The sequence below is a fragment of the Bactrocera oleae genome, chromosome X (assembly GCF_042242935.1).
Source record: "Bactrocera oleae isolate idBacOlea1 chromosome X, idBacOlea1, whole genome shotgun sequence".
Lineage (NCBI taxonomy): Eukaryota > Metazoa > Arthropoda > Insecta > Diptera > Tephritidae > Bactrocera > Bactrocera oleae.
The window spans coordinates 30,895,239-31,183,596 of record NC_091541.1 but is presented as its reverse complement, the minus strand read 5'-3'; the positions used below and the strand labels follow the sequence as shown (position 1 = coordinate 31,183,596).

At 35.1% G+C, this 288,358-nt stretch overlaps 1 protein-coding gene and 1 long non-coding RNA gene across 14 annotated transcripts; one reads left to right on the top strand and one right to left on the bottom strand.

Moving 5' to 3' along the window:
- Window positions 1-72,895: 72,895 nt before the first annotated feature.
- On the bottom strand, window positions 72,896-184,666 carry CaMKII (Calcium/calmodulin-dependent protein kinase II). Of its 13 annotated transcripts, none has more exons than XM_036367081.2 (16): window positions 165,096-165,270; window positions 149,697-150,044; window positions 141,681-141,775; window positions 135,593-135,652; window positions 135,350-135,404; window positions 134,884-135,209; window positions 134,182-134,276; window positions 133,995-134,117; window positions 133,797-133,923; window positions 133,572-133,664; window positions 125,619-125,675; window positions 115,728-115,790; window positions 95,955-96,033; window positions 92,506-92,600; window positions 84,951-85,065; window positions 72,896-84,440 (listed from the first exon to the last, which is right to left on the bottom strand). In XM_036367081.2, the coding sequence occupies exons 2-16, from the start codon at window positions 149,759-149,761 to the stop codon at window positions 84,296-84,298; spliced, it is 1,593 nt and encodes a 530-aa protein (XP_036222974.1). In that variant the 5' UTR covers window positions 149,762-150,044; window positions 165,096-165,270; the 3' UTR covers window positions 72,896-84,295. The 13 variants fall into 13 exon arrangements, with proteins under 13 accessions (XP_036222974.1, XP_036222977.1, XP_036222988.1 ...); XM_036367084.2 differs by having other exon boundaries at window positions 95,955-96,030; XM_036367095.2 differs by lacking the exon at window positions 115,728-115,790.
- On the top strand, window positions 107,580-206,056 carry LOC138858020 (uncharacterized). The gene is made up of 3 exons (XR_011397297.1): window positions 107,580-107,771; window positions 107,829-108,027; window positions 201,998-206,056. It is a non-coding gene; the product is annotated as an uncharacterized lncRNA (long non-coding RNA).
- The last annotated feature ends 82,302 nt before the right edge of the window (window positions 206,057-288,358 follow it).

The following is a 288,358-nucleotide window of genomic DNA, read 5'->3' as shown; positions in this document are numbered from 1 at the left end:
TAAATACTGTTCAACATAAAACAAGGCGGCAAGATCCCCAAATTCGCTCTGAAGAGCAAATAAGAGATACTCGAGGTCATAGGTTTCGGCGTGAAGACCGCGAGGTTCGATATGTTGAGCAAGTTGCAAATACTGTTCAACATAGAACAAGGCGGCAAGATCCCCAAATTTGCTCTGAAGAGCAAATAAGAAATACTCGAGGTCATAGATCTCGGCGTGAAGACCCCGAGGTTTGATCTGTTGAGTAAATTGCAAATACTGTTTAACATAGAACAAGGCGGCAAGAACCCCAAATTCGCTCTGAAGAGCAAATAAGAGATACTCGAGGTCATAGGTCTCGGCGTGAAGACCCCGAGGTTCGACCTGTTGAGCAAGTTGCAAATACTGTTCAACATAGAACAAGGCGACAAGATCCCCAAATTCGATCTGAAGAGCAAATAAGAAATACTCGAGGTCATAGGTCTCGGCGTGAAGACCCAGAGGTTCGATCTGTTGAGCAACCGCGCCCTCCCCTAAGTCATATCGTATAATCTAGGCCCAGCATGTTGATAAATTCCAAAATTCTGCTGGGTGCTAGTGAGGCGATACAATCCCTGTGTGGAAACATGGACCCCAGGGCCTTGATTCTGCGTCTGCAGACTGCTGTGCAGTTCATCAGCAGATATTCAGGGGTTTCCGGCTCTATGTCGCAGAACCGGCAGTTTGCAGAAGAAGCTATGCCCATGTTGAAGAGGTGCTTCTTAAGCCTGCAGTGGGCGGTGTAGAACGCGACAAGTAGCCGGAATTTGTTCCTCGGGAGATTAATTATGGTTTTGAACCGTTTGAGGTTTTAACCCCCCATTAGCAGTCTGGCATGGTGCATGCCCTGAAGTTGTTGCCAATGTGTCTCCCTACCTACTCTTTCCTACCTACGGAGGAGCTCTTTAATTGTATGTGGACCAACCGCTATGAATGGTTCCGGTCCTATCATTTTTGTAGAGGCCGCAGAGCGGGCCAGCTCGTCAGCCAGTTCGTTCCCGGCTATACCCCTGTGGCCAGGTACCCAAATAAGGTGCACTCGGTTGTGTTCTGATAGGCTGTTCAGCCGTTCTATACACTCCAGCAGTAGAAGAGATCTTACCTCATAGGCAGAGATCGCTATCGCTAAGTATAGCAATACTTTTATTGCGATAGTTGCGTTGGAGGTTTATTCCTACACACCGACTTATAGCATAGACCTCGGCTTGGGAAACTTCCCATGGGAATGGAGAGTTTGGTGCTTGGCCCAGCGACCCCTTCACCAATCCCCTCCTCCGTTTTCGACCCGTCGGTGTACCACTTGATAGTGCTTTCCCTTAGCAGCAGGTCCAGTGATGAATTATTCCATTCAGACTTGCTGCCAAGGGTAACTTTGAACTTCCTGTTGAAGTTTACTACTTTGGTAATGCTATCCCTTGGAAGAAGGGCTAGTGGTATTTCCTCACTTAGCGCCTTCATCTGCTGGGATGAGATTACCTTCCCTGTGCCAACTCCCTCTGATGTCATTTGGAGCAGAGTTCGTTTGGCTGTCTGTGTGTTTACCAGATGTAGCGGTTAAAGTTCTAGCATGACTTCCAGTGCTGCGGTCGGACACGTTCGCATTGCTCCCGACGCGCAGATGCAGGCAAGTCTTTGCAGCTTCGACAGTCTGAGTCCTACCGAAGTCTGCATTGCTTTAGCAAACCATGATACTGCTCCATACGTGATAATCGGTCTCACAATCATGGTGTACATCCACCTGATTGTCCCTGGGGAGCACCCCCAGGATTTGGTTAGGGTCACGTGCTGCTTCCATCGTAGAGTGGAATCCAGCGTGAGGCCCAGATATTTGACCTTGTTGGCCATCTCCACCACTCTGCCGTCAAGGGATATACTTCTGAGGCCTGGCCTGTAGTTTTGGAGGGGTTGATATTCAAGCCAACCCCACTGCACCATCCCTTTGCCAGTCCCAGTCCCCTTTGTACGACATCGCAGAGTGTGTCTTCGAATTTTTCTCTAGCTAAGATGACAATGTCATCCGCATATCCCTGCTCCAAAGTAGGGGGGATAGCAATCAACCCTGTGGGCAACCTCTTGTTGTGCCCAGACGAATTTTAGTGTCACCTACTGCGGTTTCCGCTACCCTAGTGCGCAGTACGGCTTCAATCCATCTGCACACTGGTGCTGTCACACTCCTTTTCTCCAGTGCTCTTGACACGCTTTCATGCGACGTATTGTCAAAGGCACCTTCGATGTCAAGGACGGCGCATAACATCCCTCGCCCCCATCTAACGAATTCTGGATCTCTGAGGTTAGCTGATACAGAGCAGTGTTTGTCGATCTGCCTGCGCTGTAGGCATGTTGCTTCGCATGAAGCGGTGAAGCCTTCAGCACCTTCGATCGTATTTCGTGGTCTATGATCTTTTCCATACTCTTAGGTAGGAAGGAAGTAAGACTGATTGGCCTAAAAGATTTAGCCAATGAGTAGTCCTTCCTTCCTACTTTGGGAATGAAGATCACCCTTGCAGAGCGCCATGGTTCTGGGATATATGCCAGCGCAAGGCTATCCCTCATCAGCCGAACAAGGTGGGGCAGTAGCACCTGCTCCCCCTGTTGCAGAAAAGCTGGAAGGATACCATCCGCACCCTTTGAGGGCATCCGCATACCTGCGCTGTCCCTCCACTGGCCGGGGGGTTTGGGGTTGAGCGGTGGCCACCAGTCGCCTGTGCGATGTTGCCCCTCTGCCGCTTGGTGTTGGGCGGCTCCTGCGGCGTCAGCTGTCCGCTTGGGTGGTCGAGGGAGCTGCCCTTTCGCAACCTCGGCCCGCGGGCTGAGTTGCGCTTACTGGGCAGTGGCTACGATTGCTGCCATTACGCTTCCTAATGGCCGCGGTGTTACCACCCTTTTGCTTTCCTGAAGCCGGGGAGGTGCTGTCACCTCTCACCCTGTTTCGCTTCTTCCGGAGTTCTTTCCTCCTGGAGGTGCCTCAGGTACCACTTCAGACTGGCATTCCCTTTCTTATTGGATCGTCCTGTCCTCCCGGACATCCCGTTAGTGGCAGGGGGGGTAGTCTGCCTCCCCTCTTACTTCTTCGTTTATGAGCCCCACCGGTGATCGCCCGTTGCGACTCCTCTGTGTCCGAGCAGTTGCTCCTGCTCGAGAGAGTCTCCGTCGCCTGCTTAGCGCTGCTGCACGAGGGCATGTCATCATCGTCATCCCTGGCATGCCCCTCGAACAGCGCTCGCTCCTCTGGTGAAAAAGCGTCCAGGAAGCTGAACTTACGTTTAGCCCCTGTTTCGCCCTTACCTGCACCGCTGTTCTTGTTGTTTCCGTTGTCCAAAGTCGTTTGCTGTTGTTGTTGCCGGGTTCCAATAGTTGTAGTTGTTGTGGTTTTTGTTTTAGTTATTTTGCTCATCTTTTTCTTACGACCCTTGGCTCGACAGGGCGAGCCGTCGGGTCAACTTTTGTATAGGTGAATAGAGAGTCCGCCGCGCCAGAGCCCCTTGAAGCGGTAAGGCCACCGTTACTTCCCAATGCGGCCCGGTGTTGGGAAGGCTCCGTTATACTACAGCCGAATTAACCTCCTGGCTGCAAATCATCCACTGGGCACGGGAGTCGCATAACACCCTGGATTAGGAGGTGGCAGCTCTTGGTCGTCGCACGCATATGGCTTCTGACAACCACCGCTCACACCAGTTGGGAGATGCCGAGATGCCTTGCGACAACCAAGAGCCCGACAATAAGGGCCCTACTGAAATATGTATTTGCTGCGGCGGCTTATGGTTTTCACACCAAGTTCGCAAATTGAATTTCGAAACTATTGCGCAAGGTCATCCGAATGCTGCATCCGCCTTCTTTTTAATTCAAAAATTTCCTTCAGAAGATGGAAATTACAATCTTTGTGCTACTTGCAAAAATGCGATTGTTAAAAAGAACGTTCCAAAAATATGTTTAGCTAACGGTCTAGACTTTCCTGAAATACCGGATTGTTTGAAAGGTTTAACCCCAATTGAAGAACGTCTCATAATACCTAGATTGCCTTTTATGACAATCCGTCCGTTAGGATATCAAGGTCAGAGTTTGCTCAAAGGTGCTGTTGTTAATATACCAATTTCTGTTAACAATCTCTTGTGACATCTCTACCAAGGTCCTTTGATGAGGCTCATGTTATACAAATTCACTTAAGAAGGCGTTTGGAATACAATCATGATTACATGATCGATACCATACGCCCCGCAAAGATTATGGAATCTTTGCAGTTCTTAGTGAATACCCCTCTGTATCGTGAGCACAATATACATATTAATGAAAACTGAATTTCAGAATTTAATAACCAAGAAGAAGTTCCGTTTGTTGCATCTGCAGAGGATTCCCGATTGGTTCAATCTTTTCATTCGGCACAAACTTCTCATGATAATCCCTCAGGTAATAATATTCCCACGGGTCTTTTACCTTCAGAGGTAAATTTAGGCGGTCAAGAAACTCTTTTGGACAATATTCCTTTAGAAAACTTAGACAATATACGTTGGGCAGAAGCGTACATGCTCTGAAACGTATAGCAAGATAATACGTTCTGAAATTCGCCGTTTTGACAGAAGAGCGTGTACCATTCCAAAGTTGTTCTATGATTATTGCCTTAAAAAGTTTTCAGGTCGCAACCGAGTTACGGCCCAAAATCTATTAAATGAAAACTTTGTTCAAAACTTGATTCAACACGATGATGGTTACAAGGTTTTGAAAGGCGTTAGATCCTCACCTGCGCACTGGGAAGCTGAGAAGAAAAAGCCAATCGCTATGATTCATCAATTTGGGCTTCCGACCTTCTTTATCACTTTATCGGCTGCAGAATCTCAGTGGGTTGAGCTTTTGGTCATCCTCTCTAAAACTGTTGATTCTAAAGATATTTCGGAAGAGGAAGCCAACAGTTTAACAACCCAAGATAGATATCGCTTAATTCGGTCAGCCGCGGTTACTTGTGCTAGATATTTTGACTACCGCTATCGACAAATTCTTAAGCTTTTTAAAGATAACACCGGCATTTTTGGAGAGCATTTTGTTCCAAATTTCTACTGGAGAGTGGAGTTTCAACAGAGAGGTTCCCCGCATGTACATGGCATGTATTGGCTTAATAATGCTCCCAGGATCATCCTTCAAGATCCTCAGACATTCCCTGATGTCATTAGTTTTATTGACAATTATATTTCTACCGATGGTTCGATCAGCCACTTAGAAAATTATTTGGGTTATCAAAAGCATAACCACAGTCAGTCTTGTACTAGGGAAATAAGAGGACAACAGTTTTGTCGTTTTGGTATACCATATCCACCAATGCCTTCAACGCAAATACTGAATAAGTCAAGACAGAAACAAGTCAAAATTCAGAAAGACACAAGGAAAACTTTTTTAAAATTCAAAACGTTTTAAATTCAAATATGACTATAGAAGACATTTCTAATTTAAACGATTTTGAACACTTCCAGTCTGATAGTAGAATAAATATGTTTTTTGATGACTATTTGTTAGCCCTTAGGTCAAGTTTAACAAAACCCAAAATTTTGCTAAAAAGAAAATTACAGGATCGTTTTATAAACGCTTATAATCCTCTGATTTGGGAACTCCATAGAGCAAATATGGATATCCAATATATACTGGATGCATATGCTTGCTGTTCATATATAATTAATTATATTAACAAGTCTAACAGGGGAATTTCTAGGCTCTTAAATGAAGCTATATCAGAGGTAAATGCTGGAAATTATACTATTAAGCAAAAACTTAAACATATAAGTCACAAATTTATACCCGGCACAGAAATATCTGCACAAGAAGCAGTATATTGCTGCATTGGGCTCCATCTTTCGAAAGAAAGTAATGCAGTAATATTTATAAATACCTCTCGACCTGAGGAACGTGTTCGAATGGTAAAACCTAGACCAGAACTTCAGAACCTTCCTTCAGGTTCGACTGAAATATTCGTAGCCGGTATTTTAGACCGTTATATTCAAAGATCCGATCAGTTAGAAACTCTTTGTTTAGCTGATTTTGCATCTAGGTATAAATATTTTAAATCTAGTAGAAGAGCACAAGATAGAGATCATGATGAAGAAGAGAGGGAAGACGATAATTTGCTAGAAATCGGGGTTGTCATGCCTCTTAAAGACGGTAGCGGTTTTGTGAAAAAACGTACCGAACCTTGTATTATTCGGTATAGAAGTTGAGTATTTCCGCGAAATGTTAATGCTTTACTTTCTTTGGCGGAATGAACAGCAAGATCTCATTGAAAACGATAATGAGCAGACTTGCATAACACATCGTATTATAATAGAGGAAAATCAAAGAAAATATGATGTTTTTGAGCAAAGAGAACTTGAAAATGTTCTAGAAAGTCTTTATAATGAAATAGACTTGGACGAAGGTGCTCAAAATGAACTACCTATCGTGGAAAATGAGTTCAGAGTTTTGGCACTTCCAGAAATAAACCCAAATATAAATTTGCTGGACTTGCATGGCGAAGATTCAACAGATAATGGCACTGAATCTGATTGCAATATTAGACTTATTAAACTACCCCCTTTAATTCCAGTTGACGAATTATTTTCTTTAGTTCAAAGTCTAAATACTAAGCAAAGAACATATTTGACACATTTGATGCACCACCTAAAAACAAATCTCCCATTTTATGAGTTCATTGGCGGCGGTGCAGGTGTAGGAAAGAGTCGTTTGATATCTGCAATATATCAAGCTCTTAACCATCGTTACAATTCCACACCTGGATCCAATCCAAGTTCCTTAAAAGTTCTTCTTTGCGCACCTACGGGTAAAGCAGCATTCGGAATAGGTGGAATGACCCATCATTCAATATTCTCTTTACCTGTTAATCAGTTTAATAGAGAGTTGAGGTCACTTAGCAATGACACAGTTAATTCATTGTATTCCAGACTTATCGATTTAAAATTAATCATAAATGATGAAATATCGATGGTAGGTGCTCGTATGTTTAGCTCTGTTGATGCGAGATTAAAACAAATTTTCAAAACAGACAGCCCCTTCGGTGGTATACCGATCATAGTGTTTGGTGATTTGAAGCAACTCTCACCTGTTGGAGAAAGGTGGATATTCTCTCCTAATCACAATGATGCATACAGCACTTTAGTTGGTTCCCCTTTGTGGGAGTTATTTAAATACTTTGAATTAACAGAGATAATGAGACAACGGGAGGATCAGGCCTTTGCAATTGCATTAAATCATATGGCATCTGGTACTATGACAAATGAGGACATATCACTCATTGAAATCCGAGTAGTTAATTTCGAAGAAGTTCCCGATGATGCCATACATTTATTTTGGTCAAATGAAGAGACAAATAATTTCAATGTCCTTAAGCTCAGTCGAGTCCCAACAGAAGCTTTCCTTTCAACTGCAAAAGACTCAGTTAAAGGAATTGGTATAAATGAAAATGATAATATTTTGGAAAGAGTTAAACTTTTCAAAACTATTGAATAGCAGGGACTGCCCTATGAATTGACACTAACAACCTCCGCCAAATATATGATTACAGTAAACATAAACACGTGTGATGGCTTGGTTAATGGGGCAGCTGGACAACTTATGCAAATTGATTTCCATTGTTCTTTTCCAATAATTCTGTGGATTAAATTTTTGGAACCTGCTGTTGGTTTGATAGCACGATCAAAAAAGCCTCATCCTCTAGAAAATTCTTGGACACCAATTGAAAAAGTTCTAAAATCTTTTCAATATAAAAGAAATGAACAAATTTCAATTGAAAGAAATCAGTTTCCAGTTGTTCCGGCTGAGGGAATAACTATTTATAAAAGCCAGGGTGCCACATATAATAAAGTTGTAGTTCATACTCGACCCAGAATGCCTAGAGCTTCAATATATGTCGCTTGTAGTCGAGCTACTTCTGTAGAAGGTCTATTCATCATAGGAAATTTTATTCCTCCTAACAAATTTTCTGAATCGGATCCCGTATTTAGGGAACTGAGGAAATTGTACACAAATAAAGCTGTGGCAACAATTTCAATTTTATGATTTCCCGAACATCAGGACATCAAATTTTATTCCATAATGTTCAGAGTCTTCACGCTCACATTAATGATATAAAAAGCGACTGTTTGATACTATCTTCAGAAATTTTATGTTTTGTAGAAACTTGGAGTTATCCTTGCGAAAGTTTTGATATACCAGGATTTACTCCAATTAACGAGCTGAGGATAGATAGCACGGAAACAACCAACAGAAATAAACGGGGCATTATAATATATGCAAAGCATAGTATTGCTTGCTCTATAGAATCAAAGGCTGTAAAGAAAATTTATTCAGGCCGCAAAGTTTTAGAAGCGGTTTTATTTAAATGTTTCAATATTAATATTCTGGTTCTATATAGAAATTCAGCTTTCTCTGTCAGACAATTAATTGCAGAACTTCAGGAAGTCCTTACTTCTGAGTTAGGCAATCAAAATGTGCTAATTGTTGGAGATTTTAATATTTGTTTAATATCTACAGGGACTGCAATAAGAAATCTGCTCCAAGAAAAAAACTTTAGTTCCCTGCTTGGTGCAGAAATTTCAAACATGGATCCTTACCGTGTAAGTGCAATTACTTTTGAGACAGTACACAGCTATCATGACAGTATTTGTGTCTCTATTTCGAACTAAGGTTTTCAGACTTAGTGCAATAGCTCTTCATTTTTTTTTCCAAATATAATCGAATTGGAATGGTATAGGAATTTTGACAGTAGTTTTTAAGACAATTTTAAGAAAAATATGTAAATAATCTATTATTATATATTATATACATTATTGTATAAATATATGATAGAAATTAAATAGTATAAGGAAAAAAGAAATATAATTTGGATATATGTATAAGAATCTCTACAAAAATTTATGTTTAATATTGTAAATAGTATATACAAATTAATATAATAATATTATATAATTTTTAAAGTTGTTAATATTTATTATTTTTAAGCTAAACATGTATAATAATATCGATATAATAAATAAAAAATGTTATTCATTGTCCAAAAACGATTTCTTTTCATACTTCTCAATACAGTTGTAATGCATTCTATATAAAATCAATTATAAGCGTATACAAAAAGCACAAGAACGATTTCTCATAATTTGAGTAAATTTAGTTTAAAAATTGCTCTAATTATTTTCACTGTGAGTGAAAAGTAAATAACTAAGGCAACAGTTCCTACTTCTAATTATTAAAATATATAAAGAAGTCTCAAACGAATATACCATTTAACTTTTCGAGAGTATTAAATGTTCGGTTACATCCGAACTTAGCCCTTCCTTACTTGTTTTGTATTTGTTTTTTGCTTTTATTTTCTGTTCCAAAATGTATTCGTCGAAATTTGGTTTTGGTTGGATCCGCACATATATCACATCTACCACCATGAAAAACCAAAATAATTACAACGATCTATTCCATTATTATCTAAGGCAAATTAAGACTACCAACATACTCTCACAATTCTGTAACAATAGTGGCATGAACTTAGCCTTGAAGAGCAAAGTAAATATTACGAAAAGGCGCGACAAGAGCGCCATTTACATAAGGAATTATATCCAGGGTGGATCGCACTGGACAACTACGGCTATAGACCGTTCAGCCACAGGTGGCCAATAATGGAAAAGAAATGCGCGGTAAGGCGTATGGGAAAATTACCAAAAGCAGCTAGTATATGCATCATTGAAGCTCTTAGAACAACTCCAAGCCAAGCACTAAACGTCATTTTACATTTATTGCCAAGAGACTTGTTCAATAAGCAACTGGCAACGATGTCAGGTCTTAGACTGAGGAAATCCTCAGATTAACTGCCTGTAATAATGGGGTTTCTATGATACTCAGTAAGTTCCCGCTTCTACCTATTACCACGGATTTTCGAAATCCTATATAATTGAAACTCAATTCGGACTCCAATATTGCCTTCCCTTCCAAAGAAGAGTGAGAAACTGTCGAGGTGGACAGGGACGCAGAGATAAGCATCTAGACGGATGGGAATCTAAACTAGATAGTCGGCTTAGATACCAAAATCACCTTCCGTTTACCAGACCACTGCAGTGTCTTCCAAGCGGAGATTACAGCAAGTAAGGAAAGTCTTGTTGTTCTGACAAAGAGTGTGCTCAAAAAAGGAAACCAAGCGGCTTGAAAAGCACTCTTAGGGTTTCGTCTAAGATAGTGACGAAATTACGTGGATATGACATCCTATTTTACGATAAACTTGCAATGGGCTTCAGGCGATAGTGAAATTCCTGGTAACTGTACAGCATATGAACTAGCCAGAACAGACACTCCCTATAGTTACGTGCTACAAAAAACAAAGCGTAATAACTTTTTTTTGTGTGCGTAATCGACTAACTTTTTTTTTATTTGGCAGGTTATTATTTAAGTTTTTTAAATATGAATACCTGGGATACCGAAATGAGGGTTTGGATAGTGCAGCGGTACCATGCTTTGTAGTCTGTCATTTCCGCCCAAATGGAAATCAGACGGGATTTTTGCGGCACACCCCGAGTAGATGAACCATTAGAACATGTTTGCCGAATCTGGAAGTATCGCAAGAAGACCGTACCATCAAAATCCCCATGTTCGTGTTCAAGAAACAATCGCGGCTGTTGCATCGTCAATTCAGGCAAATCCAAGAGTTTCGACTCGCAACTTATCGGCCCAACTTGGAGTTAACAGACGGTCATTACAACGGATAATTTATGACCTAAACCAGTTTCTGTACAAAGTTCAAATAACAAGCCGGTTAAACACTCTAAATTTGACTACTCGCCAGGAATTTTGCCAAAGATTGAATGAAATGGCCGAAGAAAATAACTTGATAAATTGCCTGCTTATGTCTGATGAGCAGCTATTTCGATCTAAACGGTAATAAAGACAAGCAAAATTCCCGGATATGGATTGTATTAAACCCAAAAAAATTCACGAGACGGAACTTCACCCAGAACGAGTCACTATGTGGTGCGCAGTTTCATCAAGGTGTATTGTCGGGCCACACTTCTTTGAAGAAAACGGTGTGACAGTAACTTTCAATAGACACCGTTATTTAAAGATTCAATCGTCTCGAGCATTTCTTCAAATAACTCCACAAAAAATAGTCCAGTGGTGTGGGCTTGGAGGGCACGTATTAAAAATGTTTAATTCGGTTTATGGAATTAAAATTTAGTTTTTATATTTTAATCCGGTATGCGAAATTAAATTTTTTTTTAATCCGATATTAATTCCACATATTAAACATTTAAAAAAAAATTTTATTTCGGTATTTGGGATTACAAAATAAATATTTTTTTCATATTTTCAAATGTTAATTCCATTCTTTTTTATTGCATTATTTGCAACCCTGGTTATCGCTCACCCCTTTTTTCACGAACTCAACGAATTTTAACCCAATTTAGGTTACGACATTATCTACACATAACTATTTACCGCTACAAGACGGGAAAAAGTTAACTAACTGGTTACCGATAGGTTATCAGTAATTAATGCATTTGTTATCCGCTTTTGTTCTAGCTTCGGGAAAAAGTAACTATTTCTACTCGTTCAATACACTTCGGTGCGATTATCTTACTCGCTTTCTTTCATTCCTTAGAGGAAATGCTATATATATTTTACTGCTCTAATTTGCCAACTATTTTGGAAAACTATCTGTTACTCTTTGGTTAACAGCGTCCTTTTCTTGGGTGTTTGTTTGGTTAGCCATCTGTTACTGAAATTAGTTTGTTTGGCTAATGTTATGGTTACCTATAAGTTACAAAAAACTGAAGCATAGGTTATTATTTTGATTAGCCATTAGTTACAGAAAACTGATGCATCGGTTACCTCGTCACTTGCTATGGGTTATTTGTTTGGTTATATATTGGTTACCACTGCCTAATGTATCGGTCACTTTCATCCTTATAAATAAAGCAATTGAAACCCTTATTTTATTGATATTTATTGTTTTTTTTTTGTTTTTTTTTTTCATGTTTATACATTATAGTTCTATTTTCTTTTATATATTTACGAATTTTTAGTAATTGTTTTAGATTAGTTTTTAACTATTTACATACATACGAGGTGTGTTCAAAGGAAAAGGTGAATTTTGAATTCTATAGAACACTTGTGCTTTTTTCAATCCGCGAAGCCTTTCTGAAAGGCGCTTTTCGGTATCGCCAACAGCCTTTTCTATTTTGACCTAACCTCCTCAATTGTGGCAAAACGCTTTTCTTTCATTAGTTCCTTCAGTTTTGGTAATAGGAAAAATCCTCAGAGAGCCAAATCTGGTGAATCGGTGGTTGCCGCATGATACGGATGTCATTCAACAACTCCTGAGCGATACTAAGGCGACATTGCTTTTGCTTAAAATTTAGTAATTTCGGTCAAACTTCGCTGCCACACGTTTCATGTTCAAAACATTCGAGAAAATTTAATGGCATGAGCCGCAACGATTTTCAAGAACAATTTTTTTCACTGTTTCGATGTTTTCTTCGCTTGTTGACGTGGTCGCACCTCCAGGCTGCTCATTGTCATCAACACCTTCTCGCCTTCTGTAAAATTTTGTACCACTTATAAACACTTTTTTGAACAAAGTGGACTAACCGAATGCCACAGTCAACATTTCAAGTACCTTGGAGCACTATATTCCATTTTTAACGCAAAATTTAATACACATTAAGTGATCCATTTCTTTCAAAAGTCAAAAATCGAAGAGCACACAAAAACGTGACTAACCTTTTCTATCAAGCATTAATGAATATATTTGAATACAGTTTTGAACAAATAGTGTTATTAAGGTATGTCATCTCAGGTATTAAAATCGTCAAAATCGCACCATAACTGTTCAATCCCCCACATACCGAATGTGTGGGCCCCAGTGCGTTTGACTGAATTTTTGCCGAAATTATCGATCAATATATGAGATATATTATTGAAGTTTGGGGAAAATGCTTCCTTGATAATATTATACCCTCGTGTAAGAACTGAATTGAATCGGGTCAATACTTCCCTTAGCCTCCATATACCTAATATAAAGATTTTTGAACTTCCAGAAGACTTTGTACCACGTATATTGGCCAATGTGGGAGTTATTTTAATAAAATTGAGAGAGCTTATTTTTCTAATAACAGTGTATCTTTGTGCCTAACCGGGATAAAAATCGGGCGAAAACTTTTTTCAGCCCCCTTATAACTCATATTCAGGATTTTGAAACATCCAGACTTTACTGCATATACATGTTTATATTTTTATACTTGTATTCATACCTGATCAATGTCAGAAATTAATGTCATTAGCCTTGCATTTTTCTGCCCTTTATATATATCCTATATAATGACGTCCGACTTACCACATGGCCTTAAACCGTTTAGGTTGGTCAAAATGTGTGATATTTTATTAAAATTAAATGGACACGTGTTTTTAAAAAATTATATTAATGTTATAAATAGAAATTGGTTTTGTTCTAAACTTCAAATCCTTAATATAATGAATTCCGATTATTTGGTTGGCGTTTTCCACATTAACTCAATACATTAAATTTAGCTTCTTAGGTTGAGTTTATATAATATAATATATATCTCCTTTGAGAATGATTTTGGAATAATTTTAGCTGATTAGTAATAAAACTAATTGAGTCTATGATCTTCAAAATAAGTTAATATATTTTAATATCAAATTCGATTGTTATCCATTGACGATTACGTCGAACAATGAAGTTGAACCCTTTCGCTACATTGTTTAACATAAAGTTTTGCCAGTTTAGCGGGCGTCGATCCTTGCAAGTTGCAAGAGTATCAAATGTTCGGCTACACCCGAACGTGGCCCTCCCTTACTTGTTAGACTAATTTTCTTTTAGTTGATTTTAATTTGTTTGCATTAGCTGATGAGTGTCAAACTCATAGAATACCATATGTGTGGCACTATGTCGGTACATGGTTTACTGAGCTTTTATTGTAGTACATATTATAGTACGGAAACCAAATGTGTTTAATATATTTCTGCTTTCGGTCAGTATGAGCGAAGTATTTTGTTGGAAAGTCAGTAAAATAGACTTTTTGTTTTGCAACTTTGTTTTTTCATAAATAATTATTGGACTCTCTTTAAGAACCTTTAAACTGTGATACCTTTTGAATTTTCAACTAAATAAATTGAATTAACATATACTTGAACATGTTGTAATAAAAAATATTCGACGACTCGGCTTAGCAGGCAAATGCAATAATAATAAAAATAATAAAGATTCAAAATCCAAATGTGTAAATAAGCAGACGGCCTAGGTGCATGTACAAATATTCACATATCCAAATATACTTGGAAATGATGTCTGTGTGTGTCGACGAAAACATATAGCTTTTTTCGTTTTAATCAATAATAATTTTGATTTTCAAAATTCCACTAGCAAATAAATTACTATATTAAAATTAAAACGATTATTTTGTTTTGTATTTGTTTTTTGCTTTTATTTTCTGTTCCAAAATGTATTCGTCGAAATTTGGTTTTGGTTGGATCCGCACATAGGTATATCACATCGACCTCCATGAAAAACCAAAATAATTACAACGATCTATTGCATTATTATTAAATAAGTGTTTCGTTTGCGCACTCACCGTTTAACACTTTAAATCACTATTATGTAGCTAGTATGAAGAATAAAAAATATATACGGTGGAAACTTGCGGACGTCTAGCTGGTTCGATTCGCTAATGAAAAAGAAGACCTCTGGTCCTCTGTGAGTCCCTTTTGAGTGTTGGGTTGTGTTTTGTTATGGCGGATAATGCTGATATTGACTCTGTAGTGTATGAAAACTGGTCAGATATCGCATTCCATTGGATCCCCAGAGTTTTTGTTGTACTTTCCTTTTCGAATTTAAGGAAATTAGTATCTAACAAATTTTCATGTGGTATATTTTTTAAAATATTAGGGTGGTTCCCCGTTATCTTTTTCAACGGAAACCCTGCGGTTTTGAGGGCTTTTACCCCTTGTGATAGTGACTTGTATGCTTGTGGAAGACTGTAACTCCAGACAAGATATCGTCTACATACGTTTGCATTTTTAACACCTGGGTTGCCAGAGGAAATTCTGACTTGGTGTTTTCTGCCAATTCGTGGAGTGTTCGAATGGCTAAATATGGAGCACAGTTGACGCCAAAGGTAACCGGAAAATAATTCGCTGAAAATCTTGATTGTCTTTATATACGACTATTTGTCTATACATTTTTTCGACGTCTCTGTTAAATACGTATTTAAATATACGCCAATTTAAAATTAGTACCATTAGATTGGAGCGTGGGTCCCGTAAATAGGATATCATTTAGGGAATTCCCCGAGCTGGTGGATCTTGATGCATTAAAGACAACTCTTACTTTAGTTGTTTTTTGTCTGGCTTTACCACTGCATAATTCGGCAAATAAAATGATTTTTGCCGTTGATGATTTATTCGCATGGGCTTACTTCCTCCATGTAGTCTAAATGGAGGTATTCTTCTAAAACACCGTCATATACTGGTTTGAGTTCGCCTTTTTTAAGTAGGTTTTTTTCCATACTTTGAAACTGCTGCATTGCAGAAATGCGAGTGTGACCAACGGCGAGTGTGTTGGGAAATTGTTGTTTTAGTGGTAGTCGTACGACATACCGACCATTATCTGATCTAGTAGTTGTGGCTTTGTAATAATCTTCACAATACTGATCTTCAGGGGTTGTGATTGATATGGGGGGGGAGCTCTTCTAACTCCCAAAATTTCTTTAATTATGAATTGAGGTATTCGTTTGAGATTTCCTCAACTTGAGTGGCCAGGGTGGTAACTGGTTCCATAACTAGTCCACTTAGGATCCAACCAAAAATAGTATTTTGTGCCAATAGTGTATTTTTTATAATTTTCTCAATACCCTCGAGTATTATCTGTGGTATGAGATCGCTGCCTAATAGGAGATCTATTTGAGGAGCAGTTGGGATCTGCTAGCTATTTATGTGATAGCTTGGAAGCATATTTGTAAGTTGCGGTAAGACTATAGCTTCTACTTGTATGTGCTTATCCGCATGGGGGAAATTAGGGTAATGGGACAGATTTTATTTGAGTTTTGGACTACTCTTCCGCCCATTGCCGTGATTTCCAAATTGGCTAGTTCTGTTGGCAGTTGTAGCCTATTTTGAGCCCTAGACGCTATGAAAGATCGTTGTGATCCTTGGTCTATTAAGGCCCTAAGTTTAAACAGTTCTCCTCGGTGTTCGATAGAGACGACTGCTGTGGGTAGTAGTACTCTATTTTGATTTTCGCTGTGTAGCGTTTGGGTTTTTATTGCCTTTGAGCAGCATGATGCTTCTTGGCAATTTTCGAGATTTCGCACTTCGGGATTGGCTGTTGCAACTAAACCCGTGGCTCTTTTCATATTTGCGCTGTTTGGGGGTGAGCTGGAAAATGTGTTGTAATGCAGCATAGGATGATGTCGTTTATGACAATAAACGCAATCAAATTTGCTTCCGTACTCTTTAAGTATATGTGCATGTGATAGACAATTTGTACAAAGTCTTTTTGGTTTTATAAAATTGTTTCGGTCGATAATGTTCAATTTTTTTAATCTCTCGCAAGATTTGAGCTTATGCCCCCCTGTACATAGTTCGCATGACTTTTGTTTGTACTGTTCGGATGTGAATGTTTGATTTCTGAAGAAGCTTCTATTTAAATTGTTGTTGCTACTGGCTTGGGGTTTGTGGAAGCTTCTATTTAGGTCGTGTTGAACGGTTTTCGTTCTGACCATTTTTTTATCCACCCTTTCTACGATTTCGTATTGGGTTATTAAAAAGTCTTTCATCTGTTGCCACGTTGGGCATTTTTTTCGAGATGAGAGCAATTGCTCCCACAAAAGTAACGATTTTTCTGGTAAAGCGGCGGTGCATATATTTACCAGTATTGGGTCCCAGCGGGAATATTTTGTGTCGATAGAACCGACAAGCAATTAGAAACAGTGGATTGCAGTTTTTTAAACTCTTCACTTGTTTCCTTTTGAATCTTAGGCAAGTTCATTAGTATCGTTACTTGCTTATCAACCAATATTCTCTCATTTTCATATCTAGATTTAAGAGCTTCCCAATCCAAATTAAAATTATCGTCATTTAGTGCGAACTGTTTTACTATTCCGCCTGCTTGACCTTTTGTTTTGTATCGGAGGTGATACAATTTTTGTGCATTTGATAATTTGGGGTGGTTAATGTAAACGGCTGTAAACATGTCCCGGAAGGACGGCCATTGTTCATAACCACCATGAAATATTTCTGTGTCACATGTGGGCACCTTGAGATGGATGCCTGAACTTGCCTCTTGACTTTGTACTTGTAGCAGCTCTACTCGCTAATGTGGAGTAGGTGCAATTGCTTTTATTAGCTTCAGCTGATCGGAAATCATTGCTTTAGTTTCTTCGAACTGGTCTAAGCAGTTTTCATATTTGGCGTAAGCCGAAGATTTAAAACTTTCTGGTAGATCTGATTCGTCAGATTCTACTATGGCGTCATATGAAGATTGGAGACGTATCCAAAAATTGTCGAGATTTTCCTTTTTGATGTCTAATGCCGATTCAGAATGATCTTGAATCGGAGAAGAAGAAAATCGAGTGCAGTATCTTATTAAATTGTCACTCTCAGCAATGAATTTACTGTATGTAATGTCTTTCCCCCTTTTTTGCTTTGTAGCACCTTGCTTTGAGCGTGTAGCTTCTGCAGGTGTACATAGACTTCTTTCGTCAGAAATCATTTTTGGAACTTTTATCAACTGAGTCGTTTTAGAATCTTTCGAGTCTGAGCTCATTTAAAATATGTGCCGAAATAAAATAAAATATTTTCAATGTAAGAAATATATGTATATGTTTGAAACCTCTTTTAAGAAAATAACAGTTTTTTTTTTGAAAAATTTAACAAATTAGTTACGTTTTTACGTACTCGTATGAGTACCTAACTCTTTTAAGATAATACGAGGTTTTTATTTAATGAAATTAATATATTACGCGTATTTCGTGTTTAATCGCTTTTTTTTTAATTTAATATTATTTAATTGATTAATATTAAACGCAAATGTTTTTTATTTTTAATTTTATTTGTATGTATTATGTGTCCATGTGTCCTTAGTTCCTATAAGGTACATATACCTATAAGCGGATCAGCTGATACATATGTACTTGATGTTATGCGCAATTGAGAGCTCGTCTTAGAGATCAATGCACTTTGTACATATGTATGTATAGTAATTATTAGTATTATATGTATGTTTGTATGTTTTCATACATATGTTTATGCTTTAAACGGAGGTTTTCTCCTAATATAGTATGTATATATTTATATATGTTAAATATAATATGTATATGTATGTATCATAAATTGCATTGGCCTTTATGTAAGTATGTTTAAATTTATTTTGTAAGTTTTCGCTTTTTTTTTTTTTGCTTTTGTTTTGCCTTTGCTTATTTTACGCAATCTTGCTTATACTTGATGAAGTATTATATAAGGGGTATTGCTGACAATAGGTGCAAGTAAATACTTGAATTATTTAGTTGTAGAGATATTTTTGTGTATTTGAACACAACGGTATGCAGTTAGGCAATCAAGAGTTCGTTGGATATATATTTTTTATCAAACTGTTTTATCTGTTAGCGGTATTTCGGGTTTTACTGGAAAATAAACCGAAATATAGAAACAGTTTGGTAACCGCTCTTTTTATACTCTCGCAACCTGAGAGTATAATAGTTTTGTTCACCTAACGGTTGTTTGTATCACCTAAAACTAATCGCGTTAGATATAGGGTTATATATTATATATAAAGGATCAGGATGAAGAGACGAGTTGAAATCCGGGTGACTGTCTGTCCGTCCGTCCGTGTCAGCTCTAACTTGAGTAAAAATTGAGATATCTTTATAAAACTTGGTAGACTTGTTTCTTGGTATCGTGAGACGGTTGGTATGCGCGCAATCAGACCACTGTCACGCCCACAAAACGCCATTAATCAAAAACAAATAAATTGCCAAAACTAAGCTCCGCAATAAAAAACAAGACTGTTATTTGGTACACATTTGGCGTCGTCCCGCCCCTAATAGGTTTAATGTGCATATCTCCTAAACCGCTAAAGCTATAATAACCAAATTCACTGGGAGCAATTGTTTTTAGCACCTCTATTGACGGGTGACAAGTCCCCTCACTCCCCATATAACGGTACTGTTAAAAAATACTAAAAGCACGATAAACCAAGCACTAAACACGCCAGAGACATTAAATTTTATCTCTGCGATGGTATAAGATGACTTTATAGGAACCGCGTTCAAAATTAGTCAGTGGGCGTGGCACCGCCCACTTTTAGGTGAAAACCCATATCTTGGGTTCTGCTTAATCGATTTCAACCAAATTTGGTACATAACATTCTTTTTAAATTTCTATGTTATGGTGCGAAAATGGGCGAAATCGGATTACAACCACGCCAATTTTCTAAATGACACTATTTTAAATTCCACTTGATTCTTTCACTTTCTACTATGCAAATCAAGCAACAATTATTATATCGGCCTAAATAATGCGTTTAAAGTATGCCACCTTGTGACCAAAAATTGTCTAAATCGAACCAAAACTGTTCAAGCCCCTAAGTACTAAATATTTGGACCCCAGTGCCTGTAGTTGACCTTCTACCGAAAATATCAGCCAATTCACAAAGAAATCTCAAACGAGTATACCATTTGACTTTGCGAGAGTATAAAATGTTCGGTTACATCCGAACTTAGCCCTTCCTTACTTGTTTGTTATTGCCTTTATTAAGACGGATTTATGTAATAAATAAACCGCAAAGGCATAAATTTTAACATACATATAATAATAGGATATATACAGATACTAAATATAATCGATACGACTCCCTTTGGGGTTTCCGCCAAGGGGTTTTGAGGGCAATGTTAAATACATATACATATATGCTAGTGCGTGTGCTGTTATTTCTGTGGCCCAGTCCTTTGCTGTTTGGCTGCGCTGACTTTGGTGAGCTGGTGTGGTTGTTGTTGTCAGCTGGTAAGGTTTTTGTTTATTTAATTCTCGCCCGTTCTGTATTTTTATTGTTTTTTGTTGAAAATCGCGCCCGTTCGTAATTTCTTATTATTTCGCGCACGTTGTTGGTTTTTCCTGCTATTTTTTTTTTTGTTATGTATATCTTTGTAGATAGGTTAGGTTAGGTTAGGTTAGAGGGTCGATCCCAAGAAGGATCACACTTGGACAGCTTAAACGCCGGTCCGTTGTGGTACCCAAAACTCCTATGAGCTGGATCAATAGACCCTTACATGCCGACAAAGCGCTTTGTGCCTATGACAAACTTGTTGAGACGGCCTATATCCATTTCGGCCAAATCTTCTGGTCCGCCAAAAGTGTGATTGCCGAGATGTTTCATTCTCAGCCTAGCCAAAGCCGGACAGTGGAGGAGAAAGTGCCGGGATGTTTCCACTTCACCCTCCTCCATACAGCTCGGGTAGTATTTTAACCCGCACCACATGAGTTCCCATTGGACAGTGCCCACTGAGAACTCCTACCATGGCGGCGAGGTGAACTTTGTTCAGGGCGAGAAGATCCCCCGACCTCCTGCGATCCACTCTCGGCCAGAAGGATCGCGCAGGAGTTGGTCGTCGACCAGCGTCTGCTGAGCGCATGCGAGGTCCATTGGTCCAGAGTCAGAATGCAAGACGTTAGCGGAGAACCAACTCGATCCCAATCCGATGTGAGCGGGGCAAGGGTGCCCCCCCTGGCCAGCCCATCGGCCTTGCAATTCCGAGCGATTCCGCTGTGACCAGGCACCCAAACGAGCCTGATATTGAAGTAGCCTGATGCTAATTCTAGTGAGGACCGACACTCCTTGACTAGCTTTGAATGCACGGTTCGCGCATTCAGGGCTTGTATTGCCGTTCTGCTGTCGGAGTGAATGCTCACCTCTCTAAACGAAGCTGCACTTCGTAACAGTACTTCTACCGCCACCTTGATCGCGGCCACTTCCGCCTGAAAAACGCTACAGTAGTCCGGTAGCCTGAAGCAAAGATTGACGGAAAGCTCTTTACAGAAAACCCCTCTCCAACATTCCCTCCTAGCTTCGACCCATCCGTGAAAAAGCTCACCGCGCCTCTTCTCCAGCGGCTTCTTCCCCTCCACATCTCCCTCGTCGGGATATGAGCAGAGAAAAAGCCGCCTCGAGTGTCCGCTGTGACGCAGTGATCCAAATTTTCAGAAATGCAGCTGATGGAGGAGAGAATTGTGGCGTGTCATTGTTCGGACCTCTTCAAGAGCCCAGCTTCCCTGAGCCTAATAGCACACCTCGCAGCAATGCACCTACCGGCAATGTCCACAGGTGCTATATTTAATATAGCGTTGAGAGCTATCGTTGGTGTGGTTCGCAGTGCACCGGAGATTGCGATGAGCGCCGCTCTTTGGACTCGCTCAAGCTTTTTAGCCAAGGTAGCCTTTTCGAGCGCCCTCCACCAGACGAACACACCATAGAACAATGTTGGCTTGACTACGGTTTCGTATAGCCAGAACACCACCTTTGGTGAGAGTCCCCACCTTTTCCCTATAGCTCCCCTGCAGCAATATAAGGCGACCGATGCCTTTTTGACTCTCTCCTCGATGTTCGGCCTCCAAGAAAGCTTTCTATCAAGGATGAGCCCTAGATATTTCACCTTATCAACAGGTTGGAAACGTGAACCCCCGAAAGAAGGGAGAGGCACATTTGGGATCTTATACCTCCTAGTAAATAAAGCCATTTCGGTTTTATTTGGGTTGACGGCTAGGCCCCTTCTATTTGCCCAGTTGGATACCACGTTTAGATACCCTTCGGTGAGCTCATAGACGGTATTCAGGAATTTACCTTTAACCATAAGAACCACATCAGCATAGGCTATCACCCGACATCCTTGCTCCTCGAGTTCTTTAAGTAGGTCGTTTACCACCAAGACCCAGAGCAGTGGGGAGAGTACTCCTCCCTGCGGAGTTCCCCTATTAACCTCTCTGGTTGACTTGGCACTACCCCACTCCGCTATGACAGTTCTGTCGCAAAGAAGACTGAAAATGAGGTGTTTGAGGTTCGATTCCACCTCAAACTTTTCGAGGGCTTTATCCACTGCCTCTGACCGCACGTTATTGAAGGCCCCCTCCATGTCAAGAGAGGTGCCCACTGCAAATTCCTTGTGCAACAGCGCTATCTCCAGCCATGACACTACATCATGCAAAGCAGGGTCGACCGACCTGCCCTTGATATAGGCATGCTGCACCCGAAACAGTTTACCCCTCGGTATTCTGCACTTAATGTACAGATCCATAAGTCTCCAGCGTTTTCAACAGAAACGAGGATAGGCTGATGGGTCTGAAATATTTTGCACCGACATAAGAGCTTTTACCGGCCTTCGGAATAAACGTAATCTTAACCTGTCTCCATGCCTTCGGGACGTGGCCCAATCTAACACAGTTCGCGTAGATGGGGGCCAGCCAGCTACATGACACCTTAACCGTACGCTGTAGTAGCGCCAGTATGATGCCATCGGAACCCGGGGACTTGAAGGGCTTGAATGATTTCAGCGCCCAGGTAAGGTTACGCTCATCCAGAAGGTCCAAGAAGGCTGTACAGCCTTCCCGAAGCTCCCCCAGTGGCACTTCTTCAGTAGAGCGATTCAGCGGCAAATGAGCATCTAGGAGTGGCTTCAGCGACTCCTCACTACTCGTAGTCCACCCGTTATCTACATTTCTTAGATACCCCACTGGAGTAGGATTTTTTGCAAAAATGCGTCTAAACCTTGAGGACTCGTGACAACCCTCTACACTGCCGCAGGAGGCTCTCCACGAAGCCCTCTTGGCTTTCTTCAACTCGGATTTGTAAATGGCCAGTCCGGTCGTGTACAACGCCCAGTCGTCATTAGAGCCACTGTTACGGGCTTTATTGAAGAGTCTTCTACTCGAAGATCTAATCTCCGTTAGCTCCGAAGTCCACCAAGGGGGTTTCCCTTTAGTATTCTGAGTTTTCAGAGGACATTAGCTTTCGAGAGTAGCTCTACTAACAGAGCGGAAAACCTCGATGAGCTCCTCAATCGCGTCCGCAGATAGGATCGAATCCCTGTCAGGCGCGGTTGGAAGAGCTGATCGAAGCTTCCTGCAATACAAGACCCAATTGGTATTCCTGAAGTTTCTGTAGGTTCTATGCTTCGGGCGCGAGGCGTCCAAACTGAACCCAATATATTTATGATCAGAAAAGGAGTGGTCGTTTAGAACTCTAAATTTCGAGATCAAGGAAGCAATTTCCCTAGAGGCTAACGTGACGTCAATGACTTCCGCCCTGCTAGCTGTCACAAAAGTAGGGCAGTTTCCCTTATTGCAGATAAAAAATGTACATCACAAATAAAATCAAAACGCGACTCACCTCTTGCGTTTGTGTCCGCGCTCCACCAGACGGTGTGCCATGAAGATCTTTGTAGATATATATATATCTTTTTTTTGTATGTGTATATGTGTTATTCCACTGCACTGCACAGCACTTATATGTGTTTGTTCCTTTTTTTCGTTTTTATATCAATGTTTAGCCAATTCACAGCACTTTTTTTTCACTTAAGTTATATTTTATATATTCTTATTTTCTTTTTTCGTTTTTTTTTTTGCTAGGTTTTTTGTTCATTCCATAGTGCCGCTCACTATGGCTCGAAGGACCAATAAATAAGTGTTTCGTTTGCGCACTCACCGTTTTACACTTTAAATTACTAATATATACAGGCGGAAACTTGCGGACGTCTAGCTGGTTCGATTCGCTTATGAAAAAGAAGACCTCTGGTCCTCTGTTAGTCCCTTTTGAGGGTTGGGTTGTGGTGTGATGGGATGTGTATGTGTGGGTGGTCTGAGTGGTGTGATGTCTGCATGGTGTGATGTCTGCAGGGGTGGTGTGTTCTTGTGGATCGTGTTGATATGGTGTGTTGGCGCTCAGTGACGTGTATAGAGGGGGGAGGCGTAACTCCTCTAGCCAATTATCTAAGGCGCATCAACACTACCAACATACTCTCACAATTCTGTAACAATAGTGGCATGAGCATAGCCGTGAAGAGCAAAGTAAATATTACGAAAAGGCGCGACAAGAGCGCCAATTACATATGGAATTATATCTAGGGTGGAGCGCACTGGACACTACGGCTATGTTTCGAAATACAAAAAAACGTTAAAAAGACCGTTCACCCACCGGTGGCCAGTAATGGAAAAGAAATATGCGGTAAGGCGTATGGAAAAAATACCAAAAGCAGCTAGTATATGCATCATTGAAGCTCTTAGAACAAGCCAGGCACTAAACGCCATTTTACATTTACTTCCAACAGGCTTGTTCTATAAGCAACTGGCAACGATGTCAGCTCTTAGACTGAGGAAATCCTTAGATTAATTGCCTGTAATAAGGGGCTTTCTTTGATACTCAGTAAGTTCCCGCTTCTACCTATTACCACGGATTTTCGAAATCCTATACAATTGAAACTCAATTCGGACTCCAATATTGCCTTCTCTTCTAAAGAAGAGTGAGAAACTGTCGAGGTGGACAGGGACGCAGGGATAGGCATCTAAACGGATGGGAATCTAAACTAGATAGTCAGCTTAGATACCAAAATCACCTTCCGCTTACCAGACCACTGCAGTGTCTCCCAAGCGGAGATTACAGCAATTAAGGAAAACCTTGTTGTTCTGACAAAGAGTCTGCTTACAAAACAAGAGCCAAGCGGCTTTAAATGGGTTTCGTCAAAAATAATGAAGAAATTACGTGGATCTGATATCCTATTTTACGATAAACTTGCAATGGGCTCCAGGCGATAGTGATATTCCTGGTAACTGTATAGCAGATGAACTAGCCAGAACATACACTCCCTATAATTAGAATCGTGCAACAAAAAACAAAGCGAAAAACCTTTTTTTGTGTGAGTAATTGACTTACTTTTTTTTTTATTTGGCAGGTTATTATTTAAGTATTTTAAATATGAATACCTGGAATACCGAAATGAGGGTTTGGATAGTGCAGCGGTACCATGCTTTGTAGTCTGTCATTTCCATCCAAATGGAATACAGACGGGATTTTGGCGGCACACCTCGAGTAGATAGACCATTATAACATGTTTGCCGAATCTGGAAGTATCGCAAGAAGACCGTACCATCGAGATCCGCAAGTTCGTGTTCAAGAAACAATCGCGGCTGTTGTATCGTCAATTCAGGCAAATCCAAGAGTTTCGACTCGCAACTTGGAGTTAGCAGACAGTCATTACGACGAATAATTTATGATGACCTTAACCTGTTTCCGTACAAAGTTCAAATAACAAGCCGGTTAAACACTCTAAATTTGACTACTCCCAGCAATTTTTCTTGATAAATTGCCTGTTTATGTCTGATGAGGTCCATTTCGATCTAAACGGAAATGGAAACAAGCAAAATTCCCGTATATGGATTGGATTAAACCCAGAAAACCAATAAAAAAATAAATGTACCGCATTGATAATTGAGGCATTCCCGACTTCAACCCTTCAGGCCGCAATGAATAATTTTCTAATTAAGTGTTGCATATGCGTGGCTGAAAATGGAAGTCATTTACGGTCCATAATTTTTAAAAGTAATTAGTTACATAAAATAAAATAAAATTTGCCATACAATAAAAAAAAATAAATGTACCGCATTGATTAAAAATCAGTTATTACGGTTTGTTTTTGTAGCACGATTCGTGGGTTACCCTGTATTTAATCGATAACATGGTATAAATGTAGGAGAGTCTCCGCACATGGCAACTATTAAAATTCAAAAGGAATAACATAAGAACTTTAGTAGTAGTTTGTGTAGAAGCTATCAGGAGGTAGAAGAAAAGGAGACTATAAACTATCTTTTATGCGAACGTTAAGCTCTGTGTAGAAAAAGAATCGCAAGCATCGGTCGAGGGTTTATTGACGATATTTCGGAGGTTGCACAGATAAACTTTTTGTACAGATGACCTTCATCAGAAGCACGCTATGATTCAGAGAGGAGACAATAGAGTGAGGGATTTTAATCCCTGTGGTTTCATAACGAGTCTTAACTAACTCACTATTAAACCTCTCTCCATTCACATCTACAGGGCATTCTCATCTACTGAGATATAACCTTGGGGGGATGGTTATGGTTGAAATACATTTAAATTAACTTAATGTGATCTATTGAGTTTCGATATGACAATCTAGCTTTTTATAGTTTATATATTATCACATAGATATTTAAATACAAATATCGTGCGATCAAAAGTCGTGACTGGGAATACTGCAAGTGCATACTTCGAATACTGTTGAATTGGTCCAGTGAAGGTCTTTCTTTTCGTTATTTCGCATTTTTCATTTCAAAACAGTTTTTAAATTTAGTAGTTACTAAAATAGTGAAATATTATTTACTGAAATTTTAATTTTCAAGCATATTCATTTACACAAGCGTGTTATGAGTTTTACTCGTTTTATACAATGTTTAATATAAAATTTTAAATAAAAACTTTTATAAGATTTGCATGCCACCAAAATATCACTAGTAAAAATATTCTCTTAAAACAACTATTCTACAAATTTTATTTTTATAAAGCAGTCTAGAAATTTAAAAGAGAAGAATCGAACAAAACAAAACTAAATATCTAACAAGTAAGGAAGGGCTCAGCTCGGATGTGCAATTGGGGCCATATGTCGGCAATAACGCGCCGAAGATTCTCAACTAAGGCGTCAATCATCTCGAGCATTTTTGCGTAGACGAGCGACTTCACATAACCCCACAAAAAATAGTCCAGTGGTGTGGACTTGGAGGGCACGTATCAAAATTTTTTAATCCGGTTTATGCAATTAAAATTTAGTTTTTATATCTATTAATCCGGTATGTGGACTAAAATTTTTTTTTTCAATCCGATATGTGGAATTAAAACATATATAAAAAAATTTTAATTCGGTATTTGGGATTACAAAATAAATTTTTTTTTTATATTTTCAAATGTTAATTCCATTATTTTTATTGCATTATTTGCAGCCCTGGTTATCGTTCACTTTTAGGTGAAACCCTTTATCTTACGAACTCAAGGAATATTAATCCAATTTGGGTTACCACATTATCTACACATAACTATTTACCGCTACAAGACGGGTAAAAGTTAACTAACTGGTTACCGATAGGTTATCGCTTTTGTTCTAGCTTCGGGAAAAAAGTAACTATTTTCCCTCTTTCAATACACTTCGTTGCGAATATCTTACTCGCTCTCTTTCATTCCTTAGCGTAAATGCTACATATATTTTACTGCTCTAATTTGCCAACTATTTTGGAGAACTATCTGTTACTCTTTGGTTAACAGCGTCCTTTTCTAGGGTGTTTGTTTGGTTAGCCATCTGTTACTGAAAATAGTTTGTTTGGTTATTGTTATGGTTACCTATAAGTTACAAAAACTGAAGCATAGGTTATTTATTTGGTTAGCCATTAGTTACAACTGATGCATCGGCTACCTCGTCACTTGCTATGGGTTATTTGTTTGGTTATATATTGGTTACCGCTGCCTAATGAATCGGTTACTTTTATCCTTATAAATAAAGCAATTGAAACTCTTATTTTGATGATATTTATTGTTTTTTTTTTTTAATTTTCATGTTTATACATTATAGTTCTATTTTTGCTTTATATATTTACAAATTTTTAGTAATTATTTTAGATTAGTTTTCACCTATTTGCATACATACGAGGTGTGTTCAAAAGAAAAGGTTAATTTTGAATTTTTTTGAAATGTACTTATTTATTTATCAATATCTATTTTATCTTTTCCTTCAAAGTAATCCCCCTCAAATATAGAACACTTGTGCTTTTTTCAATCCGCCAAGCACTTCTGAAACGCGCTTTTCGGTATGGCCAACAGCTTTGTCTATTTTGACCTAACCTCATCAATTGTGGCAAAACGCTTTTCTTTCATTAGTTCCTTCAGTTTTGGTAATAGGAAAAAGCCACAGGGAGCCAAATCTGGTGAATCGGTGGTTGCCGCATGATACGGATGTCATTCAACAACCCCTGAGCGATACTAAGGCGACATTGCTTTTGCTCAAAATTTAGTCATTTCGGTCCAAACTTCGCTGCCACACGTTTCATGCCCAAAACATTCGAGAAAATTTAATGGTATGAGCCGATTGATATGCCAACATCCTCTGCAACTTCCCTAGTAGTGATTAGACGATTTTCAAGAACAATTTTTTTTTTACTGTTTCGATGGTTTCTTAGCTTGTTGACGTGGTCGTACCTTCAGGATGCTCGTTGTCATCAACACCTTCTCGCCTTCTGTAAAATTTTGTACCACTTATAAACACTTTTTTGAGTCAAAGTGGACTAACCGAATGCCACAGTCAAGATTTCAAGTACCTTGGAGCACTTTACTCCATTTTTAACGCATAATTTAATACATATTAAATGATCCATTTCTTTCAAAAGTCAAAAATCCAAGAGTCACAAAAACGTGACTAACCTTTTCTATCAAGTATTAAAGGATTTATACTAGTAAAGCTTTGCACAAATAGTGTTATTATGTTCAATCCCCCACATACTGAATATGTGGGCCCCAGTGCGTTTGACTGACTTTTTGCCGAAATTATCGGTCAATATGTGAGATATATTATTGAAGTTTGGGGAAAATGCTTCCTTGATAATATTGAACACTCGTGTAAGAACTGGATTGAATCGGGTCAATACTTCCCTTAGCCTCCATATACCTAATATAAAGATTTTTGAACTTCCAGTTGACTTTGTACCACGTATATTGACCAATGTGGGAGTTATTTTAATAAAATTGAGAGAGCTTGCATTTCTCTGCCCTTTATATATATCTTATATAATGACGTCCGACTTTCCACATGGCCTTAAACCGTTTAGGTTGGTAAAAATGTGTGATATTTTATTAAAATAAAACGGACACGTTTTCTTAAAAAATTATTTTAAATTTATAAATAGAAATTGGTTTTGTTCTAAGCCTCAAATCCTTAATATAATGAATTCCGATTATTTGGTTGACGTTTTCCACATTAACTTATATGTGTTTGTTCCTTTTTTTCGTTTTTATATCAATGTTTAGCCACTTCACAGCACTTTTTTTCACTTAAGTTATATTTTATATATTCTTATTTTCTTTTTTCGTTTTTTTTTTTTTTGCTAGGTTTTTTGTTCATTCCATAGTGCCGCTCACTATGGCTCGAAGGACCAATAAATAAGTGTTTCGTTTGCGCACTCACCGTTTTACACTTTAAATTACTAATATATACAGGCGGAAACTTGCGGACGTCTAGCTGGTTCGATTCGCTAATGAAAAAGAAGACCTCTGGTCCTCTGTTAGTCCCTTTTGAGGGTTGGGTTGTGGTGTGATGGGATGTGTATGTGTGGGTGGTCTGAGTGGTGTGATGTCTGCGTGGTGTGATGTCTGCAGGGGTGGTGTGTTCTTGTGGATCGTGTTGATATGGTGTGTTGGCGCTCAGTGGCGTGTATAGAGGGGGGAGGCGTAACTCCTCTAGCCAATTATCTAAGGCGCATCAACACTACCAACATACTCTCACAATTCTGTAACAATAGTGGCATGAGCATAGCCGTGAAGAGCAAAGTAAATATTACGAAAAGGCGCGACAAGAGCGCCAATTACATATGGAATTATATCTAGGGTGGAGCGCACTGGACACTACGGCTATGTTTCGAAGTACAAAAAAACGTTAAAAAGACCGTTCACCCACCGGTGGCCAGTAATGGAAAAGAAATACGCGGTAAGGCGTATGGAAAAAATACCAAAAGCAGCTAGTATATGCATCATTGAAGCTCTTAGAACAAGCCAGGCACTAAACGCCATTTTACATTTACTTCCAACAGGCTTGTTCTATAAGCAACTGGCAACGATGTCAGCTCTTAGACTGAGGAAATCCTTAGATTAATTGCCTGTAATAAGGGGCTTTCTTTGATACTCAGTAAGTTCCCGCTTCTACCTATTACCACGGATTTTCGAAATCCTATACAATTGAAACTCAATTCGGACTCCAATATTGCCTTCTCTTCTAAAGAAGAATGAGAAACTGTCGAGGTGGACAGGGACGCAGGGATAGGCATCTAAACGGATGGGAATCTAAACTAGATAGTCAGCTTAGATACCAAAATCACCTTCCGCTTACCAGACCACTGCAGTGTCTCCCAAGCGGAGATTACAGCAATTAAGGAAAACCTTGTTGTTCTGACAAAGAGTCTGCTTACAAAACAAGAGCCAAGCGGCTTTAAATGGGTTTCGTCAAAGATAATGAAGAAATTACGTGGATCTGATATCCTATTTTACGATAAACTTGCAATGGGCTCCAGGCGATAGTGATATTCCTGGTAACTGTATAGCAGATGAACTAGCCAGAACATACATTCCCTATAATTAGAATCGTGCAACAAAAAACAAAGCGAAAAACCTTTTTTTGTGTGAGTAATTGACTTACTTTTTTTTTTATTTGGCAGGTTATTATTTAAGTATTTTAAATATGAATACCTGGAATACCGAAATGAGGGTTTGGATAGTGCAGCGGTACCATGCTTTGTAGTCTGTCATTTCCATCCAAATGGAATACAGACGGGATTTTGGCGGCACACCTCGAGTAGATAGACCATTATAACATGTTTGCCGAATCTGGAAGTATCGCAAGAAGACCGTACCATCGAGATCCGCATGTTCGTGTTCAAGAAACAATCGCGGCTGTTGTATCGTCAATTCAGGCAAATCCAAGAGTTTCGACTCGCAACTTGGAGTTAGCAGACAGTCATTACGACGAATAATTTATGATGACCTTAACCTGTTTCCGTACAAAGTTCAAATAACAAGCCGGTTAAACACTCTAAATTTGACTACTCCCAGCAATTTTTCTTGATAAATTGCCTGTTTATGTCTGATGAGGTCCATTTCGATCTAAACGGAAATGGAAACAAGCAAAATTCCCGTATATGGATTGGATTAAACCCAGAAAACCAATAAAAAAATAAATGTACCGCATTGATAATTGAGGCATTCCCGACTTCAACCCTTCAGGCCGCAATGAATAATTTTCTAATTAAGTGTTGCATATGCGTGGCTGAAAATGGAAGTCATTTACGGTCCATAATTTTTAAAAGTAATTAGTTACATAAAATAAAATAAAATTTGCCATACAATAAAAAAAAATAAATGTACCGCATTGATTAAAAATCAGTTATTACGGTTTGTTTTTGTAGCACGATTCGTGGGTTACCCTGTATTTAATCGATAACATGGTATAAATGTAGGAGAGTCTCCGCACATGGCAACTATTAAAATTCAAAAGGAATAACATAAGAACTTTAGTAGTAGTTTGTGTAGAAGCTATCAGGAGGTAGAAGAAAAGGAGACTATAAACTATCTTTTATGCGAACGTTAAGCTCTGTGTAGAAAAAGAATCGCAAGCATCGGTCGAGGGTTTATTGACGATATTTCGGAGGTTGCACAGATAAACTTTTTGTACAGATGACCTTCATCAGAAGCACGCTATGATTCAGAGAGGAGACAATAGAGTGAGGGATTTTAATCCCTGTGGTTTCATAACGAGTCTTAACTAACTCACTATTAAACCTCTCTCCATTCACATCTACAGGGCATTCTCATCTACTGAGATATAACCTTGGGGGGATGGTTATGGTTGAAATACATTTAAATTAACTTAATGTGATCTATTGAGTTTCGATATGACAATCTAGCTTTTTATAGTTTATATATTATCACATAGATATTTAAATACAAATATCGTGCGATCAAAAGTCGTGACTGGGAATACTGCAAGTGCATACTTCGAATACTGTTGAATTGGTCCAGTGAAGGTCTTTCTTTTCGTTATTTCGCATTTTTCATTTCAAAACAGTTTTTAAATTTAGTAGTTACTAAAATAGTGAAATATTATTTTACTGAAGTTTTAAATTTCAAGCATGTTCATTTACAAGAGCGTGTTATGAGTTTAACTCGTTTTATACAATGTTTAATATAAAATTTTAAATTGGATTATAAATAAAAACTTTTATAAGATTTGCTTGCCACCAAAATATCACTAGTAAAAATATTTTTTCTTTGGACTTCTGTTCACACACGCCAAATATTCTAAATATAAATCTTCTCTCGAAAAAAGTTAGAGCTCCGCCTTTGTTGTATTGGTTCTCTTAAAACAACTATTCTACAAATTTTATTTTTATAAAGCAGTCTAGAAATTTAAAAGAGAAGAATCGAACAAAACAAAACTTAATATCTAACAAGTAAGGAAGGGCTCAGCTCGGATGTAGTAACTCATATATGTATTTAATTCAATGTCATAAATAAATTCCAGCCGAGAGTCCCAATTTTCGAACACCCTTTGCAGCAATTGGGGCCATATGTCGGCAATAACGCGCCGAAGATTCTCAACTAAGGCGTCAATCATCTCGAGCATTTTTGCGTAGACGAGCGACTTCACATAACCCCACAAAAAATAGTCCAGTGGTGTGGACTTGGAGGGCACGTATCAAAATTTTTTAATCCGGTTTATGCAATTAAAATTTAGTTTTTATATCTATTAATCCGGTATGTGGACTAAAATTTTTTTTTTCAATCCGATATGTGGAATTAAAACATATATAAAAAAATTTTAATTCGGTATTTGGGATTACAAAATAAATTTTTTTTTTATATTTTCAAATGTTAATTCCATTATTTTTATTGCATTATTTGCAGCCCTGGTTATCGTTCACTTTTAGGTGAAACCCTTTATCTTACGAACTCAAGGAATATTAACCCAATTTGGGTTACCACATTATCTACACATAACTATTTACCGCTACAAGACGGGTAAAAGTTAACTAACTGGTTACCGATAGGTTATCGCTTTTGTTCTAGCTTCGGGAAAAAAGTAACTATTTTCCCTCTTTCAATACACTTCGTTGCGAATATCTTACTCGCTCTCTTTCATTCCTTAGCGTAAATGCTACATATATTTTACTGCTCTAATTTGCCAACTATTTTGGAGAACTATCTGTTACTCTTTGGTTAACAGCGTCCTTTTCTAGGGTGTTTGTTTGGTTAGCCATCTGTTACTGAAAATAGTTTGTTTGGTTATTGTTATGGTTACCTATAAGTTACAAAAACTGAAGCATAGGTTATTTATTTGGTTAGCCATTAGTTACAACTGATGCATCGGCTACCTCGTCACTTGCTATGGGTTATTTGTTTGGTTATATATTGGTTACCGCTGCCTAATGAATCGGTTACTTTTATCCTTATAAATAAAGCAATTGAAACTCTTATTTTGATGATATTTATTGTTTTTTTTTTTTAATTTTCATGTTTATACATTATAGTTATATTTTTGCTTTATATATTTACAAATTTTTAGTAATTATTTTAGATTAGTTTTCACATATTTGCATACATACGAGGTGTGTTCAAAAGAAAAGGTTAATTTTGAATTTTTTTGAAATGTACTTATTTATTTATCAATATCTATTTTATCTTTTCCTTCAAAGTAATCCCCCTCAAATATAGAACACTTGTGCTTTTTTCAATCCGCCAAGCACTTCTGAAATGCGCTTTTCGGTATGGCCAACAGCTTTGTCTATTTTGACCTAACCTCATCAATTGTGGCAAAACGCTTTTCTTTCATTAGTTCCTTCAGTTTTGGTAATAGGAAAAAGCCACAGGGAGCCAAATCTGGTGAATCGGTGGTTGCCGCATGATACGGATGTCATTCAACAACCCCTGAGCGATACTAAGGCGACATTGCTTTTGCTCAAAATTTAGTCATTTCGGTCCAAACTTCGCTGCCACACGTTTCATGCCCAAAACATTCGAGAAAATTTAATGGTATGAGCCGATTGATATGCCAACATCCTCTGCAACTTCCCTAGTAGTGATTAGACGATTTTCAAGAACAATTTTTTTTTTACTGTTTCGATGGTTTCTTAGCTTGTTGACGTGGTCGCACCTTCAGGATGCTCGTTGTCATCAACACCTTCTCGCCTTCTGTAAAATTTTGTACCACTTATAAACACTTTTTTGAGTCAAAGTGGACTAACCGAATGCCACAGTCAAGATTTCAAGTACCTTGGAGCACTTTACTCCATTTTTAACGCATAATTTAATACATATTAAATGATCCATTTCTTTCAAAAGTCAAAAATCCAAGAGTCACAAAAACGTGACTAACCTTTTCTATCAAGTATTAAAGGATTTATACTAGTAAAGCTTTGCACAAATAGTGTTATTATGTTCAATCCCCCACATACTGAATATGTGGGCCCCAGTGCGTTTGACTGACTTTTTGCCGAAATTATCGGTCAATATGTGAGATATATTATTGAAGTTTGGGGAAAATGCTTCCTTGATAATATTGAACACTCGTGTAAGAACTGGATTGAATCGGGTCAATACTTCCCTTAGCCTCCATATACCTAATATAAAGATTTTTGAACTTCCAGTTGACTTTGTACCACGTATATTGACCAATGTGGGAGTTATTTTAATAAAATTGAGAGAGCTTGCATTTCTCTGCCCTTTATATATATCCTATATAATGACGTCCGACTTTCCACATGGCCTTAAACCGTTTAGGTTGGTAAAAATGTGTGATATTTTATTAAAATAAAACGGACACGTTTTCTTAAAAAATTATTTTAAATTTATAAATAGAAATTGGTTTTGTTCTAAGCCTCAAATCCTTAATATAATGAATTCCGATTATTTGGTTGACGTTTTCCACATTAACTTATATGTGTTTGTTCCTTTTTTTCGTTTTTATATCAATGTTTAGCCACTTCACAGCACTTTTTTTCACTTAAGTTATATTTTATATATTCTTATTTTCTTTTTTCGTTTTTTTTTTTTTGCTAGGTTTTTTGTTCATTCCATAGTGCCGCTCACTATGGCTCGAAGGACCAATAAATAAGTGTTTCGTTTGCGCACTCACCGTTTTACACTTTAAATTACTAATATATACAGGCGGAAACTTGCGGACGTCTAGCTGGTTCGATTCGCTAATGAAAAAGAAGACCTCTGGTCCTCTGTTAGTCCCTTTTGAGGGTTGGGTTGTGGTGTGATGGGATGTGTATGTGTGGGTGGTCTGAGTGGTGTGATGTCTGCGTGGTGTGATGTCTGCAGGGGTGGTGTGTTCTTGTGGATCGTGTTGATATGGTGTGTTGGCGCTCAGTGGCGTGTATAGAGGGGGGAGGCGTAACTCCTCTAGCCAATTATCTAAGGCGCATCAACACTACCAACATACTCTCACAATTCTGTAACAATAGTGGCATGAGCATAGCCGTGAAGAGCAAAGTAAATATTACGAAAAGGCGCGACAAGAGCGCCAATTACATATGGAATTATATCTAGGGTGGAGCGCACTGGACACTACGGCTATGTTTCGAAATACAAAAAAACGTTAAAAAGACCGTTCACCCACCGGTGGCCAGTAATGGAAAAGAAATACGCGGTAAGGCGTATGGAAAAAATACCAAAAGCAGCTAGTATATGCATCATTGAAGCTCTTAGAACAAGCCAGGCACTAAACGCCATTTTACATTTACTTCCAACAGGCTTGTTCTATAAGCAACTGGCAACGATGTCAGCTCTTAGACTGAGGAAATCCTTAGATTAATTGCCTGTAATAAGGGGCTTTCTTTGATACTCAGTAAGTTCCCGCTTCTACCTATTACCACGGATTTTCGAAATCCTATACAATTGAAACTCAATTCGGACTCCAATATTGCCTTCTCTTCTAAAGAAGAATGAGAAACTGTCGAGGTGGACAGGGACGCAGGGATAGGCATCTAAACGGATGGGAATCTAAACTAGATAGTCAGCTTAGATACCAAAATCACCTTCCGCTTACCAGACCACTGCAGTGTCTCCCAAGCGGAGATTACAGCAATTAAGGAAAACCTTGTTGTTCTGACAAAGAGTCTGCTTACAAAACAAGAGCCAAGCGGCTTTAAATGGGTTTCGTCAAAGATAATGAAGAAATTACGTGGATCTGATATCCTATTTTACGATAAACTTGCAATGGGCTCCAGGCGATAGTGATATTCCTGGTAACTGTATAGCAGATGAACTAGCCAGAACATACATTCCCTATAATTAGAATCGTGCAACAAAAAACAAAGCGAAAAACCTTTTTTTGTGTGAGTAATTGACTTACTTTTTTTTTTATTTGGCAGGTTATTATTTAAGTATTTTAAATATGAATACCTGGAATACCGAAATGAGGGTTTGGATAGTGCAGCGGTACCATGCTTTGTAGTCTGTCATTTCCATCCAAATGGAATACAGACGGGATTTTGGCGGCACACCTCGAGTAGATAGACCATTATAACATGTTTGCCGAATCTGGAAGTATCGCAAGAAGACCGTACCATCGAGATCCGCATGTTCGTGTTCAAGAAACAATCGCGGCTGTTGTATCGTCAATTCAGGCAAATCCAAGAGTTTCGACTCGCAACTTGGAGTTAGCAGACAGTCATTACGACGAATAATTTATGATGACCTTAACCTGTTTCCGTACAAAGTTCAAATAACAAGCCGGTTAAACACTCTAAATTTGACTACTCCCAGCAATTTTTCTTGATAAATTGCCTGTTTATGTCTGATGAGGTCCATTTCGATCTAAACGGAAATGGAAACAAGCAAAATTCCCGTATATGGATTGGATTAAACCCAGAAAACCAATAAAAAAATAAATGTACCGCATTGATAATTGAGGCATTCCCGACTTCAACCCTTCAGGCCGCAATGAATAATTTTCTAATTAAGTGTTGCATATGCGTGGCTGAAAATGGAAGTCATTTACGGTCCATAATTTTTAAAAGTAATTAGTTACATAAAATAAAATAAAATTTGCCATACAATAAAAAAAAATAAATGTACCGCATTGATTAAAAATCAGTTATTACGGTTTGTTTTTGTAGCACGATTCGTGGGATACCCTGTATTTAATCGATAACATGGTATAAATGTAGGAGAGTCTCCGCACATGGCAACTATTAAAATTCAAAAGGAATAACATAAGAACTTTAGTAGTAGTTTGTGTAGAAGCTATCAGGAGGTAGAAGAAAAGGTGTAACGAAGCTTTTCTTCTGCCCCTGCTTCTTCTGATTTGCTGAGGTATACTCGCCGTGTCCAGGGTTCGTTACAATAAATTTGTAAACTATGGGGCTCTTTACAAATCGCTCTTTATTTAGAATTGCACACTACCACACGTACTTTATTGTATATTATTACTACACTCTCTGGAACTGCGTTTTAGGAGCGCCGCCCGTTGCTGGCGTTCCGACAGTTTTACCTTCACGATCTCTGGAACTGCGTTGTAGGAGCGCCGCCCGTTGCTGGCGTTCCGACAGTTTCCCTTCACGATCTCTGGAACTGCGTTATAGGAGCGTCACCCGTTGCTGGCGTCCCGACAGGGTAGTGGTTCTCGTAACTTGTTAGCGCGTCACTATCACGCGGAATTACGGAGGGCAGTGACAGCGACCGCGATGCCAAGCGTGGAGCAGGTCAGAGGATCGACTCACTACCCACTTCACGCGTGACTTCCGGCCTTCCCACGTTAAGGAGTGAAATGCCTGCCAGAGGATCGACTCACTGCGAGACATTCACTCCTTACCGCACGAAACGTCACTTACCTTTCCGCGCTCCCGTTGGATAATTGGTATACTATCGCGTATACTACCCTGCCAGTGTGCTACGCGTCTCGGGGTGACTTACCTTCCGTGTCCAGATCCGTTGTGCTCGCCTTCGCAGTCCTGTCCTCAAAGCCCGCCAATCGTTGTGCTCGCCTTCACGGTCCTGTCCTCAATCATCCGTCCAGCGTTGTGCTCGCCTTCGCAGTCCGATCCTGAATGACTGCTGATCGGCCTGCTTGCTTTCCACCAAGCCGTGTGTTGCTTGCTCGCCCGTTCGCAACATGATGCTTAGGATGGCGTGTGTTGCTAGAAGTGGCGTGATTTTCCCGTTGCAGACCAATACTCGCTGTGTCGCTTGCGTGGCGTGATTTAACTGTTGTGTGGCAACATGTTGCCTTAGGATGGCGTGTGTTGCTAGAAGTGGCGTGATGTAACTGTTGTGTCGCAACATGTTGCTTTAGGATGGCGTGTGTTGCTAAAAGTGGCGTGATTTTCCCGTTGCAGCCCAATACTCGTTGCGTTGATTTTATTTAACAGGGTGCGTCTTCATGTGTTGTGTGGGCTAAATTCCCTCTGGACATTTAGTTCTCACAAAGGAGACTATAAACTATCTTTTATGCGAACGTTAAGCTCTGTGTAGAAAAAGAATCGCAAGCATCGGTCGAGGGTTTGTTGACGATATTTCGGAGGTTGCACAGATAAACTTTTTGTACAGATGACCTTCATCAGAAGCACGCTATGATTCAGAGAGGAGACAATAGAGTGAGGGATTTTAATCCCTGTGGTTTCATAACGAGTCTTAACTAACTCACTATTAAACCTCTCTCCATTCACATCTACAGCGCATTCTCATCTACTGAGATATAACCTTGGGGGGATGGTTATGGTTGAAATACATTTAAATTAACTTAATGTGATCTATTGAGTTTCGATATGACAATCTAGCTTTTTATAGTTTATATATTATCACATAGATATTTAAATACAAATATCGTGCGATCAAAAGTCGTGACTGTGAATACTGCAAGTGCATACTTCGAATACTGTTGAATTGGTCCAGTGCAGGTCTTTCTTTTCGTTATTATTTTTTCGCATTTTTCATTTCAAAACAGTTTTTAATTTTAGTAGTTACTAAAATAGTGAAATATTATTTTACTGAAGTTTTAAATTTCAAGCATGTTCATTTACAAGAGCGTTTAACTCGTTTTATACAATGTTTAATATAAAATTTTAAATTGGATTATAAATAAAAACTTTTATAAGATTTGCTTGCCACCAAAATATCACTAGTAAAAATATTTTTTCTTTGGACTTCTGTTCACACACGCCAAATATTCTAAATATAAATCTTCTCTCGAAAAAAGTTAGAGCTCCGCCTTTGTTGTATTGGTTCTCTTAAAACAACTATTCTACAAATTTTATTTTTATAAAGCAGTCTAGAAATTTAAAAGAGAAGAATCGAACAAAACAAAACTTAATATCTAACAAGTAAGGAAGGGCTCAGCTCGGATGTAGTAACTCATATATGTATTTAATTCAATGTCATAAATAAATTCCAGCCGAGAGTCCCAATTTTCGAACACCCTTTGCAGCAATTGGGGCCATATGTCGGCAATAACGCGCCGAAGATTCTCAACTAAGGCGTCAATCATCTCGAGCATTTTTGCGTAGACGAGCGACTTCACATAACCCCACAAAAAATAGTCCAGTGGTGTGGACTTGGAGGGCACGTATCAAAATTTTTTAATCCGGTTTATGCAATTAAAATTTAGTTTTTATATCTATTAATCCGGTATGTGGACTAAAATTTTTTTTTTCAATCCGATATGTGGAATTAAAACATATATAAAAAAATTTTAATTCGGTATTTGGGATTACAAAATAAATTTTTTTTTTATATTTTCAAATGTTAATTCCATTATTTTTATTGCATTATTTGCAGCCCTGGTTATCGTTCACTTTTAGGTGAAACCCTTTATCTTACGAACTCAAGGAATATTAACCCAATTTGGGTTACCACATTATCTACACATAACTATTTACCGCTACAAGACGGGTAAAAGTTAACTAACTGGTTACCGATAGGTTATCGCTTTTGTTCTAGCTTCGGGAAAAAAGTAACTATTTTCCCTCTTTCAATACACTTCGTTGCGAATATCTTACTCGCTCTCTTTCATTCCTTAGCGTAAATGCTACATATATTTTACTGCTCTAATTTGCCAACTATTTTGGAGAACTATCTGTTACTCTTTGGTTAACAGCGTCCTTTTCTAGGGTGTTTGTTTGGTTAGCCATCTGTTACTGAAAATAGTTTGTTTGGTTATTGTTATGGTTACCTATAAGTTACAAAAACTGAAGCATAGGTTATTTATTTGGTTAGCCATTAGTTACAACTGATGCATCGGCTACCTCGTCACTTGCTATGGGTTATTTGTTTGGTTATATATTGGTTACCGCTGCCTAATGAATCGGTTACTTTTATCCTTATAAATAAAGCAATTGAAACTCTTATTTTGATGATATTTATTGTTTTTTTTTTTAATTTTCATGTTTATACATTATAGTTATATTTTTGCTTTATATATTTACAAATTTTTAGTAATTATTTTAGATTAGTTTTCACCTATTTGCATACATACGAGGTGTGTTCAAAAGAAAAGGTTAATTTTGAATTTTTTTGAAATGTACTTATTTATTTATCAATATCTATTTTATCTTTTCCTTCAAAGTAATCCCCCTCAAATATAGAACACTTGTGCTTTTTTCAATCCGCCAAGCACTTCTGAAATGCGCTTTTCGGTATGGCCAACAGCTTTCTCTATTTACCTAACCTCATCAATTGTGGCAAAACGCTTTTCTTTCATTAGTTCCTTCAGTTTTGGTAATAGGAAAAAGCCACAGGGAGCCAAATCTGGTGAATCGGTGGTTGCCGCATGATACGGATGTCATTCAACAACCCCTGAGCGATACTAAGGCGACATTGCTTTTGCTCAAAATTTAGTCATTTCGGTCCAAACTTCGCTGCCACACGTTTCATGCCCAAAACATTCGAGAAAATTTAATGGTATGAGCCGATTGATATGCCAACATCCTCTGCAAATTCCCTAGTAGTGATTAGACGATTTTCAAGAACAATTTTTTTTTACTGTTTCGATGGTTTCTTAGCTTGTTGACGTGGTCGCACCTTCAGGATGCTCGTTGTCATCAACACCTTCTCGCCTTCTGTAAAATTTTGTACCACTTATAAACACTTTTTTGAGTCAAAGTGGACTAACCGAATGCCACAGTCAAGATTTCAAGTACCTTGGAGCACTTTACTCCATTTTTAACGCATAATTACATTACATACATATTAAATGATCCATTTCTTTCAAAAGTCAAAAATCCAAGAGTCACAAAAACGTGACTAACCTTTTCTATCAAGTATTAAAGGATTTATACTAGTAAAGCTTTGCACAAATAGTGTTATTATGTTCAATCCCCCACATACTGAATATGTGGGCCCCAGTGCGTTTGACTGACTTTTTGCCGAAATTATCGGTCAATATGTGAGATATATTATTGAAGTTTGGGGAAAATGCTTCCTTGATAATATTGAACACTCGTGTAAGAACTGGATTGAATCGGGTCAATACTTCCCTTAGCCTCCATATACCTAATATAAAGATTTTTGAACTTCCAGTTGACTTTGTACCACGTATATTGACCAATGTGGGAGTTATTTTAATAAAATTGAGAGAGCTTATTGTTCTACTAACAGTGTATCTTTGTGCCTAAGCGGGATAAAAATCCGGCGAAAGCTTTTTATAACCCCTAATATAACTCATATTCAGGATTTTGAAACATCCAGACTTTACTGCATATACATGTTTATATTTATATAATTGTATTCATAAAATTGCTTGAGAATGAATTCTCATATATACCTGATCAATGTCAGTAGCCTTGCATTTCTCTGCCCTTTATATATATCCTATATAATGACGTCCGACTTTCCACATGGCCTTAAACCGTTTAGGTTGGTAAAAATGTGTGATATTTTATTAAAATAAAACGGACACGTTTTCTTAAAAAATTATTTTAAATTTATAAATAGAAATTGGTTTTGTTCTAAACCTCAAATCCTCAATATAATGAATTCCGATTATTTGGTTGACGTTTTCCACATTAACTCAATAAATTAATTTTCGCTGATTAGTAATAAAACTAAGTGAGTCTATGATTTTCAAAAGAAGTTAATATAATATCAAATTCGATTGTTATCCATTCACGATTGCGTCGAACAATGAAGTTGAACCCTTTCGCTACATTGTTTAACATTTTGCCTACACCTAAAGGCATTTAGCAGGCGTTGATCCTTGCAAGTTGCAAGAGTATAAAATGTTCGGCTACACCCGAACTTGGCCCTCCCTTACTTGTTAGACTAATTTTCTTTTAGTTGATTTTAATTTTTTGGCATCAGCTGATGAGTCTCAAACTCATAAAATACCATATGTGTGTCACTATGCCGGTACATGGTTTACTGAGCTTTTATGGTAGTACACATTATAGTACGGAAACCAAATGTGTTTAATATACTTATTTCTGCTTTCGGTCAGTATGAGCGAAATATTTTGTTGGAAAGTCAGTAAAATAGACACTCAGTAAGTTCCCGCTTCTACCTATTACCACGCATTTTCGAAATCCTATATAATTAAAACTCAATTCGGACCCAAATATTGCCTTCTCTTCCAAAGAAGAGTGAGAAAGGGGCGAGGCAAACAGGGACGCAGGGATAAGCATCTAAATGGATGGGTCCAAAATAGATAGTCGGATTGGATACCAAAATCAAATTCCGTTTACCAGACCACTGCAGTGTCTTCTTAGCGGAGATTACAGCAATTAAGGAAAGTCTTGTTGTTCTGACAAGGAGTATGCTCACAGCAAGGAAGCCAAGCGGCTTTAAAAACACTCTTAGGGTTTCGTCAAAGATAGTGAAGAAATTCCTTGATCTCTTAGTGGATCTGACATCCTATTTTACGATAAACTTGCAATGGGTTTCAGGCGGTAGTGATATTCGTGGTAACTGTATAGCAGATGAACTAGCCAGAACAGACACTCCCTATAATTAGAATCGTGCTACAAAAAACAAAGCGAAATACCTTTTTTTGTGTGAGTAATTGACTTACTTTTTTTTTTTATTTGGCAGGTTATTATTTAAGTATTTTAAATATGAATACCTGGAATACTGAAATGAGGGTTTGGATAGTGCAGCGGTACCATGCTTTGTAGTCTGTCATTTCCGTCCAAATGGAATACAGACGGGATTTTGGCGGCACACCTCGAGTAGATAGACCATTATAACATGTTTGCCGAATCTGGAAGTATCGCAAGAAGACCGTACCATCGAGATCCGCATGTTCGTGTTCAAGAAACAATCGCGGCTGTTGTATCGTCAATTCAGGCAAATCCAAGAGTTTCGACTCGCAACTTGGAGTTAGCTGACGGTCATTACAACGGATAATTTTGTTGACCTAAACCTGTTTCCGTACAAAGTTCAAATAACAAGCCGGTTAAACACTCTAAATTTGACTATTCCCAGGAATTTTGCCAACAATTGATTGAAATAATTTGATAAATTGCCTTTTTATGTCTGATCAGTCAGAAAAAATTCACGAGACGGAACTTCACCCAGAACGAGTCACTATGTGGTGCCCAGTTTTATCAAGGTGTATTGTCGGACCATACTTCTTTGAAGAAAACGGTGTGACAGTAACTGTCAATAGACACCGTTATTTAGAGATGTTAAAGGGTTTTTATCACTTTCAATAGCGTGTGTTTCCAGCAAGATGGAGAAGTTGCGCACATAGCCAGACCGATTATTGCCGATTTAAAAAAAAATTTATTTCAATAAACTAAACTTTCCGCTGGCCGCCAAGGTCAACTGACCTGACTACTCCAGATTTTTTTTATGGGGTTATGCCAAGCAAGAGGTGTACAAAACAAAACTCAGAAATCTAACTGAATTGAATCAGTCCATTAAATCGATAATTGAGGCAATCCCGACTTTAACCCTTCAGGCCGCAATGAATAACTTTCTAATTAAGTGTTGCATATGCGTGGCTGAACATGGAGGTAATTTACGGTCCATAATTTTTAAAAATAATTAGTTACATAAAATAAAATAAAATTTGCCATACAACAAAAAAAATAAATGTACTGCATTGATTAAAAATCAGTTATTTCGGTTTGTTTTTGTAGCACGATTCGTGGGTCACCCTGTATTTAATCAATAACATGATATAAATGTAGTAGAGTCTCCGCACATGGCAACTATTAAAATTCAAAAGGAATAACATAAGAACTTTAGTAGGAGTTTGTATAGAAGCTATCAGGCGGTAGAAGAAAAGGAGACTATAAACTATCTTTTATGCAAACGTAAAGCTCTGTGTAGGAAAAGAATCGCAAGCATCGGTCGAGGGTTTCTTGACGATATTTCGGAGGTTGCACAGATAAACTTTTTGTACAGATGACCTTCATCAGAAGCACGCTATGATTCAGAGAGGAGACAATAGAGTGAGGGATTTTAATCCCTGTGGTTTCATAACGACTCTTAACTAACTCACTATTAAACCCCTTCTCCATTCACGTCTACAGGGTATTTTCATCTACTGAGATGTAACCTTGGGGGGATGGTTATGGTTGAAATACATTTAAATTAACTTAATGTGATATATTGAGTTTCGATATGACAATCTAGCTTTTTATAGTTTACATATTATCACATAGATATTTAAATACAAATATCGTGCGATCAAAAGTCGTGACTGTGAATACTGCAAGTGCATACTTCGAATACTGTTGAATTGGTCCAGTGCAGGTCTTTCTTTTCGTTATTATTTTTTCGCATTTTTCATTTCAAAACAGTTTTTAATTTTAGTAGTTACTAAAATAGTGAAATATTATTTTACTGAAGTTTTAAATTTCAAGCATGTTCATTTACAAGAGCGTGTTATGAGTTTAACTCGTTTTATACAATGTTTAATATAAAATTTTAAATTGGATTATAAATAAAAACTTTATTAAGATTTGCTTGCCACCAAAATATCACTAGTGAAATTTTTTTTCTTTAGAGTTCTGTTCACACACGCCAAATATTCTAAATATACATCTTCTCTCGAAAACAGTTAGAGCTCCGCCTTAGTTGTATTGCTGCTCTTAAAACAACTATTCTACAAATTTTATTTTTATAAAGCAGTCGAGAAATATATCAATAAATATCTGACAAGTAAGGAAGGGCTCAGCTCGGATGTAGAAACTCATATATGTATTTAATTCAATGTCATAAATAAATTCCAGCCGAGAGTCCCAATTTTCGAACACTTTCTGCAGAAATTGGGACCATATGTCAGCAATAACGCGCCGAAGATTCTCAACTAAGGCGTCAATCATCTCGAGCATTTTTGCGTAGACGAGCGACTTCAAATAACCCCACAAAAAATAGTCCAGTGGTGTGGACTTGGAGGGCACGTATCAAAAATTCGGTTTATGGAATTAAAATTTAGTTTTTATATTTTAATCGGGTATGCGGAATTAAATTTTTTTTTCAATCCGATATGTGGAATTAAAACATTTAAAAAAATTTTTAATTCGTATTTGGAATTACAAAATAAAATTTTTTTTCATATTTTCAAATGTTTATTTCATTCTTTTCTTATTGCATTATTTGCAGCCCTGGTTATCGTTCACTTTTAGGTGAAACCCTTTATCTCACGAACTCAACGAATACTAACTCAATTTGGGTTACGATATTATCTACACATAACTATTTACCGCTCCAAGACGGGTAAAAGTTAACTAACTGGTTACCGATAGGTTATCAGTAATTAATGCATTTGTTATCCGCTTTTGTTCTAGCTTCGGGAAAAAAGTAACTATTTCCACTCTTTCAATACACTTCGGTGCGAATATCTTACTCGCTCTCTTTCATTCCTTAGCGTAAATGCTATATATATTTTACTGCTCTAATTTGCCAACTATTTTGGAGAACTATCTGTTACTCTTTGGTTAACAGCGTCCTTTTCTAGGGTGTTTGTTTGGTTAGCCATCTGTTACTGAAAATAGTTTGTTTGGTTATTGTTATGGTTACCTATAAGTCACAAAAAACTGAAGCATAGGTTATTTATTTGGTTAGCCATTAGTTACAGAAAACTGATGCATCGGTTACCTCGTCACTTTCTATGGGTTATTTGTTTGGTTATATATTGGTTACCACTGCCTAATGTATCGGTTACTTTTATCCTTATAAATAAAGCAATTGAAACTCTTATTTTATTGATATTTATTGTTTTTTATATTTTTAATATTCATGTTTATACATTATAGTTCTATTTTTGCTTTATATATTTACACATTTTTAGTAATTATTTTAGATTTGTTTTCACCTATTTACATACATACGAGGTACAAAAGAAAAGGTGAATTTTGAATTTTTTTGAAATGTACTTATTTATTCATCAATATCTATTTTGTGTTTTCCCCCCTCGGATATAGAACACTTGTGCTTTTTTCAATCCGCGAAATACTTCTGAAATGCGCTTTTCGGTATGGCAAACAGCTTTTTCTATTTTGACTTAACCTCATCAATTGTGGCAAAACGCTTTTCTTTTATTAGTTCCTTCAGTTTTGGTAATAAGAAAAAGCCACAGGGAGTCAAATCTGGTGAATCGGTGGTCGCTGCATGATACGGATGTCATTCAACAACTCCTGAGCGATACTAAGGCGACATTGATTTTGCTCAAAATTTAGTAATTTCGGTTCAAACTTCGCTGCCACACGTTTCATGCTCAAAACATTCGAGAAAATTAAATGGCATGAGCCATTTGATATGCCAACATCCTCTGCAACTTCCCTAGTAGTGATTAGACGATTTTCAAGCACAATTTTTTTCACTATTTCAACACCTTCTCGCCTTCTGTAAAATGTTTGTCCCACTTATAAACCCTTTTTTGAGACAAAGTGGACTAACCGAATGCCACAGTCAACATTTCAAGTACCTTGGAGCATTTTATTCCATTTTTAACGCAAAATTTTATACATAATAAGTGATGCATTTCTTTCTAAAGTCAAAATCGAAGAGCACACAAAAACGTGACTAACTTTTTTTGTTGTCAAAAACAAACTACTAATCGAAATTGGCCCACTTCCCATATAACATAATTTTAAGTCCCATCTGATTCCTTTGTTTTTTAGCACACAAATCAAACATTAATGGATATATTCGGATAAAGCTTTGCACAAATAGTGTTATTAAGGTATGTCATCTCAGGTATTAAACTCGTCAAAATCGCACGATAACTGTTCAAGCCCCCACATACCGAATATGTGGGCCCCAGTGTGTATGACTGACTTTTTGCCGAAACTATCGGTCAATCTGTGAGATATATTATTGAAGTTTGGGGAAAATACTCCTTTGATAATATTATACCCTTTGGTAAGAACTGGATTGAATCGGGTCAATACTTCCCTTAGCCTCCATATACTTAATATAAAGATTTTTGAACTTCCAGTTTACTTTGTACCACGTATATTGACCAATGTGGGAGTTATTTTAATAAAATTGAGAGAGCTTTTTTTTGTATCTTTGTGCCTAACATGGATAAAAATCGAGCGAAAACTTTTTTCAGCCCCTTATAACTCATATTCAGGATTTTGAAGAACCCAGACTTTACTACATATAAATACATGTTTATATTTATATATTCATAAAATTGCTTGAGAATGAATTCTCATGTATACCTGATCAATGTCAAAAATTAATGCCATCAGCCTTGCATTTCTCTGCGCTTTATAAATATATATCCTATATAATGTCGTCCGGCTTTCCACATGGCCTTAAACCGTTTAGGTTGGTCAAAATGTGTGATATTTTAATAAAAATTAAATGGACAAATTTTTATTATGTGGAAAGTCGCTTTCTTAGATAAAAAATTAATGTTATAAATATAAATTGGTTTTGTTCTAAACCTCAAATCCTTAATATAATGAATTCCGATTATTTGGTTGACGTTTTCCACATAAACTCATTACATTAAATTTAGCTTCTTTAGTTGAGTTTATATAATATTATATATATCTCCTTTGAGAATGATTAGTAATAAAACTAAGTGAGTCTATGATTTTCAAAAGAAGTTAATATAATATCAAATTCGATTGTTATCCATTGACAATTTCGTCGAACAATGAAGTTGAACCCTTTCGCTACATTGTTTAACATAAAGTTTTGCCAGTTTAGCGGGCGTCGATGCTTGCAAGTTGCAAGAGTATCAAATGTTCGGCTACACCCGAACTTGGCCCTCCCTAACTTGTTAGACTAATTTTCTTTTAGTTGTGTTAATTTTTTTGCATCAGCTGATAAGTGTCAAACTCATAAAATACCATATGTGTGTCACTATGCCGGTACATGGTTTACTGAGCTTTTATATGTTTAATATATTTCTGCTTTCGGTCAGTATGAGCGAAGTATTTTGTTGGAAAGTCAGTAAAATAAACTTTTTTTTTTGCAACTTTGTTTTTTCTTTAATAATTATTGGACTCTCTTTAAGAACCTTTAAACTGTAAAATTTTTTGAATTTTCAACTAAATAAATTGAATTAACATATATTTGTACATGCTGTAATAGAAAATATTCGACTACTACAGCCAAATACAATAATAATAAAAATAATAAAGATTCAAAATCCAAATGCGTGAATAGGCAGACGGCCTAGGTACATGTACCTATTTAGAGAGAGTAGCATGAAAAAAACGGGAACATAAATGCGTATACTCACTCTAGCACATTCCCTCAGACAAATATTTACATATACAACTATACTTGGAAATGATGTTTGTGTGTGTGGACGAAAACATATAGCTTTTTTCGTTTCAATCAATAATAATTTTGATTTTCAAAATTCCACTAGCAAATAAATTACTATTTGAAAATTGAAATAAAATTTAAACGATTCTTTTGTTTTGTATTTGTTTTTTGCTTCTATTTTCTGTGTATTGTATATAAATGTATTCGTCGAAATTTGGTTTTGGTTGGATCCGCACATATATCACATCTACCACCATGAAAAACCAAAATAATTACAACGATCTATTGCATTATTATCTAAGGCGCATCAACACTACTAACATACTCTCACAGTTCTGTAACAATAGTGCCAAACTTAGCCGTGAAGAGCAAAGTAAATATTACGAAAAGGCGCGACAAGAGCGCAAATTACATATGGAATTATATCCAGGGTGGAGCGCACTGGAGAACTACGGCTATGTATCGAAAAAGAAAAAACGTAAAAAAGTACGTTCACCCTCATATTCGGGAGGTATTAATTTAAAAATTTAATTTTGTTTTTCAAAAACAACAAAGTATATCGTAAAAGTAATGTTTAAGAACATACATGCTACTACATTTTTCGTTTGCAATTATTGCACTCATTTTTCTTGTTTACTTGCACTGAAAATACTTACATATTTGATAATTTACGATGTATTAACAATTTTTGCTCAGAACTTTTATTTTATTTAATTAGTCTATAATGCCAAAGACAGACACGTAGTATATATTCTTGTATGCTACGGAAACCATAAGTGTGTCAACCGCTTGCTTGTTCCAAAGAAAATGGAGTTCTGTACTACAATGTGTTCAAGAAACCATTGAAATTATGCGGTGTTCTGTAATGTACTACTATGGATTGCACTGAACACTACAAACGCTTTAAGCTCTTCTGTCATAATTTTATGTTTCCATCATTTTGACATTTTTAGAAAATTTCTAATTCAAAATAAGTAAGGACGGGCTAAGTTTGGGTGTACCCGAACATTTTATACTCTTGCAATTAACAAATCACTTAGTCTTATTACTATATTTTAAACTCCATTTAATATATTGAATTGAAGTGAAAAACATCAACCAAAGCTTGGAATTCATTATACTAGCGATATGAGGTTTAGACCAAGACCAAAGGCAAAGTCTGCTGTACATTATAAACTAAATTTTCCTTCTTACAACTATTCTTACAAATTTTTGTTAATTAGTATTTAAGGCTAATAAGAAACTTAAATTGTATAATTTAAGAACTAAAATGGTGATATTGAAATGCAGCTTGAAAACTTTCCATCGAAATTTGCAAATATCTAAACTGAATAAAAATTAATTATAAATTATTTTTCTTTTGTATTTGGTAATTATCTATATTTTTTAAAAATAAATGCAAGTTTGTACACAATTTTTATAAAAAGTTGAGGACTACAATATTTAACATGCTACTTAACATATGGTAGATATGTTATCTACGGTCGTTACCTTGCCTACATGTTAAGAAACGTCTAAACTTGTACTGAAGTTTTGACATAGAATCTTTTGTTTGGTTTCCTCAACATTTGTTTGGTAACCAAACAAATGATTAACATGAGTTACCTATGTTAAGGTAACCAAGCAAAATGTAAAACTTCAGCTGATGATATTTTCTAACCAAACAAAAGATTTTAGGGTAAGATGAAAAAGTCTTAAACTTTCAATTTCAACATAGAAATATACAATATTGGCCCGTTATGATTAAATTATTCATAATTATATATTATTACTAGAGGGCCCCGTCCACGCGTTGCCATTGCTATGGTAGACATTAATTATAAATTATTCAATACAGCAAAATTGTATGTATCTATGAATAAAAACAAAAACGTTATTTCCGGTGTAAGAATAGCACCGCGGATCACTTTCAAATTTGAAAATGATTGATACTACAATAATTCACTTCGATGTGTTATTAAGCACAAAGAAACAAAACATCAAATTTGTTGATTTTTTATTTTATTTATTGTATATTCAAGTTTGAAACCAATGAGTAATTTTCGAAGTTGTCAGTTGCTAACAATATTTGCAGTATAATATTCAATAATTTTGTGCTGTTGAGTCAATTTGCAATTGTGCGCGCATATTTATGGTCTATCGAAGTATTTTAACACTTCACCATAAGAGCGATTGCTTAAACATAAGATAATCTCATTGGCTTAAGAAAAGCGAAAGTGACCGCGCTGTCGGCAATCTCCAGACAGTGGTAAGACAGCGCCACCAAAAACTTCATTGTTGCCTTTTAAAAATAGCATTATTCGAGAATATTTGTGAGCCATTATGCACTCATCTCAAATTATAATTGAATTTTTTATCAAGACTCCAGCTGTTCCGCTATTGTTTTATGCTAGAACTTACTGTACTCCTGCAGTAGTTATTGATAGTGTTTCTCTTTTCCTTTTTATACTCACGCAACATGTTGCTACAGATTATAATAGTTTTGTTCACCTAACGGTTGTTTGTATCACCTAAAACTAATCGAGTTAGATATAGGGTTATGTATAAGTATATAAATGATCAGCATGAAGAGACGAGTTAAAATCCGGGTGACTGTCTGTCCGTCCGTCCGTGCAAGCTGTAACTTGAGTAAAAATTGAGATATCTTTATTTATTTATTTAAACGCCAATCGGCAATATACATAGATATAATAAAGAATTCAAGTATTATACAAAAGTAGCTAGGGTATATTAGTGTAATATCTGGAAAATATTCAAATAATTGTAAGTTAATATGTAATTCAGACTTGATTTAGATGTAATTCAGACGAGCAGATGTCTCTTGGTGTTTTCGGTAAAAGCAGCGTATGTTCCTCCATAGAAATCAATTTCACCTTGAAGTGAATTTACTAATTTAGCCAGTCTATTCTAAGGACCATGGATAACATAATTTTTCTTGGATTTCGATGTTTTTAGTAATCTATTTCGTTAGGATCTCATGAGCATCAGTGATGTTATTGACTAATTTGTAGAAAAAGCAGAGGTCAGCGACAGAATTTACGCTGCACCTTTTCAACTTTATCGATTGTCGTGTTAGTGTAGGGAGTGAAGCCAGGATTCTTTATGAAACTTGGTACACATGTTTCTTGGTACAGTAAGACGGTTGATATTGCAGATGGGCGTAATCGGACCACTGCCACGCCCACAAAATGCCATTAATCAAAAGCAAATAATTTGCCATAACTAAGCTCCGCAATAAGATACAAGACTGTTATTTGGTACACAGAATCACATTAGGGAGGGGCATCTGCAGTTAAAATGGGCGTGGTCCCGCCCCTAATAAGTTTAATGTGCATATCTCCTATACCACTGAAGCTATAATAACAAAATTCACTGGGAACAAATGTTTTTAGCACCTCTACCTACGGTGTGAACTGTGAAATCGGGTGACAACCCCGCCCACTCCCCATGTACGGTACTAAAAACGCGATAAATCAAGCACTAAACACGCCAGAGACATTAAATTTTATCTCAGGGATGGTATGAGATGACTTTATAGGAACCGCGTTCAAAATTAGGCAGTGGGCGTGACACCGCCCACTTTTAGGTGAAAACCCATATCTTTGGATCTTTTTAACCGATTTCAACCAAATTTTGTACATAACATTCTTTTTATATTTCTATGTTTTGGTGCGAAAATGGGCGAAATCGGATTACAACCACGCCTATTTTCCATATGCCACCATTTTAAATTCCCCTTGATTCTTTCACTTTCCACTATGCAAATCAAGCAACAATGATTATATCGGCGTAAAACTTTGCGTGAATAATACGTTTAAAGTATGCCACCTTGTGACCAAAAATTCTCTAAATCGAACCAAAACTGTTTAAGCCCCTAGGTACTGAATATGTGGACCCCTGTACCTATAGTTGACTTTTTACCGTAAATATCGGCCGTTGTCTAAGATATATAATTGAAATTCATATAATAGAATAAATAAATGAAACTATCGATAATAGTATGTCTTTGTTTCAAAAATGGGTTGAATCGGATTAATAGTTCTTGTAGCCCTCATATATCTAGTATAAATATTTTTGAACTTCCGCGTGACTTTATACCGCATATGTGAGTTATCTCAATGAAAATGAGAGAGCGTGTTTTACTCATAACAAGATCAAATCGGGTGAAAATTTTCCTTAGCCGCCATGTAACTAATTTCAGGATTTTCGAACATTCGTCTGACTTTACTCCATTTGATTGGTGATGGTATGTGAGGTACCTTAATGAAACAGTGGGAGCATTTTATTAGTCTGTGGCATGTTAGTAGTATGTGGTATTGGAAAAAGTTAATAAAATCGGGTTAATACTACCCTCAAATTCCATATACTACTTATAATGCTTTTCGTTATTCTAACCAGTTTTATGCCGAATATGTCGGTCAGTGAGTATTAATATTTTTTTATATATAAAATTGCTTCAAAATATGTTCTCGAGTATAGCTGAGTAATGTCAAAATTAATATATTTCTCTATCCCCAATATATATACGATTTCCGTCTTTCCACCTGACTTTACACCGTTCCGGTTGATCAACGTGATATTTTAACGAAATTAAGTGGAAAAGATTTCTTAAAAATTATGTGGTTTGACGTTGAATTAGAATGAAATAAGTATATACGAAGTCTAAACGTCACACCTTCATATAATGAATTCCGATTCTCTGGTTGACGTTTGCCACCTAAGCTTATAATATAAAATTATGCCACTTTGGTGGAGTTAATATCACATTCATACTTATGTATATCTCACTTCAAGCAATAAAACTGAGACTAAGTTTATGGCCTTTAATATAAGTCAAGAATATACCAAATTTGATTGTAATTTAATCACGATATCATTTAATAATGGATGTTTAATTCAACATTTTTTAATATACGGTTTGGAGGAATTTTCTGGTCTTTGATTTTCCCAGCTCACATGTACCACTTATGGTATAATTTTCTTCGTCAATTTGATAATTTAATGAAATTAAATGGACAGTTTTTCTTAAAAATAATGTATATCGCTGCATATGAATGAAATTGGTCTAGACTTTGTTAAACCTTATAACCCTAATATACTGATTTCCGCTCCTCTGGTACAACAGCAACCTCATATGCCCCACATATTAAATCTAACCCCTTTCGTTCAGTTCATATCACATATACCATGTTTGAGTTAAATAGCTTCTTTTTATAAAAGTTAACATTTCGGAGAAAAAAATAGTATTGACACAAAATAAATCTATGATCAATAACACAAGTTAATAAGATACCAAATAATAGTCGAGTAATGAATGTTGAATTCTTTCGCAACATTTTTATACTTTCGCAACATGTTGCAACAGAGTATAGTTTTGTTCACCAAAGAGTTGTTTGCATCACCTAAAGTGATAGATATAGATTTCTATATACATATATTTCTTCTAATATTTGGTGATAATCAGTGGTTAGATATATTTTCTCAGCCATCATGTTGAACTTATTATAAAATATACCAGACAACAATGCTAAAAAAGTTTCTTAGAGTGCTGGACTTTGTATAGAGCAAAAAAATCTTTCTAGAAAAAATTGCATGAAATAAATATTAGTAATGTGGTATCAAATGGGCTAAAGACCCTTTTTATGTGGTTATAGATAAACTGCGACCCCATCGGTTTACATGCTACTGTCTATTATTTCAGTTTTGCGACACATTTTAATATAAAGGTCATTGGGTGAACTGTAAACTCAAGAAAATTACATTTTTACCTAGCGCCGTTGGCAGCTTATGAAATTTTTAGATATTAAGACAGAAAGAAGAAAATCTACATACCTGCTCTACATATGTGTATACCATACTTAATTATATGTAAGTTATTGTTAATTTAGCCTTCATGGGTAGACCCTTCAAAATAGGTACCATAGATCCCCCTGTTTTAAAAAGCGTTTAACAAAAGTAATTTACGGAGGGGTTTTCTGAGAACTTAATTTCAATACAATGAAATAAACTACTAATTTCTAAACTATAAATATAACTAAATATTATGCATTATTATGTTAGTGAATAGCTAAGCAATATATAGGTATACAAAAGTACGTAAGCTGTACCAACATGTTGCAAGAGTATAATAAATATCAGTACACTGTGTTTATAGTTTCAGTTTCACTAGATGTCTTTACCAGCAAAGTGCTTTATTCAAACTAATTTTAGTGTATTAGTTATATAGTGTTTAAAGTATTATTATATACAGTGACGAGAAAAACCGTATTATATACAGTAGCGAGCAAACTCATATATATATGTGCACCAGTATACCATAGTACCTATACACGGAACAGGAAAAGAATCATAGCAAGGACTTACAAGGATTTACAGTGAAAGAGAGCAGCACCTAGGATCCAACTTTTAACACCCAGACGGACTGAATTATATAAGTATTGTCTATAAGTGTTTTATATATTAATCCATTTTAATATTAATTAATTATGCCTAGATTAAGTAGAAAATCTATATTACTAAGTTGTCTTCCGAATAGAAGACGTATGAGAGTTCTTCGTGCAAACTCTTTATATAGAGATAGTGAGCAGTCACAAAATACTGTAAGTCACGCTAATCGTAGATTAGATTCCGATGTACGTCTGTCCGAAAAAATTATCAATACAAATCAACATAGAACCAGGCGGAAAAATCTCGAGGTACGGTCTTTTGAACAAAATTTAAATACTGTTCAACATAGAACAAGGCGGCAAGATCCGCAAATTCGCTCTGAAGAGCAAATAGGAGATACTCGACGTCATAGGTCTCGGCGTGAGGACCCCGAGGTTCGATCTGTTGAGCAAGTTGCAAATACTGTTCAACATAGAACAAGGCGGCAAGATCCCCAAATTCGCTCTGAAGAGCAAATAAGAAATACTCGAGGTCATGGATCACGGCGTGAAGACCGCGAGGTTCGATCTGTTGAGCAAATTCCAAATACTGTTCAACATAGAACAAGGCGGCAAGATCCGCAAATTCGCTCTGAAGAGCAAATAAGTGATACTCGAGGTCATAGGTCTCGGCGTGAAGACTCCGAGGTTCGATCTGTTGAGCAAGTTGCAAATACTGTTCAACATAGAACAAGGCGGCAAGATCCCCAAATTCGCTCTGAAGAGCTAATAAGAAATACTCGAGGTCATTGGTCTCGGCGTGAAGACCCCGAGGTTCGATCTGTTGAGCAAATCGCAAATACTGTTCAACATAGAACAAGGCGGCAAGATCCGCAAATTCGCTCTGAAGAGCAAATAAGAGATACTCGAGGTCATAGGTCTCAGCGTGAAGACCCCGAGGTTCGATCTATTGAACAAGTTGCAAATACTGTTCAACATAGAACAAGGCGACAAGATCCGCAAATTCGCTCTGAAGAGCAAATAAGAGATACTCGACGTAATAGGTCTCGGCATGAAGACCCCGAGGTTCGATCTGGTGAGCAAGTTGCAAATACTGTTCAACATAGAACAAGGCGGCAAGATCCCCAAATTCGCTCTGAAGAGCTAATAAGAAATACTCGAGGTCATAGGTCTCGGCGTGAAGACCCCGAGGTTCGATCTGTTGAGCAAGTTGCAAATACTGTTCAACATAGAACAAGGCGGCAAGATCCCCAAATTCGGTTTGAAGAGCAAATAAGAAATACTCGAGGTCATAGATCTCGTCGAGAAAATCCTGAGGTACGTTATGATGAACAAAGTAGGAACACTAGGCATCATAGAGAACTTCGCGCAAGAAATCCTGAGTATAGGAATTTAGAGCGCATTCGTGATCAAATGCAAAGGGAACATGCAAGAAGAAATCCTGAAATAAGGAGAGAGGAGCGTGATAGAGAAACACAACGTCGACAGCTTAGTAGGAGGGGTATGAGGGAAGAAATTTTGAATCAGAGAAGTTTTAGACAATGTCAAGTTCGCCCTCGTAGAGATAACCCACTCAATAGACAAATTGGAAATCAAAGGCAGTCCCATCGAATCCGATTAACGAGAGAAAATAATGTTATAGAAACTGATAATAGTGGCAATTTAACAGATTTCAAAAACATTTATTTCCAAGTTCGCAAATTAAATTTCGAAACTATTGCACAAGGTCACTTTTTAATGCAAAAATTTCCTTCAGAAGATGGTGGATTGTGCTACTTGCAAAAATGCGATTGTTAAAAAGAACGTTCCAAAAATATGTTTAGCTAACGGTCTAGACTTTCCTGAAATACCGGATTGTTTGAAAGGTTTAACCCCAATTGAAGAACGTCTCATAATGCCTAGATTGTCTTTTATGACAATCCGTCCGTTAGGATATCAAGGTCAGAGTTTGCTCAAAGGTGCTGTTGTTAATATACCAATTTCTGTTAACAATCTCTTGTGACATCTCTACCAAGGTCCTTTGATGAGGCTCATGTTATACAAATTCACTTAAGAAGGTGTTTGGAATACAATCATGATTACATGATCGATACCATACTCCCCGCAAAAATTATGGAAGCTTTGCAGTTCTTAGTGAATACCCCTCTGTATCGTGAGCACAATATACATATTAATGAAAACTGGATTTCAGAATTTAATGACCAAGAAGAAGTTCCGTTTGTTGCATCTGCAGAGGATTCCCGATTGGTTCAATCTTTTCATGCGGCACAAACTTCTCATGATAATCCTCAGGTAATAATATTCCCACTGGTCTTTTACCTTCAGAGCTAAATCCAGGCGGTCAAGAAACTCTTTTGGACAATATTCCTGTAGAAAACTTAGACTATAACCGTTTAGTTATAGCGCCAGGTGAAGGACAAAGACCAATTGACATAATTCAAGATAATACACCTGCGCACTGGGAAGCTGAGAAGAAAAAGGCAATCGCTATGATTCGCCAATTTGGACTTCTAACCTTCTTTATCACTTTATCGGCTGCAGAATCTCAGTGGGTTGAGCTTTTGGTCATCCTCTCTAAAACTGTTGATTCCAAAGATATTTCGGAAGAGGAAGCCAACAGTTTAACAACCCAAGATAGATATCGCTTAATTTGGTCAGCCGCGGTTACTTGTGCTAGATATTTTGACTACCGCTATCGACAAATTCTTAAGCTTTTTAAAGATAACGCCGGCATTTTTGGAGAGCATTTTGTTCCAAATTTCTACTGGAGAGTGGAGTTTCAACAGAGAGGTTCCCCGCATGTACATGGCATGTATTGGCTTAATAATGTTTTATTGACAATTATATTTCTACCGATGGTTCGATCAGCCACTTAGAAAATTATTTGGGTTATGAAAAGCATAACCACAGTCGGTCTTGTACTAGGGAAATAAGAGGACAACAGTTTTGTCGTTTTGGTATACCATATACACCAATGCCTTCAACGCAAATACTGTTACCTCTTACAGAAACAAGTCAAAATTCAGAAAGACATAAGGAAAACTTTTTCAAAATTCAAAACTTTTTAAATTCAAATACGACTATAGAAGACATTTCTAATTTAAACGATTTTGAACACTTCCTGTCTGATAGTAGAATAAATATGTCTTTTGATGACTATCTGTTAGCCCTTAGGTCAAGTTTAGCAAAACCCAAAATTTTTCTAAAAAGAAAATTACAGGATCGTTTTATAAACGCTTATAATCCTCTGATTTGGGAACTCCATAGAGCAAATATGGATATCCAATATATACTGGATGCATATGCTTGCTGTTCATATATAATTAATTATATTAACAAGTCTAACAGGGGAATTTCTAGGCTCTTAAATGAAGCTATATCAGAGGTAAATGCTGGAAATTATACTATTAAGCAAAAACTTAAACATATAGGTCACAAATTTATACCCGGCACAGAAATATGTGCACAAGAAGCAGTATATTGCTGCATTGGGCTCTATCTTTCGAAAGAAAGTAATGCAGTAATATTTATAAATACCTCTCGACCTGAGGAACGTGTTCGAATGGTAAAACCTAGACCAGAACTTCGGAACCTTCCTTCAGGTTCGACTGAAATATTCGTAGCCGGTATTTTAGACCGTTATGTTCAAAGATCCGATCAGTTAGAAACTCTTTGTTTAGCTGATTTTGATTTTTGCAAGATCTCATTGAAAACGATAATGAGCAGACTTGCATAACACATCGTATTATAATAGAGGAAAATCAAAGAAAATATGATGTTTTTGAGCAAAGAGAACTTGAAAATGTTCTAGAAAGTTTTTATAATGAAATAGACTTAGACGAAGGTGCTCAAAATGAACTACCTATAGTGGAAAATGAGTTCAGAGTGTTGGCACTTCCAGAAATAAACCCAAATATAAATTTGCTGGACTTGCATGGCGAAGGTTCAACAGATAATGGCACTGAATCTGATTGCAATATTAGACTTATTAAACTACCCCCTTTAATTCCAGTTGAGGAATTATTTTCTTTAGTTCAAAGTCTAAATACCAAGCAAAGAACCTATTTGACACATTTGATGCACCATCTAAAAACAAATCTCCCATTTTATGAGTTCATTGGCGGCGGTGCAGGTGTAGGAAAGAGTTGTTTGATATCTGCAATATATCAAGCTCTTAACCATCGTTACAATTCTACACCTGGATCCAATCCAAGTTCCTTAAAAGTTCTTCTTTGCGCACCTACGGGTAAAGCAGCATTCGGAATAGGTGGAATGACCCATCATTCAATATTCTCTTTACCTGTTAATCAGTTTAATAGAGAGTTGAGGCCACATAGCAATGACAGAGTTAATTCATTGTATTCCAGACTTATCGATTTAAAATTAATCATAAATGATGAAATATTGATGGTAGGTGGTCGTATGTTAAGCTCTGTTGAAGCGAGATTAAAACAAATTTTCAAAACAGACAGCCCCTTCGGTGGTATACCGATCATAGTGTTTAGTGATTTGAAGCAACTCTCACCTGTTGGAGATAGGTGGATATTCTCTCCTAATCCCAATGATGCATACAGCACTTTAGTTGGTTCCCCTTTGTGGGAGTTATTTAAATACTTTGAATTAACAGAGATAATGAGACAACGGGAGGATCAGGCCTTTGCAATTGCATTAAATCATATGGCATCTGGTACTATGACAAATGAGGACATATCACTCATTGAAATCCGAGTAGTTAATTTCGAAGAAGTTCCCGATGATGCCATACATTTATTTTGGTCCAATGAAGAGACAAATAATTTCAATGCCCTTAAGCTCAGTCGAATCCCAACAGAAGCTTTCCTTTCAACTGCAAAAGACTCAGTTAAAGGAATTGGTATAAATAAAAATGATAATATTTTGGAAAGAGTTAAACTTTTCAAAACTTCTGAAACGCAGGGACTGCCCTATGAATTGACACTAAAAACCTCCGCCAAATATATGATTACAGTAAACATAAACACGTGTGATGGCTTGGTTAATGGGGCAGCTGGACAACTTATGCAAATTGATTTCCATTGTTCTTTTCCAACAATTCTGTGGATTAAATTGTTGGAACCTGCTGTTGGTTTGATAACACGATCAAAAAAGCCTCATCCTCTAGAAAGTTCTTGGACACCAATTAAAAAAGTTCTAAAATCTTTTCAATATAAAAGAAATAAACAAATTTCAATTGAAAGAAATCAGTTTCCAGTTGTTCCGGCTGAGGGAATAACTATTCATAAAAGTCAGGGTGCCACTTATAATAAAGTTGTAGTTCATACTCGACCCAGAATGCCTAGAGCTTCAATATATGTCGCTTGTAGTCGAGCTACTTCTGCAGAAGGTCTATTCATCATAGGAAATTTTATTTCTCCTAACAAATTTTCTGAATCGGATCCCGTATTTATTGACATCAAATTTTTTTCCATAATGTTCAGAGCCTTCACGCTCACATTAATGATATAAAAAGCGACTGTTTGATGCTATCTTCAGAAATTTTATGTTTTGTAGAAACTTGGAGTTATCCTTGCGAAAGTTTTGATATACCAGGATTTACTCCAATTAACGAGCTGAGGATAGATAGCACGGAAACAACCAACAGAAATAAACTGGGCTTGCTCTATAAAATCAAAGGCTGTAAAGAAAATGTATTCAGGCCGCAAAGTTTTAGAAGCTGTTTTGTTTAAATGTTTCAATATAAATATTCTGGTTCTATATAGAAATTCAGCTTTCTCTGTCAAACAATTAATTGTAGAACTTCAGGAAGTCCTTACTTCTGAGTTAGGCAATCAAAATGTGCTAATTGTTGGAGAATTTAACATTTGTTTAATGTCTACAGGGACTGCAATAAGAAATCTACTCCAAGAAAAAAACGTTAGTTCCCTACTTGGTGCAGAAATTTCAAACATGGATCCTTACCGTGTAAATGCAATTACTTTTGAGACAGTACACAGCTATCATGACAGTATTTGTGTCTCTATTTCGAACTAAAGTTTTCAGACTTAGTGCAATAGTTCTTCATTTTTTTTTCCAAATATAATCGAATTGGAATAGTATAGGAATTTTGACAGTAGTTTTTAAGACAATTTTAAGAAAAATATGTAAATAATCTAATTAAGAAAATTTAAATTATATATATAATTATATATGACATTATTGTATAAATATATGATAGAAATTAAATAGTATAAGGAAAAAAGAAATATAATTTGGATATATGTATAAGAATCTCTACAAAAATTTATGTTTAATATTGTAAATATTATACCTATACAAATTAATATAATAATATTACATCATTTTTAAAGTTGTTAATATTTATTATTTTTAAGCTAAACATGTATAATAATATCGATATAATAAATATAAAATGTTATTCATTGTCCAAAAACGATTTCTTTTCATACTTCTCAATACAGTTGTAATGCATTCATAAAATCAATTATAAGTGTATACAAAAAGCACAAGAACGATTTCTCATAATTTGAGTAAATTTAGTTTACAAATTGCTCTAATTATTTTCACCTTGAGTGAAAAGTAAATAACTAAGGCAACAGTTCCTACTTCTAATTATTAAAATATATAAAGAAGTCTCAAACGAATATACCATTTAACTTTGCGAGAGTATAAAATGTTCGGTTACATCCGAACTTAGCCCTTCCTTACTTGTTTTTTTTGTTTTCTTTTTTTTTTAAGTAATAAAATATTCAAATGAATCTTACATGAAGTTTGAGCACATGCTTATGATTTGAAATATAATTTTTGTATTTATGAATTGTGTTGACTTTTAACATGGAGAAATAGAAGGTATCCTATGTCTGTACCCTGCGGTTCTAAGCTACCTCCTCACCAATTTTCAGCCAAATTGGTTCAGGCGTTCTTGCGTAGTGTAAATAACACGATACTTTTTTATATACATATGTATATATGTAGATATAAGATTTCGAAGCGTTTGTATCGGAGTATAGAAAAGTGTAGGTTTTAAGCTTTTTTATACAATTTTTTAAATTTGCGTATGAATCATCCTCGTACTTCAAACAATATCCTAAAACAATAATTAGAGAAATCGGTTCAGCTATAATTTAATATTTTCTTTTAATTTAGAAAACATGCTTATGTTAAGAAATGGGTATAAATATATTTTAATGAATTGTTTTAAATTTTTAAAATTACCATTTATGGTATGCCAACTTGGACACAGTGTGCTAAATTGTACTAAAATCAGTTCAGTAGCTTAGGAGATAACCCCGGACAAAACATGAACGTAATTTTTCTATATACTCGTATATATAACACCTAGAAAAGTATATAATTTACTTACTTGTATTCAGTAAGCTGTCAATACATCACACAATAGGGCCAAATTACGATAGTTCACGTAAAAGCCGTAAAACTGCAGCACAGCAATCATTTCCATCTCAACCGATTTACGCACAGCCTCTATGCCCAATACTTGGAATATTTCAATTCGATACGCAGCAACGATGGCGAGATGCGTGTTGTATTAAAATCGTTCATCTCATAGTAGACATTTACGAATTGTTGATCCTCCGAGATGACAGTCCTCTGCATATAAATAGCAGTGTTGGTGGCTACCTTTCGCAAGGTGGTGTGCTCCAAACGACACAGCACATTCTTAGCCTTCTCGGCGTCGCGCACCGTAGGAAGATAGATATATTATGTGCATCTCATCATTATATATATGTGCGTCTCATCCTTTCGCATTCAAAAATTATGTATGATGAGTGTTGCTACTCTTAAAACAGAATTTTCCTTTTAAAAACAAAAAGTTATTTTTGATTATGTAGTGGTGTTAGAGGTGAAATTTTACAAGTGTAATAGTGAATTGGATACCTCCGTCTTGTAGGGGCCTTGTGAAAATCGGCGAAATCGCACTACAACCACTCCTACTTCTATTTTATTACAGTTGTAAATTCCATCTGATTCCTTCACTTTTCAAGTGCCAAAGAAGATATCGGAGTAGAACTTTCTACAAAAAGTGTTTTTGGAGCATCGCATCTAAAAACTGTCGACATAAGTTTTCAAGCCCCCAGGTAGCGAATATGGTAGTGGCTATGGTAGACTTTTTATTAAAAATTTTAGTCAATCTGTGAAGTCTAGTAAAATTCGGAGAGAATGTTTTTATGATTGCAGCATACCCTATGTCATAAATGAGTGAAATCGGGACACTACTTCCCCAAGCTCCCATTTACCTATTCAAAGAAGTTTCGGCCTTCCAAACGACTGCGTAAGTCGGTCAATTTGTAAGATATTTTAATGAAGTTCTTTTTCCTAAATGTAAATAAAATTGATACTAGAGATTGGACCAAACCTCATATCCTTAGCATATGATTTTCCATCCTCTAGTTAATAAAATGTATCCTCTTTCGTTGAGTTGATATCTCATATCATTTGATTTAATCATGTTGATTGAAATGAAAATATCAAGGTCAGGATGCCAAATAGGGTTGTAACCCATTCGGTTTCGTGAAAAAATTAACGTTGAATATTGACATTTTTTTAACATAAATGTTTGGCAGCATCTGAAAATATGCACGTGGCTTTAATATTTGAAAATTGAACGAATTCGGTTACATCCTAACTTAGCCCGTCTTTACTGTTTTTTTTTTGGAGCGCACATTTACCTGAAGAAAATGCTCATGGGCATACTTTTACGAGGTGAACGGGAATTTTCGTTTCTTGAAAAAAATATTTATTTATTTGTTTAAATTAATGTTTTCGCCTTGAAAATAGTATCCATTCGATATGACAGCGCTTCTTCCAATCGTCGAAACATTACTCAAACTCGATTTTTGGGCATTTAGCTCTTTCAGTGATTTTCTATTTTGTAAAACGGCCCTTTAAGGTCCTCTTTATATTGGCAAAATAGGAAAAAGTCACACGGAGCCATATCTAGCGAATATGAAGAGCATTGTTACAGTATTGTTTTTGGCTCGGAATTCACGAACAAGCAACGAAGTGTGAGTTTTTAACAAATGAAAATCAACAAGCTCATAATAATGTTCTCTTAATATTCAACGATTTCCTTCTAGTACTTCTGTCATCAAAAACGGAGCCAAAATTTTTGGATCTAATTTAGTCTGATGTCTTCCCTCTATCACACACGAAGGTATCCTACAAGTAGTGCATCAGTGTGCCGAGATCCGATTTCGATATATCCGTCTATCTATCCGTCTGTATACACTAACTAGTCCAACAGTTTTTGAAATATCGATCTGAAATTTTGCATACGATCTTTTCTCCCAAGAAACTATCTTCATATTTACACGAAATTTGTCATAAAATTCGGTGCAACCGAAGTTAATATTTTTTCCTGTTAATTTTTCACTTAATTCACCAGTTTTGTCAACTGGAATTGTATGCCAAGGAATCTTTATTCTGTAATGAGGTCAGAGTGAAGCTTGTTTGTGACTTATTATTAACCACTTGTTACCATAAACATTGCCAAGTTATTGAAATCAAAGGACTGCAAATATGCCCACCAGCGTTGAACTCAGACAAGAAGGTTTTAGGGAATTATAATCGGGAATACTGCAGTTTCATGACCCTGTAGGCATGACGTAAATATTTCACTGAATTAACGACAGCTAATATCTCTAATTCGTATAAGTCATATTTGGATTCTGGTGGAGAAGTTCTTTTACTGCAATACTAAACCAGATGCGGTTTGTTATCAATTTGCTGTAACAAAATGGCACCATAATCATCGGAGCTAGCAACGGTATGCATCTCTATCGTATATTAGGAACTAAAAGTAATCAATGCGGGTTTATTTTTTAAGGTAGAAATTATTATTACTTTTCCACGTATTTTCAGTAAGTTTCCATAAATAGTTCGTCTTATTTCGTGTCCATGATATTCTATTCAAGACTTTAGGAAAGAACATTAAGTCATGTTGAAGGAGAACTGCAAATACTACTACCGCCACATTGGCGTAAGCACTGCTTACGCGATTAGAGACGAATAAACAATACCGCGACATTCTTTTTTTCTCCTCACAATTTCCGGACCAGTTGGAAATACCAAACAAAAATACGTCCCTCTCCACCTGATCTTTCCAACGGAGTGGAGGGTTTCCCTTTCCACCAACGGGTACTGCATCAAACACCTTCAAAGCTTAAGCGCTTTCGTTCACTCGAAGAAATTGACCTAGCCAGCACAGCCGCTGTCTTTCGATAAAAAATGATGTGTACCAATTCTTTTCTCTCGGGTCTTTTCCAACATGCATGGTATACAAGTATATCTGGTCAATGATGAATTTACCAGGCCTAAAACCGCGCTGAAAACTTCCAGTCAATTCATTGACAGTGGTCTTTAATATTTTCCATATTACGCTTTATGGGACCTTATAAGTAATATTGAGAATAATTGGCACAGACTGTGTGGTGCCCCTTTAATGGATTGAGCAGAGCACACTTAGGTTTCAACCACCAGACATGCTATCATCCGGCCATATTCTATAGAGAAGCTGATACATACACCTTTTCAGTTCTTCGGCGCAGTATTTGAATAGCTCGGCTGATAGGTCATCGGTTCCCGCTGCTTTCTTAATTTTTAAGGTCTTTAAACCTTCTGGAAGTCGCCGCATCTTTTCATAAATATTTCAAGCATTACACATGTCGTCCAGCGTCTCAATCTGTTCACACTCACGCATTTCTTTCTTCGACGCTGCTCTCAGAGAGCAAGAGTACAAGTCGAGTAGAAAACTGCTCGGCGATCTGTTGTAATATTGACAATTGGACTCTCCAAACTCGCGAAATTTTAATTTTAAAATTTCCGTTATTTTCTGAATACTACGAGGTGCTTTGATATTGATTTAGGATCAATATTTGCTTTTTACCGTTTACTTTCGACTTATAGTGTACGTGTTGGCCAAAATTCATGCTCTTTTTTAATATTTTCATGTTTTTCAGAGGAAAAATCTAAAATAAAAACCGCGAATCGATAAAGCAAACGCAAACTCGAAAGTGAGTATTATACTTGTAAATAGTTACATATATTATATTGTAGATGATATCCGATATTACTGAATTCGGACTCCTTTTTCGTTAGTGAATTTTTCTTCCCATATTTTTCTCAAGCAGAATTGCTTTTATGCAATTTCATATCCAACGACGTTTTATATAAAAAATTTATGATGTCGGATTTTCCGGATTTTTGTTTGTTTGAGATTCTTATAACTGCATATTAATAAAAAAAAATAGGATCAAGTAAATATAAACTATATCGTAGAACTCATCATCAGTTCTCTCTGATCTCATCATCTGACTCTAATCACCAAGCTAAACTCAATTATTGTTTCATTTTAGAAGTATTTTATTATTGACTTTATTTTTTTATATTGAATTTATATATTTTACATCAAACAGAACACTTTGATAAGTTTGATAATGTTGTTGCAGTGCTTGTTTTTGCATTGTTTTGCTTAAACTTCTTATAGTAGACATTAATTATTAGTAAATAATTAAATTTAAGTTTTTGGTAAGAATAGTGTACGGAAAATATGCACTTGAATTTTGTAGCATTTGTTTTGAAGATTAAGTGTTTTTAATTTTAATTATTCTAGCTGAAATTATCATTTGCATTTGTATAGATGTTTTTATAAACATTCCAATATGTTTTCTATTTTTATGCACTTTACTATTTATTATTGTTATAACATTACCGTACTATAGAGTTTTTGTTTTGAAAACATTAATGGATATTTACGCTTATCAATAACTTTATTATATTTTCTAGAAAATTGTCCAATAACTAAAAGGAAAGCAGCTTACACAAATTATACATCTGTTTCATATTAATGATATATGTGTGGTAGTCCAAACTGCAACACCCCAATCATGCATGGATGTTGGCCCTTACTATTAGCAGCTACTCAACCGTATACTAAAATTCGATTTACGCATACAAATCCTGTACTGAGTTTATTTTACTGTAAACCTACATGTCAAATTGAAGACTATATACTATATACTATAGAATTGATTTTATTTTAATTCAATGACAGATAATTTACAGCGTTTACCTGAAAAGCGTTCACGTATATTTTGTATTTACCTTCCCACTGAACGTACTTTATTTGTTTTTATAGTTTGCCAATACTGCAGCGTTTTTTTTTTCAGGAAACTTCGGGAACAAAGCTAATTCTTAAATTATATCCATAGGCTATTCAGTACTTATGTATGTTCCTCAATTAGCCAAACGTTGAATATTTTTACCACAAAACTTCCTTTTAAGTAGTTCCATAGATAGAAATAAATAAATTGAGGATTGCACCGCAACCTAAGGTATATTGTTCTCTCCCCTTTGTCACACCGACTCACATGGACCCAGCACTCTGAAAAATTTCAGTATCCTGCTGGGTGCTATTGAGACGATGTGACCCCTTTTTGGATATATAGATCCAAGGGCGCCTTGCGTCTACAGACTGTGCAGTCTCCAATTAGGTGCTCGGGAGTTTTCGGCTCCATGTCGGAGAACCGGCAGTTTGCACAAGAGGTTATACTTAGCTGACCATTCGTCCCGGTTTAGTCGGGACAATCCCGGATTCCGAGTTAAGCGTCCCGGGCTTAGAAATTTAAAAAACAAATTCTCAATAAACGGAAAATAATACAAAATGTAGATGGTCCACCCAGTATGTTTTATTTTTATATTCTACATTCCGTTTGAATGCATTGAATTCTGTATAGATTTTCGCGCGAACGTCAACGTTGTTCACTGACAGCTGATTGCTTTCATTCAAAGTGAAACATATGCGATTTTGTGAATTTGAAGCATAAATATCTACGAATAAATATTACTTTGCGAAATGTCGAAACGAAAGTGTGTTTCAACGATAATTTGAAGAAAAAATATCTTTTTGTGAAAGTCACTTATAACGATTCCAACGTTCGTTGCAACAATGTAATGTAAAGCAGTTTTCGTCCGATTCAAACTTTTTTGAAACTTTTTATTCTAGATCAAACGACCGCGCAACCAAAATATTATGAACCTGTTTCCAAATGAAAAAAATTTCGTGTTCAAAAACAAAAAGTGAAGCGATAATAACCAATGTTTTTGCACCATACGCATTGGAATGCCTCAAGTCTGATTTACAGAAAGCCCGATCGCAAAGCAATCAAGATGTTTCCTTTTCGTCGTTGTTATTTTTTTCCATTATTTGGAGAGAATGTTAAAATAATTTCAAAAGAAAAAGGTGAAAAGTCGGATATGATTTTTCCATTGATAAAATCTTGGATTTGACTGATAAATTGATCGCTTACTGTTTTTGACAATGCACCGATTAATTTCGGTCGCGTTGATCGGAAAAGGGAAGAAAATGTTTTTACAAAATTAAAGAAATTAAAATCGAACATAGTTGGTGTAGGTTGTGCAGCGAATATCATACATAATGCGATTCGTAACGCATGTAATGCAGTTGATGTTGAAATAGAGACCATTGTTGCTCAGATCTACACACATTTTTACATCCAAACCATTCGTACAGAAGCATTAAAGTCAATCTGCGAGATTTCTGAAGAATAATACGATCAACTGGTTGGTTATTACAAAACTCGATTCATTGGCTTGAGAAAAGCTTTGGGGAAAATCATCGAATGTTCCAACCTTTGAAAACGTATTTCGACGATCTTCCTTCACCACTCAAAAAAGCCAAATGTATCCGCCATTTTTTCAGTAATCCACCTTCAAAGCTCTGGTTCATTTTTGTTCATAAACAGATGAAAATATATTTTTATTAACAGAAATTTATTAAATTATTATCTCATTAATTTAGGACCATGATTTTCGAAGTAACAATTAAGAAAATTGAAGGCGCTGACATTCCAGCAGTTGCAATTTACAAACACTTGCAACATTTTATGAACAATTTGCAAACATCCAGCCAACACAATTACTTTCCGTTGCAAGTAAAAGTGGAAATGGAGAACCTGCAAAAAGAAACTACTAAATTCAACTGATATACAAACGTTCGAATTAGACAGTGATTGAATCATTTTTAATATTACTTAGCTTTTTCTTTTATCATTTCCATTCTTTTTGAATAAAATTGTGTTGCTCTCTCACCTTAATATGTCGCGATTTTCAGTGAATTATAATATGGAAAAAATCGATGACTAAAAAAACCCATCCCGGATTTTGTCGGAAAAAATATGGTCACCTAACGTTATATCCATATGAAACAGATTCTTCTCGAGGTCCCAGTGCTCAGTGTAAAACGCCACGAGTAGCCGGAATTTCTTAAGATAATTTAGCAGCTCTAGAATTTTCTGAAATAGGAATCGCAACTAACGAAAAAATTATAGTTTAAATTGTAAGCCTTCAAATCGTGGATAAACCAATTTGTAAAAAATTAGACATAAGAGCTGTAAAAAAGAATGAACCAATTAATATGTAAAATCAATTTCAAGACAAAAAATAATGCGAACAAATATATTACTAAATTAAAAATTATTATAAGAATTATTTGTGTATCAACAATATTTTAAAAAGCCTTTTGCTAAACTGCATATCAGTAATCAGCATACCCCAACCTTAACAGAAATACTTTTTTTTAAATAAATTCAACGGTGAAGTTTTTAATAACAGTGCGTCTATATTTATCACTTCCTACGCTAATGTGCAGAGTACATAATAAAAAAATGCAGAAAATCGGTCCATCAAATTATCTCAACCAAATTTTTGATAAACCTAAAAGTTCAAACGAGTACATTTAAATTCTATTCACATTAGTTTTGGGGTTAGGGGTAGTCATAATTTTCAAAAAACATACTTTTTCTATTCCCTGAAAATTTTAAGTACATCCAAAAGTACTTTTCCAGTTATTCGATAATTAGCAAACGTTTTACTGGCGATCTGAAATGTTCTTATAAAACTTGAAATGCATTATGCGTTTTACTCGAAACTATGTTTTTCTGTTCTGGTGACCACTGTTGCTCGAAAACATGAAAAGCTTTAATTTCAATTTTTTATAAATTTCCTGAGGTCGCCATTTCATTGATTCAAAAAAATTTTCGATCAGGCTCTAGATTATCTTTAAGAAAACAAATATTTTTTACCGATTGATTTTAGATGAATCTCCAAACATTAGTGATGGTCAATACAAGGAGATTTGGCTGGAACTGGATTAACATAAACAGCCATTACTTTATTTATTTTTTTATTGTTATTTTTTTTTAAATTTTTTAAGTCAAGTTGAAACTTTATTAATGATGCTATGTTCTTATTTTTACAAAAAAAAACATAATATTCTGTCAACAAAAATTATTTAAAGTAGTTTATTCATGTCTGAGACTACACCTTACCCCTTACAGTCATACATACATTCACCAAAATGCAGAATAGGCGACAGACAAAGTCACGAAATAAACAACTTCACTTCAGGGGAAATAACCGACACTAATGTATATGTAATGTTTTTGTATTTTTTTAGTACAACTGTATTCTAAAGATTGTTGAAAATTGTATTTAGTATTGAATTTTACATAATTTTGAATTTAATCTACAATTCTTTTTATATTTTTTTAGTACATGTATGTACTAATATATTTATGCATGCATATTTTTTATTTTATTTTTTATTTATAGTGCGAGTTCTCAATTGAAATTTTATGATACGTAATAGTTTGATTTCAAAAGTACAAATAAATTTGTTATTTTTATTAAGAATACAGAAAAAATTTCCCTTCAAGGTTTCTTATTTTTCTTCTCTACAAATTTTTAATTTTTAAATTTATTCGATTATTCAAAATCTATCCCATTATATGCATATGCGTTTCTATGATTGTTTAACCATTTATTACAGTGTTACTTGTTTGTTAACTTACATGACAAGTGTGTAAGTTAAGTATGTATGTATATTAATTTCCATATATCCGTTAGAAGATTTATATATGTATAAAATATCAATATCAATGAAATTTGAAAATGAAATTTATTGTACCTTAAATCAGCTGTAGGAATTTTAGCTATTTTTAATATAGTGAATTTAACAATTTTGAAAGCTTAATGGCAAACATATATGTACTTACATAAATTTTACAAGCCATTTTCTTACTACCGGTTCAATGCGTATTTCGTTGCTCAAAGAAAAGAAAAACGGAATGTACATAGAATCAAACATTAGAGAAGGCAATTAAATGGAGACTTATAAAGCGCATTGCATCATTATAACCTTATACTTTTTCCATTTAATTGGAATTCATCCTCTTTCATCATTTCTAGCACAATACTACAGTTGCGTTCCACAAGAGCCTGAGAGTACACAAAATAGCGTTTCTTATAGAAGAAGTTAAGTATTAGAGAGTGAAAATTTAATATTTAGATTTTGAATATTTTTCCTTTTATAAACTACCAAGTCTGTTCTGTATACGAAATATGATTCTTGCGTTATCCTCATAATTCCGACAGATTAGTGGCTTAGATAAACCAACCTAAAAAGACCTTCTGCCTTTATCACCTTTTTTCTCAATAATTATACGGAATCGGTTAGATTTTTTTAAAGAATTAAGGAACATGATGTGCATTCCTGATGGCAATCGCGGCAGCAGTGTTGCAAATTTGTCAAAATATCACGTCCTGCGTAAATTTCTGGGAACACCTGCAACATGACATTCTACTGACATTTTTGCGCCCAATTTATACAAAGAATCAGCAACACAATATTTTCGTCTGCACAACGCAATGGAAATAGAAAGGTTAGTATAATTGTGATTTATTTCACTTTATATCAATTTAGATTATAGACATTTTTTTTACTCTTTTGCAGCGAAATATCAGATTCTGATTCACGAAATAAACAACTTCACTCGTGGGAGGGCAAGGTCAGCAAATTTCCGTCGCGCTGCAAAATAGAGGAATTGTTTTGGTATTGGGTCTTTTCATTTAGAATACATAATTTTATTAAGATAGGGTACCAAACTTTTAACATGCTTATCGACTTGGTTAAAGAGAAAGATAAACAAATAAGTGATGTTTTTCCAATTTTCTGATTCGCGGAACTCTATATATGACTACACACACTCCATTCAGCTGTCAGTTTGATTTGGGCCAAATATAACGATCTTCTTCACCTTTTCCGTTTCGTTTCGTGTACCAACTATTTTGCAAAAGTAAACAAAATCGACTATTTTCTTCTTATTACTGCTTATAATTCTTTGTTCATATCTGAAGTTAAAATTTTTCGTATATTTTTTTTTATTTGTATCCGACCATACACGAGTACAACAACATATTAAGATCTTTTCGTATTTTCCCCTACTTCACTCTTCTGATTATTTTCTGTATACAGAAGCTGTTGTAGAACACAAACTTCCACACATTAGTGTATTTCAACTTTGACAGTTTGTTTTCAAAATATATTGCACATATATATCATAATATACAATATAGTTAAATATAACAATATATCGTCACCTAAAACGCAAAATATAAAAAAATTGAAACTGATCATATTGAGTACACATTTGAAGTTGGTTATAACTTGGTTATATCTGAAAGAGGAAGCTTAAAAATGTATACTTAGTACATACACACATGTGTGTATGTAATATCTTGTAGTGAATCGTAATAAATTAAAAGCTCAATTTCGAATTTTTTGTGATACGTTGTTTGGCATTTTAGGTGACGATATGTATACATAAAATTCGATATAGAAGAAAATGAAAACATTTCACCTTTCATACAAACATACGTACTTATGTTGAAAGAAAATATAGTACTGTGAAAACGAAGAGAACTTGAATCATTATAAATTATTGAGAGATGAAGTAAATATTAAGTGGAAGTTTTAACGTTCTTTCATAATATAAGTATGTATAAAATTAGTCAACTACCACTTGCAGGAGTAGTATTGGAAAAAAGAACGTAAAATTAATAACAAAAAAAAAAGAAATGTATGTTTTTACGGAGAACATCCAACATACATACATTTTGAAACATATGCTTTGAGTTAGAGTTTAAGAGTATTTAACTTTATTTTTTCCACAAATTTACATATACATAGACCATTTTCATTACTGTATTTATTCAGCTAGATTTAACTTTAATACAAGTAAGTATCAATGCATTAATCTTAATTCCTTTTATTAGTATTTTCATTTTTATTCTCTTCTTCTCTTGATTTTATTATTGTAATTTGCTGTATTGATTTATGTATATAATAATAAAAAAATTACGCTTCAAAATATTTTTTTATATACGTTTTCAAAGTAAGCTCAACGGCCTTCAGTGTGCTTTTTAAATATTAGTCTAAAAGCCAGTGGACGGCAGACTCTATGTATTTTACCCAAGACGATATTTTGCTAAAAGATTCTCCTTTACCTACCTTACAAGAGATCGGGAACCACTAAGCCCAGCGAAGGTAGCTATGACGTCACTAAGGTAATACAGGTATGAAAATTAGAAGAGTTTCGAAAGTATTTTAACAAAGCTACTGTTTGGTCATATTAAAGAGTACAATGAATGCATCGCCCAAAATTATTGGGAGACCATTTTGTAAGTGTCAGACGTTTTGAAAATTAAAAGAAAATTAAAAGTATTTTAACAAATCTGATTTTTATATACATATTATACTTTTAATACTTGTATTAGCTTATTATTAAAACGGCAGACGTTTTCTACGGTTGTAACAGTCCGGCAGACGGTAATATATATACTTGTATATTTATATAATATATTACCTAATATTTATAAAAATCAGATTTGTTAAAATACTTTTGAATTTGTGTTTTAATTTTCAAAACGAAAACTCGAAACTCTTCTAATTTTTATACCTGTATTACCTTAGTGACGTCATAGCTTCGCTTAGTGGCTCTCGACCTCTTGTATGGTAGCTATAGCAGAATATTTTAGCAAAATATCACCTTTGGTAAAATACATACAGTTTGCCGTCCACTGGCTCTTAGACTATATCGATCAAAAATTAACTCAAAATTAATTATCTATATTCCATTATAAACATACATATATATGTAGGTATATTCGAGTGTCTGTTATATTCTATCTTGATTTTTTTTGTTGCAAAGTCCCCTGAAGTATCAGTTTTTGGTTTTAAAAAAAAAGGATCCAAAGGAAAGAAGCTCTTTATTTTCATTCAATAAATTTACAATTCTGAAAAAGTTATATTCTAATACAAAATTCCGCTCTAGAAAAAGTATTAATGATTTTTTTCACAAAATCATGCATTTAAAGTTATACGCAGTTAAAGTTATGCATCAAATGTACTACATATATTCACATAGTATACAATGTCGTATGAATAATCGAGAATATACCAGTATAAATCACTTGAATAAAGGCTCAGGTCATTTGATGTATAACTTTACCTGCGTATAAGGAATGTGTTAATGAAAAAAATTCAGAACTTTTTTGCAGAGTAAAGAATTATGTAATAAAAACTAATTTTTTCAAAGCTGTAAATTTACTTGCTTTATGCAAAATATCAAAAAATCTGATGTTATAAAATTGGCAAATACATACAATCTTAAGAAGGGAGCAATGATCGCTACATTATAATAGTATTTTGCAACAGTAAAGAAAATCGACTATTTACTTCACATTGCAACTATCTATATCTGAAATTAAAATAATATTAGTTGATAAGAGTTTTTCGTATATCTTTTTACTCTAAGCAAAAGAAATATGATTTAGGCACGGTTTAAATTGAAAATAAAGAGCTTGTTTATGTTGGTCCTTATTTTTATGGCAAAAACTGAAACTTCAGGGCAAATAACCGACACTAATGTATATGTAATGTTTTTGTATTTTTTTTGGTACAACTGTATTCTAAAGATTGTTGAAAATTGTATTTAGTATTGAATTTTACATAATTTTGAATATAATCTACAATTCTTTTTATATTTTTTTAGTACATGTATGTACTAATATATTTATGCATGCATATTTTTTATTTTATTTTTTATTTATAGTGCGAGTTCTCAATTGAAATTTTATGATACGTAATAGTTTGATTTCAAAAGTACAAATAAATTTGTTATTTTTATTAAGAATACAGAAAAAATTTCCCTTCAAGGTTTCTTATTTTTCTTCTCTACAAATTTTTAATTTTTAAATTTATTCGATTATTCAAAATCTATCCTAATATATGCATATGCGTTTCTATGATTGTTTAACCATTTATTACAGTGTTACTTGTTTGTTAACTTACATAACAAGTGTGTAAGTTAAGCATGTATGTATATTAATTTCCATATATCCGTTAGAAGATTTATATATGTATAAAATATCAATATCAATGAAATTTGAAAATGAAATTTATTGTACCTTAAATCAGCTGTAGGAATTTTAGCTATTTTAAATATAGTGAATTTAACAATTTCGAAAGCTTAATGGCAAACATATATGTACTTACATAAATTTTACAAGCCATTTTTTTACTACCGGTTCAATGCGTATTTCGTTGCTCAAAGAAAAGAAAAACGGAATGTACATAGAGTCAAACATTAGAGAAGGCAATTAAATGGAGACTTATAAAGCGCATTGCATCATTATAACCTTATACTTTTTCCATTTAATCGGAATTCATCCTCTTTCATCATTTCTAGCACAATACTACAGTTGCGTTCCACAAGAGCCTGAGAGTACACAAAATAGCGTTTCTTATAGAAGAAGTTAAGTATTAGAGAGTGAAAATTTAATATTTAGATTTTGAATATTTTTCCTTTTATAAACTACCAAGTCTGTTCTGTATACGAAATATGATTCTTGCGTTATCCTCATAATTCCGACAGATTAGTGGCTTAGATAAACCAACCTAAAAAGACCTTCTACCTTTATCACCTTTTTTCTCAATAATTATACGGAATCGGTTAGATTTTTTTAAAGAATTAAGGAACATGATGTGCATTCCTGATGGCAATCGCGACAGCAGTGTTGCAAAGTTGCCAGAATATCACGTCCTGCGTAAATTTCTGGGAACACCTGCAACATGACATTCTACTGACATTTTTGCGCCCAATTTATACAAAGAATCAGCAACACAATATTTTCGTCTGCACAACGCAATGGAAAAAGAAAGGTTAGTATAATTGTGATTTATTTCACTTTATATCAATTTAGTTTATAGACATTTTTTTTACTCTTTTGCAGCGAAATATCAGATTCTGCAATTATTAAGTTTTTGGTGCGTTGTCGACTTCACATGGAGGCTAAATTTGTCGGCATAGAGAAATCTTTTCTTCGGGTAAAGTGTTAGATTTCATGAAACCCGTGAATTCCGAAGTTACATACTGTAAAGAGCTAATCCAATGAAAATGTTTAAATAAGTCGGTCTCATATAACCGGATAAAGAAGCGACACATATCAACAGGAAGGGACGCTACCAGCTGGGAGTATTTTGATGCATTTCAGCTCCTTTGGAAAATTTGCAATACTCTTTGGAAAGTCCCACATGCAAAGAGAACGAAGGTGACTCGGACAGTTGCTTTGGAAGCGACGGCAAACGCGCCAGGAAATCGACAAGTGAGACATTAGCATACTTCTTTTTTATTTATATTTAATAAATAAAATTTGTTCACTTCATTTCGTCGATAATTTAATGAATTTCCATTTTTTGGCAAAACAAGCATCACATCAGCATACTTAGAAGCGTCAAATATGCAACAGAGTTGCTGTACTGCTGTAATTATTACGTAGCTCGAATGCAACCATAGCTAGATAAATAGAAGAGGTCATTGTATTAGATATATTATGCGAAAAATAGATTGGCTTGCTGGATTTATAATATAAAGAAAAAGTGCCGTTGTGATAAACTTAGCAAGGATGTCCGATGTGTCTAAAGGTGTAATTAGGGAGAAGAGGAATAAGATATGCTCTGTCGTCAAATTTTTTAATAATAAGGGAGATAATTTGAAATATTGAAATTAAATTTAAATAAAAAAATAAATATTTTATTTTACAAAGATTCTAAGATGAATAATAATACAAAATTGTTATTTAAAATCACATAAGACTTCACCGGCGGCGTCTGCAGTCGCTTGTACTAAAATGTTCTTGCATTATTTAGATTATACTTAAGACAGTATTAGTCTTTATTATTTTATTACAAATATTACCCAATAATTATGTAAAATTTGCTGTTTTTAACGAATAATACAAAATTAATCAAGAAATTAGGTAGAAAAGTTTGTAATATTTTAGCAACCTTTCATTATCTTTTATAATAACCATATGTATTTTACTTACATATATCTATACATATGAAATATTCATAACCTTAATTTGTTTAAGTAGAGGATCAAATAAGCGCATTTATAATATTATACATGTTATAACAAAGAATTTGAAAGGCAGACACGATGCGCACCTAACTGGTAAGTTGAAATTACTTAACATAACTTTGATGGTTGAGTTAAACATACGTATACATATTTTATATGCGCTTGTGCGATGAACTCCTTTGTTTAAGCAACTAAAGCTCGGATATTTGAAAATGTTGTATTTTTATACATTTATGCGATAATGTGCATGTTTCAGTAAAGCAACCTCAAGATTTTGGAAATAGCAGCCACCTTTAAATTGCTTTTAGTCCTTCATATATGATTGCCTTGTTTTATTTAAACCTTGCGAAAGCGTGAACCAGGACTACCTTGCTAAGAAAAAAAAAGATTTTTTATTTAAACCTATTCCATCGAACACACCGATATTACGCAATTAAATACTACAATAATTATAATTGGTTGAAACTTTTACACTATATTCTTGGGAAACTGCTGGTACTGAACCTTGTCTGCATCGGCTTTCGCTTAATAATTGATGAGCATGTTATTTTTTCTTAATTAATCTAGTTTAGCTATTCTACCATATAAACATATATAATATTTAGCGTTGTTGTTAAACCAAAAAGCATAACAGTTCATAAATTTGTCTGCATTCTCAAGTTCATCTACCTACTAAAGAACAGAAAGTCGGTTTTCATTTGGATAATATGACTAGCGTGTTTCCATTTAAATTTGAAAGCGGTAAGCCTTCTCAAGTTCAGTTTACTTTTAAGCTTTTAGATTGTTAGATCTCTTTACATAATCTACGTATTTGTATTATGTTTTACAGATCTTGTGTTATGTTATCTTGTTGTCATTAACATTGGTTTTCTTCATTACACATATACAACATTTCATTTAAATATCCTTTAATTTTTGTTATTGGAGATCCTTTCAACTTACCATTTCTAAAACAAAGTGGACTATGTTGTAATTGATTTTGTCTACTACATGTTATTTGATTACAATTAACGATAATCTGTTTCCCAAATATATACATAATAAGTACAATGAACATTGTTTCAAATTATCCGTAAAGGAAGTAGTTCCCAGCGAACGTGGACCAACTTCCACGGGATGGCTGTTGTATTATTCACGTATACATGTTTTTAAACTATAACATTATTTTGTTTAAACTTTGGACTCTGTCCAGTTTTTTGCTCTCATAATAAAATTAATATTATTTAGGGTATCATTTTTTTAATCAATATTGCTGAATGATTTTTTCCATCTATATATTTTCGGAAATCGAGTCAATTTAACAATGTACCCTCCTTATAATATTTAATATTAATATATATTAATCGGTATTAATTTGCCTTCTTTATATATTTCGTATTAAACGGTCATGTCTAAGGGTGCCTGCAGAGTAGTCGCTCAAAGCCGAGCTGAGCGCAAGACTTATTTCGATCAGCGCTGGTCGAATTGAGGTACCGCAAAGTAAATGGAAGATTCAGCGCAAAATATGAGACCATCTTACAAATGAACTATGCAACAAGCAAGTCGGCGCCGAAAAGCGCTTCAAAACTGGTTTTCTCACAAAGATCAGCTTTACGCTCGGATTTCACTCTGCGGCGCCTGTGCGAATTCTTATGAAAATGTGCATGCACAGTTTTAAATCTGATTTATCGGACTCGTCAGCTTTGCGCTCGGCTCGGCTTTGAACGTTTTCTCTCCAGGCACCCTTATTATAATTGACAACGAACATTACTATAAGTGTTAATTTGGCTGTGTACCAATCGACAGAAAATTTGACAGATTAATGTAAAAATTCGAATACTTTCCTGGGAATATTGGCAAATATGTATGTATATGTGTATATATATCATAGGTATCTAGTACAAGCAAGCCTAAAATATTCGGCCAAATTAATATATATTTAGATAAAAGTATGTTTTGAGTTAGGTCCTCAATAAAAAAGAAATTAAAAAATTATTGCATCGTCATTAGTAACAATAGAGAATAGAACTTTTCGTTCCAATTTGTGTAAAAACTTCTGCAATTTTTTCAAATACAAAATTTCAAATATAACATTGCATTATTACTGCCAGATAGTATATAAAAGAACCATTACTTTTACTGTAATTATATACTGTGTACCAGTGTACGGTTGCAAAAAATGCAATTAATTGAATTAACATTTGAATTAAATTTGGTATTTATTTTGCAACCCCGAAAATCAAATATAATTTTTAAATGTTTAATTCCAAATAAAGGATAAAAAAATATAAAAACAAATTAAGTCCAAAAACCGGATTAAAAATTAAAAATAAATAAATTAAAAATAAATTTTTAATATCAAATATTGGATTGAAAAAAAACTGAATTCCAAGAATATAAATTAAAATTAAAAAAGTAAAATAGAAATAACATTGTTCCGCTTTTGCGTTTTTCGTGTTCCAAAATTTTGAACAAGCACAGAGCCATCATTTTCAATAATCAAGGCTCTGAAGCACTGGTCGACAAACTTACACATTCAAAGCATTTATATTTTATCAACTTTTAATTCTGACTTTGGGATTAAACATTTTTTAAATTTTTCAATTTATACAATTTTCAAATATAACTATTGAATTCAAAAATAAAAATGTCAATTTTTAATCTCAATCATTTTGGATTAAAAATTAGATTTCAAATTTTCGATTTCATATCCAGGGTTACGAAATTTTTGATCAAAAGAATTTGGATTGTAAATTAGATTTCAAATTTTTAATCCCAACATCTTGGATTAAAAATTAACTGTCCAATTTCTGATGTTAGGATTAAAAATTAGATTTAAAAAGTTTTCAATCAAAATTTTTTAGTCAAAAATTTCGCAACCCATACTAATATTATCCCCGTTTATAAAATAAATTTGCCAAATAATGGGATTCCGTTCAAAGTGTTGAGTATTTTAACATTTGGTATTCCGCCTTTGTTCAAAATTGTAAAACTAATAGGTACATATGCAATTGATAGTAACATCATTGATAGTGTTTAGCCTGAATTCTCTCAATATTTGTGGTTGTGCGTCTTATTGTAACCCCACATATCGTATATTTATTGATTTCCGAAAGGCTGATAAATTGTAGCTTCATTTTAACTTTTTGTAGTCGGGTTTTATTTTTACATAAAATCTAACTAGTATTTTCAATGTCGAAAGATTTGTTGATATTTAATCTACCTATAACTGACTGTGACAAGGAAAACATAAAAGTAGACTTTTTTATTTTAGTTATCTAGTAAGTATATTTTGACTATAACTAGAAAAATAACTGTGTATTTAGTACCATCTTCTTGATTCTATTAAAAAATATTGTTTTGTTATTGTTATTAGCTACTATAACGGTCAACTGTTAAAATTGGTTTTCAATTTCGCTATTATTATTGATCAGATAATCTTATTATGAGTACTAAGAAAAGAATTTATAAAGGGAGCATTCTGAATACTTAAGAAAAAAAAGTTAACTTCAGTTGCACCGAAATTATAATACCCTTCACAGTAGCATATATTATATCATAAAACGGTATAAAAAGATCTTTGTATTGATTTTGATCGATCAGTTTGTATGGCAGCATAGATATAGTGGTACGATCTGAACAATTTCCTCGGGGCTTATACCGGCAATAATCCATACCAAGTTTCATAAATATATCTAGTCAAATAAAAAAGTTGTCAGTACAAGGACATGGTTTTGATCGTTCAGTTTGTATGGCAGCTTTATACTATAGTGATTCGATATCGCCGCTTCAGACAAATGAGAAGCTTCTTGGAGAGAAAAGGACGTGTACAAAATTACAGGGCGATATCTCAAAACCTGAGGGACTAGTTTTCGTATATACAGACAGACAGACGGGCAAGGCTAGATCAACTCAGCTTGTCACGCTGATCATTTATACTTATATTTTATTGGGTCTCTGACGTTTCCTTCTGGATGTTACAAACTTCGTGGCAAAATTAATATACCTTGTCCAGGGTATTAAAATCGGATACGCAGAAGGATAGCGATGTTAGGAAAGTACCGAAATCGCACACAATATTCAATTGTTGTAGTGTCCAAAATACAATCTTGGATATTAATCTGATGGAAAATTTGTAGTTTATCGTGAAGAGAAAATATTTTACGTAAAAAGTAGTTAAAATAAGCGCTATCCCTATAGGGTCTGCAAGATTAATTGCCTACTGAATATTCGTTTTTTTTTTTCTTAAAATTTGCTGCTTTCTATTTTGTAATATACAATTTTGTTGGGAATTGAACACGATTTGAAATACAACACTTTTACTTTCTTTATACACACTGATTAGTAATATATTTAAATGTAACTGATAACATCAATGTTAGCTTTAGTTTTGTCATAAATGACAATGACAAACACAATTTTCTACAACGTTTTTCCCTTGTTGGTTATTTAACCACAGTAACATCAGTAAAAGTTAAGATCCTTCGCGCTATGTATTTGCAATACCAGAAGACTAAATATGACTACAAGTTACGTTAGGTAAGGTAAATAGGCTGATAGAAATTTAATAGTATTTCGAATGCTCATTAGCTAGGCACTAGGTCTGATAAGTGTGGTCGCTTTATGGGGTTAAGGACATTAAGGGGAGTCAGAATTATCAAAAAGTCGATATTAAGTACAAAAAACATCTTAGAAATAGTCTCTGAAAATTAAAAGTAAATCAGACGAGTTTTGAGTCCTTGAAATGCGTTATGAGTTTTTCTCAAAACTATGTTTTTGTAACTGGTGATCCCTCTAGCTCGAAAACTGCTCGGTAGATTTCAATGAAACAGAATGAAAAGCTTTTAGAAAACATGAAATACTAGTGCCTGATCGAAAGATTTTTTTATTATAAAACAATTATTTTGTAAACAATTACCTGTTGGCTTTTTCACGAAAAAATTTTCCTCAGGCCGCCATCTTGTTAGTTAAAAAAACAAAAGGCTCCGATCAAGCACTAGATTATCTATTAATAAAACCAATTTTTTTCCATTGATTTTAGATTAATCTCCTAGGATTAGTGATGGTCGCCGCAAGGAGTTTTTCATGTCTCTTACTACACCTAACCCGTTAAAAGAATAACAAAATTTTCAATGTTTGCAATCGCATTAATTGGAACGATTCACTAGAGCGGTAAGACTAGAATATTTTGCCGTTCAAACGGTAAATACCGGCAAATATTTTTCAAGTAGCCAGTGCTAAAGACTCGATTAGTTGTCCGTCGGGTCTAAGTAACTGACTGTCAACTCGGCATCACATCTACGTTCCATAAGCCTTGTGCTAGTTTTTTCACACAATGTTCTGAAATATTTGCTTTAATTGAAGCATATAATCAGTTTTTTGTATGTTTTTTTGTAAAGAAAGCCAGTCAAAGGTATATGCTACATATTATTTTGGAATTATCGAAGAAATGATGTAATATCAACAATTATTAACTTTATTTAACATACAAATAACTTTTTATGTTAATCGTTAGTCGCGGTCTGCATATGTGGTAAAGTGTGAGTTCACAACAAATTCAACAGATAGCACGATTTGTGAAATCGTTAAATTGTATTAAGTACCGCTTGCACATAACTCGACGCGCTTTCATTGAAGATATATAAATTTGGATGAGAATCTTAAGCAAAATTGATATTCCAAAGAATATAGCAAACATATGTGAACCAGTTACACCACTTCTATCTTTTTTTGACGTTAACTGGTAAACTTTTTTGCTACTTTCACATGAAATTTTTTGCGTTGGAGAGCTTAGAATCAAAGAATGCCATTACGTTTTTAACAATTGAACCAACGGAAATTTAAAATTTTTTCGAGTGAACTTGAATTTGTTAAACACAAAAAATATATAGATGTGTATTTATATAGCATGTATCAGTTATAAGCTTTTCATTTACAGCGCATTTTAAACTTCACAACACAAATATGCTTTTTTTAATAAATAATTAAATATTTGTTGAACCTTAGTATACTTGCTTTGCAATTTTTATGCCACATTTTGTTTAAACATTATTTTCATAGCTTAGGGGTAAACATTGTGTCGGTTTGTAAGTTTTTTTTTCTTAATTACTTTGTAAGATTTAACTTATTAGTTGTGCTATTTAAAAATTTAGTATTCAAAATTTTATTATCTTTAACCTAATTATCTCCAGTAAATCTCTTTATCCCCTTTTTTGTTTGTTTTCACACACAGTAATAATGTTAAATTTTCAATTAATTTTTTTTATTTGAAAGTTAAACTCTGACAGAATTTTATGTAGTAGACAAACACAAAGTACAAACGTAACCTTACATCAGAAATAATTAGCTACATACAAGTAGGTATATAAGCGATTACCAATAAATACTTAAATAGTTGTTGCATAAAATCTTAATTAAACTCATTGTTATATTTTCACATTTCACTTAAATAACAAACAGTTTAAGAAAGTTTACAATATTTTGCGCACAACGTGCATTATACGCACTTTATTTTCAATAATTTTATCTTTTCATTATCTATTTCACTTTTTTAATTCATAACTATTTAAAATAAATCCATATCTTTTCTTTTTTCATTTGCTATGTTTTTGCAATTTTCTAACATGAAGACAAATAATATCATCTCGTAGCACCTGCAGTTTGCATAATTTAGTTTTTCATTTATATATATATATTTATTATAACACCCTTATATTTTGCCTTCACTTTGCGGCACTTAAATATTGTATCCTCTTTTATATTTATTATAAGTAAAGTATGTCCACCATCTTCTTTTACTCAAAGACCAAACATGTTGGAAACAATTGCACAACAATAATCTGCTTTAATTATGAATGCATTTCAATACCACAAAAACCTTTTATTTTATTGTTATTGTTACCGGTTTTCTTCCAATAAAAAGTGTACAAACTGCTTCATGAATTCAATATTAGTTTAAATTTCTCCCATTATTTCTCGTACTATTAAAATTGTTGTTTTTGTTAAATTGTTTGGTAACATTATAGTTGGTTGGTATTTCTGAGCAAGCCCCACAGTTAATTTATATAATTAACTGTCTCAAACAGTAGTTGTGGTATGCTTACCGACATCGTTATACGTTAATCATTCTACTTCTGTTGAATAAAATCAAAAGTTGTTGCACCGCTAATTTTGCCGGACGCGCTACGATGAAAATGTACATTCTGCCACTTATTATCTCGTTTATGCCACACACGTGTTTCCTCTGACTGGTGCGTATGTGCATGTCCTTGCCTAATATAGGGTGAAACGTTAGCAGTGAGTTAGTGTTAATAGCTAAAATAACTTTTTTGTATTAATATTAATTTAAACAGATTTGTATTGCAAATAGCTGATAGCCCGTATGCTTTTTTACGAAATTATTTATCCGGTATTGCAGTACGTACTAAATCAGAAGATTGCAAATTATGGGCTAAGTGCTAGTTGGGATTACACCATAATTAGCAGCTGTAGCAAATCATGGTGTCAAACATTAAATGCGACTTGATGTACTAAAAATTTAATGACATAGAATTAATAATACAAATAAGCAAATATTTCTTTAAATTAGCTAAATCGTTTTTAAATAAAAACGTTAAATTTGTTATAATAACTCCGCAAACGATTACTGGCATACAGCATAGGATCACGCAACCAATTCTCGATCATAGCGTTGATGCATATACGCGTAAAAAGGGCGGCTAATATATTCCAAGTTAATTTTAATGCTTTGATTTCATTGTTGTTAAATGGCGATATACTTACTTGTCTATATATTGTGTTAGACGTACATAGGCAATGCATGCTGCATCTTCTCCCAGCAAATGGACATGAGGATTCAGAATAGTAGTATTTATGGCTTTACAATTTTTGCCCAGTACTGGAGGGAAGAAAAAAGAAAACATATTAAGCAATTACTAATGAAAAATTTTCAGCGGTAAATTATAAATGGGTTTTTAACAAAAGTACCGTTATCTAATGGCAAAAATAAATGCTTTCTAAATGTAAAATTTATTATTTGTTTACTTTTAAGGAATCTGAAAACAATGCAATAATAAATTTCCATAATATACTAAAGTAAATAAAAACAAGAAAAAACGTAAGCTTCCTCTGCACCGAAACAATAATACCGGTCACAGGTGCATAAAAGAGTATACAAAAATTTTTCCCTTGGTTTTGATCTGTCAGTTTATATGGCAGCTATATGCTACAGTGGTTCGATCTGAACAATATGCTCGAAGATTGTGGCGACGCCTTAGATAATAATCTACGCCTGAGACGATACGTTGTCGATAGTGTTCGCTATAGTAGTCTGATTTGGAAAAAAAAAAAATTATTTGGAGATTGTACTGTTACTTAGGGGATAAAACCATGTGAAATTTCGATGAACATAGCTTGCCAATTAAAAAGGTTTTTAATACAAGACCTTGCTCTTAATCGATCAGTTTGTATGTCAGCTATATGCTATCGTAGTCCGATCTGAAAAACTTCTTCCGACAATGTAAAATTTCTTTTGACAAGAATTCATATGAAATCTCTCTCGCATATACAGACGTACATGGCTAAATCGACTCAGCTCGTCATACTGATCATTTCCAAAGCTTAAAAAGTAGGAAAGACAAAGACAAGAAATTGAATTAAAAAAAACCAAATGGTCATTACAAAAGGAGACGTTAACTCTCTTTACTCTGTTATTCAGTTCACTCCAAAATACAATTTGGAAATAAATTTTTTATCACTAAGACAACATTTTTTGTTGCATGAGATAGTTTAATGGAATTACGAGGGCATCTTTTCCTGATAATAAAGTATTATGCACTGACAGAAATGGATTTCTGTTCTAACCAGAAAGTCTAATCACTTTCTTGCGGATAGCCAAACGGCAGTAAAGGCTATCGGTAGCGCAAGAATGAAGTCTCACTGCCTATGGTTATTTAAGGACGCAAAATCGGTAAATATCCTTATATAGGTATAGAAGGAAATGAAAAGGCCCAGCCTTTTGAATAGAATCGGTTCAGTGCTTCCCCTAACGATATACCTATTATAATGATTTTCGAACTTCCGGTTGACTTTATATTGCATATACCATATTCCGCAATATCTTATATACAATATAAAGATAATAGTTTAAAAAAACTAAAAAAACACGCTTTTATAGCTAATCGAACCAAAAAGTAGGAAATAATTCTTAATTACAAAGAGTTTATATTATAGTAGTAGCAGGTCAAACAATCAATCATGATTAATTAATAATAATAATAATAACCCAACGATTACCTCCTCCCGCCCAACCGACGCGGCGCGCATACGTGCGGAATTAGCCGAGTCAGAAAAGGCAAGAGAGTTTTTTAAGTGTTGAGATCTAAAACTGCTCAGCTACAGAAACAAAAATTTTAACAGCTAAGATTTATAGTTACAATATAATAAATTGTTACATTTTCATTTATTAAGAGAAAACAATAAAGTCTTTTTAATTTTGAAAAGTGAGTCAGATAAGTCAAATGTGCTGGAATGAGAATTAAAATCATGACATATACGGCGGAATGGCTCGTTTAGTTCAAAATTTGATCTACAGGATTTTAGCAGTAAAGGTCTAAACTGCCTCGAAAGGCGAACCGGGATATTAAATTTAATTTCAGACAGGAGAAAAGAACTGCAAACAGTTCCATTCAAAAGTTTCACTAAGAATATTATGCCAAGCATTTCCCTACGACTAGAAAGTGTAGGTAGATTAATAAGTTTTAAACGACTAGTGTATGGAGGTAGACTTACCCTAGCATCCCATCGGAAATGCGCTAAGGCGAAAAGTAAAAATTGTTTTTGAACCGACTCTAACTTGTCAGAATGGATTTGGTAGCTAGGGTTCCATACCACAGAGCCATATTCCAATATAGGTCTAACCAAAGTTGTATAAAGTGTTTTAGTAATATACGGATCTCTAAATTCTTTAGACCAACGTTTAACAAAACTGAGGACAGCTTTTGCTTTCAAGACCATGGTATCAATATGAAGACTGAAATTAAGCTTAGGGTCCATATTAACTCCCAAATCAACATAGTTAAAAACTTGCTCTAGAATATGGTGTTTTATTACATAAGAAGAGGGGTGCACAGATCTACGGGAAAAGCACATCGTCTTACATTTATTGAGATTCAATGGCAAATCATTTCTATCACACCATGCAACCAAATTGTTTAAGTCTGTTTGCAACAGACACCTTTCCTCAGTTGAAGTGTATGATTTAAAAAGCTTTACATCGTCAGCGTATAATAAAATGTTTGAGAATTCTATTACTGAAGAGATATCGTTAATAAACAACAAGAACAGAATCGGGCCAAGATGACTACCTTGCGGAACACCTGAAGAAACATTAATTGTATCTGAAGGTGTATCCTCAAATAGCACTCGTTGTGTTCTATTATAAAGATAGGAAGATACCCATTGAAGGAATCTTGGCTGAAAGCCCAGCAGATCAAGTTTATGTATGAGAATCGACATATTTACTTTATCGAAAGCTTTGCTAAAGTCTGTGTATATAACATCCGTATGCTTATGTTCCCTAAAACCCAATGATACATGGTTTACAAATTCAAGTAAGTTTGTTATAGTCGAATTCCCTTTACGAAATCCATGCTGAGATGAGGAAATTAACGGAGAAATCGAAAAGATTATATGGTCAGTGATGATAGCTTCAAAAAGTTTAGGTATAACTGATAGTTTTGCGATACCTCTATAGTTTTCAATGTTGGATCTAAATCCACTTTTATGCAAAGGGATTATAAATAACTGTTTCCATATTGAAGGAAATATACCGTGTTTAAGAGAGGAATTAAATATCCTTGTCAAAGGCAAGTAAATATATTTGGCACTATTTTTTAGGAAGCATGAGGGTATCATGTCTGGGCCATAACTAAAAGATGGTTTTAACTTATTTAAGTTAAATAGCACGTCTTCTTCAGAAATAATTGGAGCGTTAATTAAAGTATTCGAACACAGCACTTGCTGATAAGAAAAAGTTTTGGAAGAATTATTACAGTAGTTTGACTTGAAAAATTCTGCAAACATATTGGATATAATATCATTGTCACTTGAAATGATAGATTTGTATTTCATTGCGGAGGGAAATTTGGAAATCCTGCGTTTGGAGTTGACGAAATCATAAAACGATTTTGGATTACTTACAATATTTGTTTTTACTTTATTTAAGTAATTATTATAACATTTTTTGTTTAGGTCAAAATATTGTCGACACAATAGAGAATATTTAGAATAGTCGACAAGTGAACCGATTTTTTTAAAATGTTTGAAGGCTCGAGTTTTTCAATTTATATAACTCTTTCGAAAACCACGGACTTATACTTTTGCTTTTATTAACAATTGCTATTGGAACATACTTTTCAAATAATTTCATAATAATGTTATTAAAATGAGAGACACTCAATTCAATGTCACCATTATAATTAGGCCATGTTATTGTAGAAAGTTCTGTATTTAACTTTTTAAAATTAGCTTTTGCAAAGTTAAACCGAGTACAGAAGCACGAAGTTTGATGATTATTATCCCGTACATTGCCTGAGATTTCGACAGATATTTCCAAAGCAGGATGATATGAGTCCTCTGGTAGAACAAGAGGATTATTCTGAATAACGGAACACTTTGAAGAGGTATCAACGTATACTAAATCTAAGCATTTACCAAATTTATTCGGAATCAAATTAATTTGGTTCAGACCCAACTCGGACATTTTTTCGAAAAACTCATTAAAACATGACCAATTGCAAATCGGCACGATATAGTCATCGAAAGGTTTCCACGAAGCACACTTTAAATTGAAATCACCCAATACAATTATTGAATCTGCATTATTTGCCATCGAGGTAGCACTATTTATTAAAGAAGCATGCTGCATGTATACAGATAAGTCCGAATGGGGTGGTATATAAGATAGGGTTAAATAAATAAAGCAACTATTAACGTATACTCTAATACATTTAAATTCAAATGAGTCGGTCCCTGGAACAAGAATATTTTCAGATGGGATAGAGGAATGCACGGCAAATAGAACACCTCCACCGATTCTGTTTAGTCGATCACATCTAAAAATTTGAAATTCGCTGTTTAAAATCTCATTATCAAAAATGTGAGGTGTTAACCAAGTTTCTGTAAATCCAATTATATGGAAATTAAAATTGGATCTGTTCAAATACAAGTCAGTTAATTTTGTATTAAGACCTCTAATATTTTGATAATAAATGCTTAGCGAATTTCTACCAATCAGTGTTTTATATCGGTGGTTGCTTTTGGTAATTTAACAATGTTTTCCTCAGTTTGACTTCTAAGTTTAGGTTTAAATTCAGGTGGCCAGAATGAACTATCTAAGATCTTTTTGAATGTTTCAAGAGATACGTCTATTTTAAACGATGATATACTTCTATCATAATTGAAGTTAAATTTACGTATATTGATATCATCGATTTTTAAACGCTACGAAATGTAAGACTTAATGTCCTCCACCAAGGTATCTTTGGCAAGTCTCGAAATAACTATAGACTTTTTAGGTGGAATAACTATCAAATTATAAACTGATGCTACTAAGTTAATAGGGGGAGCCTCTGGAATTGTGAGACACTTATTACTATTAGATAGAGCTTTTGGGGAATTAAGCCCTTTGGAAGTTGACGGCTTATCACCTTGAGGGCAAGGAGAAGAGAGATTTATTAGGTCATTGGGAGGAGACGTTCTTTTCTGAACAGAAGAACTAAGTGTTACTTCATCGGAAGGACGTTTACGCTTAGAAGCAGGTTTAGAGGATTCGTGAGAATCATTCAGGCACTTAAAAAATTTGAACAATTTTTCATAGTGCCTAAATTTTTCAGTGAGGGTTACAAGATCACGACCGATTTCGTTAAAGCCATTGCGTGTCTCCCTATAAATAGATCGATTTCAATAGATCTACAATTACAACAGGACCAACGAAATCCCTTACAGTCGAGAATAGAATCTAAGATTCTACCAGTCAGTCCAGCGCATTTAATATGGGCAAGCCCATCACAAAGCCAGCATGAAACGTAGCGATGTGACTCGCCTTTAATGTTACAATTGGGGAAGTTACAAGTCATAATAAATAACAAGAATGAAGATCAAATAAAAGAGTAAGTAGAACAAAATTTAATAGATATATAATAAATTAGCGTGTTAACAAAATATTAATAATAATAAATTCAATTAAGAATAAACGCAAAAATAATAGCAATTTTTTTAATTTTTTTTAATCAAAGTTTAAAACCAGTTTGACAGTTTGAAAAAGCAATATAGCGAGCAGTTTTAGAAGCACTGTAACAAATAAAAAGCTAAACGCAACACAGCTGTGAATAAAGACGTAAATGAGATAAATAAAGAAAGACAATAGAATGAAATAAAACAAAATGAAACAAAAAGCTGACTCGGCACCAAAAATTCGAAAGTTTAAACTTTTTACTGCTGCACAAAACTGAAGAACATTTAATACTTTTCTTGCAGCTCCGAGTTAAAATCACTAAATATTGAACTAAATCACTAAAAAATCAATTAAAGTTTAAGAAATTTTGCAAAATTACACACAATAGTTCTTGAAGTGTTGCCAGCTTTTAATCATAAAATAAAATTATAATAAAGTTAAAGTTATTAAAACGATTTCGTCCATTTTCGAAGTGTGTGATAGGAGTGGCTGGGTAACCTCACATACCAAATTTGGTTGACATTAGTTGGATAGTTTCTGAGATATAGGATTTCACCTAAAGGTTGGTGGTGCCACGCCTATTTTACAATTTTTACACCTCCTCCTATGAAGCTCTTCGCTACCATCTTGTTGGAGAAATTTAATGGTTATGGCGCATTTATTTCGTCAGTTATGGCACTTTTAGTATATTTTAACACAACTATTAAATGGGGAATGGGCGTGGTTATTATCTGATTTTGCGTATGAAAAAGGTCTAAAAGTACTTCCTCTCAGCAAATTTGGTTGAGTTAGCTTTAGCGGTTTGGAAGATATATACATTAAACCATCTAGGGGGCGGGGTTACGTCCACCTTTAAAATAATGGGAAAATGTTATCAGATTATTGCATTGTCATCGGTCCTTGGCACGTATGCAAAGTTTCAAGTTGTTCAGACTTCTGGAAACAGGTGAAAATTGAGCTCTAAGATTCAATTACATACATACAACCCAAGCTAATAAAAGCGTATTAAAAATGAAACGCTATTTCGTTATGTACTCGAAGAACGTCCGAACCACAGCACGGAAAGACGTGAAAATTTGCACAGTAATTTGTTTATTCTATTTATTATTTATTAGACATCTCCTGCACCGTTATACACTATCACTACTATGTACAGTCGGTAAGTTATAGGTAAGGCAGGTTGCTGATTTACATTACGACTCACATATCACATTACAATCGATTCGGGATCGTAATCATTGAAGTTTGTGATTGTGTACTTGGAATTTTATTCGTCGTGATAAAGACTGCTTGCATTCCACAGAAACGGTAAGTACACCAGCTTCACTATATGTAACATGAATGTATTGTGCTTTTTTACGCTCTGTATGGGATCATCTATGTATTTATATACATACATATATAAAAAGAAATTTGGCTGAAAATTGGTTCGGAGGTAGCTTAGAATCTGGGAACGGATATAGGCAGTTATTATCATTTTTTCCAAAAAATTAAAACAATTCATAAATAAAAAAAATTATATATCAAATCATAATAATACAATACTTACATTATCACATTACAATCGATTCGTGATCGTATTTTGATCGTAATCGTTGATGTTTGTGATTGTATATTTATTCGAAGTGATAAATAATGTAGTATAATTTAATTACATCTTAGAAACAGCAAGGCGTGGGCGGGGTCTTCTAGTATAATATATTCTAAAAATAAGTGAACCTTCAATCATAGTTTGGTGTCAAAAAAAGGGGGTGAAATTGGTCGTTGAATTAATTTAGGTCCCACATAGTACATGTAGTGAGTTTCATTATTCTGGTATATTTGACTTATACGAAAGTTGAGTTATTCCTTCTGGCATACTTTAAGGGCAATTAGTGCTGATTTTCCTTCAGCCCTACTTCATCCAATATAGTGATTTTCGACTTTCCGATTGACTATAAACCGGTTAAGTTATTGTAAATATATAGTGGATAGCGAAAAATATTCTATTATTCATATGAAGCGTTTGACTATTACATTCAGATTTGACTTTTTTTCCTGAAGAATTGTATTTTTTCGATGTTTGCTAAAATAAATAGACATTTTAAAATTTTGGATAATTACCGTTCTCAAAGTAAAATTTATGGAAATCAATTCCTTCGACAAGGTTGCCTAAAGCTTCAGGCTCAAATGCAGTTAAGTGGGGATCGCAAATTTTCCTGAAAATTGTAAAAATAAAAATTATGTTAACAGATGTAAATATTTGTATATAAATTTTAAAAACTATTTAGATTTAGACAAAGAGTTTTTTTTTTACATTGGACGAATGAATATGTTGCTATAGAGTCTAATGCAAGAGTTTAACTTTAATTAATTTCTTAAAACTTCCTTTTATACAGGGGAAATGTGGTAAAAAAAATCCGCATTCGTTAAAACCGATATGTAGTATTCACTGCCCCAAGACATGGTATGAGCCACCAAAAAATATACTAAAGTATTGTGTTGTAGAATGCTGTCGTAGATGTGAATTTAAAATCTCGTATCGTGGTATTTGCTTTATAGCTACATGGTAGCCGCTCAAGACAAGTCGTGTACAGTATTTTTCAAATAATATTTACTTCCTTCATATTTCTTTTATTGCGGAGTATTTTAAAGCATTAACAACGCTTATTAACATTATAAAATGATTGGTTTAGGATTAAAAATCTAATTGGATTAAAAATAAATTATTATTTAAATTAAAAATTGAATCTTTTTATTTAATAGTAAAATTTAAACCTTAATTTCTCTAGTTCAAAATGGTAGAACACATAGTACTCTAACACGAAAAAATTTTAATTTTACAACAATTTCTTGCAACTTGTTGCTACAGAGTATAATAGTCACTTGGGTAAAAATCTAGTAACATAACGAATGAAATCGTCTCAATCGGACGATAACTTTTCAAGAATGCGGACGACAAATATGTGGACCGTAGTGCGTACGGCTGACTTTTTGCCGAAAATATCGGTCAATCTGTGTGGGTTGAATCTAGTCAATACTTTCCTTAGCCCCGATATACCTAATATTATATAAAGATTTTTGAACTTTCAGTCGACTTTATACCACATATAGCGGCCAATGTGCAAGTTATTTTAATAAAATTTAGAGAGCGTGTTTTTTTTTATAAACAATGTATATTTGTGCCTAAAATGGATAAAATCTGGAGAAAACTTGCCTTAGCCAGCATATAATACATAATATTCAGGATTTTGAAACGCCCGGCTGACTTTACTCCATATCTACTATGTTTACTACGCTTGAAAATAAGTTCTAAAGTATACCTGAGCAATGTTAAAAATTAATGCAATTAGCCCTTCCATTTCTCTGCCCACAACATATCCTACATAATGATTTCCAACTTTCCACCTGACTTTAAACCTTTTAGGTCGATCAAAATGTGTGATATTTTAATGAAATTAAGTGGACACGTTTTCTTAAAAGTTATAAAATTTTATTAACGGTTTGGCGCCCAATATAAACCAATTGGTCTTGGTCTAAACCTCATATCCCTAATATAATAAATTCCGATTCCTTAGTTGACGTTTTGTACATCAACTAAATATATTGAATTTAGCCTCTTGTTGGTTGAGTTTATATCACATACATCTCATGGGAGAATGATTTAAGTATAACTCTCGCTGACGGGAAGTGTTCAAATATCTTTGAACATGCTTATCATCAATAATGCTGAGGTAGTAAAAAACGTACATATAGACATAAACAAACATAAAATTATATGCATTTATATTTCAATACGCATGCATACATAAATAAATGTATGCATTGATAAACAGTGAAAGTCATCTGACCGGTGACATGACAGTCACAGCTGAAAAAATTGTATCAGTGCGCAGAACAAAGTTTCATTAATTTTCTTATGAACCTTGTGCAAACACTGATGTAAGCAAACGTATGTGTGTGAGTTTGCATCTCTCTTTAACACATGGGTATTCGGATATGATTCACTATATATCTATACTGCTCACTCTCGTGCCTTTTTTTGAACCATTGCTGACCATAAATCCATCAAACTAAAAAATTGTCAGTTATGACTGAAAAGCTATCATAGCTGCCATTTGTCAGTTATGAATGTAAATCTATCACAAGTGAAAAATTCTTCTGCGCAGTAGATAATATAATTTTTATTTCTTTAATAAATTCAAAACTTTTAATTAAAATTAGTTATAAAATAATATACGAGTACATAGATATAAAAAAGGAGTGCAACAAAAATATAATTAAATAATAATCTATGAAAAGTCATTTACACTTGATTCCATGCTTGCTCCTCTCAAAAGCTCTGCTGTACGTGTTTCTCTAGGTAATGGATATTTCGGAGTTAAAAAATGCCTAAATAAAAATGAAAATAACTAAAAATATAATTTAAACATAATATTAACTTGCGTATATTATATTTGCAAACTTCTTCGTAGTGTATTTATTTTTTTAACACAAAAAGACTTATTGCACAGGTAGCAATACTTTTGGTTAATCGCACGGAATAACAGCAACATAGGTATTTCCCAACTTCTCGAAACTTCTATGGAAATGTGTGCTGGTTCTTTTCGACGTATACAGAATTTGCTTTTGGAAACATTGACACTGTAAGTGGTAACAGAACTAAAGAATGCAGCTATTTCATTCTTATATATGTAAAACTATAGTTAGCAATATAAATCGCAAGGATCTCTTTTTAACAATAACAGTGACGGTCAATTGCCGGGAAAATTGGTACATTTTAGAGTTATTAACAGGAACAAAAATATAGTAAAAAAACTAAGAGAGCCTATGCCTTTCAAAATAAGTTAATATGACAGCAAATTTGATTGTAATCCTTTCACGATTTCGTCGAACAATGAAGTTGAACCCTTTCGCTACATTTTTTAGGTAGGAAGGTATTAGCCGGCTTTGATCCTTCCATGTTGCAAGAGTATGAAATGTTCGGTTACACCCGAACTTCGGCCTTCCTTGCTTGTTTTAATTGTTAATTATATGCTTGGGATTAAAATTTAATTAAATTAAAATTATCATTTAAAATTGAATAAATCTTTAACCCGGTTGGTGGGATTAACATTTTCTTATTTTTCATTACGGTGTTTGGGATCCCCTAAAAAAATTTTCATTATACATAATGCTAATTCAATTATTTGTTTACTGCATTATTTGCAACCTTGCTTCCTTATAATACTTTATCCGATCCTAGGAATCTAATAATTTTCCAACGAACGTACAAATTAATTCCATTTAAAATTTCAAAGAATTTCGTTGTACTCCATTTCTCTTTGTCATTTTACGAGTTTTTCAGCACATTTAAGCTCCTTCCCTTAACATAGGGATTTTTTTCTAGTACACTGAGATCAATAGCCATACAAAATACTGATTTCCGTATACGAATGGCCTTATATAAACGGGATATTAAATAATCTTCTGTCATGGAAAAAATTTATTACACTAGTATATAAGTTTTTTTTATAGCAATATGTGATATAAACATGCATACATAAAAATACATATATTAGTATTAAACTTACGTGTATCCATCGAAGTCACCGCTATTTATGGCCTCAATCAGTTGTTCAGTTATTTTAATTATCTCCTGACGTCTTGCTGCTTTTGATTAGATTAAGACCAAGTTGTTGTAATTGACAGGATTCGTGTGGAGCAATTTTGACGAAAATATATCCAAAACATTTTTGTGTACATTATAATCGAGTAGTTTAGGCAATAGTAACGGTAATTTTACATAATACAGATCCAGGTAACGTAGATTAGTATATTGAAATTATTCCAAATAAGTGGGTTTCAGATGACATGTTTAGTTGTTATTTAATAAAATAACAATACAGTTTGAGGATACCCAAAAATTTAGAAAATGGAGAAACATTATAAGCAAACTTTCATGTTAAAAACTTAATTCTTATATTATATATATGCGAATATATAATTATAACTACATAGTTAATATTCTTGTAGATATTATTTTGTGGTAACGTTATGTATGTGTCCATTATCTTTCTTCATATGTATGGATATTTGTTCACTAATTTATATCGGAAACCGACACTTAGAATACATACTAAATATTGAACTTGAACTATGAAGACAGTTAATTTTATAAAAACCAGCACTCTATTTAAATATTATAATTTATTTACATAACCAGTCTGAGCTTGTTGAATTTGGTATATGTATAAAGAATTGCAAAGCTTACTCAATTGCTATCCAACTTATGAGAAGAAAATAGGCACAATATTTACAAATACTTGTGTTGATAGCATTAATAGTTTAGATTTAAGATGAGTCTTCCTATAAAAAAATAGAAATTCGGACATGTACATAAATAGACACTACAATTATCATGTCAATTATGAATACGGTCTACGTAAACTGTAAGAAACGTAAGCAAAATTTAAAAATTGTTTGACATTATATTTAACTGCTGCCACTAACCGCGACCATACCGAAAGGCGATTGCTGCACCTTCAACCATATATATTGACCTCCATATAGGATCGTGATATTTAATGAACGGAACGCAATACATACATACTTATCACAAAATATTTAAATATTTTGTAATCCGGTTGGTTGATTGTGGATCGTCATACAAAGGAACCAAGTATTGAAAAATATAAAAATCGTGCGATTTTTAGTAAAAATGTAGTATTTATTTATATTTATATGCAAAGTTTAGTCTTCTCATATTTTATCATACCTTAGGGGTATGTATATCAACATAAAAAATAAATTGACAATTACACTCTACAAATCCGCGAAAGTTTAATTTTAAAATTCGTATTATTAATATAATTTCGCGTGTATTCTTCACAATGGTTCCTAACATTTTTTGCTCTAATGTTGTCTTTGAATGATTTTTCTTCAGAACCAAACATGCTAGAAAACAAACGAAAAATTAAACAAACAATAAATTAAAAAAACTTTTTTTTTATAAAACACGATTTATTACAAATAAATACTGTCGCGACAAGTATTGAACGTGTACTATTTACTTTGGATCTTACAATTCTCAATATGGATTACGATCCAATTTTCACAATAAATATTAAACGTGTTTCAGACGCCAAATAGTAATTGCATCAAAGATTTGACTTTGGAAGTTTATTTTATACAGGGCAGTAAGCGGAATACTATTCATACTCAAAATTTTATGCTTTAATAATATAATTCGTAATAGTTACACAATCTGCTGTTAAAATCGAACTGATTGTTGACTGGCCGTAGCGTTATTTTGGGATTATTTAGTCAAATTGCATAAGCATAGTTGTTTAAATGGTATTATTCTTTACCTTATGCGCCAAGGTACATGAGGGAAATATCGCTATTGTATGTATTAAGAAATAAAGTGCAATTTTTTGCATATATCGGATTTTCCAATAGGGATGATACGATTTTTTTAATTTTAATAGGTCATGATTTGTAATTTTTGTACAAATTATTCAATTTTGTTATCAAAATAATCGTTCTGCAATGCAACGTTTCGTGCGCTTTTGCCATTTAATGAACGTTATGGTTACGATGAGTGGTGCGGTAAATAAACAAAACTGTCGATTCTGGTGCGAAGAAAATCCAAAAATTATTTATGAACAACTATTACATTCATCTAAATTGACAGTTTGGTGTCGTTTTTGGTCTGGGGGAAATCATCGGTCCGTACTTCTTTCGAGAAGCTGATGACACTGTTACTGTGAACGAAGAGCGGTAACTAATTTTTTATGGCCGCAATTGGAAGAAGTTGATCTTGACAACATCTGGTTCCAACAATACGGAGCTACGTGCCACACATCACGTGCAACAACCGAATTATTTCGAGAAAAGTTTGGAGATTCGATCATTTCAAGAAATTGCGACATTGAATGCCCCCAAGAGTTGTAATTTAATTAGACTACTTCTTGTGAGGTTATTTGAAGTCATTAGTCTTTAGCAATAAACCAGAAATTCTTAAATTTTTAGAAGTAAGTATTGAACGTGCTATTCATGACATACGATTTGATTTAGTGGAAAAAGTACTTGAAAATTGGGTTCATTGAATTCGTTCCTGCAAAAGAAGTCGTGGAGGCCATTTGAGTGATGTTGTATTCAGACTTTAATTGTATCGATAGTAATTCACATCAAATAAAAACATTTGAATTCCCTTAAAAATTAGTGGTTTTTTTTTCTTTTGTACTTCACATCAAATAAAAACATTTGAATTCCCTTAAAAATTAGTGTTTTTTTTTCTTTTGTACTTCACATCAAATAAAAACATTTGAATTCCCTTAAAAATTAGTGGTTTTTTTTTAAATCATATCACTCTTATTGGAAAACCCTGTAGTACGTATAACTACTTCGTTAAAATACTAATTTCCCCAATTATATTTCTCCCAAAAACGACCAAAAAATGTGCATAGTAACGAACTCATATTGTTGTGAATAATAGTATTGTAGTTACAATGAAAATAACTTGTAAAGTTTTATAAAAATATTTAGAAAGGAATAGTACTAAATTGTAGAAAAATACACGAATATGACCTTGTAGGGGCAAACACTGTTCATCGAAATTATATTTTGAACTTCATTAACATTGTACGGGCAGGGATAAAGTGATGGCCCCCTCCTTCCAGTGCGATATCGCCTCAAAATTTGCGTTTTTTGTGACAATCAAAAATCATTCGTTTCAATTTTCCATATTCTGTTATTTTTAATATTTTACATTTTTCAGTATTGATGTTGAACAGCGGTTACAAATTTGGCCGTTCCAGTCGATCCAATTGCTATACGTTAAACCCAACCAATCAAGTCAACTGACGGATAGGTGATTTATGCTATCCATTTTAAGTGACAAGTCTCTATATCTCTGGTACAGGCATCAAAATAACAAAACAATCCTTTATTTGTCAAAATTTTTACTCAATTGAGATCACCTGATCGAAATACTTCCTGTTTTCCTGAGCGTTTTAAATAAAATGAATGTAAAATAAAAACTTTTTTACCAATATTATATAAATATGTTTAATAAAATTCGAAACATTAAATAATGAATAATTCAATAAATATTATTTTGATAAAATCTAGGTAAAGTTAATATTAAAACATTTTAATAACAAATTTATAGCATAACACGGCAACACGCTATACCAGATTTGAACCGTCTTTATTTCCTCATTTGAATGCAATCTTATCGCAATTTCTGTCGTTCTAAAAGCATTCTCCTCTGTATGTATTGGTAGAAAAAAAGGATTTGTTACTAGTGCGTTTGTACAATGTTCGTGAACGTTTAAAAGTTGAAAGCGTTTTAATCAGTATTCGTGATTGATTGGTGTAGTATGTAATTAATAAAACGCACTTAATTAAATACTAATTACATGCAGAGCACATAGTACATGTACAGTCAATCCCGGTTAGGTGCTACAACCAAAGATGCAAATTTTTTCTGCTAACATTTTACAATAAACACAATGCAATATGAGATCATATTGTTTACAAAGTCTGTGTGATATACGTGTAGGAAAATTAAAATTCTGACAGATGAATGTGAAATTTTGATATTTTTTTTTGGTGAATCGGAACCCAGCCTCCGAGCTAGGTAAAATTTTGACAACTTATAAATGTGATTTAGAGATATGCATTCACGAAGAACCAAATTTAGAGAAACCGTTGCATACAAAACATGAAAGTTTTGAAATATGATATTTATTCGTAAATATGCATTTATTTACAATATGCTATTAATTATTCTATTCAATACAGGAATTACACTTTCAATAGGAATTACACTTAAAATTATTGCCTTTTTCTCCATTGTTATTATTTAAGTAGGAAGTAAAAATAATAATATAATAGAAAAAATATTTAATAAACTTGAAATCAATATATACTCAATCTGTAAGCGTTGAGAAACGTGAGTTTGAATTTTCCCTTTTCAGAAAAGATAAACTTGCACAAATTTCGTTCACGTGCTGAAAAATATACTTAAAAGATGTAATTCTTATGTGAATATATACTGTTTTTTCAAAGGATTTGTTCAAATATAATATTAATATGAAGTAATAAATATGTATGCATATTTAATTCAAAGCGGCTAACACGTTGCCTAAAATTCTCAAATAATATCAAATCTTCGAATTAATGAATTTTTATAGTCTCATTAATATTGTAATTAGCAAAACAAAGTATTTGCTTTAAATTTTATTCATTTTGCGAATATATTTCATAGATCAATTACAAAATCACGAAAATTCAAACGACGTAATTGCGTTTGTTTTGAATTTCAAATGTCAAAATCTTACTTTCCATTTGGCACAGCAAAATTTAAAATTTGCTTACACCATAATAAATTTTTTCACCCCAACTCAACTCTGAAAAATGTTACGCCGCCAAAATAAATTTTGATTAACACAGGAACACATTGCATGTGTTTCAACAAAAAAAAAAAAATAAAAATGTTTGACGTAGTACATAAGAAGGGAAATTTGTAAGTAAAGTTTTGAACGAAGCACAAAATTATGTGATATATAATATGATATATATACGATATATGATATGATAAATGGTACTTAAGCGAGGCGTACTTAAAAAAATAAATTATATGTCTTTACAAAAAGGTGTGAGATGCAGTAAGACACAGGCAGAGAAGAGGGGACTTAGGGGGTATTCTGGTTTAGAAGCCCGAATTTTAGACTCTTTTTCGGACCTGATAAAAAACAGACAAGAAATTTTTTTACCATACATTTTTTATTGATATTTAAAGAGTACAAATTAATGCCGTACGGAATTTTTAAATATATAAAAAAAAAATTCCAAAAATCCTCTCGTAGTGCTATATTATAATGTATAAAGAATCTCTGTATAAAATTTCAAGTAAATCGATAGAGTAGAACTTGATATATCATTCACACTGCATCACACATACACGGCGCATCACAAAATTAGCTGTGACTCTTTTTTCTTTCGTTTATTCTTAAAGGTTCTACTACAATAATATGCAAAAACAAATCGATTTTTTTTTTAATTTCTAAACCAGAATACCTCCTCAAGAGCCTTTAAAAATGCTTTCAGAAATACATATGTATATTAAAATGTGTTCCCATAGGTTATAACAGTTTTGTTTACCTATCGGTTGTTTGTAACGCTTAAAACTAAATGGTAGATATAGAGATATATGTATATGAAATGATGACCGCGCAAATGAGAAAAAATTGAAATAAGTACCTATATGGATGGTGGTAAACGTTTTCGCTAGGACTCTTAGGAAGTTGGTATTGCAGATGGGCGGAATCGGGTCAAGTCACAAATTAAGATACAGGACTGTAATATGGTTAGAGAGGGGAATGGGCCGAACCTAATCCATTGAATTTACATACATATCTCACACTAAAGTTACATCTACCACGATTGATGAAAATTTAAAAAAAAATTAAGTACATACACTAGCCTTCATAAGTCTGCGCTCTTTACAAAATAACTCTTTATTGCTTTAAGGGGGGTCTTGTAACTTAAAAAAAAACTTTTTTTTTGTTTGTATTCAATTGTACAACTCACTAGGAATTTTTCCTGAAAATTTCAAGCCGATCCGAGCCAAATTTCTAGATATATAGGCATTTAAAGCTCGTAGTTACGGTCGACTCGACTGGACCAGGAGAAACTTTAAACGCGTCTTTCTCAAAACTGTTTTTTTGAAGTCTTTAGACAAATTATCTTGATGAACGATCTTCTGAAGCGATCGACTTGAAATTTTGCATATATCTATTAAGCATATTCGACTACTGCTAGAACAAAGGTTTTTTATCATTTACAATTCATTTAAAATTTTCTTAAAATCATTCGGTCATGCAGTAGCTATACTCACCTTTTAAATAAAAAACTTTGGTTTTTTGATTTCAGATAAAAATTACCTAAGATACAGTTACACTTTTGAGGACACTAAAGGCGCTGAAGGCTGATTTACAATTATCATTATACACACATACGTGTTATAAAAAAATTGAATTCTAATGTTGATACTTCAAAAAAAATCCTGAAAAACGACCTTATTTTAAGTTACAAGACCCATGTAACCCCTTAAATAATAAAAAAAATTTATATAGGGTGATCCATTTCGAGAAAATTCAAATTTATGGGACATTTTTTGGCATTTATTTTTTGAAGATTATCTCTTTCAAATGTTGGCCGCGGTTACGTCTCAGACGGCCCATTCGTTGAGTCCAATTTTCGATGACTCGTTCGAGCATTTCGACTGTTAACTGGCGAATAACACGCGTGATGTTTTTCTCCAAGGCCTGAATTGAAGCGGGAAAAGTCTAACGGTGTGATATCACATGATCTTGGTGGCCAATCGACCGGCCAAAAACGTTAAATTATCTGCTCACCGAAGTTTTCTCTCAATAAATTTATTGACTGATGCGATGTGTGAGAAGTGGCGCATCGTCTTGTTAAAACAAAATGTCGCCGAGATCGCGAGATTCATTTTCAGGCATCAAATAGTCGGTTATCATGGCGCGATAACGGTTACGTTCTCACCGGCATCATTTTTGAAGAAATATGAGCCGATGATACCACCGGCCCACAAACCACACCCAAACGTTGTTTTTTCTGGGTGAAATGTCAGCTCTTGAATCTCTTCAGGTTTCTCTTCGTCCCAAATGCGGCAATTTTGCTTGTTTACATACCTATTGAGCCAGAAATGAGCCTCATCGCTGAAAAAACTCGGGTCGGAAACGTCGGATCTTCTTGAAACTTTTCAAGAGACCATAGAGCAAAGCGATGTCGCTTGGGAAAGTCGTGCGGCTTCAGTTCTTGCACAAGCTGTATTTTGTACGCTTTCAATTTAAGATCTCGATGTAAAATATGCCAAGTCGTTCCATACGTAAGTCCGAGTTGCTGCGAACAGCGCCGAAACGACTCTCCACGGTCTTTGTGTACACTCTCAGCTACGGCCGCTATATTTTCTTCTCTGCGTGCTGGACGTGGTCTCTTCGGTTAAATATTATCCAATAATGAATCCTGGGTCTCAAGATGAATGATAAACGTTGTTCAGGCGTAAGTCTTTCCATGATGAAATGCCAAACAATACTAAACAAAATAACATGACAGCTTGACACGACTTACGCGTGATCTGTCAAAAAAAAATGCGACGCCGTAAATAACCATAGATAACGATAGATTCAGATCTAGTTATTGTATCGTACACTCGACGAATTTAATTAAAAAATCATTTAAGAAACAATCTTAAAAAGGCCTTAATTTATACATATATTTTTAAACATTTTGCGGTTTTAATAGTAGTAATGGAGGAAAAGCGAAAAAAATTAAAAAGGGTTAAAAGCAAAATATTATTAAATTGCACAATAAAGGTCTAAAGTAACTCCAAAATAACATATACCATTTTATAAATTGCACATTAGTTCGGACAATTATCCATAGGCCATAGGCGTTTCAATCGCCAGAAGAATTTTGAAGGAAGCTGGGTATCAGAGACGTATTGCTAGTAAAACCCATATAACACATTGTGCAACCGACCAATGTGTATTGCTTTCGCAAATAAACACTTAAATATACCACCAGAGTCTTGGAATCTATTTTTATTATGTGGCATAAGTATGTTTATTATCTTTGGCATTAAAGGACGGAAAATCCTGTTTAGAAGCAAATATTATAAGGTTGTGGCTTCTTCATAACGTCCTAATACAACTGTCCACTCTTTCGTTTTTCGTTCTGCAAAGTTTTGAATAATTGTCCGAACTGATGTGCACTTTCTATCAATGGTCTATGTTATTTTTGGTTAATTTATATCTTTATTGTACAATTTATTAATATTTTGCCTTTCACCCTTTTAAATTTTTTTCGCTTTTTCTCTATTACTACTAAAACCGCAAAATGTTTAAAAATATATAAATTAAGGCCTTATTAAGATTGTTTTTATTATAAAAATGAGTTTTTGTTTTAATTCGTTGGGTGTACGATAGAATAACTAGAATTGAAACGAGATGAGCGTACACTTTTGACACATGAATTTCTTTGGTGCAGCAACAAAAGTCCAGTTATCTACGGCATGAGTTGTATGTGTGGCATGATTAATGAGCAATGACTCCTAAGATTTGAAGCAGTAAAGAGATATTTTGCAAAGGAGCGTAAATTAATAAGGGCTACTTACTTGCCTTAATACACCTGATGCAGATTAAGTATTAAAATAAACTATATTTACTGAAATATTATATTAACCCTATTTTTAAAATAAGGATAATATTATATTGCAATCACATTTAATCATTTAACGACAGGGTAAAAATATTTAAGGTATTCACAAGGTGCCACAATACAAGGGAGCCACAATATTCAGGTAAATTAAGTTGAAGAAAAGTGAAATATAAAAAAATTTGTTGTTTCTGTGGTTGGAAATGATTTTAATGCAGTGTAAACCAAAACGCCGCCGTTCAACATAAAGAAAGTTTTCTCAAAAAGAAACTTTAATTTTATTTTTGTCACTTTCTCATGGCATTTTTGTATTCTTAATTTTTCCCTACCAGCTGGTGAATTGAAGAAATTTTACATAATATGACGTACAACGATTAGGGGTGCTCACAAGCGCCGTATTTTTGAGACTATTGAAATACGACATATGACATAAGACAAAGCTTGTGAATTACCAAATTTATTTACATATGATCCAAATGTCCATTTACCTTTCATATACATATAAGTATACATACAACTATTGATAATAATAATAAAGATAATTATTTAAAATAAAAGAAACTATTGCTATATATATAAGTATATCATAATCATATCACAACGTTTAATCATCCACTTAATTGACATTTGTGTAGACAACAATTTTTTTTAATATTTTACTCCTATATTTTTCCGAATAATTTCCTATTCCTTTTACTAAAACTATATCATTATAAAAACTAAAAAATTTAGCGGTTTTGCTTGCAATTTCACTGCTTTTCTACGTTGCCTTTTCTCATTCTATAATAAGTGCGGCTATCCGTATTGTACGCATCGATGTGCTGTGTTCTTATACAACCTCGCAATAGGGATAATGGGATGCCCAACATAGGACAAAATAATAATTTTTGGGAAATTAAATTAAAATACCCATCATTTATTAAGATTAAATATTATTATACATGTATCCGTTAAACATATGCAGAAACTTTTTATACTTTTTTTTTGTAATTTTGTGATATACTAAACAATTGATTTTTGAACTTTCAATACGTAATCAAAAGAATAAATGTATTAGCTCGCAATTAATAAACGTTTTTGAAAATTTTCAATTGAAAATCAATACCACTTAGCATGACATCACAAAAGATATCGTCACATACATTTCAATTTCGCGTTTTCTTTCATTTTCATTGTTTTCCAATTTTTGTTAGTGATCTTCAACAGCAGCACAAATCTCTCTGTTTACATATTTTTCTGTAGGATTTTAATCTGGCCGTTTCTCTTTTTCCAATTGCTAAACGTCAGACCTACTGAACTTTGACAGTTGCGTGAGTTCAGTAGGTTTTGACGTTTATCAATTGCGCTCTCATTTCCATTGAGAGAGGAGTTGGGCATCTCTTTATCTCTGCTTGCACAATGTGGTTTGGACGAGAACAAACACCCGTCATCGAATATGAACGAAGCATTTAATGCTGACACGAAAACGCGTACATTCTAATTTAAATACATAAGTACATACATATGTATGTACTTCTAAACGTCGCTACCAGAGATAAAGAGATGTCCAACTCATCTCTCACTGGAAATGAGAGTGCAATTGCTAAACGTCAAAACCTCCTGAACTCAGGCAACTGTCAAAGCTCAGGAGGTCTGACGTTTAGCAATTGGAAAAGAACGGACGGCCAGATTGAAATCCTATAGAAAAATATGTGAACAGAGAGATGAGAGAGATAATTGAAAAACAATAAAAATGAAAGAAAACGCAAAATTTAAATGTGCAGATACAATTTTTTGTGATGCCATGCTCCGTAGTATTAATTGTTAATCGAAAGTGATAAAAAAACATTTACTAATTGAGAGTTAATACATTTTTTCACTCTTTAAGTATTGAAAGATCAAAAATCTGTAGTTTTAATATATCACAAAATCAAAAAAATGGATTTAAAAAGTTTTTCCATATGTTTAACGGATACATGTATAATAATATTTAATCTTAATAAATGTTGGGTATTATAATTTAAATGCCCAAAAATTATTATTTTGTCCGATCTGGCCACAGTCGAAAATGTTGGTGCTCTCACACTGGAAAGAGTTGGGCATCCCATTATCTACGGTCGCTACATGCATTGATATGTGCGCTTTTACATTGGGACTCAAAAGAGTCTCATTTTTTTCAAATTCTCTTTTGGTGTCGCTCTGTGCATTCACACGGTCAAAAAGAGTCCAGCAACTCGAGTCTAGTTTTTCTGCATTCCTTTTCACAAAATTTTCGTAAATATTTCTGCGGTTCGACTGCGCAACACTTAGAGCGTGTTGGATATTTCATTTGTATATTGGGATGGTGGTCCCACATTTTGCTTGCAATGAATTAGCATGAATGTGGTAGAACAATATGCCTAATACCTACACGCTTAATAGTTTCAAAGAAATACTTAAGACGGGAATTCCCTAATCCACCAGAATGTATTGAATATCCGCTACTAATATTTTCAAGGCCAAATTTATAACAGAAATTTCCTAATCTTTAATTATTAAAAATTCATAATTTCATTACTCCGCATTAAACATTCATAATTTCTTTACTCCATAATCTATATCTTAATTTTCTCCTTATTTACAATTTTTCAAAATATTTCTATTGTTCTTTGCATACATATTTGCATATTACATACAAAAAATAGATAACAGAATTCAAATTTGCGAACGAATTCATTTGAAACCGAGCGCTCTTGCAACCATTCAAAGAATTTGTAACTGAAAAGGAATGCTGAAAAGGGTAGCAGCGAGCTGTTACGAACAAGAACACAAAGCGTGCCACCCGAACACAAGTGGCACGGTCCCTTCGTCTTTTCTCGTCGTCGCCTCGCACACAATAAACTGGTTTGAGATTCTTTTGAGTCCCAATGTAAAAGCGCACTATATGAAGCACAATTCTCTTGCTCTTTAGCTCAACTCTTTAACTTAGAGATAAATCTATTGATATAAGTATTTACATATACATTACAACATGCAAAATCACATTCTCTCATAACAAGCAGCGGACATGAGAGAACAGTTTACAAAAATATTAGAACAAAAGAAAGCTTGTGAGTAGTAACGGTCTCTGAATTTTTTAACTACTGAGTAAAGTATTACAATTGAATATACAAATTTTAAGGATCAATCTAATATAAAAAGTAACCACATACCAGATATAGATATCCGTCGTAGTTTTATACCGAATCTTTTTTTAGGCCAAACCGTGTGCCAACCGGTAGAAAAATTAAGATTCATACAAATGAAAATGAAATTTTAACATTTCTCACGGTGAATCTGGACGGCAGGATTTAACCCAGCTTAGGAGCTAGGTAAAATTTTGACAACTTATAAATGTGATTCCAGATATGCATTCACGAAGAATCGAATTTAAAAGATCCGCCGAATACAAAACATGTAAGTTATAACATATGTATGTCATTAATTCGTAATTATGCATTGATATACATATGAGTAAAAACACGTCAAGTGGACCCCCCATTTTCCACTTGATCATCGAATTTTAATGTGAGTATTTTTTCATAAAGTAGTCATCATGAGCACGTAATCCCCCGCTTATTTTTTTTTAATTTTAATTAAAACAACAATTTTTTTTTAATTGAAAATTTTTACTACTTTTAGTTAAAAAATTAATAATTAGAAAACGATTGGTGATTTTTTAATGAAATTTTCAGGAGTTATAGTTCAAAACTTGTACTTTGAGAAAATATGTATGAATTTAAATAATTTTTTTTTTCAAATTGTTAATTAACTTTTAAGTTAAGAAATGAAAATTTCAATGACTTCTCCCTCAAAAAATTAAAGAGTTTTTTTTTTAGTGTTTTGCAATAAACATTCAAGTAACGTAATCCGCAAAAAAATTTGACTGATCGCGATTGGATTGAGCAAAAAAAAATTTTATGACGGGCGGTCAGCGCTGCCGGTATAGCGGTTTATGTTTATGCGGTTCGGCAACGCGACACTTAGAGTATTCATTTGTATGTTGGGATGATGGTCTCACATTTTGCTTGCAGTGAATTAGCATGAATGTGGTAGAACAATACAATTCATGTGAACGGACTATTTATTCAGGCCGAAAACCTGAAATTCTTGGTGAATTATCGGTGAATAAATGTCCTGAAGTCAACAAGCCTGAGAAGTCAAATGATGTTATCGAAGATGACAAAGAAAAAGATCCTTCTTTTCATTGCAAACCGGTAGATAACAAATTAAACTTTGATAAGGTTAATAAATTTTTAACGAAAATTGGTGAACCTCCAATCAACACCAAGAGAGTCTCAAGTAATAAAGAATGTCAAAACGTTTTAACATTTGTTGTGTGTGAATTTACGGATAATATTAACAATGTAAATAGTGAAATTGATCCAAAAGAGCTTTTACTTAATAAAATTCAGGTTTTGACTACGCTTCCTACAGATTGGTCGATTAAAATGATAAGGAAAGAGTTTAAAGTTTCCAAACGAATGGTGACAACTGCAAAAAAATACGACAAGAACGAGGATTCGCATCGCAACCTATGATTAAGAGAGGAAAATCTCTAAACATTGAAACCCTCGATCGTATTGAAGCTTTCTATCTATCCGATGATGTCAGCCGCGTAATGCCTGGTATGAAAGATTATATTCCGGTGATTGAAAATGGGAAGAAAATCCAAAAACAAAAACGATTATTATTATATAATGTTCACGAAATACACAAAAAATTATAAGAAGCTTATCCTGACGAAAAGATTGGACTATCCAAATTTCAAAAACTCCGACCTCGGGAATGTATATCTGCTGGCAAAAGTGAAACTCATAATGTGGGTGTGTGTAAAATCCATCAAAATTTCAAATTGAAATTAGCTGGATTTAAAAATGAATTAAAAAAGAGGGGACTATTATTTCAGAAAGCTCAAATGATTTAATTAAAAGCTCTGTTTGCCAAGAGTCTGCATCATTGTGTTAATTTTCAAAGTGTACTACGTGTCCAGGAAGTGATAGTATTATAAACAAATTGGAACTATTGCTTAATAACCATGAAATAAATGAAATTACATACAGCCAATGGAAAAGTACTGATAGGTAAAGAAATTTTCACTAAAATCTTCTTCTTTTCTTTTAAAATTTTTGTAATTATTGTCATCAAATAATTTTTATATCTACGCCACTGAGTAATTAATATTCTTTATATTTTGTTACGAAATCTACATATTAATAATGAAATTATTAGATTTTGTATGTTTAAATTGTTAATTCTTTTGATTATCCATTTTTTTATTATTATTTAATTCAGTTAATTTATTTTGAATTTTTTTGAACTGAAATCATTGAAGAAACGAAGACAAAAGAAGATTTTCTTTATGATTTAAGACAAAAATGGCCTGAATTGTTGAGACATGATTTTCTTGCACGATCTCAAGCGTCATATTTTACTGACAAGAAAGAATCTGTTGAGGATGGAGAATTTATCGTTTGCCTTTATTTTTCTGAAAATTATACTTTAACTGTTCAAAATGCCATCCAATCTCATCATTGGAATACCAGTCTTATAGCCTGACTACCTCACCCTTACATTGTGTACTATAGAGAAAATGAAGAGATGAAACATATAAACTACGTTGTAATTTCGGAAAAAGTTAGTCACGACGCGAGCTCAGTTTACCTTTTTAATTTTAAATTGATATAATTTCTAAAAAATAAGTTTGGACACGTAAAATAAAAAAGATTTCCTATTTTTTGGACGGAGCTGCTTCTCAGTACAAAAATAAGTATAATTTTGTGAATTTAATAAATCATAAAAAAGATTTCAACGTGGACGCGGAATGGAATTTTTTTGCTACTTCTCATGGGAAAGGAGCATGTGATGGTTCGTGCAAGTCTTCAACGGGAAAGCGATAAGCACATAACTAATGCAACTTCATTATTTGAATGGGGTAAGAATTCATTTAAAAAAATTAACTTTGGTTTTTGCTCTCAAGAAGATCATGACTCCTATGAGAAGATGTTTAAATTACGTTATGACCGATGTGTAACCATAAAAAATACACGCCAATATCATCATTAAAGAGCTCTAATAATACATCACTCGAGTGCAAATTTTCGCCAAAGACATTAAAATCGTTAAAAATAAAGTTAAAAAAAAGATATAAAGCAATACGTATAAGTTATAAGAATTAATTTAACAATTATTTAACTTCTTTGTTTTTTTATTCATGAAAAAATATTTAATTTATTACATTTCATTTTTTAAAATAAAATTAATCATAAAATAACGATATTTTTAATTAAAACATGAGTATTATTCCTTATTTATAATTACTAAGTAACTCTAAAGATAAGTCAATGACTAAGATACTCAAAAATATTCAATATAAAGAAATTATATTATTATTATTATTTAGTTCGAATATCATTTTATTTAAAACAACAATTGTAATGTTAATTGAATGTTTTATAATGAATAGAAAAAAATATGGGGTGAAAAAATTATGAATTTTTAATACTTAAAGAATAGGAAATTCCAGTTAAAAATTTGGCCTTGAAATATTAATAGCGGGTATTCAATACATTCTGGTGGATTAGGGAATTCCCGTCTTAAGTATTTCTTTGAAACTATTAAGCGGGTAGGTATTATGCATATTGTTCTACCACATTCATGCTAATTCACTGTAAGCAAAATGTGAGACCATCATCCCAACATACAAATGAAATATGCAACACACTCTAAGTGTCGCGCTGCCGAACCGCACAAACATAAACCGCTATACCGGCAGCGCTGACTACCCGTCATAAAAAATTTTTTTTGCTTAATCTAATCGCGATCAGTCAATTTTTTTGCGGATTTCGTTACTTTAATGTTTATTGCAAAACACTAAAAAAAAAACTCTTTAATTTTTTGAGGGAGAAGTCATTGAAATTTTCATTTCTTAACTTAAAAGATAATTAACAATTTGAAAAAAAAATTATTTGAATTCATACATATTTTCTTAAAGTACAAGTTTTGAACTATAACTCCTGAAAATTTCATTAAAAAATCACCAATCGTTTTCTAATTATTAATTTTTTAACTAAAAGTAGTAAAAATTTTCAATTACAAAAAAATTATTGTTATAATTAAAATTAAAAAAAAATAAGCGGGGGATTACGTGCTCATGATGACTACTTTATGAAAAAATACTCACATTCAAATTCGATGATCAAGTGGAAAATGGGTGGTCCACTTGACGTGTTTTTACTCATATGTTATTAGTATTTATTCCATTTCATACAAAAAGTATATCTTCAACAAGGAAAGTTCTTGCCTCTCATATTTTAAGTAAGATGTAAGAAAAAAAATATTATTGTAGTTGATTAAAAGATCAAAGAAAGCTTTCAATTGTCTAAGAATTGAATATCGAAATGGAAAGTAATAGTCCACTATAGAACAGCTAAATGCACGTGAAATAATGTAATTAAAAGAAGAAAAAACGGTAGCTTCGGTTGCACAGAAGCTTCCGACATTTGACACGAATTATTGTCTAAAGCAATGGTACAATATCCGAACAAATTCATCAGATTGGACGACCGATCTAAACGAAGTTCTTTTTTATTTGTATACCCTTCGCAATATATACCCTTCGCAATATATACCCTTCTCTATAGCATATAGCGGTCATATAAAGCAATGTAAGCTATTTGCTATAGGGATCCTATCTGAACAATTCCTTCGAAGAATGCATCATTGCCCCATGCAATCAGTCATGCCCAATTTCTTGAAGATATCTCGTCAAATTAAAAAGCTTTCCAAACAAGCACTTTATTCCCATCGTTCAGTTTGTATGGCAGCTATATGAGAGTACCGTTCGGACAAATGAGCAGCTTCTTGGTGAAAAGGGTGCAAAATTTTAATTTTTTTGTGAATTTCGTTTTGAACTATATTTTTCTCAGTTTTGAGCGGTAGAGATATAGACCTTTGAAACGTTTCTAAGTATACCGAGTCACATTAGTACAACTTAATTCTCTGAAAATTAAATTTTTTGACTGGAATTACCTCAAAAGGCTAAGAGCTTATGCATCTTACAATCACATTTCCCTACTTAATTAAGATTATACTTTTGCACCATGAGTTATATTAAAAGCACTACAGGGAGATAGATTGAAGCTTCCCATACATAACCAATATTAGTATTATTTACTGCATTGCATAGAGAGCAGCTCATATACCATTTCTGTGAAACTCTGCATCATGGCAACTCTTATCACAAAAACTATTTTAATTAACTTCATTTCGATACTTTTATTTCTGTGTTACTTTGTCTTATACATTTTTTAATTTCAAATGTTCAACCGGTGTCAACCTTCTGACCTTTTTGTTCTTGTTTCATGTCATCAAAAAAAAAAACATGCGTAACATTAACAAAAAAAAAAAAAAAATAGTAATTTCGGTTGAACCTTCACAAATACAAAATATTCCTCACAAGAACTTGACTTTGATCGGTCAGTTTGTACGACAGCTATATGCTATAATGACCCGATCTGAACATTTTCTTCGGAGATAACACCATTATCTTAGAAAATAACTCATGCCACATTTCGTGAAGATATTTCCTCAAACGAAAAAGTTTTCTTTAGTTCAGTTTGTATGACAGCTATATGCTGTCCGATCTGAACAATTTCTTCGGAGATTGCACTATTGCCTTAGACAATAACACATGCCAAATTTCGTGAAGATAGCTTTTCATACAAACACTGGATTCCAATCGTTCGGTTTTCCATACAAGGACTTGATTTTGATTGGTCAGGTTATATGACTGACATATCCTTCCGACAAATCAGCAGTTTCATGGTAAGAAAATTACGTATGTAAAATTTCAGTCCGATATCTCAAAAACTGAGGGGCTAGTTCGGGTTTATACAGACGTACGGACAGACGGACATGGCTAAATCGTTTCAGCTCGCCATGCTGATCATTTATATATAGACTTTATAGGGTCTTCGAAGTTTCCTTCTGGGTGTTACAAACATCGTAGCAAACTTAATACACCCTGTTCAGGGTATAAAAACTCCACTTTTCAGAAAAGATGAATCTTTCACAAATTTTGTAAACGTGCTCGAAAATATCCTTAAAAGACGTATTTCTCGAATATAGGTATATAAAGAGTATTCTTAAAAGATTTGCGAAAACCTGAACATTAAGTTATAAAGATATACATATGTATATACAATAGTATGTAAGTACATCGAATCAAGTAGCGTAGTAGTATGCTAGCACGTTGCCTAAAATTCTCAAGTAATAACAAATCTTCAATTTCATATATTTTTTGTATAGTCTCATTAAAATTCGGCCCTATTCTCGTTTTCGTTTTAATTGTCGTTTCCAAGTTGTTGTCGTTGTTATCGTCGCTTCATTTCTATATTCGTATTCTTGAAGTATGATACGCCAATGAAAAGTTATCGAAATTTTTAAATTAAAATGAAGATAGTACGATAACGCCCAATAGCGCCATTGTATCTGACGCTGTTAATTGGTGTTTTAAAGAAAATATTTGAATATTTTTGTGAATTTAAGTACATAATAAATAAGACAATAATTATAATAATATTTAATTTATGCCAACCGTCTCCATCGCGACATGATGGTGCATTAAGTTTTTTCGAAATATCCCTCCAAAAAGTATCGAAATTCAATGGTTTTATTCCCTTTCTTAAATCTTTGGATGCATATATGTGTATAGTGTCCTATAGCTCTGCAGGGCATCAAAGTGCCACAATGAAACTCTTATATTTATTTCGATCTTGTGCTAGTCTCTTTATTTGACCAACTTGAATAAAATAGTCTCCCAAAAACACAACAATCGATAGTTAAAGTCGCCTGAATTTTGCGGTCCGAAACAAGCAGCTACCAAACTAATTGTAATATATCGTTTGAACATCAAAAATATGTCAAAGGATGTAATTTTGAAGAACACCGTTAAATGAATCTAGTTGATGCCAAATTTCACTCATTTGGATGACATTTTCCGTTTATTCTCATTGTTTACGGGAACTACGTTATGCCCATTATCAATAGTGCAACTTTATAAAAAAATAATAGTTTTACACTTTAGGTACCCAAAGCATTATACTTTATGTGCACAAAACCTAAACTTCTTGACTTGACATAACCATACACAACACCATACAAATACGAAATATACACAGTTGCATTTACACGAAAAATATATAATATTATATACAATTTTTATTTATGTTAAAAAACTACAAATATTAACTAACTACATACATGTATATATACTAGGGCGGAGTAATTTTCATTAAATAATAATTTCTTTTATTGGTATTGAGTAATTGGATGAGATTGAATAAATCAGATAAGAGCAAGATTAGATTTTGGTTTTGGAGTTTAATTTAATAGCAAAAATTTTATTAAGAATTAAAAATTGATTAAATATAAATCATTTAGTATAAATCATAATATCGTAAGTTTGCCGACCAGTGCTCTAGAGTATTGAAGACTGTGCGAACTCTAGTTCGAAATAGTAGAACACAAAGTACGCAAACTCGAAAAAATATTAATTTTATAACAATTTCTTTTTTAATTCTAAATTATACGCTTGGGACTAAATTTATTTTAAATCCGGTAATCTATAAAAATTTAAATTTATTATATTTATATATTTGAATTATATTTATTTTTTAATCCCATATTTGGAATAACAAAATAAAAAAAAATGAATGTTAATTCAATCATATTTAATGCAGTATTTGTAATCCTGCGAATATCCAATGAATTTCAGCTGTTTGGGAGTAGTAATCAGATTGTTTGTATCTTATACAATTGCTGGCCATTGCGTTCATACTCGGTTAGAATAGTCGATTCTACGCATGTGAATTGCGATACTTTCATATGCCAAGGAATTTCAACTTTAGAATATGATGTCTAATTCGGAATGTTTACGCTGTACAAAACTTACTGCGTCGTAATACATAAAGACGAATAATTCTATGATGGTTTTGTACATCATTTGATAACTTGTTTTTACGCAGCGATAAATTATTGTACATATTTATGTACAAAGAAATGGTTAATTAGTGGTTGTTTTACAAACATGCAAAAATAAAGCAATTTTTACGTACCTGTGCATTGAGAATTAGATGACATTTGTTGTGAAGTTTTCGCTGGACAGACAATCCTTATTTCTAATATCAGTCGTTCAATAAATAAACCAATCAATTGACCAAGTTTGTTTTAAATTATTCAATTAGTCAAATATGTTGTTGAAATAAATTTTTATATTTCAAAATATTCGTTTGAGGTATAATTTGCAAAAAAAAAAATAAGAGAAAAATCGTTAGTTAAAAGCATGTTCATCCTAAACTGCACATTAAATTTTTTTGTTCGCGTATTACGTTTAATTATTTATTTTTTGTTACTAATTATGATTTGATTATCGACAATATCGTTTTTTTATGTGTTTTATACAGTCAGTTGAGTCATTGCTGTGGAGCTGAATATGAATGTATGTTGAATGCACCCATGTACGAGTATATAAATATATACTTGTATACTAATATTTAACGTAAATCAAAAATCAAGCAAGCTGAATAGAAAGAACTAAAGTTATAGTACTTTTAACTACTAGAATGTTCCATTAATCGCTTTCCAATGCCAAACGACTTACCAATAGAAAGATAAATGTAAAAAACGAATTTATACATACAGGCGGAAATACAAATCAAGTTATAAAAACCATTTCAAACCATTACGCTATCAAAATTGAATATAATTTTCATTAAACGATAAATGATATGAATAGGTTCAACCTTGCAGCAAGACTTCTAAAGTAGTAATCTTGTGTTATACCATTCGACAAGAATTGAATGCAGGTTATGCTCCAAACAATAATAGAATGCACCGTAAGTTCTTACCAGAAAGTCGCATTGTTAATAAGGACAAGATAAAATATGCCCAAAAACATTTTTTATAATTGAAGAATGTATATGATATAGTAATTAAAAAAATGGATCAGAATATCAGAAGAGAAAATTCGAATTATAATTATTTTATTTAATTATTTGATCTCAAGTCTCAAAGAATTAATCTCATGAAATTATATCCAAATTAACATAAACTTTTTTAATTAAAACATAAATTAACGAATTTAATCGAAAACATAAAAAAGAGCTTTAATTTGGCTGAAGCTATAATGCAGGTTATATGTATAACCAAATTTGAAAAAGTAACCGGCAAACCTTTATCTTGAGTTTGATCGGTCAGTTTAAATGGCTTCAGTGGTCGAATCCGAACAATATATTCGGAGAATGTAGCATTGTCCTGAACAATAATCTGTGTCGATAAATGAGTAGCTTCTTAGGGAGATCGACAACTCAAAAATATTAAATTAAATATGTATATACATTTGTATACTCAAACATGGCTAAATATTAATATACCCACTCCAGGGTATAATTAGGGGCACTCGTGGTGATAAATCATTCTTTGTTTTTGGATATTTCTATTGTATATACCTTTAAAAATAGTATAATATACTAAAATTTTTAAAGAATATTTCGAATATTTTTTTAGTTGAGTTTAAAGCATTTTACTCAATAGGACATTTTTGAAATTGACTGCAGTCATCCGATTGCTTTATTATTGTTATTTTTTTTTTTTTTTGGAGTTTTGTACATATTTCATTTACAGTGTTCAGTCTTTTGTTCGTATGGAACGTGTAATTTCGGTGGGCCAAAAATCACCTAATATTTGATAAAATTTTGAAAATGTATTCCCAAATCTGCCATTTAGTTAATATTCAATTTTATTTTGTTTTGATCCACGATGAAGGCCGCAATCACTGCAGCGGTCGAGGACACTTTTTTAGTAACTAAACAGCGTTTTTTTAAATCGCACATTACGGCGTAGACCGATTGCTTCCATACTTAGAACAACAGTATGGTTTCATTTAAATATCATTGAAATATCTCAGAGATTTACTGATATTTTCGCCAAGAAATCTGCCATAGTCACTGAGGTCCATACATTCAGTCAAAACTAGTTAAAGAGTGCATTACCGCGTTAGTAATATCATCGAGTTTCTTCCATATTAGATGGCTGCCCGGTCACAGCGGAATCGCCGGAAACTGCAAAGCCGATGAGCTTGTTAAGGTGGGCACCCTTAGTCCAACTTCATGCGATCCGAAGCGGGTCGATTTTCCGATGTTTTCTTGCATTCTAACGCTGGTCAACAATGCGTGTGAGCCGTAAGAAGTCATCCGAACTACTTGCTCTTATCAAAGTCAATTTCGACGTAATTATAGGTGTTCTGACTGGGGAAGGACCAATAAGTTCACACGCGGTGTGACTAAATATTTTGTCGGACGCTCCTTTCCAAAGCTGTATGAGGAAGGCGAGTTGGAATGATCATGTAATTTTCTCCTCTATTTCCTGGCTTTTACTGACTGAGAGTGAAATATCTCGGTAGACACACTGTCGGCAAACTTAGCGAAGTGGCTGGGATGGATACTAATTGCCTTAACAAAATAAGCTCAAAACGCTTCGTCAACCTATGAGGTAGTGTTGAAAGTTTTGGGAGTTTATGGGTAACAATCGATCCTAGTTAACCTAGTTCCGCGATATCCCCGTCAAATCGTTCGGATGTTCGCCACTTTCGCACTTTAAGTGATATAGCATTTTAACTATTAGCTCCAACGTTACATAATTAAGTTAGTAAAATGAAAGAAATGAAAGTGCGTCTAAAGTTTTGTAAGGAACATAAAAACTGGTCCGTTAAAGATGGGGAAAAAAATTATATGGTTGGATAAAACAAAAATCAATCCTTACCAATTGGATGGTAAACAGTAATACTGGCGTCTTTCACATTAAAAACTTCGAAAACATCATGTGCGACAGACTATAAAACATGGTGGAGGCGTTTTCATGCTATCGGGGTGCTTCACTTGTTCCGTTAGTCAAAATTTTTGGAAAGAAGACTATTTGAATATTTTACAGTCAAAATTTTATGGACAGAGGGAGAGATCGTTTTCCAATGGGATAACCATTCGAAGCACATTTCCAAAATTATTACTGGCTGGCTCCAATGTCAACGATTTGCCAGCACAAAATTCCCTAAATTTCTTAACCCGATTGAAAATTGTTCAAAGAAGAGATTGTGCAATTGCCGAACAGCGTCGAGCAATATGGAGCAGAGGCCATTGAACCAAATATTAAAAAAAATCAATTTGAAACCATTTACTTTTTATGAGCAAAACTGTACTTAATGAGTATGTTTTAGTTTTTGTTGTATTTTTCTTTGGTTTTTGTTATGAAACTCAAATTTATTTTACAATAAATATCCTTAAAATGAAAGAAAAACTTTCATTTGACAAAGGTTATCCGTGTTTTTCTTTTGCAGCGCAGTTAAACCTAAGCAACTTTTTTTAAAGCGACTAAGAAGTTGACTTTAATTAAATTTGTTTGAGAAAATTTTTTGTATTTTTTACAAACATTATTCTTGGTAAAAATTAGTAATATCAAATGAAAGAGGACATTTTCACTCACAATCGTACTGAATATAAGCGAAATCGGTTCGGTCTGTTAATAGAAAATAAATACTTCCAAGATCATTCAAAAAATAGCAATAACTTCTGAAAATTTTCGAACTTCGAAAAATAGTCAAAGTTGTATTCTTTATTCATTGTTTAGAGCCAAAAAACGTTTATTGTACGACAAAAGCTTGACCATCGAAAAAATGCAGGTACATTTGAGAGATTTTGGCTCTTACATTGTTTACATTTGACAAAAAATTTATTTGATCTTCAATGGTAACATTTTGAGTCAAACTTGTTTATGTCATATGGGTATTTTCCTACACAAAACACTCAAAAAACCCTTTTCGATTAAGAAGTCACTGTCATTGATAGTCGCATCAAACTTTTGAATATCCAAAATATAGCTTTGTAATAACTAAAAATGTAATAAAAAAATCTAATGAATTAAAGAAATATAACAATTTATTTAAAAAAATAATATAATTACATTATTGAAATTTCTTCGTTTATCCTACTTTCATTTAACACTTTTTTAAACCGCTAGACAATTTTTAAGTACAAACATTCATACCTATGTACATAATTTTTGAATATAGCGGTAGTTTGTATGTAGTCTTTTGGTGTGGTAACTACGTTTCAGTACTTTTGTGGCAGACACAACAAACGCGTAATATACGTTCTGTAAGCAAAAGTAAGAAAGAGTTTTATTTTAATTTTGGTCATATATGATAGAATTTGCATTAGAAATCGTTAGTTTGAAATGTTTAAGATCCCTGGGTAATTCAAGCAAGTAATTCACCTTTTTTCATTATACCGCTTCACTTAACTTTATTACGCAACAGTCAATCTTTTTAATTTTTTAAGATAACCCCAAAATATTCTTGTAGGTTTTTATATAGGAACGATCATTTTAGGTGAAATTTCATACAACTAATGAGCGAAGTTTTTAGCTGTTTAAGATAAATCATACTATTGTTTGTCCATCTTTTTTTCTGTATAATGATATTAGTCAAAAGTAGTTATAACAATTATTTCACGGATATTTGTAGATATATCCACTACTTTAAAAAGAACAACTAATTTTAGTTCCTATTCCAAAGCGGGATTAAAAATTAGCAGATTAAAACAAATTACACTATAATTTAGCAAATCATTCCTAATACTTTAAGGATAATGTATGCGAAATGTTAGTGGTATGCGAGGTGAACAGGTAAGAACATAACATACCTTTTAGACTCTCGATCTTTGGAAAATATGTATTTCGGCGATGTTGTGCGATTTCACCATCAACTGTAACATCCACACATTTTTTAAGAATGAACTTCCCGTTATGTTCATTGTCACCACACATGTTATTTGTAGCAAACAAATTAGGCAGCACGTTACCAACACCAAATATTTGTGATGAGGGCATACTAGCGTTACCATCGTACAAATCATTATCTATATTGGGTACAAAGCAATCTTGTTTCAAGGCAGATTCGCAGCTTTTACTGTTTTTGGAGCCATTATTGTTGGCGTTACCATTAACAGCAAGTGCAAAGCATCTCCCCACTTTTGATACATGCGACCGCAAAATAAATAAACTTAAGGGATCGTTAGCACTGTAGTCGCCAATAGCTGTTGATAATTGTGTGTCTTCCATTGCGGTTTCTCTATTTCGCCTGCGTTGTTGGATCAATCCAGCACCAGAAGGTTTGAAGGTGCCTGCAGTTCGGATAGCATATTTAAGAGTTGATTTAGATTAAAATTTTCTTGTTGATCCTGCGATATTGTGTAAAGCTCCTGCTATTAAAAATTACCCTTGCAGAGTACTGTGTCATAGCTAAAAATAATAGGCCCATCATCTATGCCAGTTATCTCAATAGCGAAAAAGTTTAATTAGTTCGCGTTCGACCATCCGAATAAGATTTAAATATTGTACAAGTTATCGCATACGCATTACAGCGTATGCCATTTCCTAATGTGTAAGTGTATATTTTCTATTAGTTTTATTTCGTTTGTTGCTGTTGATTCGCCTACCTATTATACCTCTATACACATACCTATTACAACAACAACTGAATAATTTCTAATAAACAGGGATGGGCACGACCAGTAGCGGAATAGTTGCCCACTTAGTGCTTCAAGCATTACAAGTAGATTTAGCGCTTTTTGAAAATTTAAACGCCAAAAAATTGTGCCTAGTGTCCTTTTTAGCGCTTTTTTTTGAACTCATAGATGGTTTTTAACCCTCTCTAGTAATTTTGGAATATTTGATTAAATAAAATCTATCTGTAGATGATACACAGGGGTGTTGTATTGTAGAATCTGATAGTTGTCGGAATCAGAATTGAAACCGATAAAAAAAAGGTACGTGTGGCACTTGGGGACTGCCGCGGTAAAGTTATTGCATAGCATTTTTAATTAACTTATGCAATTATATTTTTTTATTTATTTTTTATGCAGTATTTTTTGTCTTTGATATTAATTCAAGTAATACTTTTTAAGTGTGGTGACCGATAAGTAAACAATTTTTTTTCTTTTATTAAATAAATTAAAAGTTAATGTTTTTTAATATATTTTTATTATCTTACAATACATGTAGGTTATTCATGATTTTTTTTATCATTGAAAACAGGGATAAAGGGATGCCCAAATTATTCCAGTATGAAAGCGCCTCAAAATTTGCGTTTTTTATAACAATTTCCAATTTTTGGGAATATAAATTAAAATGCCCAACATTTATTAAGATTCAATATTATTATACATGTATCCGTTAAACATATGCAGAAACAATTTAAACCCTTTATTGTGATTTGGTTATATATTAAAACAATTGATTTTTGAATTTTCAATACTTAATCAAAAGAATAAATGTTTTTTATAATTTTCAAATGAAAATTAATACTACTAAGCATGGCGTCACAAAAGATTTCATCACATACATATCAATTTCGCGTTTTCTTTCATTTTCATTGTTTTCCAATTTTTGCTAGTGATCTTCAACAGCAGCAACAAATCTCTTTGTTCACATTCTGAAGGATTTCAATCTGGCCGTCCCTCTTTTTCCAATTGCTAAACATCAGACCTCCTGAAATTCGACAGTTGCCTGAGTTCCGGAGGTTTTGACGTTTAGCAATTGCGCTCTCATTTCCAGTGAGAGATGAATTGGCCATCTCTTTATCTCTGATTTAAACTATAGGTTTATGGTAACTGAAATAAGAAATATAAGTTTGAGACTTGATATCATCCCACATTTTTTTGTGGATTCTTGTGGATCATTATTTATTTTCAAATTCAACTTTTCCGAAAGAAAGTCAACCGCTCTTATTTTTTTATCAGCGAAAATACGCCTAAAAGTATGCAAACATTTTGCGCATATTTCATGAACGTGTTAAGTTTATTTCCGTTAAGAAATATCTTGATTCGGTCGCCGCGATAGAAGCTATGCAATAGCTAAAAAATGTAGTAGTTGTCATGAATTCAGATATTATTGGTTTGATGTTCGAAAAAGAAATTGTATCGGTTTTGGGGGTCACGGAAACCAATTTTATAGGTTTTGTTATCAGAAACAACAAGAAGATTGGAGCTGACTGATTTGAAAAGTATTGTAAGTTAAGAAAATAATTTATTTTATTATTACGACGGATATAAACGTATCTTTATTTCTAAAGAGGAAAACATAAGAATAAAACACAAAATGCCATAATTATTGTGTTCACGGAAAAAAATGCAGATAGTTTAAGAGGATATACAAAACGCAATAAACGTAATTTAGCGTCATAACAAATGCGTATTTGTTCAGTCGATAATGTGATATAAACCTGTAATATAAGCATGAGTACCCACAAGCTCTTACAAATAAGTGCAAGCTAAATTTCACATTCGATTCCCTGGTGCATCAAGTAGATTTCTGTGATTTCTTAATATCTTCCCTTTAGTTCAAGGCATATTTTTAAAAGCAAAATTCGAAAACGTTTATCTGTACTGTGTACTGTGTCACTAAATGAATTGCTCTACATAAAAAAAAGCTAAAAAAAAAGAGAAACCTGTTGTGACAATTAATATATAACAAATGATAATTTATATAACTTTTTCCAACTATAGCAAAGACATTTCTCAAGTTTTCCTAATTTCTTTGAAATTACTTGTAATTTGTAATATACCTACATTTTGAATGTGTAAAGGCTAATTTTCAAATATGTCTAATCATTATGAACGAATAACTTTGTTAGTAATACAAGTATTTTTACTTAATTCCTAGTTTTGGTGCATTTTTAAATTTGAAATTTGGCAACTATGATGGTTAGTGCTCTTTTTTTGTTCTTAGCTTGTTAGTGATTTTATTTTTGTATTATGTACATTAATACGCAAAGTGAAATAAAAAATTATAATGGGTATCTCGTCCACCATTATCATTTCCCTTATTAATTAATTAATGTTTGAAAATCTTGAAATTTTACGCCAAAACTCATCTTCGGACACAAACCGACTCTTCAGAATTCAGGTAGCGAGAAATAAACTGTTCAATGAGACGAACTTTTGGTGTCCGAATCATATCAAACAATGCCAATGCAGTTGGTCATCAAGACCACATCATTTGACTACGTTAGACCATTTTTTGTGGAGTACGACAAGTCAATGAATCCTTGCTGAAAACCCAGCTAAAACCCCACACTCGGAGCGTTATTGGCACATCAGGACAGCTGTTAAAGCAATAAACATAGTAAAGAATAGTAAAAAATTCCAGAAGATTTAAATAAAATATTTGCGTGAAGTAAAGACAAAGGTTGTCGATGTTTTGAGTATCTAATTTTTCAAGGGAAATAGATAATGCTTATCGTTATAACAATTATTTTCGTTCGAGTTTTGTCAAAATTTCAATATATAATCTTTTATTTAGAAAAATTTAAATTTCTTTTAAGTTGGCTTTTGCAATACACTGCTTCATCAATGTACATACATAAAATTTTTAAAAAATAAAGAGTAAAAGTAATACTTAGCTAAAAATAAAATTTAAAAAACACAATGAGAAATTCGTAATGAATAATTAATTAAATATACATTTGTTTATAGATTGGTTCAAATAAAAACTTGTTTATGTAAAAATGTTTAAGCATATTTCACCATAACATAAAAATTGGTGAACTTTGTAAATTAAAATTGTCAGCGTGGAATTTACAATTTTTTTCAATTACCGGTAAAATATGGTTTTGTAACACATATAATATATTATAGTAGACATGCGGTTTAATAAATATATATGTATATGAAAAAGTGTGCGAGCATGTGTTCAGTATATATAATGTATAATATTTTTGAGAGCATTTTTTTACGAAATAATTTATGTTGTAGGACAAATCTGCAACTAAATTTTAATTTGCAGAAACTGGCACCAACCTAATTATCGCGCATATATCTTATCTGTATGTACTTAAAAAAAATCACAAGCGATAATATTTTCCCTTAAACTGCAGTTACAAAAATTAAGATCGATCGTTAAAAAATGAGGAACAGAGCACCAAAAGGCTTTGATGCATACAATCATTAAAAGGGCAAACACAATATATTTGAACAACTTACTGGTAAGAACAGCACATTAGAAAATTCAACGACCTAGAGAAGATAATATACGCAGAGTTTGTGATGTACATTTTGATTTTAAGGTTGTATATCATCTTCGTTTTTGTTGTTTTAAATTTAAAATGACCTTTTCTTTTCTTTCATTATAGAAAAGCAACCATACCAATTTCATACATCATGTTTTAAATTTATTAGAGCTCTAGCTAATTCACATAGAACTTTTGATTCGCTTTGCGTCATACATTTGATTTAAAGAAAAGTTCGATATACGCTTTTATATGAGTACATTCATTTGAGGCTAAGCCCAGCAAAGTTTTGAGAGTTCTCATCTTTTTACGCTTTGCCAAGCAACAGTCTTCATTTTTATTGAAGAAAAACACTGAAAGCAAAGCGGTCATTGTGGCATAACCTTTGTTTCTTCGCCTCGTTGTGTTAGTATGACAGTTCATACTAAAAGCGAGAAAAATTGTATGTGAATGGGTAATTCCAAATTTTTTATCAAAACCACTGGCAACGGAGTAATTTAATATAAGTCGAGTTAGTTTTGAAATAAATGAGAACATATCAAACAACTGATGGCAAGAAATGTTTGACTTCATTCTCAACTCCACCGCAATATGTTAATATATGTTTTTATATTCAGTGGCATTTTAACTTAGTTTGTATATGCATATTTGTTGAACTGAAATTATGTAAGTGAATGTTTTCAAAAGGCAAATTTTTTTCTGTTAACATAAGCAATAATTAAGTAAAACAATATAACGGCAAATTGCGAGATTTTTTGGTTCAAAATTTTTAAATATGCAGTATAAGATAAGTTTTATATAATGATGTGAGTAATAATATGTATTTGTTGTCTATTTGCGGAATCAACTTTTTAGTTATTTTTTATGTAAACACATTTAACAAGATTACCTTCGGGCTCTTTTGATATGACTGTTGTGCTGCGATCAACAATTCCCTTTTTATCCTCTACAAAAGAAAAAAATTAAAAAAAGAATGGAAAATAAACAAATGGTAATAGTGTTTCTGTTGCACTTACAGCTGGTTAATTTTTTTGCTTAACAGTTTAATTTTTTCTAAAACTAATTTTTGTTATAACTTTCAGCATTCGGATTACCTATACTTTCTTCAAAGCAAATGCATGCCATATTTCTCAAAAATTGTTCTTTTGAATTATCAACCGCCAGATTAGCGCGATGGGAAAATTAATAAAAAATTACATCGGATTGTATTAATACAACTATTTAACTATTTGTTTTATAAAAAAAAGCAAACCAATTACAAGGATAATAATATAAAATACCATTTATGTTCAACATAAAGGCGAAAAATAACTCGACTAAATGATGAATGTCTTAATTTTTAAATATGCTTTTGCATTATTATAACTTTATTGAACTTGAGGACAATTTCTAGAAACACATCCGTCATTCCCTCCCAAGCGCTAACATGCCGTTATAATTTTTCTAGTATAGAAGCGAATAATTACTAATATTCAACATATTCAACAAAATACATGAACTTAGTTAAAACAAAAATCTGCACTTTCCTTTACACTTTCGCAACATGTTGCACAAAAGTATAATACCTTTTCTTACCTAGCGACCGAAAATTACGTGAGACTGATATAAGTAAAGAAAATGGAACGACGTATTTACGTAAAAGAGGCATATTAATATTACTTTCGAAATAAAAAGCAACAACAAACACTATTAAGAAAAATATAATAAAAACAAGAAATAACGTGACTTCTGCTACAAAAACTTAATTTTGATCGATCAGTTTGTATGACGGCGATGACTAATAGTGGTCCGATATCGACAAATGATTAGACAACAAATGCATAAATACCATGCAGAATAATATGATTTGAAATACCTAAGAAATGCTCATGGCGACTCTACAATAAAAATTAAGAGCGGGTTAAGATATAATATTATTGAAATAATGCAATATTATTGATATAATAAAACAGGTGGCTTGCATTAATGTTAAATGCATTTAATTTGATATTGCAGTGTATTTTCCACCACGATTTTGTTTCAAAGAACAAGATCACTACAACTTTTATAGAAAACTTTGCTGTTAACTTATTGCTGGTGGAGATTATAATGCCAACACCCTTCGTGGGGCTCAAGTTTGGCCAATCCCAAAGGAAGAGAGCTATATGAATGCATAAATATCAGTAATTTTTCAGCACTATCTACGGGGAAACCCACATATTGGCCTTCAGACTTCCGCCAAATACCGAATATTCTAGAGTTCGCAGTTTATTTTCGAGTACGACGAGATCATTTAGATATTTCGGACAACTATCACTTAAGTTCAGACCATTCGCCAATTATAATTTCAATAGCCACTGCTCTTCCAGCACTATTAAACAAATATAAAATTGTCACATCTAGGACAAAGATTTTGTTATTTAAAGATTGGATAAATAAATACAAATATATCTTTTAAAACTGATTTAGAAGTGGATACGGCTGTGGAGTCACTCGTTTCTACGGAAAAAATTTCGCGGATATCCCACCATACAGTCGGTAGAAGCGGCTTCCAGCATTAACGTCGCTTTGTCCCATCATAAGTACTCGTCTTACGCTCTTCGCTTGCGCTTAGTGACAATCCGTGTGTATACATATACGATCACTTACACTCTACGCGCACATGCTACGGGTTTGCTCATATCTGCTTATAACAAGCGAAAGCTTCGAAAAAATTAGCAAACCAGTAGGTGTCTAAATGATAAAACCAGAAGCAATACAACATCACACCAACTTAAAAAACGCTTCTTGTATAAGCAATTGAGCAACGTCTAAGTTTTTCAAAAGTCTGGATCTGGATCAAAATACAGACTTAAAAAAGTCACCCCGTTTTAGCACTAATTTACAATACAATGTTGAGGTTGGACCACTTTTCTACACAATGGAGGTGTGCGGAAGCTAGATTGATTCCAAAACCAAATAACCTAATAATATTACCTCGTCCTACCGTCTTATTAGCATGATGGTGACATTTTCCAAAGTATTCAAAAGAATTGTTATGAGTAGATAGTTACCAATTTGAAGGAAAAATATAACATCAGTTTGAGTTTAGGAGAAGTCATGCGACTCAATGCCATCGTATATGCATTCGAGAAAAACTGTATTCTGCGGCTGTATTTTTTGGCATTTGACCGATTCTGGCATCCAGGCTTGCTGTATAAAATAAAATAATATTAACTTCAATAGCATAAAGTAAACTTCGAAGCGTTTTCCCCACAACTCACGTTTTCAAAGTCGGTGCTCCTCAAATCAGTTAATATTTTTAATTTTACTATAACAAATGAACCGATTTTTTCGCAAAAAATGAAAATGTAACTTCGGAAACCCCACAGCGTTATCTGAGCAAAGCGATTATCTAACCCAATCAAAATTACAGTTGATCTTTTAAGTTGATTCAGCACAAAAACGTGTAGCGTACTTGGTAAAGCTATAGCATAGCAGTTTTAGTCAACTTATGCAATTATAATTATTTATTAATTTTTTATGCATACCGCGTCATGGTGGTCCCATATTTTGTTTTGGATTCTTGTGGACCATTATTCATTTTCAAATTCAACTTTTCCGAAAGAAAGGTTGTCAACCGCTTGCAATACCTAATTTCAATTGTATTGTTCAAGTCAAACGAGATACTGTTCCCAAAGGTGGGGTAGCTTTTTACCAAAATAATAAAAATGTTACATCACTATGACTCCGAATATTGAATAATTTATTTTTTATTAACTAAATTTTTATTAAATTCTATACTTTTATTTGCCATTAAAAAATTGTACCTTAAATTTTTTTTTTTGAATCACCCTGCTCTTCAATTAATTTCTTCCGCATGAGATATGCGAAAATACGCCTACAAATATGTAAACATTTTGCGCATCCTTTGTGATCGTGTTAAGTTTAGTTCCGTTACGGAATTTCTTGATTCGGTCGCCGCGCTCAAAGCCCGCGATAGATGCTATGCAATAGCTTAAAAAGTATGTGCTTATCACTTGATCGATGGGCCACGGAAATCGATAATTCCATGAGTCTGGCGAGCAAGATACAAAAAATTCTAGCATGTCGAACCGGAAAGTATCTGGTCTGATGAAGCACAATACTATACAATCCCACAAGCCATTTTAGTAACACCTCAACAATTCCTCAATTGGCGAACATCATAACTACATATATAACAACTATAAGCTGACATGTAAGAAAGGGCAAAACTGAGCAATAAAAATTTCTGTGATAATACTTGAATTTCGTCCAACAGAGCATATTAAGGTAACGCCGCAGGAATAACTCTAAGGAAATGTAGGATTTTCTAATCGAAACCGATTCCAAACAAAACAGAATGGATTGAGGCAAAAACTTAACATGATGCAGCTCACGCAAAAATTGTACTACTTAACACAAATTGAAGCAGTTATAGCTGTTTTGTTTGGAAACACACCTTATATTAGACCGTAATAGAGAATGAAAAGCAAATGACTTAAACACATACAAAATATTTTTGACGAAATTAGTGAATAATTTTTCCTCATGGACAATGATTTGATTAAAACATCTTTTGAGTTTCCTGATATAATTTGTTTAAAAAAAATCATTAGGCAAGAAATAAATTATTGACTACATCAGAGCGAATATTATATTCTTCTTTGCAAAGTCATTTTTATTTATGAATTAAAAACATATATATTAATATATAAGGTTGGCCGTTATTTCCCTTCCGCTTTTTTGCTCTTCATTCAATGCTTTATAAAAAGTGTTACAGTGATCGGATTTAGTTAAAATATGCGCCGTTTTGTTCGATGATCTGTTTCCATCTAGACGGCAACTTCATAATACCTTCCTCGTAGAAGCCCTCCTCCTTATTTGCGAAGAATTCGGACAGCCACTTTTCACAAGCCTCTTTTGAGTTCAACTTCACACCACCAAGGGCATTCGCCATGGACAGGAACAGGTGGTAATCACTTGGCGCTACGTCCGGGCTATGTGGTGGATGCGATAAAACCTCCCATCCGAGCTCCCGTAGCTTCTGACGAGTCATCAACGAAGTGTGTGGTCTGGCGTTGTCCCGGTGGAACACTACACCCTTCCTGTTGGCCAATTCTGGACGCTTCTGGTCGATCGCCTGCTTCAAGCGGTCCAGTTGTTCGCAGTAGATGGTAGAATTAAGCGTCTGGCCATATGGGAGCAGCTCATAGTGGATGATTCCCTTCCAATCCCACCAAACACACAGCAAAACCTTCCTGGCCGTCAATCCCGGCTTGGCCACTGTTTGGGACGATTCACCCGCCTTCGACCACGACCGTTTTCGCTTGATATTGTCACCATCCGCTTCAAGAATGGGACGAGTTCGTTCCGTTTCAGCAGCATATCGCAGGCGTTGCTTCGGTCCAGAAGGTTTTTTTGCGTCAAATTATGCGGCACCCAAACATCAAACTTTTTTGTATCCAGCCTTCTGCAGATGGTTCAAAATGGTTTGGTGACTAACTCCCATCTCCTGGGCGATGTCACGAGATGCCATATGCCGGTCTAACTCGATGTATTCCATGATTTGATCGGTATTTGTCATCACAGGTCTTCCGCCGGCTGGCTTATCCATGGTGTCGTTTTCACCGGCTCTGAATCGTCGAAACCATTCCTCCGCGGTTCGAAGTGATAGAGTACCATCCCCCAAAACACCATTAATCTCACGGAACGTTTCTCTATGGGATTTGCCTCTAACGAAGGAAAACTTTAAAATAGCGCGAATTTCGGCGTTAGTGAACTCCATGTTTACACGTCTATAACTGTTGAACGCAATATCCAAACTAATCATGCATAGCGTTGTTTTGTAGGTTATGTCAAGACCTTTCAAATTATGTATAGTGTTGCCAGATACGAGCTCTGTAGCGCTTTGTACATAGCCGCGAAATTCAAAAGACGAAGAAGCAAAAGGGAAATAACGGCCAACCTAATATATTAAAAAATCTGTCCACAAAAGATAACGCAAATTTCACAAAACATTAACATTGTTTTAAATTTTTACATCACTTCACACATATGCGATTACAACATATAAATATTTATTTTTTTACTCGTCTCATTTAAAATTTTACTATTACATGATATTTTTCGGGTTGGAATGTTTTAATTTGAGGTTTATTTAATGAAATTACTATTATTTTTAATCGTTTTACTGGATCTAACAAAAACCTGATTTGTTATACAGTAATTTATAAACTGATTGTCACACAGGCTAAGAGAATTATGGGAAAAATTTTATGAATATATTAACATTGGCCAAACGTAAGCAGTAAATGTGAGGTTAGATAACTCTGAATATATTTTTTACAACTGTGGCTAAAAAAAATACAAAGAGCTTAAATAAAGTTTCATTATTACACAAGATTTAAATGTCTAATTTAGAAAAATTAGGGCTTGAGAGTTTTTGATGTGATTAACTAATTTCTTATTTAGAAACATATTTTGTCAATAATGGAGTGAGAAGACGGAATTCGAGAAGTGCATACAAGTTCAGAGGAGGAAAATAGTCTAATTATAATTTGTGTGATATGTAATGTTCAATTATATATATATTTCAAGAACATTAATGAATAGACGTTCAAAAATTAATTGGTAATTGGGTTAAAATTATTTTGATTTAATCCATTCCACACATAAACCAAAAAAAATTTATCATACTGTTGCATATTTTGGAATTAAACGATTAGAATCTTAAAAATTAACTGTATTTATATATTCAGCGCAATATATTCATATTAGATGAAGATAATGGAAAAATACACTAATTAACTATATAAATATATGTAATGTCTATTAAAAAGTAGAACGAAAAAAATGCTTATGTCAGTTGTCTTTAACTCGCCTTTTCTAGCCGCTATGTTGCAGATCTGCTCTTACTTAACTCCTTTCTATTTTATACATATTATAGTTATGCCAGCTTTCTGTTCATACCAAGAAGCATGAATATAAAGCCGCACAAAAAATACACAGTGTACAATTATTTTATAATATTTGAAATTCGATTTGTATTTAACATTGATTCCTAGAAAAAAAAAAATATTACAAAGAAAAGATTGAACTAAATGTCTTTATAACTGATTCAGTCCAGAACCTAAGCGTTTTGTTAATAGCGAACTTTTCTAAAGAAATTGATGATTTCAGCCAAATTCCGTGTCCCGAATCAGCTGATACGACCTATCTTATGAGAGCGCAATGTAAATGATCAGTCACCACCGATTCTACCGTCCGCTTCAACAGACCGTACGGTATGATATCCGCGAAAATTGGATTTTTCCGGTAGAAACGAGTGAGCTGAGAGTGAGAGAGCAATCTCTTGCAAAGCAGGGTTTCCAATCTCGATATTTTGTAGTATTTAAAAAATTAATTTGAATATATTTGAAATATTCTTATACTGTCGCAAAATTACAGTCGAATACAATTACTTATAAATAGGTAAATTATTTTTAATAGTTGGATTTTAGTTTTGAGCTTTTACATTATGAAAAATTAAAACTAAAAAACTAACTTGGTGTGAGAAATCGTGTATACAAATAGAATAATGGCAACATTGGTGAAATGAAAACAAAAGAGAACAACTGATGTCTGCGTTGCAACTACGGGCATAACTTTTGACAAATTAAGTTTAATACGGGCGGTAAGTAAGGAAGGGAGGAATGTCGGTGACTGTTTGGACACTAAGTAGTCAGAACTTGACGTCCACTTGAAAAAATTTAAACAAATGTGCATAAATAACATAGCGATCTTTCAAAATTCATACAGGTTCAAAAGTAGCCTTATACCAGCCAAACAAATGAGAACAGATTTGCTGTAAGCAGTATTTGCAATAATATTTTCATAAGTTTAATACAATATACCTGTTTTTTTTCTCATATCATATACATAATAAAAAGTCAACTTTCGTTTACTTGCTATATATGGATAGACTTTCAACTATCTGTTTCAAAAATATTGGGGCGATGCCCCGTTTTTAATAAATGTTACACGCATTTGTATGCAGATTTTATATAACAATAATATCTGGAAGCTACTGGAACTGCGTACACCAAATTTTAATTCCCTTATTCTTTATGCTTTCGCTCTTATTCATATTTATAAAAGTACAGAATCTGTTTTTTATAATTTGCACAACACGTAAAACAAAGCAAAGCAATATTAGCAATAGCAAATAGTATAACCATATGTAGTACATTTCTAATTATTTCACGAGAAACAAAGTATATTAGGAATGAGAGCAATCAGTTAGAAAACTCTTAGAAAAGCATAAATATTCCTATAAGAATGAAATTGAAATTATGATTTTTAAGAATTAATAAAATAAGAACAAATTTTATTCTACTTGATATAAATTTGAAACAAAGTATGAAAATTTAATTTATTTTTTGGTCCGTTCGTGGGATACTTTTATGCTTAACATATAAATTACATATATGGAGTAAATATGTTCTAAATTAGTGTCAACTATATGTCAATACCATTACATTTTATAGCAAAGTAGTTATGCATATTATACATATATATAAATATATATATCGCTTGTCGTGCCTAAATAATTCAGAAAATAGTCTTATGACCTATTACCTACTTCATATACAGCTTATCGAATAGCTAGGGTACTTTCATTTATTTTGTATATTGTACTCTTGTTTATCTACACAGTTCTGCAATTGGTGTGCATATATTAATCGCTACATCTATAACCTAATTCAGAAACAATCAACTTAATAAAATTAGAAATTGTACCATAAATTTTTGCGGTATAGAGCTACTTCAAACCGTTAACAACATATAATGCATATGACACCAATAATAATTATATATTTACCCTTAACGTCGTCATCTTCTAGTGTTGTACTTGAGGAGTCTGTTGATTCCTTAACTTGAGATCCCTCACCTTTCTTGGTAATCATACTCCTACCTGAAATTTTTTTTCATATTTTTAAACATATTTAGGATATGCCGCATTTATAATTTGGTATTATAAATATTTAATTCACGTATACCATACATGGCTTCACGTAATATATCCAATTCCTAGCGATCAACTTACTTGAAAAATTTCTGGTTGCTAACATTGTAGTAAGAATAGCACCCTTGAGTTTACGCCGAGCATTGAATTTTTTGAGACAATCCACAGTCTCTTGGCGATGAACCACCGAAGCCACACGCTCTCTTTGCTATATGTAATATTATAAATTTCATAGAAAAAATTAAGCCATTAAATTTAGAGTAAATAAAAAATACTTACGCAAATCCATGGATGCTTTAGCGCTTCAGCCGCAGTGATTCTTTTATTTGGATTAACTGTTAGCATTTGATTTATCAAGTTCTTTGCTTCAGGTGTTACGGTATCCCATTCAGGCGATGGATACTATAGGATTAGAGTAGAAAATCCTAATGAAGTAATTAAGGAAAGGGAAAATAATTATGCTTACATCATATGCGCCAGCCTTTATTTGAGAATAAAGACGATGTTGATCCTCATCCCAAAAGGGTGGATAACCGACTAGTAAAATGTATAAAATAACTCCTTCGAGTTCAAAAATTAAGTTTCAGTAAATTTTACTTTAAATAAATTGGATTTATTAAACAACAGAAGAATGAAAACGAACAATATAGATTAATATCTATATTATTATATATTCCTATATTCTACTTAGTAATTAATAATGAAAACATAAACTTCCTCCACGTTTTTCATGTTAGTTCTCAATAAAGAGTTGCACTTAAAAGCGTTAACAATTTTAATGTAACCCTCTGTCTTAGAGAGGTCATCATTAAAAGAACAAGATGAGCAGTTTGAGAGTGTGAAAATATTCATTCTTATTATTGAAAGAGATAAGTTTATCAAAAGATCTAACACTAAGCATTCTAAGATTCTATGCGGAATTAAACGCAAAAAAATATATATGGAATATGTTCCCAAAGTGGAGTTATTCTTTTTTTTTGTTGCTGTGATCACAGAATAAAAACAAAATTACTATCTCTGCATCTCTGTCCAATAACTTAAATATTATAGGGGAAGTTATTATAAGTTATATTTCTTTTCAAAGGCTCGAGTGTCGTATTCACATGCAAAAGTTAATTTTGCATGCTCATATGATCGTGGTAAATAGGTTGAATAATTTCTCGCTTACCACATGCCCATATATCTACCGATTTGCCATATGGCTCCTTTTTCAGCACCTCCGGCGATAAGTAGCCAGGGGTGCCGGCAAAACCGAACCATGCCTGATGGTCGCCCTGAACTTCTATGGCTAAGCCAAAGTCGGCTAGTTTTACAGCTGCACCCTTGGCTTTACTAGCTAATAGTAAGTTTTCTGGTTTCAGATCACGATGCACCACACCATTCTGATGGCAATGATTAACAGACTCCAAGATTTGTTGAATGCAATGCGATGCATCAGCCTCTGAATAAAATTCGCGCGCAACAATATCTTCAAACAGCTCACCACCAGTAACACTGCAATCGTAAATTGAAAAAATACATGGCACTTTGTCGTTTCATGATAGTCCGCAATATACATACATACATACATATGAATATGCAATATATAGTCACATTCTCCCATGCCAATATATAGATTTAAAAAAAATACTTACAGATCAAACACTAAGTAATGATAGTTTTCTTCCTGTATGCTATCGTGCAGTCTTACTGTAATAAGAAACATTACAGTTTATTCAAAGAAAAAATGGAGAGACAAGTATACAACTATTTCTCCTCAATGTAATAAAATATAATATTTACATATGTTTAATATATTATATATGGATTTTTTAGAGTTTTAAACTAATAAGAAGAGTTGAATAAATTCTATATGTATTCGTGACAAATCAACTTACCGATATTAGGATGGTGTAGTTTTCTGCAAATTCTAGCTTCTCGCTCTAATTTTTGAAAATCTACAATAAATAAAATAAAATATATTAACATAAACCATTGCGTATTGTATTTTACTATAATCGGATCTTTTTAATCGGAATGGATTCCGATTTATAATCGAACGAGGACTTTTCAGATAGCATAATTCCCCTAACCGTATAGCATTGGATAAGCCTTCAAGTAACCAAAGAATCAGCTGTTTTCCTATCTGTGTGATACATCTGAGAACACCTGATAAAATCTGCTTTTTTTTGACACAGAAAAACTAGACTCGAGTTGCTGGACTCTTTTTGACCGTGTGAATGCACAGAGCGACACCAAAAGAAAATTTGAAAAAAAAACACTCTTTTGAGTCCCGTGTAAAAGCACACTAAGTATTGAATGTTTTACGCAGCAGATGTGCATATGTTACCATTCAACGATTGTTAATATCGATGGCTACGATATCGATATATTTAGCAGTAAGATATACTGGTTAAATAAGACAAAAAAAAGGTGCGAACGCTGTATAGAGTGTTTTCAACTCTACTCCGTTATGTTCGCAGGTTCAGAAGTGACAACCGGAGACAGCTGGTTGAAATAACTGATTAATTGATAAAACTATACATGATAATTATAGTATCCAAGAATTATTATATTCGATTGCCATCTTGTGGGTCTGTGGATGGAACGGAATAATATAAAAATTTTGATTAAAAATCAGGGGTTGATCGTATAAGGGTAAATATTTTGAATCTCATATATTTTTCATTTGGTTTATATAGTTGTCGGCGGCATCGTCATTACGACACAATTGGACTCTGCTCCTTTTTCGTTTGCGGCCGAAATTGTTTTGTACGTGTCGGTACGTTTGAGTGTTTATTTCGTCTCGCTCGACTAACTTGTCACGATTTTATATACGACTATTTCGTTTTCGTTACTACATTGTTTGTTTTGCAGTCACGGCTTGCACACACGCGATATTTCCAATTTTATTTTTCATGTCATATTTCCCAAATGCGTTTTTTTTATTTCACATCTGAATACGTGTTTTGAGAGTAGACATGTAATACTTTGAATACTAACTGATTGAAAATTCAAAATAACGGATTATTACGTTTCATCTCTCCTTGTAATGAGAGTAGACATGTAATACTTTGAATACTAACTGATTGAAAATTCAAAATAACGGATTATTACGTTTCATCTCTCCTTGTAAGCTATAACTTGAGCAACAACTGAGATATAATGATCAAACTTGATACATATTTTCTTTGGCGCTCTTGGCCCTTGAAACGCCGAGTTAAGTTTAAAAGAACTATATGTATGTTTCTAACTTACTCAAAAAAAAGACTAAGAAACTTAAAAGGAGGGAAAATTAGTTAAAATAAATATTTTTGAAAAGTGCATGTGGCTTTGCCAAATAGTTTTACTGAAACAATGCCGAATACAGCTACACAATTCACTTCGGTTTTACCAAACCATGCTACAATTTGATAATTAAGTGATAGATGGATAATCACGTTAATATCTTGCTTTATGGCTATTTCGGAATCAACTAAAAGTTCACGAACTAAAAAGAATATCGTCAGGTATGTAAAATTTTACTACCGAGAGGACAGATGATAACAGAAATTGAATAAGGGACATGGAACCGTCTACTTTTAAGCAAAAATTTAATTTCTTGTATAATATTTGACCGATTTGGTTCTAAAAAACTTCATTATGTTCTCATCGTTCAGTTTGAAAATGGGCGCATATGGGCTCACTTTACAAAAACGTTATGTAAAGAACCAATAGCTTATTTTATTTTAGAACATATAAACATATTTGTATAGCATAAATTCAGTCTCGAAAATTATTGTTATAACACTCACATTTTAGAGTAATCATTTAAGTGCAGCTAATTGCCGTGATTTCCAAATTTCACAGTCGCTAATTTCCTAACAAGTTATAGCAATTCTTATTAAAGTAACCATCTTCTATTGAAAAGCATTATCTTGCGCAAAAATATCATACATTTTAAGTTAGAAATAGTGCTTACTCAGCCATTAGCGAGCGCATACTATCTCGAGTGTAAGGTAAATATACAAATACATGAAGTAGATATGTCAAGAAACAAATGGCTAAGCTCAGACCACCAAGGTCTCCAGCTTGGCGAACTGTAGCCGGCCGATCTTAGGTTAGCTGTGAATACACAATAACCAGCTCCTGACCAAGAGCGACAGGAGAGCAGGGTTCAAAATAAGCATCCACAGCCCCTAAGTGGCTGCCCCCAGGGAATACCTACCCATGAGAGGGAGGCAACAGAGCGACGCGGGACGCAAACAAATACAAATATCCCCATTTGTATCCATTTGTACAAATGCACGGAAAGAACTACCTCGGTCTCGCGCCCATCAGGGTCGAGACCAGTAAGATCCTGATTAAAGTATACTGGAAAAAACTAATACGACTAAAATTGCTTTCGGCCTGGTGAGAGTGCTATTCTTCCACTTCAGGAAGCAGGGATGACACCCTGCTGAAATGGCTGGTAGGCTAATATCATAATCGCCTCCGACTCGTTAAAACCCTGGCAGGTCTTCAAGTACGTTCAAAGCTCGTCACCATTAAATTGGTCGTACAGGTTCGGTTGAGAGAACTCCTGATTAGAGCCTGGCAGGCTCTGAATACAATGTCCCATGAGGACTTGTGTCAACACTCGCGAGACCTACCGCAGGTGTAGACAACCTCGGTACAACGTGCGGCGATAGCGACTTGAAGCGGAGATCCAATTGAATATGAATACACAAAATCAAAACAAAAAAAAACGACAATAGTGAAGGAAAGTCACAACAAGAGGAACAGAACAACAAAAACGACGAATACAGCAATGCTTTTCGTAGAAGCAGCAGGGTTCTGGGATCACCAGTGTTACAACTAACACCAGTCACACAAAAGAGCGCGAACACCAGCCAAGAAAACTTGGTATCGACCGAGTCTACATCGACGATCTCAGCAACAAACCTGGAAAGACTAATGACCAATTGAAACCAACAACCAACCGATTACTGCTCCCGCGTAGTACCAGTCTTGCAGAAACACGCACCGCTAAATGGAGAAGCCGAAAAGTGGAAAACAGCGATGCCGAAGAAAACAAGAAAACCCGACGATCGTCAAAAATCGACAAAAAGCTCCACAAAAACTGATTTCTCAGGAAAGCCAATAGACCAGCACACCTGGCTTGGGATTGCAAGGAACGAGACAAAAGAAGGGAAGGTATATGTATAAAATGCGGACAACCGGGACACAGGCTTAAAGAGTGCAACAAGCTTCCAACCTGCTGCATATGCACAGAGGCCAAACTTAGCCGAACGGATCACCTACTGGGCTCAAGTACATGCACGGTATTTAAAGACTTCGTAAACAAATGAAAGTTCTCAAAACCAACATGCACACAAGTAAAACTGACGCACTCCTGACTCAAATGACAATGGAGCGCCATTACGACGTTGTCATTATAAGCGAGCAATACAAGAGGAAACAGAGTGAAACATGGATAGCAGACAGCAGTGGCACTGCCGCGACCTGGCTGCCCCCCAGTAACAAAATAGTCACTCCAGGAAGAGGAATCGCGAACGGTTTCGTCTGGACCAAATGCGACCTCTGCACCATAATAAGCTACTTAACGCCTAGCGATAATATCGATGACTTTAAAGCCAAATTAAACAACATAGAAGACAAAGCTTGAGACTTTGGAGGAGACTTTATAAAAGCAAGAGATTTTAACTCAAAAGCTGTTGAATGGGAAATGCGAGGAAAGACCGATGGAACCACCCAACGACGAACCCCTCTTTACCAACGAAGAGCTGCAAACGGCGGCATAGAAACTTAAACCAAACAAAGCACCCGGACCAGAAGGTATACCCGCAGAGGCACTAAAGATAATCGCCCAAAGCCGCCCAAACGTGCTACTTGGAATGTTAAATACCTGTCTCAAAGCCGGCGTATTTCCAGAAATTTGGAAATCAAACCACAGCTCGTGTTAATAAGTAAAGGTAAAGGCGATCCAGACAACCCATCAGCATACCGGCCTCTTTGCATGCTCGACACAGTTGGTAAGCTTCTCGCGAGAATGCTGAAACCAAGGATTGAAGAAGCAATCACGACGGCAGGCGGCTTATCATCTAAACAATACGGCTTGAGACCTGGTAAATCAACCTTGGGGGCAATTGAGAATGTCGTGAGGAGCGTAGAAGCAGCGCACAGAGGATGCAACAAACTCAGACGAGTTGTTTTACTCGCCACCCTTGACGTTCGGAACGCCTTCAACAGCACTCGATGGGAAAACATGGTTGAAGCATTAGAGGAAAATTTTAAAATAGTCTTGCTGTATCTTTGTTCAGAGCTTTTAGTAGGTCCACGACACTTAAAGGTCACGTCAGAAGCTGCGCAGGGATCAATCCTCGGCCCAGGCCTCTGAAACGTCAGTTACGATGGCATATTAAGCCTCGACATGCCCGAAGATACTTAACTAGTTGGTTACGCAGACGACATCGCCTCAATAATCACTGCGAAAGACACCGAAGATGCGCGCAGGAAGTTTAACCAGGTAACGATCAGAGCACAAATGTGGCTTGATGCGAGAGGTATCAAACTTGCCACTGCAAAAACCGAGCTGGTACTGCTAACAAAGAAGCATATTCCGACTATAATAGTCATTAGGACAACAACAGAGACACTAAGGTCACAAAAGGTTGTCAACTACCTGAGGGTAAGATTAAACTCCAGGCTTATCTACTGGGCACAAATTCAACACGCTGAGGAAAAGGCATTTAAGATAACTTGTCAACTGAGCAAGCTTATGTGCAATATTGGAGAACCGAGACAGGAAAAACGGAAACTTTTGATGTCGACAATACTAAATGTCTTGCTCTACGGAGCAGAGCTATGGGCAGACACATTGAGGAAAAATAATCGACGCACAATATAATTTGATATTGAAAATTGCAGGAGCATTGTCAGGCGATGGCAAACCGTCGAATGAATTTCCGCCACGAAATAGATTCTCATAAAACCCGTAAAAAAATAAACAGGAACCAGACATATTCTATCCTGATTAAGCGCCTAGTCAAACTTAGTTAAATCGGCCATACACACACATACATACATTGTTGTGTATGTATCTATGTATTTTAAATCCCAATAACAAAAATTAAATTAAAAACAAAAAATTGTTTACAAAATACTTTTGTACTTACTACCTAATGTTAACAGTAGTGAATTAACTGGACTCGAGTGTGACATAAGGCAGTATTGGAGCACGTTAATATCCTCGACAATAAAAAAAAACTTTTACTTCGGCTGCACATTAGCAATTAATGAAAAAGCGCTATCAAGGCAAATAGGGAGCCAGGAATGCTAGCAGATTATTGTTGGAGACTTAAAACAGACCTTCCAGAAGCTAAATATGCACTAAAATCATAATTATTTTTTCTATATCAAGCAATAATTTCACTTAATGTCGTTAATGTGTGTACTTTTTGGGAAAATATATGTTTTCATGTCACAAGACTTACATATTATTGTTTAGTGGAACTAGTACTTTCAACACTTGACTTTTCATGTGACAAAAAAGGTTAAAATATTGTTAACCTGTGTTATTTATATTTCATAGGGTCTTCGACGTTTCCTTCTGGGTGTTTAAAACTTCATGGCAAACTTATTGTAGGGGGTATTCACACCGAACATGTTAATAAGTAATTCGTTAGTTGATACTTCGTTGAAACACTTAACTGTGAGCATACTTTTTTCTATCTCTCAGTAGTTGTGGAGAACTTTGTTCCAAAACAGCTGATTAAATTTTTTTAAATACTTTCTTTTGCAAAAATGTGTCTAAAATTATCTTGTAGCGAACAACAAATGTATTTTTTCATCATGAATCCAATGAACGACGCAAAACAAACAGCTGATTTGATGTTACCAAACAACCAAAAAAAATTCTAAAGCTTAACTTCTTTACTTAGTAGGTACCCCTGTTTAGGGTATACAAAGAAATAGGAAATTTAAACACGTATTTAGTTCACTTACCTCTTGCGGTGAGTTTCTTTGTGTTGATAATTTTCGCTGCAAACTCAAATTGTGTTGATTTTTGAACACAACGTTTGACGACAGAGAAGGCGCCCCTGTTAAATAGGTAATTATTTTATTAAAAATATACCACAACATCATATAAAATAAAATACATAACAATTAATTTTCTTATATATTACATATACAATATAAAAGAGAGTCGGGTTAGTTTTACTATTTACAATATTACTTCAGAACGGCTAAACCGATTTGGATGAAAATTAGTGGAGGAATGTAGCCTAGGATCATAGGACGGACATAAGATACCTTTATATCTTTCTATGTTAAAAGTCAAAACAATTCCAAATACAAAATATATTTCAAATCATTAGCATGTGTTCAAAATTCATTTGAATATTTTATTATTTCAAAAAATACATAGCTCCTGCAAAAGAACAGCAATGATCAAGGGGGTTTTTTTTTGGACACACCATGTGTAACCGGTAAGACATTTCTAATATCACAACAAAAATCGCATTGACACTTCCATCGCCATGAGGGCATAATGGCTCACAAATATTTTCGAAGAACTGCACAGAACAATGCAAGATTTAAACGGCAACGATGAACTTTTCAAGGGTGCTGTCTTGATTTCCGACAGACCGGTCGGTCATTCTTTGCTTTTCTTAAACCAAGGAGATTAACGAATGTTAAAACAATTGTTGTTATGGTGAAGTGTTGAAAAACTTTGATATTAGGTATATTGGGGCTAGGTGAAGTATTGAACCGATTTTACGATTTGGCATAAAGACATATCGTTGCCAGAAAAAGACTCTCCCTGAGTTTCATTAAGCTTACATTTCGACCGATATATAAGCTATAAAGTAAAACAAAGTTTTGAAAAACCTTCTTTTAAGTATATATTGAGACGTTGGATGTCATATGTCACATGTCAGTCTTATTAAAGTCTTATTTTTAACAACTTTTCGGTTTTAATAGTAATGGAAGCAAAGCGAAAAATAAGAAAGACAAATTATTATTAAATTGGATATTATATCTGGAACAGACATGTGGTAACAATATCCAAATACAAATATTATGGTATTTTATGTACTACGTTTGATGACATACATATATAGCAATGTAGTCAGCTCAAATACTAGCTTTGTTTCATAGGCTATAGATAATTTAAACTGCGCGCACATGGCTTTATTTATAAATTCCTCGTAGTTTGCTCACATGTTGGTTAAGGAGTTTATATTGGTAGTGCTCAATTCAATGCTCATTTTTTCATACTTTCCATTTTATTTATTGTGTTGTATTAGGGCGTTAGGAAGAAATCGCAACCTGAAAATTTCGGCCACATATATGGAGTCTCTGTCTTGTTGAAACCAAAAACCGTAAATTAAACTAAATTGTTCGTCACATTGTCTCAAATTGTTTTTTAGAGTATTCAAATTTGACAATATTAGAAACAATACAATCAAATGTTCCAACCCCCACCAGCTGTCATGATCTCCCACATCATCACACCTACTCCACGATATTTGACAGCAAATTTTCTTTGTTGAGCCCTGTACCCGATCTTCTCCACAGGATTTTCGGATCTTTGATACCAAAGATACTAAACTTACTCTCGCCAGAGCATAAAAGTTTCTTCCAAAACTCTGGGGGCATATTAAAATAGTTATTTGCGAATGTTACCATGTTTATGCTGCAATTCTACTCGGTTATATTCTACACGGGTAAAACCTAAACAGGGATGGGCACGACGACAACCAAACGACTCTCACCAAATGATATTGTGTTAGTGCGTTTACAGTGAGACGACAACGTTCTAATGAATAAATCAAATTTAATATTATTTCTGGATAAAAACCATTTAGGTAATAGTTGGACTTTAAAAAAACAGGATTATATGATGATATTTGATAAAGTAGTTTAATTTCATACGTAAAATATGGACCTCCGTCCGCACCAAACCGTTTAGTCAACGACACTTACTCAGAAGATTTAGGCTGTTAAGTAGATTATCTAGCTAATCTACTGGATTTAGAAAGATTTCGCCTTACACAAATGACACCTGTTTATCTCGTCACCGTGGTGATTTGAATTTAATCTACTCCAAATTTCCCTGTGCGACTCTGATTTGGTGCCATCTCTTTGTCACATTTTGTTTTATCACACTCATTTTGACACTACAAACTGTCAACTGAAAAAATTAAAGCAATATCAGGTAAATAAATTAAAATGGCAGAAAAAAGTATAAAAAAAGGGGAGTAAGGCTGCAGAAGCCGATCTAATAGCGTTTTACGATCTTTGTTTGTGCGTGTTAGTGAAAATCTGTGTATGCGTATACGATCCCTTATGCTTCAGTTAATGACCGACGTTCCATCTTTCGGTACTTACCGCCCGTTATAAAAAAAAAATGTGTAAAAAGTTATGCCCGTAGTGACAACGTAGAAATCAGTTGTTCTCTTCTGTTTTCATTTGAGCAACGTTCCCATTGATCGAGACCCGGTACCGGTTGCTAAAAGACGTCAGTAAAGTTGGTTACTAACATAAGGGTTAACTCTAAAGTCGTTTATGCACCCAAGTTAGCACGTCTATCTACATATGTAAAGCAAATGTGTATATTCTATTCGAATAGATGAATTAACTGGTGGTGAAAAAGTGTTTACGCATGTGGGTTGAACTTCGCCCGTGTAGAATATAACCGAGTAGAAAGGAAGCATAAAAATGGTATGTGATGCTTTTTCGTCGATTACGCAAAAATAAATGTGGTTTTTTTACTAAAAAAATACATACCCTACTTTCTACAAAATGCTTCTGGCGAGGCAAGCGCTTAAGGCCTTTTGGAATTTTTGCTGACTATCGATAGCGCAGCGTACTATTCGCATCTTAGCTAATTGAGAATAAAGTATATAAAAATCGGTAAGGAAGGGCTAAGTTCGGATGTAACCGAACATTTTATACTCTCGCAAAGTCAAATACTCGTTTGAGATTTCTTTGTGGATTGGCTGATATTTTCGGTAGAAGGTCAACTATAGGCACTGGGGTCCACATATTTAGTACTTAGGGGCTTGAACAGTTTTGGTTCGATTTAGACAATTTTTGGTCACAAGGTGGCATTCTTTAAACGTATTATTCACGCAAAGTTTTACGCCGATATAATCATTGTTGCTTGATTTGCATAGTGGAAAGTGAAAGAATCAAGTGGAATTTAAAATGGTGTCATATGGAAAATAGGCTTGGCTGTAATCCGATTTCACCCATTTTCGCACCATAACATAGAAATATGATGTTATGTACCAATTTTGGTTGAAATCGGTTAAAAAGATCCCAAGATATGGGTTTTCACCTAAAAGTGGGCGGTGTCACGCCCACTGTCTAATTTTGAACGCGGTTCCTATAAAGTCATCTCATACCATCCCTGAGATAAAATTTAATGTCTCTGGCGTGTTTAGTGCTTGATTTATCGCGCTTTTAGTGGTTTTTAACAGTACCGTTACATGGGGAGTGGGCGGGGTTGTCACCCGATTTCACCCATTTTCACACCGTAGGTCGAGGTGCTAAAAACATTTGCTTCCAGTGAATTTTGTTATTATGTTTTAGCAGTTTAGCAAATATGCACATTAAACCTATTAGGGGCGGGAACACGCCCACTTAAAAAACAAAATTTTAACTGCAGATGCCCCTCCCTAATGTGATCTCGTGTACCAAATAACATTCTTGTATCTTATTGCGGAGCTTAGTTATGACAATTTATTCGTTTTTGATTAATGGCGTATTGTGGGCGTGGCAGTGGTCCGATTACGCCCATCTGCAATACCAACCGTCTTACTGTACCAAGTTTCATAAAGATATCTCAATTTTTACTCAAGTTACAGCTTGCACGGACGGATAGACGGACGGATCATCTCGTCTCTTCATCCTGATCATTTATATATACATAACCCTATATCTAACTCGATTAGTTTTAGGTGGTACAAACAACCGTTAGGTGAACAAAACTATTATACTCTGTAGCAACATGTTGCGAGAGTATAAAAAGTTTCAGTTAATTAAATAATAATTCCTATGATTAAAAGCAGAAAACATTTATTTTGCAGAGGAGCGTAGACTTATGACGTGTTGTAGCCAGTTTCATCAAGATATCTCAATTTTTACTCAAGTTACCACTTGCGCCGACAGATAGTCACTCGGAATTCAACTCGTTTTGTCATCCTGATTATTAAATATATATAACTCCATATCTATCTTATAAAAAACTTTTTCTTAAAAAACTTTACATACATAATTCTGATCTTTCAGCTTGTATGTATGTCAGCTATATGCTTTAGTGGTACGCATAAATACAGACCGACAGACATGACTAAATCAAATCAGCTCATCAGGCTGATCATATACATATATAGACCCGACGACATCCTACTGGATGTTACAAACTTCGTAGCAAACTTAATATACCCTCTTCAGCTTATAACAATTGTTAAGAAATCAGTGATGGTCATAAACTTAATAATACGTCGTTCATTACGCAGCTGCATCCACCAACAATTCTTTGACAGGCTGGGGTGCCAACGATGATGTGCGCTAAAGCTACCTAGTACTAAACGGTTCTAGCTACGAAGCAGCGCACCTAAGTTTGGGTGACATCATAATATGGTCGAAAAATTATGCCCTGACAATCTAGGGTATGACGTTGTTGATGCTGCAGACCCGCGGAGACTGTTGTCGCACGGTGTTGTTCTTTGGCGACGCCATTGGAGGAGGTTGAGGAGTCAAACTCCTACAGCAAGGGGCAACGAGCGATATACTTTACTTACGTGTGATGCGCCGGCCGACACACGTTTGGAAATGATACTTGCTGCTCCTCCATTACATGTGTTACATATAAGAAAATTTCTGTTTGGATGAAGCCTTTTGAATCAAACTCAGCAGGAAATTTCTTTCGCGTTGGACTCAATTCCAGGACGGAGCGGTAGGCCTCCTGCTAGGTGTTGCTCTAATGATGACAGAATTAATTTACTTACCGATTCAAACACGGTTAGATCTTTGATATAATAGCTCTTAGCCGGATAAATTACGGTTCAATGCCGGTAACGGCTTGTGTGGGAATTGACATTATTAATCAGTTGATTTATTTAATTTATTTTTCTAATATGCAATAACCATTTAAAATTTTCAAACTTTACATAAATTTGCTGTTTGAATAAAAAAATAAATATTTCATAAATTCAAATTTCCTATGAGCATAATTTAACTGTGTTTTAGATGCATAGTTTAGGACAAGATATTTATATTCTGACATTTAGTCACAGAAAATAATACGTTTTGCTTTTTCAGGTTTTTCAAAAACTAAAGAGAAGATAACCATAACATCAGGAGTCTTATGACGGCGGTCCTTGTCGAATAAAAAATGTAAGAAATTAGAAATGATTCGGAAAGTCTTACTTACTCCTGCCATAAGTTCTGTTACAAGTTAATGTTGTTATAAAAACTAGACTGTTATACATATTTTAAGAAAGTTAATTTTACCTAATAATGCATGTAATTAAAGAACGATGTACGAAATTTAATTCATCACCTTTTACTTTCACACTAGCCCCCAAACGATTCGGCATTTGATCAATAGTCCCACGCACAGTTTCTATTTATATTGACGACACTGCTCGAACCAAAGATTTTTGAAACTCAAAATTTTTGTATTTCAGTGGGGTATTCGACAGCCCATGTTCTCTAACTCTGACCACAAACTGTAGTCCAATGGGTTCAAAACTATACTTCCAGACGGCCAATCATCTGCAGCAATGTAACCAGAAATATTGTTTTGAAACCACTACTGGGTTGTTTTTGCCTTGTGTGCTGGAGCAGAATCTTGCTGCAAGATCTAATGCTTTCCATCGATGAGAATAATGCTTAACTGCTTTACCACGCCTTCTAAAACATCCTGCTGATAACTTTTGTTTCAGTCTGAACCCCTTACAGGAGACTCCCCACCAACCCATTATAGCAGCTGGATAATGATCACGTTGAATACTCAAAATAACATTTTTTGCTGCACTGAAGAAGCTGCTTGCAGCGGGATTAACGTTTGCTTCAAGCGTGGAGATCGTCTCAAAAAAGTCTTGACATTGATCTGGTCAATATATCCTTGATATATTTTTCTGTTTTTTTGGGCTTTATGGTTAAATTGGTTCGAACCGCAAGAGGACAACCATTTTTCTTTTTCTCATTAACTGCAGACGTCTGAGAAAAACGATCAATAGTCTGGTAAATAAACAATCTTGAAATATATAGTTTTTTAAAAAGCTCATAAATTACACTTGCTCATTTTTCACACTGAAATCAAGCAATCACCGCAATATTATTAACACGTGAAAGCAAGCATTGAACTGATTCTTATATATGAGTGGTGACAGTATATACAAATTATTGGGTTGGCAACTAAGTAATTGCACTCATAGATGGCTTCAGTTGAATTTTTAGATTTGCTGGCGTAGTCCAAATGTAAAACACATTTTGTTATTTGATAGTTGGCAATTCAGCTGTCAATCAGTAAAAAAAAGGTTTTTGATCGGTTGCGTAGTTTTCGTTTGGCGTTCGTTGAAAAATGGAAGATCAAAAGGAACATTTTCGTCATATTTCGCTTTTTTATTTTCGCAAAGGGAAAAACTCAACAAAAAGTTTTGTGCTGTTTATGGCGACAAAGCCATAAAAGAACGGCAGTGTCAAAATTGGTTTGCCAAATTTCGTTCTGGTGATTTTTCACTCAAAGATGAAAAACGCTCTGGTCGTCCAGTTGAAGTTGATGACGACCTAATCAAAGCAATAATGGATTCGGATCGTCACAGTACAACACGTGAGATTGCAGAGAAGCTTCAGGTATCACATACATGCATTGAAAATCAGTTAAAAGAACTTGGCTATGTTTAAAAACTCGATACATGGATTCCTCATGAACTGAAAGAAACGAGTTTAACGCAACGCATTAACAGCTGCGATTTGCTAAAGAAACGTAATGAAAATTATCGTGGAGCAGGCCTGGTGAACCAGCTCAAACAACATCAAAAGCTGGTATTCATCAAAAGAAGGTTTTGTTATCAGTTTTGTGGGATTATAAAGGAATTGTCTACTTTGAACTCTTACGAACGATCAATTCTGTTGTCTACATTGAACAACTAACGAAATTAAACAATGTAGTTGAAGAAAAGCGGCCCGAATGGATAAATCGAAAAGGTGTTGTATTTCATCATGACAATCTTTGGTCACTCGGCAAAAATTATTGGAGCTTGGTTGGGATGTTTTGCCACATCCACCATATAGTCCTGACCTTGCACCATCGGATTACTTTTTGTTTCGATCTTTACAAAACCCCTTGAATGGTAAAAATTTCAATAATGATGATGATGTCAAATCGTACCTGATTCAGTTTTTTGTTAATAACAACCAGAAGTTTTATGAACGTGGGATTATGATGCTGCCTGAAATATGGCAAAAGGTCGTTGATCAAAATGGGCAATACATTACAGACTAAAGTTATTTAGTTCCATGAAAAATTCCTTGATATTTTTAAAAAAATCCGCAATTATTTAGTTGCCATAATAAAAAAATAACGATACTTTTTTCTGCGAATTTGTTTTCGTTGTATGCATGGTAAATTTTGTAACAGAATGGCAAGACTATGTTTATATGTGCATACAATACAGAGGAGAACTTTTTCTGTCAAGCTATACTTCTCTCAACCGCTAATTCAGAGTTTCCATTCTACAGTGTATTGTTTTTTTCTGAAAAATGTTAAGGCAAGAGAGCATTCAAAGTAATTTACAGTGAGGTAGTTGCAGTCAAGGTGCGATTTTTTTATTTTTTGCGATTGATATGCTATCAGACATATCAAGGACAATCTATCTTTTCGGTAAAAATTGGTCGAAAATCGCAATTGGTGTTTTGTAAAAGATTATCTCTTATACTTTAATTAAATTTTAATATATTTTGAATGTTAGCCTTATATAACCACAACATTTGACTTACTTTCCAAGTTCCTCCTTAATTTCATAATTATCGGAAAAACGCGTACAGGCTGCTGGAGCAGCCATCGCGATGGCACACTTAAGAAAATCTATTTCGGCAGTAAACGCAACTTAAGTTTGTGACTAGAATTATCTTTCTTTGTTCTATATTTGGTCAATGACTGTATAGTAAATAACAGTAACTGCTGAAGGTCCCAAAAAGAGCGTCGATTGCAAAGGAAAGCTAAAACCTTGGAGTTGTTATCATTTATTATATGTCTGTTATGTAAATGAGCTTATCCTTTAAATGCTGTGGAGTTAACTTGTATGTGTGTTCACTTCAGTGAATGTTGTGGATCATCACGGACTTCTGTAAATATATAAAGAAATAAAACATCTAATTAGCGCCTTAAATTTTTTGCTAATAATAATAAAATTTGCACTATGGTTCAAGGAAAATAATGCAAAAAAAATCTTTAGGAGCGTACGATGATAAATAATTAATATACTCCCGCATAATATTGCGCTGAGCGAGAGTACTGCGATAAAGAAAAACGTTAGAAACTTTAAATACAAGCTACTGTGATGATACAGTAGGTTGACATTTAGATATGTTCTCTTCCAGCCAGGTTCATTCGCTTATGATCGTTTGATTGATCAGACGGAAAGTTACGCTGCCTAGTTGAGCTCCTTGGGACCGCAGAGATCTTTCGTTGGCCACTCGACTGGAGTGGCAGCGCAGTGCAATCCGTTTCCACGACAGTCGGGTTTATCTAACCGGAACGGACCCGGATTTTTATCCGGCCAAGGACTGTCAACTCGGCAGAATTCAGCCGCTACAACTACTACTACAACTAGGTGCAATTTGCTCAGCCTTAGAGGCTAGTGCCGCAGTTTTGCGTCGGCAGCTTCGGACCATATGACGAGTGGCCCATTCCCTTTGTGTCTCAAGATCAGAGCAGGTCTTAAGATGGCTCCAACTATTGCATGTGTTACAGTTAATCGAGATGGAGTTTAGATGGAGCCTTTTGGCGCAAACGCAGCAGAAAGATCTTCCGAACCGGGGTTAATTTTACGTTGCGTTGCGTTTACGCTAAGATAACGTTGCGTTACGTTTACGTTTTACATTAGGTTACGTCTAAGTTAACGTTACGTTGTTTTAACATTTTAACTTTCTAACAAAGTATCCGGTATTTATTAATTTTTAGCAAAAGGTTTCATAACTGCTTGTGGCGGGTAAATCTTAGAAAAGCATTCCCCGAATTCGGGTATGGGTATGGACGGATAGAGCAGGTTCTCCAGATTAAGAAAATATATTAGGTAAAGTAAAAAGTTGGTTCGGTTTTTTATTGATTTTTCAAAAGATGATAACTTTGTGTACATTTTTCCGATTTAAATCAAATATGCGCCGTTTTGTTCGTAAACTTGTTGCCAACGAGATGCCAACTTCATTATACCCCTCTCGTAGAAGACTGCGTCCCTATTGCCAAAAAACTCGGAGAGCCAATTTTCACAGGCCTCTCTTGAGGCCAACTTCTCACCATTAAGCGCGTTCGCCATGGACAGGAAAAGATGGTAGTCACTTGGTGCCAGGTCGGGACGATAAGGTGGGTGCATTAGAACCTCCCATCCGAGCTCCAGGATCTTCTGGCGAGCCACCAAAGACGTGTGTGGCCTGGCGTTGTCTTGATGGAACACAATTAGGCCTCTGTTGATCAAAGATGGCCGATTTTGTTGCGATTCTGCAGTGATTTGCAGATGGAAATTCGGTCCTTCATGCTTTTGCGTTAGTTCGTGTGGCACCCAAACATCGAGCTCCTTTTTGAATCCAAGGTTATGCAAATGGTTCCAAACGGTTTCTGGCTTATCTTTAGTTCCCCAGCAATTAAATAAGTGCTCACGTGACGGTCTGTTTCCACTATTTCCATGATTTTATCGCAAATTTCGACGACAGCCCTCCCGACGCGTCGTGCATCTTTGACATCGAAATTACCGGAACGGAACCTAGCAAATCACTTTTGTGCTACACGTTCGTTTCCAGTATCGGGCCCATAAACTAAATTAATGTTTTCAGCCGCTTTGGCTGCTTTTTCGCTTTGATCGAAGAAAAATTGAAAAAAATTGCAAATTTTCTCTTTGTTGGTGTCCATCTTTGACGAGCGCTCACAACGAACTGAGTAAATCAATCGAAAAACTGTCAAACACAAACTTTTAGCGGGAATAAACACGTTTTCAGCGCCGTATAGTATGACATGATGCGACACGTAACACTAGTACTATGGATAATAACGCCATCTCTTAGATAAAAACCGAACGAACTTTTTACTTTACCTAATATAATATACAGTGCTGAAAAAAATAATAGAAACAAAAGCTGCTTACATTTGGTGTCTTCAAATATTCAGTAAAGAACTAAAGTAATTTAATTTTGGTTTTTTAACATAGGATTTTTCTTTTAATTTTCTGTTAACAAAAAAAATGTTTGTTTAGAGCCTCCATTTTTTTTTTAATATAACCCTCAAGTGCTCTATCGGATTTCGGTCAGGGGATTGAGCAGGCCACTCCACTACATCATTTTTCTGGACCTGCAACCATTTATTAACAAGTTTTGAGGAATGTTTGGGTTCATTATTTTGCATAACTCCCATTTCAAGGCCATTTCCTCCTCGGCATATGGTAGCATCACATTTCGCTGTCTGGAGCACACATTTTTTTTAATCCAGAAAATCGGAAAACCCCCTTAAGCGGAAAAGCATCCCCATAGCATGATATTATCTCTTCCATTTTTGACATTTTTTGTGATCTGTTTAGGAGCGAAGGCAAAATTTTTAGGCGTCTGACATTTAGGGTGTGTTCGAGCTAAATAGTAATTGCAGCAAAACAGCAAATGTGTTGCATATTTGCTGATGTGCAGACAAAAATTTAGTATTGAAGATTATTTGCATAATATGCGTGCAAAAAGTGACAGCAGAACGCGATGTTGTCAGAAATTCACGCAGAACGTAATACTTTGACAAATCTGCAAACACTGCTGTCATGGCTGCCATTTCGAAAGCACCCATATTTTTCCATCAGATCCGAACAAATTGATTTTAGTTTCATCAGGCCATGGTACGTTATTCTAATTTTGACGGGTTATGTATCACTTTGCGAAAGAAAAACTTTTTACGATATTTTTTTTTGTTTCAAATCTTATTCAATTAGTCTATTCCGTAGTGACCGACTGCATACCGATACCTGCATGAAATTCTTGAGCTCCTTTGATGAAAAAAAGGAATTTTTTGATCATCGAACTTTTGGGATGTATCTCGCTTCCTGCTACGTTTCGCCGGGGTGTCTTTAAAGTGAATGCAGAAAATACTTTTATAACAGAGCAGAGTATTAATTCAGCAATTTCCCTTATTTTTTTTCTACACTTTAAAGTTTTTTTTTATGATATTCCGTTTTACAGCTGTACAGTGAACTTCGCGAGCCATTCTGATCATAAAAGTCGAATTGAATAACACATTTTCAGAAAATGGATAATTTGTAGCTGAACTTACTTTAAAATATTAGATCAAAACACCTTTTTACGAAACTAACAGAAAAAAAACGTTAAATATTCGCGAAGTCGGGGCTTGTTGCAACTTTTTTCCAGCTTAAACACGTGGTCACACATAAGATCGCAAATTACGGAAAATATAAAAGGCGAAATCGACTAAAATAGGAGAGCACAATAAAGTAACCGTTATCAGTGCTCTATGTGAATTCGGTTTTATGTATATCATTTACGCACATAATAAAAATATGGTTTTAAGTACAGGAGTGGATGTTGTTTCAATTTTTTTTTCCAACATGTCTATGATTCAACATTTAATATTGCTTGTTCAATCATTTTTTTCCACAGAATAACAAAAGGGTTGCATTCTAACAAGTAATCAAGATTACCTTCACTTCACAAAAATAACCCTGGTCGGTCCAACACCGGGGTGTCTTCCGTTTTTTCGCGTAGAATTCCTTTTGGCTTTGGAGGTCTTCGTCGCGCCTCAAAAAAAAAATAACCCTGCTCGGTCAAACACCAAAGTGTCCTTAATTCTTTCGCGAACAACTTCTTTTTGCGTTGACGGCCTCGCTTAAAAAAATATAACCCTGGTCGGTCCAACACCGGGGTGTCTTCAGTTCTTTCGGTCAGAACTCCTTTTTAGGTTGGAGGCCTTCGGCCGCGGTTAAAAAAAATAACCCTGGTCGGTAACACCCACCAGAATTTATCAATAAAAAAGAAATTCTGAAGATTTTACGATATTGTTTGTAAAATATAGTAACACTTTTTTTGTTTTGGATGCAACCATTTCGTTATTGTATGAATAAATGGATTTGAACAAAAGTTAAATATTGAAATAAAGTTATTTTCGTACTATTTAATAAAACACTAATGTGTAGAAATGAATTAGTAAAGTGTTAGTGGATGTGAAAGTTAAAAATATAGGTGTAAAATTCATTATAAATCGAAGAAACACGCACCACAAGCCAGCGGTAATTATATATATATATACACTCGCCAGAAAAACCTGTGTACACGCTAATGTTATTTTCTTTTGTTAAAAAATAACTTTTATATACTAAATTTATTACTAGTCTATTTCAAAATTCAATAGAATTTAAAGCAATGAAAATCTGACACCATGGTTTTACAGGTAAAGTTACAAAAAAATAGTAATTCTGCAGCGTGGAAAAACTCTGCGTACAAGTAGTAAAATGATGATTTCCTATGCAATAACCAAATGTAAAAGTGTCGATCAGTTATAGTTTTACTTTTAAAAGAAAGGAATTAGCCTTTCTGAAAGAGATATAATGGTTAAACTTTTCGACGAAGGAAAAACATACCCTGAAATCGGTCTGATTGTTGAAAGAACACATTCTTTCATACAAAGAGTAACAAAAAATTTTACAAACATACCGGCGTTTTTGTATCGACTTGTGCGACAGGGCGGCCAAAAATACCAGCACAGCATGAATCTCGTAACGTTCTGCTACGTGTGAAGAAAATCTTTAGATTTACTGCATCCGAAATTGATCAAAATGTAAAAAAAAAATTTAAGAAATCCCTCTGCACTGACACCATTCGCAAAAAAAAAAAAACACAGGCTGTTATGGTCAAGTCGCACACAAGAACTCATTCACATCGCTTGTTAATAGATAAGTGCATTATGTTGAGGGGCACTTAAATAAGCCCCGAGGGTTGCGGCAGAAAGTTATTTTTTTCCAATTAGGCCATGTTTTGCGTCTTTGGGATCAAGGTGCGCAAGATTTTATGGCGAAAAACGGGCACGGCACTCGATAAGGAAACCTTGATGCATACTGTGAAGAAGCAATGATATGGAGGTGTATAGCTAGTAACTGTGTGGGCCAAATGGAATTTATAGAGTCCACCATGGTTTAATATGCATATCTTAATATCTTAAAAATAAATTTGAAGCAGAGTGGTAGAATTCGGTTTTGGAAGTGACTTCTATTTTCCACAGGATAACGATCCGAAACATACAGCAGACATTGTTAAGCTTTAGTTACTTTACAACGTTCCCCATCAGCTTCAAACACCACCAGATTCATCAGATATTAATTCTGAATTGCTCCCATGAGATTCACTGGTACGTAAAATCCGGGATAAGGATATACTAAAAGATATACTGCACGAGGAATGGGCTGACATCCCTTCAACAGAAAGTTTGTATATTGTATGTATAGTTGGAGATATCCAACTTCTTATTAAATTTTGAGAATTCGTAGGAACAATAACTTTATTCGACTTATGTACTTTGTACGCAGACTTTTTCTAATGGACTTTCTACTCGTCCGTATGTTTTGTTTGGTTTATACGTTACTGTCGGCTATTTAATCACTTTTATTTTCATAAAACTACAAATTTAATGTCCTTTAATGAAAATCAAATAAATTGGTTTTTATTTTTATAAGTATATAGTTATTTTTTCCAACAATTTAATTTTGTTGGTACCTTGTACGCAGACTTCTTCTGTCCAGTGTGTATATATTTCTATTATATACAACTTCATCTATCCGTGAATACCCATTTTAACCGCGAGTTCGGCGGATACTATTTTAAATCCTAGCCCTTGTAGCTGCTAGCTATCAGGGAGAACAATGAGCGAAATAACGAAAAAGTAATAAACAGAAAACTAGCAGAAAAAGGTAGCAAGAAAATATCAAAATCACTTCATATCAACACTTGAAAATTAACTAATAGAATTTGTATTTTCACAATTCGTACAATATCGCTTGTAAGCATGTGCCAGAGATGTCTCATGTCATGAGAGCGTAAATCACCTCGCTGACATCAGGAGGTTTTGACGTTTCGCAATTGGAACGACTGGAACAGCGAGATTGAAATTCTACCAAAAATATAGTGAACGAGGGTCAAGATCAATAATAAACAGATGTAAAACAATGAAAATTAAAAAATATGCGAAACTAAAATGTATTTGATGAAATGTTCTTTAATGTGATGCATCATAGTATTAATTTTAATGTATTAAGTATTAATGGATGTTTAAGTTTACCTTAAATGCTCAAAAATTAAAATTTTGTCCGATCTGGCTACAATGGAAAATGATATACTACATGTAAAAAAAAAACGCCAATTCCGAGGAGCTCTCACACTGAAATAAGTTGGGCATACCCTTACTCCTATATGTGTTTTAACAGCTGTTTATTGATGGCATTTGAACCAAAGTTAAATATTGAATTAAAGATAGTTTTGCACTCAACAAAACAAGTGTGTAGAAATTAATTAGTGAAGTGTTAGTAAATTTCGGTCGGCTTTAGAATACCGTCCCAGGGTTTCGGGGAAAAAATGGGTATGTGCAGATAGAGGAGGTCCTCCAGATCAAGAATATATATAGATATAGGAATCTTATAGTTTTCGAGTTATTCACGTTTAAAGTTAAAAATTTCAACTTAAGTATTTAAAGTACGTATTTCTTCGCTTTAAAATGAATTATACACTTATATTTTTCACTTTCATATCCACTAACACTTTATGAATTCATTTTTAGACAATTATTTTATGTTATATCATGCAAAAATATTTTTATTTCAATATTTAAATCATTCTTCAATTCTATTAATTTAAACAATAACAAAAGGGTTGTAAATGTCCAATAACCTTTAATATTAATAATAACTGATATGAAAAAATCTTTTAACACAATTCGTACTAAACACGCTTGAATTTTTTTTGCGAAATATGAAACAAATAGCAAATGTGATAAACAAAACGGTAATTTTCTTCAAAATTCCATTAGAGAGCATTGATGCTAAGGATTATGTTATACCCTAAATGACAATGTTTCTTTTTCTTGTAAAACTTGCGTTTCAAGAAAAATAACCCTGGTCGGTGCAACACCGGGGTGTACCAAGGTCTTTTCGCGTTGAACCACTTTAGAGTTGGCGGCCTTCGGCCGCGCTTCAAAAAAATAACCCTGGTACCAAGGTTTTTTTACGCAGAACTTCTTTTTGCTGCCGCGCTTCAAAAAGTCTATCCGCCTATACCCATTTTATCCCCGAAAGCCTGGGACGGTATTCTAAAGTTGAGTCGACTATTATGCCAACGAATTAAAATGAATAATAGAGGATTATGCCCCAAAATACATGACCCATAATTAATTTCGTTAGCTTCTCTTGATAAATTTCAGGGTTAAAAGGGGTATGATGGATATGGTATGGATAGAGGAGATTCTCCAGATGAAGAATATATATAATTATAGCCGCCGGAAACTTATGATTTTCGAGATATTTCCATTTTAAGTTAAAAATTTTATATATTTTATCTTGCAATTTCTCTATTTAAAATAGGACGCGAAAGGGATAACGATCACCCCGGTGTTGGATCGGCCCGGGTTATTTTTTTTAAGCGCGGCCGAAGGCCGCCAATGCAGAAAGGAAATCTAACCACACAACCAACAATTACACATTTATAGGTAGGTAGACCCTAAAACTTTTTTTTTTAAATTGAAAATTAAGTTCATAATATGTTGTAGAGTTGTATTTTCATTTGTTTTTATTTATTTTAATTGCTTTCAATCGTTTGGATATGGCAACACTTATTATTTGTCATCATGGAACCCATTTGTTATTGTGCATACTTGCATAACGAAAATTGTGTAAAAAATAACATGCTTATTTAAAGCAAATATGAAAATAAATTATATAAAATAAATATATAGAAACAATGTGGTGAAGTATTAGTGTATAATAAGTGCATAATATAATAGAGAAGTTAACTATAAATCGTGAAATTGCAAGATAAATAAATTATAGTGTAAAAAAAACTATCAAAAAAAAACACCCTTTAAAGGAATTTTTAAACCTCCTCCTACAAAGCTCTTCCCCACCATCTTATTTCTGAAAATTAATGCTTATGCCGCATTTATTTCGTCAGTTATCGCACTTTTAGTATATTTTAACATAACTGTTATATAGGTACTAAAAGGACTTACTCTCAGCAAATTTGGTTGAGTTAGCTTTAGAGGTTTTGAAGATATATACATTAAACCATTTAGGGGCGGGGTTACGTCCACCTTTAAAGTAATGGGAAACTGTTTTCATATTATTGCATTGTCATCGGTCCTTAACACGTCTGCAAAGTTTCAAGTTGTTCAGACTTCTAGAAACCCGTGAAAATTGAGCTCTAAGATTCCATTACCCAAGCTAATAAAAGGGTATTAAAATTGTAAAATTTCAATTTAAAATCCAAATATCTCGAAAACTATAAGTTTCCGGCGGCTATACTTATATAAATTCGTGATCTGGGGAATCCTCTATCCAACATACACCCTGAAATCGTTGGATAGCATTCTAAAGTTGTTCCCGTGAATTTAAATATAAAAGTTAAAAAAAGGGTTAAATTCATATGTATTATTATATAATAATATATCAAAAAAAAACTCACACTTAAAATAGCTGGGTTTTATACTCTCGCAACCTGTTGCTACAGAGTATAATAGTTTTGTTCACCTAACGGTTGTTTGTATCACCTAAAACTAATCGAGTTAGATATAGGGTTATGTATATAAAAATTATCAGGATGAAGAGACGAGTTGAAATCCGGGTGACTGTCTGTCCGTCCGTCCGTGCAAGCTCTAACTTGAGTAAAAATTGAGATATCTTTATAAAACTTGGAAGACATGTTTCTTGGTACCGTGAGACGGGCATTGCAAATGGGCGTAATCGGACCACTGCCATGCCCACAAAACACCATGAATCCAAAACAAATAACTTGCCATAACTAAGCTCCACAATAAGACACAAGACTAATTTTTGGTATACAGGATCACATTAGGGAGGGGCATCTGCAGTTCAAAATTTTTCAAAATTGACGTGCTCCCGCCTCCTAATAGGGTTAATCTGCATATCTCCCAAACCGCCAAAGCTATAATAACAAAATTCACCGAGAACAAATGTTTTTGGCTCCTCTATCGACGGAAAATGGGCAACTCCGCCCACTCCCCATGTTATGACATTAAATTATATCTCTGGGATGGTATGAGATAAATTTATAGGAGCCGTGTTCAAAATTAGACAGTGGGCATGGCACCGCCCACTTTTAGGTGAAAACCCATATCTTGGGATCTGCTTAACCGATTTCAACCAAAATTGGTACATAACGTTATTTTCATATTTCTATGCTATAGTATATAGAAAATGGGCGAAATCGGACTACAACCACGCCTATTTCCCATACAACATCATTTTAAGTTCCACTTGATTCTTTCACTTTCCACTATGCAAATCAAGCAACAATGTTTGTATCGGGGTAAAACTTTGCGTGAATAATTCGTTTAAAGTACGCCACATTGTGACCAAAAATTGTCTAAATCGAACCAAAACTGTTCAAGCCCCTAGGTACTGAATATATGGACCCCTGTGCCTATAGTTGACTTTTTACCAAATATATCGGTCAATGTGTAGGGTACATAATTGAAATTGATGTAATAAAATAAATAAATGAAACACTCGATAATAGTATGTTTTTGTGTCAAAAATGGGTTGAATCGGATCAATACTTTCTTTAATATAAAATTTTGCGAGAGTACAAAATGTTCGGTTACATCCGAATTTAGAACTTCCTTACTTATTAAACTTTAAATGCAAATATTTCAAAAAATATAAGTCAGCGGCAAATATACACATAGCCAATAAAGTCGGCGTTCACCCGACACATTTTTTTAAGTGAAGTAAAAACACAATGTAAAAAGGTAATTCAGTTCAAATTTTCTGCATGTATTTCTTTTTTATAATCTTAAGTTCAAAATGCAAAAACAAAATGTATGTTCCTATTTTAATTTTTGTGATAACTGGATTTTAGTGTAAGAACAAGTAAACATAGGCACCATTAAGTCTGAGTTCAGCTTTAAAATTAGTTACAAAAGAAGTAAAAATTATAAAGAAAAATTAAATTCAATATTTTGTTGGATAGTCGCGTTGTTTTGAAACCACGCTCAATCGATTTGGCATTGATCTTACCAACTTATCTGTTTCCTCAACTGTAATCTGGGACCATTCTTCTTTCATAACACTTCGCAAAGCCTCTTTACTTGTTATTGCTGACGAATTCTTTTTTCCAACAGATCCCATAGATGCACAATAGGATTGGGGTCAGGTGATTGAGCGGGCGTTTTAAGTTGTCTAGGAGCATTGTACAAGAGCCGAAGTCTAACTATTTCCGCAGTATGCTTCGGGTCATTATCTTGTTGGAACCAAAGCGTCGAAGATAATCCAAGATTCTCTGCACTTTGTTTGAAATTGTTTTTGAAAATGTTCAAATAACCCCATTTATCCATTATGGATTCAATAAATTCAAGCTGACCCACACCACCAGCCATGGCGGCCATGCAATTCCCACAACAGCTGGTTGTGCGATACCGGAATTGACCCGGATTTTATCCGGCCATGGGCTGTTATTTCGGCGATCTAACCCTGTTTGGATCGGTGAGTTTTAGATTAAGTTTGTCGTCATTGGAGCAACGCCTAGCAGCAGGGTTGCTCCGTATCCTCCTAACCCGTGCTGGCATCGAGTCCAACCCGGGCCCCGGTGAATTTTACTGCTGCGTTTGCGCTAAAAGGCTCCATCCAAACTCCACCTCGGTTAGGTGCAATACATGCATGGATGAAGCCAGGGAGTGGACCACCAGTTACGTGGCCCCATGCTGTCAACGCAATAATGCGACATCTGCCTCAACGGCTGTGCAACCTGCACTATGTTCGCGCAATGCGCTGCCACTCCAGTCGAGTGGCCAAGATAGGACCTCCACGGCCCTAAGGAGCTCACACAGACAGCATAACTCCCAGTCTGACCAACCTTCCCCCCCCCCCAAAATTCATCCAGCTCCAATCCTCGTGCGAGAACCACCCAGCAACTCCTGATTCCTCGCACAGTCTGTTCCGTGTGTCAGACTATAAAACACCGGAATGTCACATCAGTCAAGTGCAATTCTTGTACTGGCTGGTGTCACTTTCTGTCGTGTTCTGGTCTGCGCGACACACGAGAGTGGAGTGCGTCGTACGTTGCCCCATGCTGTAGGAGTCTGCCCCCGCAATCACATACGACTGGACAGCCGCGACAAACGCGACTCTTACAATTCAACTGCAACGGACTCCAGAGTAAGATCGAGGAGATAGTTGCATTTGTGAGCCGGGAGCGTGTAACGATAGCTGCGGTCCAAGAAACCAAGCTAAACAGCCACTCAGATCTTCTGAGTTGTGCAGGTTTCAACGTTGTACGTAAGGATCGCGAGCGAGATAATGGTGGAGGCCTTCATATTGCACAACACCGTGCAATATCGTCTAATCGGTGTTGACATCGAACGTAGGGACACTACCCTAGAATATCAGGGTACAGCTGTCCGGTCAGGCGATGGCGATGTCGGGCTCGAAATATTTTATATATACATCCCCCCAGTCACATGTTGCCCAACAGGATATCACCCGAACATAGATGCGCTACTTCGTGGTGAAAACCGTTTGGTGCTAGGCGACTTTAACGCGCATCACTTTGGCACTCCTGCCTGTCAAACGATCGTAGGGGGATGGAGCTGGCGGAACAGATAGACGATTCGACATTCTGCACAATGAATGACGAAGCCCCCACCAGAATTATGGGCACCTGTAATATCTCGCCAGATATTACCATCGCTAGCGGTAGTCTGATAAATAGTATAACCTGGCGACCTATGTTAACTCTCGCATCAGACCATCTGCCCATAATTATCTCGATCGAGAAACCTCCTAACTTTATTTCTGTGGACAACCGCACTTATGTTAACTTTAACAAAGCTAACTGGGTCAGCTTCACAGAATTTACTGAGAGCACCTTCAACGCACTACCCATTCCTACGGACGTCATCGTTGGCTAGCGTCAATTCCGCAAGGTGATCGCTGCTGCTACTGCTCGCATCATACCGGCTGGAAGAATCGCGGAACTCCGCCCTAATTTCCCAGCCGAAGCAGTTGTGCTAGCAAACGAGCGCGACACCTTACGCCATGTCGATCCCTGTGATCCCCGAATAAGGGATCTCAATTTGGAGATTCGGCAAATGGTAAATCATCATAAGCGGACAAAATGGATAGAGCACCTGAAGTCCTGCAACCCCTCCACCGGTGTGAGTAAGCTTTGGACTACTGTCAAGGCCCTGTCAAATCCGAGAAGACATGACGATCGGGTTGAAATTTAATTCGATGGCCATGCCTCCTCGAAATCGAAGAAGTGCGCGAGCTATTTCAGCCGGTAGTTTACACTGCACCCTTCGACTGACAAGGCCAAACGACGTGTTACCCGACGGCTGCGCACAATGCCAAAAGACTGCGCACCACTTACTTTCACCGATGGGGAGGTTCAAAGTGTCATCAAAAAGGCGAAATCGTCTAAATCCATTGGCCCTGACGGAATAAGCATGCTGATGCTAAAACACCTAGGCCCAACGGGAGTAAATTATCTCACCAAGGTCCTCAACCTGTCGATATCCACTCTTCAAATACCCGATGTGTGGAAAGTCGGAAGAGTGGTCCCACTACTGAAACCTGGGAAACCCGCCAACAAAGGGGAGTCTTATCGCCCGATAACTCTCCTTTCCCCAGTAGTGAAGACACTTGAGGCCTTGTTACTCCCGTCATTCACTCACCACCTGAGCCTAGCAGATCATCAGCATGGCTTCCGAAAAGTGCACAGTACCACCACAGCACTTAGCGTCATAAACGCCCAGATAGTTCATGGCCTGAATCAAAAGCCACACTGCGAGAGGACGATTCTCGTAGCGTTGGACTTGTCAAAAGCTTTTGACACAGTCAATCACACAACGCTACTTGAGGACCTAGAACAATCAACACTCCCTCCAGGGCTGAAGCGGTGGACTTTGAACTACCTGAGCGGTCGGCATTCATCCGTACTGTTTCGAGGTCAAAACTCCAAACTTAGGAAAATTAAACAGGGGGTTCCGCAGGGCGATGTCCTCTCCCCACTAATAATTTGTATATTTCGAAACTTCACCAGCGGGAATTTCAGTGACCTCGTACGCTGATGACTGTACGATATTGACGTCGGGAAATGGAATCGATGGCATGTGTTCAAAAGTAAACAGCTACCTCTCCGATCTTTCTCGCTTCTTCTCTGCAAGGAACCTAACACTCTCTCCCACTAAATCCACAGCGACTATCTTCACAAATTTGACGAAGGAGTACAGACTGATCCTGAACATTTCAGTCGATGGCACAAAAATTCCGACAGTAAATAATCCTAAAATCTTAAGCGTCACTTTGGACATTCTGTGCTCTTTCACTCCTCACACGACCGCGATAACTGCCAAAGTACAGAGCCGCAACAAAATCCTCAAGTCGCCTGCCGGCAGCTCTTGGGGAAAAGACAAAGAAACGTTGTTGGCAACATACAAGGCAGTCGGCTGGCCGGTCCTAAATTACGCAGCCCCAATATGGTCGCCTGGATGCAGTGACACGCAGAAGAAGAAGCTTCAGACCTGTCAGAACACTGCATTCCGGACTATCACGGGAAGCCTCTTGATGTCTCCAATCGAACACCTACATAGTGAGGCTCGTATGCTTCCGGTTACACAATGAACTCCACTCCAAGCAGTTTCTACTGGGGTCTTTTCGTAGAAACCAGACGTAGAGCTCGAGTTGCCTCGCGAAACCAGAGTGACCCTCGCGCAACTTCGTTCTGGATACTGTAGCAAGTTAAACTCCTACTTATCCAGAATAGACCCCGACATACCAAATACATGTCCTGCGTGCAATGGGTCTCCTCATGACACTAACCACCTCTTTGCATGCCCAACCAACCCCACTCATCTAACACCCTTCTCCCTATGGTCCGACCCCGTCGAAACAGCTCGTTTCCTGGGCCTCCCGTTAGATGACCTCGACGACAACGAATCTGGAATTTATCACCCAAACGGGGACTAGGTAACCGTTACAACAACAACAACAACCAGCCGCCATGCAACCTCACACCACAATTCCGCCACCTCCGTGTTTAACTGTACCAACAAGATTTTGCTTTTCAAGGGCAGTTTCTGACTTGCGCCACACAATTTGTCGACCTTTTATGCCAAAAATGCAAAATTTACTTTCATCGGAAAATATTACTTGTCTCCAGAATTCCGGCGGCTTATTTATATAATTATGAGCAAATTCAATGCGTTTTCGCCTGTTTACAAGTGAAATAGATGGTTTCTTTCGAGCGACTCTACCATGATATAAATATGTAAAATGTTTCTAGCAGTTTCGGCACAAATTGTTTTTTTAATGGTTATATTTACGCTTTCAATAATTTTTGTGGACGTAATTCGAGGGTTAACTTTCACATTTATTATTTTCCGTTCTTCCCGGGCTGATAAAATTTTCGGACGGCCAGATTGCGGTTTTGACGTTAAAATTCCGGTTTTTTTTAAAATTGTTTACGACGCGCTGGACAGAAGAATACGTTCTTCCAATAGTTTGCCCAATTTTTCTGAAACTTTCGCCATCTTTCCTTATTAAATTTATTAATCTTTTAAATATTATTAAAACGCGTCACGAGCTCTTTAAACGACTAATTATATTAAAACACAATAGAATCTACGCAAAAAGAACGAACAAATTCATGAGAAGTAACGGTATTTCCAATTTAAGCTAACTGAACGCAGACTTAATGGTGCCTTTTACTTGTTCTTACACTAAAATCCCGTTATCACAAAAATGAAAATAGAAATACACATTTTTGTTTTTACATTTTAAACTTAAGAAAATTTGAACTGAATTACCTATTTATTTTGTTTTTACTTCAGTAAAAAAACTGTGTCGGGTGAACGCAGACTTTATTGGCTATGGGTATGTGTATATTTTCTTACTCTGCAGAACTTCCTCTATCCGTACATACCTATTTTTTAATGCTATTCTAAATCCCAGCCAACAATTATGTAAAACGATATCAATAACATTCTGAAATTTTATTTCTATATCTGCTTCGGCAAGTACTAAATACCTGTGCTCTAATAAAAGTTTCAATTAAAGTTTGTATTATACATCGCCAGCAAACACACACAAACCTTGTTTGGAACAGCTGCTCTAACCCGGTTCTTACACAAGCAATAAATTACGAGCAGGCAACTTGGCTAGCTAGTGATATTTAGGCGTTCAGAAGAGACGTTATGATTGATTATAATCAACCATTGTTTATTATTTAGTTGCTTACAGCCAATTTCACAGCTAAACTGCCAGAAGCAACTAGACATCGAATTCGTAGTTGCCAGAATGTTCTAGTAACGAACTTTTGTTAAAGATTTACTACATAAGGGCTGCCGGATCGTGTAGCATACACAGTTCTAATTAGAGTGTTGCCGTGTTAAGAGCAATTAAACTATAAGCAATACGTTGTGAACTCGAATATCGAGCAATAAGTTTTAAGTTCTTGGGATTAGAAATATAGATAAGTTTATAGCCATTATATTGGGACTTTTATTCAACAATCCAGTGATCGAACTCAAGAGTGAGTTCTAGTTAGACGATTTATCGAGAAATCTTTTACAATCTTATAACTAACATTGAAATGTGTGAAAAATCGTGTATACAAATTGAACAATGGCAACATTGGTTAAACAAAAACACAAGTGAACAACGGAATTCTGCGTTTTGCCAAATTTGTTTTGATACGGGGGGTAAGTCCGGAAGGTCGGGATGTCGGTGACTGTTTGAGGCATTAGGCTATGACAATTGTTACTACAACAAATTGCACTATGCCGCGATCTTGTGACGTAAATCTTTTGATTTAGGAAAAATAAGAGTTATGCAAGTTAACGGCAGCCTCCACACAGTAGCTTTACGCTCATTATAAACGAAACTGTTTCTTTGCACTCAGCAATAATACAACTTCTTAATAAGCATCTTTGCTTATTTAAGTAATCAATACTCTTTTCAATAAAGCTAAGACCACAGCTTCTTAAATAACCATCTTTGCTTATTTAAGCAACCAATATTCTTTTTATTTAGCTAAGACCACCCATACAATGTAAACAATAAAACGAATTGCTGAATGCGAATATTGTAAATTGACACTTATTGTTAGACTTAAGCATATAAGAAAAATGTATAAATAAGAGCAAATTGAAATACTTCCATCAGGACCACTCAACTTAATCGTTTGATTTATTCCGCGTGTTCGCGCGGAAACTTATATTTTTTAATACTTCCATAAAGAAGGAAGTCAAGTGGCGCCCAATACGTAGGGCATGTGTTAGTGATATCCTCGGTAAAAAAAGGGATAAAAAAACAAGTATCCCTAGCCGAAAGGATAATCATAGTGACGTGTGTCGAAACCACAAAAAATAGCAATCAAGTATCCTCTCGGGAGGAGAAAAGAAAAAAAAAAGTACGGCTACGCGAGTGAGACGCGAATAAAAGGCCCGAAAATCAAAAAGTACGGCTACGCGAGTGCACAAATAAATTAAAATAAAAACGCAAAAACCGATTCAAAAGCAAAAAATCAAAAAGTTCTAATACTAAAGATTTTTATAGTTTGAAGATTAAGAATTGTGGAAAATATTTTCGCGTGAAGTAAGAAATCAATTTATTCTTACTAATATAGTATTGTTTTATGGGTAGAGCGATTGCAAACAAACAAGTGTAAACGCTGTGAACAAACAAATCTTCAAAAAATGCAACAAGCGTGTATGTAGTGAAATAACAACAACAGCAAGCAAATTATAACAAAAGCGTTGCTCTATAACTACGCCAATTTCGAAGCAATTCAATTTGAATAAAATGTGTAAAAAATATAAAACATAACATCAAATATTAACAATCGAAGAGTCAGAACAAAAGAATAGTGCAAAAAAACTTCAGCGGCCAAAGGCACACAAACCCCGTGCGAGCAATCAACAGAAGGACGAAAAACTAGTAAGTTAATATTGTCATATATATTAAATGTAATAATCCTAGTAATATAAAATATATTAAGCATAAGTACTCAAATTTATAAGACATGTTATAAATCAAGGCTCGACCAGCCATATAACAAATATAATATTTTGAAACCGCGATTCACCACCGCAAGGGGGACCCTCCGGTTTATAACATAAACTCAATCCTGCGATTCTGTACTTCAGACCCTCCAGAATAAAAGAGTTTCCTTTCCTAGAAAGGATCAAAAATTATAAAAAAACATCTTGTAAATGAAGGTTCGACCAGCCATATAACAAAATATTTAAAAACCGCAAAGGGGACCCTCTGGTTTATAACATAAGCTCATTTCTGCGATTCTGAACTCCAGACCCTCCAGAATAAAAGAGTTTCCTTTCCTAGAAAGGATCAAAAAAATTTATTATTAAAAAGAGGAACAGGAAGTTTCCACAAATCGAGCCGAAGGTAATAACGGCAAAAAATAAAATATGTATATATATAAGAAAATAAAATAAAAAAATGTATTTCCAAAACTTTGACAAAAATGACAGACGCTTTACCAACTGACTCAGACAAATGTAGGTCATATAAATCTTATTAAAATTTTAAAAGTTTGTAGTAGAAACAAAACAAGATAAGGATCATATATTAAAAAGTAAAAAGCCACAATTGGAGATTATCAAAAAAGAAATAAAATTAAAAAGAAAAATCTTAAATGGTTATAGTAGAAAAACAAAACGAGATAAGGATCATATAGGAAAAAATAAAAAGCATTCTTTCCTAAAAGAAAATATTTTTTTTAATGGGAAATAATTCAAGCACACTAAAATACGAAAGGCTGTAATATTGTAATTATTGCAAGGGCAACCATAGATCTGAAACTCGCCCATATTTAAGGCACACAAAAACTAAAATAATAAAAAATGGCTCTAAATGGTGAGAACGAGAATCTGGTTGCTAGACTAATAACTATTTGTTGCAGTTTCTTAGATTGGAGGTAGAGGAGTTGCGAAGGCAACTGCAGGACTTAACACAGTTAACTACAGTAGTTGATTATAAAATAGAAGTGATCGATCCACATATCAATTGTGATGAGTCACTTGAGGTGGTCAAGTCACTACCAGAATTTAACGGAAAACAAACTAAATACGTTATCTCGAGGGAATCAGCCAATAACTCAATGAGCTTATATCTAGGGGTAGCCGTAGATATTTTGCTGCATTAACTATACTAAGAAATAAAATTACAAACGACGCTAACGACATTTTATCCAATCACGGGACGGTTCTTACTTTCGATGCTATTTTGGCACGACTCGATTTTGCTTACGCGGATAAGCGAACAGCTGATATTATTATATATGGAAATTTAGCCAATATATTATTTTCACTATCACCAAGTGATTTGCCAAATGCGTTGGCAAAAGCACACGAATTAGAATCGAATAATATGCGAGAAATTTACCATCACAATTCGGGAAAATTCCGAATTATTACAGACAACGTACTAACATCAATAACGGAAATTTCAATAATAATTTACGATTTCCACAAACCCAACTTCAAAGGGGCTACAACCAAAGGCCCTTACAACAAAATATTCAGGCAAGACCTATCCCAATGGATGTCGATCCAAGTACTCGAATCCAAAATCGACCACATTATAATGTAAATAATACAAGTAATGTACAGAATACAAGAATACATACTACAGATAAACGACCATATCCCAGCGCACAAATAAGTAATCAACCACCAAATAAAATACAAACGATAAATAATATTAAAGAGGATCATTTTTTAGATCAAAACTAACTCTGCCGTATATTTTCTTACATGACAGTTTTAATGGCCAAAACTTAAAAATTTTAGTAGATACGGGAGCAACAAGTTGCTATATAAAATCAGGAATTTATAAGAATAAAAACGAAATAAATATATATAAAAGAGTAAAAACAATTAATGGATTTTCGATAATACGTTATTATCATTTTATTACTCTTTTGGTAAAAGACAAATTTTTTACGAAATCGAAAATTAAGAAGCAGACTTTTTAATTGGATACAAATTCCTGAAAGAAATTAATGCAGTGATCAACTTGAAAGAAAAAAAGTTGATAATAAATAATGAATAGGAAGAAGACATATTTAGCTTAGGAGATGAATCTGAGCAACATGAGATTAAAGGAAAATTAAAAGATAAAAACATTAAAGGAAATATAATTACTTTGGGAGCAGAGACTCCTAAAGCGCCAGCTGAAGATGCAGCACAATGAATATATTAAAAATAAAAAATATAATGTGGAACAAAAAAAGTTCTACAACGCCAACCGATGATAATACCGGCAATAAAAATAAAAAATTTAATTATAAAAAATATAATGTGGAACAAAAAAGTTCTACAACGCCAGTCGACGTACTTACCGACAATAAAGAAGATTATATAAACAAAATAAATTTAGAGAAAGAATTCTCTGAAGCACCAGCCGAAGAAAATACAGGCAAAAAAAAGTAAAAAATTCAATTATAAAAAATATAATGTGGAACAAAAAAGTTCTACAAAGCCAGCTGATGATAATACCGGCAATAAAAATAAAAAATTTATTGTGGAACAAAAAAGTTCTACAACGCCAGCCGATGGTAATACCGGCAACAAAAGTGAAAAATTCAATTATAAAAAATATAATGTGGAACAAAAAAGTTCTACAACGCCAGTCGACGTACTCACCGACAATAAAGAAGATTATATAAACAAAATAAATTTAGAGAAAGAATTCTCTGAAGCACCAGCCGAAGAAAATACCGGCATAAATGAAGAAAGAATTAAATATTTGAGAGAAAAAATAAGAAATAAAATAAATCAATAAACATGAATTTACCGTTTCGAACGGATATTCGTGCGGAAATAAGAATCTCGGTAAATAAACCAATTTGGAGTAAACAGTATCAGTATCCTTTAGCATAAAATGCTTTTGTGAATAAAGAAATCACGACAATAATTGAAAATAACAACAAAAAATACCCATATCCCTTTCGCTAGATATGGAATCAAAGGCAGAATATATAAGTATGTAATAACTTAAAAAAAATAATAGGATAGAGAAATAAGCTAAAGCCTAGATACAAGAAACAAGTAATAAAAGAAGATTTAGGGAATAAGGTTAAAATTAACTACAGAAATAGAATAGTACATAAAGATAATATTAAATCTTAAATATATATTTTCAGAAAATAATACCCTTAATATAATATTTCTAATATTTATATTAGAGGACGGAGACGTAGCTTTATACAATGACTATGGCGACATTTTTCACATTACTAATTTAACTTATTTTAGAGAACTTATAAATTCAGACAAAAGCTATAGTAATAAAAAATACGGATATAATAATTTACATGGGAATAATGAAAATGAGGTAGCATATATTAATGATTTAGATACAGATCCAGAAATTGAAATTATCGAAACTTTATTTGAGCAAATACAAAATAAAGATACAAGATATAAGAGAGGGATAAATGAATTAGGGACACTATGGAATTGGATAGCAGGAACACTAGATCATGACGATTTTATGTTAATAAATAATAAGTTAAACGAACTAATTGAAAATAACAATAAACAATACACACCAAACTCTGAAATTTTTAAAATAATCAGTCAATTAACAGAAACAATTAAAAATGTAAACGAAAATTCACATGTTAAAATTTTAACGAAAAGGAAATATCAATTTTTAATAACTGAACTACAAAACATGGTTCAGACGATAGCTATGGCAAAAATAGGAATTCTAAACCCTGCAATTTTACATTTAGATGAGATAAAAAATATAATACAAAATGAACACGGAAGATTGACTATAAATGATTTAATTGAAATTTCTAACTTTAAGATATTACAAAATAAAGATGTAATTGTTATATATATTAAGTATCCAAAAATTATAAATGATTGCAAATATTATGAAGTAAGAGCAATCACAGAAGAAGACGGTAAAATAGTAATTGGCAAAGAAATTGCAAAATGCAAAAAAGAATATATTAATATATAAAAAATTGTAAAAAAGAAATGATAAACACGTATTGTAAAATTAATAATACAAATACCTGCCTATCAGATATTTTATCCAGAAAAAAAGGTAAATATAAAAAAATAAAGAAATAGACGCAATTAAAGAAGGAGCAATATTAGTCTCCGGAAATAACACAGTTGACGGCTATGCCATAAATAGAATTTACCTTGTTACTTTTGAGAATTATACAAATATTAACAATATATGAAAATGTCGGTTGTAAAATTAGGAAATATTAAAAGATTATTATTAATATTAATAATTTTGAAATTATAGAATATATTAAAACAAAAAATTAAGAAATTAACTTTGAAAACATAAATATTTTAGCTGAACAAATGAAATTTTTTAAACATCATTCATTTTTATGGTACATACTTGTAATTTTGTTAATAATGTACATAAGTTATAGGATTGTAAAATTTAAAAAATCTTATAAAAATTCTAAAATAAACAGAAATTTAGAATCTCAAAAAATATCATATAACGCTATTTTTGGTAAAAAAAATAACCTATCAAAAAATGATATTGAATCGGGGACGATTCATCTTAGAGAGGGGGGAGTTAACGGCAGCCTCCACACAGTAGCTTTACGATCATTATAAACAAAACTATTTCTTTGCACTCAGCAATAATACAACTTCTTAATAAGCATCTTTGCTTATTTAAGTAATCAATACCCTTTTCAATAAAGCTAAGACCACAGCTTCTTAAATAAGCATCTTTGCTTATTTAAGCAACCAATATTCTTTTTATTAAGCTAAGACCCTTCATACAATGTAAAAAATAAAACTAATTGCTGAATAAGCGAATATTGTAAATTGACACTTATTGTAAGACTTAAGCATATAAGAAAAATGTATAAATAAGAGCAAACTGAAATACTTCCATCAGGACCACTCAACTTAATCGTTTGATTTCTTATATTTTTTAATACTTCCATAAAGAAGGAAGTCAATTTGCATGTATACAAATAGGGAAACACTTTTGCAAGTTCGTGAAATAAATTCCGTTTATTAGTTATTGATTATAATCGTATTGAAATTAATAAAATAATGTTACGGGAAAATAGTTGGCGTATTTTCAAATAAATACATTAATCTATTGACAACATAATTGCCATTTAAGTAAATGGACAAAAGGGATTTTGATTGCGAAGGTGGAATTTATTTACATTTAAAGTATAATATTTATATATTGATTTTGAAAAATGAAGTGTGCAGTGGCGAGTTGCAGTAACTATTATGAAATGAAACCATTAAAAACGAGTTTTTACCATTTTCCTTCGTATATACTAGTTGACAAAAAATTGTCAATTTTTTCTTAGCGAGAAATGAATTTCGTAATCATTATAATTATAATTTCAAAATCTTTTCACTATTATTTCATTTAAATAAATCTATTACTAATATATTTTTGATTTTAATATAAGAAACTACTGCTGGATACATCGCAATTGCAATAACTGTACTTCAGACCCTCCAGAATAAAAGAGTTTCCTTTCCTAGAAAGGATCAAAAATTATAAAAAAACATCTTGTAAATGAAGGTTCGACCAGCCATATAACAAAATATTTAAAAACCGCAAAGGGGACCCTCTGGTTTATAACATAAGCTCATTTCTGCGATTCTGAACTCCAGACCCTCCAGAATAAAAGAGTTTCCTTTCCTAGAAAGGATCAAAAAAATTTATTCTTAAAAAGAGGAACAGGAAGTTTCCACAAATCGAGCCGAAGGTAATAACGGCAAAAAATAAAATATGTATATATATAAGAAAATAAAATAAAAAAATGTATTTCCAAAACTTTGACAAAAATGACAGACGCTTTACCAACTGACTCAGACAAATGTAGGTCATATAAATCTTATTAAAATTTTAAAAGTTTGTAGTAGAAACAAAACAAGATAAGGATCATATATTAAAAAGTAAAAAGCCACAATTGGAGATTATTAAAAAAGAAATAAAATTAAAAAGAAAAATCTTAAATGGTTATAGTAGAAAAACAAAACGAGATAAGGATCATATAGGAAAAAATAAAAAGCATCCTTTCCTAGAGAAAAATATTTTTTTTAATGGGAAATAATTCAAGCACACTAAAATACGAAAGGCTGTAATATTGTAATTATTGCAAGGGCAACCATAGATCTGAAACTCGCCCATATTTAAGGCACACAAAAACTAAAATAATAAAAAATGGCTCTAAATGGTGAGAACGAGAATCTGGTTGCTAGACTAATAACTATTTGTTGCAGTTTCTTAGATTGGAGGTAGAGGAGTTGCGAAGGCAACTGCAGGACTTAACACAGTTAACTACAGTAGTTGATTATAAAATAGAAGTGATCGATCCACATATCAATTGTGATGAGTCACTTGAGGTGGTCAAGTCACTACCAGAATTTAACGGAAAACAAACTAAATACGTTATCTCGAGGGAATCAGCCAATAACTCAATGAGCTTATATCTAGGGGTAGCCGTAGATATTTTGCTGCATTAACTATACTAAGAAATAAAATTACAAACGACGCTAACGACATTTTATCCAATCACGGGACGGTTCTTAATTTCGATGCTATTTTGGCACGACTCGATTTTGCTTACGCGGATAAGCGAACAGCTGATATTATTATATATGGAAATTTAGCCAATATATTATTTTCACTATCACCAAGTGATTTGCCAAATGCGTTGGCAAAAGCACACGAATTAGAATCGAATAATATGCGAGAAATTTACCATCACAATTCGGGAAAATTCCGAATTATTACAGACAACGTACTAACATCAATAACGGAAATTTCAATAATAATTTACGATTTCCACAAACCCAACTTCAAAGGGGCTACAACCAAAGGCCCTTACAACAAAATATTCAGGCAAGACCTATCCCAATGGATGTCGATCCAAGTACTCGAATCCAAAATCGACCACATTATAATGTAAATAATACAAGTAATGTACAGAATACAAGAATACATACTACAGATAAACGACCATATCCCAGCGCACAAATAAGTAATCAACCACCAAATAAAATACAAAGGATAAATAATATTAAAGAGGATCATTTTTTAGATCAAAACTAACTCTGCCGTATATTTTCTTACATGACAGTTTTAATGGCCAAAACTTTAAAATTTTAGTAGATACGGGAGCAACAAGTTGCTATATAAAATCAGGAATTTATAAGAATAAAAACGAAATAAATATATATAAAAGAGTAAAAACAATTAATGGATTTTCGATAATACGTTATTATCATTTAATTACTCTATTTGGTAAAAGACAATTTTTTTACGAAATCGAAAATTAAGAAGCAGACTTTTTAATTGGATACAAATTCCTGAAAGAAATTAATGCAGTGATCAACTTGAAAGAAAAAAAGTTGATAATAAATAATGAATAGGAAGAAGACATATTTAGCTTAGGAGATGAATCTGAGCAACATGAGATTAAAGGAAAATTAAAAGATAAAAACATTAAAGGAAATATAATTACTTTGGGAGCAGAGACTCCTAAAGCGCCAGCTGAAGATGCAGCACAATGAATATATTAAAAATAAAAAATATAATGTGGAACAAAAAAAGTTCTACAACGCCAACCGATGATAATACCGGCAATAAAAATAAAAAATTTAATTATAAAAAATATAATGTGGAACAAAAAAGTTCTACAACGCCAGTCGACGTACTTACCGACAATAAAGAAGATTATATAAACAAAATAAATTTAGAGAAAGAATTCTCTGAAGCACCAGCCGAAGAAAATACAGGCAAAAAAAAGTAAAAAATTCAATTATAAAAAATATAATGTGGAACAAAAAAGTTCTACAAAGCCAGCTGATGATAATACCGGCAATAAAAATAAAAAATTTATTGTGGAACAAAAAAGTTCTACAACGCCAGCCGATGGTAATACCGGCAACAAAAGTGAAAAATTCAATTATAAAAAATATAATGTGGAACAAAAAAGTTCTACAACGCCAGTCGACGTACTCACCGACAATAAAGAAGATTATATAAACAAAATAAATTTAGAGAAAGAATTCTCTGAAGCACCAGCCGAAGAAAATACCGGCATAAATGAAGAAAGAATTAAATATTTGAGAGAAAAAATAAGAAATAAAATAAATCAATAAACATGAATTTACCGTTTCGAACGGATATTCGTGCGGAAATAAGAATCTCGGTAAATAAACCAATTTGGAGTAAACAGTATCAGTATCCTTTAGCATAAAATGCTTTTGTGAATAAAGAAATCACGACAATAATTGAAAATAACAACAAAAAATACCCATATCCCTTTCGCTAGATATGGAATCAAAGGCAGAATATATAAGTATGTAATAACTTAAAAAAAATAATAGGATAGAGAAATAAGCTAAAGCCTAGATACAAGAAACAAGTAATAAAAGAAGATTTAGGGAATAAGGTTAAAATTAACTACAGAAATAGAATAGTACATAAAGATAATATTAAATCTTAAATATATATTTTCAGAAAATAATACCCTTAATATAATATTTCTAATATTTATATTAGAGGACGGAGACGTAGCTTTATACAATGACTATGGCGACATTTTTCACATTACTAATTTAACTTATTTTAGAGAACTTATAAATTCAGACAAAAGCTATAGTAATAAAAAATACGGATATAATAATTTACATGGGAATAATGAAAATGAGGTAGCATATATTAATGATTTAGATACAGATCCAGAAATTGAAATTATCGAAACTTTATTAGAGCAAATACAAAATAAAGATACAAGATATAAGAGAGGGATAAATGAATTAGGGACACTATGGAATTGGATAGCAGGAACACTAGATCATGACGATTTTATGTTAATAAATAATAAGTTAAACGAACTAATTGAAAATAACAATAAACAATACACACCAAACTCTGAAATTTTTAAAATAATCAGTCAATTAACAGAAACAATTAAAAATGTAAACGAAAATTCACATGTTAAAATTTTAACGAAAAGGAAATATCAATTTTTAATAACTGAACTACAAAACATGGTTCAGACGATAGCTATGGCAAAAATAGGAATTCTAAACCCTGCAATTTTACATTTAGATGAGATAAAAAATATAATACAAAATGAACACGGAAGATTGACTATAAATGATTTAATTGAAATTTCTAACTTTAAGATATTACAAAATAAAGATGTAATTGTTATATATATTAAGTATCCAAAAATTATAAATGATTGCAAATATTATGAAGTAAGAGCAATCACAGAAGAAGACGGTAAAATAGTAATTGGCAAAGAAATTGCAAAATGCAAAAAAGAATATATTAATATATAAAAAATTGTAAAAAAGAAATGATAAACACGTATTGTAAAATTAATAATACAAATACCTGCCTATCAGATATTTTATCCAGAAAAAAAGGTAAATATAAAAAAATAAAGAAATAGACGCAATTAAAGAAGGAGCAATATTAGTCTCCGGAAATAACACAGTTGATGGCTATGCCATAAATAGAATTTACCTTGTTACTTTTGAGAATTATACAAATATTAACAATATATGAAAATGTCGGTTGTAAAATTAGGAAATATTAAAAGATTATTATTAATATTAATAATTTTGAAATTATAGAATATATTGAAACAAAAAATTAAGAAATTAACTTTGAAAACATAAATATTTTAGCTGAACAAATGAAATTTTTTAAACATCATTCATTTTTATGGTACATACTTGTAATTTTGTTAATAATGTACATAAGTTATAGGATTGTAAAATTTAAAAAATCTTATAAAAATTCTAAAATAAACAGAAATTTAGAATCTCAAAAAATATCATATAACGCTATTTTTGGTAAAAAAAATAACCTATCAAAAAATGATATTGAATCGGGGACGATTCATCTTAGAGAGGGGGGAGTTAACGGCAGCCTCCACACAGTAGCTTTACGATCATTATAAACAAAACTATTTCTTTGCACTCAGCAATAATACAACTTCTTAATAAGCATCTTTGCTTATTTAAGTAATCAATACTCTTTTCAATAAAGCTAAGACCACAGCTTCTTAAATAAGCATCTTTGCTTATTTAAGCAACCAATATTCTTTTTATTAAGCTAAGACCCTTCATACAATGTAAAAAATAAAACTAATTGCTGAATAAGCGAATATTGTAAATTGACACTTATTGTAAGACTTAAGCATATAAGAAAAATGTATAAATAAGAGCAAACTGAAATACTTCCATCAGGACCACTCAACTTAATCGTTTGATTTCTTATATTTTTTAATACTTCCATAAAGAAGGAAGTCAATTTGCATGTATACAAATAGGGAAACACTTTTGCAAGTTCGTGAAATAAATTCCGTTTATTAGTTATTGATTATAATCGTATTGAAATTAATAAAATAATGTTACGGGAAAATAGTTGGCGTATTTTCAAATAAATACATTAATCTATTGACAACATAATTGCCAATTAAGTAAATGGACAAAAGGGATTTTGATTGCGAAGGTGGAATTTATTTACATTTAAAGTATAATATTTATATATTGATTTTGAAAAATGAAGTGTGCAGTGGCGAGTTGCAGTAACTATTATGAAATGAAACCATTAGAAACGAGTTTTTACCATTTTCCTTCGTATATACTAGTTGACAAAAAATTGTCAATTTTTTCTTAGCGAGAAATGAATTTCGTAATCATTATAATTATAATTTCAAAATCTTTTCACTATTATTTCATTTAAATAAATCTATTACTAATATATTTTTGATTTTAATATAAGAAACTACTGCTGGATACATCGCAATTGCAATAACTCACCTAATTGGTTATTATGTTGTCAATAGATATAAGTATTTATTTAAAAATTATCAAAATATTTTCCCGTAATATTATTCTATTTATTTCAGTAAAAGTTTTTCAGCTTAAACTTTTAAATTAAGTTTATTTCACGAATTAACATAAGCGTTTATTTTTTTGTTTACAATTTATACGCTGTTCTATGCTTCCTCTTCTCAATTTAAAAGAATTACGTCAAAATATGCGTTTAGTCAGCTTGCACAATTGTGCTATGAAATGCCAACCAGTGTTGCCACTTTAGAAAATATTTTGGTACCAAATTGCCTAACAAATCTGTTTCAAAACTATTGATTTTTCTTATCATCAAAACATTGGGATTTATTTCAATTCACATTTGGAAAAATATATACATACAAATAAACCATATGCCTGATTTAAATGTGCAGATATTCTGAAAGGAGATCTGAAATCTTTGGACACGTTAAAAACTTTTTTTTTCATAATTTTTGTTTGATTTTGTTTATCAGGTGTGAAGCAGGCAGACATCTGAACATGTATTATCGGCATTAGAGGTCAATTAAATTTATCAATATGCACACCCTTCCTTTCCCGGAAATATTACCAGCAGGTGTGTTTCTGCGATGTGCGTTTTTATGGCTCATTTTGCTTCGCCTTGCTGGGTTTCGCTTCGATGGGAACGAACTCATACAAAAGCATACATCCGACTTTTCTGTCAAAAACAAATGTCTGACGCAAATCGAAGCAAAATTTCTATATGAATCAGCCATTAGGCTCAGATAAAGGTATATGCAGGAGTCCGAACAAGGACACGCCAAAATTTTCTCCCCCTACAATTACATTTACATACCTGCTAGGATATGTAGATGGGAAGGAGTCGGAGGAGAAGAGCCGAAGTGAGCTTTTTGACGGAAGGGTCGAAGCAAGGAGGAAAGGTTGGAGAGGTAGTTTTCCGTAAGAATCTCTCCGTCAATCTGGCGGTAGACTTACTGCTAAGGAGGGCTACAGCACTACTTGCCCTTAGCAAAGTTCATCTTGCCAAAATCGTAGGCGTTTTTACTGGATACAGTCTAATACGCATTCATGTGGTAGAGCTAAAAATCTTGTCGGACGCTAGTTATCAAAGTTGTATGGTGGACAGTAAGGTGGAAACATCCAGGCACTTTCTCCTTCATTGTCCAGCCTTTGTAAGACTGAAGTTGAAACATCACGGCCCGTCTCAACAAATTTCTGATAAGCTCAAGGCGCTTTGTCGATTTATACGGGTCTTATGATCCATTATATTGGATCACAACACATCTATTGGCGCTTTGTGCAGCCGTCGGGTAACACATCGTTTTTTCTTATCTGCCGAAGGGGGCAGTGTGAATTGCCGGCTAAAATAGCTCCAGCTTTTCTTCGGGTCCGGGGAGCCATATCCATCGAATTGAATGGTATGAAGCGAGCAATAGCAACAGCGATCACCTTGCGGTATTGACGCTGGCCAACGATGACGTCCGTAGAAATGGGTAGTGAGGTGAAGGTGCTTTCTTTAAATTCTGTGAAGCTGATCCAGTAAGCTTTGTTAAAGTTAACAAAGGTGCGGTTGTCCACAGAAATATCGAGAAAGATCGAGATAATTATGGGCAAATATTCTGAGGCGAGAGCTAGCATAAATCTGGAGGGGCATCGTCATTCATTGTGCAGATTGTCAAATCGTCAATCTGTTCCGCCAGCTCCTTCGCCCTACTATCGTTTGACAGGCAGGAGTGCCAAAGATCGTGGTGCGCGTTAAAGTCACCTAACACCAAACGGTTTTCACCACGAAGTAGCGCATCTATGTTCAGGATATCACCCGAACTGGGGGAATGTAGATATTAAATATCTCGAGCTCAAAATCGCCTGATTGGACAGTTATACCCTGACATTCAGGTCAGACTAGGAGTCACTTAAGTGTGGTTAAGCGACACCATGAAAGGTTGTTGCGGGGCAGACTCCTACAGTCAGTGGTGCTCATGCTTGAACACTTCGTATGACTTCGTTTGACGAGCGCTCACAACGTACTGAGTCAATCAATCGAAAAACTGTCAAAGAAAAACTTTTAGCTAGTAACACTAGTACTAGGGATAAAAACGCCATCTCCTGAATACAAACCGAACGAACTTTTTACTTGACCTAATATATAAATGTCCAGACATTATTCATACTCCTGCACAATCACCGGATTTGAACGTCAACGAAAATTTATGGTTGATATTAATAGCGGGCGCAAGTTTAGATCAGCGTGGAGTTTGCGTACACAATTGTTCTATGAAATGCCGACCACTGTTTTATATGATCTTTAATATTGAGTGGGAGTTCGACATGTTTGCAATGTGTTTGGTATGTCAGTTCTTGATGGTTCATAATTAAAAACACAATTATGTATATTTTTCATTATTTTGCAATGCTAGTAAAATTAAAAGTAATTGTGTTGTTAGTTACAATATAAGCTTTAGAAAATATTTTGCACCCGACTTTCATATAAAAACGATCAAAAGGAAACCACAGATAGTCCTAACTACACTTGAACTGATAAAGATGAAGATATGTAAAACATACAATAGGGACAGTTTACCATAGTTAATAAACTTTAGTAACTCTCCACACGCATACACTCTCAAAATATTAATTTAAATGTGTAAGTTTGCCGACCACTGATCCAAACTTTTCGTAACTTTCCACCTAGCTTTGGCCAGGTCACGTTTCCGCTGCAGGTGTAATTCCAGTAATATAATAACTGCAGACGCAGAGTCTATCAAAGTTCACTAATGTTGCATATTTCTATTGTCGCAACATTTGCTGTGTCAAGTTATATATTTTATAGTGTAACACTCAATTCAATTGACGGTTCTTTTAAGAGAGCACAAAGAACATTTTTAAACTATTCTTTCTTTCTTTTCTGAACTGAAATAACTGTTGTTTTACTAATATCGGTTATTTTTGCAATTTCGAAGACTGTATTTTTAGTTTGATATAATAAAACGATATGATTTTTCAAATTCTTTGAAATTTTCTTAATTTTTTCAAAGTTTAATTTTTACAAAAATACCACAGCTAAATTGACAATGTACAAACTGTACTCTTTAGTACCATACTTAATAATTACAAACTAAACAAAAACTCGTTGTCTTCTTCCGAAAAACAACAGTTAATCAAATATCAAAATGTACTAAGGTTGTTTCACGTTTAAAGAAATAAATAAGCATTAAAAATTAAAAATTTTAAGAAAATTGAATAATTATTGACTTTTTTAGCCTCCTCGTTGAATTTTGAGTATTGCTCGACACTGTATGTGTATGCTCTTTAAGATCATACTTTTGATATGTGTGTATACTTCAAAATGTATATATTTTTAATTTTACAGGGATAAGAATAAATAAAACAAATGGATTTATGTTTCATTTTTTGTACTCTTAGAGTTTTTTTCAATTAACGCTAGGTGTGTCAAAAAATAATGGGAATTTTTTAGTTGAAAAGATATCTTCACCAAATTTGGCATAGGTTGTACAAGAGAACGGTAGTGTCCGAAGACCACTATAGCATATAGCTGCCATACATACTGACCGGTCAAAACCAAGTTCTTGAATGAAATCTTTTATATTTGTGAAATGTATTGTAGTTTTGGTCCAACCGAATTTAACGTTTTCCTTCCTTTTAAACTCGTATTCACTACCCCGTCATGTTAAAAACAGCAGAAACGTAATGTTAATGACTTTGGCAGTTCAAACGGAATCATGTAAATAAACTAATTATAATTTCTGAATAGATTTACAAATAATCTCACAAAAAATTCTTCATTTGGTGAATTTGTATAACATACATGTGCCCGCCCAGTTACAGAATTTATAATATAACAGCATTAATATTTTTAACAGTACTTGTGTTTTAGAATGATGTACATTGCTTATGTTTTCAATTTTATTTTTCATATAAATCTCCTGTGGTAGAATTTTTTTTTAAACAAGTTTTATTAATGAAGTACTGTTGTATTTCTTTCCAAATAAATTTATTTAATTACTAATCAAAATTTACTGCCTAATTGTCAAGTGTTTAACTGTGGTTTTATTTATGTTTCAGTTAACATTCAAAGCTTTCTTATGATTAGAAATTACGCCAAAGGCGTGTTTTGACGAATTTACGGATGAAGTAGTGAAACATAAATAAGGTATTAAAATATTTTAATCGATGTAGGGTGATCATGTCATGTCAGCTTAATAATTGTATGTATGTATATATTGTACCGATGATAACTATATTGTGCGTTTATTGTCGAAATTTGAGGCTTTGCCTATGACGAAAGCTTAGGCGGTTGACCGCACCTCGGCTTGATTTGTATACTTTTCTGAGATTACGATTCCCAATTATTGTTTGAACTGTTGACTTTAAACATTTTTAGAGATTGTTTGTCTTTGCGGTAATTAATAACTGGTTGCCGTATTTCAATACTAATTTCGTTACTCGGTTTAAAAAATAGCACCGCGAAAATATTTTCAAATAAAGACGCTTGAGGTAGTTGGAAGCACTGCTGGTATACAGAGTTGCATTTTATTCATATTCTAAAATTGTCGTATGTAGAAGTTTCTGTGTTTTGAAAAATATTTTTAAGAATTATTTTAAAAAAATATATAAAATTAAAAAAGAAATTGGTCACAATAACTTTTTTCTCTTAATAAGAGTTTGTTTAGTATGTCTTTTGTTGTTTCATTGTGCATAGATGGTTCAGAACTGGAATTTTCAGGGGGGGTAGACTTTATTGTGCGACTCTATATAGTGCCAATTAATGTTAATGCCAATTGTGGTACATTTATTTTCGTTTTTCTTAATAAACAATCAATCTGTAAATTAAGCGTCATAGACACACGTACAAATATGCAGCCCATACCATGTTCAGCTAATCACTTAAGATATTTTACTAATTTATCGCGTTAGTTTTGTTCTACTCGTATATTTATATATGTATGTAGGTAGTATATGAATCCGATATTCCTTTTATTTTGCAATTTTTGGCCTTCTTTATTTATATTACTAATAAATTAGAGCCTATTAAAAATAATCCTACTTAAATGGGACAACTTTTATACTGCATACGTATAAATATGAACAATACAATTAAATTTAAAAAATGTTTACGTATTGTAATGTGCATAGGTGTATTTTGCGTTGCATATTGTACACAATTATGGGCAAATCATCAATAAGTTTATGTACAATATATATTTAACCCTACTGCAGTAAGAATCTATCCAAGCTAATAGATAAAGAAAAGCAAAAAATCAATAGACAACAACTGTTGCATGTACAGTATAAAATGCATGCAATGCGCATGGCTGATATACATTAAACATATTGTAATATTACATATCGACATTATATTATAAAACAGAATTATTTACAGAAAACTAAACAAAAACTGTGTCAATCCATGTTAAGCCAAATACAGTTTTATGTAAGTTTATTTAATATGTACTGATTTTTTTCGTACACCAGGATGAGGATTTGAATTTGGTTTACAATTTCCCTAGTAGAGTTGCGCACGACCAAATAAAGTTTATATAGTAAACAATAAACACTTTCCTGTTCATTTTCGCATTAATATTTTATGTGTGTTTGTTTTCTCTTTCATCTATATTTTCAAAAGCCGTTTTAATTGCATTTTATGCTTTTACTAATACATTAAACGCATACGTAGACTGATAAATATGGACTAGCTGAGAAATTTGCGGTTTATAAAAAATCATATATATACTTATGTATATTACATCGTCGTTGTGTCTCCTATTGTTAAAAAAAAAAGCACAAAATTTAGAACTTTCTTTATAGATATGGCATCTCAACAGGGATACTAACCAAAATGGCATCAACCCCTTTATCTGGCCTGCTATTTGTTATACATATATATATATATTTTTTTTCTTTTTTAACTACCCCATTTTATTTATGAAGACAGCGACTTTATCTTAACGTCACCTTTTCATTATGCATTTGCTTTTCAATTTACTCATAAACATTCTCATTCTATTATACTCATTCGTTTATTTCTATATATTACCTTTATAAATTCGAAACGTCAATAATTTTTTCCAAAATTTGATTTTAAAATGTCCAATACTTCTCTAATTCGGTCAATAATTGGGGTAATTTTCACTCAAATTTCATAGCACTTAATATTTAAAATAACTTGTAATTTGAAAGTCCGAATAAGCCCATATTTATAGGCAGGTAGTACATGTATTTAGGATATAAGACAGTGTAAGAAGATACATACATATATTTGCTTAACAACTTTTCTGGGTTAATTGCTGTTTTTTAGTTTGTTTTAGTTAACAGTTGTAATACTTATTTAAAAAATATTACAAACTTTTATATTTGACACTTGTTTTAAATAAACTAATAAGTTTTTATTCCAGATAAGACTTTTCAGACTTCTTTAGATAAAATTTTCTTTAGTCACTGAATTGGAATTTTTTATACGCTATAAGTGCGTATTAACAACGACCACGTCGGCGGTATGTAGGAGTTCTCGTACTATACTTGGTTACGCTTGTTGATTGTTCTTCCGTTAGGAGAGCAAACGAATCAAATACTAAAATGTTCGATATGATACACTCCTGTATCGGTTGGTTGCCAATTATTATTCTTCGCCTTTTAGCCGACCCACAAACCTCCGAAGACTAAAATTTAGAAGATTTCCCTTATAACGTGCTAAAAAGTATTTATAAAGAGAGCGTGAGAAAAGGGAATTCCAAAAAACACATTACTCTCAGGCAAGCGCACTTCGTAGAAAGGCAAGAGATATATATTAAAAAATGTGAAGCGCTAACGCGCATGCTCTTGTTTAGATATTCCGCTTCTAGGCTGAATTATTTTTCGTCATATACATCGTGCATACACATATATATATGGATATATGATTTTATATATATTATAGAACGTATTCAACTATAAACTGAGCACAACGGCCACTGGACGAGGCAAGATAGACAGGCGAGTTGACTATCTTATAGTTTAGTAAAGATGTTGGCCAAAACTAGAGGGTACTGCACTATTCGTTTAACACAAAAAATATATCTGAAAGAAGAAAAATACGCATGGTCAAAATGGAGATGGTTACAATACACTTTGTACCATATCTTGTTCAAATTCAGGCACACATTAATCACAAATCGTGTTTCGGGTTAAGTTACAATAGGAGGAAAAACTAAAATCAGTTATCCTCACTACCAACGTTGTAGCATAAATGTAGGTACTTCGCCAGTTGCATTCACTGGAAAAGTTTCGCAGCGGGAATATACATACATACATATAATTTCTGATGTATGAAAACCGTAAAAACGAAAACATCCCTTCACTCAAATGTTAGAATAAAGACAACCTTTATCATAAATATTAAATTCAAACGATGAAGGCTTGAGATTATTGGTGAATTCCGGATGCGATACATATAAAATAATAAGTAATAAACAAATCGTTTGAAATTTGATTTCGCATTAATAATGCTATTATTTTAATTGCTATACATCTATGATTCGGAATTCAATTAACTTGTACCAATTATATAAATGTATGTACATATATTTTGGGAATAACAATACGACTTGTTTTCGCCTTTCTGTCTGTCTGCATGTGTATACGAGCTATGTATATGCTATAGTGATCTCATCAAAATGTGTTCGAAGATTGTGCCGTTGCCTTGGATAATAATTCACGCCAAATTTTGTGAAGATTTCTCGTCAAATGTAAAAGTTTTCTTACAAGTACTGGATTTTGATATGATCTAAAAAATGTGTTATGGTGTTGCTCTAGATAATGAAATAATTTACTTTAGATAATAAATTTCGAGAAGATACCTTGTCAAATAAAAAAGTTTTATTTCCAAGAATTTTATTTAGAACGTTCAGTTTGTATGACAGCTATGTGCTATAATGGTCCAAAAAAAAGAAAAATTCAGAGCGATATCTCAAAAAAAGGGACTAGTTCGCGTATATACAGACAGACGGACAGATGGACATGGCTAAATACACTAAGGTCGTATCGCTGATTATTTATATATATATATATTATATGGGGTCTCCGTTGTTACAAACTTCGTGCAAACTTAATATATTCTATTCACGGTATAAAAATGATTTCCTCTCGAGTACCTCATGGTACCTAGACGCGGTTAAATTTTCGCTTTTTATAAATTGTATTTCCACTTTGATAAAATACATAAAATATTTTATGTAGGCCAGGATTTTCAAACAATGAATACAAATTATTTGACTTGAAGTTTTTTTCCAAATATCTATCAAAAGTCCAATTTTTGGTATATTCATTTAATAATAGTTCATTCTGTGCATTTAAGCTTACAGATTAAAACGCCTTTATTATTATTTTTTGTTTCGGATAAGCCAATCAGCCGTGTGTTCAGAACACTGTAACTCAGTATTTACACAATATTTATAGCTTAAAATTTAAATTTATACTGTCGAAATAGGTCGAAATTTTGAACCGATTGTTTACAGGGGAAAAGTATGAACCGCGATCATATAATTATGGGACAAAATTTATAAACCAAATCGTGCTTCTGATCAAGTTCATCAGTACAAATAGTTTTATATCAGCAACTTCCGAGACGTCATCCAAAAACCCTCGAGCCTTTCATTCGCATGGAAGATGTTTTACAGTCTCCTCTTCTCCTACCTCCTGACAACTTCTACAATAGTCATTGTATGGTGCAGCTCGTCTGCTGGTATGTCTACCAAGTGACAGTGACCTGTTAGCACTCCTATTAGAGTTCTTATGTCATCACCAATCCCTCTCGATTATCTAATTTGGACCCATCCTTATAGATCCCTGTCAACCTCGCCATTTTCCCACTCTCTCTGGAATTTAGTTTCAATTCCATAGGATTTCGAAAATGTATGGTAGTGGGTAGAAACGGGACATTACTAAGTATCTTAGAATACCCCTTATTACAGGAAATTAATCAGAGGATTCCCTCAGTCTAAGAGCTGACATCGTTGCCAGTTGCTTACAGACTGTTGGCAGTAAATGTAAAATGACGTTTAGTACCTGACTTGGCGTTATTCTAAAAGCTCCACGGATGCATATACTGGCTGCTCTTTGTACATATGTTTTCCATACGCCTCATCGCGTATTTCTTTTTCATTATTGGCCAATATACCAACATACCGTATGTCGTGATCGGTCTAACAACTACTGTGTAGAGCCAATGAGCTACCCGAGGAGTTAACCCCCATTTGGCGACCACAATCTTTTTGCAGGTGTAAAGTGCTGTAGCACTCTCCCTAGCAGCTAAGTTTGTTTTCTATTAAAGCTTTCTGTCTAAACTTAGTCCTAAGTAGCTTCCTTTATCTCTAATTGTTAGCCTGGTACAATTTAATAATGGCTCCATAACTTTTGGAATACTGTGTTTCCTAGTGAACAATACTAGCCCCGTTTTGCTAGCATTTAAGTTTAGGTTTGCGGGGGTAATTGGGAATTTACCTCTAACCGAAACCGGCACAACAGTACGCCCTTCTTTTGTAGATCTAACAGCAATTTTTTCATTGTTAGTATTCAGAGAAATGGGGATAACACGCCTTAAGGAGTATCTCTTTGGACAGATCTGCAAATCATTGTAGCTCCCAGCGTTGAAATTATCGACCTGCTCGTGAGCTTCTGTTCAGAGATGTCCACATCTTTAAGCGCGCTCAGTATGGATATTATTGAAAGCACCTTCTATATTTAAACGGGCTACGAGGGTGTATTCTTTTATCTCCATAGAGATGTCCAAATCTTTAAGCACGCTCAGTATGACCCTAGGCTGAATATTATTGAAAGCACCTTCTATATTTTAGAAGGCTACGAGGGTATATTTTTTATCTCCCTAGATTTTTCAATCCTTGCTACCACTGAGCTTAGTGCTGTTTTCGTGGATTTTCCTTTAAAATACTCATGCTGTAAAACAGCCAACTTTTCTGTGCTTAGTTTGTTTCTTATGTGTATATCTTAGTCTTTTCAACGTTTTTAGGGAGAATGAGGGGAGACTAATTGGTCTAAAATCCGTTGGACTTGTATGTGAGCTTTTGCCCGCCTCAGTTATGTATATTACCTTGACTTTCCTCCATAACAGAGGAATATAGTTTAACTGCAGCGCCCCTTTAAGAATGGTTACTAGCCAATCTATTATGTAGTTTTGCGACTGCTGTAATTGAGCCAGGAATAATTTGTATATACTTGACTGTATGGCTTTCAGAACTACCTGGGAAGTGGGTATCCCTCAGTAGGCCTAAAGACTCTTCACTGGATATCGCCCAGCTGTGGTCTGGCTTCTGAAGGTATCCAATGCTAGGCACCGATTGTGCAATTATTTTCCTAAGTCGAGACGCCTCCGCCGTATTCGCGATATCATTGCAAAAAGATTTCCAAGAATTTCTTTGCTTTCTTAACCTTTTTTTTTGTATGAACTAAGGAGGTTGTAGTCCCAATCCCAATCTTCCTCGCCTTGGGATAGTTTAACTGCTTCTTCCAGTCCGTAAAAGAGTTCAGACGGGGACTCTTTTTTCCTTCATAATCGGCAAATTCTCTTTTGGTGTCGCTCAGTGTGTTTACACAAGCATAATATACTCTATCAGCGTTTTCGCATAGCCAAATTAATTGAATACGTTAAGATTATAATTAAGAAACCAGTTTTAGCTTTTTACACAGCCGGCTATTTGATCATAAACATAGCCAAATTTACAGTGGGGACAACAACCCGTAGAGTTGCATTACAGTTTCAACTTGATTTCCATATATTTGATTAGGAATTAATGTAGTAAATTAAGATTTTTATTATACATGTAAATCGATCTAAATTAGCGCTTTGAGGAAACGCCGGTTAATTGATCAATTTACTCTTGTGCGAAGAGGCTATATGACCTGTAATAGAATGAGTAACGCGAATGTTGCACGAGTACGAAATTGCTTTCAAGTTGCAATACACTTACACTTTTCTACTACCAAACTCTGAATTTTCGAACTAGAACGCCTTCTTAATATGCATTTTTCCAATCCTATCCATGCACTGAACTGTGTAGCAAAACTAAAGCTAAAAAAGTAAAAAATCTGTATATTTTAAAATTGTTTTTTCTCAACCAATCTTTTATTTCCGATCCCATCTTTTCATTAAATTATTTTCTTCGTGCAAAACTATTTCCTTGACGACGACATCGTGAAACTAATAATGAATATCTTTGCTTGCAGCCCACAGTTTAACAACCCAAGATAGATATCGCATAATTCGGTCAGACGCGATTACTTGTGCTAGATAATTTCACAAATTTCTACTGGAGAGTGGAATTTCAACAGAGAGGTTCCCCGCATGTACATGGCATGTATTGGCTTAATAATGATCCCAGGATCAACATTCAAGATCCTCAGACATTCTCAAATGTCATTAGTTTTATTGACAATTATATTTCTACAGATGATTTAATCAGCCACTTATAAAATTATTTGGGTTATTAAAAGCATAACCACAGTCGGGATTGTACTAGGGAAATAAGGGGACAACAATTTTGCCGTTTTGGTATACCATTTCCACCAATGCCTTCAACGCAAATACTGGTACCTCTTACAGAAACAAGTTAAAGATCAGAAAAACACAAGGAAAACTTTTTCAAAATTCAAAACGTTATTAATTGAAATATGACCACAGAAGACATTTCAAATTTAAGAGATTTCTTGTCTGATAGTAGAATTAATATATCTTTTGATGACTATTCGTTAGCCTTTCGATTTTATATGAAGGTCAAGAGTTGAACTGTAAACTCAAGAAAATTACATTTAAGTACAAGATCCACAAATTCGCTCTGAAGAGCAAATAAGAAATACTAGAGGTCATAGATCTCGGCGCGAAAGAACGTTATGATGTGCAAGTTCCAAAAACTGTTCAACATAGAACAAGGCGACAAGATCCACAAATTCGCTCTGAAGAGCAATTAAGAAATACTAGAGGTCATAGATCTCGGCGCGAAGACCCCGAGGTTCGATCTGTTGAGCAAGTTTTAAAAACTGTTCAACATAGAACAAGGCGGAAAAATCGACAAATTCGATCTGAAGAGTAAATAAGAAATACTAGGGGTCATAGATCTCGGTGCGAAGACCCCGAGGTTAGACCTGTTGAGCAAGTTGTAAATACTGTTCAACATAGAAGACGGCGAGATCCACAAATTCGCTCTGAAGAGCAAATAAGAAATACTAGAGGTCATAGATCTCGGCGCGAAAGTACGTTATGATGTGCAAGTTGCAAAAACTGTTCAACATAGAACAAGGCGACAAGATCCACAAATTCGCTCTGAAGAGCAAATAAGAAATACTAGAGGTCATAGATCTCGGCGCGAAGACCCCGAGGTTCGATCTGTTGAGCAAGTTTGAAAAACTGTTCAACATAGAACAAGCCGGAAAAATCGACAAATTTGCTCTGAAGAGCAAATAAGAAATACTAGAGGTCATAGATCTCCGCGAGAAAGTACGTTATGATGTGCAAGTTGCAAAAACTGTTCAACATTGAACAAGGCGACAAGATCCACAACTTCGCTCTGAAGAGTAAATACAAAAGATACTAGAGTTCATAGATCTCGGCGCGAAGACCCCGAGGTTAGACCTGTTGAGCAAGTGAGTACAGGAATTTAGAGCGCATTCGTGATCAAATGCAAGAAGAAATCTTGAAATAAGGAGCGAGTAGCGTGGTAGAGAAACACAACGTCGACAGCTTAGTAGGAAGGGTATGGGGGAAGAAATTTTGAATCAGAGACGTCTTAGACAAAGTCAAGTTCGCCTTTGTAGAGATACCCCGGTCAATAGGCAAATTGAAAACGAAAGGCAGTCCTAACGAATCCGAATAACGAGAGAAAATAATGTTATAGAAACTGATTATAGTGTAAATTTAACAGATTTGCATATTTACATATTATTGTTCAGAGTCTTCATCATATAAAAAGCGACCGTTTTATGCTATCTTCAGATATTTTATATTTTGTAGAAACTTGGAGTTATGCTTGCGAAAAGTTTAATATAGCAGGATTTACTCCAATTAACGAACTGAGCACGGAAACAAGCAACAGAAATAAACGGGCATTATAGTATTATATATGCAAAGCATAGAATAGCTAGCTCTATAGAACCAGAAACTGTAAAGAAAGTTATTCAGGCCACAAAGTTTTAGAATCGGTTTTGTTTAAATGTTTCAATATTAATATTCTGATTCTTAACAGAAATTCATCTTTATTTGTCAGACATTTAATTGTAGAACTTTAGGAAGTCCTTGTTTCTGAGTTATGCAATCAAAATGTGCTAATTGTTGAAGATTTTAACATTTGTTTAATGTCTACATGGACTACAATAGGAAATCTGCTTGAAGAAAAAACCTTTAGTTCATTGCTTGGTGTAGAATATTCAACTACACATGCCGGCACGCAAATTAATTGGGCATTTTCAAACATGGGTCCTCCCCCATGTTAATGGAATTACTTTTGAGACAGTACACAGCTAGCATGACAGTATTTGTGTCTCTATTTCGAACTAAAGTTTTCAGTCTTATTGCAATGGTTCTTCATTTTTTATTCAAATATAATCCAATTAAAATGGTACAGCAATTTTGATGGTAGTTTTAAAAACAATTTTAAGAAAAATATGTAAATAATCTAATTGAGAAAATTTTAATTATATGTATAATTTGTTATTATATAAGACATTAATTTATAAATATATGATAGAAATTAAATAGTATAAAGAGAAATGAGATATAATTTAGATATTTGCATAAGAATCTCTATAAAAATTTATGTTTAATATTGTATAATATAATTGTTAAAGTTGGTAATATTTATTATTTTTAAGCTAAACATGTATAATAATATCGATAAAGTAAATAAAAAATGTTATTCATTGTCAAAAAACGATTTCTTTTCATACTCCTCAATACAGTTGTAATTCATTCTATATAAAATCAATTATAAGCGTATACAACAAAACCCAAGAACGATTTACAAATTGCTCTAATTAATTTCACTGTGAATGTAATTAACTGAGGCAATAGTTCCTACTTCTAATTATTAAAATATATAAAGAAATCTCAAATGAGTATACCATTTGACCATGAGAGAGTATAAAATGTTCGTTTACATTTTAAATAAATTTTTTATAATGGGTCATAAAGGCCTATAGAGGAACCGAGCACCCGAAACTAGTAGTTTAATAAGTCTAATATTGCAATCAGATGGCACTGAACATTATCTGTTGCATCTTCACCATGCAAGTGCAGCAAACTTATATAATATTTGGGCTTATTTCTGGAAGTGCCAACACTCTGAACTCAATTTCCAAGATAGGTAGTTCATTTTGAGCACCTTCCTCTAAGTCTATTCCATTAAAAAGACTTTGAAAAACATTTTTAAGTTCACTTTGCTCAAAAACATCATTTTTTTTTTTTGATTTTCCTCAATTAGAACACGATGTCTTATGCAAGTCTGCTTATTATCGTTTTTAATGAGATCTTGTTGTTCATTCTGCATGGATAGTAAAGCATTACCATTCCGCGGAAATACTCAACTCTGGCCAAATGTAGGTTCAACCTTCTATATCGAATAATACAAGGTTTGGTACGTTTTTTCACAAAACCGCTACCGTCTTTAAGAGGCATGACAGCACCGCTTTCTGGTAAATTATCGTCTTCCCTGGCTTGTGCTTTTTTACTAGATTTAAAATATTTGTATATATATGGGAAATCAGCTAAAGAAAGAGTTTCTAAGTCAGGTTCTAAGGTCCCGCTTTAGGTTTCAACATTCGAACACGTTCCTTAGGTCAAGAGGTATTTATAAATATTTTGCATTACTTGTTTCCGAAAGATGCAGCTCAATGCAGCAATATATTGCTTCTTGTGCAGATATAATATTTCTGTGCCTGTTATAAATTTGTGACCTATACTTGTATGTTTAAGTTTTAGCTGAACAGTATAATTTCCAGCATTTACCTCTGATATAGCTTCAGTTAAGAGCCTAGAAATTCCCCTGTTAGACTTGTTAATATAATATAATTAATTATATACCTCCTGCTCAAATATAAACGAGACTGGCTCAATAAAACAAAAACGGTTAATTATTCTTCAATATTTATTTTATCCCCTTCAAAATAGTCACCATTAGAGGCGATACACATATGCCACCTTTTTTTCCAATCTTTCTAATACTTCTGGTAGTCCGCTTTAGGTATGGCTTTCAGTTCCTTCTTCGAATTCTCTTTTATGACTTCAATCGACTGAAAATGCTTTCCACGAAGCGGCAATTTGAGTTTAGGGAAAAGAAAAAAGTCACACGGTGTCATGTCGGGTGAATACGGTGCTTGCGGAACAATATTTACGTTGTTTTTGGTCAAATAATCGCGTACAAGACGAGACGTATGAGCTGGATTTTGGAACATAGTGCCGTAAAAAAAAACTATGGGAGAGATCGCGCTCAAATTTGACATGTAATCATATAACAGTTCTGCCAACCTAAGCAAAAAAAAGTATGGCCATATGTCATGTCCTTGTCGAGTTATGGATAAAGTCTCGTTTATATTTGAGCAGGAGGTATGAACGGCAAGCATATGCATCCAGTATATATTGGATATCCATATTTGCTTTATGGAGTTCCAAAATCAGAGGATTATAAGCGTTTATAAAACGATCTTGTATTTTTCTTTTTAGAATAGTCATCAAAAGATATATTAATTCTACTATCAGACAAGAAATCTCTTAAATTTGAAATGTCTTCTGTGGTCATATTTGAATTAATAACGTTTTGAATTTTGAAAAAGTTTTAATTGTGTCTTTCTGAATTTTAACTTATTTCTGTAAGAGGTAACAGTATTTGCGTTGAAGGCGTTGGTGGATATGGTATACCAAAACGACAAAATTGTGGTCCCCTTATTTCCCTAGTACAATCCCGACTGTGGTTATGCTTTTAATAACCCAAATAATTTTCTAAGTGGCTGATTGAACCATATGTAGAAATATAATTGTCAATAAATCTAATGACATCAGGAAAAGTCTGAGGATCCTGAAGGTTGATCCTGGGAGCATTATTAAGCCAATACATGCCATGTACATGCGGGGAACCTCTCTGTTGAAACTCCACTCTCCAGTAGAAATTTGTGACAAAATGCTCTCCAAAAATGCCGGCATTTTCTTTAAAAAGCTTAAGAATTTGTCGATAGCGGTTGATTAAACTCAATATAGTTTCTAAATGTCTTACCGCTGGTGGGGGACAGAAAAATACTTTCTTGAGTTGAGAATATTTTCATTCTTAGTTTATTTTAATTTTGTTTTTCCTTATATATTATTTTAATTCTTACACAAAGTACGTGTACATGTGTATGTTTGTATGTATCGTTACACGGCATGGGGTTGTTTTTAATTGTACATCCATGTGCTTGTGTATGTGTTCGTATGTTAATTATTATATGCGACATGGGCTTCTGATTTGTGTGTACATATTATATTCAGCGTTCAAGTGCACATATTTATAGCGCATAAATGTATATCTTAGGTCAAAAAGTTATCATATGAATACATCTTAACCTAAGTAAATATGTTTGTATTTTTAATTGTTGAGCGCATGCGTATTGCATACTTCGGCACGTTTTGTACTACCTCAGCATATCAATGATAAGCATGTACAAAGACTTGGCTTCCTCTTCCGAAATATCTTTAGAATCAACAGTTTTAGAGAGGATGACCAAAAGCTCAACCCACTGAGATTCTGCAGCCGATAAAGTGATAAAGAAGGTTAGAAGCCCAAATTGGCGAATCATAGCGATTGCCTTTTTCTTCTCAGCTTCCCAGTGCGCAGGTGAGGATCTAACGCCTTTCAAAACCTTGTAACCATCATCGTGTTGAAGTTTTGAACAAAGTTTTCGTTTAATAGATTTTGGGCCGTACGGTTGCGACCCGAAAAATTTCTAAAGCAAATGGATGTACTATTCTTAATTTGTAGCAGTTCTAATTTTTTGTAATTATAGAACAACTTTGGAATGGTATTCGCTCTTCTGTCAAAACGGCGAATTTCAGAACGTATTATTTTGCTGCCCAACGTATATTATTCCAAATGACAACTCTTCTGAATTATTATCTTGAATTATGTCAATTGGTCTTGGTCCTTTACCTGGCGCTATGACTAAACCGTTATAGTCCAAGTTTTCTACAGGAATATTGTCCAAAAGATTTTCTTGACCTCCTGGACTTAGCTCGGATTATGGATCATGTAATCACGATTGTATTCCAAATGCCTTCTTAAGTGAATTTGTATCACATAAGCCTCATCAAAGGACCTTGGTAGAGATGTCACAATATTGTTAACAGAAATTGGTATATTAACAACAGTACCTTTGAGAGAACTCTGACCTTGATATCCTAATGGACGTATTGTCATAAAAGCAATCTATGCGTTATGAGACGTTCTACAATTGGGGTTAAATCTATCAAACAATGCGGTATTTCAGGAAAGTATAGACCGTTAGCTAAACATATTTTTGGAACGTTCTTTTTAACAATCGCATCTTTGCAAGTTGCAAAAACTTGTAATTACCATCTTCCGAAGGAAATTTTTTCATTAAAAAGAAAGCGAATGCAGCATTCGGGTGACCTTTCGCAATAATTTCGAAATTTAATTTGCAAACTTGGTGTGAACACCATAATCCGCCGCAGCAAATACATATTTTAGTAAGGCACTTTTTTATATTTTGGAAATAAATGTTTTTGACAGCTGTTAAATTGCCACTATATTAAGTTTCTATAACATTATTTTTTCTAGTTAATCGGATTCGTTGGGACTGCCTTTCGTTTTTTGCCTATTGACCGGGTTATCTCTACGAAGGCGAACTTGACTTTGTCTAAGACGTCTCTGATTCAAATTTTCTTCCTCATACCCCTTCTACTAAGCTGTCGACGTTGTGTTTCTCTATCACACTCCTCTCTCCTTATTTGGGGATTTCTTCTTGCATGTACTCTTTGCATTTGATCACGAATGCTCTTTAAATTCCTATACCCAGAATTTCTTGAGGGAAGTTTCTATGATCCCTAGTGTGCCTACTTTGCTCAATATAACGTACCTCGGAATTTTCTAGATAAGATCTACGACCTCGAGTATCTCTTATTTGCACTTCAGAGTAAATTTGGAGATCTTGCCGCCTTGTTCTATGTTGAACGGTATTTACAACTTGCTCAACATATCGAACCTCGGGATTCTCGTGCCGAAATCTATGTCTCCGAGTATTTCTGCTTTGCTCTTTAGAGCGGATCTCGGGTTTTAGACGTCTTGCGCTATGTTGAACAGTATTTAAATTTTCATTCAAAAGACCGTACCTCGAGATTTTCCGCCTGGTTCTATGTTGATTTGTATTGATAATATGAATAATACATCGTGTTTAAATGAAATAAGTCTTTCCTACCCATACACACTCTACTCGGTAAAAACTGGCACACCCTAGTATAACCCACTACAATACACCACACTCATACATCACCACATAGGACAACACAACACACCACAGCATCGCGCCTGTATACCACCTCCACAAACAAAAAAGGATGGTCTCCGCAGCAGATACACAGATTCAATTAGAAAGCGATCCAGCGCTATTCCTTTTTTCGTTGATACTCCTGCACCACATCATTCGATACGACATCCCTCCGCACGCGTCTAACTAGAGCAGGCATCTTGTCACGCGTTTCCGGATACACCGGCGATTGGACCAACACGTCACATCGTTTCGTCAAAGCAATCCCGCATATTTTTCGATATCAGTTTGGTAATAATTGTGTTACTTAATAATAATTATGCGAACATATATATAAACAATAATGTAAATACCCGGAGATTTTCCTTAACATATTCAGTGCGGTAGTAAGTGGAATATAACATTTCCAATATATTGGTGAGTTTTCCAATAAATTGGGTCCCCAACTAATCACATCGGAATCTAATCTACGATTAGCGTGACTTACAGTATCTTGTGACTGCTCACTGTCTCTATATAAAAGTTTGAAGAACTCTCATACGTCTTCTATTCCGAAGATGAATTAGTAATACAGATTTTCTACTTAATCTAGGCATAATTAATAAATATTAAATGGCTTAATATATAAAATACTTGTATATAATACTTATTAAATTCCGTCCGTCCGGGTGTGAAAATTTGGATCCTAGGTGCTGCTCTCTTTCCCTGTAATTGAGTCCTTGCTACGACTCCTTTCCTGTTTGGTGTATAGGTACTATGGTTGAATATACTGGTGCACATATGTATACGTGTATGCTCGCCACTGTATATAAAAATAGTTTAAACACTATATAACTAACACACTGAAATTAGTTTGAAGAAAGTACTTTGCTTGTCACGAAATCTAGTGTAACTGAAACTACAAGCACAGTGTACTGATATTTATTATACTCTTGCAACATGTTGATATAGAGTAGCTTGGTTTTGTTATGGTATATTTTTGTACATACAGCTTACGTACTTTTGTATACCTATATATTATATATTTAGTTATATCTATATTTTAGAAATTAATAGTAGTATTTATTGTATTAAAATTAAGTACTCGGGAAACTCCTCCGTAAATTGCTTGTGTCTAACGCTTTTTAAAACAGCTAATACCAATTCCTATGGGTATTCATAGCGGCTTCTACTGGCAACAACTTCCAAGCGTTTTTCTTTCTGACGTAGGAGTCCATGATGTCCTTGTACTGAGTGGCGAAAATTGCATATCGACGCATCCTTTGCTCTACGCTGACTAGACGTTTCAACGCCATGTTGTAGCTGTCAGGTAACCTTACGTTGTCAGTTCTACATATGAGACTTGTTTTAAATCGTCCATCGACGGGGCATGTGGCGGACTTCAGGATTGCTCTGGCCCGAGTGTCCGCTTCACTCTCTATTTGAGGTGCAGCTCTGACACCGAAATTCTCGGCCTTGAAGATGTCAGCTACCAAATTGTCAAAGACTTATCAGCTAGGTGGTTCATAAACAAACACGATGGTGGAGATGGTAGCGTAGTTAAAGTTGGACCAAACACCACCCATCCCAACCGTATTATGGACCATGCGGGTTTACCTTCCTCGCTGTCGATGGTAATCCCAAATGGCAATGATCAAGACCAATCAATAGTCTGGGCCTGAACTGGGCATAAGGTTGTACTTTTAATCAGCTTACATGATTAAAATTGTGATCCAAATCGTTCTTGCTTAAACTCTGTAGAGGAAGCTGCAAGTTTGATACAGCATAGACATTGCTGTTGTGTTTTATCTACGCGGCATGTCTTCCAAACCACTGAACATTCAAATTCTGCTCACATCCGCGCATCTTCAAGTCTCGAACAAGAGCACTGTCTATAATTGTGATGGATGAACGTTCGTCCAGGAATGCGTAAGTGTTCACACGCCTTTAAGTTCCGTATAGGGTGACTGGGAAAATACGGAGCAGAAGCCTACTATCAGTGGAAGTGCAACTTAAGACTGCTGGACCCGCATCTTTTGATGGCTGCTGGCTCTCGATTGGATGCTGACTAGACGAATTTGGTGTATTCCCCACGGCTTCATGTGGGCTTATGATGCACTCTCCGGTAACCTTCAATTGATCATAGCTTGCGACGTTGGCAGTTTCGTGTACTGTGGCCCAAATTGAGACAAGCAAGACACAAGCGATATCGTTTTGCACACTCTGATGGCTTATGATGCTCCTAACAAATTGGACATCTCATTGATCGTTGCTGCTGGACTGTGTGCAGAACTTTGCGGTATTTCGATTCCTTTCACGACCAGCCACCTATCAACCCAAACCGTACAAATTATATTGGCTATCTTCTTTCGATAACCACTCACTGAAATGTTTCACTATTGCGTATGGCTGTATAAGCACTGCGAAACTTGTTCACTCAACACGTTTGCTCATAGGCATTTTTGACACAAGTTCTTCGAGTAATGTAAGGTTTAACAAATGTAATTCACCACCATAAGCAGATTGCAAAAAAACATAAATGTTACATACATTTGTTGCAAATCGTATGATTTTCGACATTGCATTCTTCCAAATAGGAACGATTTTCTTAAATTTTAACAACTCAATTATATTACGACATTGTTCGGGTGGGTCAGCAGTGACTTGACCGCTTCACGCGCGTAACCCTTTAGGCTCTGCACTAACCGTTGGTTGTTTTCGTAGTTGCTGTACCCATAAACCGCGGTCGACTCGATGAAAGTCGTATAAAATATTGGCCAATCTTCCGGCTGTCCACAAAATTCTAGCAAATCCTGCAATTTCCTGGGATGACTGACCGGCTGTAGGACTTATATTGGCGAATTTAGGCATTGTCGTGGAATTAGACTGAATCGAAGACAATCACTAAATTAGTTGAAGTGTACATGTCGCTTGTAGCAACTGTACCTATTCCAAAGTGTGGCAGAGTGTAACGGGAATTGGTAGGATGTGACAACGGTACTGTACAGTTCACTATCGCCGGCGAATGGTGTTCTGTTAATTGAACGGTTCCCAATTGTACTGTTGTCCTCGATTTTTGTGATAATGGAACCTCGGCGGCAACACTGTTGTTGGGTGTATCCAGGTTAGACGCTTCACCACACGATAGATGCTCCCTAATATCGCTCAAACTACCCTCTAGCATGGCAATGAGTTCTTAGAGCGACAATAGCATTTTCTTGACGTGCGAAAGCAACAGCTGCTGATCCTCGAGTGATGGCCCCTTTGGCTGTAGGAGCGGCTAGTAAATCAATGGCTACATTAGAGGCGGCGGCTGCATTACTACCCTGGCTGGGTTTTGATGATGCTTTAATGGTGGCTCCGGTGGCTGTAGGAGCTGCTGGTAAATCATGCTTGGCGAACTGGTTGAAGTCCCTTGGCGAACTGGTTGAAGTCCCATCGAAAATTAATTTCACAAACCAAACACACAAACGTATGGTTATGCGAAATAAAGAATTTGTCACCGATGAGGTGAAACGAATTTAGCGCATATTTGGTTTATGGATTTTTTCTAAATACACAAGCATTTGAACAAAGCACTTACAAAAAATTATAATATATAAGGTTGTCAAATATCTCCCTTCCGTTTTTTTGCTCTTCATTCAATGCTTTATAAAAAGTGTTACAGTGATCGGATTTAGTTAAAATATGCGCCGTTTTGTTCGATGATCTGTTTCCATCTAGACGGCAACTTCATAATACCTTCCTCGTAGAAGCCCCCCTCCTTATTTGCGAAGAATTCGGACAGCCACTTTTCACAAGCCTCTTTTGAGTTCAACTTCACACCACCAAGGGCATTCGCCATGAACAGGAACAGGTGGTAATTACTTGGCGCTACGTCCGGGCTATATGGTGGATGCGATAAAACCTCCCATCCGAGCTCCCGTAGCTTCTGACGAGTCATCAACGAAGTGTGTGGTCTGGCGTTGTCCTGGTGGAACACTACACCCTTCCTGTTGGCCAATTCTGGACGCTTCTGGTCGATCGCCTGCTTCAAGCGGTCCAGTTGTTCGCAGTAGATGGTAGAATTAAGCGTCTGGCCATATGGGAGCAACTCATAGTGGATGATTCCCTTCCAATCCCACCAAACACACAGCAAAACCTTCCTGGCCGTCAATCCCGGCTTGGCCACTGTTTGGGACGATTCACCGGCCTTCGACCACGACCGTTTTCGCTTGATATTGTCGTATGTGATCCATTTTTCGTCGCCAGTCACCATCCGCTTCAAGAATGGGACGAGTTCGTTCCGTTTCAGCAGCATATCGCAGGCGTTGATTCGGTCCAGAAGGTTTTTTTGCGTCAAATTATGCGGCACCGAAACATCAAACTTTTTTTTGTATCCAGCCTTCTGCAAATGGTTCAAAATGGTTTGGTGACTAACTCCCATCTCCTGGGCGATGTCACGAAATGCCATATGCCGGTCTAACTCGATGTATTCCATGATTTGATCGGTATTTGTCGTCACATTTCTTCCGCCGGCTGGCTTATCCATGGTGTCGTTTTCACCGGCTCTGAGTCGTCGAAACCATTCCTCCGCGGTTCGAAATGATAGAGTACCATCCCCCAAAACACCATTAATCTCACCATATTTCACTTACCGCAGTGTGTCCTTCCACCTTTCTGGCTGGCTGATCGATGACAAAGCTCGAATATGATTTGCCATAGCTTAAATGCACAAATATCGGCATTTACCATACAGATCAGCACAGGAGAATAGGGGAACTGCACACTGCAGTTTACAAACAACAAGCATGTAGATAACTTAATAAACACATGTAGTTTGAGCCTACCTGTTTATGTGAAAGGAGAATGGTAAACATATAATAATAAATTTTTTTTCGATAGTGCTATTTTTCATGACGAGTAGTAAACTGCCGTCTCTTAATTCACTAATTTTTATTATCTCAGAACTGATGTTTTTTAAGGCTTTGTGAACAGAGAAGCATGAAATCTTATTCATTGGCTTATTTGATTCAATTGAACTCACCACTATGCATTTAGGGCTGTCTGTTATTGTTGTGGGCAAGGTAGCAAAAAAATCTTCTCGGGATAATTGATTGTTATTTTTTCTTTTATGTTGATGACTAGAGGATAACAGGGCGAACCTTTATTCTCTAATGAGTTCCCTAATGGGGACATTTTATACTGATTTATTAAGTTTTGATCTTATAAAGTTTGATAACTCTGCTTGCGTGTGTTAAGGAAGTAAGAAGAAACGGAATAACTGTATTACTCTAACCGAGTCAAATAAGAAACAGACTTTTTCTAAGAGCACAACCGTTTGCGTAGAGTAGCAGTCGATGATATATTATCAAATAAAAAAATTTTACATACAAGATTGTGATTTTGATCCTTAGTTTGTATGACTATATTCAAGTACACAAACAAAATTAATAAAAACATAAAAATTACTAATATAACTCATTCACAGGTTATTGCTTGTGTGGGTAACCAGAACGTCGAAGACAAACGTTTACCGTGCCTTCGTGGATAATTCTTATCTTGCCGGCTTAACACTTTCGGAGTTCTACTTTGACGTCCTTAAGGTCATACCAATAGTGCAGTAAAAACTGCTGAAACTGTTATATTGCACGATATGATCAACTACGACGGTACAGTGCGTAATTCGTAATTTAATAAGTTTGCGCGATCTCTTGCAGTGTGCGTATATAATTGTATTCATATCGTGGGACTATAATATTGAATGTATTGCATATTATAAATGACTATAGTATATATTAGAATGTGTTAATAATAAGTTTAATTAATTTTAATTTGTTATTATCCTTTATTTTTAATTAATAATATTGATATAACGAAAAAAGCAAAAGATAGTTTATGCTTTGTGTAGTTATTCTTGTTCCTGTATTATATTCATTTTATTTTTTATTTTTAATTTTATATGTATGTAACATGAATATAATTCTCAATTAGCGAGATGTTTGGTACAGATACTACTATTGTACATATGCTGCTTTGAAGTCCACATCGAGGCAACAAAACGATGAAGGGTACGAATAACTTATTAGCGTTATCAAGATAAATTTTTTCACATGTATAAATATCTGACACTGTCTATTTACATAAGAAATTTCGATAAACTCATTTTTCTTTGCCTTTAAAAAGTAAATATTTATAAGATTGTGTAGTTAGATGTTCTTTACTTATTTAAATGTTCATATTTATATTTAAACTGTGTATTAATATTGTTATATATTTATGTATATATAAATATATTGTGGCGAACACTTATACCAGAACAAATCAGTATCGACGATAAACTGCCAGAAGCAACTAGACAGCGAATTCGTGGTTGCCAGAACGTTCTAGAGACGAAGTTTTGTTAAAGATCTACTATTTGGGCTGCCAAAATATGCAGCAAGCACAGCTCTAGTTAGAGCAGAGAATGTAGATTATAGAGAAGGTTCACAGTGCGGCCATTATCAAAATATTTCACTTTTCGCAAGGGAACTGAAAATGATGTGCGTGTTTCACCACAGAAAGTTATTGGCCACAATTCACATCAGGGGACTGAAAAATAGCAGAATTGAGCATTTTCAGTGTTAATTGAGAAAAGTAATCCTAATTTCAATGTTAAGAAATGTACGCTTATAGATTCGTATATTTACAATGCACAAACGACTTTGCTTTTAAGATATTCTGCATACTCGTATAGGTCGTCTCACGAATTGTGCTACAAAAATAAACCGAAAAATTTTATTTTATTGCTCCATGCTCAGCCACGCATATGAAATTAGAAAATTATTCATTGCGGGCTGAAGGGTTGAAGTGGGGATTGCCTCAGTCAGATTTCTGGGTTTGATTTTGTACACCTCGTCATTCACAGCCATAGACTATATTGAAAGAGCATTGTTCGGAACTGTGGTTCTCTAATCAAATTCTATCGCACTAATTTATTGAAAATTACTCGCCACAATTAAATGTACCGACTTTGACAGTAATATTAATAATACCAGTGATGATTTCATTTTAATGTAAGTATTTAATAATAACAAAATATGTATACTATGAGTTAAATTTCAGAATAGAAGTTAGATTTCATATACTAACTGCAACCAAATACGAAATGCCCTAAACTTCCAGCCAATTTCAGCACTATTGTACACGGACAAAATTAATTAATTGCCCGTATTTTCCCAGTCGCACAAAATAATTATTTAAATCATAATTGGCTCGGTAATCGAGCTATATGGACAGAATGCTGAAATTAGTTTTAATAATAACATTTTACTAAATTAAACTGCTTACTCAATATAATTTAATTATACCTTAGCCACAACAAGGCGTGGCCGGGGTCTTCTAGTATATATAAGTACCCATTATAATTATTACTTTGTCTACATGCAACATATGTATGTTTGTAAATATGTACACTCATTGTTTCATGGGAAATCAGAACCATACACACTTTTACAAACATGCATCGCATATAGGCATTGTATAAATCTACAAGTAACCAAAACTAAGATTTTCACTAAACACACGCAAAAATATCCCACTTGGTACGGGTTGCCTTGAAAATTCTACTACTAAAATCACACTTGGTACGGGTTGCCAACCAATATGCTGCTACTAAAGTCACACTTTGTACGCGTTGCCAATCAATATTCTACTAATAAAACGTCCAAATGACTGAAATCTGCTATAGTGTGTTCCATATTCAAACATTTTTCGGTTGTTTTAATTCCTAAAGATTAAATTTACATAGTATTATATAAATTATTATTTATTGTATTGAAATATTATTAAATGTTTCCAGTTTTATCTTTTTAAACTTACATGTTTATGTTTTTGTGAGTGAAAATTCTTTGTCTGTTGAATATTTAAATTCTTAGTTTACCGGTTTAGTCCTGGGGAACCGAACACTCAAAAAAGATCGGTAACACGCCTATATTGCAACCTCAGAGGTGGTGAGAAAAAAGCAATTAATATATAATAATCTTTTGTTTCGAAAATATTCTTGAAAGTTTTCAGTATTATTTCCATTACAAATACATGTTCATTACTAAATTGTTAAACTACATCCTTTTATTTGAAACTCTGTGTCAAAAAAAGGCATATTCGATCAGGTGATCACGGCTGTTTCACACACATAGGAAAACAGCTGATTCTTTGGCTACTTGTAGGCTTATACAATGCATATAGGCAAGTGCAAAATCAATCCCTAATCATATATGGCATGCGTATATGGAAACAAAGTCAACATGTCATGTGCAGATATGTGTACAAAAATTTGAATATTTACATACGTACATACGTACATTCTTTGACAAATACAGTCAATCCCGGTTAAGTGCCAAAATCAAAGATGCAGATTTATGGTGCTTTGTAGTACATAACCGATTGTGGTACCTAAACGAGTGGTACCAAAAAAAAAACAAATTCTATGTATTATATTTAAAAAAAAACGTGAGGTGCAGCAAGACACAGGAAGATAAGTGGGATTGGAGGAGTGGTACTTAACCGGGGTTTACTGTATACATAAATCAGAAGAATATTGAATATTTTCTTTAAAAAGTTTCTTGAATTGTAAGCCGACAAATATACTATGCTTGACGAAAGTACGCCTGCGTTCATGAATTAAAATGGTATTGGTGTGTGACTTACTATATATTTTGGCTTCGGCTATTTGGCTGACATATTGACTTGTGACGATTGTTGTTTTTGTACAACAATGTTTGTAGTTTTTGCGGGTGCCATATTTACATGTGTACGGATATTCATATATAGGTTGGTTTGTGTATGCATTATTTGTTCGGCGATGTTATACTTATATACATACGTATATATGTGGACATACAAATCAATGTGCGCACATACAGTGTATTGATAAGTAATAAAATTATGATTTGAATTTCTGAAAGCGTACATTCAAATGCTCATGTTCAGATATATGTACATAGGACTATATAAGATTATTATGATAAAAGATATACAATTATAATACCAATTATTTATTAGTAATGCATATTATGTAAAAACTATATAATATTATTAAATGCCCAAACTGACTATAAATATTATTTTGAAAATTACATAATTTAATAGAGTCTTATTAGTTTTGCATGCATTCATAAAAATTCGCAAATGATATTCATATCAATATATAACATGTATTATATATGATTGCATATAAACGTGTAAAAATATAAGCCAAAAGGCTAACATTCGGCTGTTATATCAATGCAAACTTCTGAGCAGAATTTACATTCAATGATCAGTTCTGTTCACGCGCCGCTGTTAAAATTTCTCCTTCCGAGCTAGCTGTGGTGAAACAAGCTCATCATATTTTGTTAGGTTTTGACAATTCACACGCTCGTCCATAGTTGGACCGTCTCTATATTTTTTGATCAGAGTGTTGTCGTGTTAAGAGCAATTGAGACATAAGCAAGTAGTTGTAAGTTCGAATAACGAGCAATAAGTGTTAACTTTTTGGAAGTAGAAATAAAGATAAGTGTACAGCCATTAATTTGGGACTTTTATTTAACAATCCAGTGATCAAACTCAAAGGTGAGTTATAGTTAGACGGTTAAACAAGAAATCCGTTACAATATTTTTATATATCTATATAAATTAATACATACATACACTCGCCAGAAAAGTTTGCGTACACGCTACCTTATTTTCTTTTGTTAAAAAATAACTTTTATATAAAAAATTTCAGAGCATTATCATATTAAGTGCCTTATTACTAGTCTATTGCATAATCCCATACATTTAAAGCAATGAAAATCTAACGCCATAGTTTAATAGATAAATTTACAAAAAATAGTAATTGGCAGCGCAGAAAAAGTCTACGTACAAGTAGTAAAATGGGAATTCCCTACGTAATAACCAAATGTAAAAGTTTCGGAAAGTTATAGTTTTACTTGTTTTCGTAAAAGTGGCAATTTTAAAAGATGTTTGTTCTATTCATTTTGTTATTAAATTTAGAATATCGAATCTCACATAAAAGTAAAGAAATAAGCCCTTCTGAACGGGTAATAATGGTTAAACTCTTTGAAGAAAGTGTGAAAAAAACCTTCGATTTACTGCATCCAAAATCGACAAAATTTTAAGAAATCCCTCAGCACTGACAAATTCGAAAAATTAAAAAAAAACAGGGTTTTATAGTGAAGTCACACACAAGAACTCAGTCATATCGCTAGTCAATAGGTAAGTGATAAGGTTGTCGTTAGGTTAGGTTAGGAGGTCGATCCTAAGAAGGATCACACATGGACAGCTTAAGCGCCGGTCCGTTGTGGTACCTAAAAACTCCTATAAGCTGGATCAAAAGACCCTTACAAGTCGACAAAGCGCTTTCTGAGGTTCGCACGCTCAGAGCTAGTATTGCCACCCTGCTGTCGGAGTGAATGCTCATTCTCTAAACGAGGCTGCACTACGTAGCAGTACTTCTACCGCCCACTTATTATATTATAATTATACTTTAGCCACAACAAGGCGTGGCCGGGGTCTTCTAGTATATATAAGTACCCATTATAATTATTAATTTGTCTACATGCAACATATGTATGTATGTAAATATGTACACTCATTGTTTCATGGGAAATCAGAACCATACACACTTTTACAAACATGCATCGCATATAAGCATTGTATAAATCTACAAGTAACCAAAACTAAGATTTTCACTAATACACACGCAAAAATATCCCACTTGGTACGGGTTGCCTTGAAAATTCTACTACTAAAATCACACTTGGTACGGGTTGCCAACCAATATGCTGCTACTAAAGTCACACTTTGTACGCGTTGCCAATCAATATTCTACTACTAAAACGTCCAAATGACTGAAATCTGCTATAGTGTGTTCCATATTCAAACATTTTTCGGTTGTTTTAATTCCTAAAGATTAAATTTACGTAGTATTATATAAATTATTATTTATTGTATTGAAATATTATTAAATGTTTCCAGTTTTATCTTTTTAAACTTACATGTTTATGTTTTTGTGAGTGAAAATTCTTTGTCTGTTGAATATTTAAATTCTTAGTTTACCGGTTTAGTCCTGGGGAACCGAACACTCAGAAAAGATCGGTAACACGCCTATATTGCAACCTCAAAGGTGGTGAGAAAAAGCAATTAATATATAATAATCTTTTGTTTCGAAAATATTCTTGAAAGTTTTCAGTATTATTTCCATTACAAATACATGTTCATTACTAAATTGTTAAACTACATCCTTTTATTTGAAACTCTGTGTCAAAAAAAGGCATATTCGATCAGGTGATCACGGCTGTTTCACACACATAGGAAAACAGCTGATTCTTTGGCTACTTGTAGGCTTATACAATGCATATAGGCAAGTGCAAAATCAATCCCTAATCATATATGGCATGCGTATATGGAAACAAAGTCAACATGTCATGTGCAGATATGTGTACAAAAATTTGAATATTTACATACGTACATACGTACATTCTTTGACAAATACAGTCAGTAGTATTGCCACCCTGCTGTCGGAGTGAATGCTCATTCTCTAAACGAGGCTGCACTACGTAGCAGTACTTCTACCGCCCACTTGATAGCAGTTAGCAAAGAGCAGTTAGAATTTGATCTTGTGTGATTCCTATTTTCAACAGGATAACGACCTGAAACATACAGCAGACATAGTTAAGCTTTAGTTACTTCACAACGTTCCCAAGCAGCTTCAAACACCACCATAGATTTTAATTCTAAATTGCTCCCATGAGATTCTCTGGTACGTAAAATCCCCCAACGCACAATTACCTCAAAGGATATGCTCAAGGATGTGCTGCACGAAGAATGGGCTCACATCCCTTTGACAGAAACTTCTAACCTTGTATATTTCATGACAAAACCATTAGCGAAAGTTTTAAAACGTTGGGGATATCCAACTTTCTATTGAATTTTAAGAAGGACTCGTAGGAAGAATAACTTTATTCGACTTATGTACCTTGTACGCAGACTTTTTCAAATGGATTTTCTATTCTACCGGCTATTTAATCACTTTTATAATCATAAAATTACAAATTTAATGTCCTTTAATAAATATCAAATAAATTGTTTTTTATAAAAACCATAAAAAGTTATTTTTACCAACAATTTATTTGGCTCTTTGTGTCCAGTGTATATAGAACAAATTAAGTTAATTTTTTGAATAAAATAAATCAAGATAATATAAAAAATACTGCATTTTATTTAAAACAATTAGAATTGGTTATGGTAACTGGCTAAATAAGTCTCAGTGCCCCCTCACCATAAAACACTGTCACACCACATCAATTTATATACACATCACCTCACTTACTTACCACACATTCCACATCACTACATTATACACCAGCACGCACACAAATACAACACCACCACGATCACACCACCCATGAAGACATCATATTGTATATAAAACGGGCCACCGAAGGATCCCATTACTCTTTTTTTATCGATTCGTTTACGACCTTCCATAAATTCAACTTCTTTTTTTAAATTATTTCGATAAAATTTTAACGGTGAGTGAAAACAAAAATAATTGGTTAACATATTGTTAAAAGAAAAAAAATAAATCAAATTTGAACATAAACGAAGTGCAGTGTACTATATAAGGAAAAATATATGTACATATATAATATATGCATTCATACACATACATAAATAAATTAGTGCAGTTGAGTGACCCAACATAAGTGCGTTGTATACACATATATGACATAAATAGTCCAGTCATTATAGTAAGTTCACCTCGGAATTCAGATACCCAGCTGTTAGTCTGTAAATACTTGTATATTGACATCCTAAACGTTGTCTCAAAACCTACATATGGTAGGGTGTACGCAACTATTAAATTTCAAGGTCAAAGGTCACAAAAATCGGTTTTTTGCGCTTTTTTTGTAAATATCTCATTTCCTATGGGTTTTTTGCTATTGGTATTTATTATCAATATTGTAGAATACAAAATTCTCTACAAATTTTGTTTAAAAATTTTTTTCATACGGTGAACCGTTTTCGAGATAGAGGGCTTAGAGCGCGCGGTCACAGCATCACTTCAGGTCAACCGGTGCCTCCGATCAAAAACGCGCCATATATAGTTGATGAACTATCGATAAATCAATGATTACAAATATTTGTCAATTTTTATTAACTATTATATTATATTTTATCATTTTTTTGTAACCTATCCACTTTTTATTCAGTATTAATTTATTTAACAACACTTACCTGCCCATGAAATTGCAGAATTGTTAATGAAAATATAGGAATTATATTTGAATTTAAACCTTATTAATATTAATAACTTCTTACATGATAAAAAAAAAATATAAAAAATATATTAAAAAATATCATTCAATAAATTTATTTTTATTAAAAGTAAAAAAATGGAATAAAGGGTAAAAAACTACAATTTATAATTTTAATCATCTTCTTCCTCTTCATCGTCGTCTTCCGGCTGCTGGTAAATTTCAAACTGGGATTCATTATCGTCTTCAACGACATTTGTTTCAAGTTCTTCCATGATTTCGGTGTCAAAAGTTCCATCTTCGTTAATGTCGCTCTGATATGGTAGAGCATTGAGACAAGCTTGCCCTTTACATTGGCCACAAGCTAAAGAGCATTGCAAGCCCGCTTTCCTGCATCCGCACCGAACCACAACCACTCTTGCAGTTGCAGAAAATTGTATTTAGCAAATGTTCTGGAGCAGGTGGTAAAATTGTGATGATAGGCTCCAGAAAATCGTTTCGCAATGCCCAACCCCATACCTGGGGTTCCAAATCATGCCCTAACCAAGTTTGAACTTGATAATATACACGTTCGAAATGTTGATGAGCAGCTGCACTTGTTGGTGGAATATTTGAAAGATTAGATTAGTTTCGAGGTATGCATATTTGAAAGCTGCACAGGTTTATTAAGTTTTGTAGACTTGACGTAATGCATATAACGAAGGTGAGCGAGACTTTCACAGATTTCGGAGCATTATAGACTGCCAATAAGGTTTGAGTTCCACTCTCTAATAATCTCTGGGCCGAACAATTTTCTTCCTCAAATGCTGCAGCTAGTTCATCCAAATTGGTCAGTTTCTCAAAAACTTTTAAAAATGTTTTTTTTCCCTTTTTAAAAAGCGCAGAAGTTGTGTCACATTCACTTAATGCGTGCAGAAATAAAATATGTGTTTTGGAATGAGGATAATTATCAAAACTTTTAGTCGAGTATATCTCCGTTTTTACATTGCCTTTCCCAACTTTTTTAAAGAAAATTTCTTGTTCGTAAGACAGTGTACGCCCAATTAAAATGATGAGTAAATCAATATCTTGTCCTATTATTTACAAATTTACAGATTTTAAAGAAGATGCACTTAATTATTTTCTAATTAAAATGTCATTAGTGTTAATGGGAATATAATTATAGTAAGATTTAAGTTTTTCCCTTCATTATTTTTTAATTTTAGGAAACGGTGATCAGTATTATTGAATAGATAAAGATTTAAGGCATGAAGAAAATGATAAAATATAATATAATCTATATATATAAAAGAAAGTCGTGTTAGTTACTCCACTTATAACTCAAGAACGGCTGTACCGATTTAGCTGAAAATTGGCAGGGAGGTAGTTTAGAGCCAGGAGAAGGACATAGGATACTTTTTATTTTTTTATGTTAAAAGTCAATACAATTTATAAATAAAAAAAATTATATTTCAAATCATAATCATGTGTTCAAAATTCATATTAGAATCATTTGAATATTTTATTACTTCAAAAAAAAAAAAATAATAAGAATATTAATATTGAAGTGAAGTTTAATTAATAATGAATCGAGCGGATTAATATCATTTCCAAATAATTTCTGTAATTTTGTCTCATCAAAAGACGAACTTATCAACAATGTATTTCCAGAAATTATTTCTAACTACAAAAATAATGAATGGTTGAGTGAGCGAGCAATTTTAGCAGCTAAGAATAAGGATGTAGATGACCTAAACTACATAATTCAAAATAAGATCATTGGAACAATGCATACATTCAAATCTATTGACTGCGTCACAAATGAAGATGAAGCCACCAACTATCCAATTGAATTTTTAAACTCTTTGGACGTGCCTGGCTTACCACCGCACAATTTACGCCTAAAGGTAGGCTCCGTAGTAATCATGCTTCGAAACATAAACCAACCAAAACTGTGCAATGGTACGCGTTTGGTGGTTAGAAAATTGATGAACAATGTAATTTACGCTACGATAATGATAGGAAAATTCAAAGGTGAGGAAGTTCTCATTCCGAGGATACCGATGATCCCAACCGATATGCCGTTTGAATTTAAAAGACTTCAATTTCCGATACGTCTTGCATTTGCCATGACCATCAACAAATCACAAGACCATCTGCGTTGTTTGTTTTTGCGCCTGATAATAAAACAAAAAATGTCGTGTATCACAAGGTACTTAAATGAAGAGCAACCTATGTACTAAAATACAGAAATAATTATCAATGATTAATGTAGGTATTTAATTTATTTGTATATTTTTCAATTAAAATAAAAACTGCTTATTTATTTCCATTATTCAGGCGGAACAAAGTTCGCCGGGTCAGCTACTAGTAGTTAATAAAAATTAACAAATATTTATAATCATTGATTTATCGATAGTTCATCAACTATATATGGCGCGTTTTCGATCGGAGGCACCGGTTGACCTGAAGTGATGCTGTGACCGCGCGCTCTAAGCCCTCTATCTCGAAAACGGTTCACCGTATGAAAAAAATTTTTAAAGAAAATTTGTAGAGAATTTTGTATTCTACAATAGCAAAAAACCCATAGGAAATGAGATATTTACAAAAAAAAGCGCAAAAAAACGATTTTTGTGACCTTTGACCTTGAAATTTAATAGTTGCGTACACCCTACCATATGTAGGTTTTGAGACAACTTTTAGGGTGTCAATATACAAGTATTTACAGACTTACAGCTGGGTATCTGAATTCCGATTTTCTTACCTAATTTAAGTTTAAATGACTGGACTATAAATTTAAATCTAAGAAAGTGCTAGTTTTTCGAAATGCACTGGTTATATGAATTGGTTAATACTGTAATAATATTAAAATTTGACTTTAGCGCAAATCAGTAAAAATGATGTTTTTCAGTATAAGTGGTACCTTTTCGGCAAATGTCTACGTTATAGCTTATGCTGAGTCGGCTTGCTGGCTATAGCTTTGAAGCTTATGGGTTCAACTTTTAGGTTTAGCTTTAAGTTAATTTTGTAATGTAAATCAGTTCTAAACGCGGAAGTGTACTGCACCAACTATACAAGCTACAAGCTGTTTTCGTAAGAACTATATGTAACTGTGACTGGATCTGAAGGTTTAGCCTGCGAACGGTTTGCATCTAACGTGCGACATTTTGCTACTACACACGTCAACTGGCGCCCAACATACAAGGATTCACACCCTAGTTAGAGTTAGAGTAACTCTACATTCCACACCATGTAAGTTCGTTAAAGATTATCTCCCAATTACTAGCACCAAATTAGTTGTAAACTACTAACAGTAACAGATGTGATTGTGAAATATCGAAGAATTAGCGCAGCAAGAACAAAGATTTCAAACACAGCTTAACGCCATGAATGAACGGGTAAATAGCTTGAGTATCGAAGTACCACAAGTTGAGCCCTATAAAATAATTTCTATGGACCCATAGATCAATTGCAATATTCCTATAGACATAATAAAATTAGTCCCAGAATTTAATGGCGGTCGGAAGAATGCGTACGATGTATTCAAATCTTTTGACGGTAGCTGCACGCATTGCCAAGCGGTAACAATCATTAGGAATAAAATCAGAGGAGCAGCCAGAGCGGTATTAGTATCACACAATACTGTCCTGAACTTTGATGCAATCATAGCCAGACTAGATTGCTCTTACGCTGACAAAACCTTCCTACGACTTCTGAGGCAAGGCCTCGAGATGGTTAGACAAGGTGACTTGATCTTAATAGAATATTATGACGAAGTTGAGAGAAAACTAATTTTGGTTACGAACAAGATCGTAATGACACACGAAGCGGTGCAGGCAGTGCTTCTGAATGATGAGGTTAGGACTGACGCACTCCACGCCTTTATTTCAGATCTTAAAAAATCACTCAAAGCTATTGTTTTTCCGGCTCAGCCGAAGGATCTAGCATCTGCTTTAGCATTAGCTGGAGAAGCAGAAGCTAGCATCGAGCGTAGCATGTTTTCGGCCTCATACGCTAAAGCTATAGCAGAAAGAGAGCAGGGGAAAGAGGACCATAGAAACCGCGCCTATGCAAAGCAGGGAAAGCATAATAGGGACGAACGGGGCAGCGAAAAAAACCCTCAGTACGCCAGGAAATAGCATAACAGCAATGGTTACCATGAAACAAATAAAAGAACTGAACAGGGACAGGGATGACCTTCACTGTAAGCTCGGTACATGGTTCGAGCAGAATAACAAACAAATGCCTTATGAAAATGTTTGGCCAAATTTCACCGTTTTTGGTACTTGACACACTAAGTTTAGGCTTTGACTTGTTAACACAAGCGGGAGCGGCATTGGACTTTCAACAAAGCAATATCAAATACCAAAACAAATCTGAGCAATTGAGCTTCCATTACTGCAACAGTGAAAAATTCACAGATTTTTATGATATGGTAGTGCCTATGTCCGTCAAAAAGGAGTTCAAAAGCATGATATTGAGAAAGTCAAATGCATTTTCGACCTCTAACGAGGCATTACCCTTTAACACTTCGGTCACTGCCACGATCCGCACTATAGATAATGAACTAATCTATGACAAACTATATCCGTATCCAAACGGAGTCTCTGATTTCGTATACAACAAAATCAAGCAACTATTTAAAGATGGTATCATTAGACCCTCCAAATTCCCATATAACAGCCCTGTTTGGGCTGTTGACCAAAAAGGGTCTGATAACAACGAAAAAATACACAACCCTAGATTTAAAGTCGGGATACTACCAAGTTTACCCAGCAGAACAGGACCGCGAAAAAGCGTCGTTCTAGGTAAACGGTGGAAAATACGAGTTTTGCCGTCTACCTTTTGGATTGAAAAATGCAGGGAGAATTTTTCAAAGAATCATTGACGACATTTTGAGGGAACACATAGGAAAGGTATGCTATCTTTACGTGGATGACGGGGCAAAAATTGACTCCGAAAAAGTTAGAGCCATATGGGAATATGTCGAGCCTAAAAACTTGTTCAGTTTACGATCATTCCTCGTCCTAGCTAGTTATTACAGGGGATTCATTAAGGACTTCGCGTCCATAGCGAGGCCTTTGACCAACATTCTCAAAGGAGAAAACGGCACGGTGAGCAAACATGCAAGGACATTGTATGTCCAAAAAGGTAAAAATTGAGTTTAAGGAAATTCAACGAAGCGCCATTAAAAGTTGGAGAAATATCCTGGCATCTGAGGATGTTATTATCATGTACTCAGATTTCAAACAGCCTTTTGACTTAACCACTGACGCCTCCATGGACGGCATCGGTGCGGTTCTGTCTCAAGGAGGCAAACCAACTACCATGATTTCGCGAACGCTAAGAAAAAGCAAAGCGCACTATGCCACAAACGAAAGGGAGTTGTTAGCCATTGTATGGGCTTTGGGTAAATTGCAAAATTATGTATATGGGTCAAAAGAAATCAACATTTTTACTGACCACCAACCTCTCACCTGCGCTGTCTCTGATAGGAACACAAATGCGAAAATCAAAAGATGGAAATCATACACTGATGAACACAATGCTAAAACGTTCTACAAACCCGGCAAAGAAAATTTTGTGGCGGATGCTCTGTCCCGACAGAATGTGAACAATCTGAAAAATGAAGCGCAGTCAGATTCTGCAACAATTCACAGTGAAATATATTATCCTACACGATCGATTCAACAGAAAACCCTTTAAATTGCTTCAAGAACCAGTTCGTTCTCGAAGAAGCCAAATTTCTGTTAAAAAGAGACATCATACTTTTCGTCAGAAAAACACGCCACTTATTAAATTTTACAGATAAAAACGCTCTATTCGAAATAATTAAACCACTCGTTAGTACCAACTCAGTAAGCGTCATTATTATTTTCCGAAACTGACCACCAACCTCTCACCTGCGCTGTCTCTGATAGGAACACAAATGCGAAAATCAAAAGATGGAAATCATACACTGATGAACACAATGCTAAAACGTTCTACAAACCCGGCAAAGAAAATTTTGTGGCGGATGCTCTGTCCCGACAGAATGTGAACAATCTGAAAAATGAAGCGCAGTCAGATTCTGCAACAATTCACAGTGAAATATATTATCCTACACGATCGATTCAACAGAAAACCCTTTAAATTGCTTCAAGAACCAGTTCGTTCTCGAAGAAGCCAAATTTCTGTTAAAAAGAGACATCATACTTTTCGTCAGAAAAACACGCCACCTATTAAATTTTACAGATAAAAACGCTCTATTCGAAATAATTAAACCACTCGTTAGTACCAACTCAGTAAGCGTCATTATTATTTTCCGAAACTGGCAAAATTAGCGAATGAGGTGGTAATCAATTGGAAAACATGTACCAAAGCGAAACAAGACAGGCTCCCCAAGAAAAAAATGCTTGGGGTAACATCAATTTCATCATATGCTCGAGAAATGCTCCACAATGACATTTTTTCAACGGAAAAAAAATCGTTCCTTACTTGCGTTGACAAGTTCTCGAAGTTTGCCGTTGTACAACCGATCGCGTCTCGCACGTATATGGATGTCAAAATGTCCATTACCTAACTTCTAAATTTATTTCCTCAAACAAAAACAATTTATTGCGACCATGAAGCCGCGTTCAATTCGGAGACAATTAGATAACTAATACAAAAAGGGCATGACATAGACATTGTGAAGGTGGCAACACTTCAAGCTCTAAAGCTGTAATTTTTTGACTGTAAACTTTTGTGTTTTTATTTTACAAAATTCTTCAAGTTTAATCGATTTTGTTTACTGATTTAATACAAATTTTTAGTGATTTAACTCTGAGTTGCAAGATAAGTATTAAATGTTCTTAAGTTTTGTGCATTATTAAAAAGTTTAAACTTTCGAATTTTTTGTGCCGAGTCAGCTTTTTGTTCCATTTTGTTTTATTTTATTCTATTTTCTCTCTTTATTTATCTCATTTACTTTTTTATTCACAGCTGTGTTGTGTGTAGCTTTTTATTTGTTCCAGTGCTTCTAAAACTGCTCGCTATATTGCTTTTTCAAACTGTCTTGGTTTTAAACTTCGATAAAAAAATTGCTATTATTTTTGCGTTTGTTCTTAATTGAATTTATTATTATTAATATTTTATTAACACACTAATTTATTATATATCTATTAAATTTTGTTCTACTTACTCTTTTATTTGATTTTCAGTCCTGTTGTTTATTATGTCTTGTAACTTCCCTAATTGTAACATTAAAGGCGAGTCAAATCGCTACGTTTCATGCTGGCTTTGTGATGGGCTTGCCCATATTAAATGTGCTTGACAGACAGGTAGAATCTTAGATTCTATTCTCGACTGTAAGGGATTGCGTTGGTCCTGTTTAAATTGTAGATCTATTGAAATCGATCTATTTAAAGTTTATAGGGAGACACGCAATGGCTTTAACGAAATCGGTCGAGATCTTGTAACCCTCACTGAAAAATTTAGGCTCTATGAAAAATTGTTCAAATCTTTTAAGTGCCTGAATGATTCTTACGAATCCTCTAAACCTGCTCCTAAGCGTAAACGTCCTTCCGATGAAGTAACACTTAGTTCTTCTGTTCAGAAAAGAACGTCTCCTCCCAATGACCTAATAAATCTCTCTTCTCCTTGCCCTCAAGGTGATAAGCCGTCAACTTCCAAAGGGCTCAATTCCCCAAAAGCTCTATCTAATAGTAATAAGTGTCTCACAATTCCAGAGGCTCCCCCTATTAACTTAGTAGCATCAGTTTATAATTTGATAGTTATTCCACCTAAAAAGTCTATAGTTATTTCGAGACTTGCCAAAGATACCTTGGTGGAGGACATTAAGTCTTACATTTCGTAGCGTTTAAAAATCGATGATATCAATATCCATAAATTTAACTTCAATTATGATAGAAGTATATCATCGTTTAAAATAGACGTATCTCTTGAAACATTCAAAAAGATCTTAGATAGTTCATTCTGGCCACCTGGGGCTTTTGTACGCGAATTTAAACCTAAACTTAGAAGTCAAACTGAGGAAAACATTGTTAAATTACCAAAAGCATTGTTAAATTAAAAAACTGATTGGTAGAAATTCGCTAAGCATTTATTATCAAAATGTTAGAAGTCTTAATACAAAATTAACCGACTTGTATTTGAACAGTTCCAATTTTAATTTCCGTATAATTGGATTTACAGAAACTTGGTTAAAACCTCACATTTTTGATAGATTTTGAACAGAATCGATGGAGGTGTTCTATTTGCGGTGCATTCCTCTATCCCATCTGAAAATGTTCTTGTTTCAGGGACCGACTCATTTGAATTTAAATGTATTAGAGTCTACGTTAATAGTTGCTTTATTTATTTAACCTAATCTATATACCACCCCATTCGCTTCTTTAATAAATAGTGCTACCTCGATGGCAAATAATGCAGATTCAATAATTGTATTAGGTGATTTCAATTTACCGTGTGCTTCGTGGAAACCTTTCGATGACTATATCATGGATTTAGTGGCAGTCGTACGACATACCAGCCATTATCTGGCGCAAATTATATTGGTTTTAAACTACTTCCCCCCCATTCCTGTAATTTCAAAGTTGGCTTGTTTATTGGCAGTTTTAGCCTACGTTGTGCCTTAGGCGCTATGAATTATTGTTGCGATCCTTGGTCTATTAAGGCCCTTAGTTTAAACAGTTCTCCTCGATGCTCGATGGAGACGACTGCTATGGATAGTAGTACCCTATTGTATTGTTTGAGTTTTTAATGCCTTTTAGCAGCATGGTTGGGAATTTTCGGGATTTACCACTTCGGGATTTGCTGTTGCAACTAAACCCCGTGGCTCTTTTCATATTTTCGCTGTTTGGGGGTGAACTGAAAAAATTGTTATAATGAAGCATTTAATGATGGCGTTTATGACAATAAACGCCATTCAACTTGCTTTCGCAATTATTTGAGTGAATGCGCATGCAGGGCCGCGCCAGGCGCCAAGACAATAGGGGCGCCGCTCCGCCACTCGCCACTGCCACCTAAATTATTTTTGTTACCTAATAGATTGTGTTTTTTATAATGCAGTATCGATAAGTAAGTAAACAACAAAACATCTATTATTATTCACGTTTATTTTTTCATTTTACGCTTAGGGTTTTAGTTTATATTACTTACGAGCTCAGCGTTAAAACAGCGGCAGTTCTTTTGAACCAGAGAAAAAGTACTAGTTATTTTTAACCGTAGAGGCGCCGAGTTTGTATGCGTATGAGTGAGTTTGTGAACGCAACCCGATGCGATGCGTGCGACGCAAGCGGGTGGAATCGTTTCACAAGTAGAACAAACTAGTATTATAATAAGATTTGTCAAATTTAACACAAGACTAGACACAGAAACTAGAAAGTTGGAAACTAGAGAGCATTCAATAGCTTTCTGTCCAATTATCGATACAACTGGCGCTGGATTGACGTCATTTATTATAAAAAAACTAGATAACATTAATTTGGATATAAACAATTTAAGGGGATAGGATTATGATAATGGATCAAATATACGCGGTAAGAATAATATAATGGTATTCAAAAAAGACTGCTGGATTTAAATCCCCGCGCTTTCTATGTACCGTGCGCTATTCATAGTTTAAATTTAATAGTAAACGACGTTGCTAACGTTAATCCTCATACGACTGCACTTAATTAAAACAGCGGCAGTTCTTTTGAACCAGAGAAAAAGTACTAGTTATTTTTAACCGTAGAGGCGCCGAGTTTGTATGCGTATGAGTGAGTTTGTGAACGCAACCCGATGCGATGCGTGCGACGCAAGCGGGTGGAATCGTTTCACAAGTAGAACAAATTAGTATTATAATAAGATTTGTCAAATTTAACACAAGACTAGACACAGAAACTAGAAAGTTGGAAACTAGAGAGCATTCAATAGCTTTCTGTCCAATTATCGATACAACTGGCGCTGGATTGACGTCATTTATTATAAAAAAACTAGATAACATTAATTTGGATATAAACAATTTAAGGGGACAGGATTATGATAATGGATCAAATATACGCGGTAAGAATAATATAATGGTATTCAAAAAAGACTGCTGGATTTAAATCCCCGCGCTTTCTATGTACCGTGCGCTATTCATAGTTTAAATTTAATAGTAAACGACGTTGCTAACGTTAATCCTCATACGACTGGATTTTTTTGTATTGTGCAAGAATTATATAAATATTTTTCGTCCTCTGTTAAAAGATAGGATTTAATAAAAAAAAATATGTGATAAATCTGACCTTAAAACCATTATCTGAAACAAGATGGTCAAGTAGAATAGACGCTATAAAGCCGCTGTTTACAAATTTATATTTCATATGATCAGAAGGCAAAATATGACGCCACTTGTCTAGCAGAAAAAATATGCACTTTTATTCATTTGTTCAGTAAATGTATGGCATATAATATTGACAAAAGTAAATTTTATGAGTAAAATTCTGTAGTCCGTCGATATGAATACGCAAGTTGTTTTAGATGCTTTAACAGAATTAAAAAAGTTTTTGATAAAAATTAGAACAGACACAAATTTTGAAGAAATCGTAAGTGATGCCAAAAAAATTGCAGAAAAATTAGACGTCGAGACTGAATTGAAACTTCCAGATACAGACCCCTCGTCGTAAAACTCCAAAGAGTTTTGATTATAAACACGAAGACCACTCTATAAATGATCCGAAAACCTCTTTTAAAATTAATGTATTTTTTTATATATTAGACCAAGCGTTATCCTCCGTAGATGAAAGATTTGATTTATTGAATAATCACAACCACGCATTCATTGGATATTAACGCCGATGATTTTTGTGAAGAAGTTATGTCATGTCAGAAATTTTACAAAAATTAAATAATGATATGGTGAAAATTCTTGAATTTATATATTTAAACAATTTGACAGCTGTATGCCCTAACATTAGCATAGCATTACGAATTATGCTAACTACGCCAGTTACAGTAGTAAGAGCGGAAAGGTCCTTTCTTAAATTAAAACTTATAAAAAATTACCAGCGCACTACATTGAGTCAGAAAAGATTAACAAATTTAGCAACAATACCCATAGAGGAGGCCATACTAGACCATAATGATACTATTAAGGATTTCGCAAACAAAAAAGCGAGAAAAGTGGAAATATTATTGTACAATTTAAGTATGTTTATATTCTTGCAAATGTTAGACTCTTGTTGTTTTTGTAAAACATAGCATAGGTCCGTAATAGTCATATTAGTATTAATATTCTTAGAAAAAATCAACTTCCTTGTTCGAGTTTTATTTTTCGCAGTAATTGGCAAGCAGAAGCGAACGGGATTTACCTATTTTGTATCCTATTTCCTAAATGTTCTCCAGTTTTGTACACTTAGATATTAGTTATAATATTATCTAAGTACTGTAAAACTGGAGAACATTTAGGTATTTCAGTCAAAATAAACAATTAAAAATATTCATTAAAAATTTGAATTCGTTTTTTATGATGATTCGTTAAAAAAGAGGCGTTTGTTCATAGGTTCCGCACACAGGCGCTGCCGGGGGTCGGCGCGGCCCTGCGCACATGTGACAAACAGTTTGTACAAAGTCTTTAATAAATCTTAATATACTTGTATATATTTCTTGTGTGCGTGTGTATGTAACTGAACTCCTCCTAGACGGCTGGACCGATTTTGATGCAATTTGATGATGAGTTCAAGTGGATTCGAGAATGGTTTAGATTCACAATTTGGTCCCATTGTTAATTTAACTAATTTTTCATTTATAAGTAGTTGTTAATTTTGGAATATTTTACATTGGATACGGTAGACTGCCCTACCATCGCAGATGTAAGAACGTTTTACATAGAATTCCGGCAAACTGCGCTGCAGTCGTGACTGATATTCGAAAGTATATTTGAGCCTGGTAGATGGCGTTGAGATCAGATTCTAAGATAGCATAAGTATAGTTTAAACTATTAAGACTACAGACAAGTGTATGGTGTATAGTGTCTAAACATTCATACTGCTATACTGCTATATACGGAAATGGTGAATATACAAAACTAAGAAATATGTAAATAAATAAATAATAAATTTGTTTATATTGCTTGCTCTTCCGCGAAGACGTGGTATAGTTTGAACTATCAAGACTATAGACATGTGTATGGTGTATAATGTCTAAACATTCATACTGCTATACTACTATATACGGAAATAGTGAATATACAAAACTAAGAAATATGTAAATAAATAAAAAATAAATTTGTTTATATTGCTTGCTCTTCCGCGAAGCATTTTTTTAGAAATAAACTATGAAAAATACACAAGGACACATGAGGATTAGACATAAAAAAAATCATGGGCAACATATTTGAAGCCACTATTTTGAGTGGAAAATTTCAAGGTGAAGTTGTACTTCTATCACGGACTCCAATGATTCCCCTAGATTCGCCGTTACCATTTAAACATTTACAATTACCCATCTGCTTGGCATTTGCGATAACTATTAAAAAGGCACAAGGTCAAACAATGACGATTTGTGGATTGGATTTAGAAAATCTGTGCTTTTCACATGGCCAATTATACGTTGCGTGCTCGAGAGTAGGAAAACCATCGAATTTATTTGTTTATACCTTTCAAGGATTAACCAAAAATATAGTATTGTACATCCTATGGCATTGCGATAACTTCAGTTTTTGTAGATAATTAACTCTAAAAATAAATACCCGTTATCGAATAGATTTAACCTTTTCACAATCAATAAAAACGGCTTTAGTTTTTCATTCTACAGCTTCTACAATTAACATCTCTGAAAGCACTCTAATATACATATTGACACGCTATCGATTGGTCGGATTGTGACAAATATATATGAATGACGTTAGATATTGTAATAAGTTTCTAATAACAATTTTCATCAAAACGGTCTAATTATTACAGCTAATTTCAAAAAGTTTACATTTTTATACTCTCGCAACTTGTTGCTACAGAGTATAATAGTTTTAGTCACCTAACGTTTGTTTGTATCACCTAAAACTAATCGAGTTAGATATAGGGTTATATATATATAAATGATCAGGATGAAGAGACGAATTGAAATCCGGGTGACTGTCTGTCCGTCTATCCGTCCGTCCGTGCAAGCTGTAACTTGAGTAAAAATTGAGATATCTTCATGATGCTCTTGGTACCGTAAGACGGTTGATATTGCAGATGGGCGTAATCGGACCACTGCCACGCCCACAAAACGCCATTAATCAAAAACAAATAAATGGCCATAACTAAGCTCCGCAATAAGATACAAGACTGTTATTTGGTACACGAGATCACATTAGGGAGGGGCATCTGCAGTTAAAATTTTTTTTTTTAAGTGGGCGTGTTCCCGCCCCTAATAGGTTTAATGTGCATATCTCCTAAACCGCTAAAGCTATAATAACCAAATTCACCGAGAGCAAATGTTTTTAGCATCTCTATTGACGGTGTGGGTGAAATCGGGTGACAAGCCCGCCCACTCCCCATATAACGGTACTGGTTAAAAAATACTAAAAACGCGATAAACCAATTACTAAACACGCCAGAGATATTAAATTTTATCTCTGGGATGGTATGAGATGACTTTATAGGAACCGCGTTCAAAATTTGTTAGTGGGCGTGGCACCGCCCACTTTTAGGTGAAAACCCATATCTTGGGATCTGCTTAACCGATTTCAACCAAATTCGGTGCATAACGTTCTTTTCATATTTCTATGTTATAGTGCGAAATCGGACTACAACCACGTCTATTTCCCATATAACACCATTTTCAATTCCATATGATTCTTTCACTTTCCACTATGCATATCAAGCAACAACGATTATATCGGGGTAAAACTTTGCGTGAATAATACATTTAAAGTCACCTTGTGACCAAAAATTGTCTAAATCGAACTAAAACTGTTCAAGCCCCTAAGTTTTAAATGTGTGGACCCCAGTGCCTATAGTTGACCTTCTACCGAAAATATCAGTCAATCCACAAGGAAATCTCAAACGAGTATACTATTTGACTTTGCGAGAGTATAAAATGTTCGGTTTCATCCGAACTTAGCCCTTCCTTACTTGTTTTAATTACTCTTTCTGCGATTTCGAATTTGGTAATTGGAAAGTCTTTCATTTGTTGCCACGTTGACCAATAATCTTTCAATTTCGTATCTAGATTTTAGAGCTTCCCAGCCAAATTGAAATTGTCATTTAGTGCGAACTCTTTTACTATTACTGCTTGACTTTTAATTTTTTATCGGAGGTAATACATATTTTGCACTTTTGATATTTTAACCTCCATGAAATATTTTTGTGTCACTTGCGGGCACCTTGAGATGGATGCCTGAACTTGCCTCTTGACTTTGTACTTGCGGAAGCTTTACTGATGTGGAGAAGGTGCAATTGCTTTAATTAGTTTCTTCTTCTTTTCTCTCGGATATAAATTTGGTGAATGAAATATCTTGCACCCTTTTTTGCTTTGTATCACCTTGCTTTGATCGTAAAGCTTCTGTAGGTGTACATGGACTCTTTTATTCAGAAATAATTTTCAGTACTTTTAGAGACTGTGTTGTTTTAGATTCTTTTGAATCTGAGGTCATTAAAGAGAGCTCCTTAAAGAGATCAATGCACTTTGCACTATGCACGAATTATTTGTGCTAAAATGGTTGTGGACAATCCTGCTTGTTTTTGTTTGCCATAGAACAAGGGGTATTGCGGAATATATGCCAAAATGGACTTTGAAGAGAAAAGTGAGTATGTATATTTGACTAATTTTCATATTAAACCGCGTGATTTGTTTTTAGCTTTCGTTTAGAAATTTTGTTTTCTGGAAGTATGTTATTTATTTGTTGTTATTGTTTAACGTTTAGTTTCAAAATAACCCTTTTATAAATGATAATATGAAATAAAAATATGTAATTGTACCCACTGTATATGGGGTATACTATGAGCATAGGCAGATTGTATGCCGTATGTACAAATATTTATACATATGAATCTGAACGCGTAATATTTTCGGCGTGAGAGAAGAGTGTGAAAAAAAAGTTATAATACGCAGGTATTTTACCGACTGCGCTTATGTTAATATATTCGGATATAAGTATATACATATATAAATATAAAAATAATGTTTAGTTATAAAATATATTGGTAAATGCATTTTGCATAGTGTTTGACAATTGAATGTATATACATGTATGTTTGCATTTTTGTCTTTTTGCTGTAGATTCTAGCTTTAGTTGTTATTGTGCCTTAGCTTACTTATTGTTATGCAGTCTTGCTTATTGCTTTATTGAACATATGGGGTACTGCCGGAAATTTTTTTGCAAGTAAATACTTGAATTTGTTTTTTTTTTGTGTGTTTGTGTGTATTTATATATATATATATAAATTCTCGTGTGTAAATGCAAAATGTCCCACGTTAGATGCAAACCGTTCGCAGGCTACGCCTGCAGATCCAATCACAGTACCTTGTATAGTTGGTGCAGTACACTTCTGTGTTTATTAAGTCTGATTAGAACTGACTTACGTTACAAAATTAACTTAAAGTTTGACCTAAAAGTTGAACCCATAAGCTACAAAGCTACAGCCGGCAAGCTGACTCAGCATAAGCGATAACGTAGACATTTGCAGCATAGTCAAATATCAGGTTACCGCAGCTGACCTAGTTAGTCAGGCCACTGAACTCATGCGTCAACGGGATATGTCTCAGCATAAGCGATAACGTAGATTTTTGCAGCATAATCAAATATCTGGTTACCGCAGCTGACCTAGTAATCAGGCCACTGTACTCATCCGTCAGCGGAGCAAATGGGTAAAGGTAACACTACAGTTTGTTAATTTTTATGTGTTAACTACTCCCCCCTTAAGTCTATGACCGTCCTCGGTTATTTTATAGTTGTTGATGAACCTCCTGCTAAGCTTGTCTTCTCTTTGAGATTAGCCATCTGATGATAAAGCCAGTGGACGCCAGTTCAGTTTGACATCTTGGATAACACGAAGATTGACATTGTTCATTCTATGGAGTTGCGGCATACTCAAGACTGGGTCGTGACTAACGATGTCAAGCAGCGGTAGTATCTCACGCTGGTTCACATATTTCGTGCCATTGATGATTGTTGAGAAACGGAAGGTGACGAGGTGAGTCCCGTTCGTAATGATCTCTGGGCCTTGCTATGCTCTCGTTGATAATTATGATTCCATTATCTACTTGCGAGATAGGCTTCAGGTGGCTTGGCTGAGTGCGGCAGGCGGCGCAGGTATCTTGGGCCGTTAACTTGCAAACGAATGCGAATGTTGTTGTTACGCATTCGTAAACCGCTGGTACGTCATCGTTGCATTCGGCAACGGTGTCATCTTGTGGCTGTAGTGTTACATGTTGATGTGATACCGGGAAAATGGTGACTCTGGTACAGATAAACTTAATTCTAGGGTAGGCTATGAGTAAATGAATTATATTCTCGGATTGTAGGACTTTAATCTTCGATGCTTCAGGTAGGCTAACTATGGGGATCTCTACGGGGTGCTCCTTTAAGATTTTCTCCAAATCTTCATGATCAAAAATAGTGGGATTTATTATGTTAGCCTTAGCCAAAGTAATTGTGAGAATCAAGTTTGAAATCTGGTTTATTAACATTCTATTCCTCGTAATAATGTTTCATATAAATGCGGTGTGTCAACCAACTCATTCTTTTTTGCTTTAATTATTTCATTTATCGTATCTGTGAGTTTATTAATTTTTTTCTGTGTTTCTGAATTAATTACTATTTGCCTATTATTTTCATCGACTAGCTTTGACTCGGACCATTTAACTTTTTCTAAATCGGCCACATGGCTTGCCGGCTATTATCTTGAGTACTGAGCCTAGGAAATCCAGACTTCTTGCCATTCTATGGTGCACTTTAATCACGGACAACAAATTTCTAATATGTTCTATATCCACGTGTAATAACTTTCGCATATGCGATTGAGGGAATAACTTCGAATGCCTTAAATAGTCCCTTTGTTCCCGTACCAACACTTTCCCGTCTATCACAAGAATATAATTGGAATGAGAGTAGTCGATAATCCGACAATATACGACTCCTGACAATAAAAGGACTGCGAATTTAATCCTGCAAAGATAGAAAAAGAGGGAATAAAGATCGTTGTGTGCTTAACTATTAACCTTAGCCTGTGCGATTTTCTCTCGTGTAAGTAAGTGCTACTTAAGGTTGTCTTTGTGGACCACCCTCCCTTTAATAAGAACAGACGTTCCCAGGTCTGCTTGAATCGTTTCCTCTGTGCAAAGTGGTGTTAACTTATTTCCCAACCTTTGATTGTTTTTTTCGAATACTTTTTAGCCAACTTCAAAAACTCTATTTGGCCTGTTCGGGTTAGATCTTTCAATGTTATCATGGTGGGCATTTGCAATTTAATTTTTTATGGTAGGCCTGAGTTCTCTAGATGCTGCGTGAATCACACCGATCGGCGTTTGGCTTGTGACCGAGTGTATGGATCGATTGTAGGCTATTGTTGCCCTCAAAATTAACTCGGCTGTGTCATCAGATATTTTTTCTAGTTTAAAAGATCTAGCTATGTCCGCAAGAGTGCCATAAAAGCGTTATACTTGTCCATTTGAACAACTGTGAAGAGGTGTTGCATTAATAATAATAATAATAATAATAATAACCCAACGATTACCCTCCTCCCGCCCAACCGAGAGGCGCAATCCGCATACGTGCAGAATTTGCCGAGTCAGAAAAGGCAAGAGAGTTTTTTAAGTGTTGAGATTTAAAACTGCTCAGCTACAGAAACAAACATTTCAACAGCTAAGATTTATAGTTACAATATAATAAATTGTTACATTTTCATTTATTAAGAGAAAACAATAAAGTCTTTTTAATTTTGAAAAGTGAGTCAGATAAGTCAAATGTGCTGGAATGAGAATTAAAATCATGACATATACGGCGGAATGGCTCGTTTAGTTCAAAACTTGATCTACAGGATTTTAGCAGTTAAGGTCTAAACTGCCTCGAAAAGCGAACCGGGATATTAAATTTAATTTCAGACAGGAGAAAAGAACTGCAAACTGTTCCATTCAAAATTTTCACTAAGAATATTATGCCAAGCATTTCCCTACGACTAGAAACTGTAGGTAGATTAATAAGTTTTAAACGACTAGTGTATGGAGGTAGACTTACCCTAGAATCACATCGGAAATGCGCTAAGGCGAAAAGTAAAAATTGTTTTTGAACAGACTCTAACTTGTCAGAATGGATTTGGTAGCTAGGGTTCCATACAACAGAGCCATATTCCAATATAGGTCTAACCAAAGATGTGTAAAGTATTTTAGTAATATACGGGTCTCTAAATTCTTTAAATCAACGTTTAACAAAACTGATGACAGCTTTTGCTTTCAAGACCATGGTGTCAATATGAAGACACCTTTCCTCAGTTAAAGTGTATGATTTAAAAAGCTTTACGTCGTCAGCGTATAATAAAATTTTTTAAAATTCTATTACTGAAGAGATATCGTTAATAAACAACAAGATTACTACCTTGCGGAACACCTGAAGAAACATTAATTGTATCTGAAGGTGTATCCTCAAAAAGCACTCGTTGTGTTCTATTATAAAGATAGGAAGATACCCATTGAAGGAATCTTGGCTGAAAGCCCAGCAGATCAAGTTTATGTATGAGAATCGAGAGATTTACTTTATCGAAAGCTTTGCTAAAGGCTGTGTATATAACATCCGTATGCTTATGTTCCCTAAAACCCAATGATACATGGTTTACAAATTCAAGTAAGTTTGTTATAGTCGAATTCCCTTTACGAAATCCATGCTGAGATGAGGAAATTAACGGAGAAATCGAAAAGGTTATATGGTCAGTGATGATAGCTTCAAAAAGTTTAGGTATAACTGATAATTTTGCGATACCACTATAGTTTTCAATGTTGGATCAATCCACAAAGGAATTATAAATGACTGTTTCCATATTCAAGGAAATATACCGTGTTTAAGAATTATTACAGTAGTTTGACTTGAAAAATTTTGCAAACATATTGGATATAATATCATTCTCACTTGAAATTATAGATTTGTATTTAATCGCGGACGGAAATTTGGAAATCTGGGTTTGGAGTTGACGAAATCATAAAACGATTTTGGATTACTTACAATATTTTTTTTTACTTTATTTAAGTAATTATTATAACATTTTTTGTTTAGGTCAAAATATTGTCGACGCAATAGAGAATATTTAGAATAGTCGACAAGTGAACCGGTTTTTTGAAAATGTTTAAAGGCTCGAGTTTTTCTGTTTTTCAATTTATATAACTCTTTTGAAAACCACGGACTTATACTTTTACTTTTATTAACAATTACTATTGGAACATACTTTTCAAATAATTTCGTAATAATGTTATGAAAATGAGAGATACTCAATTCAATGTCACCATTATAATTAGGCCATGTTATTGTAGAAAGTTCTGTATTTAACTTTTTAAAATTAGTTTTTGCAAAGTTAAACCGAGTACAGAAGCACGAAGTTTGATGATTATTATCCCGTACATTGCCTGAGATTTCGACAGACTTTATTGTTTTCTCTTAATAAATGAAAATGTAACAATTTATTATATTGTAACTATAAATCTTAGCTGTTGAAATGTTTGTTTCTGTAGCTGAGCAGTTTTAAATCTCAACACTTAAAAAACTCTCTTGCCTTTTCTGACTCCTAGATCTTTTAAACTAGAAAAAATATCTGATGACACAGCCGAGTTAATTTTGAGGGCAACAATAGCCTACAATCGATCCATACACTCGGTCACAAGCCAAACGCCGATCGGTGTGATTCACGCAGCATCTAGAGAACTCAGGCCTACCATAAAAAATTAAATTGCAAATGCCCACTATGATAACATTGAAAGATCTAACCCGAACAGGCCAAATAGAGTTTTTGAAGTTGGCTAAAAAGTATTCGAAAAAAACAATCAAAGGTTGGGAAATAAGTTAACACCACTTTGCACAGAGGAAACGATTCAAGCAGACCTGGGAACGTCTGTTCTTATTAAAGGGAGGGTGGTCCACAAAGACAACCTTAAGTAGCACTTACTTACACGAGAGAAAATCGCACAGGCTAAGGTTAATAGTTAAGCACACAACGATCTTTATTCCCTCTTTTTCTATCTTTGCAGGATTAAATTCGCAGTCCTTTTATTGTCAGGAGTCGTATATTGTCGGATTATCGACTACTCTCATTCCAATTATATTCTTGTGATAGACGGGAAAGTGTTGGTACGGGAACAAAGGGACTATTTAAGGCATTCGAAGTTATTCCCTCAATCGCATATGCGAAAGTTATTATACGTGGATATAGAACATATTAGAAATTTGTTGTCCGTGATTAAAGTGCACCATAGAATGGCAAGAAGTCTGGATTTCCTAGGCTCAGTACTCAAGATAATAGCCGGCAAGCCATGTGGCCGATTTAGAAAAAGTTAAATGGTCCGAGTCAAAGCTAGTCGATGAAAATAATAGGCAAATAGTAATTAATTCAGAAACACAGAAAAAAATTAATAAACTCACAGATACGATAAATGAAATAATTAAAGCAAAAAAGAATGAGTTGGTTGACACACCGCATTTATATGAAACATTATTACGAGGAATAGAATGTTAATAAACCAGATTTCAAACTTGATTCTCACAATTACTTTGGCTAAGGCTAACATAATAAATCCCACTATTTTTGATCATGAAGATTTGGAGAAAATCTTAAAGGAGCACCGCGTAGAGATCCCCATAGTTAGCCTACCTGAAGCATCGAAGATTAAAGTCCTACAATCCGAGAATATTATTCATTTACTCATAGCCTACCCTAGAATTAAGTTTATCTGTACCAGAGTCACCATTTTCCCGGTATCACATCAACATGTAACACTACAGCCACAAGATGACACCGTTGCCGAATGCAACGATGACGTACCAGCGGTTAACGAATGCGTAACAACAACATTCGCATTCGTTTGCAAGTTAACGGCACAAGATACCTGCGCCGCCTGCCGCACTCAGCCAAGCCACCTGAAGCCTATCTCGCAAGTAGATAATGGAATCATAATTATCAACGAGAGCATAGCAAGGCCCAGAGATCATTACGAACGGGACTCACCTCGTCACCTTCCGTTTCTCAACAATCATCAATGGCACGAAATATATGAACCAGCGTGAGATACTACCGCTGCTTGACATCGTTAGTCACGACCCAGTCTTGAGTATGCCGCAACTCCATAGAATGAACAATGTCAATCTTCGTGTTATCCAAGATGTCAAACTGAACTGGCGTCCACTGGCTTTATCATCAGATGGCAAATCTCAAAGAGAAGACAAGCTTAGCAGGAGGTTCATCAACAACTATAAAATAACCGAGGACGGTCATAGACTTAAGGGGGGAGTAGTTAACACATAAAAATTAACAAACTGTAGTGTTACCTTTACCCATTTGCTCCGCTGACGGATGAGTTCAGTGGCCTGATTACTAGGTCAGCTGCGGTAACCAGATATTTGATTATGCTGCAAAAATCTACGTTATCGCTTATGCTGAGACATATCCCGTTGACGCATGAGTTCAGTGGCCTGACTAACTAGGTCAGCTGCGGTAACCTGAAATTTGACTATGCTGCAAATGTCTACGTTATCGCTTATGCTGAGTCAGCTTGCCGGCTGTAGCTTTGTAGCTTATGGGTTCAACTTTTAGGTCAAACTTTAAGTTAATTTTGTAACGTAAGTCAGTTCTAATCAGACTTAATAAACACAGAAGTGTACTGCACCAACTATACAAGGTACTGTGATTGGATCTGAAGGCGTAGCCTGCGAACGGTTTGCATCTAACGTGGGACATTTTGCATGTACACACGAGAATTTATATATATATATATAAATACACACAAACACACAAAAAAAAACAAATTCAAGTATTTACTTGCAAAAAAATTTCCGGCAGTACCCCATATGTTCAATAAAGCAATAGGCAAGACTGCATAACAATAAGTAAGCTAAGGCACAATAAAAACTAAAGCTAGAATCTACAGAAAAAAGACAAAAATGCAAACATACATGTATATACATTCAATTGTCAAACACTATGCAAAATGCATTTACCAATATATTTTATAACTAAACATTAATTTATATATTTATATATGTATATACTTATATCCGAATATATTAACATAAGCGCAGTCGGTAAAATACCTGCGTATTATAACTTTTTTTTCACACTCTTCTCTCACGCCGAAAATATTACGCGTTCAGATTCATATGTATAAATATTTGTACATACGGCATACAATCTGCCTATGCTCATAGTATACCCCATATACAGTGGGTACAATTACATATTTTTATTTCATATTATCATTTATAAAAGGGTTATTTTGAAACTAAACGTTAAACAATAACAACAAATAAATAACATACTTCCAGAAAACAAAATTGCTAAACGAAAGCTAAAAACAAATCACGCGGTTTAATATGAAAATTAGTCAAATATACATACTCACTTTTCTCTTCAAAGTCCATTTTGGCATATATTCCGCAATACCCCTTGTTCTATGGCAAACAAAAACAAGCAGGATTGTCCACAATCATTTTAGCACAAATAATTCGTGCATAGTGCAAAGTGCATTGATCTCTTTAAGGAGCTCTCTTTAATGACCTCAGATTCAAAAGAATCTAAAACAACACAGTCTCTAAAAGTACTGAAAATTATTTCTGAATAAAAGAGTCCATGTACACCTACAGAAGCTTTACGATCAAAGCAAGGTGATACAAAGCAAAAAAGGGTGCAAGATATTTCATTCACCAAATTTATATCCGAGAGAAAAGAAGAAGAAACTAATTAAAGCAATTGCACCTTCTCCACATCAGTAAAGCTTCCGCAAGTACAAAGTCAAGAGGCAAGTTCAGGCATCCATCTCAAGGTGCCCGCAAGTGACACAAAAATATTTCATGGAGGTTAAAATATCAAAAGTGCAAAATATGTATTACCTCCGATAAAAAATTAAAAGTCAAGCAGGCGTAATAGTAAAAGAGTTCGCACTAAATGACAATTTCAATTTGGCTGGGAAGCTCTAAAATCTAGATACGAAATTGAAAGATTATTGGTCAACGTGGCAACAAATGATAGACTTTCCAATTACCAAATTCGAAATCGCAGAAAGAGTAATTAAAACAAGTAAGGAAGGGCTAAGTTCGGATGAAACCGAACATATTATACTCTCGCAAAGTCAAATAGTATACTCGTTTGAGATTTCTTTGTGGATTGACTGATATTTTCGGTAGAAGGTCAACTATAGGCACTGGGGTCCACACATTTAAAACTTAGGGGCTTGAACAGTTTTAGTTCGATTTAGACAATTTTTGGTCACAAGGTGACTTTAAATGTATTATTCACGCAAAGTTTTACCCCGATATAATCGTTGTTGCTTGATATGCATAGTGGAAAGTGAAAGAATCATATGGAATTGAAAATGGTGTTATATGGGAAATAGACGTGGTTGTAGTCCGATTTCGCACTATAACATAGAAATATGAAAAGAACGTTATGCACCGAATTTGGTTGAAATCGGTTAAGCAGATCCCAAGATATGGGTTTTCACCTAAAAGTGGGCGGTGCCACGCCCACTAACAAATTTTGAACGCGGTTCCTATAAAGTCATCTCATACCATCCCAGAGATAAAATTTAATATCTCTGGCGTGTTTAGTAATTGGTTTATCGCGTTTTTAGTATTTTTTAACCAGTACCGTTATATGGGGAGTGGGCGGGCTTGTCACCCGATTTCACCCACACCGTCAATAGAGATGCTAAAAACATTTGCTCTCGGTGAATTTGGTTATTATAGCTTTAGCGGTTTAGGAGATATGCACATTAAACCTATTAGGGGCGGGAACACGCCCACTTAAAAAAAAAAATTTTAACTGCAGATGCCCCTCCCTAATGTGATCTCGTGTACCAAATAACAGTCTTGTATCTTATTGCGGAGCTTAGTTATGGCCATTTATTTGTTTTTGATTAATGGCGTTTTGTGGGCGTGGCAGTGGTCCGATTACGCCCATCTGCAATATCAACCGTCTTACGGTACCAAGAGCATCATGAAGATATCTCAATTTTTACTCAAGTTACAGCTTGCACGGACGGACGGACAGACGGACAGACAGTCACCCGGATTTCAATTCGTCTCTTCATCCTGATCATTTATATATATATAACCCTATATCTAACTCGATTAGTTTTAGGTGATACAAACAACCGTTAGGTGACTAAAACTATTATACTCTGTAGCAACAAGTTGCGAGAGTATAAAAATGTAAACTTTTTGAAATTAGCTGTAATAATTAGACCGTTTTGATGAAAATTGTTATTAGAAACTTATTACAATATCTAACGTCATTCATATATATTTGTCACAATCCGACCAATCGATAGCGTGTCAATATGTATATTAGAGTGCTTTCAGAGATGTTAATTGTAGAAGCTGTAGAATGAAAAACTAAAGCCGTTTTTATTGATTGTGAAAGGGTTAAATCTATTCGATAACGGGTATTTATTTTTAGAGTTAATTATCTACAAAAACTGAAGTTATCGCAATGCCATAGGATGTACAATACTATATTTTTGGTTAATCCTTGAAAGGTATAAACAAATAAATTCGATGGTTTTCCTACTCTCGAGCACGCAACGTATAATTGGCCATGTGAAAAGCACAGATTTTCTAAATCCAATCCACAAATCGTCATTGTTTGACCTTGTGCCTTTTTAATAGTTATCGCAAATGCCAAGCAGATGGGTAATTGTAAATGTTTAAATGGTAACGGCGAATCTAGGGGAATCATTGGAGTCCGTGATAGAAGTACAACTTCACCTTGAAATTTTCCACTCAAAATAGTGGCTTCAAATATGTTGCCCATGATTTTTTTTATGTCTAATCCTCATGTGTCCTTGTGTATTTTTCATAGTTTATTTCTAAAAAAATGCTTCGCGGAAGAGCAAGCAATATAAACAAATTTATTTTTTATTTATTTACATATTTCTTAGTTTTGTATATTCACCATTTCCGTATATAGCAGTATAGCAGTATGAATGTTTAGACACTATACACCATACACTTGTCTGTAGTCTTAATAGTTTAAACTATACTTATGCTATCTTAGAATCTGATCTCAACGCCATCTACCAGGCTCAAATATACTTTCGAATATCAGTCACGACTGCAGCGCAGTTTGCCGGAATTCTATGTAAAACGTTCTTACATCTGCGATGGTAGGGCAGTCTACCGTATCCAATGTAAAATATTCCAAAATTAACAACTACTTATAAATGAAAAATTAGTTAAATTAACAATGGGACCAAATTGTGAATCTAAACCATTCTCGAATCCCCTTGAACTCATCATCAAATTTCATCAAAATCGGTCCAGCCGTCTAGGAGGAGTTCAGTTACATACACACGCACACAAGAAATATATACAAGTATATTAAGATTTATTAAAGACTTTGTACAAACTGTTTGTCACATGTGCACAGGGCCGCGCCGACCCCCGGCAGCGTCTGTGTGCGGAACCTATGAACAAACGCCTCTTTTTTAACGAATCATCATAAAAAACGAATTCAAATTTTTAATGAATATTTTTAATTGTTTATTTTGACTGAAATAAAAATGTTCTCCAGTTTTACAGTACTTAGATAATATTATAACTAATATCTAAGTGTACAAAACTGGAGAACATTTAGGAAATAGGATACAAAATAGGTAAATCCCGTTCGCTTCTGCTTGCCAATTACTGCGAAAAATAAAACTCGAACAAAATTTTAACATACTTTATTAATACAAAGAATTTTATACTTAAATATTAATAACAAGGAAGTTGATTTTTTCTAAGAATATTAATACTAATATGACTATTACGGACCTATGCTATGTTTTACAAAAACAACAAGAGTCTAACATTTGCAAGAATATAAACATACTTAAATTGTACAATAATATTTCCACTTTTCTCGCTTTTTTGTTTGCGAAATCCTTAATAGTTTCATGTATATCTATATGGTCTAGTATGGCCTCCTCTATGGGTATTGTTGCTAAATTTGTTAATCTTTTCTGACTCAATGTAGTGCGCTGGTAATTTTTTATAAGTTTTAATTTAAGAAAGGACCTTTCCGCGCTTACTACTGTAACTGGCGTAGTTAGCATAATTCGTAATGCTATGCTAATGTTAGGCCATACAGCTGTCAAATTGTTTAAATATATAAATTCAAGAATTTTCACCATATCATTATTTAATTTTTGTAAAATTTCTGACATGACATAACTTCTTCACAAAAATCATCGGCGTTAATATCCAATGAATGCGTCGTTGTGATTATTCAATAAATCAAATCTTTCATCTACGGAGGATAACGCTTGGTCTAATATATAAAAAAATACATTAATTTTAAAAGAGGTTTTCGGATCATTTATAGTGTGGTCTTCGTGTTTATAATCAAAACTCTTTGGAGTTTTACGACGAGGGGTCTGTATCTGGAAGTTTCAATTCAGTCTCGACGTCTAATTTTTCTGCAATTTTTTTGGCATCACTTACGATTTCTTCAAAATTTGTGTCTGTTCTAATTTTTATCAAAAACTTTTTTAATTCTGTTAAAGCATCTAAAACAACTTGCGTATTCATATCGACGGACTACAGAATTTTACTCATAAAATTTACTTTTGTCAATATTATATGCCATACATTTACTGAACAAATGAATAAAAGTGCATATTTTTTCTGCTAGACAAGTGGCGTCATATTTTGCCTTCTGATCATATGAAATATAAATTTGTAAACAGCGGCTTTATAGCGTCTATTCTAATTGACCATCTTGTTTCAGATAATGGTTTTAAGGTCAGATTTATCACATATTTTTTTTTATTAAATCCTATCTTTTAACAGAGGACGAAAAATATTAATATAATTCTTGCACAATACAAAAAAATCCAGTCGTATGAGGATTAACGTTAGCAACGTCGTTTACTATTAAATTTAAACTATGAATAGCGCACGGTACATAGAAAGCGCGGGGATTTAAATCCAGCAGTCTTTTTTGAATACCATTATATTATTCTTACCGCGTATATTTGATCCATTATCATAATCCTGTCCCCTTAAATTGTTTATATCCAAATTAATGTTATCTAGTTTTTTTATAATAAATGACGTCAATCCAGCGCCAGTTGTATCGATAATTGGACAGAAAGCTATTGAATGCTCTCTAGTTTCCAACTTTCTAGTTTCTGTGTCTAGTCTTGTGTTAAATTTGACAAATCTTATTATAATACTAATTTGTTCTACTTGTGAAACGATTCCACCCGCTTGCGTCGCACGCATCGCATCGGGTTGCGTTCACAAACTCACTCATACGCATACAAACTCGGCGCCTCTACGGTTAAAAATAACTAGTACTTTTTCTCTGGTTCAAAAGAACTGCCGCTGTTTTAACGCTGAGCTCGTAAGTAATATAAACTAAAACCCTAAGCGTAAAATGAAAAAATAAACGTGAATAATAATAGATGTTTTGTTGTTTACTTACTTATCGATACTGCATTATAAAAAACACAATCAAAACAAACATAATTTAGCAAATAACAAAAATAATTTAGGTGGCAGTGGCGAGTGGCGGCGCGGCGCCCCTATTGTCTTGGCGCCTGGCGCGGCCCTGCATGCGCATTCACTCAAAGATTGCGAAAGCAAGTTGAATGGCGTTTATTGTCATAAATGCCATCATTAAATGCTTCATTATAACAATTTTTTCAGTTCACCCCCAAACAGCGAAAATATGAAAAGAGCCACGGGGTTTAGTTGCAACAGCAAATCCCGAAGTGGTAAATCCCGAAAATTCCCAACCATGCTGCTAAAAGGCATTAAAAACTCAAACAATACGCAGCGAGTAGGGTACTACTATCCATAGCAGTCGTCTCCATCGAGCATCGAGGAGAACTGTTTAAACTAAGGGCCTTAATAGACCAAGGATCGCAACAATAATTCATAGCGCCTAAGGCACAACGTAGGCTAAAACTGCCAATAAACAAGCCAACTTTGAAATTACAGGAATGGGGAGGAAGTAGTTTAAAACTAATATAATTTGCGCCAGATAATGGCTGGTATGTCGTACGACTGCCACTAAAGCCAGATTTTCCCCACACACTCGCCATAAGTCATCATCTCTGCAATACAACAGTTTTTATGTATGGAAAAAACCTACTTAAAAAAGGCGAGCTGAAGCCAGAATATGATAGGGTCAGCCTTTGCGAAAAAAATCATACAATGTAAATAATACTTATTTTACCAGCCACATCACCCAATAGTAAAGCCAGATAAAAACACAACAAAAGTTAGAGTTGTCTTCAATGTGTCAAGATCCACTAGCTCAAGGAATTCCTTAAATTATATTCTTAAGAGTCGAAAAATCGACCTTTTTTATACCGACATTCTTGAACGATTTTTATTGTTCCACCGAGCCGTCAAAGTAGTTAGGTTAGGTTAGGTTAGAGGGTCGATCCTAAGAAGGATCACACTTGGACAGCTTAAACGCCGGTCCGTTGTGGTACCCAAAACTCCTATGAGCCGGATCAATAGACCCTTACATGTCGACAAAGCGCTTTGTGCCTATGACAAACTTGTTGACACGGCCAATATCTGTTTCGGCCAGATCTTCTGGTCCGCCAAAAGTGTGATTGCCGAGATGTTTCAATCTCAACCTAGCAAAAGCCGGACAATGGAGGAGAAAGTGCCGGGATGTTTCCACTTCACCCTCCTCCATACAGCTTTGATAACTGCCATCAGGAAGTATTCTAAGCCGAACCGCATGAGTTCCCATTGGACAGTGCCCAGTGAGAACTCCTACCATGGCGGCGAGGTGAACTTTGTTCAAGGCGAGAAGATCCCCCGACCTCCTGCGATCCACTCTCGGCCAGAAGGATCGCGCAGTCGCGCAGGAGCTAGTCGTCGACCAGCGTCTGCTGCTCGATCCCATTCCGATGTGAGCGGGGCAAGGGTACCCCCCCTGGCCAGCTCATCGGCCTTGCAATTCCCAGCGATTCCGCTGTGACCAGGCACCCAAACGAGCCTGATATTGAAGTAGCCTGATGCTAATTCTAGCGAGGACAGACACTCCTTGACTAGCTTTGAATGCACGGTTCGCGCACTCAGGGCTTGTATTGCCGCTCTGCTGTCGGAGTGAATGCTCACCTCTCTTAACGAAGCTACACTACGTAACAGTACTTCTACTGTCACCTTGATCGCGGCCACTTCTGCCTGAAAAACGCTACAGTGGTCCGGTAGCCTGAAGCAAAGATTGACGGAGAGCTCTTTACAGAAAACCCCCCCCTCCAAATTTCCCTCCTAGCTTCGACCCATCCGTGAAAAAACTCACCGCGCCTCTTCTCCAGCGGCTTCTTCTCCACATCTCCCTCGTCGGGATATGAGCAAAGAAAAAGCCGCCTCGAGTGGCCGCTGTGACGCAGTGATCCAAATTTTCAGGAATGCAGGTGAAGGAGGAGAGAATTGCGGCGTGTCCTTGTTCGGACCTCTTCACAAGCCCAGCTTCTCTGAGCCTAATAGCACACCTCGCAGCAATGCACATACCGGCAATGTCCACAGGCGCTATATTTAATATAGCGTTGAGAGCTATCGTTGGTGTGGTTCGCAGTGCACCGGAGATTCCGATGAGCGCCGCTCTTTGGACTCGCTCAAGCTTTTTAGCCAAGGTAGCTTTTTCGAGCGCCTTCCACCAGACGAACACACAATAGAACAGTATTGGCTTGACTACGGTTTCGTAGAGCCAGAACACCACCTTTGGTGAGAGTCCCCACCTTTTTCCTATAGCTCCCCTGCAGCAGTATAAGGCGACCGATGCCTTCTTGACTTTCTCCTCGATGTTCGGCCTCCAAGAAAGCTTTCTATCAAGGATGAGCCCTAGGTATTTCACCTTATCAACAGGTTGAAGACGTGAACCCCCGAAGGAGGGGAGAGGCACATTTGGAATCTTATAACTCCTAGTGAATAAAACCATTTCGGTTTTACTTGGGTTGACGGCTAGGCCGCTTCTGTTTGCCCAGTTGGATACCACGTTTAGGTACCCTTCGGTGAGCTCATAGACGGTATTCAGGAATTTACCTTTAACCATAAGAACCACATCATCTGCACAGGCTATCACCCGACAGCCTTGCTCCTCGAGTTCTATAAGTAGGTCGTTTACCACCAAGATCCAGAGCAGTGGTGAGAGTACTCCACCCTGCGGAGTTCCCCTATTAACCTTTCTGGTTGACTTGGCACTACCCCACTCCGCTACGACAGTTCTGTCGCAAAGAAGACTGAAAATGAGATGTTTGAGGTTCGATTCCACCTCAAACTTTTCGAGGGCTTTAACCACTGCCTCTGGCCGCACGTTATTGAAGGCCCCCCCGATGTCGGGAAAGGTGCCCACTGCAAATTCCTTGTGCATCAGCGCTGTCTCCAGCCACGACACTACATCATGCAAAGCAGTGTCGACCGACCTGCCCTTGATATAGGCATGCTGCGCCCGTAATAGTTTATCCCTCGGTATTCTGCACCTAATGTACAGATCCATAAGTCTCTCCAGCGTTTTCTACAGAAACGAGGATAGGCTGATGGGTCTGAAATCTTTTGCACCGACATGAGAGCTTTTGCCGGCCTTCGGAATGAATGCAACCTTAACCTGTCTCCAGGCCTTCGGGAATAACACAGTTCGCGTAGATAGGGGCCAGCCAGCTACATGACATCTTAACCGTTCGCTGTAGTTACGCCGGTATGATGCCATCAGGACCCGGGGACTTGAAGGGCTTAAAAGATTTCAGCGCCCAGGTAAGGTGACGCTCATCCAGAAGGTCCAAGAAGGCTGTACAGCCTTCCTGAAGCTCCCCCAGTGGCACTTCTTCAGCAAAGCGATTCAGTGGAAAATGAGCATCTAGGAGTAGCCTCGGCGACTCCTGGCTACTCGTAGTCCACCCGCTATCTGCATTTCTTGGATACCCCACCGGAGTAGGATTTTTTGCAAGAATGCGTCTAAACCTTGAGCACTCGTGACAGCCCTCTACACTGCCGCAGAAGGCTTTCCACGAAGCCCTCTGGCTTTCTTCAAGTCGGACTTGTAAATGGCCAATCCGGACTTCTACAACGCCCAGTCGTCGCTAGAGCCACTTTTACGGGCTTTGTTGAAGAGTCTTCTACTCGAAGATCTGATCTCCGTTAGCTCCGAAGTCCACCAAGGGGGTTTCCCTCGACCTCGTCAATCGCGTCCGCAGATTGGATCGAATCCCTGTCAGGCGCGGTTGGAAGAGCTGATCGAAGCTTCCTGCAATACAGGACCCAATTGGTATTCCTGAAGTTTCTGTAGGTTCTATGCTTCGGGCGCGAGGCGTCCAAACTGAACCCAATATATTTATGATCAGAAAAGGAGTGGGCGTCTAGAACTCTCCATTTCGAGATCAAGGGAGCAATTTCCCCAGAGGCTAGCGTGACGTCAAGGACTTCCGCCCTGCTAGCTGTCACAAAAGTAGGGCAGTTCCCCTATTACAGATAAAAAGGACTACATCGCAAATAAAATCAAAAAGTGACTCACCTCTTGCGTTTGTGTCCGAGCTCCCCCAGACGGTGTGCCTTGAGTTTGCATCCGAGCCTATTATAAACGCGGCTCCTTTTCGCCTGGCCTCTGCCAGAGCCATCCTCAGCAAGTTCGGAGGTGGTTCCACCTTGTCGTAGTGCGGCATGTAGGCTGAGCCAGATAAAGCCAGATTTCCCTAGCACTGTCCTCCAGCCTAGTGGTGACGACGACCTCGTTGCTGAAATTAGGTAAAAGAAAAATGTTAAGTTCATTTCCGACCAACAGGCAGGCTCTGGTTCTACCTGTGCTGCTTGCCGCCGGGAGCTTATGGCTTTTTGTCCTTAGTCCAGATATCCCATAGCTACTCAGCCACGGTTCCTGGATAAGGACAACGTCGGCTTCGTCCCTTCCTAGACGAAGCACTAGATCGGCGGAGACCGCCTTTGAGTGCTGGAGGTTAATTTGGAGGATCTTCATCCTCCAAACTCCTCTCCAGCAGTGTGAGTTCCGCACCATCGTTCATAATATCGACGCCAGCCTCCTCGAACAGATGCTCGAGACTGAAGACGGATCCATCATCACCTGACGATCCGCCCCCCGTGCTCACCGCGTCCGAGAGGACAGGGTCGACATCCATTTTCGAGAGGGGAGCTTTCCCACTCTCTTCCGCCCCCGCAGGAGGCAGTGGGCCATCAGCCCTGGCTTCTGTTGGGAGCGTCTTGAGAACGACCCTCTCGAAGCCATAGCTTATGGCCCCCTTTGTGACACTGAGAGGAGCAAGGGACTGCTTGTTTAGGAGTATCAGCGCTTGCCGATATGGCGCCTCGGCGCTCTCCAGCCTGATCACCCTCCAGTCTTGGGTGGGGAGAGATGGGTTGCAGTACCGCAACATCTCTTCAATTTCGGCCGGGGTGGAAGGTCCGGCCGGAAGCCAGATCCGAGTCCGAGGAAAGGAGAGCCGACCGTTCGTCGGCACACCTAATCAGTTTGTGAATGCCGAGGTTCCACCCGGCACTTTCACATCTAGGGGGTGGTCCAGGGCTTCCCCTGACCACCTTCATAAAAACAGCGGAGATAGCAGCAGCTACCCGCTTCCACTGAGCTTGCGAGTTTAGCGATTTCGCTAAACATAGGTGCGGGTCCGACCCGAGGTTTTTTGCCGAGGGAGGATTCCCCCTCCTGCGATCTCTTCCGCTTTATTGAGGTATGGGGCCCGCTCGGCCCCACTTTCCCGTCGCCCACGTCGCTCAGCACCTTTTTGGTCCACCCCAGTGTGCTAGCATGCTGGTCAGATTACTGATCAGCCTGCTTGCCACCGTAGCGCTCCAAAATCTTGGCAGCCAATCGACGATCAGACTTTTTAGCTGAAGTCACTCGCTTCCCCACCGGGCCCTTAGCGTTCGCCGAGGACCCCGTGACCCCCATGAACTTAGCAGAGGTTCCTCTGCTAGTGCTGGCGATTCCGCCTCGCACTTCCACCCTACCCAAGGTTGCCGTTAGCAGACTCCTGCCGACCCCCCCTGCCTTACCGCCTCCCGTGACGGTAAGCCAGGCACCCCCTGGATTTCCTTTCTTTTTTCGTTTTCGTCTCCCTCGGTTAAAGTGTCCCCCAGGGAACCGTCCACTACAGCGGAGGTCGGTTTCGACCCTCTTCCTCCCTCGTCCTTATTGTTTTTGTTTGTTTTCATTTTGTTCTTGTTGGGTCCCCACTCAGAGCCGCTATCCGTCTCCCGGAAAGGTAGTCGCCTTTTATGGTCCCAAGGTTGTCTCAGTTACGAGGCCAAGGCGAGGGTTGACGCACGCCCTTATGAGGCAATGCGTTCAGAGCCGACCAGCGCAAAGAAGGAGTCATCTCAACAAACACCTACCACACCAACTTAATGATAACGGGAGGGGAACTTACTCCGAGGCCTGCCATGGTTTTAACGGGACGGGAGGCGACCTTGGCATTAGCCCATCAGCCATTTCTGCAAGGTATCACCCCTGAATACTCAGGTGACAGAATACCAAGACCACCAGCCCAGGGTTCAACCTAATCCATCTAATTGTCCAAGCTATGTCCAGGTCGAGCAAAGGTCAGATCAGGAGTTCAAGAAAAAGGCCGTAAAGGCCGCAGGTCATTTGGCGTTACCCAGGATGCACCACGCGGAGGCGAACCTGCTCTACATTCCACTTACTTAAAAAAGGCGAGTTGAAGCCAGAATATGATAGGGTCAGCCTTTGCGAAAAAAATCATACAGTGTAAATAATACTTATTTTAGCAGCCACATCACGAAATAGTAAAGCCAGATAAAAACAAAAGTTAGAGTTGTCTTCAATGGGTCAAGAACTACTAGCTCAAGGAATTCCTTAAATTATATTATTAAGAGTCGAAAAATCGACCTTTTTTATACCGACATCCTTGAACGATTTTTATCGTTCCACCGAGCCGTCAAAGTAGTTGCTTACATGCTCAAATTTATAGAGCAATTCAAAAGTCAGGGGATCAGCGAAATTCCAATGCGATAACAGTGACGCACTAAGATTCACAAAAAGCAAGGGTCCCTCTTATCGCATATACTCAAGCGCGCTACTTCAGCCGCGATATATCCCTATTAAGAGAATCTAAATTTATTGATAAAAGGAGTCCCTTCTTAGTTCTTAACCCCCGAAAGGTCTTCTTCGTGTAAATGGACGGCTGGTCAATTAATGCCTAACATATAACGAACGCCTTCCCGTAATTGTACCGGAGAAGTCTCGACTTGCCACATTACTCATCAGTTATATCCATATACTTGTACCTATGCTTCATGCCGAACATCGCCTCTTGCAACATATGGTCCGCCGGAATTTTATATTCTCCGACTTAAGCCCCAAATAAATAAGTGCATATTCCTGTGCAAAATCTGCACAAGGCACAAGCAGAAGATGCGAACACAGATTATGGCAGCACTTCCACCGGAACGCTGCGACTTCGCTCTGCCTTTCTTCATCACAGGTGTCGATTTGCTGGGCCTTTTCAGATAAAGGCGTCCATCTTAAGGTCTCCTACTCTGATGAAAGGCTAAGTGGCTGTCTTTGTCTGTTTTACGACAAAAGCAGTGCACCTTGAGCTTTGTACTAATCTGACGAAGGAGGCTTTCCTTGCGGCATTTGCTCGCTTTGTCGGACGACGTAGCTTTTCATCGAAGATAATAAGCGACAATGGTAAAACATTTATCGACGCTCTAAGAGCCACCGAAAAACAGTTTGTGGACTTTATCAAAAAAGTCTAACCTTAGATTGTACAGAAGTACGCGCTCTAAGGCATTAATTGGCAATTTATTCCCCCAAGCGCTCCTCGTTTAGGTATTTTATGGGAAATGGGAATCAGCTATAAAAAGTATAAGGCAACAGATATTGTTGTTATGAATAACACATAGGTAACCCCTTCGGTAGCACATGTAAATAGCAGATGTAACACATAGCTAACATATTTGGTCCACATGCATGTGTTACATCTAACAGACTGTTAACAGATTCGGTAACCAATATATGCCATACTGCCAACCAAAGCAAAACAAAAGGATACACATAGAAGAGATATCATAGAAAGAGACAAACTGCCATAATTGTAATTGGATAAAGCGAGAAAGACATTGGACATCCAAGTGGCAATGGGTTATTTTTTTCCCACTCGCTGAACAAAAGTAACTAATTTTTTAACTTATACAGGAGTGAACAATAATAAGTAGTTAACAAGTTTGCTAAAATTACTTTACGTTTGGTACTATTACTTTACGTTTCTATTTCACCGACTACATTAGTAATTTGATTTACTAAAATGGATAATCTAAAATTAATTAGGCTAGTGCAACAACACGAATAACTTAATAGCAAATATAACAAGGGTTTTAACAATTTACTTGTCTAAATAAATAAACAGACCACTTGGGAGGGAATAGCTCGTGAGATGGTGATGAATAGTAAAATATGTACATATACCTATATATATTATATAAATATTTTTTTTTGCTTTTGGTTCTTATGCAGTATACGCCGTTGGAAAAATTTACGTGACAAATACACAAGAAAAAGTAGGATAATGACCGCACTTAATGATATGATAACATCACAAATCTGGCTGATGATATGGATTCTTTAAGGTCACATACAGTACCAAGAGTGTAATGATCTGTAGTTGCAGAATTATGTGTCTGTCACTTAAAATAGTAATATATATTTTTTAAGAATTCGACAGCCTGTCAATTTTGGACTGAAAGATTTTCAAGAATTAATATCGTGGAACAAGATGATATTGCCGATTGTAAATATGTCAATACAGATACATTCCAGTTTAAAGGTTCGAAATCGCCAAAGTCAGAGCATAAGATGAAGCATGAAGAAGTTGAAGCTTTTCTTCCAACCGAAACACATTCTTCGATGGCGCAATCAAAAAACCAGATTACTGGCAAGAAACGAACTAAAAGAGTCTTACGCAAATTCGCAAAAATTGCAATTCAGCAAAAAAACGACCTCAACCTGACGTTGTGATCGAAATAAGTTCAGCTTTGGAGATGTTTAAACAAATATATAGTGAAATAAAAACACGCCACCAAAATCCTGCTGGGCAAGGTTTCGGTCAAATGATTGTTAAAACTATAAGTAGTATGATTGAGCGGAAAAAAGCATTGCCTACGCAAAAAGTTACTGCAATAGTAGTGAACATAAAAATTGAGTATTCGGACCACAAAGAATAGAGAAATTCACAATATTTGACCATATTTTAATAACAAATATAAGATGTATATAATAGTACATTTAGTATATAAAGTCAGTAAACTAAAAGCTAAGTTAATAATTCACTCACTCTCTGTCAGTAATGCTTATGTATATGACGCTATTTCTGAAATTCGACAATAATTTTAAAATTTTTGGTCTCAAATATGGTCTTATCTGAATCATATGACTTAGACTCGCTTAATGCTTAAATGTCTGTATTAAATTATGATTACCATATTTTTATATTCTACATGTTGCTGCAGATTATAATAACTTAGTTCAACTAACGGTTGTTTGTATCACCCAAAACTAATTGAGATAGATATCGAATTATATATATACAAGTATATATAAATATTCAGGATGACGAAACGAGTTGAAATCCGGGCGACTCTCTGTCCGTCTGTCCGTGCAAGCTAGAATTTGACTTTAACTTGAGATATCTTGATGAAATTTTATACACATATTTCTTGGCAACCAAAGGAGGTTGGTATTGCTGATGGGCGTAATCGGACCAGAACACGCTATTAAACGAAAACCCACAAAAGTGCCAAAAGTTAGTACTACATTAAGATACAAAACTGTAAATTGGAGCAATAGATCGTCGTAAAACGGGACAAATGTACTCTACAATTTTTTTTTAAGTGTGCGTCTAAATGGTTAAATATACATATGGGGGCTCCATAAATAACGTGAAGTGTTTTTTTAAAAATCTGTCCCCCCTTCCCCCTTGGTGAGATATCGTGAGATTTTATTCAACCCCCTCCTTCATCCCCCAATCTCACGTGACACTTTTCAGAATGTGGGTTTCTTACGTAAACGCGTTGGATTGTTATTGTTAAAAGAAGAAAAAAAACATTATTAAAATGTAAAATTTACAAGAATAAACAAAGCAGGTTAGAACCTGACCGTGTGTTGCTGACACTCAGCTCGTACGCTCTCGTTCATCGAGTTGCAAGTTCGGCTGACAGTGGCGCGAAAACAAAGGACGGGCTACACTGTACCGTAAATTCAGACTAAATTGAGCCATTTGGTGAAAAATAAATATGGTGGTATGAAATTCAGTAGATGTTTAACGTCGAAGTATGAATGAAATTATTTTACTTGACCAATTTCAACCAAATTTGGTGAGTAGAATATTATATGCTGTGAAAATGGTAATCTAACGATAACCACACCTACTTTCGATATAACAAACTTTTAAATTCTATCTTATTCTACCACTTTACAGTATAAAAATTAAACATCAACGAAGTTATTAGAATAAACCTTTAAACGAATAGTGCACTTAAGGTATCTTACGCCCAAAAATTGTAGAAATTGGAGTATAACTTTCCAACGTCTCTAATACCGAATTTGTGAACCCAAAGCCTATTACTGACTTTTTAACGAAAATATCCGTCAATATGTGAGGTCTTGTATTGAGCCTAACGTGAAAAATTGGTAACATCAAGTCAATACTTTTCTTCCCTTCGCCCCTTTTAATAACAGTGCATACTCTCACATAAAATTCATGAAATCGGAGCAATACTTCCCCTAGTGCAATATAATTTTTTGCGCCACCGGAAAGTATTTTCGCGCCTTTGATCTTTCCAAAACGCCTACTTAAGTGGTTAAATATTCAGAACAAAATAATAATTTATTTTTAACTTTATAATTTTTTTTTAAACTGATAACTTTCTGTTTAAACAAACAATTTAATTATGACTAGTAATATACATTCTGCTGTAAAATTTTATTTCATTGAATTTTTTAAATATTTTGGTTTTTACCTTTTCGCGCCTCAAAAACGGTTTGTTTAACAAAATCCGTGCCAAGGCTCATTAAAATTTGGCGTACAACACAAAGAAATGCTGAGTGAGATATCATAAAATCTAAAAGAGCTACGTTTTTTGAAAACGTTTCCAAAAGTTTCGATTCGTAGTGCCTTTTCTGCGGAGCTTCACCAGCTTATTGCTCCTAGGTCGTTGTATAAGATCAATTAGGATTGACTTCGCTACACTTTGCAAGTCTCTTCCGCAGTGTTGTTTATTCGCGATAGCTAAATCATTCTGTTAATCTGTCTGTATACTGTTAAACAAGCTTATCCTACTTCAGTGGTAAAAACAATTAATGCAAGTTTATTAAAGGCATTTAAAGCAAAATACCCAACATTTATTAGGATTAAAAATTTTTATACTCATGCCATTTAATGTATGGAGAAAATATTTAAATTTTTATGATTTATTGGTATATTAAAACAACTGACTTTTGACCTTTCAATACTTGGTGGTTTCAGTTATTTTTTCCCCTTGGGTGCGGTGTTATACTCACTTGCACTATTGCACTACTTTAGTTAAAAACTCTTTAATTAATTTTTAAACTCTTTATTTAATTTCACGTTAATATATATTTTGAAAATACTTTGTAATATAACAATTAAACTTTCTTAAATTTTTTTGTAAATAATTTATAATTTAACAAGTTCACTTTCACTTTTATAGTCGGACCATCAAGCGATGCTCACCATGTAATGTTAGTTGGTCAAGATATATAAAAATAAATAAGTAAAACGGGATTTCTCGAGAATAATAATGGGATGTCGTTCGTTAGTAAGGCTGGAATTCACCAGTCTTCCATGTGCCCGGATTAATCCTTTAGTGTCCCAAAAAGGATTTAAAACCAGAAGTGTGCTTCCCTTATCGAGGGGTCGTCTTTCGACTAACTTTGATTTCTCCCGAATGAAATAGCGAGTTTGTGTATATGTACTAAGGCTCTTGAAAGTGGTGCACCACCTTCTGAAGGTTGTGTGATTTGGGGTATTTCTTCTACTTCCCAGAATTTTTTGAGTTGATTATTTAAATATTCGTTTGAAATATTTTCCACTTGAGCTGTGAAGGAATTAATTTTTTCTGTGACTTGGCCAATTAATATCCATTTAAAGATTATGTTTTGGGCTACCAATTTATTAGAGATTTTCTCTATACCTTCAAGAATTATTTGAGGTATTAAGTCGCTGCCCAGTAATACAAGGTGCGTTCCAAAGTAAACAGAACAAATGGTTTTACCGGCAATATCAATTAATTTTATTCGAAATAGTCTCCTTCTGCTTTAATACAGCTTTTTGCACGGTCCAAAAGCATGTCGAACGAGTGCCCGATATGGCCGCCAGTATGCCGGTGTAAGCCTTTTGAATGGCTTCCACGTCTGCATAACGCTTTCCTTCATCGGCAAATGCATTTTTCCGAAAAGGTAGAAGTCGCATGGTGCCATATCAGGTGAATACGGGGAGTGGTTGATTGTTAAAATGTGATTTTTGGTCAAATAATCGGCCACAAGCGTTGATCGATGAGACGGCGCATTATCGTGCAACAAACGGAAACTTCCATCTTCGCGATATTCGGGACGAACACGTCGAATACGACGCACCAAACACTTAAAAACTCCAAGGCAGAATACCGCATTCACGGTTTGGCCGGATGGAACAAATTCTTTGTGGACAATACCCTTGGAATCATAAAAACAATTCAGCATTGTCTTCACTTTTGACTTCTCCAGGCTCGATTTTTTGGGTTTCGACTCGTCCGGCTCCTTCCATTCAGCTTTCTGGCGTTCCGTTTCGGGATCACATTGAAAACACCACGTTTCATCACCAGTCACAATCTTGTAAAGGAAGTTCGGATTCTTTTTTGCCTCTTTACAGATGTACTTCGAATGTTGAATTCTGAGCAATTTTTGGTCGTCAGTCAATTTGTGTGGAACAAACCGTGCACACACCTCTTTTAAGCCCAAATTTTCGGTCAAAATGCGATAAATCGTTGTTTTGGAGATGTTCAATTCTATTTCCATCAATTTCAATGAAGATTTCGGCTGATTTTTTATGAATTCACTCACAGTTTCGATGGAGTTTTCGGTGATCACGGATTTTGGTTGGCTCACATGTTCATCGTCATTTATGTCCTCACGACCACATTGAAAACGTTGAAACCACTCGTGCACTCTGCTACGGGATAGGCAATCATCGCCATAAACTTGTTTTATCAATTGAAACGTTTCGGTAAAAGTTTTACCAATTTTAAAACAAAATTTAATGTTGGCTCTTTGTTCGAAGCTCATTTTCGCACCGATGACAAAAACATACTGACACTTAAAACGCAATAGCTTCACTTCCAATAGATGAAATAAAATGAAATTTTTACAGGAAGTCGTTAAAGGATAGCAGATTCTAACGCACTAGATGGCACTAGAGTTTACGTTGACATGCTTTTGGACCGTGCAAAAAGCTGTATTAAAGCAGAAGGAGGCTATTTCGAATAAAATTAATTGATTGCCGATAAAACTATTTGTTCTGTTTTTTTGTTTAAAGTCATGTTTACTTTGGAACTCACCTTGTATTATTAAGCAGCGACTTAATACCTCAAATAATTCTTAAAGGTATAGAGAAAATCTATAATAAATTGTTAGCCCAAAAAACAATCTTTGGATGGATATTAATTGGCCAAGTCACAGACAAATTAATTCCTGCACAACTCAAGTTGAAAATATTTCAAACGAATATTTAAATAATCAACGCAAAAAATTCTGTCAAGTAGAATAATTACCCTGTTTCACACAACCTTCAGAAGAAGACCTGGCATGCGAAGCCTATTACAAGTCCACAACAACAAGAAACGAACATGGTCGTTATGTTGTGCGACTCCCATTCAAGCCCACCTTTCCAAAACCAATAGCTCTAGGCCACTCTAGAATATCAGCAGTCCAGCAATTCCTAAGCTTGGAAAAATGCTTGGTAAAGAAAAGCGTGCTTAAAGAAGCATATGATAACGTGATGGATGAATATCTTGACCTCAATCATATGGAAGAAACTGTACCATATGAAAAAATATCTAAAGGTAGATATTTATCTTTTTATCTTCCACATCACGGGGTAATAAGACCAGATAAAATCACAACAAAAGTACGAGTTGTTTTTAATGCTTCAAAGTGTATGAGCTCAGGCAAATCACTCAGTGATGTACTATACACAGGGCCAACACTACAAACTTATCTCAAGCTGCTAATTCTAAATTGGCGCATTTTTAACTATGTTTTCAATGGAGATGTAGAGAATAGTCTTCCGAAAATCAAGTAATAGTCCAATCAGCGACTACAAACTTAAAACAGTTACCTTTGGCATCAATTGTGCACCCTATTTAGCCATTAGGACATTACACGAAGTGGCAAAAACCTGTCAAACAAATTTGCCTTTAGCAACTTTTCTACTACAAAAACAAACATACGTTGACGATATTCTATCAGGTAGCCACAGTCTCTCATTAGAGTGCGAATCACTATCTCAAGTGATCAAAGCACTAAATTCAGCCGGGTTAACCCTAAAAATATTACATCAACTCATCCTGAGATAACAAAAAACATAAAAAGGAAAGACTTATTAGATACAAACTTCCTTAAATTTGAAAAGGCCAGTACTACAAAAACTCTCGGGATTCAAAGGAATGTAATAACAGATCAACTATCATATACAATTGAGTCAATATCTGCAATATCCACCATAACCAAACGTCAAATACTTTCCTCGGTGGCAAAACTTTTCGGCCCCGCAGGATGACTTTAGCCAATAATGATTCAAGCAAAAATCCTCATTCAAGAATTGTGGCAAGATGGCACTGAATGGGATGAGCAAGTAAAACCCAATCGCTTAACAAAGTGGGTTCAATTTGCTAACAATCTACATACCATCTCTTAAATTCGAAATCCTCGATGGGTAAATTTCTCACCTGACTATAATGTAGAATTACATGGCTTCTGTGATGCCTCTGAAAAGGCCTATTGTGCAACAGTTTACGTACGCACTGAATATGATAACAAAATATCTTCACGTCTTTTGGTAGGCAAAGCCAAACTTGCTGCCCTGAAGACACTAAGCCTGCTCCAACTGAATGGCTTCTGCAAAACTAGTTTCAATTGACCAAACCCATCTGAAACTAACCAGTCACAAAATGTACCTTTGGTCAGACTCAGAAATAGTTTTAGCATGGTTAGAAAAACTACCATATACCTGGAAGACTTATTTATCTAACCATATAGCTCAAATATTAGACTTAGTTGGCTCAGCACAATGGCAACATGTTGCAAGTGCAGATAATTCAGCGGATCTTGGGACAAGAGGCTGCAAACCACTTCATCTCACCAGCAATACACTCTGGTGGAACGGTCCTACGTTGTTAACAGAATCACAAGAAGTCTGGCCAAAGTCTCCCGCTCGCAATATAATTGCTCCTGAAATTCGGAGAATTGCAAATCTGTATATCACTCCTGATGAAGATGATATATTACATCGATTTTCATCATTCCCAAAAGCACTAAGAGTAGTCGCATACATGTTTAAATTTATCCAAAGACTTAAACAAAAGGTTAAAGGAATGACAAATGATCTTTCACTACAACTAACACATTCCGACCTGCACCATGCCAAGGTCAGCCTTATTACATATACACATACTCGTTAGTCGAAAGACGACCCCTCGATAAGGGAAGCTCACTTCTCGTTTTAATTCTTTTTTGGGACACTAAAGGATTAATCCGGGCACATGGAAGACTAGTGAATTCCAGCCTTAGTCATAACGAACGATATCCCATTATTATTCTCGAGAAATCCCGTTTTACTTATTTATTTTTATATATCTTGACCAACTTACATTACGTGGTGAGCATCGCTTGATGGTCCGACTAGAATTTTATATACCGAGCCTAAAGCCACAAATTAAAAAACGATTATTATGTGTAACAATGCGGAAAAAGAGGCCATATTACACGCACCTTTAACCAGTCCAATATAGCAGTTGGACGTAAACGCAGAGCTGAGGAAGATCAAGCAAATGTTAAATCTAACTTGGCGAGCCAGCGAAAAAGGCCACGGGCTGGCTCCCGCAAGCAAATGCCCTGTAATCTCTATTTCACAAATAAGCAGGAATACGAGTAACGTTACCGTAAGTAGACGGCAAAAAGCGCATACTGACTGTGGATACAGGCGCATCACATCCAATAATTCAATCCGATCTGGTTGATCAAGAAGTGTATAGCCATTAAATTGGGACTTTTATTTACAAACCAGTGATCGAACCCAAGAGTGAGTTATAGGTAGGCACTATCTGGAGTAAAGTTGCGTACTGCAACTGGAGAAGTTATCCAAGTTCTCGGAAAAGTAACGTGCGAGATGGTAATTGGAAAGGAAGAAGTGTTACACAACTTGATAGTGGCAGATATCGTCGACGAAGTCATTACTGAAGTAGACTTTCCAGCGAATGAAGAAATAAAAATTGACATGAAGAACTGAATCTATACAAATATGGAAACTCTACTTATATTCTGTTATGATAATAAGTACAACGTTAGACGAGTGATGACAACAGGGAGCCAGCAGATCCCAGAAATAGAAGGAGACTATGGGCCAAACAAACCGTGGACTGTTTGACAAGATAAACATGTCCCAGTAAGAGTACTTAATGAGTGCAAGTTATCAATCAATCTCTCCAAAGAAGCTATATAAGGGCAGTGTCAAAAGATTGAGGCCGTGATAAATTTCAAAATAAGTCTTGAGGAAGATTCCATGGAGGAAAACGACATATCGAACGAAATTAACGCATGGAACGAGGAACTAGAGGCAAACCATCAAAAGAAGACTTAACAGCTTCTTCTCAGATACTCATCCATATTTGATAAACACGATTCCAAACCAGGAAGAACCAAAGTTGTGAAACATTTTGTTAACACAGGTGATGCAAGATCAGTCCGCCAGACTCCTCGAAGCGTTTCTTTAGCAAACCGTGAAGTTGAAAGCCAGGCTATACTTGAAATAAGCGAAAAGGGTGTAATCGAATCATCAGAGAGTCCATGGATGGATCATCTGCAGTACTTGTGAAGACGAAAGATGGCAACATGAGATTCTGTGTGGACTATAGAAGGTTGAATGATGTAACGAAGAAAGACAGTTATCCACTACCTAAAATCGATGACACCTCGTTATCAGGCACAAAATGGTTATCAACACTTGAACGAAAAACAAAGAAAACAGACGGCTTTCAGCGTTGCAGATGGTCTATGGCAATTTACCGCAATGCCTTTTGGATTATGTAACGCTCCTGCTACCTTTGAGAGACTTATGGAGCAGGGATTAAAAAGATTACACTGGAAGACTTGTTCGGTATACCTCAACGATATCATCATACAAGGTAAAAGCTTCGATGAACACCTTAAGAACTTGGAAGAGGTTTCCAACAGATAGCTAGCGCTGGTCTAAAGCTGAGTCTAAAAAAGTGTTCCCTTTTCAAGAAAAAAGTTAGTTACTTAGGACACAAAGTGACAACGGAGGGCATTTGCACAGCTAATGAAAAATGGACACAGTAAAATATTGCCCCACTCCTAAAACTTTAAATGAATTGCGAAGTTTCCTTGGACTGTGCACTCATTATCGACGATTCGTTTCAGGTTTTGCCAGCGTAGCTATTACCTCCATGCCTCCATGAACTCACGAAAAAGAACCGAGTTTTTGAAATAAAAAGAACATTAAAATATAAAAAGTTTGAATTTTGCGGAGCAGATGAAATTTATAGATTTTTTTTGAAACAGGCTGAAAGAAATCCTTATAATATATATATATATATATATATATATAATATATATATTTCTGTCATATGTTTCATTTTTTGTATTTGTTAGCCTTATGTGTTATAAGCGATCCTGTTTGGTGATTGATTAACCCAAGGGGTATCGCTGGAAATATTGCAGGTAGGTACTTGACATTGCACATTTTTTTTTTTTTGGAAGAATATAACGGTGTGTTTGGAGACACAAAATAAGCTGAGGCAGATACTGTATATTATTTTCTTTTTCAGTTATTTGGTTCCGTTATTTATTTCCAACGAAATACCGAAAACTGTAAATTAACATACATATGTGCATAAAATGCCTATATTTTCAAATTTAATTAAAATGGACTCACTTTTTTTGCCGCTAAGAGGTTTTGGGAGTAATACTTATGTATGTGTATGCTTTTTCTCTGTTTCCTCGGTTTCCTCTGTTTTAATTTTTTTTGCTTTGTTTCCGGGGTTTTGCCTGTGCGTTACTGTCCTCCTCTCTGCGTGCTTTCTGGATTTATACATGTGCTTTATGTTGATTTTTTCTCTTAGTTTGTGTTAAATCGCGCCCGTTTCTAAAATTTGGTGATTTTTTGTGGTAGTTTTGTATATCCATTGATTTCGCGCCCGTTGTTGTAATTTTATTTAACCACTGTTAATATGTATTTAGGTATGCATATATGTACTTATATTAGTACTTTTGACCTTTCCGTTTTTGGGTTTTTTTTTAATTTATGTTTGTATGATCACTTTAATTTGTACGTTTTTTCTTTTTTTTCGATTGGTACGTTTGAAAGAGGCTCGAAGGACCATTTGGTGATTTCACTTATTTTTTCACCTTGGGTGCGGTGTTATACTCACTTGCACTATTGCACTACATTTAGTTAAAAACTCTTTAATTAATTTTTAAACTCTGTACATAATTTCACGTTAATATATATTTTGCAAATACTTTATTATATATCAAGTTCGTTTTCTTATATTGTTTTTAAAAATAATGTATAATGTAACAAGTTTAGTGTGTGTGTATGGTGTAGGTGTATAGTGTGGTTGGTTAATTGTATATGGTTGTGTTGTTGAGCGATATGGTCTGTTGTAGGTGGTGTATGATGTTGCATTGTGTTATGTTGTGTTGTATGATGTTGTACGGTGGATTGTGTGCTTAGTTGCAAAATGTCGCGGGATCAGAAGTCGCATGAACAGTAATTAATAAAATGATTTAGATTGTTAGCTCTAATATAATGTCATTTACAGTTTTTAATAATTTTCAACTGAAAATTAATACCATTATACATCACATCACAAAAACATTTCATCGGATACATTTGAAATTAATTTTTTTTATATTTTATTGTTTTACATTCTTTATTGGTGATTTTGAACGGCCGCAACAAATCCCACCATTTGCATATATATTTAGTAGTTTCAATCTGGCCGTTTCAATCGTCCCACTTGTGGAACGTCAAAACCTACTCACTCCAGTTAAATGACAAAGTTGAGGAGGTGAAATCTACTTTCTTCTACAAATGTACTTTTCGGAAAAACAAGGTTTCACATTTTGAGAATTAAATTGTAACGTAAAGTTTATTTACAAATTCATTAATGAAACATGAGCAGTGTATGCTTACAATTATCTAAACTATTAACCATACATATACATACATACGGATGTATTTAATTGCTTGTTTTCCATGTTTTGGTAAATATTATGTTTTGAATAGTTACAGTTTAAGTACAAAATTTACACATTGGCATTTCAGCTTTGCTGGCATCATGCCACCTAAGCTAACATGTACAAGCATAGATTCTTCAAAATTTTATGCAAATAGTCCTGTCAAACCACCAAAATAAAAGTGAAGTAAATCTAGCAATGTATGGCTGGAAATATATTTAGACATCAATTGCTAAACATTAACAATGTTCGTTCTCCATGGCAATTTTGCTAGCATTCAGATTTTTAGCTAACTTTAATTGCCTGTCTTGATGTCCCGTTTTCTCTGCCTCAAATTATTCGCTATTGGAGAGAATATATTGTAGGAACACGAGTTCCAGAACAAATCAAAATCGACGATAAACTGACAAAAGCAACTAGACAATAACAATTCGTAGTTACCAGAATGTTCTAGAGACGAAGTTTTGTTAAAGATCTACTATAAAAGGGCTGCCAGACTGTGCAGGAAACACAGTCCTAATTAGAGTGTTGTCGTGTAAATAGCAATTAAGCTATTAGTAAGAAGAAGAGGTACAAATGTTAAGTGGCTGAAATTAGAAATAAAGAAATGTGTATAGCATTAAATTGGGACGTTTATTTTACAATTAAGTAATCGAACTCAAGAGTGAGTTACAAGGTAAAAGATTTATCGAGAAATCCGTTACAATTGGTATCAGAAGTGGGATTGTCAAATAAATTTTCCAAGAGAGAATTGTTCTAAAATGGCAAAGTCTGACGAACTGAAGATTCCACAACAACACAAAGGAGCTAGAAAAACGTGATTTAGCAACAAATGAAATAAAGTCCGAACAACCAAGGTTATGAGGAGCCATGGAAACAGAAAACATTAATGTTGACGAATATGTGTTTCACTTTAAGGGAAAAAACTACGAAGATAGAAGCAAAGGAAGAGGCTCAATGCTCGTCAAAGATTGTGGACATAAACAGGATTTTCACTATAACATCGCAGATGAGAAAAGAGCACGATGTCCGTATATCGCAAATGCCAGCGCAAATGTTCCAGATGTCAACGCAAATATCGCCACAAATAGCAGAGGCACACACAAATGGTAACACAACAATCCCAATTTTCCTCGTTAGAAATGCGATTGTCAACGCAGTTGGAAGAGCAGTTCGCAGCACAAGATACACGTATATCAGCACAGGTGTCCTCACAGTTGGAAAGCAGTTCGCAGCGCAAAATGCACGTATATCAACACAGGTCCTCACAAATAGCAGAAGCGTCCTCATAGATTTCGGAAGAGCGGGCCAAAATTAAAACTGAACTGGATGAGTTGAAAGATCGTCTCCGCGAGCTACAATTGAATCGGCCAATTATATCAACAGCTTCTGCCAAGGTAAAACTACTATCTTTTGATGACACTGTTCCATTCCACGTTTTTAAACTTTAATTTTAAAAGACGGCATCTTCAAATAATTGGAAAGCAGAAGATAAAGTAATTGCATTGTGCGTTGCATTGAAAGGATATGCAACGGAGATATTACAGATCATTCCGAATGGCGAGGCGAGTAGTTATGAAACGTTGATGAAGCAGATCTTCACAATTGAGTTGCGAAATCGCTGCCAGAAAGCAGCTGACTCCCTGAGGAGAGATTGAGAGGTAAGTTCACTTTGTTTATGCACATAAATCCGGGAAATACATCGAGGATACGAAAATTCAGACCTACACGCTTCGCTGCATTAGCATGTCCAAAATTGACGTTTGCGGAACCCGTTTCGTATGCTCTGGTACAGGAAACTGCACCTCTGCATAGCAGTCGAACATTTGAAGATCATACGGTAGAAATAAAAGAACACACTTGGGTAAACCATTTATTTGAAAAAATTTAAAACATGCAGAAAGCACTGGAAAAATCTACAGAAACGCGTAAGAAAAATGATGGTGAGGTTAAATGCTTCAACTGCGGAAAAAGTGGCCATATTACACGCACCTTTAACCAGTCCAATATAACAGTTGGACGTAAACGCAGAACTGAGGAAGATCAAGCAAATGTTAAATCTAACTTGGCGAGCCAGCGAAAAAGGCCACGGGCTGGCTCCTGCAAGCAAATGCCCTGTAATCTGTGTTTCACAAATAAGCAGGAATACGAGTAACGTTACCGTAAGTAGACGGCAAAAAGCGCATGCTGACTGTGGATACAGGCGCATCACATCCAATAATTCGATCTGATCTGGTTGATAAAGAAGTGTATAGCCATTAAATTGGGACTTTTATTTACAAACCAGTGATCGAACCCAAGAATGAGTTATAGGTAGGCATTAGGTTGCGTATAGCAACTGGAGAAGTTATACAAGTTCTCGGCAGAGTAACGTGCGAGATCGTAATTAGAAAGGAAGCCGTGTTACACAACTTGATACTGGCAGATATCGTCGACGAAGTCATTACTGAAGTAGACTTTCCAGCGAATCAGGAAATCAAAATTGACATGAAGAACTGAATCTATACAAATATGGAAACTCCACTTATGTTCTGCTACGATAATAAGTACAACGTTAGACGAGTGATGACAACAGAGAGCCAGCAGATCCCACCAAAATCAGAAGCAGTTTTTTGGGCAGAAATAGAAGGAGACTATGGCCCAGGCAAACGGTGGACTGTTTGACAAGATAAACATGCTCCAGTAAGAGTACTTAATGAGTACAAGTTACCAATCAATCTCTCCAAAGAAGCTATATAAGGGCAGTGTCAAAAGATTGAGGCCGTGATAAATTGCAAAATAGGTCTTGAGGAAGATTCCATGGAGGAAAACGACATATCGAACGAAATTAACGCCTGAAACGAGGAAATAGAGGCAAAACATCAAAAGAAGACTTAATAGCTTCTTTTCAGATACTCATCCATATTTGATAAACACGATTCCAAACCAGGAAGAACCAAAGTTGTGAAACATTTTGTTAACACAGGTTATGCAAGATCAATCGGCAAGACTCCTCGAAGCGTTTCTCTAGCAAACCGTGAAGTTGAAAGCCAGACCATACGTGAAATAAGCGAAACGGGCGTAATCGAACAATCAGAGAGTCCATGGATGGATCATATGCAGTATTTGTGAAGAAGAAAGATGGCAACATGAGATTCTGTGTGGACTATAGAAGGTTGAATGATGTAACGAAAAAAGACAGTTACTCACTACCTAAAATCAATGACACCTCGTTATCAGGCACAAAATGGTTATCAACACTTAAACGAAAAACAAAGAAAACAGACGGCTTTCAGCGTTGCAGATGGTCTATGGCAATTTACCGCAATGCCTTTTGGATTATGTAACGCTCCTGCTACCTTTGAGAGACTTATGGACCAGGTATTAAAAAGATTACACTGGAAGACTTGTTCGGTATACCTCAACGATATCATCATATTAGGTGAAAGCTTCGATGAACACCTTAAGAACTTGGAAGAGGTTTTCCAATAGATAGCTAGCGCTAATCTAAAGCTGAGTCTAAAAAGGTGTTCCCTTTTCAAGAAAAAAGTTAGTTACTTAGGACACAAAGTGACAACGGAGGGCATTTGCACATCTAATGAAAAATAGACACAGTAAAATATTGCCCCACTCCTAAAACTTTACATGAATTGCGGAGTTTCCTTGGGCTGTGTACTTTTTATCGACGATTCGTTTCAAGTTTTTCCAGCGTAGCTATTACCTCCGTGCCTCCATGAACTCACGAAAAAGAACCGAGTTTTTGAAATAAAAAGAACCTTAAAATATAAAAAGTTTGAATTTTGCGGAACAGATGAAATTAATATATTTTTTTGAAACAGGCTGAAAGAAATCCTTATAATATATATATATTTCTGTAATCTTTTTCATTTTTTGGTTTTGTTAGTCTTATGTGTTATAAGCGATCGTGTTTGTTGCTTGATTAACCCAAGGAGTATCCCTGGAAATATTGCAGGTAGGTATACTTGACTTTGCATAAAATTTTTTTTTTGGAATAATATAACGGTGTGTTTGGAGACACAAAATAAGCTGAGGCAGATACCGTATGTTTTTTAGTTTTTCAGTTATTTTGTTCCGTTATTTATTTCCAAGGAAATACCGATAAAACTGTAAATTAACATACATATGTGCATAAAATGCCTATATTTTCAAATTTAATTAAAATGGACTCACTTTTTTGCCGCCAAGAGGTTTTGGGAGTAATACTTATGTATGTGTATGCTTCTTCTCTGTTTTCTCGGTTTCCTTTGTTTTAATTTTTTTTTGTTTTGTCTCCGGGGTTTTGCCTGTGCGTTACTGTCCTCCTCTCTGCGTGCTTTGTTGGTTTATACCCCTGCTTTTTGTTGATTTTTTCTCTTAGTTTGTAATAATTTTATTTAACCACTGTTAATATGTATTTAGGTATGCATATATGTACTTATATTAGTACTTTTGACCTTTCCGTTTTTGGGTTTTTTTTTTAAATTTACGTTTGTATAAGTATTAATCACTTTAATTTTTACGTTTTTTCTTTTTTTCGATAGGTACGTTTGAAAAAGGCTCAAAGGACCATTTGGTGATTTTACTTATTTTTTCACATGGGTGCGGTGTTATACTCACTTGCACTATTGCACTACATTTAGTTAAAAACTCTTTAATTAATTTTTAAACTCTGTACATAATTTCACGTTAATATATATTTTGCAAATACTTTATTATATATCAAGTTCGCTTTCTTATATTTTTTTTAAAAATAATGTATAATGTAACAAGTTTAGTGTGTGTGTATGGTGTAGGTGTATAGTGTGGTTGGTTAATTGTATATGGTTGTGTTGTTGAGTGATATGGTGTGTTGTAGGTGGTGTATGATGTTGCATTGTGTTATGTTGTGTTGTACGGTGGATTGTGTGCTTAGTTGCAAAATGTCGCGGGATCAGAAGTCGCATGAACAATACTTAATAAAATGATTTAGATTGTTAGCTCTTATATAATTTTAGTCATTTACAGTTTTTAATAATTTTCAACTGAAAATTAATACCATTATACATCACATCACAAAAACATTTCATCGGATACGTACTTGTACTTTTTGGAAAAACAAGATTTCACATTTTAAGAATTAAATTGTAACGTAAACTTTATTTATAAATTCATTAATGAAACATGAGCAATGTATGCTTACAATTATCTAAACTATTAACCATACATATACATACATACGGATGTATTTAATTGCTTTTTTTTCCATGTTTTGGTAAAATTTATGTTTTGAATAGTTGCAGTTTAAGTACAAAATTTACACATTGGCATTTCAGCTTTGCTGGCATCATGCCACCTAAGCTAACATGTACAAGCATAGCCTCTTCAAAATTTGTATGCAAATAGTCCTGTGAAATCACCAAAATAAAAGTAAAGTAAATCTGGCAATGTATGGCTGGAAATATATTTAGACATCAATTGCTAAACATTAACAATGTTCAGTCTCCATGGCAATATTACTAGCATTCAGTTTTTTAGCTAACTTTAATTGCCTGTCTTGATGTCACGTTTTCTCTGCCTCAAATTATTCGCTACTGGAGAGAATGTATTGTAGGAACACGAATTCCAGAACAAATCAGAATCGACGATAAACTGACAAAAGCAACTAGACAATAATAATTCGTAGTTACCAGGATGTTCTAGAGACGAAGTTTTGTTAAAGATCTACTATAAAAGGGCAGCCAGACTGTGCAGGAAACACAGTCCTAATTAGAGTGTTGTCGTGTAAATAGCAATTAAGCTATTGGTAAGAAGAAGAGGTACAAGAGGTGGCTGAAATTAGAAATAAAGAAATGTGTATAGCATTAAATTGGGACTTTTTTTAACGATCCAGTGATCGAACTCAAGAGTGAGTTACAAGGTAAAAGATTTATCGAGAAATCCGTTACAAATTTTCCAAGAGAGAATTGTTATAAAATGGCAAAGTCTAACGAACTGAAGATTCCACAACAACACACAGGAGCTTGAAAAACGGGATTTAGCAACAAATGAAATAAAGTCCATATTACAACCAAGGTTATGAGAGGCCGTGGAAACAGAAAACATTAATGTTGACGAATATGTGTTTCATTTTAAAGGAAAAAACTACGAAGACAGAAGCTCAATGCTCGTCAAAGATTGTGGACATAAACAGGATTTTTACTATAACATCGCAGATGGGAAAAGAGCAGGATGCACGTATATCGCAAATGCCAGCGCAAATGTTCCAGATGTCAACGCAAATATCGCCACAAATAGCAGAGACACACACAAATGGTGACACAACAATCCCAATTGTCCTCGTAAGAAATGCGATTGTCAACGCAGTTGGAAGAGCAGTTCGCAGCGCAAGATGCACGTATATCAGCACAGGTGTCCTCACAGTTGGAAAGCAGTTCGCAGCACAAAATGCACGTATATCAACACAGGTGACCTCACAAATAGCAGAAGAGTCCTCACAGAATTCGGAAGAGCGGGCCAAAAGGTCCAAGGTAAAACTACCATATTTTGATGACACTGTTCAATTCCACGTTTTTAAACTTTAATTTTAAAAGACGGCATCTTCAAATAATTGGAAAGCAGAAGATAAAGTAGTTGCATTGTGCGTTGCATTGAAAGGATATGCTACGGAGATATTACAGACCATTCTAAACGGCGAGGCGAGTAGTTATGAAACGTTCATGGGTACATTAGAAAGACGGTATGGTAGTGAGCACAGGAAGCAGATCTTCCCACTTGAGTTACGAAATCGCCGCCAGAAAGCCGATGCCTCCCTGAAGAGAGATTGAGAGGTAAGGTCACTTTGTTTATGCACATAAATCCGGAAAATACATCGAGGATACGAAAATTCAGACCAACACGCTTCGCCGCATTAGCTGTCCAAAATTGACGTTTGCGGAACCCGTTTCGTATGCTCTGGCACAGGAAACTGCACCTCTGCATAGCAGTCGAACATTTAAAGCTCATACGGTAGAAATAAAAGAACACACTTGGGTAAACCATTTATTTAAAAAAATTTAAAACATGCAGAATGCACTGGAAAAAGCTACAGAAACGCGTAAGAAAAATGATGGTGAGGTTAAATGCTTCAACTGCGGAAAAAGTGGCCATATTACACGCACCTTTAACCAGTCCAATATAACAGTTGGACGTAAACGCAGAACTGAGGAAGATCAAGCAAATGTTAAATCTAACTTGGCGAGCAAGCGAAAAATGCCACGGCCTGGCTCCCGCAAGCAATTGCCCTGTAATTCCTATTTTACAAATAAGCAGGAATACGAGTAACGTTACCGTAAGCAGACGGCAAAAAGCGCATACTGACTGTGGATACAGGCGCATCACATCCAATAATTCGATCTGATCTGGTTGATAAAGAAGTATATAGCCATTAAATTGGGACTTTTATTTACAAACCAGTGATCGAACCCAAGAGTGAGTTATAGGTAGGCATTATCTGGAGCAAAGTTGCGTACTGTAACTGGAGAAGTTATCCAAGTTCTCGGAAAAGTAACGTGCGAGATCGTAATTGGAAAGGAAGCCGTGTCACACAACTTGATAGTGGCAGATATCGTCGACGAAGTCATTACTGAAGTAGACTTTCCAGCGAATCAAGAAATCAAAATTGACATGAAGAACAGAATCTATACAAATATGGAAACTCCACTTATGTTCTGTTACGATAAGAAGTACAACGATAGACGAGTGATGACAACAGAGAGCCAGCAGATCCCACCAAAATCAGAAGTAGTTTTTTGGGCAGAAATAGAAGGAGACTATTGGCCAAACAAACGATGGACTGTGTGACAAGATAAACATGTTCCAGTAAGAGTACTTAATGAGGGTAAGTTACCAATCAAACTCTCCAAAGATGCTATATAAGGGCAGTGTCAAGAGATTGAGGCCGTGATAAATTACAAAATAGATCTTAAGGAAGATTCCATAGAGGAAAACGACATATCGAACGAAATTAAGGCATGGAACGAGGAACTAGAGGCAAAACATCAAAAGAAGACTTAATAGCTTCTTTTCAGATACTCATCCATATTTGATAAACACGATTCCAAACCAGGAAGAACCAAAACATTGTGAAACATATTGTTAACACAGGTTATGCAAGATCAATCGGCAAGACTCCTCGAAGCGTTTCTTTAGCAAACCGTGAAGTTGAAAGCCAGACCATACGTGAAATAAGCGAAAAGGGCGTAATCGAACCATCAGAGAGTCCATGGATGGATCATCTGCAGTACTTGTGAAGAAGAAAGATGGCTACATGAGATTCTTTGTGGACTATAGAAGGTTGAATGATGTAACGAAGAAAGACAGTTATCCACTACCTAAAATCGATGACACCTCGTTATCAGGCACAAAATGGTTATCAACACTTGAACGAAAAACAAAGAAAACAGACGGCTTTCAACGTTGCAGATGGTCTATGGCAATTTACCGCAATGCCTTTTGGATTATGTAACGCTCCTGCTACCTTTGAGAGACTTATGGACCAGGTATTAAAAAGATTACACTGGAAGACTTGTTCGGTATACCTCAACGATATCATCATATTAGGTGAAAGCTTCGATGAACACCTTAAGAACTTGGAAGAGGTTTTCCAATAGATAGCTAGCGCTAATCTAAAGCTGAGGCTAAAAAAGTGTTCCCTTTTCAAGAAAAAAGTTAGTTACTTAGGACACAAAGTGACAACGGAGGGCATTTGCACATCTAATGAAAAATAGACACAGTAAAATATTGCCCCACTCCTAAAACTTTACATGAATTGCGGAGTTTCCTTGGACTGTGTACTTTTTATCGACAATTCGTTTCAAGTTTTTCCAGCGTAGCTATTACCTCCGTGCCTCCATGAACTCACGAAAAAGAACCGAGTTTTTGAAATAAAAAGAACCTTAAAATATAAAAAGTTTGAAATTTGCGGAACAGATGAAATTAATATATTTTTTTGAAACAGGCTGAAAGAAATCCTTATAATATATATATATTTCTGTAATCTTTTTCATTTTTTGGTTTTGTTAGTCTTATGTGTTATAAGCGATCGTGTTTGTTGCTTGATTAACCCAAGGAGTATCCCTGGATATATTGCAGGTAGGTATACTTGACTTTGCATAAAATTTTTTTTTTTGGAATAATATAACGGTGTGTTTGGAGACACAAAATAAGCTGAGGCAGATACCGTATGTTTTTTAGTTTTTCAGTTATTTTGTTCCGTTATTTATTTCCAAGGAAATACCGATAAAACTGTAAATTAACATACATATGTGCATAAAATGCCTATATTTTCAAATTTAATTAAAATGGACTCACTTTTTTTGCCGCTAAGAGGTTTTGGGAGTAATACTTATGTATGTGTATGCTTCTTCTCTGTTTCCTCGGTTTCCTCTGTTTTAATTTTTTTTGCTTTGTCTCCGGGGTTTTGCCTGTGCGTTACTGTCCTCCTCTCTGCGTGCTTTCTGGTTTTATACATGTGCTTTATGTTGATTTTTTCTCTTAGTTTGTGTTAAATCGCGCCCGTTTCTAAAATTTGGTGATTTTTTGTGGTAGTTTTGTATATCCATTGATTTCGCGCCCGTTGTTGTAATTTTATTTAACCACTGTTAATATGTATTTAGGTATGCATATATGTACTTATATTAGTACTTTTGACCTTTCCGTTTTTGGGTTTTTTTTTTTTAATTTATGTTTGTATGATCACTTTAATTTGTACGTTTTTTCTTTTTTTTCGATTGGTAATTTTGAAAGAGGCTCGAAGGACCATTTGGTGATTTCACTTATTTTTTCACCTTGGGTGCGGTGTTATACTCACTTGCACTATTGCACTACATTTAGTTAAAAACTCTTTAATTAATTTTTAAACTCTGTACATAATTTCACGTTAATATATATTTTGCAAATACTTTATAATATATCAAGTTCGCTTTCTTATATTTTTTTTAAAAATAATGTATAATGTAACAAGTTTAGTGTGTGTGTATGGTGTAGGTGTATAGTGTGGTTGGTTAATTGTATATGGTTGTGTTGTTGAGCGATATGGTCTGTTGTAGGTGGTGTATGATGTTGCATTGTGTTATGTTGTGTTGTATGATGTTGTACGGTGGATTGTGTGCTTAGTTGCAAAATGTCGCGGGATCAGAAGTCGCATGAACAGTAATTAATAAAATGATTTAGATTGTTAGCTCTAATATAATGTCATTTACAGTTTTTAATAATTTTCAACTGAAAATTAATACCATTATACATCACATCACAAAAACATTTCATCGGATACATTTGAAATTAATTTTTTTTATATTTTATTGTTTTACATTCTTTATTGGTGATTTTGAACGGCCGCAACAAATCCCACCATTTGCATATATATTTAGTAGTTTCAATCTGGCCGTTTCAATCGTCCCACTTGTGGAACGTCAAAACCTACTCACTCCAGTTAAATGACAAAGTTGAGGAGGTGAAATCTACTTTCTTCTACAAATGTACTTTTTGGAAAAACAAGGTTTCACATTTTGAGAATTAAATTGTAACGTAAAGTTTATTTACAAATTCATTAATGAAACATGAGCAATGTATGCTTACAATTATCTAAACTATTAACCATACATATACATACATACGGATGTATTTAATTGCTTGTTTTCCATGTTTTGGTAAATATTATGTTTTGAATAGTTACAGTTTAAGTGCAAAATTTACACATTGGCATTTCAGCTTTGCTGGCATCATGCCACCTAAGCTAACATGTACAAGCATAGATTCTTCAAAATTTTATGCAAATAGTCCTGTCAAACCACCAAAATAAAAGTGAAGTAAATCTAGCAATGTATGGCTGGAAATATATTTAGACATCAATTGCTAAACATTAACAATGTTCGTTCTCCATGGCAATTTTGCTAGCATTCAGATTTTTAGCTAACTTTAATTGCCTGTCTTGATGTCCCGTTTTCTCTGCCACATATTATTCGCTATTGGAGAGAATGTATTGTAGGAACACGAATTCCAGAACAAATCAGAATCGACGATAAACTGACAAAAGCAACTAGACAATAATAATTCGTAGTTACCAGAATGTTCTAGAGACGAAGTTTTGTTAAAGATCTACTATAAAAGGGCAGCCAGACTGTGCAGGAAACACAGTCCTAATTAGAGTGTTGTCGTGTTAATAGCAATTAAGCTATTAGTAAGAAGAAGAGGTACAAATGTTAAGTGGCTGAAATTAGAAATAAAGAAATGTGTATAGCATTAAATTGGGACGTTTATTTAACAATTAAGTAATCGAACTCAAGAGTGAGTTACAAGGTAAAAGATTTATCGAGAAATCCGTTACAATTGGTATCAGAAGTGGGATTGTCAAATAAATTTTCCAAGAGAGAATTGTTTTAAAATGGCAAAGTCTGACGAACTGAAGATTCCACAACAACACAAAGGAGCTAGAAAAACGTGACTCAGCAACAAATGAAATAAAGTTCGAATTATAACCAAGGTTATGAGAGGCCGTGGAAACAGAAAACAATAATGTTGACGAATATGTGTTTCACTTTAAAGGAAAAAACTACGAAGATAGAAACAAAGGAAGAGGCTCAATGCTCGTCAAAGATTGTGGACATGAACAGGATTTTCACTATAACATCGCAGACGAAAAAAGAGTAGGATGTACGTATATCGGAAATGCCAGCGCAAATGTTCTAGATGTCAACGCAAATATCGCCACAAATAGCAGAGGCACACACAAATGGTGACAAAACAATCCCAATTATTCTCGTTAGAAATGCGATTGTCAACGCAGTTGGAAGAGCAGTTAGCAGCGCAAGATGCACGTATATCAGCACAGGTGTCCTCACAGTTGGAAAGCAGTTCGCAGCGCAAAATGCACATATATCAGCGCAGGTGACCTTACAAATAGCAGAAGCGTCCTCATAGATTTCGGACGAGCGGGCCAAAATTAAAACTGAACTGGATGAGTTGAAAGATCGTCTCCGCGAGCTACAATTGAATCGGCCAATTATATCAACAGCTTCTGCCAAGGTAAAACTACCATCTTTTGATGACACTGAAAGACGGCATCTTCAAATAATTGGAAAGCAGAATATAAAGTAGTTGCATTGAAAGGATATGCAACGGAGATATTACAGACCATACTAAACGGCGAGGCGAGTAGTTATGAAACGTTGATGGGTGCATTAGAAAGACCGTATGGTAGTGAGCACAGGAAGCAGATCTTCCCAATTGAGTTGCAAATTGGCGCCAGAAAGCCGATGACTCCCTTAGGAGAGATTGAGAGGTAAAGTCACTTTGTTTATGCACATAAATCCGGGAAATACATCGAGGATACGAAAATTCAGACCTACACGCTTCGCTGCATTAGCATGACCAAAATTGACGTTTGCGGAACCCGTTTCGTATCCTCTAGCATAGGAAACTGCACCTCTGCATAGCAGTCGACCATTTAAAGCTCATACGGTAGAAATAGAAGAATACACTTGGGTGAACCGTTTATTTGAAAAAATTGACAACATGCAGAAAGCACTGGAAAAATCTACAGAAACGCGTAAGAAAAATGATGGTGAGGTTAAATGCTTCAACTGCGGAAAAAGTGGCCATATTACACGCAACTTTAAAAAGTCCAATATAACAGTTGGACGTAAACGCAGAGCTGAGGAAGATCAAGCAAATGTTAAATCTAACTTGGCGAGCCAGCGAAAAAGGCCACGGGCTGGCTCCCGCAAGCAAATGCCCTGTAATCTCTATTTCACAAATAAGCAGAAATACGAGTATCGTCACCGTAAGTAGACGGCAAAAAGCGCATAATGACTGTGGATACAGGCACATCACATCCAATAATTCGATATGATGTGGTTGATAAAGAAGTGTATAGCCATTAAATTGGGACTTTTATTTACAAACCAGTGATCGAAAAGTAACGTGCGAGATCGTTATTGGAAAGGAAGCCGTGTTACACAACTTGATAGTGGCAGATATCGTCGACGAAGTCATTACTGAAGTAGACTTTCCAGCGAATCAAGAAATCAAAATTGACATGAAGAACAGAATCTATACAAATATGGAAACTCCACTTATGTTCTGTTCTGATAATAAGTACAACGTTAGACGAGTGATGTCAACAGAGAGCCAGCAGATCCCACCAAAATCAGAAGCAGTTTTTTGGGCAGAAATAGAAGAAGACTATGGGCCAAACAAACGGTGGACTGTTTCACAAGATAAACATGTTCCAGTAAGAGTACTTAATGAGTGCAAGTTACCAATCAAACTCTCCAAAGATGCTATATAAGGGCAGTGTCAAGAGATTGAGGCCGTGATAAATTGGAAAATAGGTCTTGAGGAAGATTCCATTGAGGAAAACGACATATCGAACGAAATTAATGCATAGAACGAGGAACTAGAGGCAAACCATCAAAAGAAGACTTAACAGCTTCTTCTCAGATACTCATCAAACACGATTCCAAACCAGGAAGAAACAAAGTTGTGAAACATTTTGTTAACACAGGTGATGCAAGATCAATTCGCCAGACTCCTCGAAGCGTTTCTTTAGCAAACCGTGAAGTTGAAAGCCAGACCATACTTGAAATAAGCGAAAAGGGCGTAATCGAACCATCAGAGTGTCCATGTATGGATCATCTGCAGTACTTGTGAAGAAGAAAGATGGCAACATGAGATTCTGTGTGGACTATAGAAGGTTGAGTGATGTAACGAAGAAAGACAGTTATCCACTACCTAAAATCAATGACCGCTGGACTCGTCATCAGGCACAAAATGGTTATCAACACTTAAACGAAAAACAAAGAAAACAGACGGACAGTCAGCGTTGCAGATGGTCTATAGCAATTTACCGCAATGCCTTTTGGATTTTGTAACGCTCCCGCAAACTTTGAGAGACTTATGGACCAGGTATTAAAAAGATTACACTGGAAGACTTGTTTGGTATACCTCAACGATATCATCATATTAGGTAAAAGCTTCGATGAACACCTTAAGAACTTGGAACAGGTTTTCCAACAGATAGCTAACGCTAGTATAAAGCTGAGTCCAAAAAAGTGTTCCCTTTTCAAGAAAAAAGTTAGTTGCACAGCTAATGAAAAGTAGAGACAGTAAAATATTGCCCCACTCCTAAAAATTTAAATGAATTGCGGAGTTTTCTTGGACTGTGTATTTATTATCGACGATTCGTTTCAAGTTTTGTCAGCGTAGCTAGTACCTCCATGCCTCCATGAACTCACGAAAAAGAACCGAGTTTTTAAAATAAAAAGAACATTAAAATATAAAAAGTTTGAAATTTGCGGAACAGATGAAATTTATAGATTTTTTTTGAAACAGGCTGAAAGAAATCCTTATAATATACCTAATATATAATATATATTTCGGTAATATGTTTCATTTTTTGTTTTTGTTAGCCTTATGTGTTTTAAGCGATCCTGTTTGGTGCTTGATTAACCCAAGGGGTATCGCTGGAAATATTGCAGGTAGGACTACTTGACTTTGCAAAAAAAATTTTTTTATGGAAGAATATAACGGTGTGTTTGGAGACACAAAATAAGCTGAGGCAGATACCGCATATTTTTTTCTTTTTCAGTTATTTTGTTCCGTTATTTATTTCCAACGAAATACCGATAAAACTGTAAATTAGCATACATATGTATATAAAATGCCTATATTTTCAAATTTAATTGGAATGGACTCACTTTTTTTGCCGCCAAGAGGTTTTGGGAGTAATACTTATGTATATGTATGCTTCTTCTCTGTTTCCTCGGTCTCCTCTGTTTTAATTTGTTTTGTTTAGTCTCCGGGGTTTTGCCTGTCCGTTACTCCTCCTCGCTGTTTGCTTTGTGGATTTATACCCGTGCTTTATGTTGATATTTTCTCTTAGTTTGTGTTAAATCGCGCCCGTTTCTAATTTTTGGTGATTTTTTGTGTTTATGTTTATGTTAACCACTGTTAATATGTATTTAATAATAATAATAATAAACCCAACGATTACCCTCCTCCGGCCCAACCGACGCGAGGGGCGCAATCCGCATACGTGCGGATTTAGCCGAGTCAGAAAAGGCAAGAGAGTTTTTTAAGTGTTGAGATCTAAAACTGCTCAGCTACAGAAGCAAAAATTTCAACAGCTAAGATCTAAAGTTACAATATAATATATTGTTACATTTTCATTTATTAAGAGAAAACAACAAAGTCTTTTTAATTTTGAAAAGTGAGTCAGATAAGTCAAATGTGCTGGAATGAGAATTAAAATCATGACATATACGGCGGAATGGCTCGTTTAGTTCAAAATTTGATCTACAGGATTTTAGCAGTAAAGGTCTAAACTGCCTTGAAAGGCGAACCGGGATATTAAATTTAATTTCAGACAGGAGAAAAGAACTGCAAACAGTTCCATTCAAAAGTTTCACTAAGAATATTATGCCAAGCATTTCCCTACGACTAGAAAGTGTAGGTAGATTAATAAGCTTTAAATGACTAGTGTATGGAGGTAGACTTACCCTAGCATCCCATCGGAAATGCGCTAAGGCGAAAAGTAAAAATTGTTTTTGAACCGACTCTTACTTGTCAGAATGGATTTGGTAGCTAGGGTTCCATACCACAGAGCCATATTCCAATATAGGTCTAACCAAAGTTGTATAAAGTGTTTTAGTAATATACGGATCTCTAAATTCTTTAGACCAACGTTTAACAAAACTGCGGACAGCTTTTGCTTTCAAGACCATGGTATCAATATAAAGACTGAAATAAAGCTTAGGGTCAATATTAACTCCTAAATCAACATAGTTAAAAACTTGCTCTAGAATATGGTGTTTCATTACATAAGAAGAGGGGTGCACAGATCTACGGGATCTGTGTTAGATATGCATATATGAACTTATATTAGTACTTTTGACCTTTCCGTTTTTGGGTTTTATATTTTTCTAATTTATGTTTGTATAAGTATTAATCACTTTAATTTTTAATGTAACAAGTTTAGTGTGGGTGTATGGTGTAGGTGCATAGTGTGGTTGGTTAATTGTATATGGTTGTGCTGTTGAGTGATATAGTGTGTTGTAGGTGGTGTATGATGCTGCATTGTGTTATGTTGTGTTGTATGATGTTGTACGGTGGATTGTGTGCTTAGGTGCAAAATGTCGCGGGATCAGAAGTCGCATGAACAATACTTAATAAAATGATTTAGATTGTTAGCTCTAATATAATTTTTGTCATTTACAGTTTTTATTAGTTTTCAACTGAAAATTAATACCATTATACACGTGGACTGTTTGACAAGATAAACATGTTCCAGTAAGAGTACTTAATGAGTGCAAGTTACTAATCAAACTCTCCAAAGAAGCTATATAAGGGCAGTGTCAAGAAATTGAGGCGGTGATAAATTGCAACCTTGGGTGCGGTGTTATACTCACTTGCACTATTCCAATACATTTAGTTAAAAACTCTTTAATTAATTTTTAAATTCTGTACTTAATTTCACGTTAATATATATTTTGAAAATACTTTATTATATATCAAGTTCGTTTTCTTATATTTTTTTAAAATTAATGCATAATGTAACAAGTTAGTGTGGGTGTATGGTGTAAGTGTATAGTGTGGTTGTTTAATTGTATATGGTTGTGTTGTTGAGTGATATGTGTGTTGTAGGTGGTGTATGATGTTGCATTGTGTTATGTTGTGTTGTATGATGTTGTACGGTGGATTGTGTGCTTAGTTGCAAAATGTCGCGGGATCAGAAGTCGCATGAACAGTACTTAATAAAATGATTTAGATTGTTAGCTCTAATATAATATTTGTCATTTACAGTTTTTAATAATTTTCAATTGAAAAGTAATACCATTATACGTCTAATATAATTTTTGTCATTATTTTTACATTGGCATTTCAGCTTTGCTGGCATCATGCCACCTAAGCTAACATGTACAAGCATAGCCTCTTCAAATTTTTATGCAAATCACCAAAATGTCAAATCACCAAAATAAGAGTAAAGTAAATCAAGCAATGTATGGCTGGAAATATATTTAGACATCAATTGCTAAACATTAACAATGTTCAGTCTCCATGGCAATATTACTAGCATTCAGGTTTTTAGCTAACTTTAATTGCCTGTCTTGGTGTCCCGTTTTCTCTGCCTCAAATTATTCGATATTGGTGAGAATATATTGTAGGAACACGAATTCCAGAACAAATCAGAACCGACAATAAACTAACAAAATCAACTAGACAATAACAATTCGTAGTTACAAGAATGTGCAAGAAATACAGTCCTTATTAGAGTGTTGTCGTGTAAACAGCAATTAAGCTATTAGTAAGAAGAAGAGGTACATATGTTAAGTGGCTGAAATTAGAAAAAAAGAAATGTATATTACATTAAATTAACACGTTTATTTAACAATCCAGTGATCGAACTCAAGAGTGAGTAACAAGATAAAAGATTTATCGAGAAATCCGTTACAATTGGTGTCAGAAGTGGGATTGTCAAATAAATTTTCCAAGAGCGAATTGTTTTAAAATGGAAAAATCTAACGAACTGAAGATTCCCCAACAACACAAAGGAGCTAGAAAAACGTGATTCAGCAACAAATGAAATAAAGTCCGAATTATAACCAAGGTTATGAGAGGCCGTGGAAACAGAAAACAATAATGTTGACGAATATGTGTTTCACTTTAAAGGAAAAAACTACGATGATAGAAGCAAAGGAAGAGGCTCAATGCTCGTCAAAGATTGTGGACATGAACAGGATTTTCACTATAACATCGCAGACGAAAAAAGAGTAGGATGTACGTATATCGGAAATGCCAGCGCAAATGTTCTAGATGTCAACGCAAATATCGCCACAAATAGCAGAGGCACACACAAATGGTGACAAAACAATCCCAATTATTCTCGTTAGAAATGCGATTGTCAACGCAGTTGGAAGAGCAGTTAGCTGCGCAAGATGCACGTATATCAGCACAGGTGTCCTCACAGTTGGAAAGCAGTTCGCAGCGCAAAATGCACATATAAGAGCGCAGGTGACCTTACAAATAGCAGAAGCGTCCTCATAGATTTCGGACGAGCGGGCCAAAATTAAAACTGAACTGGATGAGTTGAAAGATCGTCTCCGCGAGCTACAATTGAATCGGCCAATTATATCAACAGCTTCTGCCAAGGTAAAACTACCATCTTTTGATGACACTGAAAGACGGCATCTTCAAATAATTGGAAAGCAGAAGATAAAGTAGTTGCATTGTGCGTTGCATTGAAAGGATATGCAACGGAGATATTACAGACCATTCTAAACGGCGAGGCGAGTAGTTATGAAACGTTGATGGGTACATTAGAAAGACGGTATGGTAGTGAGCACAGGAAGCAGATCTTCCCAATTGAGTTGCGAAATCGCCGCCAGAAAGCCGATGACTCCCTTAGGAGAGATTGAGAGGAAAGGTCACTTTGTTTATGCACATAAATCCGGGAAATACATCGAGAATACGAAAATTCAGACCTACACGCATCGCTGCATTAGCATGTCCAAAATTGACGTTTGCAGAACCCGTTCGTATGCTCTGGCAAGGAAACTGCACCTCTGCATAGCAGTCGAACATTTAAAGCTCATACGGTAGAAATAGAAGAATACACTTGGGTGAACCGTTTATTTGAAAAAATTGACAACATGCAGAAAGCACTGGAAAAATCTACAGAAACGCGTAAGAAAAATGATGGTGAGGTTAAATGCTTCAACTGCGGAAAAAGTGGCCATATTACACGCAACTTTAAAAAGTCCAATATAACAGTTGGACGTAAACGCAGAGCTGAGGAAGATCAAGCAAATGTTAAATCTAACTTGGCGAGCCAGCGAAAAGGGCCACGGGCTGGCTCCCGCAAGCAAAAGCCCTGTAATCTCTATTTCACAAATAAGCAGAAATACGAGTATCGTCACCGTAAGTAGACGGCAAAAAGCGCATAATGACTGTGGATACAGGCACATCACATCCAATAATTCGATATGATCTGGTTGATAAAGAATTGTATAGCCATTAAAGTGGGACTTTTATTTACAAACCAGTGATCGTACCCAAGAATGAGTTATAGGTAGGCATTAGGTTGCGTATAGCAACTGGAGAAGTTATACAAGTTCTCGGCAAAGTAACGTGCGAGATCGCAATTAGAAAGGAAGCCGTGTTACACAACTTGATACTGGCAGATATCGTCGATTAAGTCATTGCTGAAGTAGACTTTCCAGCGAATCAAGATATCAAAATTGACATGAAGAACTGAATCTATACAAATATGGAAACTCCACTTATTTTCTGTTACGATAATAAGTACAACGTTAGACGAGTGATGACAACAGAGAGCCAGCAGATCCCACCAAAATCAGAAGCAGTTTTTTGGGCAGAAATAGAAGAAGACTATGGGCCAAACAAACGGTGGACTGTTTCACAAGATAAACATGTTCCAGTAAGAGTACTTAATGAGTGCAAGTTACCAATCAAACTCTCCAAAGATGCTATATAAGGGCAGTGTCAAGAGATTGAGGCCGTGATAAATTGGAAAATAGGTCTTGAGGAAGATTCCATTGAGGAAAACGACATATCGAACGAAATTAATGCATGGAACGAGGAACTAGAGGCAAACCATCAAAAGAAGACTTAACAGCTTCTTCTCAGATACTCATCCATATTTGATAAACACGATTCCAAACCAGGAAGAACCAAAGTTGTGAAACATTTTGTTAACACAGGTGATGCAAGATCAATTCGCCAGACTCCTCGAAGCGTTTCTTTAGCAAACCGTGAAGTTGAAAGCCAGACCATACTTGAAATAAGCGAAAAGGGCGTAATCGAACCATCAGAGAGTCCATGTATGGATCATCTGCAGTACTTGTGAAGAAGAAAGATGGCGACATGAGATTCTGTGTGGACTATAGAAGGTTGAGTGATGTAACGAAGAAAGACAGTTATCCACTACCTAAAATCAATGACCGCTGGACTCGTCATCAGGCACAAAATGGTTATCAACACTTAAACGAAAACCAAAGAAAACAGACGGACAGTCAGCGTTGCAGATGGTCTATGGCAATTTACCGCAACGCCATTTGGATAATGTAACGCTCCCGCTAACTTTGAGAGACTTATGGACCAGGTATTAAAAAGATTACACTGGAAGACTTGTTTGGTATACCTCAACGATATCATCATAGTAGGTAAAAGCTTCGATTAACACCTTAAGAATTTGGAAGAGGTTTTCCAACAGATAGCTAGCGCTGGTCTAAAGCTGAGTCCAAAAAAGTGTTCCCTTATCAAGAAAAAAGTTAGTTACTTAAGATACAAAGAGACAACGGAGGGCATTTGCACAGCTAATGAAAAGTAGAGACAGTAAAATATTGCCCCACTCCTAAATATTTACATGAATTGCGGAGTTTCCTTGGACTGTGTACTTATTATCAACGATTCGTTTCAAGTTTTGCCAGCGTAGCTAGTACCGCCATGCCTCCATGAACTCACGAAAAAGAACCGAGGTTTTGAAATAAAAAGAACATTGAAATATAAAAAGTTATATGTGTCATTTTTTGTATTTGTTAGCCTTATGTGTTATAAGCGATCCTGTTTATTGCTTGATTAACCCAAGGGGTATCGCTGGAAACATTGCAGGTAGAAATAATTGACTTTGCAAAAAAATTTTTTTTTGAAAGAATATAACGGTGTGTTTGGAGACACAAAATAAGCTGAGGCAGATACTGTATATTTTTTTCTTTTTATGTTATTTTGTTCCGTTATTTATTTCCAACGAAATACCGATAAAACTGTAAATTAACATACATATGTACATATGTGCATAAAATGCCTCTATTTTCAAATTTAATTGGAATGGACTCACTTTTTTTGCCGCCAAGAGGTTTTGGGAGTAATACTTATGTACGTGTATGCTTCTTCTCTATTTCATCGGTTTCCTCTGTTTTAATTGTTTTTGATTTGTCTCCTCCTCTCAGCGTGCTTTGTGGACTTATACCGGTGCTTTATGTTGATTTTTTCTCTTAGTTTGTGTTAAATCGCGTCCGTTTCTAATACTCGGTGATTTTTTGTGTTAGTTTTCTATATCCATTGATTTCGCGCCCGTTGTTGTAATTTTATTTAACCACTGTTAGTATGTATTTAGGTATGCATATATGTACTTATATTAGTACTTTTGACCTTTCCGTTTTTGGGTTTTTTTTAATTTACGTTTGTATAAGTATTAATCACTTTAATTTTTACGTTTTTTCTTTTTTTTTCGATAGGTACGTTTGAAAAAGGCTCGAAGGACCATTTGGTGATTTTATTATAATTTTTTCACCTGGGTGCGGTGTTATACTCACGTGCACTATTGCACTACATTTAGTTAAAAACTCTTTAATTAATTTTTAAATTCTGTACTTAATTTCACCTCAATATATATTTTGAAAATACTTTATTATATATCAAGTTCGCTTTCTTATATTTTTTTAAAAATAATGTATAATGTAACAAGTTTAGTGTGTTTGTATGGTGTAGGTGTATAGTGTGGTTGGTTAATTGCATATGGTTGTGTTGTTGAGTGATATGGTGTGTTGTAGGTGGTGTATGATTTTGCATTGTGTTATGTTGTGTTGTATGATGTTGTACGGTGGATTGTGTGCTTAGTTGCAAAATGTCGCGGGATCAGAAGTCGCATGAACAATACTTAATTAAATGATTTAGATTGTTAGCTCTTATATAATTTTTGTCATTATTTTTAATAATTTTCAACTAAAAATTAATACCATTATACGTCACATCACAAAAACATTTCATCGGATACATTTAAAATAAATTTTTTTTTTGTATTTTATATTGATTTACATTTTTTATTGGTGATTTTGAACGGCGTCAGCCAATCCCACCGTTTGCTTATATATTTAGTAGTTTCAATCTGGCCGTTTCAATCGTCCCACTTGAGGAACGTCAAAACCTCCTCACTCCAGTTAAATGACAAAGTTGAGGATGTGAAATCTACTTTCTTCTACAAATGTACTTTTTGGAAAAACAAGATTTCACATTTTAAGAATTAAAAGTTTATTTATAAATTTAATTTATTTAATTGCTTTTTTCCATGTTTTGGTAAAATTTATGTTTTGAATAGTTGCATTACAAAATTTACACATTAGCATTTCAGCTTTGCTGGCATCATGCCACCTAAGCTAACATGTACAAGCATAGATTCTTCAAAATTTTATGCAAATAGTCCTGTCAAACCCCCAAAATAAAAGTGAAGTAAATCTAGCAATGTATGGCTGGAAATATATTTAGACATCAATTGCTAAACATTAACAATGTTCAGTCTCCATGGCAATATTACTAGCATTCAGATTTTTAGCTAACTTTAATTGCCTGTCTTGATGTCCCGTTTTCTCTGCCTCAAATTATTCGCTATTGGAGAGAATATATTGTAGGAACACGAATTCCAGAACAAATCAGAATCGACTATAAACTGACAGAAGCAATTAGAAAATAACAATTCGTAGTTACCAGAATGTTCTAGAGACGATGTTTTGTTAAATATCTACTATAAAAGGGCAGCCAGACTGTGCAGGAAACACAGTCCTAATTAGAGTGTTGTCGTGTAAACAGCAAGTGGCTGAAATTAAAAATAAAGAAATGTGTATAGCATTAAATTAACACGTTTATTTAACAATCCAGTGATCGAACTCAAGAGTGAGTTACAAGATAAAAGATTTATCGAGAAATCCGATACAATTGGTGTCAGAAGTGGGATTGTCAAATAAATTTTCCAAGAGAGAATTGTTTTAAAATGGCAAAGTCTAACGAACTGAAGATTCTTCAACAACATAAAAGAGCCTGAAAAACGTGATTAAGCAACAAATGAAATAAAGTCCAAATTACAACCAAGGTTATGGGAGGCCGTGGAAACAAAAAACATTAATATTGTTGAATATGTGTTTCACTTTAACGGAAAAAACTACGAAGATAGAAGCAAAGGAAGAGGCTCAATGCTCGTCAAAGATTGTGGACATGAACAGGATTTTCACTATAACATCGCAGATGGGAAAAGAGCAGGATGCATGTATATCGCAAATGCCAGCCCAAATGTTTCAGATCTCAACGCAAATATCGCCACAAATAGCAGAGACACACACAAATGGTGACACAAATATCCCAATTGTCCTCGCTAGAAATGCGATTGTCAACGCAGTTGGAAGAGCAGTTCGCAGTGCAAGATGAACGTATATCAGCACAGGTGTCCTCACAGTTGGAAAGCAGTTCGCAGCGCAAAATGCACATATATCAGCGCAGGTGACCTCACAAATAGCAGAAGCGTCCTCATAGATTTCGGACGAGCGGGCCAAAATTAAAACTGAACTGGATGAGTTGAAAGATCGTCTCCGCGAGCTACAATTGAATCGGCCAATTATATCAACAGCTTCTGCCAAGGTAAAACTACCATCTTTTGATGACACTGAAAGACGGCATCTTCAAATAATTGGAGAGCAGAAGATAAAGTAGTTGCATTGTGCGTTGCATTGAAAGGATATGCAACGGAGATATTACAGACCATTCTAAACGGCGAGGCGAGTAGTTATGAAACGTTGATGGGTACATTAGAAAGACGGTATGGTAGTGAGCACAGGAAGCAGATCTTCCCAATTGAGTTACGAAATCGCCACCAGAAAGCTGATGACTCCCTGAGGAGAGATTGAAAGGTAAGGTCAACTTGTTTATGCACATAAATACGGGAAATACATCGAGAATACGAAAATTCAGACCTACACGCATCGCTGCATTAGCATGTCCAAAATTGACGTTTGCGGAACCCGTTTCGTATGCTCTGGTACAGGAAACTGCACCTCTGCATAGCAGTCGAACGTTTAAAGCTCATACGGTAGAAATAAAAGAACACACTTGGGTAAACCATTTATTTGAAAAAATTGAAAACATGCAGAAAGCACTGGAAAAATCTACAGAAACGCGTAAGAAAAATGATGGTGAGGTTAAATGCTTCAACTGCGGAAAAAGTGGCCATATTACACGCACCTTTAACCAGTCCAAACAGTTGGACGTAAACGCAGAACTGAGGAAGATCAAGCAAATGTTAAATCTAACTTGGCGAGCCAGCGAAAAACGCCACGGGCTGGCTCCCGCAAGCAAATGCCCTGTAATCTCTGTTTCACAAATAAGCAGGAATACGAGTAATGTTACCGTAAGTAGACGGCAAAAAGCGCATACTGACTGTGGATACAGGCGAATCACATCCAATAATTCGATCTGATCTGGTTGATAAAGAAGTGTATAGCCATTAAATTGGGACTTTTATTTACAAACCAGTGATCGAACCCAAGAGTGAGTTATAGGTAGGCATTATCTGGAGCAAAGTTGCGTACTGTAACTGGAGAAGTTATCCAAGTTCTCGGAAAATTAACGTGCGAGATCGTAATTGGAAAGGAAGCCGTGTTACACAACTTGATAGTGGCAGATATCGTCGACGAAGTCATTACTGAAGTAGACTTTCCAGCGAATCAAGAAATCAAAATTGACATGAAGAACAGAATCTATACAAATATGGAAACTCCACTTATGTTCTGTTATGATAATAAGTACAACGTTAGACGAGTGATGACAACAGAGAGCCAGCAGATCCCACGAAAATCAGAAGCAGTTTTTTGGGCAGAAATAGAAGAAGACTATTGGCCAAACAAACGGTGGACTGTTTGACAAGATAAACATGTTCCAGTAAGAGTACGTAATGAGGGTAAGTTACCAATCAAACTCTCCAAAGATGCTATATAAGGGCAGTGTCAAGAGATTGAGGCCGTGATAAATTACAAAATAGGTCTTAAGGAAGATTCCATGGAGGAAAACGACATATCGAACGAAATTAACGCATGGAACGAGGAACTAGAGGCAAACCATCAAAAGAAGACTTAACAGCTTCTTCTCAGATACTCATCCATATTTGATAAACACGATTCCAAACCAGGAAGAGCCAAAGTTGTGAAACAGTTTATTAACACAGGTGATGCAAGATCAATCGGCCAGACTCCTCGAAGCGTTTCTTTAGTAAATCGTGAAGTTGAAAGCCAGACCATACGTGAAATAAGCGAAAAGGGCGTAATCGAACCATCAGAGAGTCCATGGATGGATCATCTGCAGTACTTGTGAAGAAGAAAGATGGCTACATGAGATTCTGTGTGGACTATAGAAGGTTGAATGATGTAACGAAGAAAGACAGTTATCCACTTCCTAAAATCGATGACACCTCGTTATCAGGCACAAAATGGTTATCAACACTTAAACGAAAAACAAAGAAAACAGACGGACAGTCAGCGTTGCAGATGGTCTATGGCAATTTACCGCAATGCCTTTTGGATAATGTAACGCTCCTGCTACCTTTGAGAGACTTATGGACCAGGTATTAAAAAGATTACACTGGAAGACTTGTTCGGTATACCTCAACGATATCATCATATTAGGTAAAAGCTTCGATGAACACCTTAAGAACTTGGAAGAGGTTTTCCATTAGATAGCTAGCGCTGGTCTAAAGCTGAGTCCAAAAAAGTGTTCCCTTTTCAAGAAAAAAGTTAGTTACTTAGGACACAAAGTGGACCTCGCATGCGCTCAGCAGACGCTGGTCGACGACCAGATCCTGCGCGACTGCGCGATCCTTCTGGCCGAGAGTGGTTCACAGGAGGTCAGGGGATCTTCTCGCTTTGAACAAAGTTCACCTCGCCACCATGGTAGGAGTTCTCACTGGGCACTGTCCAATGGGAACTCATGCGGTGCGGCTTAGAATACTACCTGATAGCAGTTGCCAAATCTGTATGGAGGAGGGTGAAGTGGAAACATCCCGGCACTTTCTCCTCCATTGTCCGGCTTTTGCTAGGTTGAGATTGAAACATCTCGGCAGTCACACTTTTGGCGGACCAGAAGATCTGGCCGAAACAGATATTGGCCGTCTCAACAAGTTTGTCATAGGCACAAAGCGCTTTGTCAACATGTAAGGGTCTATTGATCCGGCTCATAGGAGTTTTGGGTACCACAACGGACCGGCGTTTTAGCTGTCCTTCCTTCTTAGGATCGACCCTCTAACCTAACCTAACCTAACCTAGGACACAAAGTGACAACGGAGGGCATTTGCACAGCTAATGAAAAGTGGAGACAGTAAAATATTGCCCCACTCCTTAAAATTTACATGAATTGCGGAGTTTCCTTTGACTGTGTACTTATTATCGACGATTCGTTTCAAGTTTTGCCAGCGTAGCTAGTACCTCCATGCTTCCATGCACTCACGAAAAAGAACCGAGTTTTTGAAATAAGAAGAACATTGAAATATAAAAAGTTTGAATTTTGCAGAACAGATGAAATGTATAGATGTTTTTTGAAACAGGCTGAAATAAATCCTTATAATATATATATATTTCGGTAATATGTTTAATTTTTTGTTTTTGTTAGCCTTATGTGTTATAAGCGATCCTGTTTGTTGCTTGATTAACCCAAGGGTTATCGCTGGAAATATTGCAGGTAGGAATACTTGACTTTGCAAAATTTTTTTTTTTTGGAAAAATATAACGGTGTGTTTGGAGACACAAAATAAGCTGAGGCAGATACTGTATATTTTTTTCTTTTTCAGTTATTTTGTTCCGTTATTTATTTCCAACGAAATACCGATAAAACTGTAAATTAACATACATATGTGCATAAAATGCCTATATTTTCAAATTTAATTGGAATGGTCTCACTTTTTTTTGCCGCCAAGAGGTTTTGGGAGTAATACTTATGTATATGTATGCTTCTTCTCTGTTTCCTCGGTTTCGTCTGTTTTAATTTTTTTTGTTTTGTCTCCGGGGTTTTTCCTGTGCGTTACTCCTCCTCTCTGTGTGCTTTGTGGATTTATACCCGTGCTTTATGTTGATTTTTGCTCCTAGTTTGTGTTAAATCGCGCCCGTTTCTAATTTTTGGTGATTTTTTGTTTTTATGTTTATGTTATTTTACCACTATTAGAATGTATTTAGGTATGCATATATGTACTTATATTAGTACTTTTGACCTTTCCGTTTTTTTTTTTTTTTTTTTTATTTACGTTTGTATAAGTATTAATCACTTTAATTTTTACGTCTTTTCTTTTTTTTCGATAGGTACGTTTGAAAAAGGCTCGAAGGACCATTTGGTGATTTCACTTATTTTTTCACATGGGTGCGGTGTTATACTCACTTGCACTATTGCACTACATTTAGTTAAAAACTCTTTAATTAGTTTTTAAATTCGGTACTTAATTTCACATCAATATATATTTTGAAAATACTTTATTATATATCAAGTTCGCTTTCTTATATTTTTTTTTAAAATAATGTATAACGTAACAAGTTTAGTGTGGGTGTATGGTGTAGGTTTATAGTGTAGTTGGTTAATTGTATATGGTTGTGTTGTTGAGTGATACATATGTGTGTTGTAGGTGGTGTATGATGTTGCATTGTGTTATGTTGTGTTGTATTATGTTGTACGGTGGATTGTGTGCAAAATGTCGCGGGATCAGAAGTCAATACTTAATAAAATGATTTAGATTGTTAGCTCTAATATAATTTTTGTCATTTACAGTTTTTAATAATTTTCAACTGAAAATTAATACCATTATACATCACATCACCAAAACATTCCATCGGATACATTTAAAACTAATTTTTTTTATATATTATATTGTTTTACATTTTTTATTGGTGATTTTGAACGGCGGCAACAAATCCCACCGTTTGCATATATATTTAGTAGTTTCAATCGTCCTACTTGCGGAACGTCAAAACCTCCTCACTCCAGTGACAAAGTTGAGGAGGTGAAATCTACTTTCTTCTACAAATGTACTTTTTGGAAAAACAAGATTTCACATTTTAAGAATTAAATAATTTTTAAGTAAAGTTTGTTTAAAATTTAATGTTTTTAATTGCTTTTTTCCATGTTTTGGTAAAATTTATGTTTTAAATAGTTTCAGTTTAAGTACAAAATTTACACATTGGCATTTCAGCTTTGTTGGCATCATGCCACCTAAGCTAACATGTACAAGCATAGCCTCTTCAAAATTTGTATGCAAATAGTCCTGTCAAACCAACAAAATAAAAGTAAAGTAAATCTAGCAATGTATGGCTGGCAATATATTTAGACATCAATTGCTAAACATTAACAATGGTCAGCCTCCATGGCAATATTACTAGCATTCAGATTTTTAGCTAACTTTAATTGCCTGTCTTGATGTCCCGTTTTCTCTGCCTCAAATTATTCGCTATTGGAGAGAATATATTGTAGGAACACGAATTCCAGAACAAATCAGAATCGACTATAAACTGACAGAAGCAACTAGACAATAACAATTCGTAGTTACCAGAATGTTCTAGAGACGAAGTTTTGTTAAAGATCTACTATAAAAGGGCAGCCAGACTGTGCAGGAAACACAGTCCTAATAAGAGTGTTGTCCTGTAAACAGCAACTAAGCTATTAGTAAGAAGAAGAGATACAAGTGTTAAGTGGCTAAAATTAGAAATAAAGAAATGGGTATATCATTAAATTGGGACTTTTATTTAAAAATCCAGTGAGTTACAAGGTAAATGATTTTTCGAGAAATCCGTTACAAATTTTCCAAGAGAATTGTTATAAATTATATCAACAGCTTCTGCCAAGGTAAAACTACCATCTTTTGATGACACTGAAAGACGGCATCTTCAAATAATTGGAGAGCAGAAGATAAAGTAGTTGCATTGTGCGTTGCATTGAAAGGATATGCAACGGAGATATTACAGACCATTCTAAACGGCGAGGCGAGTAGTTATGAAACGTTGATGGGTACATTAGAAAGACGGTATGGTAGTGAGCACAGGAAGCAGATCTTCCCAATTGAGTTACGAAATCGCCACCAGAAAGCTGATGACTCCCTGAGGAGAGATTGAAAGGTAAGGTCAACTTGTTTATGCACATAAATACGGGAAATACATCGAGAATACGAAAATTCAGACCTACACGCATCGCTGCATTAGCATGTCCAAAATTGACGTTTGCGGAACCCGTTTCGTATGCTCTGGTACAGGAAACTGCACCTCTGCATAGCAGTCGAACGTTTAAAGCTCATACGGTAGAAATAAAAGAACACACTTGGGTAAACCATTTATTTGAAAAAATTGAAAACATGCAGAAAGCACTGGAAAAATCTACAGAAACGCGTAAGAAAAATGATGGTGAGGTTAAATGCTTCAACTGCGGAAAAAGTGGCCATATTACACGCACCTTTAACCAGTCCAAACAGTTGGACGTAAACGCAGAACTGAGGAAGATCAAGCAAATGTTAAATCTAACTTGGCGAGCCAGCGAAAAACGCCACGGGCTGGCTCCCGCAAGCAAATGCCCTGTAATCTCTGTTTCACAAATAAGCAGAAGCAGTTTTTTGGGCAGAAATAGAAGAAGACTATTGGCCAAACAAACGGTGGACTGTTTGACAAGATAAACATGTTCCAGTAAGAGTACGTAATGAGGGTAAGTTACCAATCAAACTCTCCAAAGATGCTATATAAGGGCAGTGTCAAGAGATTGAGGCCGTGATAAATTACAAAATAGGTCTTAAGGAAGATTCCATGGAGGAAAACGACATATCGAACGAAATTAACGCATGGAACGAGGAACTAGAGGCAAACCATCAAAAGAAGACTTAACAGCTTCTTCTCAGATACTCATCCATATTTGATAAACACGATTCCAAACCAGGAAGAGTTGTGAAACAGTTTATTAACACAGGTGATGCAAGATCAATCGGCCAGACTCCTCGAAGCGTTTCTTTAGTAAATCGTGAAGTTGAAAGCCAGACCATACGTGAAATAAGCGAAAAGGGCGTAATCGAACCATCAGAGAGTCCATGGATGGATCATCTGCAGTACTTGTGAAGAAGAAAGATGGAAACATGAGATTCTTTGTGGACTATAGAAGGTTGAATGATGTAACGAAGAAAGACAGTTATCCACTACCTAAAATCGATGACACCTCGTTATCAGGCACAAAATGGTTATCAACACTTAAACGAAAAACAAAGAAAACAGACGGACAGTCAGCGTTGCAGATGGTCTATGGCAATTTACCGCAATGCCTTTTGGATAATGTAACGCTCCTGCTACCTTTGAGAGACTTATGGACCAGGTATTAAAAAGATTACACTGGAAGACTTGTTCGGTATACCTCAACGATATCATCATATTAGGTAAAAGCTTCGATGAACACCTTAAGAACTTGGAAGAGGTTTTCCATTAGATAGCTAGCGCTGGTCTAAAGCTGAGTCCAAAAAAGTGTTCCCTTTTCAAGAAAAAAGTTAGTTACTTAGGACACAAAGTGGACCTCGCATGCGCTCAGCAGACGCTGGTCGACGACCAGATCCTGCGCGACTGCGCGATCCTTCTGGCCGAGAGTGGTTCACAGGAGGTCAGGGGATCTTCTCGCTTTGAACAAAGTTCACCTCGCCGCCATGGTAGGAGTTCTCACTGGGCACTGTCCAATGGGAACTCATGCGGTGCGGCTTAGAATACTACCTGATAGCAGTTGCCAAATCTGTATGGAGGAGGGTGAAGTGGAAACATCCCGGCACTTTCTCCTCCATTGTCCGGCTTTTGCTAGGTTGAGATTGAAACATCTCGGCAGTCACACTTTTGGCGGACCAGAAGATCTGGCCGAAACAGATATTGGCCGTCTCAACAAGTTTGTCATAGGCACAAAGCGCTTTGTCAACATGTAAGGGTCTATTGATCCGGCTCATAGGAGTTTTGGGTACCACAACGGACCGGCGTTTTAGCTGTCCTTCCTTCTTAGGATCGACCCTCTAACCTAACCTAACCTAGGACACAAAGTGACAACGGAGGGCATTTGCACAGCTAATGAAAAGTGGAGACAGTAAAATATTGCCCCACTCCTTAAAATTTACATGAATTGCGGAGTTTCCTTTGACTGTGTACTTATTATCGACGATTCGTTTCAAGTTTTGCCAGCGTAGCTAGTACCTCCATGCTTCCATGCACTCACGAAAAAGAACCGAGTTTTTGAAATAAGAAGAACATTGAAATATAAAAAGTTTGAATTTTGCAGAACAGATGAAATGTATAGATGTTTTTTGAAACAGGCTGAAATAAATCCTTATAATATATATATATTTCGGTAATATGTTTAATTTTTTGTTTTTGTTAGCCTTATGTGTTATAAGCGATCCTGTTTGTTGCTTGATTAACCCAAGGGTTATCGCTGGAAATATTGCAGGTAGGAATACTTGACTTTGCAAAATTTTTTTTTTTTGGAAAAATATAACGGTGTGTTTGGAGACACAAAATAAGTTGAGGCAGATACTGTATATTTTTTTCTTTTTCAGTTATTTTGTTCCGTTATTTATTTCCAACGAAATACCGATAAAACTGTAAATTAACATACATATGTGCATAAAATGCCTATATTTTCAAATTTAATTGGAATGGTCTCACTTTTTTTTGCCGCCAAGAGGTTTTGGGAGTAATACTTATGTATATGTATGCTTCTTCTCTGTTTCCTCGGTTTCGTCTGTTTTAATTTTTTTTGTTTTGTCTCCGGGGTTTTTCCTGTGCGTTACTCCTCCTCTCTGTGTGCTTTGTGGATTTATACCCGTGCTTTATGTTGATTTTTGCTCCTAGTTTGTGTTAAATCGCGCCCGTTTCTAATTTTTGGTGATTTTTTGTTTTTATGTTTATGTTATTTTACCACTATTAGAATGTATTTAGGTATGCATATATGTACTTATATTAGTACTTTTGACCTTTCCGTTTTTTTTTTTTTTTTATTTACGTTTGTATAAGTATTAATCACTTTAATTTTTACGTCTTTTCTTTTTTTTCGATAGGTACGTTTGAAAAAGGCTCGAAGGACCATTTGGTGATTTCACTTATTTTTTCACATGGGTGCGGTGTTATACTCACTTGCACTATT

What these genes read in the sequence shown, in the direction of transcription:
- CaMKII (XM_036367078.2), bottom strand. Translation starts at nt 149,761, where the DNA reads ATGGCTGCTCCAGCAGCCTGTACGCGTTTTTCCGATAATTATGAAATT. An exon ending in ATTAAGGAGGAACTTGGAAA is followed by an intron (nt 141,776 to 149,696) that starts GTAAGTCAAATG and finishes CCTATTTAACAG; the next exon opens with GGGCGCCTTCTCTGTCGTCA. An exon ending in TAAAGGCTGGCGCATATGAT is followed by an intron (nt 134,118 to 134,181) that starts GTAAGCATAATT and finishes CTAATCCTATAG; the next exon opens with TATCCATCGCCTGAATGGGA.